Source organism: Lithobates pipiens, unplaced genomic scaffold (assembly GCF_037356315.1).
Source record: "Lithobates pipiens isolate NorthernLeopardFrog02 unplaced genomic scaffold, aLitPip1_a1.2 Scaffold_1, whole genome shotgun sequence".
In the NCBI taxonomy this organism is placed as follows: Eukaryota; Metazoa; Chordata; class Amphibia; order Anura; family Ranidae; genus Lithobates; species Lithobates pipiens.
This window is the reverse complement of record NW_027507685.1, coordinates 177,143,584-177,419,768: the sequence shown is the minus strand read 5'-3', so window position 1 is coordinate 177,419,768 and position 276,185 is coordinate 177,143,584. Positions and strand designations below refer to the sequence as shown.

General features: G+C 42.9%; 1 protein-coding gene across 1 annotated transcript; it reads right to left on the bottom strand.

The window, feature by feature from the left end:
• Nucleotides 1-93,007: 93,007 nt before the first annotated feature.
• LOC143987585 (uncharacterized) lies at nt 93,008-227,319 on the bottom strand. The gene is made up of 7 exons (XM_077486439.1): nt 227,215-227,319; nt 222,323-223,039; nt 113,836-113,888; nt 107,099-107,195; nt 94,489-101,787; nt 94,063-94,157; nt 93,008-93,730 (listed from the first exon to the last, which is right to left on the bottom strand). Exons 1-7 carry the CDS (start codon nt 227,270-227,272, stop codon nt 93,668-93,670), a joined length of 8,382 nt encoding a protein of 2,793 aa, XP_077342565.1. The 5' UTR covers nt 227,273-227,319; the 3' UTR covers nt 93,008-93,667.
• Between the last annotated feature and the right edge of the window lie 48,866 nt (nt 227,320-276,185).

Sequence of the window (276,185 nt, the reverse complement as noted above, 5' to 3'; positions counted from 1 at the left end):
ACAGAGCACTGTCAGAGTCATGATTGGACACTGTCATCATGACTTTATCCAATCATGGCTCATTCCTACCCCACAGTATGACTTTGACAATCCACTTTGCCCTACAAGTGCACTTGCATTGCACTTGTAGGGCAAAGTGGTTTTGCCTTTTTGAAATAAGCCCCAGTGTGTCAACATGTGCTACCTCCCATCATGGGGGGGGGATCAATGAATGTATTTCGGGGGGTGCAACTCCTTCCTTTCACCTACTTTAGTTTAGAGGAAGGGGTTGCACCCACAAAACGCGTACATTGAAATCTCATGATGGGAGATAGCACATGTTGACACACTGGGGGTTATTTACTAAAGGAAAATCCACTTTGCACTGCAAGTGTACTTGGAAGTAAAGTCGCTGTAGATCAGAGGGGGACATGGAAGGAAAATAAAAAACAGAAGTTTAGGTTGCACATAATTGGATGATAAAATCAGCAGAGCTTCCACTCATTTCATATCTACCCCTTAGATTTAGAGCGACTGCACTTTCAAGAGCACTTGCAGTGCAAAGTGGATTTGCCTTTCGTAAATAACCCCTAGTGTCATTCATACATACATTAGCTTAGAGTAGGGACAGCTCAGATAGTTTCAGTGTAGTATAGTAAGACAGTGTCAGTAATCTTGACATTAGTGTATAGCTAGAGTAGGGACAGCTAAGATAACGTCAATGTAGTGACGGTTGAACACCATCTATTTGATTGCGTTACTACCAGTTTAAGGCCATATAGTTCTGCGCACGTTACTGCCAGTTTAACGCCATATAGTTTTGTGCATTACTGCAAGTTTAACGCCATTTACTTCTGTGTGTGTTACTGCCAGTTTAACACCATATAGTTCTGTCTGCATTACTGCCAGTTAAATGCCATATAGTTTTGTGTGCATTACTGCTAGTTTAACGCCATATAGTTTTGTGCATTACTGCCAGTTTAACGCTGTATAGTTTTGTGTGCGTTACTGCTAGTTTAACGCCATATAGTTTTGTGCATTACTGCTAGTTTAACGTCATATAGTTCTGTGTGTGTTACTGCCAGTTTAACGCCATATAGTTATGTGTGCATTACTGCCAGTTTAACGCCATATCGTTTTGTGTGAGTTACTGCTAGTTTAACGCCATATGGTTTTATGCGTTACTGCCAGTTTAACGCCATATGGTTTTATGCGTTACTGCCAGTTTAACACCATATAGTTTTGTGTGCATTACTGACAGTTTAATGTCATGTAGTTATGTGGGCGTTACTGCCAATTTATGGCTTTATAGTTCTGTGTGCATTACTGTCAGTTTAACGCCATATAGTTTTGTGCGTTACTGCAAATTTAATGTCATATAGTTTTGTGCTTTACTGCAAGTTTAACATCATTTACTTATGTGTGCGTTACTGCCGTTTAACGCCATTTATTTCTGTGTGCGTTACTGCCAGTTTAGCACCACATAGTTTTGTGTGCGTTACTGCCAGTTTAACGCCATATTGTTCTGTGTGCGTTACTGCCAGTTTAATGTCATACAGTTCTGTGTGCATTAATGCAAGTTTAACGCCTTATATTTTTTTGTGCATTACTGCCAGTTTAATGCCATATAGTTTTGTGTGTTACTGCCAGTTTAACGCCATTTACTTCTGATTGCGTTACTTCAAGTTTAATGCCATATAGTTCTGTGTGTCACTGTGCGTTTGGCACATTATATTGCAGTATATTATAGTGTATCCGTGGAGTGTGTCTGTGTAGTGTGAGTAATCAAATTAAAGTGAACCAAACACCACTTCACATTTATTAAAGTGCATCTACGTACAGATTTCCACTTCTTTTACATTTGCTTATAAGCACCGCCCCCTCACTACCAATAATGTCTGGGAGGAAAACAAAGAGAGGCAGATGTTCCCTTGGCACTGTAAGGGGCCCAGCAACAAATGTGTCCTCAGGCAAAGTTGGAGGTGGTCCTCAGTCCTCAGGTAGGGCATAATTTCCTCTGTTAATTGAGTTTGCCTGTGCTATCCAGCCACAGCATGCAGAGGAGGTGGTGGACTGGCTTACTAAACCTTCCTCATCCTCCTCGTTCTCTGTCACGCAAGCAGAGACAAATGTGCAGTCCCCTGCAGTTGCCAGAGTGGATAAACCTGCCTCCTTGTCCACATCTATTCCTGCCATAGCCCCAACATCAGCCATGGAGGAGTCAGCTGAGTTATTTGACCAAAGCGTCAGCCACTTGCACCTTGATGATGCCCAGCCATTACTGGATTCAGATGTTGATAGAAAGAGTCTGTCCACAGTCTCCGTGGACCGTTTGGCTTTTATAAAAAATGAATCAGTCCTGGATTACCAGCTATGATGCCCCTGATGCTGATGTCACTGATTAAGTCTTTTTGGGATGTGGAAACTCTGCAGGACTTCGAGACTTAATAGGTTTGAGGATGTTCAATCATTTTGTGTGCAAGAATGTTTTTGATATAGGTTTCATGGGCACAATTAACACCCAAAGACCAATTTTTCAGCACCCATTTTACAGGTGCATATCATTTCAATTTTTCACAGCAAGGGCAATTCTTTCTTTCATTAAGAGTACCTCTATAGGGTTATGGTGGGAAGGCACCACCGACACCCAAAGACCAACATTTCTACTTCTATCCAAAGTCAAGGTGACAACAGAATGTATCGTGAAAATCTCTAATCGTGTTCCCAGTATACTACATTGTGGCCTCATCATACACACTGGCTAACCAGCTGTTGCTGAGCAAAATAAAGGTAGCTTGCAGGGAATTTTTTATTTATTTTTTGCCTTTTATAAAAGCAAATATTGCTTCAGCAAATTCTAGACATGGTACAGATCTGCCACTGTAAAGGTAAACTAAGGGGACCCCCCAGGCACTATATTGGAAGGAATTTTTTATTTTTATACTTTCATTTTAAAAATCAAAAAATCATTGCTCATTTAAAAAACTTTTTTTTTATTGGTACATGTCCCCCAGGGCAGGACCCGGACCTCTATAGCCATTGAATGCTCAGTTACTTGCATATAAGCCTTCAAATGGGCACTTTTGATTTTGGATGTTTGGGTCCCATTGAGGTTCGTTATTCGGGTCCGAACTTTCGTGGCGTTCCAAAGTTCTGGTGCGAACAAACGGGGTCCGTTCGGCCCATCCCTATCTGAGAGGACATCTGGAAAATGCCTTTCATGCTGCTGGCTAACTGCACCTGGATTTAGCTTTGGGCTACAGAGCCTTCTGGATACAAAAGGGCTGTAGTGATTGCTTCCTGAAATTGTAGGCAGGATCTAGTTCTTCCAGTAGCTTTATAAGTAACAAAAGCATTGTATATAGCCAATTTAAATAAATATATAGATACTTTTTTGTACCAGTGGGAAACTAAATACAGCTTCATCATTTGGCCGTTGAAGTCTATGCCTCTCATACAGGCATACCCCGCTTTATGGACACTCACTTTACGTACACTCTTGAGTATGGATATACCTGCGAGTGTACGTAAAGTGTCTCACAAGTATGGACAGTGGTGTTAGGGGTGCGGCCCGCATGTCCTAATAAGCAGGGGGCACTGCCAGGCACCGCTCAGGGCAGGCACCAGCACCCCTCAAGTCACCCTCCTTTGCACAGAGCCCTCCGGTGCATACTTCTGCTGGTCAAACTTCCAGTACACTGGAGAGCTGGCTTCCAGAACGACAGAGGACACCACTGTCTCCCAGCCCTGTCCCTTCACGGAGATCTCCCTCAGGGAGTCCAAGGAGTGGAGGTGCAGCCTCCCATGCTGATTATTTGCTCTGTGTTGCTGCTGAAGCAACAATAAACAAGTACTGTGAGGGCAGTCAGCCGCAGCACTCAATTCTTTTTCACAAACTACAACAGCTAGGTGGACGCCAATGCCATAGCCAGACAGGGCTGGACTGGGAATATAATCCAGCTCTGGAAGTAATTTCATACCAGTCCCATAGCACATTTGAAGAGTGTATTATATATCAATAGACAGATATGAAAGCACATAGGGCTAGGGATATATATATATATATATATATATATATATATATATATATATATATATATATATAAAACAGCAAATTCCAGTTAAAAGTGGAGCAATCATCAAGGGGGACACCTGGGACTCTGGGAATGTAGGGGTGACCAGAGACCACCTTCCGCAGAAAGAAACCTTTATATTAGTGCCCCCTTACATTATTGTATTCACTCCCCCCTTACATCAGTGACCGCCCCTCAGACTGGCCTGGCGGCACTGACTGACCTCCTCTCAGGTGCACCGTGCAGGGATTAATCAGTCGGCTCCAGCTGGTTTTATCCTATAGTCTCCTCACCACAGTCCACCCAAATCTGACTTCTCCCATGACCCCAATCCCGGCAGCGCTCTCACTCTTGACTCCACTCCAGACTCCCCCTCAGGGACTACAGACATGATATAAGACAAGAGATGCAAGATATGGTTAGAGAATGTGGGCATAGTACAGGAGATGTCAGAGAATGCAGGCATGGTACAGGAGATGTCAGAGAATGCAGGCATGGTACAGTAGATATCAGAGGTTGTGGGCATTGTACAGGAGATGTCAAGATGTCAGAGGCTGCGGGCATGGTACAGGAGATGGTTAGAGACTGAAGACATGATACTAAAGATGGTAAGAGAATGTAGACATGATACAAGAGATCAATGCAGCCTCACCAGTGCCAATCAAATGCAACCTCACTGTGCTTATCAATGCAGCCTCACTGTGCCCATTAATGCAGCCTCACTGTGCCCATCATTGCAGCATCTGTGCCAGCCCATGCAGCCTCACTGTGCTGGGCTGCCTCACTATACCCATCAATGCGGCCTCACTGTGCCCATCATTGCAGCCTCACTGTGCCCATCATTGCAGCCTCCCTGTGCCCATCAATGTAGGTAGCCTCACTGTGTCCATCGATGTAGCCTCACTGTGCCAATAATTGCAGCTTCACTGTGCCCATCATTGCTGCCTCACTGTGCCCATCATTGCAGCCTTGCTGTGCCCATCAATGCAGCCTCACCACCCATCAATGTAGCCTCACTGTACCCATCAATGCAGCCTCACTGTGCCCATCATTACAGCCTCACAGTGCCCATCATTGCAGCCTCAATGTTCTCATCATTGCAGCCTCAAGGTGCCCATCACAGCCTCACTGTGCCCGTCACAGCCTCAATGTGCCCATCAAAGCCTTAATGTGCCCATTATTATAGCCTCACTGGGCCCATAATTACAGCCTCACTGTGTCCATCATTGCATCCTCACTGTGCCCATCATTGCATCCTCACCATGCCCATCATTGCAGCCTTACTGTGCCCATCATTGAAGTCTTACCATGCCCATCACTGCCACCTCATTGTGCCCATCATTGCCGTCTCATTATGCCTGTCATTGCAGCCTCAAGGTGCCTGTCACAGCCTCAATGTACCCACCTTTGCAGCCTCAATGGGCCTGTCATTGAAGCCTCAATGTGCCCATCACAGCCTCAATGTACCTGTCATTATGCAGCCTCAATGTACCTATCATTATGCAGCCCCAAGGTGCCCGTCACAGCCACAATGTGCCCCATTTGGCCGTCATTGCGCTGTATCTCGGAGCTGACTCTGATGTTCAGCCGTGCTGTGACAAAAGTCCCACCCTCCTCCTAGACCAGATCGTGTGATAGACGCAGTGTTCTGTCTATCACACAAGTTGGTCTAGGAGGAGGGCAGGACTTTTGTCATGGTCAACTCTGAGACACAGCGTTCTCCCGCTGTGTAAGGGAGGGAGAGAGGGGGAGCGCTGCCTGCAGCCACGGCTCAAATCGGCAGCAGCCCCAGGGCAAGATATCCCGGTAGGCCAGTCCGGCCCTGTAGCCAGACCATGCTGGCTGCAATCTAAACAACCTGAACCTGTACCAGTGAAAAAAGGTATTGCTTCACTTTAAGTATATTTTCATTTTAAATACATGCTCTTGTCCCATTGTGTACTTAAAAGTGGGGTATGCTTGTAGTTAGATAATAGTCATGGGCACAAAGAGGCTTTACAACAACACCAGGCGCTGTGTGATTTTGGATCATCATATCTGCATGAATGGAAGACAGGTTGTAAACATTCTGTTTGTCCTTCCACTTCACTGCAAGTAGTTCTTCATTGTGCAACAGGCTTTCTCTCTCTGTCTAAGTGGGGTGTCAACAAGCCATTTGAGGAAGTCTCTGCAATTAGGTTTCACAGTGCCACAGCAGCCAATTTCTTTAACCACTTGCTTACTGGGCACTTAAACCCCCCTCAGTCCCAGACCAATTTTCAGCTTTCAGCGCTGATGCACTTTGAATGACAATTGCGTGGGCATACAACACTGTACCCAAATGAAATTTTTATCATTTTTTCCCCACAAATAGAGCTTTCTTTTGGTGGTATTTAGTTACAGCTCGGAGTTTTATTTTTTGCTAAACAAACAAAAAAAGATGCAAAAAATAAATAAAAATAAATCATGTTTTAATAGTTTGTAATAAAATTTTGCGGGTCATTTTTCTCCTTCATTGAAGTGTGCTGATTAGGCGCCACTGATAGGCTGCATTGGTGGGACCTGATGGGCTGCATTGGTGGGCACTGATAGGCTGCATTGGTGGGCACTGATAGGCTGCACTGGTGGGCACTGATAGGCATAGTTAAGGCGGCACTAATAGGCACAGATAAGGCAGCACCGATGGGCACAGATAAGGCGGCACTGATGGGCAAAGATGGGCACAGATAAGATGGCACGGATGGGTGGCACGGATGGGTGGCACGGATGGGTGGCACGGATGGGCACTGATATGTACCACTGATAGATGGGACTGATGGGCACTGATAGGTGGCTCTGATAGGTGGCACTGCTGGGCACTGATGGGCGGCACTGCTGGGCACTGATGGGCGGCACTGCTGGGCACTGATGGGCAGCACTGGGGTGCAGCACCTTTGAGGCAGATTGTGGGCACTGACGGGTGGCACTTACTTTTTATTAGGGTGGCACTGCAGGGGGCAGGTGGGCACTGGCAGGGGGCAGGTGGGCGCTTGCATTGCTGGCCGTGATTGGGACTGATGTCCCGATCACGGCCGCCGGTGATCGGCTTTTTTTTTTTCTCCTCGCGCTGTCAGCGCGAGGAGGAATACTAGCCGATTACCGGCTCCATTATGTCACCTGATCAGCTGTCATTGGCTGACAGCTGATCACGTGATAAGGGGTCGGGATCGACCCCTTGCACGGATCGGTGATCAGGCGAGTCTCATGGACTCGCCGATCACAGAGCGCGCCGCGCACGCCCCTCAGGGGGCGTGCAGGCCGCTCGTACACGGGACTACGTCAATAGACGTAGTCCCGGAAAAGGAGATCCGCGCTGTAGCCGTCATTTGGCTATAGCGCGGATCTCAAGTGGTTAATGAACAAATGTCTAAAAACTGTCACACCTGCATAAAAGTTATCAACATACAAATGGTACCCCTTACGGAACAAGGGTGACAACAAGTCCCACACTGTCTTGCCACTATTCCCCATGTAGTCTGGGAATCCGGGTGGCTCCACTTGACTGTCTTTTCTCTCATAAACTCCTACAGAGCCCATACAGTTTGACCCCATATCTAGCATGCTTGATGGGGAGATAATGTTTTATTGTAAACCTGCCAGTAATAGGGACTCGTCTATGCAGATGTTTTGTTGGGGCGTATACCCATCTGTAAATTTCTAGTAGACATGATTTATGAGGGGCCAAATTTTGTGGAGTCGATCATAGTCAGCGTCACCCCAAGGATGACAGAGGTATTGTCACTGAAATGCATAAAGTGCATTATTGTCTCATTTCTTTTCCTGGCCATCGCAGCAGAGAACAAGGGTGCCACTGCTTTCTACAGGTTCATATTCTAAGCCAGATTCTGACAGTGAGGCTTCCCCTTTGCTCTCATCTGTCATGCTCAAAATCCTGTGGACCTCCTCACTAGTGTACCTGGCTAGTGCTGGCAGTGATCAAGGCTGATCCTACTAACGCTGCGTTTTTGGGGACACTATACTAATGGGGACACTAGTATGATCATAGTCGCCAACTGTCCCTAGTTGGCTGGGCTGTGTTATGGAAAATCAAGACGGGTCACGGACAGTCAGCGCCGCGATTGCTCAGCCCAGGTTATGTTATATCAGGGTGAGAAGCTCAAGGGTGCTATTCGACATCGGGGCGGGGTACACACAAGAGGCAGAGAAGAGCATTGCTAGCCTGGGACAGGAATCTCTCCCCCTAGCTCCTCCCCCAGCAGCTGATGTACAGGTACTCTCATTGAGACTGACATGGACTGAACATGGACGGGTCTTGGGAAGGGGTGCAACACTTCTGTTACCTGAACCAGCATGATCCCCCTTCTCCTCCACACAGACAGTTCTGAGCCTCCACTCTGCCATACACAGCCTATAACACCTGCCAGCACTTAATATTGCCCCTGGGAAACCAACGCCATGCCCCCTAAGCACTTGGCACTTTAGATTCAACCTAGTGGTCAGGAGGAGTTTTCAAAGCACACTGGAAGTTGGTGTGTTGTAGGGTCCCTCTCTATCAGATATTTGCAGGGGAGTAAAGATTTGTATAGAGGTAAATGGAGGCAGTGGAGTGATGGAGGATGGGGAGAGGAGACATGGCCCTGCCTGTGACTGAGGAAAGTTGCATAGCTATAGGGTGTTTACATCTACTGCAGAGCTATGTACCATTTTTATTATTTTCCTTATTTGACCCTCATTCACCTGTGACCCCAACTCCTTTTCCCATTTTTTGATATATGGTGGTTTTTCAGTTCCCGCTTTCGTCCCCAGTATTTTATATATTTGGGAGATACCATGTCTAGTAATTATAGAAGTACATTTTTGTAAATATTTTATTATACCTTTTCATGTGACAACACTGAAGAAATAAACAAACAAGATATTTGGAGGCACACCCTAAAAAAAAATGCATAAAGATGGTACTGCCATAAGACCATACAACAGAACAAAAATATTACAGTGCACACATGCAAAACTAGCATTTTTTTAGGGTGTGCCCCCCAAATATCTTGTTTGTCTATTGTATGGATTCTGACCAAATCCTTTTGGGTGGAGCACCCCACTCCCTTAGTAAATACCTCTCATTAGTGACCACCTGTGCCATGGTGGAGACCTCATGTTCTCCCATATAGAGGAGTATAGCTCCCATGGTTCAGAGAAGCAGGATCTCCCAATCTATGGATAGTGTAGGACCCACTAATCATGGGGTACTTTGTCGCAGTAAGTGGGCTTAAGCACCATATAGCAAAATGGTGTGACCAAATCCCCATATTTTTTGATAATGTTTTTTGAAAATGTCTAGGTGTTTTTAAAAAGCCTTGCTGAAGGTAAATGTTAGTTTTGCATTTGTGTGCTGTAATTATTATTTTTTGTGTACAGCTTGTATAACAGTATAACCGCAAAATAACTCAACACACAGCTATTAATGTCTAAACTGCTGCCAACAAAAATAAGTACGCCCCTAAGTGAAAATGTTCAAATTGGCTCCAGTTAGACATTTTCCCTCTTCTGTGTCATGTAACTCGTTAGTGTTCCAAGGTCTCAGGTGTAAATGGGGAGCAGGTGTGTTAAATTTGGTGTTGTCTCTCTCACTCTCTCATGCTGGTTACTGGTTCAACATGGCACCTCATGGTAAAGAACTCTCTGAGTATCTGAAAAAAGAATTGTTGCTCTACATAAAGTTGGCCTAAGCTATAATTAGATTGCCAAGACCCTGAAACTAAGCTGCAGCATGGTGGCCAAGACCATACAGTGGTTTAACAGGACAGGTTTCACTCCTTGCCATGGTCGACCAATGAAGTTGAGTGCACGTGCTCAGCATGATATCCATATCCATTTGGGAAATAGATGTATGAGTGCTGACGGCATTTCTGCAGAGGTTGAAGGGGTGGGGGGTCAGCCTGTCAGTGCTCAGACCATACGCCGCTCACTGCATAAACTTTGTCTGCATGGCTGTCATCCCAGAAGGAAGATTCTTTTAAAGATGATCCACAAGAAAGCCTGCAAACAGTTTGCCGAAGAAAAGCAGACAAGAACATTGATTACTGGAACCATATCCTGTGGTCTGATGAGACCAAGATAATAATAATAATAATAATTTGGTTCAGATGGGGCCAAGCGTGCATGGCATCAACCAGATGAGGCGTACAAAGACAGGTGTGTCTTGCTTATACCAACATGTACTGTGACATACTGAAGCAGTGCATGATCCCCTCAGAGACTGGGCAGTAGGCCAGTATTCCAACATGATAACGACCCCAAACACACCTCCAAGATGACCACTGCCTCGCTAAAGAAGTGAAGGGTAAAGGTGATTAACTGGCCAAGCATGTCTCCAGACCTAAACCGTATTGAACATCTGTTGGGCATCCTGAAATAGAAGGCGGAGGAGTGCAAGGTCTCTAACATCTACCAGCTCCATGTTGTCTTCATGGAGGAGTGGAAGAGGACTCCAGTGGCAACCTGTGAAGCTCTGGTGAACTCCATGCCCAAGAGGGTTAAGGCAGTGCTGGAAAATAATGGTGACCACACAAAATATTTGTAAAATGTGGAAAGAAAATGAAAACGCATTTTGTTTTACACAAAGTTGTCCAATTTATAAGATATTTATAACACATAGCATGTACATAGCAAAAAACAACACCTCAAAATACATTCTGCTACTCTTTCCGAGTATAGTGATACTACATGTGTAAAACTTTTACACAGCCTGCCCACATACAGAGGCCCAACATGAAGGGAGCATTATCAGGTGTTCCAGTGACATACATTTCAAATCTAATTTGACTACCTATTACACTTTTGTGAGGCACTGTAATGACACTGTGGTGGCATGGATGTGGCACAGATGAGAACTGATATGGCATGGATGAGCAGTGATGTGGCATGAATGTGGCATGTATGTGGCATGGATGAGAACTGATGTGGCATGGATGATCACTGATGTGGCATGGATGTGATATCGATGATCACTGATGTGACGTGGATGATAACCGATGTGGCACGGATGAGCCATGGATGGGGATGGGTGAGCATGAATGAGCCATGGATGGGGATGAATAGGCCATGAATGGGGATGGATGAGCTTTGGAGGGGGATAGATGAGCCATGAATGTGGATGGATGAGCCATGGATGGAGCTTGGATGAGCCATGGATGGAGCATGGATGGATGGATGAGACATGTATGAGCCATGGATGGAGCATAGATGAGCCATGGAGGGATGGATTGGACATGTATGAGCCATGGATGGAGCATGGATGAGCCATGGATGGATGGATTGGACATGTATGAGCCATGGATGCAGCATGGATGAAAAATGTATGAGCCATGGATGGATGGATGACCATGAATGGAGCATGGGTAGATGGATGAGACATGTATGAGCCATGGATAAGCATGGATGGAGCATGGATGAGCCATGGATGGAGCATGGGTGAGCTATGGATTGAGCATGGATGGATGGATGAGACATGTATGAGCCATGGATGAAGCATGTATGAGCCGTGGATGGAAAATGGATGGATGAGACATGTATGAGCCATGGATGGAGCATGGATGAGCTATGGATGGATGCATGAGACATGTATGAGGCATGGATGGATGGATGAGCCATGGCTGGGCACAGATCCGCACTGTGGGAACTTCAGATCCAGCGCTAATAATGTGTTGTAACCTCTAGCAACCAGCCAGTGAGTGGTAAGGATAGGGATTTGCAATCGCTGCGTGATCTGTTGCAGTAAACAGATTTTAAGTCTATCTGCTTTTTTCGTATGTCTCAGAATGGAGGGGGCCCAAGAAAATATTTTCTTAGGGCCCAATCAAAATTAAAGACGGCCCTGGCCAAGTACCACAAGGTGGCGACGAGCCTCTGCTCGGGAGTGATGGCTTGCCACATGCAAGTGTCCTGCTTGGTAATATAAGGGGACAGCAAAGCCAACAGACGGTGAAAAATGGGGTGCAGCATCCGGAGATAATTCCTGAAATCATCAGGATTATTCTCACGGATCTCCTGCAACAAAGGCATGTGCAAGATTTGGTCACGCTGGAGCGACCGATTCTTTGTCCATGAACTCCTCCTCCTCCTGTTCATGGACTGCGCTTGGGTCAAAGTAAGAACCCCAACACCAAGCCTCCACCTAGAATGAACTCCAGGATGAGTACATAACGGTTGGCTGGTCAGAACAAACTAACAGAACGCACTGAAAATCAGAAAGTACCTGAGAAGAACGAGCTGAAAATCAGAAATCAGACGCGGACAAGAACACACTTAAAATCAGATACATACTAGAAATAGCATGCACTGAAAACCAGATGCGAACTGACTACACGCACTGAAAACCAGATACTAACCCAAAAGCACAAACTAAAGAGCAGTAATGATCGGAAAAGCACGAGGCTGAAAAGTGCGAATCGTCTCTCACCAAACTTCTACTAACACGAGATTAGCAGAAGGAGCCCAAAGGATGGCACACTGGCTATTGAACTTCCTTCCTCTAGTCCCGTCGTACGTGTTGTGCGTCAGCGCATTCTAGCTGATCGTAATTTCATTTGTGCGACCATGTGTACGCAAGATAAGTTTCAGTCAACATCCGTCGAAAATAAATCCACTGTTTGGTTGTCAGAAATTCTGATCATCTGTACTCGGCATTAGAGTGAGAGCAATAATTCTAGCACTGGACCTCCTCTGTAAGCCCTTGTACACACGGTCGGAGAATCCGCCGGAATATGTCCTATCGGGCCGTGTTGTCGGATAATCCGACTGTGTGTGGTATGCATCGGACTGTTTCTGTCTGAATATCCGTCGGACCAAATTTTCCAACTTGCTGGAAATATTTTCCGACAAACTGGTCCGATCGGACATACTCCGATCATGTGTAGCCTACTCCGACGGACAAAGTGCCACGCATGCTCAGATCAAATTCCTAGACCAAAGCTATTGGCTACTAGCCTGAACGTAGTCCCGTCGTAACGAAATAACGTCATCACGTTATGTACAATCGGATTTTCCGACAGCTTTGTCCGACCGTGTGTATGCAACAGTTTCGGACAAAATCCGTCGGACAAAATCCAACGGATTTGGTTGTCAGAATGTCCGACCGTGTGTACAAGGGCTTACTCTAAACATGTGACCTGTAGAATTTTTTAAACGTTGCCTATGGAGACTTTTAAGTGCCTAAAGTTTGTCACCATTCCCTGAGCGGCAGCAATTTTGAAGCATGACATGTTGGGTATTAATTTACTCGGCATAACATTATCTTTCACAATATTAAAAAAATAGGCTAACGTTACTGTTGTGTATTTTTCCTAAAAAAAAAAAAAATAATACGCTTGTAAGACTGTTGCACAAATACAGTGTGATATAAAGTATGCCATTTTATTCTCTAGGGTGTCTGAAAAAATATATATAATGTTTGGGGGTTCTAAGTAATTTTCTAGCAAAAAAAAAACTGATTTTAACTTGTAAACAACAAGTGTCAAAAAGAGGCTTGGTCCTTAAAAGAGAAGTATGGAATTTTTTTATCCCATATTTATCCTTACCTAGGTAACCGATGCTGCATCTGGCCCTGGCATCTCTTCACTGAGAACCGAGCCACCGAACACTGCCGATGGCTAGGTTCTCTCACCTCCCGGAGCAGAGAGTTGCTGCCTGTCAGTCAGCATCTCTCCTCTCTGCTTCTCCATGCTCATTGGAGAGCTGAGTTTAGGAGCTTTTGGCTTTTTTTTGCTCAACTCCATAAGAGCCTGTGGGGTAGATTTACTAAAACTGGAGAGTGCAAAATCTGGTGCAGCAATACATGGTAACCAATCAGCATCTAACTTCAGCTCGTTTAACCACTTAATGACCGGAAGGATCAACCCCAGTAATGACCAGGCCATTTTTTGCGATACAGCACTGCATTCGTTTAGCTGACTTGATTTGATCACCTCTGCGTTTTTTATTTTTTGCAATCTTAATAAAAAAAGACCATCAATTTTGGAAAAACATTTTTTTTCTTTTCTGCTATGAAACATACCCAATACAATTTCTTCATCAATTTAGGCCAATATGTATTCTCCTACATATTTTTGGTGAAAAAAAAAACCCAATAAGCATATATTGATTGGTTTGCATAAAAGTTATTATTTCTACAAAATAGGGGATAGATTTATGGCATTTTTATTATTATTATTTTGTTTTTCTAGTAATGGCCATGATCGGTGATTTTTAGCAGGACTGCTACATTGCAGCGGACACCTAGCTGACATTTTTGACACTTTTTTGGGAACCAGTGACATTATTACAGTGATCAGTGCACTGACATTGTACTAATGACACTGGCAGGGAATGGGTTAACATCAGGGGGGATCAAGGGGTCAGTGTGTTTACTAACTATATGAGGGATGTTCTATCTGGGATAACACAGAGATCTGTCTTCTTGCATAGCAGGAAGACAAGATCCTGTGTCATCCCCTCTCAGAACGGAGACCTGCCTTGCTTACTTCCGGAGATCCCCGTTCTGTCTCTGCGGGGAATGATCGCGGGTGTCCAGCAGACATAGAGTCTGCCTGACCCGCTGATTGGCTCCCCCACTGGGGGAGGGCCATGTACAGTACAGGGCCATGCACGACCTGACGTACAGCTACAGTATAACTGCGGCGGATAGTCTGCAAGCAGTTAAACTTTGACAAAAAAAAACCTGGAATCTAATTGGTTTCTATGCAGAGCTGCATCAGATTTTGCACTATCCTGTTTTAACTTCCCTGGCGGTATTCCCGAGTAGTGATGGCCAAACGGTTCACCCGGTGGTCGTTTCGTGGCGAATTTCGGCTGTTCGCGGTCCGCCCGTTCGGCGGACTATTGGCGCCGTTCACCCGACGGACTTCCGCGTTTACTGTGTAAAAGAACTTTGACCTATGATGACACATCCATCATGGGGTACAGGACAGCCAATTGAGACATTACAGCACATGGACACTTGGACATTCCCCCTAACTTATAAATACACCCAATCCGGCGGCCATTTTACATTCTTTCTTCTGTCACTATAGGGAGAGGTTGCTGTGTGGAGCAGGGAGAGATTGCAGTGACCCAAATCGCTAGCTATTTGGTACACAAAAGTTCTTTTCAGGACTGGTATAGGTGTTAGGTGTATATAGGTTTGCTGTGCTACTGATTGTTGCAGCAGCCTGAGTGTCTTTTGTCAGTTTAGAGAAAGGGACAGGACGGTGTGTGCTGCAGGGAGAGTCAGTTTAATCATTAGCTGTTACTATCAGGTCCACAAAAGTGCTATTCCAGTTATTGTTCCAGTAGCCTCTGTTTTGTCAGTTTATATAGGGACAGGCAGGAAGCAGTGTGTGAGGCAGTGAGGGTCAGTTTAATCAGTAGTTGTTACTATTAGTTCCACAAAGGTTCTTTTCAGGACTGGTATCAGTGGTATGGTAATAGGCTTGAACACGTATAATATTCTTTCTTCCAAATATAGAAAGAATATTATACTTGACTGCTGCCCTTCTGCTGCAGTCTGCTAATCATTCACAACCCACTTGTTCCACAAAGCTCCTTATAAGGACTGGTAACTTGGTCTGTCTAGGGTGCTACAGTACATAGGGTTGAGTGAGGTACAGTCTGCCATTCTATATGGACTGGTATCGGTCCACAATACATAGGGTTGAGGTGCACTACTGCTGACCACTGCCCTATACTGCAGCAGTCCTTCATCGGTATAGGGACTGACGTACAGTCTGCTAATCACTCACACACAACCTACTTGGTCCACAAAAGTCCTTATAAGGACTGGTAACTTGGTCTGTCTAGGGTGCTACAGTACATAGGGTTGAGTGAGGTACAGTCTGCCATTCTATAAGGACTGGTATCGGTCCACAATACATAGGGTTGAGGTGCACTACTGCTGACCGCTGCCCTATACTGCAGCAGTCCTTCATCGGTATAGGGTGGTAGGGGTAGGGCAGGGGCAACAGGCTTGAGCCAAAGTGGGAAGTTGCAGAAGGTGCGTTCAATTACTTTAAAGGACGCACCAGACTTGGTTGAGTGGCTCGCTCAGCCTTACTCTTCTGCACCCTCCTCATCCTCTCGATCTGCACCCTCTTCTTCACTCTCTGCTATGTGCACCCCCAAAGACACTACCACCAACAACACCACCACCACCACCACCACATACCTTCCGCTTGAGTCACAGGAATTATTTTCCGATCCATATCAAGACCTTTCTGATGCGCAGCCACTCTTGGTATTGGATCAGGAAGAGGAGGCAGCAACAACCGCTACTCAGCAGTCTGACGACAGTACCCAGATCAGCCCAAGGAGGAGGTTGGTCCCCGGTGTTGCTGCCTACTCCGAGATCTCTACTTATAGCGGTGGGGAAGGTGACGTTGATGATGACGTGTCTAGTGATGTCACGTGGGTGCCCACAAGAGAGGAAGAGGAGGGGAGTTCAGAGGGAGATATGGACCAGCAGATAGGGAGGAGAAGCAGGAATAACTTACATTGCACAGGAGGGACAAAGCAGACTGCAAATGTATGAGGAGCGAGTCATCGACCATGTACGGTCACATCTGGCGCTCCCAGGACACCGGCACATGGCTCCGCATGGTGGGCTTTTTTTAACGTGTCCGCTGCTGACAATAGCGTTGCCATCTGCAATCTTTGCAGTCAACGCATTAGTCGCGGTAAGCCCAACACTCACCTAGGGACGACCGCCTTAAGAAGGCACATGAGCAGCCATCACCGAGCCGAGTGGGAGCAACGGAACACACAAAGCCACACTGCAGGCTCTCACCGTCTCCAGCCTCGTCTTCTACTTCTCCTTCTCCTCTCTCCTCACAATTGTCCTCCACACCACCATCCATCACGCCAAGCTCACGTTTTTCTGCAAAAAGGCAGGCTTCCGTGGGCCTAATGTTCGAGCGTAAAAAAATGATGACACCGGATAACCCTCTTGCCCAACGGTTGACGGCTGGCTTGTCAGAACTTATAGCCCGCCAACTACTGCCATATAAACTGGTGGACTCGGAGGCCTTTCTCAAGTTTGTGGCCATTGGAACACCACAATGGAAGGTCCCAGGAAGGAAGTATTTCTCAGAGAAGGGCATCCCAGTGCTATATGGCCATGTTCAGCGGCAAGTGAATGTATCTCTGGCACACAGAGTCGGTGCCAAGATACATCTAACCACAGACACGTGGTCTAGCAAACACGGGCAGGGAAGGTATATCACTTTTACTGCCCACTGGGTGAACCTTCTGACGGCCGTCAAGCATGTAAACCGTAGCACCCGTGTAGATTTGGTTTTACCGCCACGGATTGCATGCAGGCCTGACTCTTCTTCTCCTCCTCCTCCTACTCCATCCTCCTCCCTCTCCTCCTCAGCTGACTCCTCCTTTTCTGCTGCTAGTGTCTCTTCCGCTGTGCCGCCCAAGCTCCCCAGAACCTATTCGACATGCCAGGTGAGACGTTGCCATGCCGTGCTGCGTCTGTTGTGCCTGGAAGCCAAGAGCCACACTGGCCCGACACTCCTTTCAGCTTTGCGTTCACAGGCAGATCAATGGCTAACACCGCTCAATTTGACAGTTGGTAAAGTGGTGTGTGACAACGGTGCCAATCTGCTTAGCGCATTGAAACAGGGCAAAATCACGCACATGCTATGCATGGCACACGTCTTAAACTTGGTCGTGCAGCGATTCCTTGTCAAATACCCTGGGGTCCAGGACATCTTGCGGCAGGCAAGGAAAATCTCGGCTCATTTCAGAAGATCTTACACGGCCATGGCTCGCCTTCTTGACATTCAGCGGCGACACAATCTGCCGGTCAGACATCTTATTTGCGATTGCCCGACGCGATGGAACTCAACCTTCTATATGCTTGATAGGCTGCTCCAGCAGAAACGTGCAGTTAACGTCTACCTGTATGAACTCTGCGGCAGAACCGGTTCTGGGGAGCTGGGTTTTTTTTCACCGCGCCAGTGGCTGCTCATGCGCGACGCATGCAGACTTCTGCGGCCATTTGAGGAGATCACCAAACTGGTCAGTCGCAGCCATGGCGCCATCAGTGACATGGTACCTTATGCCTTCTTTATGGAGCGTGCATTGCGTCGTGTCATTGATCAAGCTGTGGAGGAGCAGGAGCGGGAAGATGAGGAAGTCGCAATGCTGGATGAATTCCCAGGGGGGGCTACTCTATCTGAGACAAGTGAACAACAGGAGTCTGAAGAGGAGTCAGAGGAGGATGGTGCCGGGGCAGATGAGGAGGAGCAAGAAGAGCATGCTTTAAACCTTTCTGGGATCCCTGTTGTGCGTGGATGGGGAGAGGAGAATGAAGAGGACAACATTATCCTGGATGATGAGCAGGAGCCAGGCCACCACACCGCTTCCACTTTAGTGCAAATGGGGGCCTTCATGCTCCAGTGTTTTAATAGGGACCCCCGTATAAAAAGCATAAGGGTCAAGGACCAGTACTGGGTGGCAACGTACTTAGACCCCCGGTACAAACACAAAATGGCGGAAATGCTACCGCCGTCACAGAGGGCTGTCAGAATGCAGCACTTCCAGGCCTTGCTTCGAGAAATGCTGCGTTCTGCTTTTGTGTGCGCTGGCAGAGGAGCAATTCCCACTCCCAGAGAAGGAGTTGCGGGTACCAATCCAACAGCGCCTGCAAGAAGAGGCCGGTTTGAAGATGTGTTGGTGACTTCGGATATGAGGTCATTCTTTCAGCCGACCCATCGACAGGTGTCATCCGGATCCAGCATCAGGGAACGCCTAGACCGTCAGGTGTCCGACTACATTGGGTTTACGGCCGATGTGGACGCTCTGAGGAGTGATGAACCCCTGGACTACTGGGTGGGCAGGCTTGACATCTGGCCAGAGCTTGCCCAATTTGCAATCGAACTGTTGGCTTGCCCCTCATCCAGTATCCTGTCGGAAAGGACGTTCAGCGCAGCAGGGGGGATCGTGACCGATAAGCGTACTCGCCTAGCTCACGACAGTGTTAATTACCTCACATTTCTAAAAATGAATGAGCCATGGATCTCGGAGGAATTCAACACATGTGACCAGTAGACCATGTATATGTCTATAAACAATTTTTTTAATCGAGCACAGAGACCTTCTTTCTTCATTTGGCTCACTTCCTTGTCCAAGAAAAGCACACCGTACTATATGCCCGTACCCTCCTCTTTGAAGAGGTTGAGCGGTGTCATATTTCTACTGGGGCTGCTTATTATGAGGGGCTCCCACCATCCCTGTGCTGTGCTGACATCCTCCTGGGGCTGTACCTCTGCTGTGCATATCATGAGGGGCTCCCACCATCCCTGTGCTGTGCTGACTTCCTCCTGGGGCTGTACCTCTGCTGTGCAAATTTTGAGGTGCTCCCACCATCCCTGTGCTATGCTCATTATGAGGGGATCCCACCATCCCTGTGCTGTGCTGACTTACTCCTGGGGCTTCTTATTATGAGGGGCTCCCACCATCCCTGTGCTATGCTGACATCCTCCTGGGGCTGCTTATTATGAGGGGCTCCCACCATCCCTGTGCTATGCTGACATCCTCCTGGGGCTGCTTATTATGAGGGGCTCCCACCATCCATGTGCTATGCTCATTATGAGGGGCTCCCACCATCCCTGTGCTGTGCTGACTTACTCCTGGGGCTGCTTATTATGAGGGGCTCCCACCATCCCTGTGCTATGCTGACTTCCTCCTGGGGCTGCTTATTATGAGGGGCTCCCACCATCTCTGTGCTATGCTCATTATGAGGTGCTCCCACCATCCCTGTGCTATGCTGACTTCCTCCTGGGGCTGCTTACGGTGCAGGTGTCAGTGCTGTATATCACGGTGCTGATGTCAGTGCTCTCTGTCACGGTGCTGCTGTCAGTGCTGTATATCACGGTGCTGGTGTGAGTGCTTTATGTCACGCTGCTGATGTCAGTGCTCTCTATCACGGTGCTGCTGTCAGTGCTGTATATCATGGTGCTGGTGTGAGTGCTTTATGTCACGCTGCTGATGTCAGTGCCCTCTATCATGGTGCTGTTGTCAGATCCCTCTATCACGGTGCAGATATCATTGCTGTGTGTCACGCTGCTGATGTCAGTGCTCTCTATCACGGTGCTGTTGTCAGATGACTTTATCACGGTGCAGATGTCATTGCTGTATGTCACGCTGCTAGTGATCATCTCCTGCACCCTCTTCTTTGCCTACCCTGGTCCCTGACCTTCCCTCTCCTCCATTGCCTTCATGCGCTCCACAGTCCTGAATTGTCACAACAATTTCCCATATAAAAAAAGAATGCTTGTAGTTGTCGATCCCAGATTCACCTCATACATGTGCTATGTCATTGTGGTGGGACTATGTTTGCACAGCTATTAATTATTTTGTGGCTGCGAATTTGACCTGTAGGTTTGCGAAGTTCGCCTCCCATTGAAGTTAATGGGGCCCGCCGCGAACGTTCCGGTTCGTGAACTATCGGCCGCGTTCGCCGTCCGCGTTCACGAAACGTCCCGTCGGAAGTTCATCCATCACTATTCCCGAGTCTGGCTCGGGGTAAGATTTCATTACCATAAGCGCTATTCCCGAGCCCGATCCATGTAGGGTTTACTTACCTTGTCCCCTGGATCCAGCGATGTCTCCCCGATGTAATCAGCAAGCCACCGTGTCTCGCTCAATCTGTGACAGTGCCAAGCTCCGTTCCGTGCGAGCGTTGCGACGCACGGGGATGGAGTTCGGCGCCAAATTCAAAAAGTAAAAAATGCAGTATAGATACAGTATACAGTACTGTATCAAATAATTACACATCCCCTTTGTCCCTAGTGGTTTGTGCAGTGTTTTATAAATACTGTTCTTTATGCCAGGAAACTGAAGATTATCCATAGCAACCAAAAAATGTCAGTTTACATCAAAAGTGATTATAGACCAGCTAGAAAAGAGTGATAATAAATTAGAATCACTTGCAGAATTGAGCGATAGTAATTTGTCATCAAATACTAAAAGTAATGACAGCGACAATTCGGCAACTCAGCATATTTCAGTGTTTTTGATTTTATTACATTATTTAATCATTTTTATTATTATTTTATTATTATTTGTTATAATTATTTATAGTTATTTATTATATATATATATATATATATATATATATATATATATATATTTCATATTTCAAATTTTATCATACCTGGGATGTCTATTAGACTCTGGTTTGGACAGATTTAAGTGAATTATTTCTAAGAATTACAGGCCTACAATATAAAACACCAAATTTCCATGCAAAATAATGGTACCGCTTTCAGCACCTAAAATCTGAAATAATCATCCCACTAGGGAGGTTAATAAATCAACCCCACTGTGTCCATGCACACATAGGCTTTTACAAGGGTTTAGAAGCTAAATTCAGTTGATTGGACGTGATTTGGAAAGGCACAACCCTGTCAATATAAGGTCCCACAGTTAACAGTGCATGTCAGAGAACAATCCAGAGACAGGATTGTATGGCGGCACAGATCTGGGGAAGGGTACAGAAACATTTTTGCAGCATTGAAGGGCCCAATGAGCACAGTGGACTCCATTATCCGTAAATAAAAGAAGTTTGAAACCACCAAGACTCTTCCTAGAGCCACCTGGCCAAACTGAGCGATTGGGGAAGAAGGGGCTTTTTATTTAAGGAGGTTAGCAAGAACCCGATGGTCACTCTGACAGAGTTACAGCGTTTCTCTGTGGAGAAAGGAGAACCTTCCAGAAGAACACCCATCTCTGCAGCATTCCACCAATCAGGCCTGTATGGTAGAATGGCCAAACGGAAGCCACTCTTCAGTAAAAGGCACATGACAGCTCACCAAAAGGCATCCGAAGGACTCTCAGACCATGAAAATCTAAATTCTTTGGTCTGATGAAACAAAGATTGATCTCTTTGGCTTGAATGGCAAGCTTCCTGTCTGGAGGAAACCAGCACCACTCATCACCTGGCCAATGCCAGGCCTACAGTGAAGCATGTGGTGGCAGCATCATGCCGTGGGGATGTTTTTCAGCTGCAGGAACGGGAAGATTAGACAGGATTGAGGGAAAGATTAATGCAACAATGTACAGAGAAATCCTTGATAAAAACCTGCTCTAGAGCGCTCCGAACATCAGTTTGGGGGAAAAGGTTCATCTTCCAACAGGATAATGACCCAAAGCAAAACCTACAACCACCAGGCAAGGGTTTTGGGGATGAGGCCCTTCTCCCCATCAACATTTGCTACCCAAATGCACCCTCCCAATCTTGAGGGCATGTGGCCTGGTATGGTTCAGGAGGGGGGGTGCTCACTCACCCCTCCCCTTTTTACTGTGGCCTGCCAGGTTGCATGCTCGGATAAGGGTCTGGTATGGGTTTTTGGTGGGACCCCATGCAATTTTTTTTTTTTTTACATTTTGGCGCAGGGGTTCCCCTTAAATTCCATACCAGACAGCTCTAGGGTCAGATCTAAACACCAAAACAAACAAGATACAGCTCCCACAAGAGAAGATCCGGCCTCTGATACAGAAAATGCAGAAGCTGCTATCAACGAATCACTTACCAGCCAGAGCCTGTCTGAGTGTACTAGGGTCCATGTCCGCAACCATACCCATGGTGCGATGGGCACAGTGGCACATGAGAACCTTACAGAACTCATTCCTCAGGCAGTGGGATGGAGTCTCAATGCATCAGACCATCTTCATCTCCAGATCGGTGAAGCAATCGATATGGTGGTGGACGCGCCCGAGCAATCTCGGGAAATACAAACCGATAGTCCCTCCAGATCCGGAAGTAATCACTTCAGATGCCTTGCCAGAGCGGCTGGGGGGCCCACTATCAAGACCAGGCAGCCCAGGGCCAGTGGCATATTCAGGCTCAAGGTTTGGTCTCGAACATTTTAGAGCTCATGGAAGCCTTTTATGCCTTAAGGGCATTCGCACCATTTCTGACGGACAAGAATGTGCTCATTCGAATGGACAACCAAGTAGCAGTGTCTTATGTTCAGAAGCAAGGGGGTACCAGGAGTGCCACCTTGATGGAAGAAGTTCTTGGAATGGGCTCAGATACATCTAACAAGTTTAAAAGCAGTGTATGTCCCAGCGGCACAGAACATATTAGCCGACTGCCTGAGTCGAGAAACGATATCCAACAACGAGTGGTGGTTGAACCCTTGGACTTTCTCCCTCCTTACGGAAATCTGGGGAACGCCGGAAGTAGATTTAGCAGCCACTCAGACGAATACCAAGTGCCACAGATTCCTGTCAAGAGGTTCATTCCCATCGGCGGAGGGAGTGGACTGTCTTGTTCACCCATGGAACTTCAGGTTGGGGTATATATTCCCTCCAACTCCGTTAATTGCGAGGTTCCTATCCAGGCTTCGGAGATCCTCGGTGACGGTAATTGCGATTATTCCACTGTGGCCGAGGAGGCCATGGTTCACGACACTCTTACAGCTCAGCCTTCAACCTCCAGTTCCTCTCCCAATAACTCCGGATCTACTGTCTCAAGGTCAATTTTTACATCCTGCACCAGAGAAATTGCACCTGATGGCCTGGAGATTGAGAGGGCTAGACTAGGAGCGCAAGGCTGTTCTCAGGAAGTCATATCAACCCTGATGCAAGCCAGGAAAGCCACTACCAATACCATCTATTCAAAGGTTTGGAGAAGATTCTGCTTCATGGCACAACAGAAAGGATGGAATTCCCTTTCTCCGGAACCCTCTCAGGTCCTGGAATTCCTCCAGTCGGGGGGCAAAAAAGGGTCTAAGCTTAAGTACCCTAAAGTTTCAGGTATCAGCTCTGTCAGCTAAAACAGATACTAAGTGGCCATTCCACCCATTGGTAATCCAATTTACAGAGCCTAATCTAAATCTTAGCCTAATCTAAACATTAAACTCCCCAGGAGGCCAGTCTTTCCATCATGGGATCTTTCAATAGTTCTCCATGCTCTCTCTTCTCCTCCATTTGTTCCATTTGAAACTTTCTCTTTATGGGACTTGACTTTAAAACTGTCTTTTCTCATTGTGATTACATCAGCTAGGAGAGTGTCGGAGATCCAAGCATTAATGGTTTCAGAGCCTCACTTAGTTCTCTTTCCCGACAAAGTAGTCCTAAGACCTTCCGAACACTTCATACCCAAAGTGGCAACTTCCTTCCATTACAACCAAGACATCATCCTTCCATCCTTCACGGACGATCAGGGTAATCCTCATCCACTAGATGTCAAAACAACCATCATGAACTACTTAACTGCTACCACCTCTTTTAGGAAAACTGACTCTCTTTTGATCATTCCCCATGGAACCAGGCGCGGGCAAGCCGCCTCCTCACGCACTATTGCACCCTGGTTAGTCAGAACCATTAAAAAAGCTTACTCCACCCAGCATATGGCGATTCCTGAAGACATTAGGGCTCATTCAACTAGGGCAGTGGCTACCTCTTGGGCAGCGTATTGCAGGGTCTCACCAGAGACAATATGCAGGGCAGCAACATGGTTCTCCAGGAATACCTTTATTTCCCACTACAAGGTGGATTCTGCTCATTTATCCATGGCCGACTTCGGCAGATCCGTCATTAGAGCCAATTCTTCAGCATTATAAGCAGGGCTCAAGTCCTGCGGGAACGCATGGGAACGGAGTTCCTGTACTTTTTCCACAACAGGAACTCAGTTCCCGTTAGCAATCCTGCAAGACTCAAGACGTTGAAGTATGCGAGCTGTGTAGCAGGTGCTACACCAGCAGCTGCCTACACAGCTCGCAATAGTAAGTGCCGCACACTAGGGGTGGACTGACCATTCAGGCATTGCCAGTAGGGGGCCCCATGACAGCTTCCTCTTCGATATACCTATCAATCACAGCTAGCGGATGGGTAAATCAGGTCCCGGCTGCTAAGAGATTGTATTTAGTCAGACCTCTCATGATGTGCTCCTCCCCGCCGTCCCCTCCTGATTTTCTGTCTCCTCACCCCCCCAGTCTCCTGCATACTTGCTTTGTGTGTCCCGCTGAATCCCCCCTCCTCTATCTTCAGTGCCATATGATGAGAGAACCCAGAGGAGGAGCAATACGAAAATTGGATGAAAAATACCACTTTTGAAGTGTTCGTGCATATGAACGTATCATTTTTCTTTTTTTTGGTGGGGGAGTTAATCTTGGGTGGGAGTTCCCACACTTTTTTCCCCAGGACTTGACCCCTGATTATAAGGAATAAATATTATTTTACTTGCACCCACCCGACTGGCGAGTTATTTCCCAGTGTGTGCTGCCATGAAGGCGTCAGGAAAATGGAAAATTGTATACTCACCTTTCCGTAATTTTCCTTTCCTGAAGCATCTTCATGGCAGCACACAGTTGCCCTCCCTGTTTCTTTTGTGATGATATTTACAGAGAATGCAGCAGGGGGTCTCCCCTTCAAATTTATAGTTAATCCAATCCTGTCAGGTTGTGGGGGTGGAGTCACAACCCAGTGTGTGCTGCCATGAAGATGCGTCAGGAAAGGAAAATTACGGAAAGGTGAGTATACAATTTTCCATTTTTTTTCCTTTAGAAGTGAGATTTTGCTCTCAGACTGTTCTAAACAGGGGAAACATATGCCACTTTACATGCATACTATAGACACCCCCAGGTATGAAATTTAAAGGAATATTACACTTTTATTGTTTCACTTTAAGCATTATTACAATCATTGCTCTTGAAAAAACGACAGTGTTTAAAACTTTTTTTTGCCGGTCCCCAAACACTTTTTAGGACAATAACTTGCATATTAACCTTTAAAATTAGCACTTTTGATTTCTCTCATAGACTTTTAAAAGGTGTTCCCTGGCTTTCGAATTTGCCGCGAACCACCCACACTGTTCGCTATGCGGAGAACGGGCGAACAGCCAAAGTTCGAGTCGAACTCATGTTCGGCCAAAACATAAAGCCCATCCCTACCTATAAGAGTAATACCAGTGACAATAGACCCAAGTAAGGGAAAGAAAAAAGAAAAAAAGCTGGGTTCACATCTAAGCCACGTGGATTCAGTGCATCCCTATTCATCCCTATTCTCCATTTCAGTGACGAATCACAAATTCAGGCAAAAATTTGGCCCTGAAACGGAGCCAAAGATGCACAGCTCCATAGAGAGCTGGTCACAATCTACTGTCATGCGAATTGGATGCGGGGTTCACATATCTCCATGGCGGCGCCGGAGTGCTGTGCGTCTTTGGCTCTATTTCAGGGCCGAATTCAGGCAAAAATTCCGCTCTGATTAGTCCCTGAAACAGGGATGCACCAGACCCCTGCTGCGAGCCATATCCAGCTTAGATGTGAACCCAGCCTGAATAGTATCCTGAAAAGTGAAAACATGTATCTCTCACCATAAGGGAGTAGGTGATTAAATGAAGACTAAACACCAAAAGAAACCAGAGAAGGAAACAATATAGCAGAATGATCCCTTATAGTTCTAAATGCAGATGCAAGATGTGTGCATAATATCCCAAAGTAACAAGGGCCAAAAGAAGTGAGTGCTCCACCTGGGAGTGATACTTGTAGTAAAGTGCAGCCACAGGACTCTCCCAGCATCACGCAAGTGTGAACAATTGGGTGGGTGGCGGGGGCGGAAGCACCTGAGTGGCTGTTGTCACTTGGCAATTGGCGCCAAAAAAATAAATATTCCTTTAAATATCATGCCTGGGGCATGTCTATAGTATGCCTGTAAAGTGGCGCAGTTTTCCCGTGTTTAGAACAGTATCACAGTAAAATGACATTTCTAAAGAAAAAAAGTAATTTAAAACTGATCGCGGCTGTTATGAATTTTCGGGTCTCGGCAAAATAGATAAAACTCATTGGTCTGGGATCCATTCCAGGCTCTTCAGGGCTTCTATGGAAATTAAGGGTAACCCTGCGCCAAATTTTTTTAAAAAATGGCGTAGGGTTCCCCCCAAATCCATACCAGACCCTTATCCGAGCACGCAACCTGGCAGGCCACAGGAAAAAAAGGGGGGGCGAAAGAGCGCCCCCCCCCGCCCCTTAACCATACCAGACCACATGCCCTCAACATGGGGAGGGTACTTTGGAGTAGCCCCCCAAAGCACCTTGTCCCCATGTTGATGGGGATAAGGGCCTCATCCCCACAACCCTTGCCCGGTGGTTGTGGGGGTCTGCGGGCGGGGGGCTTATCAGAATCTGGAAGCCCCCTTTAACAAAGAGGACTCCCAGATCCCGCCCCACCATGGGAATTGGTAACGGGTACATTTTACCCGTACCAGCTCACCGATATTTAAAGGAATACCGTATATACTCGAGTATAGGCCGACCCGAATATAAGCCGAGGCCCCCAATTTACCCCCAAAAAACTGGAAAAAATTATTGACTCGTGTATAAGCCGAGGGTGAGACATGCCTGTCCATCCCTGTGTGTCCGTCCATCCCTGTGGGTCCATCCATCCCTGTGTGTGTGTCCATGCATCCGTGTGTGTGTGTGTGTGTGTGTCCATGCATCCGTGTGTGTGTGTGTGTGTGTGTGTGTGTGTGTGTGTGTGTGTGTGTGTGTGTGTGTGTGTGTGTGTCCATGCAGCCTACCTGTGTCCAGCCTGCCTGTGTCCGTCCAGCCTGCGTCCCGTCCAGCCTGCGTCCCGTCCAGCCTGCGTCCCGTCCAGCCTGCGTCCCGTCCAGCCTGCGTCCCGTCCCGGCCCGTCCCGGCCCGTCCCGGCCCGTCCCGTCCCGAGCCGAGCCTCCGTCCTTCAGCTCTTCGTCGGCGGCCATTCTAGGATTCAAAAGCCGCGCCTCCGTCGGTGATAGGCGGAACACTCAATTTCCCACTGACTGCTGTTCCGCCTATCGGATGTCCGTGATAGGCGGAACACTCAATTTCCCAGCAGCCTGTGTTCCGCCTATCACGGGCATCGTCTCATCCTCGTCCGTAGTACGAGGATGAGACGATGCCCGTGATAGGCGGAACACAGGCTGCTGGGAAATTCAGTGTTCCGCCTATCACAGGCGAAGGCGGAGCCGGAGGCGCGGCTTTTGAATTCTAGAATGGCCGCTGTCTGTCTGCTCGACACGCTGATCGAGCGGGCAGACAGCGATGACTCGAGTATAAGCCGAGGGGGGCACTTTCAGCCTCAAAAAAGAGGCTGAAAATCTCGGCTTATACTCGAGTATATACGGTATTTCATTTTTATTGTTTCACGTTAAGCATTATTAAAATCACTGCTCCTGAAAAAACTGACATTTTTAAAACTTTTTTTTGCATTTATACATGCCCCCTGGAGCAGGAACCAGGACACTTTTTATGGCAATACAATGCATATAAGCCTTTAAAATTAGCACTTTTGGTTTTTCATGCTAATGTCCCATAGACTTTAACGGTGTTCCGCGGCTTTCGAATTTGCTGCGAACACGGCATAATGTTCGCTGTTCTGCGAACAGGCGAACACCCGATGTTCGAGTCAAACTTACATTCAACTCGAACATTGGGCTCATCCCTATTAACCCCCCTGGCGGTATTCCCGAGTCTAGCTCAGGGTGGAATCTTTATACCAAAAGCGGTAACCCCGAGCCAGACTCGGGACCACATCACTGGATCCAGGAGGACATTTACTTACCTTCTCCCTCGGATCCAGCGATGTCCCCCCGCTGTACGAGCTCGATCTATCACGGAGCCGATTTCCGTTCCCTGCGAGCGTTGCGACGCACGGGGACGGAGATCGGCGCCAAATTCAAAAAGTGAAACACTCTTACAGATTACATTGCTGTATGTAAATATTTCACATGCCCTTTGTCCCTAGTGTTCTGCCCAGCGTCCTGCATGCAGTTTTATATAATAAAAACTGTTCTTTATGCCAGGAAACTGGAGATTGTCCATAGCAACCAAAACTGTCCCTTTACATCAAAATTGATTTTAGACCAGCTATAAAACAATGATAATAAATTAGAATCACTTGCAGAATTGAGGGATATCGATTTGTGGGGAGATCCGTCATCAAATACTGAAAAGTAATGACAGTGACAATTCTGCAACTGAGCAAATTTCTATGTTTTTGATTTGATTACATTATTGAATAATTTTTATTATTGTTATATTATTATTTGGTACAATTATTTATAATTATTTATTATATTATAATTTATGATTTCATTTTTCAAACTTTATCATACCCGGGATGTCTGCTAGACTCTGGTTTGGACAGATTTAAGAGAGTTATTCCTAAGAATTACAAGACTACAATATAAAATGCCAAATTTTCATGCAAAATAATTGTACCGCTTTTAGCACCTAAAAGCCAAAATAATCATACCGCCAGGGAGGTTAATGATCTGTCTAGGGCAAAAAATTCAATACAATGTCTAATTCATTCAAGAAATGATTTGTAGTGCCGGTGGTAGCTTGTATCAGGTCATGGGTTGCGTGTAAACATCATGCCTTATTATACTCAAAAGCATTTTCATTACCTGAATCTTATCCGAGATTGTTTGTGCTGAAATAGGTGAAAGTAACATTTGTTATTACACCTTTCGATTATAACCCACCTGCCACAAAGGGAAAAAAAAAAAAAAACTAAAAATAGATTAAATAAGAACAAGTCAAACAAGGAGAGTTAGGTATTTAGTATATATTCATGAATACTGCTGCTGCACCTATCTTTGGCAAATATTTGATTTTTACTGTAATGACGAACAGCAGGTTTACCATTGTGCAATGCAATCTATACATATTTAAAATATGCCTTCATATTATTTTTGCATTTTATTTAAAAAGTGAATGCATTTAGATTACCCATGATTACTAGGATCTTAGTATAGAAGCTAGCCCTCATTCCCCCCCAAAGTCAGTATATGGTCAAAAAACCATAAGCTAAAAAGGAAAGATTTCAACGATTAGCATGACATGTGGAGCTAAAAGTGGACATGAAAGAAGCTTGTAATGTTTACACTGCTGATTCTGTGTGATGAATCCCTAGTAAAGTAAGATTAGAGTCTACATCAACACTTTATGCTAATATGATCGTTATAGGCAAATAAGTGGGATTGTTATGGCACAATGCTTCATGTTTCCTTCCGATTACTATACAAAGCCATCTTTCTCATTTTGTTCTTATTCAATGATATGATTAAAGGTATAATTCACCTTTTGCAAAAAAAAAAAAAAGAAGAAAATAGTAGATATACAATTAGGTTAATAAAATAAAAATGTACATTTGTTATTTTTTTACATTCAGGTCTGCAGAGCATTGCATCCATGATTAGTGTTCTATTGGTACAATGCTTAGGCTCCTGAAAACTCATCCCCCAGGCTCAGGTCTGTATGGAGGTACTAACCTGGCTGGAGAAAGATGGGAAGTCCCTGTACCACTGCTGGAACACAATGCTGTGTACTGTATGTAGCCGATACATTATACAGCTTGGCCCAAACTATTTCAAATTAAAATAAACCTGGAGTTTGGCTTTAAATGCTGGTAAAATTACATTTCCATCTACAGAGCCCCTGATCTTTTAAACGTTATTTCCTTTAAATATGCCAAACCTGAAGGTGTTCCATACACTGTTGTGTGGAGCGTTTGAAGAAATCCCATTTCTTTCTTGTGTGATTGGCTCACATACTGTAGCTGAGAGCGATGACTGGGTTGTTCTGGCAGGGAGCCGTCTCCCTCTCATAAGTCTGCCCTAAAATACAGCTCACATTTCTGGAGTTTTGGTGAAAGAGTTACATCTGAAGTTTCATTTTTGGTGTAAGCACTGTCTAAGGCCACTTTCACACTGAGGCACTTCTAAACTGCCAGTAAAAACACTGAGCGCTTTTGAAGAGCTTTTCAGGTGCTTTTTAAGAGCTTTCCATTCATTTCAATGGACAGGGGAGTTTTTCACAGCCCTGCCAGCACACTGCCCCAGTGTGAAAGCGTTCATTGATTTTTATGGAAATACGTTTTTCGTGAGCTTTTTAGGCGCTGTTTTTAGCGTGAATGCGCCTGAAAAGCACCCCATTGTGAAAGTGGTCTTAAACCTGTCTTTGTCCACCAGGATGTAGATTAATCTATTGACTTTGCAAAGGTGGCAATACTAATGGCAGCCCCTTCCATTCAGAAATAATTTTGAAAAAGGACATGTTAAAACAAATAGCTACATATGTTTTCAGCATAGAGAGAAGTCATAGCCTGCAATAAAAAATAAAAAATCCTTGTACTGTGTGTGGTTGACTAAGTGGAAAACCAAGGTTGAGTTAGGCCGCGTACACACGCGGGGACTGTTCACTCAACTTTGTCCGTCAAACAGTTTCAGCGAACAGTCCGCTCAAAATTAGCATGGACGGACTTGCCCACACACGACGAACGAACAGTTTGCTGAAACCGTGCGCGATGACGTGAACGGCACGTACGACGGGACGGAAAATACGACGTCCTATACACTGCATTACAACTTTCGGCGTGTAAATCCTTTCTGAGCATGCACGGAACTTAGTTTGACGAACAAGCCTACACACGAGGGGACTGTTCGCTGAAACCAAGTTTCAGCAGACAGTTTTTCGGAATTTCCGAAAAACTTTGTTCAGCAGACTGTTCGCTGAAACTGTCCGCTGAAAGCCCACACACGGGCGGACTGTCCGCCGAAACACTGTTCAGCGGACAAAGTTGGGCGAACAGTCCCCGCGTGTGTACGCGGCCTTAGTGACACAGTGCCCTCAATAGTGCAGGATAACAATATGCCTTCGTGTTGTCTTCATGGTTCCACAGCCAACTTCACACTGCAAGCCTCACTGCAGTGACACAGAGGACAAAAGAACATTCAACAGGTCAATGTCATCACTGACCCCAGGGCTGTTTGTAAAAGGCAATGTAAGGAGCATTTTCCTACTGACAACCAAGGAAATGTAAGACATGCCATTTACACTGAGGGTCTTTGGCAGAAAGCAATGTAAGAGGCATTCTTCCTCCCAACAATTACCAATATAAGGGGCATTATTCCTTCAACTGACTACCAATGTAAGGGGTATTCCTACTCCCACAGACCTTCAAAGTAACAAACATTCATTCCCCCACTGAACACCAACTTAAAGAGCATTATCTCTCCCACTGACCAACAATGTAAGGGGCATCCTTTCTCCCACTGATCACCAAATGTAAGAGGTCACTTCCACTGTAAGCACATTGTGCCTTTCACTGACCTCCATGTAAGGGAATTTTTTTATGTTATTTACATTGGTCATCAGCAGGAGAAAGAATGACCCTTACATTGGTGGCCACTGGCCAGAGATAGCAAAGCATAATTCTTTCCTTTTCTGTTTTCAAGCAGGTGTAAAGTACTTTAGGAAAAAACTGGTCAAAGTGCCTTATCCTTGTAAACAAAATAGTTGCTTATTATAAAATAAAATGCAGAGCTTTAAATCCTTCATGTAAATTCAAAGGACAACCATAGCCATCAGACTATTGTATAGCTAACTAGGGTTGCACCGATACTGGGCATTTACACAAGTATCGTTAAAGTGTCGTGAAAATGCACCGGTACTACTTAAAACCAATATGTAGGATGACAGCATGGTCCTCGTAATTGTGCTGAGTGTTGGGAGTGCTGTGTTTCTTCGTGCACTTGGTCTCATCCAGATGATAATATTAGACAGCACACTGAAAGATGATGAAAACCCCCTCCCTGCTGCTCCTCATCTTGATCTCTCTAAATGCCAGAAATAGGTATCAGTAATTGGTATCGGTAAGTACTTAAAAAAGTAATGGTACTTGTTGCTAAAAAATGGTATTGGTGCATCCCCATAGCTAATGCGTTTCTGGTACCATTGCGCCTTCATTAGGGCCTATGAAGAATTTAAAACTCTGCCCTGATCCTGTTTAAATCAGACTGTGGATTGCAAGAGATTAAAGTGCTTGTTAACCCACCATGATAGAATTACAGTATCCTCTCTGTTTATTCATGTAAAGTGCTCCTGTGTCTGTGCCTTATAAAAATAATGCAGCTATATACCTGTTTACAGAGTGCCACTCGGCGCTCACATGACCCACCACCTCTCTCCTCTCTCGACCTGACAGCTGCAGAGGGCGGAACCGAGGATGCCCCACTGACGTCAGTCAGGAGGAGAGAAGGAGAGGGGCTGCAGGTCACGTGAGCGCCGATCAGCGCTCTGTAAACAGGTATGTAGCTGAATTATTTTTATAAGGCACAGATACAGGAGCACTTTACATGAATAAACAGAGAGGATACTGTACAAAATGTCCAGTAATTTGAGCAGCAGGAGGGGATGGGGTGGGTACAGACACAGAGCTGATGGGCAGAGGGGGAGGGCGGAAAGGATGGAGGAGAGCACAGAGGAGAGAGTAGATAATGGGGTCACATAAACTGACCACGGTGTCAGGGCTCAGCAGCCATGATACACCATGGTTAGTTTACAAGGGGGAGGGCAGAAACTGTCAGGATCAGCCAGGTTTTACAGGAGGCCAAATGACACAACACAAGCACTGTGCTGTTTAACATGCTTTAAAGGAACAGGATTTTTTTTTGGTTAACAACAAACACTTTAATCCCTTTATTCTTGTGATTACTTTTTTTACCAGTATGTTCTTTGTGTATAACAGACCTCCCCGTTTGTTCTGCAAGCTGCCTATCCTTTGTGGAGTTTTGGACACTAAGACCTCTTTCACACTGACGGACCGATCAGGTCCTCCTGTCAGTTTTTTCAGGTGGACCCAATTGGAGCATCCATAGCTTTCTATGGAGCGGTGGATGTAAGTGGAAGTGTGTTGACATCTGCCAGCATTTGATCTTATCGTGTCTGCTTTTCTCCTTAGTTTTTCCTCTTTGAAAGTCTGACATACAAATCCGTATCGTGAAATGTACCATTTAAAGTAGAACTTCAGTTAAAAATATAAAAAAAAGTCAAAGTGTAGTAAATTGTAGTGTAGCAAATAAAAAATAATACAGCATATACAATTGGGATCCACGTTTAATCACATATAGAGTCAAGTGTTAAATGTACAGATCAGTGTCACTGGGATTAGTTGAAAGGTAACTGGGCCGGTGCGCGTCACGTGGCACTGGCTTAGAAATGCTGCATGGAAGGAGAGAGGTGTGTTGAAAAACTGTTATCTATAGTGTACAGAGAACAAAATAACCATGCCACGGAATTTAAAGCATTAACTAATGTCTGCTTGGAGAAGTGTCACTCATTACAGAGAGCGCCACCTTACTGCCATCTCCATGTTTCGGCATATGCTTCTGTCAGCCTTTAGGGGCATGAGCGCACACTTTTCCCTGTCCCCACATGGACACTGCCCACAGAGAGGAAATGCATTGATTGGAATAAGAAGCTGCCTTTCCCTCTAGCAAATAGAGACAAGCTAGGTGAATGAATACATAACCGTTAATCTCCCTGGCGGTATTTCAGATTCTAGGTGCTGAAAGTGGTACCATTATTTTGCATGGCAATTTAGTGTTTTATATTGAAGGCCTGTAATTCTTATAAATAACTGACTTAAATATGTCTAAACAAGAGTCTAGTAGACATCCCGGGTATGATAAAGTTTGAAACACAAAATCATAAATTATAATAAATAACTATAAATAATTATAACAAATAATAATACAATAATAATAAAAATTATTCAATAATGTAATCAAATCAAAAACACTGAAATTTGCTCAGTTGCAGAATTGTCGCTGTCATTACCTTTAGTGTTTGATGATGAATTTCCCCACGAATCACAATCGCTCAATTCTGCAAGTGATTCTAATTTATTATCGCTGTTTTCTAGCAGGTCTAAAAGCACTTTTGACGTAAACTGACATTTTTTGGTTGCTATGGACAATCTCCAGTTTCCTGGCTGAAAGATAGTATTTATAATATAAAACTGCATGCAGGACACTGGACAAACCACTAGGGACAAAGGGGATGTGTAATTATTTGATACAATACTGTAATCTGTAAGATTACAGTATACTGTATACTGTGTTTTTACTTTTTGAATTTGGCTCGCAGGGAACGGAGCTCGGCACTGTGACAGATCGAGCGAAACATGACAGCTCGCACACAGAGTGGGAAGACAATGCAGGATCCAGGGGACAAGGTAAGTAACCTCTACATGAATCCTGTGATGCGATCCCGAGTCTGGCTCAGGGTTACCATTTTTGGTACTGAAATCTCACCCCGAGCCAGACTTGGGAATACCACCAGGGAGGTTAAGCTATGACGCAACAAACTTCAGCCACAACACGTGAGCCCATCATTACAAGGTAAGGAAAACAAATGACACAGGGAACATAACTACACTAATACCTTGTTGAAAAAAATACAAAAACATTTGAAAGTGTACAATACCTTTAAAAATTAAAAAAAAAATCTTTTGCCACAGAAGGTCTGCTCTTCCAGCAGATGCTCCATCACTTCCATGTGTCTAGGCCAGCGGTTGCCAACTAGTGATCCGTAGACCACTGATGATCCACAAGAAAATGTTGGGGGTCTCCATGGGTTCTGCTGCAAATCAACATTGTGACGGATGTATACTCCAGTGTTGTTTCCAGTGTTGCTCTCGATGCAAGCTGAGTCAATACTGTCAGCATGCATTGATGCCCAATGCCTCCTCTTTAGTTCCAGCTAGTGTGAACTCAGAGGGAGGCAGCGGGAATAGTGCACAGAGCAGGAAGTGAAGAAGGGGGAGGCTTCCAATGGCAGCGCTGATCACAGCCTTTGAGAGGGAGCACAGAGCTCGAGCACATGGCTGGATAAGGAGATGAGATTTGATGATGAGTCTGTGTAAGGCAGCAGTGTGAGGTTGGGGGGACAGAGAGCCAGAATATTGTGTGCATAGGACAGCAGTGTGACCCACAGTGAGGGGGCAGAGAGCCGGAGCATTGTGTGTGTAAGGCATGTAAAATTCATGTTAGTGTTCTGAGGGATTCAAAATTGTAAATTTATTACTCCATGAGGTCCAAAAGGTTGGTGATAACTGGTCTAGGCTGTCATAGCAATACCTTGTGAAGGAGCATTATCCCTTATCCCTAGGCTCAGAGTAGGGATGAGCCGAACACCCCCCTGTTCGGTTCGCACCAGAACCTGCGAACAGACCTAAACTTCGTGTGAACTTTAGAACCCTATTAAAGTCTATGGGACTCGAACGTTCACAATCTAAAGTGCTCATTTTAAAGGGTAATATGAAAGTTACTGTCCTAAAAAGTGTTTGGGGACCTGGGTCCTGCCCCAGGGGACATGGATCAATGCAAAAAAAAGTTTTAAAAATGGCCGTTTTTTCAGGAGCAGTGATTTTAATAATGATTAAAGTGAAACAATAAAAGTGTAATATTCCTTTAAATTTCGTAGCTGGGGGGTATCTATAGTATGCCTGTGAAGGGGCGCATGTTTCTGGTGCTTAGAACTGTCGCTGCACAAAGTGTCATTTGTGCAGGAAAAAAAGTCTTTTAAAATCACTTGCGGCTAAATTGTCGGGTCTCCGTAATACAGAGAACACTGTGTTCTCTGTATTAGCCGACAATTCATTCATTCATTGATTAAAAAAAAAAAAAAAAAAAAAAAGCGTGGGGGTTCCCCTAAATTCAATCAAAAGGCCCTTCAGGTCTGACATGGATATTAAGGGGAACCCCGTGTCAAATTAAAAAAAAAAATTGAGGTGGGGGTCCCCCCAAATATCCATACCAGACCCTTCAGGTCTGATATGGATATTAAGGGGAACCCTGCATCAAATTTAAAAAAAAAATTGACGTGGGGGTCCCCCTAAATATCCATACCAGACCCTTTATCCGAGCACGCAACCTGGCAGGCCGCAGGAAAAGAGGGGGGACGAGAGAGCGCCCCCCCCTCCCTCCTGAACCGTACCAGGCCACATACCCTCAACATTGGGAGGATGCTTTGGGGGTCTGTGACCCCTCAAAGCACCTTGTCCCCATGTTGATAAGGACAAGGGCCTCATCCTCACAACCCTGGCCGTTGGTTGTGAGGGTCTGCGGGCGGGGGGCTTATCAGAATCTGGAAGCCCCCTTTAACAAGGGGACCCCCAGATCCCGCCCCCCCCCCCTGTTTGAAATGGTATTTCTTATATTGGGAGGGCGGGGCCACCCGTCACCTGACCCCGCCCCTCTGACGCAGGAGAGGGAAGCCAGGGGTTCCCCAGTGACGTGTGGGTGACCCCGCCCCCTCTGATGTAACGGAAACCTGCGTTACATCAGAGGGGGCGGGGTCACCCACACGTCACTGGGGAACCCCTGGCTTCCCTCTCCTGCGTCAGAGGGGCGGGGTCAGGTGACGGGTGGCCCCGCCCTCCCAATATAAGAAATGTCAGCGCTGTGCTCTCTGCAGTGTCTCCGGAGAGGAGACAGAAGAAGCATGTATGGACAGCGCTGGACTGAGAGATCCCCGTCGCTGGATATGATCATCCATCGCTGGACCCCGGAGACCCATCGCTGGATAGCAAGAGTGGATTAGCACCGCTGGAATTTTTTTTTTATTTTTTTTATTTTTAATAAAGGAATTTTTCAAAAGTGTGTTTGTCTTATTTAACCATTTTGACACTTTCTTTGTGAAATGGTAGGGGTACTTTTGTACCCCCTTACCATTTCAAACAGGGGGGGGGGGCGGGATCTGGGAGTCCCCTTGTTAAAGGGGGCTTCCAGATTCTGATAAGCCCCCCGCCCGCAGACCCTCACAACCAACGGCCAGGGTTGTGAGGATGAGGCCCTTGTCCTTATCAACATGGGGACAAGGTGCTTTGAGGGGTCACAGACCCCCAAAGCATCCTCCCAATGTTGAGGGTATGTGGCCTGGTACGGTTCAGGAGGGAGGGGGGGGCGCTCTCTCGTCCCCCCCTCTTTTCCTGCGGCCTGCCAGGTTGCGTGCTCGGATAAAGGGTCTGGTATGGATATTTAGGGGGACCCCCACGTCAATTTTTTTTTAAAATTTGATGCGGGGTTCCCCTTAATATCCATATCAGACCTGAAGGGTCTGGTATGGATATTTGGGGGGACCCCCACCTCAATTTTTTTTTTAAATTTGACACGGGGTTTCCCTTAATATCCATGTCAGACCTGAAGGGCCTTTTGATTGAATTTAGGGGAACCCCCACGCTTTTTTTTTTTTTTTTTTTTTAATCAATGAATGAATGAATTGTCGGCTAATACAGAGAACACTCATTGAGTGTTCTCTGTATTACGGAGACCCGACAATTTAGCCGCAAGTGATTTTAAAAGACTTTTTTTCCTGCACAAATGACACTTTGTGCAGCGACAGTTCTAAGCACCAGAAACATGCGCCCCTTCACAGGCATACTATAGATACCCCCCAGCTACGAAATTTAAAGGAATATTACACTTTTATTGTTTCACTTTAATCATTATTAAAATCACTGCTCCTGAAAAAACTGCAGTTTTTAAAACTTTTTTTTGCATTGATCCATGTCCCCTGGGGCAGGACCCAGGTCCCCAAACACTTTTTAGGACAGTAACCTGCATATTACCCTTTAAAATTAGCACTTTAGATTTCTCCCATAGACTTGTATAGGGTGTTCCGGCTTTTCGAATTTGCTGCGAACAGCCCAAATTGTTCACTGTTCGCTGAACAGGCGAACAGGCAATGTTCGAGTAGAACATGAGTTCGACTCGAACTCGAAGCTCATCCCTAGCTCAGAGTACTACTGCGCTAAAGTTACAACGTGAGCACTGTTCAGTGTAGAAGTTGGCACACTCACTGACACTGCTGAAGGAAAAAAAGGACCTGTAAAGTAACCAGAGTGGCCAGAAGACCCTTGGGGAAAATGTTTATTTTTAGAGCTGCGTGAAAATATGTTTTTTTTGCAGACTGTGATAAATTACACAATCACCCATCCTGCCACATATCAGTTCATGTAGTATGGAATTATAGGAGTTATAGATAGAAGAGGCCACAGGTATTAATTGTGTTGATTACTGTTTTCTGTTCCAGAGACAGGCGATAACACATAGCTCATTGAAAACAAAATAGTTCAGACTATTCAGTTACGGTATACAAATAGTGGAATAAATGGAAGTTTTAATATTTGATCAGAGCTCCTCTACTATTAAATCATTTGCTTTTCCCTTCTAGGGATAGTCAAACCTTATAGACTGGCCTCTGTAGAAATCTTCTAATATATGTTCACTTACAGATTATATTTGTGTTGCTGCAACCTACTTGAGTGCCATACTCAAGATAAGGACCCTTGGTTCAACAATTGTACAGTCATTAGAAAGAATCTTATACTCTAGTAACCTCTGTAGACGTGATATTTACAGAATATACTTTTAATTGCTAAATATGTGGTACATAACAGAATTCCTTCAAGAATTACATAATTTTAGGATCTACATTATTTTATTTTAGTGAACTTTATGTCTTTTACTGATGGTTACAAGTAAATTTTAGGTAAATTTGCAATTTAGGTGATACTCTTTATTGCCTCTCTTATTTTATTACCGGTTCCAGTTTTCAGGTGTCTTCTTCAGGCTAAAGTCTAAATTTGCTAAATACATTCCAGGTGAATGCATTCAAAAGTTTTTAAAAGTTTTACAGTTATTTTTATTTTAAAAAGCAGCCACAGCTAGATCAGTACCAAGGACATTACTTACATTAAGGATGAATATCCCGTGTTCTGGTGGTTGCTCTGTTCCTGGAAATCGTCATTCCTCAGCCCTCCATTACCCTCACAGCTGTGACCTTCTGGTGCTGAAGGGGTTAATACAAGCAGCTCTACCTGTCACCAGTTTTGACTATGATGGCATGTTCCCCCCTTGCTCCATTCATTGAAGCTGTATTATTAGTTCCCTCAATTATAAGCACTTTATGAATAGAGGATGGGCAGAAGAATGCAAGGTCTACCTCTTCTATTCACAGAGTGCTTTTTATTGTAGGTACAGATTCTATAAAGAGTCATAAACACAAAGATCTCCTGTTCTTGGGAGTAAGCCCACACAATGTAAGTAGGTTAAACTTCCATCCTGGCTTGCATAACTTTCATCTCGCTGCCCTAATAAGACTGGGGAAGTCTGTAGCCAACCTCTGGCTCTGAGGAAGAGGCTAGTCCTCAAAACGTGTTAGCCTTGGATCTTCATCTTCTCCTGCCATGTGATATGACGTACTGTGAATTGGATGATGCTGTGCTATGTGATGATCTAGCTGATATTGTCATTTTGTGAGTAAAATACTTACCACTTCTTTTATTAATAAAGCAATGGTTTTAGGATAATGCACTAGGCCAGTGCACCCTCCCTTTCTTATTTGTGGCTCCACCAGTACAGATTCTATGAATGAAGCAGGGGGTGGCAAGGCCAGTCATAATTGGTGCTTTTGACAGGTGGAGCTGCTTCCATTAAATCTGCAGCACCATAAGATTGCAACTGCAGGGGTATCTGTGGGGGACAGAGGAATGAAGATTTCAAGAAACAGTGGAACAAAGCTGCCATCAGCACATGGGATTCTTGCTATTCATGTAAGTGTCATCCCTGAAACAGCTGGTATGATTCATTAATGTTCTCTTTATTTTCTGTGTTCTTTCTTTGAAGATTTAGCTGTTTCAACACCCTCCCATAAAGATTTGGAATTACCCCATTCCTTCCCACTCACTTACATTCCTGTTGTGTCATAGCTATGAATGGCCTCAGCCAGTAGGAATGTCCTGGGAGACAAGAAGGACTGGGCAAATGCTTATCTACAAGCAGGGGTCAAGTACTGGGGAAAAAAGTGTGGGAACTCCCACCCAAGATCCACTAGCCTGCCCAAAAAAAATAAAAATGATACGCTCATATGCACGAACGCTTCAAAAGTGGTATTTTTCATCCAATTTTCATATTGTGTGTATGAAGCTTAAAGGGATTGTAAAGTAAAAAAAATGTTTTTCTTAAAATAACAAACATGTTCTACTTACCTCCACTGTGCAGCTCGTTTTGCACAGAGTGGCCCCGATCTCCCTCGCATGGTGAGAAGCACTTGCGGGCCCGCTCCTGTTATACAGCGGGTGGCTATAGCCGCTCGCTGTATCACACGGCCCCGCCCCCCAGTGTTCCGCGTCATTGGATGTGATTGACAACAGCACGAGACAATGGCTGCACTGCCTTCAATCCATCCACTCCAGCCAATCAGTGGCCAGGCTGAGCGGTGAAGAGGACGGAGCACAGGACTTTCAAGGGGTGAGGTAAGTAAAACGGGGGGACTGGGGGCGCCGGCACTCTGAGATGTTTTTTCACCTTAATGCATAGAATGCATTAAGGTGAAAAAACATTTACCTTTACAACCCCTTTAACTGTTAGTACATAAAAAAACAATCCTCAATAAACATAAATATGGTAATTCTCTGAATAATCAGCATTCATTCAATTGTGCTTCCATGCAAATGTGAATATCATGTTCTGATCTTTATTGGGGAATGTTATTTTGTATATGGAGTGTTTATGTGGTGAGTTTACACTTTTCATTGAACAGAGTTTGGATAACACAGGGTTAAACGCAAAGGTCATAAATGAACTGCACATTATTTGGACAGAATGCTTGGGGAGATAGTGATGTGCTCCTGCTTAGGAGATGTATGTTAGCTTGGGAGGCTGCAAACTCTGCAGGGCTCCAACACACACTCGCTGCTATTCCAACTCTTCACATATTTCCACATAAACTTCCCTCCTGGCATTAAACTTTGCCAGGTATTGTGCTCAGCTTACCACCCCAACCTGATGTTCCTCTCTCGGCTCACCTCTCTTCCTGCATGTCCTGTGAGCAGAATAGCTGTGCTCCTCCTCTGGGTTCTCTCATCGTATGTCACTGAAGATAGAGGATGGGGGGATTCACCGGGACACACAGAGCAGATATGCAGGAGACTGGGGAGGGGGAGGATGAGGAGACAGAAAATCAGGAGGGGCCGGCGGGGAGGAGTGCATCATGAGAAATCTGACTAAATACAATCTCTTAGCAGCAGGGACCTGATCTACCCGTCAGCTAGCTATGATTGACAGGTAGATTGAAGCGGAAGCTGTCATGGGGCCCCCTACTGGCAATGCCTGAATGGTCAGGTGTGTGGCACTTACTATTCCGAGCTGTGACGGCAGCTGCTGGTGTAGCACCTGCCACACAGCTCACATACTTCAAAGTCTTGCAGGACATGGCTGCTAACGGGAACTGAGTTCCTGTTGTGGAAAAAGTACAGGAACTCTGTTCCCATGCGTTCCCGCAGGACTTGAGCCCTGTCTACAAGGAAGTATCTGTCACAAAAGCTGACACTCAGCTGTAGTAGATATGAGTGAGATCTGCTATAGGTATATGTACCTGGGTTGCCCCACCCCCTCTGATGCCATGGGGAAACCATTGGGAAGTCCCGTGCGTCAGAGGGGAGCGTGGTCACCCGGGTATGTCACCATGTGGCCCCGTCCTTAGTTATAAAAGAACTGGCGCTGAGGCGGATCTTTTTTTTTTTGGTCTGTTGGCGGAGCCATAGAAGAAGATGAATGGACTTCGTGGGACTTTTTTATTTTTTAATAAAGGACTTGTCCCAAAGTGTGTATTTTTTTTACATTTTGACACTTTTTTGTGAAATGGTACGGGTACAATGTACCCATTACCATTTCACACCGGGGGGCAGGATCTGGGGGTCCCCTTGTTAAAGGGGTCTTCCAGATTCCGATAAGTCCCCGCCCACAGACCCCCACAACCACTGGGGAAGGGTTGTGGGGATGAGGCCCTTGTCCCTATCAACATAGAGACAAGGTGCTTTGGGGGGCTACCCAAAAGCACCCTCCCCATGTTGGGGGCATGTCGCCTGGTATGGTTCAGAAGAGGGGGCTCTCTCTCATATCCTCTCTTTTCCTGTGGCCTGCCAGGTTGCATGCTCAGATAAGCATTTGGCATGGATTTTTTGGGGGACCCATGCCATTTTTTAAATTTTAGTGGGGGTTCCCCTTAAAATCCATACCAGACCTGAAGGGCCTGGTATAGAATTTGGGGGGACTCCCGCGCAATTTTTTTTACATTTTGGTTCGGGGTTCCCCTTAATATTCATATCAGACCCAAAGGGCCTGGTAATGGACTGGGGGGGGGGGGGGGAACCCATGCCATCTTTTTTAATGACTTTTATCTGTATTGCCAGGACCCGACAATTCATTATTGCCACAATTAGTTTTAAATTACTTTTTTTTCCTTTAGAAATGTCATTTTGTGCAGGGACTGTTCTAAACACGGGAAAAATGTGCCACTTTACAGGCATACCATAGACACCCCCCGGTACGAAAGGAATATTTTACTTTTAGGCCTCTTTCACTCTACCGATCCGTTCAGGTCCGCCTGTCAGCTTTTCAGCTTTTCAGCTCCATAAAGGTCATGGAACGTCCCACTCTGATCCGAAAAAGTGTGACGGAGGAAAAACCTACTTTTCCATCCCTCATTGGATTAGATTGCGTGACGACGGACACACTCTGACAGGTCTGTTCTTGCACAGTGTGCAAAGACCGACCTGTCATCTTCCTGCTCAGTGGGGATCGACGGAGTGATCCCCGCTGAGAAAGCGAATATCCACAGGGCGGCTCATCACTGATCCGCCCGTGTGAAAGGACCCTTATTGTTTCACTTTAAGCATTTTCTTAAAATCACTGCTCCCGAAAAAAAACGTGAGTTTTTAAAACTTTTTTTTGCATTGATACATGTCCCCTCCGGCAGGACCCAGGTCCCCAAACACTTTTTATGATGATAGCTTGCATATTTACCTTTAAAATTATCACTTTTGATTTTTCACGTTCGTGTCCCATAGACTTTAACAGTGTTCACGTGGTTGAACACATTTTTTGCCTGTTCACATGTTCTGCTACAAACCGAACCTCGGGGTGTTTGGTTCATCCCTAGTTATAACCCCTGACAACTTTTCTACGCCATCTGTGTCCCATTGCAGAGATTTCCCTTCATGTTCTGTCCCATAGCCAAACAGGAAGTGAGAGGAAATCCCTGCAAATTAAGGGAATTCCTGTTCCCATTGGAAAATTTCCCTTCTATTACTTTTCCGGGGACAACCCAAAATTTGGGGTTCTCTTTTGCTTTCACTTTCAATGATAATGGTAAACTGCACAAATAGAGAAGGGAATCTCCTTAACGGGGCACAGACAGCAATAAAAACTGAAAGGCATTCTAATCCCTCCACACTCCAAATATATCCAAAACTAAAAAAAAAAATATTTTCCTTTTTGTTACACTTTAACCACTTCCCGACTGGCACACGTTGATATATATCAGCAGAATGACATGGGCAGGCAAATTGGCGTACAGGTACGCGCGTGCCGGTCGGGACCACAGTGAGTCCCGTGGAGGCAATTGCCATGGGGAGACCCGCGATCTTCTCATGGGGAGGCTGAACGGGAGATGCCTATGTAAACGGCATCTCCCTGTTCTGCCTAGCAACAAGTGACACTGATCTCTGCTCCCTGTGATTGGAGCAGAGATCAGTGTTCACTTACACACAGCCCAGCCCCCCACAGTTAGTAACACACTCCTAGGACACACTTAACCCCTACACTGCCGCCCCCTGGTTAACCCCTTCACTGCCAGTGTCATTTACACAGGAATCAGTGCATTTGTATAGCACTGATTGCTGTATAAATGACAATGGTCCCAAAAATGTGTCAAAAATGTCCGTTGTGTCCGCCATAATGTCACCGTCACAATAAAAATCGCTGATCGCCGCCATTACTAGTAGAAAAAAAATATTAATAAAAATGCCATAAAACTATCCCCTATTTTGTAAACGCTATAAATTTTGTGCAAACCAATCAGTAATCGCTTATTGCGTTTTTTTTATACCAAAAATATGTAGAAGAATATGTATCAGCCTAATATTTTTGGGGGATATTTATTATAGCAAAACGTAAAAAATAATGCGTTTTTTTTAGATTGTCGCTCTGTTTTTGTTTATAGCGCAAAAAAATAATAACTACAGGGGTGATCAAATACCACCAAAAGAAAGCTCTATTAGTTGGAAAAAAAGGACGTCAATTTTGTTTGGGAGCTATGTCGCAGGACTGCGCAATTGTCAGTTAAAGCGACGCAGTGCCGAATCGCAAAAAGTGGTCTGGTCTTAAGCCAGCAAAATGGTCTGGTCTGAAAGTGGTTAAGTGACTGCGCTCTATACTGTATCTGCTAGCAGCTGTAATGTTTAAGTGATTGAGTCAATTTAAAGAAGAATTCCATGTATGGATATTTTTACATATTTAGCTGGACAAGCTTGGACCAATGTATCTATGCATATACTGTACCTTTGGGAAACCGCTAGAAGCTGGAAATCCCTGTTGCAGACAGCACTACTCCAGCGACCTCCACTAGCTGCCAGGATCGGTGCTGAGTGACTGCCCTGCTGCATTGTGAACATAGGAGCTTGCATGCTCTGCATGGGTGCCATTCAGAGGTTGCTTTGCATTTTCTCAATGAATGTAAAGCATTCTCTGATTGGAGAAGGTGAAGACTGTGAATTCTCCGCTCTGCCTTTCCACTTCATCCAGTCAGAGAATGTTTTACATTCACTGACAAAATGCAAAGTGGTTGATCTCGTAGAAGCTAGCGAAAATCACTGTAGTAGTGGAGTCTGCTACAGTGATTTCCAGCTTCTAGATGAATCCCGCTGGGTCAATTTAAAAAAAAAAAATCCATACTTTTTTCTTTAAATTACTTACAACATGTTCATAAATGTGACATTACCTGAGATTCCTCATTTTGTAGGAAACTTGTGCCAATTATATTTTTGTACTAAGCTCAACTGCTGATGTCTGCAATCTTAAAGCTAGAGTTCCGCCTTTTTTTTTTTTTAAAGTCAGCAGCTACAAATACTGCAGCTGCTGACTTTTAAAATAAGGACACTTACCCACCCAGCACGCCCGCGATGTCGGCACCCGAAGCCGTCTCTCGGGTGCTGCCGCCGCCATCTTGGGTATGGGAATCAGGAAGTGGAGCCTCGCAGCTTCATTTCCCGGTTCCCTACTGCGCATGCGCGAGTCACGCTGCGCAATAAGGATGGTTCCCGCTGTCTCTGGGATCCGTGTGTTTCCCAGCAGATAGCGGGGGACCCGCAGGAAGTTGCGTAAATATCCGCAGATTCTGAGGATATCTATGCCGGAAGCGGGTGCAAATACCTGTACTGTACAGGTATCTGCACCCCCTCCCCCCCTGAAAGGTGCCAATTGTGGCCCCGGAGGGGGGGGGGAGGTTCCAATGAGCGGAAGTTCCACTTTAGGGTGGACCTCCGCTTTAATCCCAAAATGAGTACAAGAAGGGGACATATTTCTCCATTCTCAAGCACTCAACAAAATAACCAATTTAAAGTGGTATTAAACCCAAAAGCAAACTTTTTTTATATTGTGGCTTACCAATTCTTAGATGTCATGGCTGCATTAATTTTCTTTTTTAGGCTTTATTTTCTTTATTTTCTCCTCCAGTAAGTATGTGGTTTTCAACAGAACACAATCTCCTGCAGATATACTAGTTAGATGGTTGAGACAAACCCTTTAATACTGACAGGATGGTCAATGATCAGGTTTTATTCATTTAGAAAAAAATATTTATTCCAAAAGGAACACAACTGTTTGCTGTACATGCTTAAAAAGAGTTAGCTGGCATTTGGCTTTAATTTGTTTGTTTATTTAAATCTGCTAGTACATCTAATGCCGCGTACACACGAGCGGACTGTATGGCGTACTTAGTCCGTCGAAACACATTTCAGCGGACAATCCGCTCGTGTGTGGGCTTCAGCTGACTTTTTCAGCGTGCAGTCCGGCGTACTAAGAATTTCGGATTTTTTGAAATTCTGTCCGTCGTACTTTGGTTTCAGCGGACAATCCGCTCGTCAGTATGCTAGTTCGACGGACTAAGAATGGCGCATGCCCAGAAAGGATTTACACGGCGGAAGGGTGCTTTGCTGTGTATTGGACTTCCTATTTCTAGTCCCGTCGTACGTGCTGTACACGTCATCGCGCAAGCTTTCGACGGACTGTTTGTGCATCCGTGTGTGGTCAAGTCCGTTCATTCGAAAGTATGACGGACTGTCCGTCGGATTGTATGACGAACTAAGTACGCCATACAATCCGCTCGTGTGTACGCGGCATAACACTCTCTTCCTCCCAGACTGATAATGCTGTTTTCCGAAATTGTCTCTGTTGCTCCTTCATCCAGAGTGTAAGCACCCTAAGGCAGTGAGTGTCTTACTGGTCAGATCGCCAAGTGTAATTTTAGTTTTTGGGTTTAATACCTCTTTAACACAATATTAGTAATAAAAATGTATAAAAGAGAGAATAACCGTGCGACAAATTACAAAATAAAATTTCAAGTTGCAAACACATAAGAGAAAGTAACCCTCCCAGTAAACATATATATATATATGTATATATATGTATATATATATATATATATATATATATATATATATATACATATACACACACGTTAAATAACAGTCAATTATGAAATAAATCCGTGATGCGATGCTCCTTAAATGAATTGAACACCAAACCGGTGTCAACAGCAGCCACTGTCTCCCAGAATGTGATAAGGTACCTGCTTACCAGATTTCCATGGCTCTTTTTTTTCCAGAGAACTCATGTAGCGCATATAGGATCACTCCAAAGCCCTCACTTTAATTCCCCATGTTCTCTTACCATCTGGAAGTCAATCACTGAACAAACCAACCAAAACTCAACACAATGGAAATCATATAAAAAAAGAAGAGAAGGGCCATTTCATAGTGCAGTAAAAGACAAATAACATACCGTATATACTCGAGTATAGGCCGACCCGAATATAAGCCGAGGCCCCCAATTTACCCCCAAAAAAACTGGCAAACTTATTGACTCGTGTATAAGCCGAGGGTAAGACATGCCTGTCCATCCCTGTGTGTGTGTCCGTCCATCCCTGTGTGTCCGTCCATCCCTGTGTGTCCGTCCATCCCTGTGTGTCCGTCCATCCATCCCTGTGTGTGTGTGTGTCCATCCATCCATCCATCCCTGTGTGTGTGTGTCTCCATCCATCCATCCATCCCTGTGTGTGTGTGTATCCATCCGTGTGTGTGTGTGTGTGTGTGTGTGTGTGTGTGTGTGTGTGTGTGTGTGTGTGTGTGTGTGTGTCCAGCCTACCTGTGTCCCGAGCCTTTGTCCCGAGCCTCCGTCCCGTGCCTTGCCTCCTTGCCTCCGTGCCTCGCCGCCGTGCCTTGCCTCCGTCCCGTCCCGTCCCGTCCCGTCCCGTGCCGTGCCTTGCCTTGCCTCCGTCCCGTGCCCTCTTCGTCGGCGCCTCGGCGGCCATTGTAAAATTCAAAAGCTGCGCCGCCGCCTTCGCCTGTGATAGGCGGAACACTGAATTTCCCAGCAGCCTGTGTTCCGCCTATCACGTACATCGTATCATCCTCGTCCGTAGTACGAGGATGATACGATGTCCGTGATAGGCGGAACACAGGCTGCTGGGAAATTCAGTGTTCCGCCTATCACAGGCGAAGGCGGAGCCGGAGGCGCGGCTTTTGAATTATAGAATGGCCGCTGTCTGTCTGCTCGACACGCTGATCGAGCGGGCAGACAGCGATGACTCGAGTATAAGCCAAGGGGGGCACTTTCAGCCTCAAAAAAGAGGCTGAAAATCTCGGCTTATACTCGAGTATATACGGTATTTATTAAATAATTGAATAAACTCACAATGGGTTTAAAAAACATGCGCATGTAAAAACATATCACCATGCCGGTAAGGAGCTCTGGTTCCAGGAAAACGGTGACATTGGCACAAGGCTTTGCCCACACAATGATGTTGGCACAAGGAGGAGCCGTGTGCCGACATCACTGCCTTCCCTGAGGTTCTTGCCGGTGTTGTGACATATTCAGTCCGGTCATCCAGAAGTGTCTGCCCTGTACTGCGCAGGCGCAGCGCTTGCGCATTGCGGAGCAGAAGGAGATTCGGAAAATCTCCGAAGATGAACGGCGCCTGCGCCGTGAGTCAAGGTGAAAGCCCGACCATCCAAGTGGACATAGGGCTGCACATATTAGAGGGCCCTGCTTCGCTCGCCATGCTTCGGGCACGGCCTCGCTTCACTCGGCTCTTTTTATTATAACGCTATGTCCACTTGGATGGTGGGGCTAGAACCTGGACTCACGGCGCAGGCGCCGTTCATCTTCGGCTATTTTCGGAATCTGCTTGTCCTGTGTACTGTGCATGCGCAGTACACAGCGGACACTATCCGACGGTGGATAATATCCGACAGGACACCGGCATGGTGATATGTTTTTTAAGCCATTGTATGTGTATTCACTTATTTAATAAATATGCCATTTGTCTTTTACTGCACTATGGAGAAGCTTCTCTTATTTTTTTTTATGATTTCCCTTTTGTGTAGTTTTGTTTGGTTTGTTGAGTGGTGGACTTCCAGGTGATAAGAGAACATTGGGTAAATAAAGTGACTGCTTTGGAGTGATCCTATATGCCTTACATGACTTCTCTTGAATAAGAGAGTAATGGAAATCTGGTAAGCAGATACCTTATCACATTCAGGATAACAGTGGCTGCTGGTGACACTGGTTTAGTGTTGAATTAATTTAAAGAGGAACTGCAGTCTGCTCACATAATTTGTAATAAAAAATATTTTTGCCATTCTGAAGCTTCCCTCCAACCAATTTGCATATATATTGTGATTCTGTACTTGCCAAATATGCTGCAGAAATCTCCCTCCACTAAGTCTGGCTGCAGCCATTTTAACTGTGGGCAGCTGAAGATGCTGCCTGTTCACTTCCTGGATTTACGCAGACACACAGGCACACCTCCAGCTCTGAAGTCCTGCAGCTCTGATTGGCCCTCTTAGCCCCTGTACACACGGTCAGAAATTCTGAAGGAAAAGGTCAGATCAGACCATGTTGTCGGATAATCTGACCGTGTGTGGGCTACATCGGACTTTTTCCATCGGAATATCCAACCAACAAAGTTTGAGAGCTAGATATAAAATTTTCCGACAACATGATCCGATAGGACTTTGTCCGATCGTTTGTAGAGAATTCCGATCGGACAAAGTGCCACGCATGCTCAGATCAAATTACGAGATCAAAGCTATTGGCTACTAGCTGCAACGTAGTCCTGTTGCAATGAACGAACGTCATCACGTTCCCGAACGATCGGATTTTCCGACAACTTTGTCCGACCGTGTGTATGCAACACCAGTTTTGGACAAAATCCGTCGGAAAAAATCAAATGGATTTTGTTGTCGGAATGTCTGACCGTGTGTACAAGGGCTTATGACTCAATCCCCCTCCCTTCCTCGCAAACTCTCACGAGAGTGAGAGAGAGCTGTGCATGATGTCATCACCCCAGCTAATGACCAGACAAGAAACAGGAAGTGGGCTGTATAAGGTATTTAATGGCAGAAAAAAAAAAAAAATTTCCAAAGTTAAAACAACAAGGGCAGAAGATTTAATAGATGAAAAGTTGAAAAAATGACTTTACGGAATAATGAAAATGCACTCATGCTCTGAATGCTGAGAAACATTGAAAATGCCAAGCAACTAATTCCCAGACTACAACACAACAATACAAAAAAAAAAAATATTACAGTTACTGTATCCTGTGATCTAGGTGTAAGAATCAGAAACAAAGAATTGTTTGACAGCTATAACCCTGAAACTCACATGAGCCCAACCCAAAGTCACAAGTTTTCATGTCTGTCATACAAGAAATCCCTCGCAGGCATGCCTTGAGCAACGTCTACAGGAAAAGCAATCCAACTGGCATTGTGATTGAATTTCATGTCAGTCACGTGATCTTGGTATGAGCCTGTTTTCTGTTTTAGTGACATTTTCCTTATACACCAGAAACCACAATATAATAATTCTTTCTTAAATAAAAATCACTTTGCACAAGGACTTTTCCTATTGTGTTTCAGTTACAACAATGCATACCAAATATGCGCCTTTGTTTAATGTCTGTGTTTTATAGCAAAAAAGGACATTACAAATATTGAAATAACAGCTTTACAACAAAGTGTGAAAATGTAATAATTATACATAAATCAATATAAAAATAAGTCTACATATGAAATATAATTTGATAAAAAATGGAACAAAACAAAAGGTGAAAGAATTAACAAACCAATTATAATATAAATATTATTAACTATATTATTGGGAATATACTAAACAACCAGTAGGACAAAATAAAATAGGCACTGGGATCTGCTAAACCAGTGGTCTCCAAACTGTGGCCTGGGGGGCAGATATGGCCCTTTGCTTTCCTTTATCCTGCCCTTTGGGCACTATCCCTTCAACTGACACTCTGGCATAATTCCTGCCACTGATACCAACAAAGGGGCACGATTTCTCCCACTGACAACAATGAAGGGGCATTATTCCTTTCACTGACGCTAATGATGAGTCCACTATTCCTTTCAATTACACCAATGATGGGGTCACTACTCCTTCCACTGACACCGGTGATGGGGCACTATTCCTTCCACTGACACCAGTGATGAGGCACTATTCCTTTCACTGACACCAAGGATGGGGCACTTTTCCTCCCATTAACACAAATGGTGGAGCATTATTACTCCCATTAATACCAATGATGGGGCATTGTTTACGCCCATTGATGTCAGGGTGTTTTCTACTCTGACTGGCCACAGTCCAGACTGCTCAAAGTCTGAAGAACAGTAAGCTGGCCCTTTGTTTAGAAAGTTTGGAGACCCCTGCTCCAAACAATACACCTACTGGACAACTGTCACAGATCTGCAGCTTTGTCTGTCTCCTCTGTTCGCAAAAAATAGCAGACATGCTGGTACATGTAGTTCCATGGCTTTAACTTGTAAGATTCTGCTGTTTCCTGTTAGCCCACAAGACTTGTGTTTAAGACTGGTTAACTATGGGCTGTTGATTCAGTTAGCAACACACCCAGCTGACAGGGAAACCGAGTTCATGCTCCAGCTTAAAGAAATGCACATGCTCAGTCCACAAAACTGCACAGATTTAGGGGCGTACACACATCACACTTTGAATGGACTTTCGTGCCCAGTGGGTTAGGACTGCAAGACTCATGATCATTGCTCAGTGGTCATCAGCTCCTGTGACACGTGATCAGACCCTGCTTGTTCCTGTGCTATACCCAGTTTTGCCTGATCTCGAACCCACCGGTACCTGACCTCTGGCTTGCTTCTGGACTTTGCACCTTGCAGCTCATCTTTTGTTTGTGTGATACTGACCTCCGCCTGGCTTTGGTTTATGCTCTCATCTTCAGAATCTGTTTTGAATCTCTGCTGCCCTTTCATTGCCAAATTCTGCCTCTCTGACAATGTTTCTGCCTCCTGCTTTTGCATAGTCACTTTGATTTTGAAATGTGACAGTGAACACAGGAAAAGTAACCCTTGTCCACTGTCACAGGGAGGGGAATCTGGTGGTGGGAGACATGTGAATAGGAGTATGTTACATGTTACACCCTAAATCTGTGTATATCAGTGTATATCAGGTATAATGTCAGGATCACACCAAGCAGATTGGATATACGGTACTCAATAGGGATCAAAGCTTCAAAGAGTGTTCACAATGAAATATTACACAGGATTTCAACAGACAAACACCAGATCCACCAGGATTTGTGGTCAAACATACCATTAGAAGTGGTTCATACAGGAACACATCATGAGGGTCATACCAGCGCATAACAAGACACATACCAGTCAATCACAGAATGTCTGTACACCACCATGCAAACTGCCACAGGGAACATCTGAAAAATGAGTTCCCCTTAAATACTATAAGATACACCTGATTCCTATAGGTTGAGACGTTATTAGCTTGCACAAGGCGCTGCAATATGACATCAACGGATACGACTCCAGACTGTGCATATGGACACGCGCAGTACTGCACGATGATTTGTAACTGTGAAACACAAAAAACAAAAACGTTGGCCATCCACAAGTCTAGAATCTGTGTTTGCCATCTAGTGGATCTAACACAGAAGACAAGAGGGTGGGGAATCACACACTCACCCAGAAGAAAAAACCTCCAAAAACAACCAGAAGTCAGACATGGGGAGTAATGGCCCCTATTTACAAGGATCCAATCGAAGACCGAGGAATATAATTGAAGGATAAAGAGAGGATAAAGAATTATATTGATGTAAAAATATAAAATATATATGAATCCATTAGTTAGTATTAACTGTGTCGGTTCAATATCAAAGTGTCCAGATAACCATTGTTTATATAAAATTCTAACCCTAAAATATCGTAGTTATCCAAAATTTCGGGTACCATAAAGCTAGAACCACTGACAGAATGGAAAGGAAAGAGAATGGGGATTTTCAATAGAAAGAGCAAACAAGAATTTTAAAAATGAAAAACTTTGTGAGACAAAAAATAAATAAAATAAAAATGATATAATGAGAGACAGGGATAGTGCCATGAGGTCCTAAAGGATACGAATTGGTCCCATGGGTTCAACGCCTACAAAAAGGGTCTGTAGGAGTTGACCTCATTAACCCCAGGGGGATTAAGAGCAGAAAACTTTTCAATCCAGTAAGTCTCGGCCCTTAAAATAGCATTGTCTCAGTGTCCCAGTCGCCAGTCCCAAGGATTAGGGGAGACAACTTCCAATACAAAAAATGAAATCACTGAATTATCAAATCTGTGATGTAAACCTATGTGTCGAGTGACTGGTGTCACAATTTTACCTCCACCGGAATAGTAAAGATGATCCCATCCTTAATCCAAGCTCACGAATGGTCTTGCCTATGTAAAATGCATGGCAAATCAAATAGATCACTCCACAGCACAATCAGCATATTGTCTCGATTGGAACCATTGACCATTAGGTAGATATATGCCAGCCCCCTCACAGATCCATGGGCAGCGGCTACACCTACCACATTGGTAGGCTCCCTTACAGGAGCGAGGTAAGGTCTCCAAATTAGTTTGGTAATGGTTACTAGTCAAAGTATCACGCAGTGAGGTTGCCCTCCTAAATAGCAACTCCGAAGTAGAATGTACGTATTTAGCCAGAGTATAATCTTCGGCTAAAAGGTGCCAGTTATTAGAAATCAGCGAAAGTAAAGAACGTTCATGAGCAGAAAAACGAATTATGAATTTCACTGTATTAATTTCAGTTTTGGAAGTTTTTTTTTTAATAGAAGTTCAGCTCTGGGTCTTATTCTAGCTTTATTGAAGGCTTTTCTAAACAAAGTTCTAGAATATCCCTTGTCAGGTAGTCTTGATCTGACAAAAGAAATCTTCTTCAGATGAGCAATTACTGCGAATGCGCAGGTATTGCGCATATGGTATGCTTCCGATGAGTGAGGCAGGGTGAGAACTTTGGGCATGCAAGATAGTATTACCCAAGCTAGGCTTACAATATAAATCAGTAGTGATGTAGCCATTTTCATCAATACAGATTGACAAATCCAGAAATGCGATTTCAAGAGCATTAAATGTGTGTGTAAATTTCAAATTGAAATCATTGATGTTAAGGGCATCGGGAAACCCCAATAGTTCTCTAGATCCTTTCCACACAATCAGAAGATCGTCAATGAACCGAAACCAAAATTGTACATAATTCAAATAAGGCAGAAAGATTTAATCGGAGAACAACCACCTCTCCCATACCCCTAAATATAAATTGACCATCAACCCATCCCTGCATGCCAGGATGCTAGGTGTTATCCTGCACTCTGACTTTCGTCCCCACATCCAATCACTTTCCAAAGCTTGCCACCTCAACCTCCACAACATCTTCAAAATATGCCCCTTCCTAACCAATGAAACCACAAAGCTCCTAACTTCCTGGTTATCTCTAGCCTCGACTACTACAACTCCCTCCTAATTGGCTTACCTTTAAATAGTGGGCTGTATAAGGTAATTACTGACAGAAATTACTATCCAAAGTTTAAACAAAAAGGGCAGAAGATATAATAAATGGAAAGTTAAACATTTTTCTGAGAAAATTATTGTTAAAAAATAACATGGTTCTAAAAAGGGTCTAATTGGTGATTTATATGAAGTGGGAGTGGGAGCAGTTAGTTCTAAAACCTTAAGTAAATGCAGACAGATATGGAGTCAAGATATAAGTGATTTAGACAAGGACTAGTTGATAGTAGCATTAAAGCTCCTTCCAGAAGTTTCACTTTCCTCCCCACTAAAGCTGACACAGTTATATATACTTCATAGTGTCCATTATACCCCTTACAATTGTTCTCTTGGGGTTGTTGACCTTCACCTAATTGCATATTGGCATGTTAATTCATATGTTAAAGCACTGTTCTAAATTATTTCAGTATTGGAAAGATATATTTCAAATTTTATCCAAACTTTGTTGAATTCAACTGACTCCTAAACTTAAACTTGCCCTGTTGGGTATGTTTCTGGAGGATTGGACATTATTCTCTCTGAAAATTTTATTTACCCATTTGTTATTTCTTGCTGGTAAGTTGATTTCTCAACATTGGCTATCTTCTAATCCGCCAACTAATTTTCAGTGGTGCACAGCGATAAATGCTGTGCTGGATAGAGAGCGACTTATTTATAAGCACAGGGATTGTATGCATAAATTTAATAAGGACTTGTCTTTTTGGTTATCCTCCGCAAATATAGTATCCACTAGTATGGATGATCTCCTTGTTTCTAGCGGTAGTGTTGCTGCACCATGACGGATCTATGGCATGTTACTTAATTGAATTACTGTTCTATAATGCTAAACATTCCCCAGCGATGATTGTTATCGTTAACTTAATTTACCGTATTTATCGTGGGTATAACCCGGGCCGGCGTATAACACGCACCCCAAGTTTAGGAGGGAATTTAAAAGAAAAAAACTTTTAGGAGGGAAGTTTAAGGAAAAAAACTTACATTTAAATGCCCATCAATGCAGTCTTATCAGTGTCATTTGCAGCCTTGTCAGTCATTTGCAGCCTTGCATTGCAGCCTTGCATTGCAGCCTTGCATTGCAGCCTTCCATTGCAGTCATGCATTGCAGCCTTGCATTGCAGCCTTCCATTGCAGCCTTGTCAGACGATTGCAGCCTTGTCAGTCGTTTTCAGGCTTGTCAGTGTCTTTGCCATTTTAAAAATGGCGCCGCAGAGATACAGAGCAGATGTCCTGTGTATCTCGGCGGTGCTCGTTCTCGGCCGTTCTTCGGCGGCTTTCAGATATTTTCGGCCACACTCGGCCGTTCTCAGCTATTTTCGGCCTATCTTGCCTATTTTTAGCCACACTCGGCCGTTCTTGGCGGCGTTCGGCTTTTACCCGAGAATGGACGAAAATACCTGAAAGCCACAGAGAGCAGCAGAGAAGGTTAGGAATGGCAGGGGATCAGCGTATAACACGCACCCCCGATTTCCCCCTGATTTTAGGGGGGAAAAAGTACGTGTTATACGCCATTAAATACGGTATGTAAAAAATGTTGTTATTATTATTATTATTTTATTTGTTTTGTTCTGTATAGGTATTTGTACTTTGTATATGTGTAAGACAACAAACAAAAGCATTGTACTTGTGCTTTGTTTGTATATGTGTAAGACAAAAAAACAAAAACTTTAAATTCAATAAAAAATATTTGATTTAAAAAAAGAGAACATGTTTAAAATAATTCATGCAGTTTAGTGGATTTATTGGCCTTTTATTTTTATTTAGCCATTTATTGTTATTGTTATTTAGGCCTTTATTTTTATGTATTTATCTTTTCAATATATTTAGCGGATATAATTTTATGAACTGTAAAGGGACTTAACTTGCAATTTTTTTAAACTTTTCGGGACCCTTTAAAAGGGAAGCCTCAAAGATATTAAGAACTTTATTTCAGCGGCATCTGGTTTCTCAGCGAAGTTGGATAGGTTTATCATATTTTACTGTCAATCTGTCTGTAGGTCCCCTGGTATGGGGCGTGGTGTGTATTGTATGACTTTCACCACTTGAAAGTCATTCATCACAATATAGTCAAGGCAAACTGTAAATGTAGCCATGTAAGTCTTTGAGCTTTGCTGGAAACGGTAAAATGGCCATTTCTCAATGATTTCTGTCATTGTTCTGAGTTGCTGAGGTTTGCTTTGTGAAAATATTCAAGTAATCCTCTGACATCATATAACCAAATGTGTTTTACAAGAATAGACAGCTTAATAAATGATTGCGTACTTTAGAGGGGGGAAACACCCTCAAATTAATCCTGGATTGTTTGGATGAAACAATACATAGGTTTGCCTGAAATGTCTGTCAATGATTTTGTACATATTGCTCAAAGAAGGAAATATGAAACTGCTTAGTATTAAGAAGCTAATTATATTTTGGTAAAGGTATTCCACACCTTATGTAAGCAATTCTTTCTGTAATTCAAGGACTTCCTGACTGTGCATGTGTGGCAAGTAAAGTAATATTTTTTTTTTTTAATTTATTCTTTATTATGCTCAAGATCAAACAAAAAAATATTTTTTATCGTGAAAAAGAAATGTACAACAAAAAAAATCCATGCTTGGGCTAAAAAGGCTAAACCAGCAAATGACACAATACTTTGATACAAAGTATAACGCCCCACGAACGATCCAATCAGGTCTGCCTGTCAGTTTTTTAGGCAGACCTGAATGGACACCCCATAGACCTCTATGGAGGGACGGATGTCAGCGGTGACATGTCCGCTGACATCCGTCCCGAAAAAGTGTGTAACGGAGGAAAAACCTATTTTTCCATCCGTCTGCGGATTGGATTGGGGTGACGATGGACTCTATGGTCTCTCGTCATCCGATCCCCCATAGGGGAGAGCGGCGCTCTGACAAGTCTGTCCCTGCACAGTGTGCAGAGACGGACCTGTCATCTTCCTGCTCAGCGGGGATCGACAGAACAATCCCTCACTGAGAAGAGCGGGCTCCGTACATGGACATGTCCGTGTGAAGGAGCCCTAACAAAACTAAAACACAAAGTGACATCATGTACGATGAACCACATAGGGAGGAACTGGAACACATGCGCAGTGAGCTGCAGCCATCTTCGATGTTGGCAACCCAGTTTTTTTTAACGACTTAAGGACCAAGCCTTTTCTAGCACTTTTTTGTAAAAAGCTTTGACAAAAAACCTTTGAAGCTGATAGATTTCTTTGCAGAGCTGCACCAGATTGTGTACTGTCCACTTTTAGGAAATCAACTCCATTGCATCCCACATGGAAATTAACCTCACTCTGTAACTATGTGCTTGCGCTCTCTCTCTCTCTCTCTTAGGGGCCCCTCTACTTCTCTCCTGCAACTCCCCAGAATAGGTCCCTAGATACTCTGTGCCGCAGGTTCAGTTCCAAAATGCAGGGAGCTGGCTGCTAGTAAAGGGGATGAGCACAACACCTCTTCACCACAAGGATAACCATCACCCTACGAAAAGTTACCCATTCCCTGCCCTGGCTGGTTAGCCGCTTTAAGCTATGATACATATACAGTTGCCCCTAGCAGCTAAATGGCATATACTAGACAGCAATCCACATTAGACATGTGCATTCGTTTTCGTCCCAATGCATTTTCGTCCGAATTTCAGGTATTTTCGTTATCGTTTTGACAAATGATAACGAAAGCACAGAATCCAAAAAACGAAAGATCCGACATAAATAAATGCTGTATTTTCGGTTTTGACCCAGTTCGATACAGATAGGAGATTCGACATGACTCCGACAATAACAATCTGTGTCTACTGAACTTGTATCATGACAGTCCATTCATTCACACAAGGGCAACACAACTTCCAGCACAACTTTGAGAGGCAACTTGGACACGATTTGAGTGTGAATCACAGCGCGACTTACAACACGACTTTAATGTAAAAAAAAAAACGGCATGGGTTCCCCTTCAAGAGCATACCAGGCCCTTCGGGTCTGGTATGGATATTAAGGGGAACCCCGCGCCAAAAAAATATGGCGTGGGGGTCCCCCTCAAAATCCATACCAGGCCCTTCAGGTCTGGCATGGATTTTAAGGGGAACCCCGTGCAAAACAAAATTGCGTCGGGGTCTCCCTCAAAATCCATACCAGACCCTTTTTCCGAGCATGCACCCTGACAAGCCACAGGAAAAGAGGGGGGACAAGAGAGCGCCCCCCTGAATCAAACCAGGCCACATGCCCTCAACATTGGGAGGGTGCTTTGAGGTAGCTCCTCAAAGCACCTTGTCCTCATGTTCTCGGGCCGCTCCTCGCAATGGGAGGCTCCCGCTGTGTGACGCTTCTCTTCTTCTGACAGTTCTTTTATAACGGAGGGCGGGGCTGCCCGGAGACTCCACCCCCCTCTGATGCATGGAACTGTGAACACTTATCACTATATGATATATATTTGTTATTTATACACACTTCTTGCGCAGGATCATTATGTACTTTAACATACAGGAACAGTTCCCATTAGGCAGCTTCTCACATGAATTCCTGTACAAGATGCTTTAGTGCCCATAGGCTAATCATACCTGAATAACAGCAGAAAGTCCTTATTGTCCAATAGAGGCAGACACAATGATTAGTAAATATTTCACCTGGAGTAGCATAGTCCATGTTTGGCAAAGATCCCTAAAGTGTTTGTTACCCTAAAAAGAAAAATAATAAAATCCTGTTCCTTTGAAGCATGTTATACAGCACAGTGCTTGTGCTGTGTTATTTGACCCCCTGTATCACCTGAAATATCTGGCTGATATTCTTGGTTCTGCCTTCCTCTCTGTAAACTGACCACGGTTTATCATGGCTGCTGAGCCCTGACACCATGGTCAGTTTACGTGATTCGTCATCCGCATCTCTCCTGTCCTTCTCTGTGCTATCCTCTGTCCTTTCCCCCCTCCCCTCCCTGCCTGTCAGCTCTGTGTCCATGACCACCCCCTCCCCTCCTGCTGCTGAGATTACTGTTAAATTTTTACACTATCCTCTCTGTAATATGCCCCAGTGTCTGTGCCTTATAAAAAAAAAATGCAGCTATATACCTGATTTCAGAGCGCCAACCAGCGTTCACATGACCTGCCACCTCTTTTCTCCTCCCCTCCTTGCAGCTGTCAGGCAGAGAGAGGAGAGAGGTGGCGGGTCGCATGAGTGCCAATCGGCAATCTGATATCAGGTATATAGCTGCATTTTTTTTTTATAAGGTACAGGCACTGGGGCACCTTACATTAATAAACAGAGGATAGTATACATTTTACATTGGGTTAACAACCACTTTAAAGACAGCAAGTCCAAGATTGGTAGTTAAAGTGAAAGTAATATCCTCTATTGTTTTCATCCAAGGAAGCTGACATCTTTGCCTCTGTTTAATCTACAGCTGCCATGATGCTGCACATGTGATCAGTTATGACAACAGCCATTGGATGGTTTGACAGTTTGAGAGCACAAGCAATGGGAGTGTTACATTTCCGTGTTACATTTCCCGGGGGGTGCTGGGGCTGTGACATCATAAGGGGCGGAGTCACCATGTGACATCACCCAGTGACCCCGCCCACTATGCCTATATAAGTTGCCGCGCAATGCGTCCCCGGCATTACAGGCGGAGAGCTCGTTGTGTCAACATCAGAAGAAGAGAAGAAGGAAGAAGAAGAAGAAGACGGTGGCTGTCACGTATCTGGTGTGACCAGAGCTATGTGGACAGCAACAGAGAAACAAATGCAGATAAGGTGAAAATATATAATTTATTAAGATAAGCTGGGGATGGAAGACAAACAAGACAAGGAGAGGATGGATGGGTCACAGGAGGGACGGATCAGGTACAAGGGTCAGTGTCCAGGGTTCAGGAAACAGATGGGAACAGGTTCAAGGAAGATACTAAGGCAAGGCATCAGTGTGTCTGCCGGGTACTTATACACGCCTCCTGCAATTACTCAGGTGACGCCTAATTGCAGGAGAGGATGTCGGCCCCACACTGCCAGGAACCACCCGCTGGTGGATGCCAGTAATGCGGCCCAAGGATCATATAATACTATCAACAGGGGAAGGCTCCCCAGGCAGTTCCAGACTGCCAGGAGACACCTGCTGGTGGGACACAGTACTGCACGCCAAATGTCAAACAGTATCATCAACGAGTGGAACCTTTCCTGACAGCGGCGGAGAAGACCAGGCCAACGCTAGTAAAAGAGCTAGAAGAAGATAGTGGAGGAGCCTGGCAGAAGAACCGAAGAGCGGGAGAAGAGGCCAGAAAGACCCCCGAAGTCGGAAGAAGACCCCCAGACGGCCACGAAGACGAAGGAGAAAGCCGGGCTCCTCCGCTAGCAAAAGAGTGGGAAAGGAACAGAAGATATTGGAGGAGCCTGGCGAGAAGACCCCCGAAGTCGGAAGAAGACCCCGGAGTTGCCTAATAAACTACTTTAAAAACCTGTGTTGTGTGTTTTTTATTTACACTTTTTTCACCCAGGTGAATGGGTAGGGGTACATTGTACCCCTTACTCATTCACATAGGGTGGGGGGCCGTAAACCTGGGGGCCCCCTTATTAAAGGGTTGCTGGGAAGAGGCCCTTGTCCTCATCAACATGGGGACAAGGTGCTTTGGAGTGGGGAGGGGGGATGCTCGCTTGTCCCCACCCCCTTTCCTAACTGGTCGGATAAGGGTCTGGTATGGACTTTAGGGGGACCCCCACGCCGTTGCTCTTAAAACCCATACCAGGCGACGGGGCTTGCGAGGTGTCAATCTTGCTAGTCTCGTCGTACCTGAAGTCACGTACAAATTGAATGGACTTTAGTCCATGTGTGGTCTAGTCCGTTCATTTGGAAAGTCCGGCGGACTAGCACACAGACGAGCGGATTGTCCGCTGGAAAGCCGATTCCGGCTGACAATTTTGAGTCAAGACTTCTTTCAAAGTCCGCTGGACTTTTGGGAAGAAAAAGTCAGCTGGATAGTCTGATTGTGTGTATATGCCATTAGAAGACTGAATGCAAGCTCTGATTGGATGCAGCTAGGTAATGGGCTCTGATTTAACCAGTACAGGGCATGCATTGGCTAGGCTCTGATGAAAGGAGCTGGGGGCCCCTGAAATGCATTAGCATTTTAGTATTTGCTGTTGATAGCTATCTGTTCTGGAATTATTTTTTTTTAGACAACTATTTATTAGTGGTTCCAAATGAAATAATAACTACTGCAGTAGCGAACAGATACAGAGATGCATCTTTCCAAATAACTGTTCTGTTCATTGAAGTTTTTCAAGTCTTTCTGTCAATTTTGTTTTTTATACACATGATTACATAGGTATCACATTAATATTACAATTTTGCTTTTATGGTAATGAGGGGCATAATATAGCCAGGTTAATTCTAATCAAGACTTGAAATTATGCAATATGTAATCAAACCATTATTAGTGTCGTGCTCATAGTGAGTGCAGTGTGAAATACATAGGCAAACATACAATAGAATACAATTATTTACAGAATTTACAATTTCCTTAACACTATCTGTTAATTCTGCTGGCAGTTGGATGTTACATATCTATATATATTTTCACATGTTGGTTCAATTCATATGTTTGTATTATTTATTTGTACCCCCAAAGGAGATGCAGATAAATTGATCCTCTGATTCCAGCTTAGGAAATCCCTTCATGCAATGTCCGACCATCTTACACACCAAGGCTGAAGAAGGAGGATATATTGGGGACAAAGACCCTCTGAAGTAACAGTAAATACAGAATGGCAACAGCAATAAACAATAATAGATTAACAATTCTGTACAATACCACAGATAATGAGAGAGCCAAGTGTCTCGTCACCTGAACCATGGATCTGGGTGAAGGTCCCTAACTAAAGGAATGGTACTGAAATATAAAGGGTCCTTCAGTTTCTCCAAACCCCTCCCACTGGCTAGTTTAGTTTAATTGTTGGGGCCCAAAGTTCCTGCCTTTGTGCCCACAAGCTTAATACAATCTCATGGTACAGTGGGTAAATTCCCAAATGAAATTCCTAGGTGACACTAGTGACACTGCCCCTACTGTGTTTTTAAGAAATGAGTAAGGAAGTTGTGTCCAGTGGCCTCTCACCACTTTACAGTCTTTAAATAAACCTTTCCCTACTCCCATGAACCAATGGCACTGGCAGTGACTCAGTCAGGGCACAGTAATGGTGATTTCTCATAGAACCAGTGACGTTTCTTTTGTGCGGCTCACTATGTCTCTTTGACGGCTATTACTTCCACACAAATGTAGCAGCCCAGTCTCAACACAGTGGCAAACATTAACGATAGGCAGCATATTCCTTTTGCTGCAGCCCATCCTCCTGGGTCTTGTAGTCCAAACTAGAGGCTGTCTGCTGGAGACTACATTCCCCCATAGTTCCAGGCAGCTTTCAGCAGTCTCTCTCCCACTCCATGGACAGACTTTGCCCTCCACCCTGTAGCCAACCACTATTCTACTGCCACTTTGAGCAACGGGCTTTCATCTGGCTTGCTGTAGCTGCAACTGCAGCCCTTTCCTCACATGGCTATTTCTCACTGGTTTTTAGGGAGAGGGGGAGAAACTGTGTGTGGGCAGCTGTGGCATTCTCAATGACAGCCCAGACTGGATAGCAGTGAACAGGGAGTCCCTCAGCACAAGGCTACATATTTATATTAAACTGTGGTACATGCATCGCGAGGCAAGTGTTCTCCTTGTTTTCTCTGTTGTTTACTATATCAAATAACATTATAATATCTGTTACACGAGCTGCCTTCCCCTATGTTATGTGAAAGCAGAAAAATATTGTTTACCTGTAAGATATAAAAATTTGATTGACTTGATCATGCCTGAAGTACTGTGGGATTCTAACTGTTGAGAATCCACTTAAATCAGTGGTCACATATCTTCTCTATTCTTCTATGTATAGTGGTGGGGTCCTTTTTCAAGTGTTGATGTCACCTCCTATTAGCTGTCCAGTGACAAGTCTCTCTCAGGGTCCAGAAGATATATCTTCAGTGGTGTTGGTAATGGTGAACTTAAGTGAGTAAAACACTACTTTACCAGATATGCAGAAAAAGAACTCACTAAACAGATAAGAGGATTTTTTGTCTAGAAGTTTTGTCTAGAGATGGGCTTTACCCCCTTTCCGACCAGGTCATTTTTTGCAAAACGGCACTGTATTACTTTAACTGACATTTGCGTGGTTCTCCAACAATGTACCTAAATAAATTTTTTGTCCTTTGTGACATTTTTCGTACAAATAGAGCTTTCTTTTGGTGGTATTTGATCACCTTGATTACATTTTGCCATAAAACACATCCAAATTTTTTTTTTAAAAGTCAAATTTCTTCATCAATTTAGGCTAATATGTATTCTGCTACATATTTTTGGTAAGAAATCCCAATAAGCATATATTGATTGGTGCACACAAAAGTTATAGCGTCTACAAACTATGGGATATTTTTATTTTATTTACTTATTTCTTACTAGTAATGCCAGTGATCAGTGACTACTGCGATATTGTGGCAGACAAATCTGACACCTAACTGTCCCTTTTCACACTTTCTGGGGACCAGTGACACTAATAAAGTGATCAGTGTTAAAAATTATGCACTGTCACTGTACTAATGACACTGGCAGGGAAGGGGTTAACATCAGGGTCAATCAAGAGGTTATCTGTGTGCCTAGGTTGTGCTTACTAACTGTGGGGAAGGTGCTTTGACTAGGGGAATGCAAAGATCCGTGTTCCTGCTTAGCAGAAACATAGGATCACTGCCTTACCTTCTGACAGAACGACAATCTGCCATGTTAATAGATTGTCATTCTGTCTGTGCCCCGTGTAATCGGCTGGCGCCGGCAGACATATAGTCCGCAGTACCCACTGTGGGTACACTGCCCCAGACCCGGAAGTGTCAGATCACGTACTAGGTAGGTGATCTGGCACAGAGTGGCCGCCCTGCCGCAGTAAAGGCCCTTTCACACTGGGGCGGGCGTTGGCGGTAAAGTGGAGCTATTTTGAGCGCTGCTTTACTGTTATTTTAGCTGCGTTATTCCCCCACTAGCAGGGTGGTTTTAACCCCTGCTAGTGGCCGAAAAAGGGGTTAAAACCACCTACAAAGCGTGCTGAAGCGGCGGTTTGCTGGCATTTTGCCAGCGGTTTGGCGGCGCTGGCCCATTGTTTTCAATGGACAGGGGCACTTTAGGAACGGTGTATACACTTTTTTTTTACCTTCCTGCAAGAGCATTGCTCCAGTTTGAAAGCCCTCGGGCTTTTACACTAGAGAGACAGGAGAGGCTCTTCACAGGCACTATACAGACGCTATTTTTAGTGCTGTAGAACCTGTAAAGCGCCTCAGTGTGAAAGTGGTGTAAATGTGCGGTGGGCGGTCCGCAAGTGGTTAATGTATAAGCTGAGCCAAAACTTTTTTCTTAGATTTGGATGGATTGAAGTAGGATTACAGCTCGTTGGGGTTTTACAACTGTCTAGGGCTCTGATAGAGATTTGCTCTCGCGTTCTGTTCTGCTGGCAACTTTTTACCAAAAAGGATGTATAGGAAACTCTTTAACAGCAATACAGATATAATTTTTTTTTTTTATTTAGTAGGGGCAGGCTGGAACCCCCATCAGATATTTATTTCTGTCTATATCCCTGTTGCCCCACTTCCTGTCTGTTGAAACATTCATCAACAGGACAGAACCAACAGGCAAACAAAGCCCCAGACAGCAGTAGAAGAAAGTCACTTCTCCACACTTTAATCAAAAATTAAGATTTTTGGCTTGACATACACTAAAATACGTTAAGTGATAATAATTAAAGAAGATAGATAGATAGATCTTGAGCAGGGTAGTAGTATACAATATGTGCAGCCAATAAGATGAAACACAGATGATGACATTGAAAACACATTGCGGCATCAGATCAGCAGTTTCAGTGCATGCCTTTTCAGCTTGGAAATGAAGCATTGAATTGCAGTTTTGGGCACTTCTTAACTAACTGACTTCAGTTTGCTTACATCAGTTCTGTGTACACATTGTATACAGAGTCAAGAGGATAACATCCACAGACATTGGAACAAGAACAGAAGAATGTACTACCATATGAATACTCTGAAACAAGAGTTCCCTCTTGTGGTACACAAAATAAATGATGCAGTCTTACTTTCATAATGCTGAAAACAGTTGCTCCATTTTTGTAACTGTGGTTGCTCAGTCAAACTGTTCATTTGGTGCTGGAGATCCATTTCAAGAGATACAGGTGCATCTCAAAAATAAGAATATCATCAAAAAGTTAATTTATTTCAATAATTCCATTCAAAAAGTGAAACTCTTATTCTACATGGATGCGTTACACACATAGTGATATATTTCAAGCATTTCTTTCTTTTAATTTTGATGATTATGGCTTACAGCTAGTGAAAACCCCAAATTCAGTATCTCAGAAAATTAGAATATTACATAAGACCAATAAAAAAAGGATTTTTTAATACAGAAATGTTGGCTTCCTGAAAACTAAGTCTATGTACGATAAAGTATGCACTAAACAAATACTGGGTTGGGGGTTCATCTCTTTTTATTTTTTGTAGGAGTAACAACGTTCTTACTCCGTTGTCTCTTCCTTCTCTCCCAGGTATGAACCAAACCCCAACTGGTATGTATGTATCCAATCCAGCATTAATCTCTTTAATCTAGTGGCTAATATTTTGGCATACAGTTTTGTGTCTACATTTAATAATGATATTGGTGTATAACTGGCACATTGTGTTATAACTTTTGCTTCTTTTAGTAATTACTGTGATATAGGCCAACAGTGATTCTCCCCTCATTTCCATCCCTTCATCTATTGAATTCCAGTAAGAACATAATTTTAGAATTAATTGGTATTTCATTTTTTTATAGTAGATTGCAGAGAATCCATCCAGTCCTGGACTCTTTCCCATGGCTGTCTCCTTTAGTGCTGTAGAGATTTCTTCTTGCGTTACGGGTCTCTCTAGATCTAACATATTTAGGTAATTTGGCCTCTTTTAAATAAGCTTGTTTCTTTTCCTTAGTTTCTGATTGATTTTTTTTGCTTGTTCCCTGTTAACCACTTCACCCCCCAAAGAATTTACCCCCTTCTTGACCAAACCCTTTTTTTTTGCGATTCGGCACTGCGTCGCTTTTACTGACAATTGCGTGGTTGTGCAAGGTAGCTCCCAATCAAAATTGGCGTCCTTTATTCCCACAAATAGAGCTTTCTTTTGGTGGTATTTTATCATCCCCGCGCATTTTATTTTTTGCGCTATAAACAAAAAAAGAGCGACAATTTTGAAAAAAATGCATTATTTTTTACTTTTTGCTATAATAAATATCCCCAAAAATATATAAAAAAATATTTTTGTCCTCAGTTTAGGCCGATATTTATACATATTTTTGGTAAAAAAAATCGCAATAAGTGATTATTAATTGGTAGTTTATAGTGTTTACAAAATAGGGATCGTTTTATGGCATTTTTATTAATAATTTTTGTTTTTAAATGACGGCGATCAGAGATTTTTTATCATGACTGCGACATTATGGTGGACACATCGGACATTTTTGACACATTTTTGGGACCATTGTCATTTATACAGCAATCAGTGCTATACAAATGCACTGATTCCTGTGTAAATGACACTGGCAGTAAAGGGATTAACCACTAGGTGGCAGTGTAGGGGTTAAGTATGTCCTAGGGGCGTATTGCTAACTGTGGGGGCGTGGCTGTGTTTTACACATCACTGATCTCTGCTCCAATCACAGGGAGCAGAGATCAGTGTCACTGTTGCTAGGCAGAACATGGAGATGCTTGTTTACTTTAGCATCTCCCCATTCTTCCTTTCCGTGAGATGATCGCGGGTATCCCCGCGGTGATCGAGTTCAAGGGACCCGCGACCCGACTCACGGTGCTTCCCATGGGCGCGCACCCCCCGCCGTCTCTTAAAGGGCAATGTACAGGTACGTGATTCTGCCTTTACGTGCCCTCCTGCCGACGTATATCGGCGTGAGGCAGTCAGGAAGTGATTAACCACTTGCTTACTGGGCACTTAATCCCCCCCCCCTCCTGCCCAGACCAATTTTCAGCTTTCAGCGCTGATGCACTTTGAATGACAATTGCGCAGTCATACAACACTGTACCCAAATTAAATTTTTTTAATTTTTCCCCACAAATAGAGCTTTCTTTTGGTGGTATTTAATTACAGCTGGGAGTTTTATTTTTTGCTAAACAAACAAAAAAAGATGCAAAAAAAAAATCATGTTTAATAGTTTGTTATAAAATTTTGCAAACAGGTAATTTTTCTCCTTCATTGAAGTGCGCTGATGAGGCGGCACTGATAGGCTGCACTGGTGGGCACTGATAGGCTGCACTGGTGGGCACTGATAGGCATAGTTAAGGTGGCACCAATAGGCACAGATAAAGTGGCACCGATAGGCACAGATAAGGTAGTACTGATGAGCACAGATAAGGCGGCACTGATGGGCACAGATGGGCACAGATATAATGGCACGGATGGGTGGCACGAATGGGTGGCACGGACGGGTGGCACTAAGGGGCACTGATAGGTACCACTGATAGATGGGACTGATGGGTACTGGTAGGTGGCACTGATAGGTGGCACTGCTGGGCATTGATGGGCGGCACTGATGGGCACTGATGGGCACTGGTAGATGACACTGATGGGCACGGATATGTGGCACTGGGGTGCAGCACCGTTGTTGAGGCAGATTGCGGGCACTGATGGGTGGCACTGTGGGCACTGATGGGTGGCACTGTGGGCACTGCTGGGTGGCACTGACGGGGGGCACTTATTTATTGATGAGGTGGCACTGGCAGGGGGCAGGTGGGCACTGGCAGGGCTGGCCGTGATCGGGACTGATGTCCCAATCACGGCCGCCGGTGATCGGCTCTTTTTTTTCTCCTCGCGCTGTCAGCGCGAGGAGGAATAATAGCCGATTACCGGCTCCGTTGTATCACATGATCAGCTGTCATTGGCTGACAGCTGATCACGTGGTAAGGGGTCGGGATCGACCCCTTGCTCGGATCCATGATCAGGCGAGTCTCATAGACTCGTGCAGGCTGCTCGTGCACGGGACGACGTCAATAGACGTAGTCCCGACAAAGGAGGTCCGTGCTGTAGCCGTCATTTGGCTATAGCGCGGATCTCAACTGGTTAATCTTACTGAGTATAGTGCACTATAAAACTTTTTGAATACTCTTGCGATTTGCACTGTATAGTACACCAGTTCCCCTAGGCTGTTTTACATTTTTTCTATAAAGCATAATGACTTCTTGCTCTTACCAGAAACGTTCCTGATTTATTTCCTCCTGGTATCTTTCTTTAGTTTATTGAAAGTTTGCCTTGTCTCTTGTTCCATTAACACATTGACTTAAAGAGGAACTGCAGTCTGCCCATATAATTTGTAATAAAAACATCTTTGACATTCTGAAGCTTCCCTCCAACCACTTTGCATATTATTTTATATATACTGTGTTTCTGTACTTGCTAAATATGCTGCATAAATCTCCCTCCACTGAGTCTGGCTGCAATCATTTTAACTGTGGGCAGCTGAGGCTGCTGCCTGTTCACTTCCTGGATTTACACATAGAGGCACACTTCCAGCTCTGCAGCTCTCATTGGCTCTCATATGATTCATCCCCCCTCCCTCCTGACAAACTCTCACGAGAGTGAGATAGAGAGCTGTGCATGATGTCATAAAGCTAGGCTTTTTTCCACACAAGAAACAGGAAGTGGGTTGTATAAAGTATTTACTGGCAGAAAAAAAAAATGTTTTACAATCCAAATTAAAACAACAAGGGCAGAGGAGTTAATATATGGAAAGATGAAAAAACTACTGAAGTTCCACTTTAAGTTGGAGTGCTTCACTTCTCCAGGCCTGGGTTGAAATACCAAGTTGTGGGTTCATGGGGAAATTGAAATCTCCTGCCACTATTACTTTACCCATTTTAAATTCAATCAATTTTCCCAGGACCTGTTTTAAATTTTTCTTATTCTTATTAGGGCAGTATACGTGCATTCCATGTCGTATAATTTTCCTTTCAGGAATAAATATCTTCCCTCTGAATCTACCATACTTTCCTTCACCACGAATCTTATATATTTTGCAATTTATATTGCTACCTCCTTTCGCTCCTTTCATTGTTGAGTCCCCATGATACCATGTAGGATATTTCTTTGAGAAAAGTTTAAAATTTTTATCATGTGATATATGTGTCTCTTGCAAAAAAAACGACACCTGCAGTGTAATGTTGAATTTCTTTAAAATGGTTGTAAACCCTCGTGTTTTTTCACCTTAAAGCGGGGTTCCACCCTAAAGTGGAACTTCCGCTCATCGGGACCCTCCCCCCTCCGGTGTCACGTTTGGTACTTTTCAGGGGGGAGGGGAGTGCAGATACCTGTCTAAGACAGGTATTTGCACCCACCTCTGGGCATAGACTCCCACAGGAGTCTATGCCTCTTCCTGTCCCGACGCGCTGTCTGCTGGGACACACACGGGTCCCAGAGACAGCGCGGGCCTTTCCTATTGCGCTGCGCGACTCGCACATGCGCAGTAGGGAATCAGGAAGTGAAGCCACAGTGCTTCACTTCCTGATTCCCTCACCTAGAATAGCGGCGGCAGCAGCCGAGAGCCAATCGATCGATCGGCCTCGGCTGCCGACATCGCTGGACCCTGGGACAGGTGAGTGTCCATTTATTTAAAGTCAGCAGCTGTAGTATTTATAGCTGCTGGCTTTTAATAAAAAAAAAATTTCCAGTGAAATCCCTCTTTAATGCATCCTATGCATTAAGGTGAAAAAACACTTCTGGCAGGGACCGGTCCCCAGCCCCCCCATTTTACTTAACTGAGCCCCGTATATTCCCTCGGTGGAGATGCGCTCTCCTTCTCTGCACATTGTCCTGGCTCTTGATTGGACAGATTGATAGCCATTGGCTCCCGCTGCTTTCAATCAAATTAAGTGATGCGGGTGTCAGGGGGCGGGGATGAATCTGGCATTCCTGTTTATGGTTGCAAATGCTGGACACGGGAGCGGGCCTGCAAGGTACCCCCTGGGAGAGCGCTTCTCCTAGGGGGTTATCTGATGCGAGGAGGAGCCGCAAGAGCCACAGAGGGACCCCAGAAGAGGATGATTGGGGCCACTCTGTGGAAAATGAAACTGCACAGTGGAGGTAAGTGTGACATGTTTGTTATTTAAAAAAATTAAAAAAACAAAAAGGTTTACAATCACTTTAAGGATCTTATGTCTTTTAACCAGAGTATTTAGACCCTGCACATTGTATGTTCAAAATGTAAGTTTAATCATGTTAAATATCTATTACTCTTTATCTCCTCTTTTTCTTTCTTTTCCCTCCCTTCCGGCTGGGAGCTTGGAAGGATAGAGGGACATTAAAACAAAAAAAAAGGAGATGAGATAACAAGTTATCTGAGTGATTGGTCTATCCAGTAGCGGGTTTGTTCATTGCACTTTTCAAGTCTTCTCTTTCCACTTCTGGTAGACCTTGAATCCTTAAATTATTTCTCCTATTCCAATTTTCTTGATCTTCTACTTGTATAGCATTCTCATCTGTTCTGTTTGCACATTTTTCACATGTTTTTTATTTCATGGGCATGTTCATACACTCTCCCATCTGTATCCTCTACTTGTGCCAGTATATGGCCCAGATCTCCATGTAATGCAGCCATTTTTTGTTTTTATAGATTTTTCTAATTTTGCAAACATATCTGCTATTTCCTTTTTTGCTGGCATTTGGGAGCTTGCTCCTTGTTTCGCCTTTCTTGTGTTAGTGTCACTGTCAATTTCCAAGTCCTCTCTTGATTGATTTGAGGTTTCTTTGAGCGACTGACCAATATGCTTTTTTTCATTCTTTCCTGGCCCTTTTTTCTTACTAGCTTCTTGTTGACTCTCTGTTACCGGGCTTCCTTTTTGTGTCATATATTTTTTAATTGTCAGTCCAGGCAACCCATTATCCCAACAATGGGAGTCTGGATCCACCAGGTGCCTGAACTGACACACGTCTCAACCTTTCAGCAAGCCGCTGAGAGCCTGAGATGGCTGCTCCCCACCCTTCCACAGCTCAGTGCTCCAATGAGCGAAGAGGAAGCAGAGCGGAGAGCTGTGACTGACAGTCTACATCTCTCTGCTCACAGGCCTATGAGAACCAAGCCATTGGCAATGTTTCATCACTAGGTTATATGTGCAGAGGCACCGGAGGACTGATGCAGCAATGGACTGATGCTGCATCCACCTAGGTAAGTATGAAACTGCAAAAAAAAAAAATCCCATACTTCTCTTTTAAGCTTTGACAAAACCTGGAAGCCGATTGGTTTCTATGCAGAACTGCACCAGATTTTGCACTCTCCAGTTTTAGTAAATAACCCCATGTGCTTCAGCCAGGGGAGGACCGGACTGAGGGGAGCAGGGCCAATATTAATAAGATATGTTGGGATGGAGTCCAAGAATGGAGATACTTTACCGTTCAGACATTGTATTATATAGATACCTACTCTCTGTTAGGGCCTAGTATCTCAGTGTCTGGCAGAGGGGAATCTTCCAGCACTGACTCTGAGATGTTACTGTATGTGGAATGCATGAAGTTGAAAAGCAAACTGAAGCTGGACAATTCACCACCAGAGAGAAAGCCTCTCCAGGTGAGCACATTAGCCATCCATCCACAGCATGGCCAGGGTTTAGGTGAAGGGGCTAGTACAGCTCGTCTGCAGATACACAATTGAAAAAAAAAATAGAATTCGCTGCAACACTTCACCTTTCGTGATCCTTTATGCAAAGGACATCACAAGACAGTGTGGGGCACAGTAAAGTTGATGCATTTTGCGCTGTGACTAGCACTTACTCATAACCTCATACTGAGATGCTGCAGCAAATTCTGAATTTCTTTTGATTATGCAAACTGAAGCTTCTTGAAAATGTGAAAGGTGTGTGACAATAATCCATGTTCTGTAGTAATCCCACCTTTCACCATGCCCACTAATTAATGTAGCACCATGATACTCTCATATTATGCATTTTCTCATACCAAAATCTATCCTTATCATGATAACGCCACTTGCTTATATTCACCTCCAGGTCAAAGGGTTCCAATTCTCCCCTAATATCAGTATTGTGCTTTCAGCACTTCAGCCATTGTGTTGCCTAATTTTTCCTTATGACTAAATATAATCTTGTAAAATAGGAGGCAAACCCAATAGAAAATGATACGTTTTCTCATCTGCATTCCTGTATGACACTGAGCTGTGTATTTCATATACAACTATTTTTTTTTTATTAGTGTCATCCAGTAAAGCCGTCATTCAAAGAGCTATGACTTCACAGCCAGTGACAAACAATTGATTCAGATGTCATCTTTGTAGTAATATAATAGTTGTAATCCTCTGCTGCATGCAAATATGTGAGAGCAATAAGATTGCAAACAGGCAAAAGAGTATCTAACCTTTCCAGAAACACAGGGGCAGGTGGTAAAGTGTGTCTCATGTTGTGTTTTGTAGTTCCTTAAGTAACCTTTCAACTGAAAGGACCATTGTTGGTATCATATGCAAAATGTGCCAGTATTAAAAAGTGTCTTTGTTGTTCTACCATCCATTTTACATATACATTTTCCAGTTTATCCCTTTTACATATACATATTCCAGCTTATCCCTTTTACATATACATATTCCAGCTTATTCCTTTTACATATGCATATTCCAGCTGGTATTCAAGCAGGTGAGGATTTGGTGTTAACTCATAGGCCTCTTTCACACAAACGATCCGTGGACCTCCATGGAGCGTCGGATGTCAGTGGTGACAAGTCCGCTGACATCCGACACGCTCCGATCCGAAAAAAATGTGACTGAGGAAAAACCTACTTTTCCATTCATCTGCGGATCGGATCGGGTGACGACGGACTCTGTGGTCCGTCGTCATCCAATCTCCTATAGGGGAGAGCGGCGCTCTGACAGGTCCGTCCCTGCACAGTGTGCAGAGACGGACCTGTCATCTTCCTGCTCAGCAGGGATTGAGGGAGCGATCCCCGCTGAGCAAGTGGATGTCCATGGGGCTGATCATCACGGATCCATCCCGTGTGAAAGAGGCCTTAGAATTTATGTAATACGATACTGTTTTTTTATGAATTTTATGGTTTTCTGAACCACCCAAGCATGCAAAGTATTACTTGTTGTACAGCCTGTTTTTGCTTGCTGAGGCTGTGTTGTAACTGGCAATAGTTGTTGACTGTGCTGTTGCTGGGTTTACTGGGGTCAGCAAGCTTTGAAACCCCCATATTTGTGATTTGATGTGCAATGCACTAAAAGTGGGGCTTCAAATGTACCTAATGACACGTGATAATGTTCATCCAGTCCTGAGACCTACTCCCAATTGTCCTGGATTTCGAAGGGACTGTCCCCGATTTGGAACAAAGTCCCTCTGTCCCTCTTTCCTCCTCATTTGTCCCTCATTTTGGTCTATAGTTGTATATAAAATGCACATTTTATGTGTTTCCCAGTGCTGAACCTTTCGTCTAGATTCTAAATTGCTGCATTTTTTAATTTAAAAAGCCAATATAAAGGAATAGTAGTGGTAAAAAAAGCACTTGTGAGTTTAATAATTTTTTGGTATAATTCTCCTTTAACTACTCAAGCTCCAGAAGGTTTTAACCCCTTCCTGACCAGGACATTTTTTGTGATGTGTTATTTTAACTGACAATTGATTGGTTGTGCAACGCTGTACCCAAATACACCCCCCCCCCCCACAAAGAGAGCTTTCTTTTGGTGGTATTTGACCACCCCAGCTGTTTATATATTTTGCGCTATAAACAAAAAAAGGCTGTCAACAACATAAAATCCAATTTCTTCATCAAGTTAGGCCAATATGTATGTATTCTGCTACATATTTTTGGTAAAAATATCAGTGGCTTATAGTGGGACTGTGATATTGCAGCAGACAAATCAGAAACCTAAATGACACTTTTAACATTTTTTGGGGACCAGTGACACTAATACAGTGATCAGTGCTAAAACTTATGCGCTGTCCCTGTGCTATTGACACTGGATGAGAAGGAGTTAACATTAGGAGCGATCAAAGGGTTAACTTTGTGCCTAGGTTGTGTTTATTAACTGTGGGGGAGGTGCATTGACTAGGGGAAGGAAGAGATGCATGTTCCCTCTTATGAGAAACACAGAATCAGTACCTTCCCCTCTGACAGAACGACAATCTGCCTTGTTTACACAGGCAGACTGCCATCATGCTTGCATCCTAAATGATCGGCGGGTCCCCGCAGACATTGAGTCTGTCGCACCTGCTGATTTGCTCCCACTGTGTCCAATCACCGGTGGCACACACCCCAGACCTGGAATTGTCAGTACGTGATCTAGCACAGAACGGTCGCCCTGCCACAGTAAATATACGCTAAGTGGTTAAGGGGGTGTGTCATATGCCTACATACTTTTGTTAATAAGTGTCCCTCGTTACCATCTCAAAAAGTTGGGAGGTGTGCACCTAGACCTCATGAGCATAAGCTTATGAATGTGTGCTTCAAATATGCTTCCAGAAGTTGGCATGACTCTAATCTTGAGTATTTATGCATGTATTTATGTACGTATTCATTTACGTTTTCCACATATATGGTGTTTAGAAACGCATGAGCTTAAACACATTTTATTGGCTAGAATATTAATTTATTCTAGCTACTACAATAAATGTACAGTTATACATGCATGTTTTTGAATATTTATTCAGGTTCGGATGTGTTTCTGCTTTTACACACTTAAATGATGCTCATATGCTCTCCAAACACTCTCCAAACGCAGCTGAGGGGCATTTTTCATGCCCCTGAATGCTGGGCACAAATATGCACATAAACACCTGCACATGCATGGCCACATTAAATATCATTCTGCTGCATTCATGGGCATAAAAAATGTCAGACGCCTCTAATGCCCCGTACACACGAGCGGACTTTTCGACATCCAAACTCCGACGGACTGAGTCCGTCAGACTATCCGATCGTGTGTGGGCTGCAACGGACTTTAGCTTCGCTAAAGTCTGACGGACTTTAGAAATGAAGCATGCTTCAAATTTTCCCGACGGAACTCCGCCGGACCCGGTCCCCTTTGAAAAATTCGCTCGTGTGTGTGCTACTCCGACGGACTAAAACCGACGCTAGGGCAGCTATTGGCTACTGTCTATGAACTTCCTACGTCGAATCCAGTCGTACGTCATCACGTTTGACTCCGTCGGAGTTTGGTGTGATGGTGTGTGGTCAAGTCCGTTCGGTCGAAAAGTCCGCCAGAACTCCGTCGGAACTCCGTCGGAACTCCGGCGGAACTCCTTTGGAGGTCTGTCAGACTTAATCCCTCTCGTGTGTACGGGGCATTACAGTGCCATTTTTTCTGCCCATGTGAATGAGGCCTTAAGCCCCGTACACACGAGAGGACTTATGTCCGACAGACTTCCGAAGGAGTTCTGCCGGAGTTCCGACAGAGTTCTGACGGACTTTTCGACTGAGCGGACTTGGCCACACACAATCACACTAAACTCCGACGGATTCGAACGTGATGACGTACGACTGGATTTGAATAAGGAAGTTCATAGCCAGTAGCCAATAGCTGCCCTAGCGTCGGTTTTAGTCCGTCGGAATAGCATACACACAAGCAAATTTTTCGAAGGGACCGGGTCCGGCGGAGTTCCGTCGGAAAAATTTGAAGCATGTTCCATATTCTAAAGTCCGTCAAACTTTGGTGAATCAAAAGTCCGTTGCAGCCCACACACGATCGAATAGTCTGACGGAATCAGTCCGTCGGACTTTGGATGTTGAAAAGTCCGCTCGTGTGTACGGGGCATAAGAGTTGATTGAGGAACATTCTGTCTGTCTGAAGGTCATCCCCAATGCTCTCTAGCAGAAACTTCATGAGCACTATAAAACCCCTCATAAATCAGTCCTTTAAAGAAGGGATTGTTCCGGGCGCCCTCAAACAAGGCATCGTCAAACTCCTGCTAAAGAAACCTATCCTCGACCCTCAGGACCCAACAACCGCAGGACGATAAAGGAAAAAAATACAAAAAAATGATCTTAATAAAAAGAGTCCACTTTTCATATCTAGCAGCTCTTTATCACTTTTCCTCTAAGTGACACTTTCATTTCCTTTCTGGGTTTTCAGAAGTGGTGCTTAATGGAAATTAAACAGTTCTTATAGTGGTTGATAGATAGACAGCTTCCACCAAACAATTCACTGCTCGTGGTTCAGGAATTCCCCTTTGGGGATACACTCACCAAAATGCCAGAGAAAATGAGCCTTCAATAAACCAGTAAATAAATCATCATTCACAAGAGAACTTCTCCTTAGCCACTAGATGTCACTGTTGTTGGGATAGGGCTCCAGTGTACCATATAAAAGGAACAGAATGTGGAAGCATAGCGTAATTCTGTTTTACACCTTTATTAGTAAAAAAGGCCCCCCAATACAAAATAAGCGTACCAGATTTAAATATTCAAACAGCGTTAAAAATAAATAGTACTGTGCCTTTATCCAGATCCCGGTTACCGGAAGAGAAACAGGCATTCGCTGTGTACACCAGCGAGCTGCTTCCTGCTTCCACAGGACGATAACACGCCTCAACACCATCTCCAAGATCATGGAGAAAGCGGTAGCGCAACAGATACAACACCACCTGGATACACACAAACTCCTGTACCCACTGCAATCAGGCTTCCGCCCGGGCCATGGAACAGAAGCAGCACTCCTCAAGATATGGGACGATGCCCTCGAAGCAGCAGATGACAGAGAATCATGTCTCCTGGTACTGTTGCTACAGCGTTTGATACAGTGGACCAAAATACTCTACTCACCCGCCTCACAGATGTAGCAGGAGTCACAGGCTCAGATCTTCAATGGTTCGCATCCTTCCTAGGAAATCGTTCACAGACAGTGAAACTAGGAGAATTCACCTCTGAATCCCAGGCAGTTTCCTGCGGAGTCCCTCAAGGATCGCCCTTGTTGCCAGTGCTCTTCAACATGTACATCCGCCCACTCCTCAAAATCATCTGATTATCTGATCTCTGCTTCCACTCGTACGCTGACGACACACAACTTTACTTTTGTATCACCAGACAAAGAGACCATCATCAGCAACTAGAAAATTGCCTCACTTTGATAGAAGACTGGATGACCACTAACTCGCTCAAACTCAACAAATCTAAAACAGAGCTTCTTATCCTACACGCAAACCATAATTCCCGAACCAAGATCCCTTGGACACTACCCACCCCCTGGACACTACCCACCATCTTTGGGCAGACCATCTCCCCAAAGACCAAGGCCAAGAGTCTCGGGTCACTTTTGACTCACAAATGTCAATGGATGTTCAAATAGGAGCAGTAGTCAGTGGTTCTCACCATCTGCTCTGCCTGCTACACAGACTCATCCCGTTCATCCCAAAGAATAACAAAGCAGTGGTAGTTGGAACAGTCATTCATTCACGACTTGACTATGCAAACTCCCTTTACATAGGATTACCCCATAGGATTACCCCAATATCAACTTGCCCGCTTACAACTTATCCAAAACACTGTGGCAAGGCTAATAACAGGAAAAAAACCCTGGGAATCAATCTCCCATTCCCTGAGGAGCCTACAATGGCTAACTGTAAAGAATCGGATCACATTCAAGACCCTCTGCCTCACCCACAAATGCATGCATGGAGACGCTCCTTAATACCTACTCGAGAAAATAAAACACTACACACCCAACCGCAGTCTTCGATCATCTAACCAAAACCTCCTCCTTGTTCCCAAATCCCGGTACAAATCAAAGGGTAAACGGAACTCTCTACCAACTAACATCTGCTTGGAAGAAAACCACCAGGTCTTCAGGAAAAAAACTCAAGACCTTCCTCTTCTAGAAGCTGGACAACAAAGTTCATCACAGCGCCTTGAGGTGATTTAGTTCGCGTTGTGCGCTATACAAATTATTCATTCATTCATTCATTCAGCAGGATGGAATTTTCCTGCTGATCACTATTGTTTGCACTCAAAATAGGTGGTCATTCTATTGAAATAGGCAGATATATTAGAAGAGAAACCATTTATGTCTGCAGAGGGCTTATAGGCACAATAACAATCTAATCACTAGATTAAAATATATCAAACAGGGTTCAGATGCACTTTAAAGTGACTGAGCCTTGCTTATGCAGCATAAAATCTTGTGTACCCATATAAATGACAACTTGGCGCTCACATAAATCTGAAGACTCGCTCCCTTTCTCACCCATGTGACTAGGTTTGGTGCCTAAGTGGCCAATCGCAGAGCACCAGCCCTGTCACATGGGAGCAAAGGAGCGATTCACATGCTCTGCATACTATGTTACACACGACTGGACTTTCCAGCAGACTAGGTCCGACAGTGTTCCCGACGGGCTTTCGCCGGAGTTCTAAAGGACTTTCTGAATGAACAGACTTGGCCACACACGAACGGACTGAGTCCGTTCAAAAGTCTGTTCATTTTGAATGTGAAGACATAAATGGTTTTCCCGATTTTAGTCCGTCGGACCTGAGTCTGTCAGATAGATTTGAAACATGTTATATTTCTAGGTCCGTCTGATTTTTTTCCCAAAAACTATCGGATTATACCGCACACTATCAGATTGTCCGATGGACTAATCCCTACGGACCTAGTCTGCCGGAAAGTCCGGTCGTGTGTACGCGGCATAAGAATACCGCTACCCATCAGAAAATGTGACGGAAGTGACATTCTGAGCAGAAAACGCTTACTGCACTTGCGCCATGCATTCCAACATGGCCAATATGCATTCCAATAGGTCCCTCTCAAGGTCCAGGAGCGTGACTCCTTGTAAGCCCCTTGGAGCTGGGGCTCACCTGGTGGATGTGAGGGGGATACATGTAAACTTTGGGATCATTGAATCTACTTCCTTTCTTTTAAATATCTGGTTATAGGACACATGCCCACTTCTCCATGATCTGAAGGGTAAATATACCACCATACATATGGAAATATATTTTACACCAAATGAAATCTGTAATTTTTGTTAAGGATGATGGTTGCATATGTGTCATTAACCAGAGCTCATATTTTAAACTCACTGTGAATTTGAAATTACTTTTTGATAAATAAAAGATTTTATTTCAACAATTTTTCTAAAATTTATTCAGGTGCTAAAAAAACCCTTGGGGAACTGCTCCATTTTTGCTGCGTTCCAATAGATTTCCTAATCTTCTTACACCCAAGCAAGTCTTTAATTTCACACTTATTTTAGCAATAAACTCACTTTATAACCTGGAATACAGTATTTTTAAATGTGTGACCCTGTTTTGATGTTGCATTTGAAAAGCAGCGACAAGCCTGCAGGCAGTAGGTGGAGACAGCCATCTTGGTACACCTCACACTGCTCGGCGCCAAACTGATTATATACTGAAAAAGACTATTTCACTCGGTCACAGTGAAATAGTCTATTTATGTATAGAAGGTGAGTTTGCTGCTAAAATAAGTGTGAAATTGAAGACTGGATGTAAGACTTCTGGTTCTGTCAGATTAGGAAATCTATTGAAATGCACAGCAGCCATGTTGGAACGCAAAATGCATGCGCAATAAGTAATTTTGTTCCCAACATCACTTCCATTGCATTTTCTGATGGGTAGCGGTATTCTGATAGAACACTGGATATTTTTCTTTACCTCTGGGGGCTGAACGGAGTATCTAGGAAGTGAAGGAAGGTGAGAACAGCAGATAAGTACATTTTTTGCTTTACCAGGCATGGTTATATCAAAAGTTCACTTTACGCCAGTGGTCCAGATAGTGCCAGGAAAGCCATTTGAGATCTACTGTGTGTTACAGAACTATTAAAGATGAACTCCAAGAATTTTATTTTTTGAACACATACATTAGACCAGTTTGGCTTTGTTTAAGTATACAGTATATATCTGATAAGCGTACGGAGTTTATAGCCAAGGCCACTAATAGACAATACTCTATTAAGGATCTGATCCCTTGTTCCACAGTGGGAGTGGTTTATATGCTCGAGTGCAACTGTGGTTTACAATACATAGGGAGGACATCTAGGCCCCTACATGTGCGCATAGGTGAGCATGTAAATAACATTAAAAAGGGGTTAGTAACACATAATGGGGGTCATTTACTATAGTGCCGCAGTGCCAATTACCCTGAATTAGCACTAATCGCGGTAATTAGCGCTAATTACTGCTAAAACGGTATTCACTATATCGCTGGTGAGAAAATACTTCTAAAATCGAATTTACTATAGTTCCCTGAAACCAAATAGCGCCCAAACTCTTACTGTGCTAAAACCTGGAAAACTGCACATGGAAATATTGTTTAGAGCATAATATAATTGCCTAAATATAACTGACATATGCAGTGAATTATTTAAAGATAATCTGCTTTTAAACTTTGTGAAAAAGTGATTTATACACTGAAATATCTTTAACAGTCTGAGAAGAGATAAATTCCCCGTTTTTTGTACAACTAGGTGCCAACACAAATGAGCATGCTCAGACCTGCAAATAGCTCTAATTTTAGCTCCAGTGTCTGTGACAGACCTAGCCAGGACAGAGGCTTTTGGAGGGGACTGAATGCCAGCCTTGTGATAATTCAGCCAAAAGTTGTTCTATCGGGTTGAGGTCAGGACTCAGCTAGTCAAGTTCCTCCAAACTCACTCATCTATGTCTTTATGGAACTTGACTGGCCAGGGGATGAATTAGAGCGGAGACTGTAAGCCAGGCCTTCTCGTCCAACATCAGCGCCTGACCTCACAAATGCACTTGAAAGAATGGTCAAACATTCCCATAGACACACTCCTAAACCTTGTAGACAGCCTTCCCAAAAGAGTTGAAGCTGTTATAGCTGCAAAGGGTGAGCCAAATAATTTTGGAACCCTACAAAATAAGACTGGGATACCATTACAGTTCATGTGCATTTAAAGACAGGCATCCCAATACTTAGGCTAATATATTATATATTCTTTGTGACACTGAGCATGGCTAGGGACATAGGGCTGGTTCACACCACAGAGATGCAGAGAACATGTGTGAGGCTGCCTGCTGGCTAAGAGGGTAGCAATTCTGTCTGAAAGCACTGGGGTTGTTGTTTCAATTCCCCAACATACTAATGCTTGTGTTTTAGTTTATATGTTCTCCCTGTGTGGGTTTCTCACCACAATCCAAAGACATGCTGGCATTTTATTTGTCTCCTGTCGAAATAGTCTCTAATGTAAGAAAGTTTGTTTTTGACTTTAGATTGAAAGCTCATTGCAGTCAGGGACTGATGTTAATGTTAGCACTAATCATGCCCAGGGACTTGGACATTGAAAATTGTAGGGTTTACACTGCACAGGTGCATATGGTTAGAAAACTGTTGCTTTGTTTATGTGCATTCAAATAGACTTTAATCTTTGGTCTGTAGTTGGATATTTGATGCACATAGCCAAGGGCTAACACAGTTGCAAATAGTACTATGTGTTCCTGCCCATCAGGTGCAATCACTTTAGACAGAAGAGACAGATTGAAAGATACTGGTGGGTGTGTACTTCTATTCTTTCTCCTTCTGAGAAGGCCAGGTCTTTGGCTGTGGAGAAGGAATGATATTGTGGCTATTGACAAATGCCCAACTAGGGCTGTTTGCTGAAATTCTTGTGCATTTTTTCAACCAAAAGTGAGTTTATGTGGCCATTCTGTCAATGTTGTGTGTGTGTATTGTTCCTGTCTGACCATGCTAAATGGTTTGGTAGCATGTGCTGACCTTCTACTCTTTGATCTCATTGCTTAATCATGTACACAGAAATGCAGCTTCCAGAAGAATATGGTCACCAATGCATGTATGTGTGGATTTGTGGGGTGGTGGGTGTTATATGTTGAACATTTTTTTTATATTGTGTTGGAATGATTTGTAAGAATAATGACTTTTAAGTATGTTTGTTTGCAGATAAAAATGTGATGTGTTGCCACTGAAAGTAAAGCTGTGTCCGCTCTAAGATTTAGACAAATTTTAGATTGTAATCCAAATATGGCACTGTATATCCTGTAGACATTTTTTTTAAACTAGTAAATTAATGTATATATTTTTTTTTCTGCTGGCAAAATAAAATTGCATTATTGAGCATGTTGGTTGTGTTTTTTTTTTCTTTTCTTTGGAGTATAGTAGGGCCTTATTCATGTCAGTAAGTCTAGCGTCAGATAGCGCCTGCTACCAGGCCTGATATTGATCCTCAGTTTGGTTAGAAGCGTAGTCAGCTCCTGAAGCCTCTCCTCCAATGCCCAATAGCCAGAGAGTCTCCACAGGTGGGACCCAGAGGGAACAGTCAATACTAAAGATAGGCATAATGGAGCGTGATCAGAGATCCCTCTGGGAAGCACCCAGATATCCTGGACACACTGTAGGGTCGGTTTGAAACCAAAAACCAAGTCAGTTCTAGGCAATGTTTTGTAGGTTGAGGAGTGGCAGGTATTCTCTCTCTTGGTCGGGTGCGTGTGTCTCCATACGTCCGTAATGTGTCCGCCCATTGCCGGAGGAGAGGAGAGTCACAAGTTGACGCTCCCATCTTGTCCACATCAGAGTTCAGGATCGTATTGAAATCACCTAGCAGAAACACTAAGCTGGTATCCAATTGGACTACATCCTGCATAATTTCATGTAGGATATGTACTGAGGCCGATGGAGGGAGATATAACCCAACCAGTACAATATCCCTATCATAGATGGTAGCGTGTACTAAAACATATCTGCCCTCTTTGTCAGTCCTAACAGCTATGGGTTGAAAGGGCAAGGATTTCTGAACCAGGATGCTGACCCCACGAGCATAGGTAGAGTAGGTGGTGTGGTAACTGAGCCCCACCCATGGTTTTTTAACCACTTTCAAACCGGACCATTTTGCTGGCTTAAGACCAGACCACTTTTTATGATTCGGCACTGCGTTGCTTTAACTGACAATTGCGCGGTCGTGCAACGTGGCTCCCAAAAAAGATTGATGTCCTTATTTTCCCCACAAACAGAGCTTTCTTTTGGTGGTATTTGATCACCCCTGCGGTTTTTATTTTTTGCGCTACAAACAAAAAAAGAGCGACAATTTTGGAAAAATTTATTATTTTTTACCTTTTGCTATAATAAATATCCCCCAAAAATATATAAAAAAACTATTTTTTCCTCAGTTTAGGCTGCTACGTATTCTTCTACATATTTTTGGTAAAAAAAAATCACAATAAGCGACTATTGATTGGTTTGCGCAAAATTTATAGCGTTTACAAAATAGGGGATAGTTTTATGGAATTTTTATTAATATTTTTTTTTTTTACTAGTAATGGCAGCGAACAGCGATTTTTAGTGTGACTGCGACATTATGGCAGACACATCGGACAATTTTGACACATTTTTGAGACCAGTACAAATGCAGTGATTCCTGTGTAAATGACACTGGCAGTGAAGGGCTTAACCAGGGGGTGGCAGTGTAGGGGTTAAGTGTGTCCTAGGGGCGTGTTACTTACTGTGGGCAGCATGGCTGTGTTTTAGTGAACACTGATCTCTGCTCCAATCAGTGTCACTTGTTGCTAGGCAGAACGGGGAGATGCTTTTACTTCCACATCTCCCCGTTCAGCCTCCACGTGAGACGATCGCGGCTATCCAGCGACAATCAAGTCCGCGGGACCCACGACCGGACTCACGGGGGTCCTGACCGGCACGCGCGATGGCACGGCGGCATTCTTAAAGGGATGTACCTGTATGCCCATATGCCTGTCTGTGCCATTCTTCTGACATACATGCTGGTCGGGAAGTGGTTAAGGGAGATTGTTTTGTGGCCCTGAAGGTGAGTCTCTTGGAGGATACAGATATGGGGATTATGTTTCTGTAAGAAAGAAGCGGAACACCAGGGAGCGCTTAACTGCTGAGTTCAGTCCCCGGACATTCCATGAAATCAAATTCATTTGAGTCATTGAGAGTATGTGGGGGGAATCTATACAGGGTGTGAGGCTCTGGGAGCAGCATCCCGTCCCCAAGCATGATAGTCTCTGCAATACATAGGACACTGCACCATCTTTTCTTGAATATAGACAACTGAAGGCACCTATAGTGACAAAAAACACCTTAAACATTACCAACATAATCACTAACCCTCCCTCCTCCCCGCATCCCAAACCCCAACCTAGGAAGGCTTAGAATCCCAAACATTAGATACCCAATACTAGGGGGCGTGTACCAGTGGGTATATGTACACACTAAGGGGAGAGTGGCCGTATAACTCGGGAGTAGCTCCACCGCCTATGCAGGAGATTATGAACATATATATTAGGTTTGATCTATATCTAGCTAGAGTGCAACATGATAAAAGTAAGTCACATTCCCTTTACGTATATAAACCAGGGGAAGCTAACAAAGGAAAAGACCCAAAGATCACCCCCCCCCCCCAGTTACCATCATAGTAGAATGTTAGTGTGGGATAGGCAGTCTGTAGTAGCAGTTCACAGTCTGTGCAGGAAGAGTGAGCTACAGTACCCTTAACCTTCCACTAGAGTCCACCAATGGATCATGAAGTAGCTCAGGGAAGTCCTTTCAGGTCGGTTACTTTACAGCAGGAGGAGTGAGTCTCTGTGCAGGTAGAAAATCAAAGCATGTCACAAACTTTGCAACCAGGAATGTCCTGCAACATATCCACAGGGCCATTGGGCACAATGCAGACATCCTGAGTGGTCATGGCAGCACAAGTTCACCTGGTCTGGCCAGGGGCACATCTCTTAAAACGTTGCAAACAAGTCAGGCACAATAGGTGCAACAAAAGTGGAACACAGTCGCCCGAAAATCACCCCAGAATTCCCATGTTGATGGGGACAAGGGTATCGGGATATCGTGGTATCAGGAGAAGTAGGCGTGGCGGGAGAGACGGCGACAGAGAATGGCGGCAAGAGAGAAATCACCAGGAGAAATGTAAAAGGAAATATAAAGGAATATTAAATTTTTGCTTCACTTTAACCACTTAACAACTGGCCCATAGCCGGATGATGGCTACAGGGTGGTTGCTTAACTCTGGGAGGCCATCATATGACGTCCCCTGGGGCGAGCACTCGAGAGCATCCGACGGTATCACGGATCACGGTAAATGGCTGCTCATCACGTGATCGCTCCGTCAAATGATCACTTGTAAACAAATCGGTGTCATGTTGTGATGCCGGTTCCTCCCTCCCCTCTCTGTACCGATGGGTACAGTGGAGGGGGACAGATCGGTGTCAGCAGCGCTGTGGGCGTCATTCAGGCATCATTCAGATATCAGCTTTTTCAGCCGGCGATTCCCTACACCATAAGAACAATCATAGCTGCTATTCCTCTGCTTGATCCTTCTTACAGGAGGTGAGAGGGGATGTCCCCCCCCCCGCCACCCTCCGGTGCTTCTAACGCCTCGCCAATACAATCATATTTCAGACTTCCCAGCCTAGTGGTGAGATGTGGGGTCATATTTGACCCCATATCTCACTGTAAAGAGGACCTGTCATGCCATATTCCTATTACAAGGGATGTTTACATTCCTTGTAATAGGAATAAAAGTGATCAAAAATTTTTTTGGGGGGGGGAAAGATGTCAAACTAAAATAAATAAAGTAAAATGAACAATAAAAAAAATAAAAATTGAAGCGCCCCTGTCCCCATGTGCTCACATGCAGAACCGAACGCATACGTAAGTCCCGCCCACATATGAAAACGGTGTTCAAACCACTCGTGAGGTATCGCTGCAAATGTTGGAGCGAGAGCAATAATTTTGACCCTAGACCTCCTCTGTAACTCAAAACATGTAACCAGTATATAATGTTTTGGGGTTCTATATAATTTTCTAGCAATTAAATGATGATTTTTACATGTAGGAGAGAAATGGCAGAATTGGCCTGGGTGCTCCAGAACGCCTGATGGTGCTCCCTGCATGTTGGGCCTCTGTATGTGGCCATGCTGTGTAAAAGTCTCACACATGTGGTATCGCCATACTCAGGAGTAATAGCAGAATGTCTTTTGGGTTGTAATTTGTGGTATGCATATGCTGTGTGTGAGAAATAACCTGATAATATGACAATTTTGTGAAAAAAAAAAAGGAAAAAAAATCTTGATTTTGCAAAGAATTGTGGGAAAAAATGACAACTTCAAAAAACTCATTATGCCTCTTGCTAAATACCTTGGAATGTCTTCTTTCCAAAAAAAAATGGTCATTTGGGGGGTATTTGTACTTTTCTGGCATGTTAGGGTCTCAAGAATTGAAATAGGCTGTCAGTACTTCAGGTGTGATCAATTTTCAGATATTGGCACCATAACTTGTGGACTCTATAACTTTCACAAAGAACAAATAATATCCACCAATTTGTACTCATTTTTACCAAAGATATGTAGTGGTATAAATTTTGGCCAAAATGTATGAAGAAAAATGACTAATCTGCTAAATTTTATAACAGAAACGAAGAAAAAATATTTTTTTACAGAATTTTCTGTGTTTTTTTCTTTTATAGCACAAAAAATAAAAAGCCCAGCGGTGATTAACTACCACCAAAAGAAAGCTCTATTTGTGTGAAAAAAAGGACAAAAAATTCATATGAGTACAGTGTTGCATGACTGAGTAATTGTCATTAAAAATGTGAGAGCACCGAAAGCTGAAAATTGGTCTGGTTATTAGGCTGGGTTCACACCGCTGCGGCTGGGAGACCCGGAGACATCTGATCTCTGTGCGATGCGAGTTCAGCCATACAGATAGTATGGCTGAATTCGCATCGCACCCGCTCCAAACTCTCACAGGACCCTTTTTTTTTGTCCGCAGCAGAATCGGATCGCATGGGTGTTCACACCATGCGATCCGATTCCTGTCCGAGTTTGCAGATCACACTGCGATATGTGAACTGATCTGGGGGTGTCATTAAGGTTTCACTGACACTCCCAGCAGTCCGCATGGGGCAGTGTGAACTGCCGGCGGGAGGCATGCGATGCGGGAACCCGCTGCGGATTCGCGGCGTTCCCGCATCGCTTCAGTGTGAACCCAGCCTTAAGGGTGTTTAAGTGCCCAGTGGTCAAGTGGTTAAGCATTATAAAAATCACTGCTCCTGAAAAAAAATTCAGTTTTTAAAACTTTTTTTGCATTCATACATGTCCCCTGGGGCAGGACTGGGTCCTTATACACTTTTATGGCAACAACTTGCATATAAGCCTTTAAAATTAGCACTTTTGATTTTTCATGTTCGTGTCCCATAGACTTTAACCACTTCGCGCCCGTGCTATAGCCAAAAGATGGCTACAGCGCGGATGCTATCTGCCGGGAGTCCGTCCCTGGACGTCCTCCTGTTTATTTCCCTTCTGCGCGCCGCCGTGGGCGCGCATCGGGAAAGTTCTGTGCTGGCCGTGTCCCCCGGACACAGCCAGTCACAGATCGCTCTTAAACGGCCAATCACAGCGGGCGTTTACATCGCGATCGGCGTGCCCAATGAGAGATGATCTCATATGTAAACATATGAGATCATCTCTCATCACTGGCTCTCCCTCCTCACACAGACAGCGTGTGAGGAGGGAGAGATGAACCACTGTGAGATCCCACAGCGGTTAGTGTAAAAAAAAGGAAAATAAAGTGCCCATCTGTCCCCATTGCCACCTGTCCCCATTGCCATCTGTCCCCACTGCCCCCACTGTCATCTGCCCCCACTGCCACCTGTCAGTGCCATCTTCCCCCACTGCCACCTGTCATCAGTGCCATCTGTCCCCAGTGCCTCCTGTCATCAGTGCCATCTGTCCCCAGTGCCACCTGTCATCAGTGCCACCTGTCATCAGTGCCACATGTCATCAGTGCCATCAGTGCCACATAGTGCCATCTGTTATCAGTGGCACGTATCATCAGTGCCACATAGTGCCATCTGTCATCAGTGCCATATCAGTGTCACATGTCATCAGTGCCACATATTAGTGCCATCTGTCATCAGTGTCACCTGTCAGAGTCACGTGTCATCAATGCCAGGTATCAGTGCCATCTGTCATCAGTGTCACGTGTCATCAGTGCCACGTATTAGTGCCATCTGTCATCAGTGCCACGTATTAGTGCCACGTGTCATCAGTGCCACGTATAAGTGCCACCTGTCATCAGTGCCACATATTAGTGTCATCTGTCAGTGTCACGTGTCATCAGTGCCATGTATTAGTGGCATCTGTCATCAGTGCCATGTATCAGTGCCACGTATCAGTGCCATCTGTCATCAGTGCCACATCTGTGTCACGTGTCATTGTCCTGGTGCTCCAGGACCTTCAAAAGTGTGATAGGTAGTCAACAAGTTAAATGTGTAATTTATGCTCCTAGAAAATGTGACGGCGCTCCCTGCATGTTGGGCCTCTCTATGTGGCTAGGCTGTGGAAAAGTCCCACACATGTGGTAACATAATACTCAGGAGGAGTAGCAGAATTTATTTTGGGGAATTATTTGTGGTATACACATGCCACGTGAGAGAAATAACCTATTACAATGTAATTTTTGTGGAAAAAATTAAAATAAAATAAAAAATCTTAATTTTTCAAAGAATTGTGGGAAAAAATTACAACATCAAAAAGCTTACAATGCCTCTTACTAAATACCTTGGAATGTCTACTTTCAAAAAAGGGGTCATTTGGGGGGTATTTTTACTTTCCTGGCTTGTTCGGGTCACAAGAAATGAGATAGGCCACCAGTACATCAGATGTGATCAATTTTGTATGTTTTGCACCACAGCTTGTGGACTCTCTAACTTTCACAAAGACCAAATAATATCCACTAATTTGGGTTATTTTTACCAAAGATATGTAGCAGTATAAATTGTGGCAAAAATGTATGAAGAAAATTAATAATTTGAAAATTTTTATCACAGAAACAAAGAAAAATTCGTTTTTTTTCAAAATTTTCGGCCTTTTTTCATTTATAGCGCAAAAAATAAAAAACCCAGAGGTGATCAAATACCAATAAAAAGCTCTATTTGTGGGAAAAAAAAGGACAAAAATTTCATTTGGGTACAGTGTTGCATGACTGAGTAATTGTCATTCAAATTGTGAGAGCACCAAAAGCTGAAAATTGGTCTGGGCAGGAGGGGTGTTTAAGTGCCCAGTAGGCAAGTGGTTAACAATGTTCACACACATTTTTGCCCTCTTCGCAAGTTCTGGTGCAAATAAATATAATTAATATTAAAAAATTAAACCGTGAATTGAACATTAATAATAAAATCATCTCCTAAAAACATACATTGTACTCAGCAGCAAAATTAGCAAATGCATGTCAGTTTGGTTTATGCCATAATTTTAACTATTCAAATGCATGCAATGGTATGTAATTATTAAATATTATGGTGTGGAATTTAAAAAAAAACAGCTTCGGATCTGGTATGGACTTAAGGGAAATTCCATGCCAAAATGTAAAAAAAAAAAAATGGCGTAGGGGTCCCCCCTTTAGGTCTGGTATGGATATTAAGGGGGGCCCTGCACCAATTTTTTTTTTTTAAATGGCGTGGGAGCCCCCCCAAAATCCATACCAGACCCTTATCCAAGCATTTCACTGCTTTTTTTGGTGAATGTGTAGGGGTAAAATGTACCCGATACCCATTTACATGGGGGGGCTGGATCTGGGGGCCCTCTTGTTAAAGGGGCTTCCAGATTCCGATAAGCCCCCACCCACAGACCAGACAAGGACCTCATCCCCACAACCCTTGCCCAGTGGTTGTGGGGATGAGACCCTTGTCCCCATCAACATAGACAATACTTTATTAAGTTCCACAGTGGGCATGGTTTACATGCTCAAGTTCAACTGTGGTTTACAATACATAAGAAGGACGTCTAGGCCCCTACATGTGCGCATAGATGAGCATGTAAATAATATTAAAAAAGGGGTTAGTAACACATAATGTGTCCAAAATTTTTTGTTTATGTCATAATAGGGACCCGAGGGGCTTAACATTTTGGAGCGTTGAGAGGGATAAAAAGCACTGGGGGGAAGGAATTTTATAAAACAATTGAGCAGAGGAGAATCGTATTGGATATTTGAGACCAAAGTTTTATGTGCCATTGGGTTTGAATGTTGAATTTGATCTAAACTGTTTTAAATCTGATTGTTTTTTTTAAGTAATATTTTATATAATTTATATACCAGATGATGGCCGTGGATGATTTTATTATTAATTTTCAATTCATGGTTGAATTTTTTAATATTAATTGTATTTATTTGCTGCTATTGTATTGGGGATATCCAAGTTTTCCAAATTTTCTCTTGCACTTACCCTGGCAATTATATAATAAATGTTTTCAAATGCTTACAAATCACTTCCTGGTGAATTTCTGTGAGTGGGCTGATTCCATGGTAACATGTACACAAAGGAGGGAACCTTCAGGCTGAGCCAGAAGTGGATGTTTATTCCTTGTAGGTGATTATATGATGCACTGTGAGTATCCCAAAATATGGCATTGACCTAGAAGTATAAATATGCGGGGAGGCAATGTGATTCCTTACCCGCAGACAAAGCCCTTGTACACACGGTCGGAGATTCCGACGGAATGTGTCCGATCTGACTATTTTGTCGGATATTCTGACTGTGTGTGGTCTACATCGGATTGTTTCCGTCGGAGTATCTGACGGACCAAGTTTTCCAACTTGTTGGTAAAATTTTCCGACAAAATGCTCCGATTGGACATACTCCGATCATGTGTAGAGAATTCTGATCGGACAAAGTGCCACGCATGCTCAGATCAAATTCCTACACCAAAGCTATTGGCTACTAGCGTGAACGTAGTCCCGTCGTAACGAAATAACGTCATCACGACGGATTTTCCGACAACTTTGTCGGACTGTTTGTATGCAACAGTTTCGGACAATATCCGATGGATTTGGTTGTCGGAATCTCCGACGTGTGTACAATGGCTAAGTCCCACCCACAGGATGTAACGCATACGGAATGGAAGAAATCACGTTACGTCACCCGCAGCCATTATCATGGTTATACTGAACACTTGTTTACCTGGCACTAGGTAGTAGTGCCATGTCTGTAAGCTTTATTCTGCAATTTTTTTATAAAATAAGGTTTATACAGAGAGCACTAGATATCGCCCTGTTACATGTGCTATAACCATTTGGAGATCCGGTATATTGCCATAAGGAGATCAGGATTTGGAATATCAGACTTACATCCTTGTCCCTGCTGGTGGTCACCTCATTCATCGATGAGGATATTTACCCTTTATGGGAAGCTGCAATTGACCCATCTGTTCATTCAGAGGGTCCACGTTTTGAGGTGAGCAACTAGTGAGATCAAAGGTGGAGGCTCTGCACATTGTCACCGTTAGGAATATACATCATGAGTGGTCACCACTTTGGGGAATCTAATATATGGACTATATAATTTTTTCTGTTTAGTTATTTATTGCTTTAGCGCTGCACTAATTTCTTTGGTTTATTGACCCTGAGTATTCAGCAGCTTTATTTACATCTTTCTTCTTTTGAGCAGAATATACATCACGAGTGGTCACCACTTTGGGGAATATAATATATGGACTACATTTATTTTTTCTGTTTAGTTATTTATTGCTTTAGCACTGAACTAATTTCTTTGGTTTACTGACCCTGAGTGTTCAGCAGCTTTATTTACATTTTTTTCTTAATTTGGATGGTAGTGCTGATTGATTTTCTGTATAATACCATTCATAGAATGCCTTGTAGTTTTTTATTTTTTATTTAATGAAAAGCATTCTCTGGATAAGGTGAAGAGAAGGGGCTGTGACATCACAATCTCCACCCCAACCAATCAGTCAGCTGGCAAGTTGTAGCAGCAGGATTCTGACCACTTGCGATGGATACATTCTTTTCTGGCTAGACAAATGAGATGTCACTACTTGCTAGCAGGTGAGATTTTTCAATATTCTTGGCCAGCAAAGGAGTGCCTCCATAGGGAAAAAAATGCCTCTCCTCCAAGATTTAGCACCAGAATTGCCCCTCGGACATGGCCCTCAAAAAAGGGGATTTTTTTATTTATTTAAGAAGACTTCCATATTTATGGATGATGCATTAATTAGACTGTACCCCCTCACCCCTGAAAACTCAAAGTTGTGCTCACGGTAATGGTAAGTTTAATTATATTAGAAAAATATAACAGTGCAGTTATGCATCCATAATAACATATAGCATTCAATGTAATACTTTATTCATGTTCACATAGCCGCATTGTGACCATGTAATATTACAAATAGTAATAAATATATTATACAGCAATATATCATACAAGCCACCCCTTGACTGGCTATGGTTTTGCCTGCAATACCAGTGTAGACCATCAGAGGCGTATTTTCAAGTAGGCAATATTTAATGTATATAAAATATATATAAAATTACGACACACAGTGATCACCAGGATCATCCTTCACACTGATTTCCCATTTGATTGCATCCCACTCCCTGGTTGAACGTCTTTATAAATCTTATACATGGCAAATGCTGGTACACTAGATCTAATTATCTTGAAGGTATAGTATTCTTGGAGTAGTACACTGCATTGATTTGTAGGCTTCAGTATTATAAAGTGGTGTCTAAGGAAGTACATCCTCTTGTGCTCGGTGGATATAGATGACACCACCATTCCAAGAACATGTAGCATCGTATCAATAGGAATAGACCTCTTGCATACCCAGTGAGTACACATCACTGTATTTCAGTCATAGGAATACACCTATTACAGCATGCCACCATATTGTATGTTAGTTAATTCTAGTCCAATAGTCCATGAACACTGCTTTCAATGAATGTAAACATATTGAAAATGAAACAAGGTAATTGGGATTATCCTTATACTCTCATATTGGAAACATCATAACTGCTGGTAGCGAATCTTCTTATGCAGTAGGTAATCTGAAGGAGAAAAGAAGGAGATTCACATTAGCAAATGTTGCACATTTCAGTCATCCTCAAATATCTAACCACTATTAGTAGTAATTGTAGTACTAGTAATTATAATTAAAGTGATATACATAATGGCATAATGACAAAAATTACATTGGAGTGAGTGCTTTCAATGGACATATTTTATTTACATGGTTTAAAAAATTGCTCTTAAGTGACTTATTTGCTAAAATAAAAATACAAACTATAGTGCAAACAAAATAATTAATATGCACCTCTCCCTCTGTCTGTAAATATAATATATATACAGTATGTATTCCATGACTATTAAGGTCACTTACCAAAAATCCAAGAGCCAATACTGACACTAAGGTAAGGATCACAGCAAGACATATGAGAATGATGCCCCAATCAGGAATGACGGCGGTTGATAATCCTGTAATCAATTGTAAAGAGTGAGATTGCATGTTTGGGAAGGTCAGCACCCTCAAAACTCTTATTCTTCAAAGACTGTGACAGCAGGATCTCTGAACATGAGTAGTAGGGTTTTGCATTACTGGTAACAAGGGAGCATGACTCTGTTACTGCAGAAACAGAGGTGGAAACTCCATTGATTAGGTCCCAGGGCTGGAAATCTTATAGCTATAAACAGTACTATAAACAAGACCCCCTTCTAAGTAAATATCAATTTAAAAAATACCTATTACTCAATTACTTTTTACTATCACTACTCATGTTTTTATTATTAGTATTCATAGTGACCATACCTGTGTCTGCAGTAATAGTTGAATTTGTAGTTTTTGTATTAGTGGTCACTGTTGAGGTTCCTCCAGCTGTTGAAAATTGACTCTTATTTACAGTTGCACTTGATGTCATAGTCGTTGAGGTTGTAGTGCTCGAACTGCTTGCCACTGAAGTTCTTGTTGTAGGACTGCTTGTAGAAGTAGTGCCTGAACTGCTTGCCACTGCAGTCCTTGATGTAGGACTGCTTGTAGAAGAAGTGCCTGGACTGCTTACCACTGAAGTTCTTGTTGTAGCACTGCTTGTAGAAGTAGTGCTTGAACTGGTTGTCACTAATGTACTTGTTGTAGGACTGCTTGTAGAAGTATTTGAACTGCTTACCACTGAAGTTCTTGTTGTAGGACTGCTTGTAGAAGTAGTGCCTGAACTGCTTGCCACTGAAGTTCTTGTTGTAGGAATACTTGTAGAAGAAGTGCCTGAACTGCTTGCCACTGCAGTTCTTGATGTAGGGCTGCTTGTAGAAGAAGTGCCTGAACTGCTTGCCACTGAAGTTCTTGTTGTAGCACTGCTTGTAGAAGTAGTGCTTGAACCAGTTGTCACGAATGTACTTGTTGTGGGACTGCTTGTAGAAGTATTTGAACTGCTTGCCACTGGAGTCCTTGTTGTAGGATTGCTTGTAGAAGTAGTGCTTGAACTGCTTGCCACTGATGTTCTTGTTGTAGAACTGTTTGTAGAAGCAGTGGTTGAACTGCTTGCCACTGAAGTTCTTGTTGTAGGACTGCTTGTAGAAGTAGTGCCTGAACTGCTTGCCACTGAAGTTCTTGTAGGAGTGCTTGTAGGAGAAGTGCCTGAACTGCTTGCAACTGCAGTCCTTGATGTAGGACTGCTTGTAGAAGAAGTGTCTGAACTGCTTGCCACTGCAGTTTTTGATGTAGGACTGATTGTAGAAGAAGTGCCTGAACTGCTTGCCACTGAAGTTCTTGTTGTAGCACTGCTTGCAGAAGTAGTGCTTGAACTGTTTGTCACTAATGTACTTGTAGGACTGCTTGTAGAAGTATTTGAACTGCTTGCCATGGAAGTTCTTGTTGTAGGAGTGCTTGTAGAAGAAATGCCTGAACTGCTTGCCACTGCAGTCCTTGATGTAGCACTGTTTGTAGAAGAAGTGCCTGAACTGCTTGCCACTGAAGTTCTTGTTGTAGGACTGCTTATAGAAGTAGTGCTTGAGCTGGTTGTTACTGATGTACTTGTAGGACTGCTTGTAGAAGTATTTGAACTGCTTGTCACTGAAGTTCTTGTTGTAGGACTGCTTGGAGAAGTAGTGCTTGTACTTGTTTCCACTGATGTTCTTGCTGTAGAGCTGCTTGTAGAAGGAATGCTTGGACTTGAGAGGCTTGTATTGGAATGGATTGATGTGGCAGCGGGTGATGTATTTGGAGTAGTTGTTTTGGATGTGGAGCTGGTTAACATAGTTAAAGTTGCAGAACCACTACTAGTAGCAAATAGTATAGAACTAATAGTGGAAGGTGTTCTGTTACTGGTTATTGTAGTAGATGTTGTTACAGTCTTACTGGATGCTGGGTTAATACCTGTTGAATTAGTAGAAGAAGGAGGGTTAGTAGTTGAAGTTTTCTGGCTGTTAGTTGTAATAGCTGAAGTTGTAAATGTGAGTTTACTACTGATTAAAGGAGAGATAGTGTTAACAGTGGAAATATCTAGGCTAGTGGTTGCATTAGTTAAAAAGGTTACTGTGTTAGGAGAAGTTATTTTACGTGTAGTCAGGGTAGTTAACATGGATGCACTGTTACTTGTATTTGTCTGCTTTGTGGGTACTGTAACTGAATATGTCACTGTGCTGGAGAATTTTGGATTGTTTGTGGTCAGAGTAGTAGGTGAAGTTGAAATAATAATTGAAGGTTTCTGGCTATTGGTACTGTTGGTTGGGAATGTCATTGTGTTGGCAGAGGTTACTAAGTTTGTTGGTTTAGTAGTGATTAAAGTGGTTGAATAAGATATAGTATTATTGGAAAGGTTTTGGCTATTGGTAACAGGGATTGAAAATGTAGCTGTGTTGATGGAGGTTGACTTAGTTGTGGACACTGTAGATAATAAGGGTAAAGTGTTACTGGAAAGTGTCAGATTAGTCGTTTTAGCAGATAATGTGGTAAATATGTTGCTAGATGATGTTTTAGTGGTTAAAGTGGTTGAAGGTGGTATAGGTACAGTATTGGTAGTAGATAGATTTTGATTACTAGTTGTTGTAACTATAAATGGTGAAGTATTAGAGAAGGTTGGGTTATTAGTAGTAAGCGTAGATGAAGAAGACACATGAGTAGTACTAGAGGTCTTCTGGCCAGTGGTTGCTGAGTACCCCGCTGTTTTGGTGGGGGTTGATGCAGTATTTGTCAAAAAACTTGTCGAATATGAAAAATTATTAGTGGACGTGGTACTGCTTGTCACAGTAGATGAAGGTGCAACTATATTAGAGGAGGTTAAGTTATTAATGATAGTAGTTGAAGGAGGTACAGTAGTACTGGAAGATGGCTTCTGGCTATTAGTTGCAGTAAATAGGGATAACATTGTGTTCAGGGAAGTTAGTTCACTAGTGGTTAAAGTAGCTGAAGAAAATACAGTGTTACTACTGGAAGCTGTTGTTTTGTTTGTAACATTAATGGAAGATGGCACAGTGTTGCTTGATGTAGGTATGCTACTGGTCATTACAAGCAATGAAGTTTGTTTACTGTATGGTGAAATGAAAGAGGTCACAGTGCTGATAGATTCTGCAGTGTTGATAGTAGAAGCTATTCGGCTACTTGTTGCTAATGTATTAGAAGATGTCACAGTAGTGGTTGATGCTTGAGTTCCAGTAGAAGATGTTGGTTGTGATGGTGGTGTTGACTGGCTGTTGCTTACACTATTTGAAATTGATGTTTGCCCAATTGTAGATGTGTTACCTGCCAACGTGCTTGATGAAACTACATGGTTAACAGTAGAAGGGGTTAGGCTGCTTGTTGCCAAATTACCAAAAGATGTCCCTGTGGCGATTGATGTTGGAGTACCAGATGAAGATAGATATGGGACACCTGATGGCAGCTTGCTGCTACTTCCAGTATTTGAAGCTGATGTGTGATCAGTGGTAGGTGTGCTACCAGACAAAGTAGTTGATAAAATGGTATTCGCAATGATAGAAGGTGTTTGGCTGCTTGTTGCTAGAGTACTAAAAGTTCCAGTAGCAGTTGATGTTTGTTTTCCAGGAGAAGATGTAAGTGTTGAATATGTTGATGATGGACTGTTGCTTACAAAATTTGAAGCAGATGTGTGCCCAGTTGTAGGTGTGCTACCTGACAATGTAGTTGATAAAACTAAAGTGTTAATAGAAGAAGGTGTTTGACTGCTTGGTGCAAATGTACTAGAAGATGTACCAGTAGCAGTTGACCCTTGAGTTACAGAAGATATCAGTGTTGATGATGCAGATGACTGGCTGTTACTTGCAGAATTTGTAATTGTTGGGTAAATTGTTGAAGGTGTGCTACCTGACAAAGTAGTTGATGATGCTGAATTGGTAATTGTAGAAAGTGTTTGGCCATTTGCTGCAGAAGTACTAAGGGATGTCCCTGTGGCAGTTGATGTAGGAGTACCAGATAAAGCTTGATATGTGATACCTGATGACAGCATGCTGCTGCTTCCAGTATTTGAAGCTGTTGTATGCCGAGCTGTAGTTGTGCTTCCTGGCAATGTGCTTGATGGACTTGCTGTGATAATTGTAGAAGCTGTTTGACTGCTTGTTGCTAGTAAAACAGAAGAAGTTCCTGTGCCAGTTGATATTGCAGCTCCAGTGGAGTATGCTGTAGGTGTGTGGCTAATGCTTTCAGTATTGGAAGTTGAAGTGTAACCACTTGGTGTGCTATTTGTCAATGTGTTTGCTGAAACTGAAGGGCTAAGAGTAGAAAGTGCTTGACTGTTTAATGTTACAGTACTGGAAGATGGCCCAGTAGAGGTTGACGTTAAAGTACCAGATGATAATATGCTGCTGCTTCCAGTATTTCTAGATGATATGACTTCTGCAGTAAATAAAGTTGTCTTCGTTGGCATTGTGATTGAACTGCTAGTAGAAGGAACCACAGAGGTCCCTGATAGAACTGTGCTGCTGATTCCAGGGTTTGAAGTTGAAAAATTAGTAGATGTTGCTTGACTGCTGGTTGCTGTGGTGGCCAATGTTGCAGTGGTGCTTGATGTTAGAGTACCAGATGTCACTGTGGTACCTGGTGGGGATGATTGGATGACGCTTAATGTATTTGAAGTTTGTGTGTTTCCAGCTGCAGATGTGCTACTTGTTCCTGTAGCTGATGAAACAACATTAGTAGTTAAAGCAGTGTGACTACTGGAAAATGTTTCTGTAGTTGAAGATGCAAGAACACTAGTTACACCTATGGTTGATATGCTGCTGGTTACAACTGATTGACTGCTTGGCACTATAGTAGTTGAAAGTGGCTGGCCACTGGTTCCAGTAGATATAGTTGAGCTGCTAAATACTCCAAGACTAGAAAACGTTTCAGTGTTGGCTGATGAGGACTTTGTACTGGGGTTATTAAATGTTGTTATGCCATTTGTTACAATTGATTGGCTGGGTAGTTCTGTGACAGAAGAAGTAAATGCATTACCCGTAGATGGCTGGTTGCTGGTTGCAGTAGATAAACTGCTAAACTGTGGCGATGTTCCGCTGCTTGATGAAGGTGATTGGCTAATCGTCTCAGTTGTCAGTGATGAAATGCTGCCAGTAAGAACTGACTGACTGCTTGCACCTAGATTTGAAGATGTGAATACATTGGTTGATGATGGTTGAATACTTGATGTGGAAGTTCCAGTGGAGCTGCTAAATACAGCATGGCTACTTGTGCCAAGTAGCGAGGATGTTATTGAACTGGCCGATGGTGATTGGGTACTTGACTCAGTATTCAGGGTTAATATGCTGCTGGTTTCGATAGACTGGCTGCTTGGTAAAGAAATAGAAGACATGAAAACATTGGTTGTGGTTGGTTGGTTACTTGTTTTTTCAGTAAAAGCAGAGTTACTGGATACAGTTTGACCATTTGTGCCCAGACTTGAAAATGTTTCAGAGCTAATAGATGTCGGTAGACTGCTGATTGCTGTTACAGCTCCAGTGGAGTATGCTGTAGGTGATGATGGTAAAGACTGGCTAATGCTTACAGCATTGGAAGTTGCAATATAAACACTTGGCTTGTTATTTGTCAATGTTTCTGCTGACACTGAAGGGCTAAGAGTAGAAAGTGCTTGACTGTTTAGTGTTACAGTACTGGATAATGGCCCAGTAGAGGTTGATGTTGGAGCACCCGATGATAATATGCTGCTGCTTCCAGTATTTGAAGATGATATGGCACTAGTTTCTGTAGTAATTAAAGTTGTCTTAGATGGGGTTGGGATTGAATTGCTAGTAGAAGGAACCTCAGAGGTACCTGACAGAACTGTACTGCTGCTTCTAGTGTTTGAAGTAGAAAAATTAATAGATGCTGTTTCACTGCCGGTTGCTGAGGTGGCCAATGTATCAGTCTTACTTGACATTAGAGTACCAGCAGAAGATGTCTCTGTGGTGCCTGATGGAGATGACTGAATGACACTTATTGTATTTGAAGTTTGTGTGTTTCCAGCTGCAGATGTGCTACTTGTGCCTGTAGCTGATGAAACAACAATATTAGTTGAAGCAGTGTGACTACTGGAAAATGTTGCTGTAGTTGAAGATGTGGGGACACTAGTGGAAGTTATAAATGTGTTGTCTGATATTAGTGTACTACTGTTTTCAGTATTTGAAGCTGGTGTGGAATAACTAGTGCTGGTAACAGTATTTATTATATTAGGGGATTGATTATTAGTTACACTTATGGTTGGTATGTCACTGGTTACAACTGATTGACTGCTTGGCACTATGGTAGCTGAAAGTGACTGGCTACTGGTTTCAGTAGATATAGATGAGCTGCTGAATACCCCAAGACTAGAAAATGTTTCAGTGTTGGCTGATGATGACTGTGTACTGGGGTTATTAAATGTTGTTATGCCATTTGTTACAATTGATTGGCTGTTTGGTTCTGTGACAGAAGAAGTAAATGCATTACCTGTAGATGCCTGGTTGCTGGTTGCGGCAGCTAAACTGCTAAACTGTGAAGATGTTCCGCTGCTTGACGAAGGTGATTGGCTAATGGTCTTAGTTGTCAGTGATGAAATGCTGCTGGTAAGAACTGACTGACTGCTTGCACCTAGGTTAGAAGATGTTAATACATTGGCTGATGATGGTTGAATACTTGATGTGGCAGTGCCAGTGGAGCTGCTAAATACAGCATGGCTACTTGTGCTAAGTAGCAAAGATGTTATTGAACTGGCTGAAGTTGATTGGCTACTTGTCTCAGTATTCAGAGTTGATATGCTGCCAGTTTCGGTAGACTGGCTGCTTGGTTCAGAAATAGAAGATGTGAAAACATTGGCTGTGGTTGGTTGGTTACTTGTTTTGGCAGTAAAAGCAGAGTTACTGTATACAGTTTGACCACTCGTGCCCAGACTTGAAAATGTTTCAGAGCTGATAGATGTCGGTAGACTGCTGGTTTCAGTATTGAATGATGTTAGACGTCCAGTTACAGGTGGTTGACTACTGCTAGTGCTTACTGAATTTGAAGAACTGAGTTCAGTTGAAGAGGGCTTGTATGCAGTTTGAGTGGCTGTACTACTGGTAAAGTCAGTTGAGCCACTTATTCCATTGCTGGAAGATGTTACCAGATTGGTTGAAAGTATTTGACTACTTGATTCAAATGTTGAAGTTACTACTGTGTTAGTCACTGACTGACTAATTGCTCCAGTACTTAAGGGTGTTGCTGTACTCTGTGTGCTAGTCACAGGTCCTGTGCTGGCTGTTAATGTTACAGGATGTGTTGACACTGATAACACACTAGTTCCAGAGACAGGTGTTGATGTTAAGGGGCTACTTGTTCCAGTATCAAAAGGCGTCACAGTGTTAGTTGATGACAAAAGTGTACTTGTGCTGCTACTAGTAGAAGATGTTGAACTACTGGTGGAAACTGTAGAAGCACTGGTTGCAGTACTAGAAGATGTGCTAGTTGATGTGGGCTGTTGAGTGCTGGTTTTAGTGGTAGTTGCAGTCACTGTTGTACTGGCAGCTGTGGAAGCTGTTGTTGGAGAAGGCGTAGGATTAAATGTGTTGCTTATCTGATTTATTAAATTTGCTATAGCTTGAGCCAGGGATGCAATGATACTATTAATGGCCTGAAGTATCGAGCTAGTAGTCTGTGCTTCAACAGGAGACGCTGTAAAAAAAATACAAATGGTTAGTAATTATATAGAAACCATAGATGTTTAAATGTTTGTCTTTTGAACATTATTAGCAATGTATCATTGTGTAGCCTTTAATGCATTGTCACTATATACTAAATTATTTCTTGGCACTAGTCACATGGCTTTCTGCTGCCCCCTCCCCAAAACCTGCTAGACCTCTGCAGCATGTTTTACATAAGTAGCAGTATGGATATGTTTTTAAATGTCATGAAACAAATACAGTTGTAATATGTCATTTCAAAGTGTAAAATACCTTGTATTAATTGTATTAAAACATGTACTGGTGGGTCCTTGTATTTGAATGAGTTTTTAGGTGAACCCATAAAAAAATTAAAATCCAACTGTTCATTATAAAGTCAGTAAAGTAAAAAAAATGTTCTTTAGCTCAAAAAGGCTGATTGTAGCATTTTACCAATAAGTAAAGCCCTTAATTAAACCTAATGTAGCCCCTTAGAAAGGTATTCTACTCAGATCATATCTATGTTCAGTCTATCAGTGGGAAAGCTACTTGAATATCACCAGCCTGATCATTGACCTAAGACAGAGGTCATAAAATATTACAGTCAATAAAATTAGGCATGTATACTTATACCCTGGGTGAACGAACAACACTACCACTGGCCTAAATTTGAATGAACAATAGCAAACAGGAAAATCAAGTCCAGCCAATCAATTCTTCCCCCAAGATAAAAGGACTGTGGGGATGCCGCTGGAGAATGAACTGTGCCTGAAGACATGCAATCAGATAGATAGTTAGATAGATTGTGAGATTATGTGACCATAATTCTGTATATACAAGTGAGAAGATAGTTGCACTGCACCATTTGTTGCAATTTGAGTATTCCATGTGTAGTTTGATATCTCCAGTAAGTAACTGAGACAGCTCTCAAGTCACAATTGCCATGCCAGGGGTGGAACCTCACAAGGAATATCAGGTTTATGAAGCCAAAATTCAATACTTTTTGGGGATCAGGAGGCACCCCCCTCATTGGGGCTACAAAAAGGTTAGCCCTGATGAGTAAAGTACATAAACTGATTAATCTTGTCTCTATAGGAAACTTAAAGAGGAGTTCCACCCATATAAAAGTCAGCAGCTACAAAAAGTGTAGCTGCTAACTTTTATAAAATCGGACACTCACCTGTCCCATGGCCCATCGGTTCTGGCGAATGAAGACTCGCTCCTCTCTCCCTCCTCTCTGCAGCACCGGCATTGTCACTGTGGGCACCTGGCTGTGGCTGGCCGGGCAATCATCTGGGACCTGTGATGTGTCCCAGATGATTTCTGAGAGGGAGGGGGGAGAGGTGAACTTCTTTCAGAATCCGCAGTCCCCTGGGAGGAAGTGGGAGCTGGATCTCTCTAAAAAGAGGGTATTCGCCCCCCCCCCCCAAAAAAAAATGACATGCCAAATGTGGCATGTCAGTTGGTCACCTTCTCTTAAAGCGGAAGTTCCATATTTGGGTGGAACTCCACTTTAAGTATGTTCATAGATGTCCAAGTTAGTGCAAGCAGTGCTTCCAATTTTAGCATTAAGTAGAAAAACTTAAACAGTGAAACAGCAAGCTTCCCTGGTGGTCAGAGGGCTTTTCTGTCACACCTAAAGATTTTAGGACTGCATATGTGGGTGGGATCCTATTATTTCCTCTTCTATGTATATTGTATATGACATTACAAGCTTATGAGCATCCATTTGTCTACCTTTCAGATTTATGTGAATGTTTTTGCTTCTGCTAAAGATACAATAATATGTGCTCATTCTGTGCTAGTAACTATAAACATTTGTATACACAAAAACCAAAGAGTGACTTACTAGATGTAAAATTCAATCAACGTGTGGAAATAATGTGGTTAACCAAGGTGTGGAAGTGCATACAATTTATATGGAAGTCGTGTGATCTTTAACATGAGTAATAACATGACTAATATATCAGTAACTATGTTTGCCCTGTACAGTAGCTAAGAAGATAAGATAATGGATGATTGATAAGCCACAGGACAGTGTCACCAGCTAAACAAAAAAAAAAGACAAATGGTTGCCATTGATGTATCTAAGGTGTAGCTTGCTAATTAAATATCTTTTGTTGCTTGACATTTCTTTCTACTGTGGCAAGCTGCTATTGATAGAAATTGTGTAATGTTAATTCAATAAAGATTTAAAAAAAACATTTAGTAAGTGTTATCCCAACCTAAAATGGTATACTAGTTTTCGGTCAATACAGGGTTGAAACTGACTGGCTTCTCTGCTGCAACAGAAGTCTCAACTGGGTCAGTTTGTGCTTACGATCAAAAGGTGCTGAATATTCCTTTTTTATTACCAAAATCTACAAGTCAGTGCATTTGTCTTATATTGGACAAATATGCAGACTAAAAGGATCAGCACTCCCTAAAGTGATATTTCAGATTTTGTTAAATGGTTGAGAAATGAACCATCTGACCTATTGGTTAGATCTTTGCACTTGGTCTGAACATCTGCTGTGCCCTTCATAATGGACTCCCACTTTCCTTTCTCCTGAATTTTATATCTATTCTACATTGTGGAGAATATAACAGGAAGAGTAGGCACATGAAAACATGGGCCAGGAACACCCGAAGCTCCCATGCAGGCAGTATTAAAGTTGAAAAGGCAGAGGGATCTCCTTGCTGGAGTATCCAGGAAGCCAGGAGCTAATTAGCTAGCAATGCTCCACTTCAATACTTTTGGATTGAACAGGTCTTTAGCATATGTCAACCTTTTTGAATGTACGCCTATATCAACATCTGCCTTTTTATTAAGCCTTTATTTGTCAAATTCTGTGCATTTTATAGGTTTCCATCATCACACCATGCGGATACAGTGATACATACATCCACTGATACAAAGTAAATCCAGATGTTGAAAATCTATTATCTCTTTTAAATCAGTATTATGCATCCATAAGAAAGTGTGCACAAAATGCCAGCTATTACCTTGAGACAAAACAGACTTTTCTGTGCTTTTTTCTGATTTAGTTTCACCTAGTTACTGGGGCTTGACTTCCCCTGGCATAAATTACTGTAAATTCTACCTATCCTGTGTCTATACTATCTCATTAAAACAAGCAAAACTTAAAAATTTTCTTCAGAATTATGTGTTACGAGTAGCAAGTGTTAAAACATGCATTATAAAACATACCGCAGTGCACTGTGGTGTCATTTCTCATGAACAGAAGCCTAGTGCACTAAACAGACATCCAGTGGCATGTGTTTAAAGTGAAATAAGTAAATATTAGTCTATTATTACATGGCAATTCTTTATACACAGATACACGCGCGTGTGTGTATTCAGCACCTTTTATATATGATTTACCACACTGCTTATAAAAGACATTTAGGCAAATTATTTTACAAGCCAACCATGTTCTATCTTAAAGCACAATGCTGTCCCAATCTTCATTTTTTTTTTAACATTTGACAGGTTTTTACTGAGAAGATACACTTTTTTTTTTACCACTTAAACATAAATGAATAGACACTATGGCCAAACATGAGGTGGTTTTTTTTTTTCTTACGTACACAGGAAAGGAAGGGAAAAAAAAAAAAAAAAAAAACAGAATAGACACTATGGCCAATAGCGATAGTGGCCTCTTTGGAAATATGGGGGGGGGGGGGGGGTATTTTTTTTTTTTTTTTTTTTAATCACTTAAAATGAATGGACACTATGGCAAAGTGAACGCGTCTTTTTGGAAGTAAGTGGGACGGGTTTTTTTTTTCTTTTCTTTTTTTTTTTCTTTTTTGGACACAGAAGAGCATAATGGGAGAATACATGACTTAAAGGAGATGGAGTGGGAAAGGACAGAGCAGACTTATCCTAGAGATGGCAGGGAGGGGGGAATTAACAATCCCCCCCTTTTTTTTTGTTTATGGGGGGGGGGGGTAATATAACAGGTAAACTTGTGACAAGATAACTTTGTACCTAGCCTCTCCCTGCAGCAACAGTTCACTCCTGACATTTTCCTAGCTGATTGCAACCAGCAATAGACCATTACTAGAAGTGATCTGATGCTACATAGGTGCATGCGGGGTCTGGATCATGTCTCCACTGACTAGTTCCAGACCCTCAACAAAGAAAGAAATGAATAAAAAATTGTACAACATATAAAAAAGTAAATGCACAGTGTATGTGTGCATGTATGTATTAAATATTTATATATAAAACCTCCAAAAAATAAAGAAAAACATTCCTTGACAAAACGAATCCCCAGGTTGCAAAATTATGACATTTGTGTTTATTGCACAGGCAAAAAAAGCTCACATAATTGAACCCAAATGTTATTTACAATTTTAGCCACCATTAACCCAAAAAAAATCACAGGTGTGCTAATTTTTGCCCTTGTCCATCTGAATTAACCTTGTCCAAATGTTATGCTAACAGCAATTTTTTTTCCCCCCCTGCTCGCATCATAATTTAAAACGGAAAGCGTAATAATCTCCTGAAATAAAACATTCGCTTTGAGCTTTGCCATCCCACTATGCTACATAAAAGTCTAATATGATACCATGTTATTCAGCACACATTGATATTTATATTTTGCGGTAAATATATAGGGGTGTGCAAATTACACCCCTGTTGCATTGGGAAAAATAACAGAACAAGACCTTTCTTTCTATTTTTTTACTATTTACAATAAAACCAAGTAATTAAATAATGTATATGTTTCCAAGCTTGCTACCAAATTATAGAGCTACCTGCCTCTTTCCAAATAATTTTTTTTTTAATACACTGCGGTAGACTAAAAATACTAAAAAGTTTATTATGAGGAACTGAGATATCTCAAAAACAAAATAAAAAGTGGCTAAATACATTTACATGACCCTATGTGATAGAGTAATTAACAATCAGATTATTATGTTAAATATTAACTCCAGAGAAAACTGGAGGGTGTGGAAGAATTTGACCCTCGCCTCCATCAGGTTTTAGCTATGTCCCCTCCGGGGGAACATGCCCCTCAGTTCAAGTATAGTCATTGGGACAGAAAATGAATGAAGATACGGGCACCAATATATAGACTTATCAGAGGTTCTACCCCTTTCCTAATGTACTCTACACAACAAAATGGTCAGAGATATGCTTCAAGGAGCTGTTAATAATACTAACATTGACATTCTTATGCCTGCAGAGACATGTGATATTTGATGAACATATGCAATCTCTCTGTACAAGTATTTGTTAGCTGTGATATCGATGATTAAAATAAACCTGTGCTTTGCCATGCAGGACAGAGCAACAGGTTTACTTTATTCCCCCCTCTCCAGTAGCACAAACTCACCACCTGTCCTCCATTCACCTGCTGCATACTTCAGCAGCCGGGACGCGAAGAAAAACCCTCTATCACCAGCACTGTCAAACAGTAAGAGTCTATTGTCCTATGTAAGCTGCAACTTGGGTGACTCATATCTTACACAGGATAACTTCTACTCCAAGCAGTCAAACTTACCAGCAGGAGGTGATTATGTGCTGCCGACAGAATGAGCCCATTGCTTTGCCCTGCCGATTCACATTTTCATTTGGGAGAAGTTGATCTAATGATCGATCTATCACAAATGGGCTTGTTGGAAAATTTGTATTCAATCAGCACTGCAGCTAATCATCTGCAGGGCTGATCAGTGTATTCTGAAAGCGAAAGAGTCCCTTGTTGTCAGAATACAAACTCACAGCATTGAGGGTTCCTCTTTCCACCTCTCTTGTGTGCTGGGGAAAATGGTTCAGTTTTTTTGAACAGCCCAGTGGCTGATCGAAAAAAAAATATATGGATCCATCTATGGCTGACTTAAGGAGCAAATATAACAAAAAACTGATAATAAAGAAGGGCATTTTTTTAATTCAAATGTTAAAAAAAAAAAGATTTTCAAGACGGCAGAAGCTATAATAGCATAGCAGGGGACTCTTTCTGCAAACACACAAAATAATGAAACATTAATGATATAAGCCAAATACACCAGCCAATCAAAAATTTGACTTCATCAGCCTGCGTTTCATAATAAGTTCTTATTGGCTGCTTCATATTACAGTTTTAAAGGGCTATTTACTGTTATCAGTTAATAAAAAACACTAGTCATTATTTTCTGTAATAAACACTCTATTAAAAATAAATAAATAAATTGTTAAAAAAGCAAAGAGTTTTCTTACCGCATGACAGCAGTAGAATTCCAAAGGTAAAAAAGGTGGCAGTCCTCGAAAGATGCATGTTCAATAAATATTAAATTAAGATACTCCGTAAAAAAAAATTGGCAACGATAATATTGGCAATGTTTCAGAACCTGTTAATATAGTATTGTACCAGGTTCCCTGCTCTAGCAATGCTGAAAGTATTAAAAGCTCTGTCTGTGCTTTTATATATATATGTACAGACATATAGATATAGATTTGATGAGTAGGGAGTGCTCTAGGGTGTGTGATCTGTGACATCATACATACCAATCACAAGTAACAGATTTGTTCCTAGAGCTAGATAACGTAGAGGGAGGTTAAGGTTGAAGCAACATCTAAATATAGACGAAATAAAGGAAGGTGTCGGCATCACAGATTGGTATTTGTACTTATAAGAATCGAAAGTGCTTATCTCTTAACCATTCTGCTCTGTACTTCATGTGATACCCTAGAGAGCTCTGGTAACAGAGTCTCCTCAATCACCTGCATACATTGTTATGGCAGGAAAATCACCAGATTATCAATTTGATTACTATATCATTTGCTGAAGTTTATACAAACATTTATATATATATATTACATATATTTAGGGAAAAAAAAAATCATAATTTACCAATTTTCCCAATTTTAAGTTATTCACTTGTCATTGGTGTCTAAAAAGTTTTTTTAACTTTGGATAGAATGGTGAGGGATTAGACCTTCTGTCAGTTTTTATTGCTGGGGAGATTCACTGTTCATTTTTTCACTGTTTTCCTGGTATTGGCACCGGGACAGAAAGTGGTAAGAAATCCAAAATTTCAAAATGACAACTTGTGTCTGAATTTGCTTTAACCAACCTTAGACATTAGCCTTAAGGGTAGACTGCTTAGGTGGAATTTGCTTGAAGAAAAAAAATGCACAACCAAAATTGCCTATTGAAGAAAAAAGCTTCAGTATCCAATATGTTCTTTAAGGGGCATTTTCCAGCAAATCTCAGGAGCCATTTTAAGCCATTTAGTAAGAAAATTAAGTTCTGCTAGAACACTTCATGCTGGCCACCTTGTGCAGGTATAGCTACGAAAATCATTAACAAATAAATTAGGGCTGTGGAAATTAAAGATGAATTTCTCTATTAATTGATTAATTTTTTTGATTCTTTTGTTCAGTACTCACCTCTCCGCCGGCTTCCGAGTCTTCAGGGAGTTCCATCGGAGGTGACGTCATGGACATCGATGTCACCGGAGTCCTCTCCCCTTCCCCAAGTGGCTCCGTCTGCTAACGAAGGGAAGGGGGAGGAGTCCAGTGACGTTGAACTTCTGATTGAACGTAACGCATACGGGGAGGAGCTATGCATGACGTCACCCGCTGCTGCCCTATGGAACTAACACGATTGTCGGCTTTACATGCTGTGTTTTTATCATCTTTATGTGAGTAGTTTGTGTTTGAACACAAAAATGTAATCTTATACTTAAGCGGTGAGCACTTAGATCTTTTCTTTCTACCCATGACCCGGCGTCCTTGCTAAGATCTAAGGAGACATGAGAGAAGTTTATGGTCTGTTTTAACCCTTTTGATACCTGCTTGCATGACCACCTGTTTGCACAGGGGTCCATGCCATAAGGTGAGAGTGATTAGTTAGACCGGAGGTGGAGGGTTTGTCACGCTACTGTGGAAAAAAAAATACTTACGTCAGTGCTGCAGTTTGAATTTAAAACGGATTTGTGTGAACTGTGAAGATAAGTCATGGATTGTGGAAACTAACTAGTGCCGGGTGATTGTATATAGTGTATACTACATTTACCACTGACTAATGCAGAGTTGTAATGCAAGGAGATCAGCTAAAAGTAGTTGGATCTGTATGTGCGTTATAATTAATCAAAATTTGTAGATTAATTGATTTTAAAGAATTGATTAATCGAACACAAAAATTTTAATCAGTAACATTTAACAGGATCAGTGCTACTACTCATTCTAGATATCTTGCCAAGTGTTAATAGGATATAAACACTTGCCAATTTTTTTTGCCTTCATCAAGAGCACCTCTATTAAGTTACAGTGAGACGGTGCCCCCAACACCCAAAGAGTAATTTTTCTGCACCTGTTTGACAGGTGCATATCATTGCAATGTTTTACAGTAAGGCCAATTCTTGCCTTCATCAAGAGTACCTCTATAGGGATATGGTGGGAAGGCACCACCGATACCCAAAGACCAATTTTTCTGCACCTGTTTGACATGTGCATATCATTGCAATTTTTTACAGCAAGGCCAATTCTTGCTTTCATCAAGATTACCTCTATAGGGTTATGACTATACATTTTTCAGCATGCAGACAACTGAAAATGGTGGATAAATAAGCTGTTTAATAATTCATATACAAACAATGGTATCAAATGATATCCTATTAAAACTTGGCAAGATATCTAAAATGAGTAGTAGCACTGATAAACAGTGATCAACATATAGACTATGATATCAAATAGCAAGATAGGTAAAACAGGTAATAGCATTGCTGGGTAAAATCAAGGGACCACCAGTGTCCAATAAGGTAAACAATTATTGAACAATCATGACTGCCTCTCAAAAATCCTGTTAAAAGGAGTAATCTATATTAACGCAATGAAATTAGTGAATAAAAGATGGCTGGTAGCTTGACGCATTTCATGATTCAAACCACTCATCAGGAGCAGACACATCATGTTTCTAAAATTGAAATGATATAAGTCATCATGGTTAAAGGGTACAAAAGGTGCAGATAGATCCCCTGAAGGGATAAAATACTCACTATGATACGTTTGTTGGTGGTGGATGGGCAGGAGTGGTAAACCGTCCAAAAAGACTGCAACAGGGAGCTGAGGCTGGTGCCCCCGCCGCGGCGACAAACACCCTTTCCCCCAAACACACTCTCTTCCCATCTACACATTCACATATACTCCACATCGTTCACTTGCCACCTTTCCGCTAGAGTGCCTCATGGTCCTGTGTCTCCTCGATGGGTGCCTGTGTTTGTCGCCGTGGCGGGGGTGCCCGCCTCAGCTCCCGGTTGCTGTCTTCTTGGACGGTTTACCACTCCTGCCCATCCACAACCAACAAACGTATCTTAGTGAGTATTTAATCCCTTCAGAGGATCTATCTGCCCCTTTAACCACGATGACTTATTACATAATTTCAATTTTAGAAACATGACGTGTCTTCTCCTGATGAGTGGCCTTGAACCACAAAACGCGTCGAGCTACCAGCCATCTTTTATTCACCAATTTCATTGTGCAAATATGGATTACTCCTTTTAACAGGATTTTTAAGGCCAGAGATCAGCTTTTACTAGTGAAATGGATAATCTATAGATAGGCAACTCCTATCCTCATATTGATTAGTGGTATATCTATATTTATTAATAAAATTGTTAAACTCATATTAGAAATTAATACTCATATGATAATTTCAATATCACACACTAATATATATGCACAGATAAATGTCCTTAAAGGGGGACATATTACTTAATTTTAATTAATTTAACTTTTTTAAATGCACTGTTTCCACTATCAAAGGATATTCAATTTGAGTAAAACACGGTTAAATGTAACCTTCATTATACCATGTTTGGAAAACAGATCCAAAAATAATTGTGATCACATTGTTTATCACTAGATTTGTTAACCCGGCACGTTTTTTTATAAATGTTTGTCTAAAAAAACAAAATCCCAGGTACATTCTTTCATGAGAGCACAAAGGAGGGGGTCACATCTGCGTACATGACACACACAAGCGATAGAACTAAAGGTTCCAGCATTCACAAACATACACAAATATATCTCTAAAATCGCTTACATTTTTCCCATTTGTACACAACACATGCATATAATTCGCTCACTTTCTTTTAACTTTTTAATACTTCCTTGCTTAAACTTCTGCTTTCTTTATTTTGTTATGATATCCTTTGCATCCAATGTATTGTAATACCATACTTCACATACTGTACCTTCTATGATCAGATGGGCAGCTATAATACTCGTCCCATCTTCCCTCTCTGACAACATATAAAGTATTCTTTTTTAACACTCATTACTGTTTCTTGACTTTACTAGTTGCATTGCCTGACCCCAAATTCATCCCGCAACTTAACATCAAAATGTCCCTTTCTGTCTAGTGTTAATTGTCACCCTTGATCCATCCTGCTCACTTAGATAGCTGTTTCTCTAGCTGTATATTCTGCATGATTCTTTGTCCCTGTGGACTTTGGTGGTAACCCAGTTACCCTTTGTGGATCCTTGTCCACTTTAACCATTAATCTAGAGGCTCAGTATAGGCGGAACCGCACCTTCGGTTCATATATAGGGCATTTTTGAGGGTCTCTTACCCTTCATTCCTTACTTAATTTAATGCCCATAATGACAGGCCAGTCTTCTCTACGTGTGCCTATACCCTCTTGCCTCTAAACTACTTATGTAGCAGATGTACTACATATACCTGTGAACAGCACTATTCTTCCCTTTCTTATCTATAACACTCCAATGGATAGTAGACAGTGACAACATAACATATAACCACCAATCAACACAGTTCGATTAAGGGGAGTAAAATAGGGACCCTTTGTCCCAAAAATGCCTTACCGATCAAGGAAGTCTGATAACTTAAATGTAAGCCAAAGGCTTACCTAAGCCGGCTGATTATAAGAAATTCCAGGATCGTCTCCAGCTCCTCATTTCAGACACTCATGGTCACCTGGGAGCCCCTCCTCGGCAAAGTTTGCCACCTGAAATTGATATTTTATAGATAGGCAATTCCTATCCTCATACTGATTAGTGGTTCCAAATTAATAATAACTACTGCAGTAGGGAACAGACACAAAAGATACACTCAGCATCTTTCCAAATAACTGTTCTCCTTTATTATGACGCATTTAATGGTTTCTAAACACATGATTACGTAGGTATCACATTAATATTACAATTGTACATTTATGGTAACAAGGGGCGTTACATAGGCAGGCTAATTCTAATCGGGACTCGAAAGAATGCAAAACATGTACTCAAAACATTATTAGTGCTGTGTGCACAGTGAGTGCAGTGTGCAATACATATAAAATAGAATAAAATTATATACAGAACTTACAAATTTCCATTACACTAGTTAAGTTATTATTAGCTAGTTATTATCTCTTTTCAAATTTTTCGGGTTTTCAGATTCTCGCAATTCACATTTCAAATTCCAGAATGTAGGAATTTTCGTATATTTGAATATTCAAATATTCAAATTTGCGGATATTTGGAAAAATTTGTTAAACGGGTTTTCATTAAATCGGATGTTTTCGAATTAACAAATTTGTCGAAAATTGTTAAAAAACTAATTTGGAACGAAACAAATTGCACATGTCTACTTGTCACCCCCTTACTCCACTTTCTCACCACCACTGTTACTATAATACCCCCTCTCTCCCCATTCTCATCACTGTACTTGCCAGCATTCCCCCTCCCCATTCTCACCACTGTGTATACCAGCATGCACATTCCCAACTCTCTTACCACTGCTCTTCCACAAATCCTACTCTTACCACTGTGCCTTAAACCCCTCCTAACCACTGCATCGACACTCATCCCCAACACTTTACTCCATGCCTGACACACTTCTTTTGCCGTGCCTGTTGTCCTCTCACACCCCCATCAAAACCACTCTTTCTCTATCCCAACACCATCTCCGCACTTCACCCACCAGGATCAAACTTTGTCACTGTAAAAGAATCAAGACAGAGCTGCCTTCCCTTGGGCTAGATTGATGGTGTGAAAAAGAACAGCATGGATGAGCAGCTACTGTAAATCTAGAGAAGTAGAAATGTTACCTGATTTTTTGCACATGTGTGTGTGTGTGCATACATATACCACTATGCTATTAATAATTTTTGAACGTATGGGTCCACACTTTGATGCAATGCCTTTAAATGCAAAAACATCAAATGTGAAGATGCGTATATGGTAGATAGATAGTGTGCACACAAGCTTTCTCCAAATAGAAATGATGAATAGAGGTTGAAGGACCAATTTAAAGCTTGTAGAGGACACCATACAAACAGATACAGGTCATCAGGTGAATAAGCAAACACTACAAAGTGCTCATGTCAAGGAGGAATTCCATTTTACCCTCTTTAGTAGCATTCGGCAGCCATCCAGCAATCCCTTGAAGCTATTAGGACATTAAGATCTCCCTTACAGGGCGTGGCAAGCCACAGAACAAGATGGCCAACCTCAGACCATGCAGATTCGCAGAGTGACAGAGGTAAGAGGATTGCCTCATCTACCTTCAACTCTTCTAGCAAAACACTCCTGGCTAAAAAACATGATTGGGATGCTACAGACCCCAGAGCTCCTCTCACATATCTGGGATGGCTAACTGATAATCCAATATCAGAAAGTATACTTAAATCTATGCTCCTAACACAAAAAAGATTTACATAGAGATCTCCAACTATCTCTCTCCCAAGTGCATGACAGGATGGAATGCCTGTAAGAAAGAACCGATAATATGGCGGAGCATATCTCTGAGGTGGGCAAAGCTCACAATGCACTTCTGGATGCTTATTATCATCACTCGGATGAGATCCAAAGAATTAATCTGAAATTAGCGGACCCATCGAGGATAGATCCAGACAAAACAAAATACAATTCAGAGGTATCCCTGAATTGGTATCCTCTATCAAGCTAAAAAAAAATATTTACAAAAGCTTTTTACTACTTTACTCCCTAATCTATCATCCCGCGACATGCTCATCGATCGTGCGCATAGAATCACAAAACCGGATTATCTCCCTGTGGAGACGCCTAGGGATATCCTGGCCAGAATTAATTTTTTTCACATAAAATAACAAATTCTGCACTTGCCTTCAGGCCTTTACCGGAACCTTACTCTAAAGTATACAATGCAGCTATGAAGAACATACGCCCTGTCACTTCAATCCTTCAGAAGAATACAATTATTTACCACTGTGGATACCCCACAAAATTACTGGTCAACTACCAGCAAAAAGTCATCCCAATTTTATCTCCTAAAGATGGCAACAAAAAATTTACCAATTGGGGCTTACTACCCAATCCAGTGACCTCTCACCCATCACACAATCAAACTGTCTCCTCATCTTCTCATCAACCTCAACCAAAACAGGCGGTCAAAGACTAACTATTACTGCAACGGTCCTTGTCCTCAACGTGGACATATCCTGCTTGGGCGAACTGTTGAATTCCACCTTACCCCCAGTTGAATAGTGTGCTAAGCATACTCAGTTGAACACGGCTTTATAACACCTCCCAATTTACACATTTCTTGCCTTCCTTTCCCATTTCTAGTGTGGGTATTGTTACCGAAACTTCATAATCTGTAATACATACTGAATTACAACAATTGTCCTTTCTACCGTTCAGACTTCATTGTTCTTCCATATAGTGTTTAATACAACAGTTTAACAATCTCCTTTTCAAACTGCTAAAAATATACAGTGCTATAGTCCCACTCAACTTCCACAAGCCAGCCACTGTATTCTAAAAATATTATACTCAATATTACATCTATTAGAGCCCTTTCACAATGTGCCGCCTAGGGTGTCAGCGGTAAAGCGGCTTTACTGTCATTTTAGCGGTGCTATTCGGCTGCTAGTGGGGCAGTTTCAACCCCCCATAAAATCACATAATAAGTGAAATGATGTTCACCTGTGTGCAATCTAAGTGTCACATGATCTGTCATTACATATACACACCTTTTTTGAAAGGTCCCAGAGGCTGCAACACCTAAGCAAGAGGCACCACTAACCAAACTCTGCCATGAAGACCATGGAACTCTCCAAGCAAGTAAGGGACAATGTTGTTGAGAAGTACAAGTCAGGGTTAGGTTATAAAAAAATATCCAAATCTTTGATGATCCCTAGGAGCACCATCAAATCTATCATGACCAAATTGAAAGAACATGGCACAACAGCAAACCTGCCAAGAGATGATCACACACCAAAACTCACGGACTGGGCAAGGAGAGCATTAATCAGACAGGCAGCAGAGAGACCTAAGTTAACCCTGGAGGAGCTGCAGAGTTCCACAGCAGAGACTAGAGTATCTGTACATAGGACGACAATAAGCCGTACACTCCATAGAGTTGGGCTTTATGGAAGAGTGGCCAGAAGAAAGCCATTACTTTCAGCAAAAAACAAAATAGCACATTTTGAGTTTTCAAAAGGGCATGCGGGAGACTCCCAAAATGTATGGAGGAAGGTGCTCTGGTCTGATGAGACTTAAATTGAACTTTTTGGCCATCAAAGAAAATGCTATGTCTGGCGCAAACCCAGCACATCACATCACCCAAAGAACACCAGCAGTCGGGATTGGGAAACTGGTCAGAGTTGAGGGAAAGATGGATGGTGTTTAATATAGGGATATTCCTGAACAAAACCTTTACCACTCTGTGTGTGATTTGAGGCTAGGATGGATGTTCACATTCCAGCAGGACAATGACCCCAAACACACTGCTAAAGCAACACTTAATTGGTTTAAGGAGAAACATGTAAATGTGTTGGAATGGCCTAGTCAATGCCCAGACCTCAATTCAATAGACAATCTGTGGTCAGACTTAAAGATTGCTGTTCACAAGTGCAAACCATCCAACTTGAAGGAGCTGGAGCAGTTTTGCAAAGAGGAATGGGCAAAAAACCCATTAGTAAGACGTGGCAAGCTCATAGAGACTTATCCAAAGCGACTTGGAGCTGTGATAGCTGCAAAAGGTGGCTATACAAAGTATTGACTTTAGGGGGGTGACTAGTTATGTACATTGACTTTTTCTGTTATTTTGTCCTATTTGTTGTTTGCTTAAAAAAAAAAAACATCTTCAAAGTTGTGGGCATGTTCTGTAAATTAAATGATGCAAAGCCTCAAACAATCCATGTTAATTTCAGATTGTAAGGCAACAAAACACGGAAAATACCAAGGGGGGGGGGGGGTGAATACTTTTGCAAGGCACTGTATAATGGTACCTTATGGCGGCGGCCAATGGACCGGCTTGTTGATAGATTTGCTGGAATCCTCATGAATCCCCTATGAAATCCACACAAACAGGGAAGGGGGAGGGAAAACCCAAATTTAGTGTGGAATGGGAGACGATGTAGAGCCTTGATTGAGTCCCTGATGGTATCCAGAGGTGAGCAGCAGCACAGCTAGCCAGCCATAGGTGGAAATGGGTCGGGAAACAGTCAAAGCAAGCCCCAATAGAAACCAGTGAGCACGGGACTTTCGGGCGTGATGTGAAACGTTGAGGGAGACCAGATTCAAAGTGAGAAATAAATATAATTAAATTAACAATATATGTATAAGTACAGCTAAATGGTTGTATAGTAACACCATGTGAACCAACAGAATGTTATTACCCATGACCAGACAAAATATAAGTGTTGTACAACAAAAATCAATGATGCAGGGTCTAGATGATACTATGGATCTCAAGACCCTCATTTAACTCATTGGGGGACAAAGAAGCCTGTTTATATCCAGAATGATTCCCGTTTGCACAATAAAGTGAATCTTTCATTGTCAGTTAAGGATCCACTTATAATATATTCAATGGCTACAACCTTTAGACATTGGATGTTCTTGGCATGGTGACTTTTTAAATGGTGGGGAATGCTGTGTTCAAGAAAGCCTTTCTGTATGAACTGTCGGTGCTCACCCACTCGTTTCCGTAGAATTTGCATTGTCCTGCCCACATAGAGCAGATGGCAAGGGCACTGAAAGATACCAGTTCTATTATCAAAGTAGGACCTAATGTCCTTGACTCTCTACCTTTGGAGATTTTTTAATCTGCTGGGGGCTACAATGTTAGTGCGAGTTCTTTTGAATGTGACCTGTGGAACTGGGGGTAAAATAGGTGCCAGTTTTGGATCCATATGTAGAATATGCCAGTGTTTTTTAACAATATTGTGGATGGATCTATATTTTCTGTTATACTCAGTTACAAACCTGATGGTGTTAGCGTCTGTTTTTTTAGGGGGTGGTACGCTCTCCAAAAATTTATCATGAGCCATTTGTATTAATTCTGCTGGATATCCTTTTTGCAGGAACTTATTTTTGAGAGACACGCTTTGTAACTCATATTCTTCAGTCTTTGAAACTGTCCACTCTGAATGATTTTTTGTCCAGGATGGATGGTGGCAACTATTATAATGTAAGTAAGAGTTGCACTGATAGGTTTACAATAATTTTTTGTGCAAATGGACTCGCCTTCATGATATACAACCAAGTCCAGAAACACTAAATCCGTGGACTCTATCACATGTGTAAAGCTGCGATCTAAAGTGTTGGCATTGCAGTAAGTGACAAATGACTCAAAAAGCTCAACACTTTCATTCTAGATTAACAAAACATCATCAATATACCATCCAAAGAACACTATGGGGTTTATTTACTAAAGGCAAATCCACTTTGCACTACTGCAAGTGCAGTAGTGCAAAGTGGAGTGTACTTGAAAGTGCAGTTGCTGTAGACCTGAGGGGGGCATGCAAGGAAAATAAAAAACAGCATTTTAGCTTGCACATGATTGGATGAAAAAATCAGCAGAGCTTCCCCTCATTTCAGATCTTCCCCTCAGATCTACAGTGATTGCACTTCCAAGTGCACTTGTAGTGCAAAGTGGATTTGCCTTTAGTAAATCAACCCCTATGTGTCTTGCAAAAGGATTATGTGTTATATATATATTTATCTTCCCAATAGCCCATGATGATGTTAGCATATGAAGGGACAAAATTAGCACCCATTGCTGTTCTGTGTTTCTGGAAATAAAATTTGTCCTGAAACACAAAATAATTATGTTCCAAGCAAAATTCTGTGGAATCAATCAAAAATTGAGCTTGCCTGGAGTTCATATTGGAATCCTTGGAAAGAAAGTGTTGAAGTGCTTCTAGACTTACTCTATGGGGAATTGAGGTATACAATGACACCACATCCAAGAATGCCCAAAGGTATTCAGTCTCCCATTTATATTTTTGAAGGGTCTCAATAACATGACCAGAATCCCTAATGTATGAAGGTAATTCTGAAACTATGGGCTGTAGAAAGAAATCAATATAGTGGGATAATCCGAAGTTAAAGCTGTTACTGGCTACAGTGCGTCTTCCGCGGGGACATGTGTTGGATTTAGGGATCTTCAGTAAATTATAAAAATAGGGTGTACAGCATGTATAAGGCAACAAAAACTGTTTCTCGCTTTTACATAATATCTCAGCCTTGGCTGCCTTTTCTACTAATAATTGTAATTCTAGTTGGTTGCCACTATATCTGATGCCGTAGGATTTGAACTGTCTGTTTGATCTTTAGCTTAAAATCTTTTTACAGTCAAATTTCTGATAAATCTATTTAGATCTTTAACCACTACAATACAGGGCACTTTCGCCCCCTTCCTTCCCAGCCCAATTTTCAGCTTTCATCGCTCTCGCACTTTCAATGACAATTGCGCGGTCATGCTACACTGTACCCAAATGAAATTTGTATCATTTTGTTCGCACAAATAGAGCTTTAGTTTGGTGGTATTTATTCATGACTCTGTTTTTTATTTTTTGCGATATAAGCGCAAAAAGAGCAGAAATTTGAAAAAAAAAAAAATATTTTCTTCTTTCTATTTTCAAAGAAATCCAATAAAATCTAATTTTGTCATAAATTTAAGCCTAAATGTATTCTGCTACATGTTTTTAGTAAAAAAAATTCTGTTAAGTTTATAATTATTGGTTTGTGTGATCACGGACATATGTACGCAAATGATCATGTACAGATGTGTACAGGTGATCACATAAATATGTGTGAAGATAATCATTGGGACATGTGATTTTAGTGGGACATATGTGGGGGACATGTGTTTTTATTATTTGGGGACATGTGTTTTTATTATTTGGGGACATGTGTGTTTTGGGGACATGTGTGGGGACATGTGTGTTTTATATTAGACTGGTGATCAGTGAGTAAAAAGCTGAAAAAACAGCTCATACTCACTGATCACCAGCCGGCTGCAGCGATCTGCTCTCCTCTCCTTAGCGACGACTTCCGTGTGAGGCGAGGAGAGCCGATTGCCTAGCAACCGGCTGTTTGTTTACATCACATGACGGCTGTGATTGGACACGGCTGTCATGTGATCAGGAGGGCCAATCACAGAGCCCTCCTGCCGATCCGAGATGTGCCGTGTCCGGGTGACACAAGCGCATTGGGATCGCAATGCTGCGTGGGCACGTGTGTGCGCAATCCCCCTCCTTCTGAAGGACGTTCCTGAACATCCAGTTAGAAGGAGGAGGCTCCCACCCGGCCGTTTATATACAATGGCCGGGTGGGAAGTAGTTAAATAAGCCAAGTTTGTTTGGTTTGGTTGGTGGAAAACCTAGCCCTTTTTCCAGTAGTGAGTTTCCGGCTGTAGTTAGTTGGGGGGTAGAAAGGTTAAAGATTTTTATAGTATTAGCCTCAATGGTTATTGGCTTTCTTTGTTTTTCTTTTTTGTTTGTCCTTGCAGACTCGTCTTCTTCATCTACCTCTTCTATTTTTCTTTTTTCTTTGACTGAGTTTGTTGGGGGCTGTAGTAAAAATAATATTAACCATGGTGTTAGAAGCTTGCATAGGTCCAGATATATCTGCATCCCCACTATGTACTGAACGCTCTTTTAGATGAAAATTGGTGTGTGAAGCAGTGGCGGTTGGTGCTCAAAATTTTTTGGGGATCGCAAACAAACTGAAAAATTCTGGAAAAAAAAACATCAATTGCAGCCACTGTGCCATCAAATGAGCCACTATGCTCATCAAGTGCTGCCACTGTGCCATCAAATGCTGCCACTGTGCCATCAAATGCAGCCACTCTGCCATCAAACACAGCTACTGTGCCAAGTAAATGTTGCCAGTGTGCCCATCAAATTCTGCCAGTGTGCCCATCAAATTCTGCCAGTGTGCCCATCAAAGACTGCCAGTGTGCCCCTCAAATGCTGCCAGTGTGCCAACTAAATGCTGCCACTGTGCCATCAAATGCCGCCAGTGTGACCCCCCTCTCCCACTCGCCATCTGCCCGGCACTTACCCTGTCTTGGTGTGGCAGCGGGTGATGGCGACCAGCGGGGTCCTTCAAGCCAGCGTCTCCTGCCATCCTCATCTCCTGACTCCTATCCTCTCCTCCTGATAGGCATCCAATAGCAGCACCTGTTGTTTCAATCAGGTGACAGGTAACAGACCTGAGCACCTGATTGGCAGAGAGGCGGTTCAGTGTTAGGAAAGCGAATATTAATTTGCTTTCCTAACACAGCTGAGTGAACTGTGAGCTCCAAGTATGGTGCTAGCAGGTCACAGTTTTTGACGCTTATTAGAGCCTATTGCTCTACTCAGGTGCTTCAAAACCTCCCTGCCACTGTAATTCAAGAGCCCAACACCAAAAAAGGGGCCGGATGTCTGAATGGGGGGTGGTCGCGGCGGCCATGAATAGATTCATGCAATGCATGAATCTATCCATAGTGCACAGAGGGGGTGGCAGGAGAGAGGGCCACCACTGGTGTGAAGACACCTCCTTTCGAGAAGATGTTGAGGTCCCTCGCCAGCGCACTGTACATATTGTAGGTGGATATAGAAGGTAACAGATGGCCTGACTCCTCACTATCTTTGATTTGAGTGGGAGTATGTGGTAGTATAAGATTATTAGAATCTGTGATGGTTATAGGCTGAGCTATATGCGAAATGCCAGCTAGATTTACTGGTGTATCAGGATTACTCTTATTGGCCATGATGGGTATAGTACTAGGGTGTGAATTGATATCAACATCGATTGGTTCAGCTGATGGTAAATGATTAGGGACCATCTCGCCAGACAAATCGACCGCTTGCTTGACAATTATACTGTGGGCCTGCTCTACAGTATTATGCTTGGGGATCTTTTTGTATTTTTAGTTGTTTGTATTTTTATTTTGCTGACCAATTAATTTAGACTGGCGCTTTTGATTGCGTATGGCCTTTTTGTTCCTATTGTTATTTGGGATACCCTTAAACTTTTTGGGAGATGTTGAACCACCTGGCAGATGAATTGAATTATCTAAAGGATTGGGCGATCTTGTAGTCCTCGATATCCCTATCAATTTTACCCATTTTTTTTATCTATCAATTGGTCTTCAAATTTCTGAGTGCTTTTATTATGGACAGTCATCCATTTGGAAAAAAGACAAGAAGAGAATACAGATAGTCCCTCTTCCAATGCTTTTTTCTTTTGTTTATATGATCTAATTTGTGTTTGGGTTGTATTATCAGGATCTTTATCCATTTTGTGGTACAAAATTTGGACATTATCTGCCACTTCTTTTGGAGATCAGGATCCAAAAAGCTACACTGCTTTTTTATCCTGAGTCTTCTAGGGGGGATAAATAATTCCAAATATTTTTTAAGGAACAAAGGTCCCACCACTGAGTACATCCGGATTCTCTGGCATTTTGTACCAGAAAGAAGGAGTAGCAGCATGAGAGGGAGAACAAACCTCCTGTCGATTCAGGAATGGCCTGGATAATAATCTGATTAAGCCTAACAATTCTATTCTGATCCATGTTGAAGGGGGAGGGGGAAGGGAAGATGGAGACAGGAAGAAAATAAAAATAGGAATGATAGGGAAAATAAAAATAATAAGAAATAAAACAACCCCAAAAAAATAATAAAAGTGGAAATACAAAAGGCTATGCAAAAAAATAAAAAAAATTATAATAATTCAATAAAATTATAATAAATGTAAATGAAATTGAATTATTATAATGATGTAAAACAATAAACAATAAAGCATAACAAATGATATTGAGAAATAATAATACAAAAAAAATAATGAAAAACAATAATGTGAGTCCCAAGAAAATATGTATAAAAAGTCCTTGATCTAATTAAAAACTCTGCATAATAGAGTAAAACCGAATCACAACAGTTCCCTATAGACCACATGGACAACGCCTAGAAAAGACATGAAAACAGGAAAAAAAGTCTGGCGCCAGAAAATGGGAACATTTATAACAATGGGACTAATTCTTTATTTCCTACTTGTGCCCAATAAGAAGCTATATGAATGAACACACCAGGAGAGATGTGCATACAGTCAATGGCAACCATAAGGAAAAGCCCTATTCGAGCCAGTCTTGTGCGGACAGATAAACAGGCAAAAATAAATAAAAAGAACAATTTATCAATATATTTTTGCCATAAGATAATTTTTTAAATTAAAAAAATAAACAATTAAAATTCTCCTTTGCATAGATGGTAGGCAATCAGCTTGCTCACCACTATAATGGTACCTGATGGTGGCGGCCAATTGACCAGCTTTCTGATAGATTTGCTGTAGTGATGGAATCCTCATGCATCCCCTATGAAATCCACACAAACGTGGAAGGGGGGGTAAAACCCAATTTTAGTGTGGACCAGGAGACAATGTAGAGCCTCACCCGAGTTCCTGATGGTATCCAGAGGTGAGCAGCAGCACAGCTAGCCAGCCATAGGTGGAAACGGGGCCGGGAGAGAGTCAAAGCATGCCCCAATAGGAACCAGTGAGCATGGAAACCTGGACATGAGGTCAAACATTCAGGGAGACCAGATTTAAAGCAAGGCTTGGACCTCAAGATGTTGGAAAGCAAGCCGAGGGAAGCAAGGAAAAAGCATGGCTGTTATCTTGACAACGTGTATCAGGGTGTGGCCCTTTCTCAGGTCATGTGACATGATCAGCCAATGGGGATTAAATAGGAATTGACTGCGGGAAGATTAACATTTTTAAAGAAACCGTGACAGGTTACATCCACTTTAGCAAAACCTCTACTATTAAACAACACAATAAAACAAATTCATAATACAATCACTAGAAAATCACTGACTAAGACCTACATCAATACTTTCAAAGTGAAGCTTGGAGCTCGAGAGGGTGGAGATCAAGCAGAGGGAAGCAAGGAGAAAGCGTGGCTGTTGTCTTGACAGCTCACTACTGGATACCATCAGTGACTCGGTCAAGGTTCTACATTGTTGTTTCCCGGTCCAAACTAAACTTGGGTTTTTCCTCCCCTTGCCTGTTTATCTGTCTGCACCAGACTGGTTCGAATAACGCTTTTACTTATGGTTGCCATTGACTGTGTGAAATAGACTCAATGCTACAGCAACTCAAACATTTAGAACAAACAAACAAACAAAAATTCACCTAATCAGGCAACCTATAATGCAATAAGAGACCAACGCTACAAACAAACTCCTCCATCATAATTTCGACTTGGATGCAGAGAAGGCATTCGGTAGAATAAAATGGACTTACCTGGTCTTGTGTAAGTTCAACATATCAGGTATATTTTTGAATGCCATCCTCAGCCTATACAAGTCTCCAAGTGCAAGAGTATAGACACCAGGGGTGATATCTAACACTTTTAACATTGCAAACGGCACGAGACAAGGTTTCCCATTGTCACCTTTATTCTTTGCCATGGTGATGGAGCCCCTTAGCCCAAACGATTCGCTCCACATCCCAAGTCAAGGGTGTCACATTGGTACCATAGAACACAAAATAGGGCTCTATTACAATGGCTCTCATTTATGCTGGAGGAACTGTGGCCTTCCGGGAACCTTCTTCCACATATGGTGAGAATGCCCAACTCTCAAAAACATTTGGGACCAAATATTAATTCTCCTCCAATCAATCACCCCCATGACAACTAAATTATCTCCACTAGACTTAATTCTCGGCCTGGCAATCCCCACATGACAAAAATGTTTTCAAACCATAGCTACTCATGTCCTTATTGCTGCACGCCTGACATTGGCCAGAAAATGGAAAACCACCCAACCCCCAAGCTTCCAAGAAGTAATTTCAATTCTGAATAACAACCTCAAAATGGAATACAGTTTCTCCAAAGCTAAACTCACCACTAAAAATTTCTACACAGTCTGGGTCCTATGGCTCAAAGACCCCAGAAGTATACAGCTGGAATGATCCCCTAGCCTCTAATGATCTATAGCACACTCTGCTTTACTCTTCAGTACTTTGCTGGTAACACACACATCTCAGCACTGTGCACTCAGTCATTTTATATAATGGATCAATCCAACCTGTGCGATTACCTGCCAGTTCCAGTTCTTATCTGCAGCATGTTTAGACTTAAATATAAATTTGAAACTTTACCCCATAGTTTATCACCCATGCAAGTTAATGTATACACATACAATGGCTTATATTAATGTGCTCTTGTGTAATATGTACACGACTATTATTTGTATAAATGAATGTGTGTATAAATACTATATATATATGAGAATGTACCATCACATCCCCTTTATTGCTTCCTGGATGTATTCTCTTTTTTTCCTGCAAAATGAATAAAAATGAGAATTTTTTTTTAAAAAAAAGCTTCTTTACAGGTCAATGGCAATAACTCATGATACTCATGCTAATTTGTGTATCTTCAGCATAAAGCAAACATTCACTGAACACATACATGGTGAAACATATCCCACATGCATATCTGTCTATCTACTGCAACCTAATGGATCAATAGAAATACAAAATGTGTTTATTGTGGTAAAACATATAATTAAATTAATTATTATAATGCACTTCATAGCAATATTGTCATACATAAATACTAATAATAAATTGCAGGCCCTTGGGCTGCTATTCCTACTGGTTTCACCGGACATACTTTGCTCACACTGGAGGCAGACATAAAAAAACATTAAGGCCTCATGCATACTGGACATTTTTACAGTAGCTGTTTTTGGCTTGAGACATTTTTTTCTACAGTCAATAAACTCCCCATCATGTTATCCTATGTGTCCATGCACACATAGGCTGTTATTAGCAGTTTTTGACTAGTGGGCTTTGAAAGGAATTTTATCAACTGTTTTCAACTGCTCTAATGTCCAAAAATGCTGATAAATGCTGATAAACGCTCAAAAATGCATCTCACCATTGTTTTTCGATCCATTGAAAATAAATAAATGGAATAAAAGAAAACGCAAAAAAATGCAAACGCGGAAAAAAGCTCAAAAGCACACATTAGCGATGTAACCCGTGTTTTTGAGTGTCTACATTTTTAAGCTCTAAATATGTGTATTATGTGATTGGTCCCTGTACGTAAGAAAAAACAGGAAATTTCTGTCTATAATTACCAAAAAGTCCTGTGCACACCCAGGGGGATTGTGGCAAAGAGAAAGAGGAAGAACAAGACATGGTCCGCTCTGTGTCACAGACAGTTCTAATTACAGCTGTGGAGGCCCATCCCCAGATTTGGGACCTGGCGCACCCACAGCATATAAAAAAATAAAGTGTGGCTGGAGATCAGCTCGTCACTCACCCCAGGGTGGGAAGCTATGTCACATGGTGAACAAAAAGAAACAAGTAAGTCTATGTTCATGGAATGCATGATCTGTTTTTTCTTTAATGTAAATGTAGAATGCAGAACTCTATTAACCACTTCCTTTCCACTTTTCTCTTCTTGTCCACTATTCTTTAGGCAAAGTCCTTCAGTGGCGGTAGAAATTCCTCTGCAATCGTGTGAGGAGGGACCTCACAGAAGAGATAAAGGCAGCAAGGTCCAGAGCGCCAGGGCCCAAAAAGTGGCTGTATGTTTATCACCAGGATCTGGCCTTCGTAAGGCAAGCGATGATTAACAGCATCAGAGAGTAAGTCTTTTATTGTCTTCTTTCTTACATCATATAATTCAGCAGGATTGTTTCATCAACATTCTGGACAACAAAATCCATAATGAAAAAATCCTAAGAAAATGCAAAATCACAAAAACGCCACAAAAACTCCACAAAAACTTCAACAAACTCGCACTGACTATTTCTCTCCTCTCTCTCTCTAACCAAAATGGCACCGTCACATGATATAACATTTTTTTATTTATTTTCCTTGGAATTGTGGGTACTTTTGGAGTGGAAAATTGCAGAAGGATGTATTTAAAAAAAAAAGTGCCTTAGTGCTAACGCGCAAAAATGCCGCTAATCGAGCAAAAACACCACTAAACGCGCATTGATGCCAATGCAAAATGCTGATAAAATCACGGTATTTAAACCACTTTTTTCCTTGGTGGTGGTGTGTATGAGGGCTAAAGAAAAGTTAGCTAAATGTGTTCAGGAATGGAAAACAATGGCAAAAGTAAGGGTAGGGTTTTGGTTTTGTCTAATTGAACATTCTCTTTCTAAGAAAAATGTGATACTGAAGGTGTCTGCTCAAACCATGAACAAAGCTATAACAAAGTTTGGGTTTAATCCATTAAAGATAATCACCCACCTCTATACTGTACACCAGCAATAATTCTAGCATCAGACCTAAAGTCCCTACAAGTCATCAGTTTAGTGTTACACAGGAGTTCTGGTGCTAGAATTATTGAATACCTTTTGAAGTTTTTTTTTTTTTTTTGGTGGGGGGTGGCCTTGACCCCACGACGTCCACCCCGTATACATGAGCAGGGCAAAAGGGGTGGAGTCAGGGGTGGAGCTAAATGGGCGGCAAAACAAGGTTTCGCCTAGGGCAGTGATGGTGAACCTTGGCACCCCAGATGTTTTGGAACTACATTTCCCATGATGCTCATGCACTCTGCAGTGTAGATGAGTATCCTGGGAATTGTAGTTCCAAAACATCTGGAGTGCCAAGGTTCGCCATCACTGGCCTAGGGTGTCAAGAATCCTTGCAGCAGCCCTGAGTACACCCCTCACATATTTGTAAATATTCTATTATATCTTTTCATATGACAGCACTGAAGAAATTACATGTTTCTACAATGTAAAGTAGTGAGAGTACAGCTTATATAACCGTGTCAATTTGCTGTTCCCTCAAAAAAACTCAACACACAGCAATTAATGTCTAAACCGCTGGCAACAAAAATTGAAACTGTCCAAATTAGGCCCAATTAGCCATTTTCCCTCCCCGATGCCATGTGACTCATTAGTGTTACAAGGTCTCAGGTGTGAATGTGGAGCAGATGTGTTAAATTTCTTGTTATCATTCTCACTCTCTCATACTGGTCACTGGAAGTTCAACATGGCAAAGAACTCTCTGAGGATCTGAAAAAAAAGAATTGTTGCTCTACATAAAGTTTATAAGAAGATCACCAAGACCCTGAAACTGAGGTGCAGCATGGTAGCCAACACCATACAGTGGTTTAACAGGACAGGTTCCACTCAGCACAGGCCTCGCCATTGTCAATGAAAGAAGTTGAGTGCAAGTGCTCAGTGTCATATCCAGAGGTTGTCTTTGGGAAATAGACATATGAATGCTGCCAGCATTACTGCAGAGTTTGAAGGGGTCAGCCTGTCAGTGCTCAGACCATACGTCGCACACTGCATCAAATTGGTCGGCATGGCTGTCGACCCAGAAGGAAGGCTCTTCTAAAGATGATGCACAAGAAAGGCCGCAAAAACCGTTTGCTGAAGACAAGCAGACTAAGGACATGGATTACTGGAAACCATGTCCTGTGGTCTGATGAGACCAAGATAAACTAATTTGGTTCATATGGTGTAAAGCGTGCATGGCGGCAATCAGGTGAAGAGTACAAAGACAAGTGTATCTTGCTTACAGTCAGTCATAGTGGTGGTAGTGTCATGGTCTGGGGCTGCATGCGTGCTGCCAGCACTGGAGAGCTACAGTTCATTGAGGGAACCACAAATGTCAATATGTACTGTGACATAATGAAGCAGAGCATGATCCCCTCACTTTGGAGACTAGGCCACAGGGCAGTATTCCAACATGATAACGACCCCAAACACACCTCTAAGATGACCACTGCCTTGTTAAATAAGCTGAGATTAAAGGTGATGGCTGGCCAAGCATGTCTCCAGACCCTATTGAGCATCTGTGGGGCATCCTTAAACAGAAGGTGGTCATCATGGAGGTGTGGAAGAGCACTCCAGTGGTAATCTGTGAAGCTCTGGTGAGCTCCATGCCCAAGAGGGTGAAGGTAGTGCTGGAAAATAATGGTGGCCACACAAAATATTGACACTTTGGGCCAAATGAAGACATTTTCACTTAGGGGTGTACTCACTTTTGTTGCCAGTGTTTTAGACATTAATAGCTGTGTGTTGAGTTATTTTGAGGGGACAGCAAATTTACACTGTTATACAAGCTGTGCACTCACTACTTTACATTGTAACAAAGTGTAATTTCTTCAAAATTGTCAGATGAAAAGATATAATAAAAAATTTACAAAAATATGAATATGATGCACTCACTTTTGTGCAATACCGTATGTATAGCTCTGGGGTATTTGGCTCTTATGCCTCATCTGCCCCACCCTGGCATTCACATCAGCAGTGGCCTCCAGCAACAGGATTGTTAGATTGTACAGTGAAAACATTCACCTTTGTATGTGTCACTCCCCTACTGAATTTGGCCGAAAAACGTCACTCTCTCACTGTCTAAAAGGCTGCAAAATGCAAAATGTAAATAGCTAGCGAGAAAAAGGGAAGATTTGCTCATCCATTCCATGAGGGAACAACGCATGCAACCCGGTAAATATGTCACCTCCCTGCTGTGTCCTCCATAGTGATCCTACATTTGGTGAGTTTTCACCAGCAACAAGATTTCAATTGGGATATTAGCTTTAGAGAAACCTAAAAACATTACCGAAAAATAACAGCACTGACATAGGCAGGCCACAGCTTAGTTGGTGTGCACTGAAGCTCTGGGAGGGTATATTTCATAGAAAACCCACACCTAGTTTATTTAAAGTGTTACTAAACCCAGGACCATGCATTCACTATAAGCGTTTTCCACAGTAGACAGAACACGGAAATGCAATTATTTTAGTAAATATAAACTGCTAAATACCTTTTCTCACCAGCAGTATATAGAAGTCTTGTGACTTCTGTCAGTGTCTAGTTAAAGCTTGAAGGAGGATTTTTTTTTCTCCTCTGATTGTCTGTATTATGAGGCTGTATGACCCCTGATTCCTTGTCTGGACAGTGCTGATTGGCCCTGTGCCGAAAAACTATCTAGCAATACACACCAAACTGAGCATGTGCAGAGTGCCTCCAATGCTCTGTTTTACTAGAAAATTAATTGGGGACAGTAGAGGAGGGGAGGATCACAGAATACAGTATCAAACAGCCTTTGTACACAATGCACAGAATTATCCCCTTAGGTTGCACAGTGAGTATAACAAGCATGCTTTACTGCATATACAGACTGATTTTACTGTTGTGGGTTTAGTAATCCTTTAAAGCATCAAACTATGTCAGTTTGAAATGATGACAGCCTGCACCTACTGGATAAACTTTGTGTTGAATCTATTATTAGTAACTAAAGCATGTGATATCCATGGAAGTAATTGATATGTTTTGGTCCTGTCAGTTTATCTTATCTAAATTATCTTTTAGACTCTGGGCTGTGTACTGTATAGCCATATATAAATGTCTTTAAAGGTAAAAGAATTTAGTTTTTCTCCTGCCCTCTAACTGCTACCGCCTCACACCTAGTTTGTAAATAAAGTGTTGGCGTAGGTCAATGTGTCACCGGGGCGACCTTGAAAAGTATTTTCAGTCTTGAGGCACCCCTGTCCAAGACTTGGTTCACGGTACTGTGTGTCACGGAACGCGCACAGAATCACGCTCGTTCCTGACATGCAGACAAATGCTCTGCTCTTTAGGAGTTCCAATAATTCTTAATGGTACCCCACACATTGGCAAACGCAGGATGTTTTTTTCTGTGGCACAATTGAAAAAAAGAGTTGGGTCTTCTTTCCTTGCATTTATACAGGTAGGTGAGCCCATTGAAATGAATGAGCTTCCCTACATGCAACACACAGCCACACAGATGTGAACCAAGGGCTTGTTCACATGTGAGGTTGAAGGGGCTGTAAAACTATGTGGTTGAGCAGAGACAGCAGCTGGGGGTGTACACATGCCATGGCTGCAGCTAGAAGTATACCTCTAGGTGAATGGGGCTGTACTGCCAGCACCCCACAACTGTGTGCATTGCACATAGTTGCGGTGTTGTGATGTTGCATTTACAGGGTTAAAACCAGGGCTTGAGTCCTGCGGGAACGCATGGGAACGGCGTTCCTGTACTATTTCCACAGCAGGAACGCCGTTCCCATTAGCCGCCTGAGCCTATCCTGCCTACGCTGTGGCCGCCCGATTGACTGGTTGCTAGGCTAGGGCCGCTCCGCGTCTAGCAATCGGTCACATGACGTCTGCCGTACACGTGGGCACGCACTGGCAGGAGTCAGTGGGCAGCGCACCTACGGCCCGGGCTACGGCTGAGCAGCGCCTCCAGAGCAACCAGCCACAGACACACCGCTTGGATCCCGACTGTCCCCTCCCTCCCCTCTGCCCAGTGCCAGACAGTCCTGGCCTCCTGGGGTCACTGCCGATCCCCAGCCGCTGCACTGCTGCCAGTTTACTTCTCTCCTGAGAAGAGAATACCAGGTTAGTGTGTTAACTAAGTTGCAGTCTGCAATACATACTCTGCCAATACTCTGCAATACATACCCTGCTAATACTCTGCAATACCCTGCCAATACTCTGCAATACATACCCTGCCAATACTCTGCAATACCCTGCCAATACTCTGCAGTACATACCCTGCCAACACTCTGCAATACTTACCCTGCCAATACTCTGCAATACATACCCTGCCAATACTCTGCAATACATACCCTGCCAATACTCTGCAATACCCTGCAATACATACCCTGCCAATACTCTGCAATACCCTGCCAATACTCTGCAATACATACCCTGCCAATACTCTGCAACACATACCCTGCCAATACTCTGCAATGCCCTGCCAATACTCTACAATACATACTCTGCCAACACTCTGCAATAACCTGCCAATACTCTGCAATACTTACCCTGCCAATACTCTGCAATACCCTGCCAATACTCTGCAATACTTACCCTGCCAATACTCTGCAGTACATACCCTGCCAATACTCTGCAATACCCTGCCAATACTCTGCAATACATACCCTGCCAATACTCTGCAATACCCCGCCAATACTCTGCAGTACAAACCCTGCCAACACTCTGCAATACTTACCCTGCCAATACTCTGCAATACATACCCTGCCAATATTCTGCAATACATACCCTGCCAATACTCTGCAATACCCTGCCAATACTCTGCAATACATACCCTGCCAATACTCTGCAATACCCTGCCAATACTCTGCAACACATACCCTGCCAATACTCTGCAATGCCCTGCCAATACTCTGCAATACATACCCTGCCAATACTCTGCAATACCCTGCCAATACTCTACAATACATACTCTGCCAACACTCTGCAATACCCTGCCAATACTCTGCAATACATACCCTGCCAATACTCTGCAATACCCTGCCAATACTCTGCAATACTTACCCTGCCAATACTCTGCAGTACATACCTTGCCAATACTCTGCAATACCCTGCCAATACTCTGCAATACATACCCTGCCAATACTCTGCAATACCCTGCCAATACTCTGCAATACATACCCTGCCAATACTCTGCAATACCCTGCCAATACTCTGCAGTACATACCCTGCCAACACTCTGCAATACTTACCCTGCCAATACTCTGCAATACATACCCTGCAATACTCTGCAATACCCTGCCAATACTCTGCAATAGATACCCTGCCAATACTCTGCAATACCCTGACAATACTCTGCAATACATACCCTGCCAATACTCTGCAACACTTACCCTGCCAATACTCTGCAATGCCCTGCCAATACTCTGCAATACATACCCTGCCAATACTCTGCAATACCCTGCCAATACTCTACAATACATACTCTGCCAACACTCTGCAATACCCTGCCAATACTCTGCAATACTTACCCTGCCAATACTCTGCAATACCCTGCCAATACTTTGCAATACATACCCTGCCAATACTCTGCAATACCCTGCCAATACTCTGCAATACATACCCTGCCAATACTCTGCAATACCCTGCCAATACTCTGCAATACCTGCCAATACTCGGCAATACATACCCTGCCAATACTCTGCAATACTTACCCCATCAATACTCTGCAATACTTACCCTGCCAATACTCTGCAATACATACCCTGCCAATACTCTGCAATACCCTGCTAATACTCTGCAATACATACCCTGCCAATACTCTGCAACACTTACCCTGACAATACTCTGCAATACATACCCTGCCAATACTCTGCAATACTTACCCCATCAATACTCTGCAATACTTACCCTGCAAATACTCTGCAATACATACCCTGCCAATACTCTGCAATACCCTGCAAATACTCTGCAATACATACCCTGCCAATGCTCTGCAACACTTACCCTGCCAATACTCTGCAATACATACCCTGCCAATACTCTGCAATACCCTGCCAATACTCTGCAGTACTCACCATGCCAATACTCTGCAATACATACCCTGCCAATACTCTGCAATACATACCCTGCCAATACTCAGCAATACTTACCCTGCCAATACTCTGCAACACTTACCTTGCCAATACTCTGCAATACATACCCTGCCAATACTCTGCAATACATACCCTGCCAATACTCAGCAATACTTACCCTGCCAATACTCTTCAATACATACCCTGCCAATACTCTGCAATACTCTGCAATACTTACTCTGCCAATACTCTGCAGTACTCACCCTGCCAATACTCTGCAATACATACCCTGCCAATACTCTGCAGTACATACCCTGCCAATACTCTGCAATACCCTGCCAATACTCTGCAATACATACCCTGCCAATACTCTGCAATACCCTGCCAATACTCGGCAATACATACCCTGCCAACACTCTGCAATACCCTGCCAATACTCTGCAATACCTGCCAATACTCTGCAATACATACCCTGTCAATACTCTGCAATACCCTGCCAATACTCTGCAATACATACCCTGGCAATACTCTGCAACACTTACCCTGCCAATACTCTGCAATACATACCCTGCCAATACTCTGCAATACTTACCCCATCAATACTCTGCAATACTTACCCTGCCAATACTCTGCAATACATACCCTGCCAATACTCTGCAATACCCTGCCAATACTCTGCAATACATACCCTGCCAATACTCTGCAATACTCACCATGCCAATACTCTGCAATACATACCCTGCCAATACTCTGCAATACATACCCTGCCAATACTCAGCAATACTTACCCTGCCAATACTCTGCAACACTTACCCTGCCAATACTCTGCAATACATACCCTGCCAATACTCTGCAATACCCTGCCAATACTCTGCAGTACTCACCATGCCAATACTCTGCAATACATACCCTGCCAATACTCTGCAATACATACCCTGCCAATACTCAGCAATACTTACCCTGCCAATACTCTTCAATACATACCCTGCCAATACTCTGCAATACTCTGCAATACATACCCTGCCAATACTCTGCAGTACTCACCCTGCCAATACTCTGCAATACATACCCTGCCAATACTCTGCAGTACTCACCCTGCCAATACCCTGCAGTACATACCCTGCCAATACTCTGCAATACCCTGCCAATACTCTGCAATACATACCCTGCCAATACTCTGCAATACCCTGCCAATACTCGGCAATACATACCCTGCCAATACTCTGCAATACCCTGCCAATACTCTGCAATACCTGCCAATACTCTGCAATACATACCCTGCCAATACTCTGCAATACTTACCCCATCAATACTCTGCAATACTTACCCTGCAATACATACCCTGCCAATACTCTGCAATACCCTGCAAATACTCTGCAATACATACCCTGCCAATGCTCTGCAACACTTACCCTGCCAATACTCTGCAATACATACCCTGCCAATACTCTGCAATACCCTGCCAATACTCTGCAGTACTCACCATGCCAATACTCTGCAATACATACCCTGCCAATACTCTGCAATACATACCCTGCCAATACTCAGCAATACTTACCCTGCCAATACTCTGCAACACTTACCTTGCCAATACTCTGCAATACATACCCTGCCAATACTCTGCAATACATACCCTGCCAATACTCAGCAATACTTACCCTGCCAATACTCTTCAATACATACCCTGCCAATACTCTGCAATACTCTGCAATACTTACTCTGCCAATACTCTGCAGTACTCACCCTGCCAATACTCTGCAATACATACCCTGCCAATACTCTGCAGTACATACCCTGCCAATACTCTGCAATACCCTGCCAATACTCTGCAATACATACCCTGCCAATACTCTGCAATACCCTGCCAATACTCGGCAATACATACCCTGCCAACACTCTGCAATACCCTGCCAATACTCTGCAATACCTGCCAATACTCTGCAATACATACCCTGCCAATACTCTGCAATACCCTGCCAATACTCTGCAATACATACCCTGGCAATACTCTGCAACACTTACCCTGCCAATACTCTGCAATACATACCCTGCCAATACTCTGCAATACATACCCTGCTAATACTCTGCAATACTCACCATGCCAATACTCTGCAATACATACCCTGCCAATACTCTGCAATACATACCCTGCCAATACTCAGCAATACTTACCCTGCCAATACTCTGCAACACTTACCCTGCCAATACTCTGCAATACATACCCTGCCAATACTCTGCAATACCCTGCCAATACTCTGCAGTACTCACCATGCCAATACTCTGCAATACATACCCTGCCAATACTCTTCAATACATACCCTGCCAATACTCAGCAATACTTACCCTGCCAATACTCTTCAATACATACCCTGCCAATACTCTGCAATACTCTGCAATACATACCCTGCCAATACTCTGCAGTACTCACCCTGCCAATACTCTGCAATACATACCCTGCCAATACTCTGCAGTACTCACCCTGCCAATACCCTGCAGTACATACCCTGCCAATACTCTGCAATACCCTGCCAATACTCTGCAATACATACCCTGCCAATACTCTGCAATACCCTGCCAATACTCGGCAATACATACCCTGCCAATACTCTGCAATACCCTGCCAATACTCTGCAATACCTGCCAATACTCTGCAATACATACCCTGCCAATACTCTGCAATACTTACCCCATCAATACTCTGCAATACTTACCCTGCCAATACTCTGCAATACATACCCTGCCAATACTCTGCAATACCCTGCAAATACTCTGCAATACATACCCTGCCAATGCTCTGCAACACTTACCCTGCCAATACTCTGCAATACATACCATGCCAATACTCTGCAATACATACCCTGCCAATACTCTGCAGTACTCACCCTGCCAATGCTCTGCAATACATACCCTGCCAATACTCAGCAATACTTACCTTGCCAATACTCTGCAATACTTACTCTGCCAATACTCTTCAATACTTACCCTGCCAATACTCTGCAATACATACCCTGCCAATACTCTGCAATACCCTGCCAATACTCTGCAGTACTCACCATGCCAATACTCTGCAATACATACCCTGCCAATACTCTGCAATACATACCCTGCCAATACTCAGCAATACTTACCCTGCCAATACTCTTCAATACATACCCTGCCAATACTCTGCAATACTCTGCAATACATACCCTGCCAATACTCTGCAGTACTCACCCTGCCAATACTCTGCAATACATACCCTGCCAATACTCTGCAGTACTCACCCTGCCAATACCCTGCAGTACATACCCTGCCAATACTCTGCAATACCCTGCCAATACTCTGCAATACATACCCTGCCAATACTCTGCAATACCCTGCCAATACTCGGCAATACATACCCTGCCAATACTCTGCAATACCCTGCCAATACTCTGCAATACCTGCCAATACTCTGCAATACATACCCTGCCAATACTCTGCAATACTTACCCCATCAATACTCTGCAATACTTACCCTGCCAATACTCTGCAATACATACCCTGCCAATACTCTGCAATACCCTGCAAATACTCTGCAATACATACCCTGCCAATGCTCTGCAACACTTACCCTGCCAATACTCTGCAATACATACCATGCCAATACTCTGCAATACATACCCTGCCAATACTCTGCAGTACTCACCCTGCCAATGCTCTGCAATACATACCCTGCCAATACTCAGCAATACTTACCTTGCCAATACTCTGCAATACTTACTCTGCCAATACTCTTCAATACTTACCCTGCCAATACTCTGCAATACTTACTCTGCCAATACTCTGCAATACATACCCTGACAATACTCTGCAATACATACCCTGCCAATACTCTGCAATACCTACCCTGCCAATACTCTGCAATACTTACCCTGCCAATACTCTGCAATACATACCCTGCCAATACTCTGCAGTATTCACTCTGCAGTATTCACTCTGCCAATACTCTGCAATACATACCCTGCTAATACTCTGCAATACTTACTCTGCCAATACTCTGCAATACTTTCCCTGCCAATACTCTGCAATACATACCCTGCAGATACTCTGCAATACATACCTTGCCAATACTCTGCAATACCCTGCCAATACTCTGCAATACATACCCTGCCAATACTCTGCAGTACTCACCCTGCCAATACTCTGCAATACATACCCTGCCAATACACTGCAATACTTACTCTGCCAATACTCTGCAATACTTTCCCTGCCAATACTCTGCAATACTTACTCTGCCAATACTCTGCAATACTTTCCCTGCCAATACTTACTCTGCCAATACCCAGCCATACCCATCCATGCTCAGCCAATATTACATTGGGGGAGATGACGTGGATATTACAGTGGGGGAGATGTATATTACAGTGGGGGAGATGTATATTGCAGTGGGGACTATATGGTGGTGGCATTTTCACAGCTTTTTGCAAATTCAATTATTATTTGCTGATCCGAAAAATGATCTGATCCGTGACTCTGATCAAAGGAACGATTCAATCCCTGAGTTTTTTGATCCATTGCCGATAATCTAGCACGGCAAGGGCAATGTTATTCCAGTTTGTGGGATATTTTCTAATGGGCTGCGTAACATAGATTTTGGAACAGGGTGTATTTGTGTTAGAAATTCCCTGCGAGGGAAAGATCATCACCCATTGTGTTGATTATTCTGTTTGACAAGTTAACTGATTTTGTTTTTGTAAACTGGCACTTTACAATAAATGTTGTACTGTATTTTCTGTGAAATATATATGCATATGGGCGTACCTTTTTTTTTTTTTTTTGGTGGGGGAGTGGATCTTGGGTGGGAGTTCCCACACTTTTTTCCCCAGGACTTGACCCCTGGATAAAACAGGTGGCGACGGGGCAACATTTTGCCTCTTTTCCACCTATGAGGTACCTCACACTCACCTGACACTAGAAATGTCTCTCTCTAAATGATCCAGGGAATAGCCATTCGCAACTGGATATTTCAACTATCGGATTAATCCCCTTGTGAATTTAGCAGCCGACAGGTGATTTCAACTTAGCAAAGTCTCTGCCACAGACTTGGTTGTAGAACTTTAAAATAGATCAGAAAGTCTCTCACAGAAACTTAGTTGTAACAGAAGGATGAAATTAGTAACTTTCTTATGGTACCAGTATCTTACAGCTGGTCCAGCGATACCGTAAGAATGCGGATTCACTTGGTGTCCTTTCAGCTTAGGTTCCAGGCTCTTACCGAGCAGCCAGCCCTGTGCGTGGCCATCTTCTGAAGATTCCTCCCCTGGTTGCATATTGCTGGGCCTCTCCAAACCCGAGACAGCACCGGACCACCTTGGAACCCTCCTTCGAGTTACTGTGCCTCGGGCTAGCAAGCTCTGAGACTTGGAATCAGATGGATCCACACCCCAGGCCATGAGGGCCTCTGGGGGCTGGTCAGGAGGACCAGAACCTCAGAGTCAGAACATACTTCTGGACCGGAACCCAGAACCATGTGATCTCAGCGCCTTAAGTACCCTCTCCCGAAATACACAGCGAGACAACGCACCCGCTGATTGGCTCAGAGAGAAATTGGTATCCACTACGTCCAACCAGACTGCGTTCCAATGCCTGTCAGAGGTGACACCTACACCCATGACCAGGCAGAACATAGTACAGTCCAGCTAAACTGATGCCAAGACCATAATCTACTGAAATTAACCCTAAGACCCAACTATGGTCTTAGGAAAAAACTAAATTTACAAAACATAGCACGAGCTCTTCAGGAGCCCGGCGCTACACATGCGCTAAAATTATTCCTGAACAACTGGGGCTCTGCATACCCTGCACTATTGAATGTGCCCATCGCATTGTTCAGTCCTCAGAAAGTCACGCCAAACCTCGACATGTCATTGTCAAATATTTCAACTATGCTGACAAAAACGCCATTATGCAGAAATTTCACCATACACGTTCCCTGTCAGTTGATGGCGCAAACCTGCTACACTTTGCGGTCTACTCAATGGAAGTAATGAAACAACGTAAGGCATTCTCTCCGATCTGCACAACTCTATACAACAACCAAGTTAGATTCTCTCTCGCCTACCCAGCAATCCTGTGCATCCAAGCGCACACAGGGGAACACCTTACTTTCACCTCCCCAGAAGAAGGGGAACAATACATCAATACCTCTGGCACAGAAATGGAACACATCAACTCTGCAGAGGGCTCCTCTTCAACATCTGCTACTTCTCCCTCTACACCACCTAAACAACTCAGCCCAACCAAGCCTCCATACAAAAGCAGTCGATTTATTCACCAGGAAGATCGATCCATAATCGCTGAAAGACTTTGGAGACTCTCATATCATTCAGTCTACATGGGAGATGGATAGTATTACCCCCTTCTCTTCTCCCCCTGTGCTGTTTTTGTTTGAATTCTCTGTTGCAGTCTATGGGCTAACCCCCTGCGCTACTCATTTATGGTTGTTAGCTAGATGTTTCTCTTACCACTAGGATAAATTACTATCCACACATCTGGTTACCTTTAAAGTTCCTCCTTCTAGCCAACTCCCTTGGTCCCTCCTTGAGGTGACCCTTGAGCCGAGCACTTGCTCTCTAGAACCTATCCCTCCATCCAGCTCTGACCAGTCTTCCTCTTATCCCTACTCCTCTGACCATCCCTCCCCAATACCCATTATCTGTACCCACCCTTGCCCCTCCCTCCCCCAAGCTCACACTTCCTACCAAGGAGAGAAGCTAGCGACTGGCGGAGCTCTGTTAAGCAGTAAAACCTCATGTGGAAACAAGTGAAGTACACCCTGTGGTTTCTTCACCTGACTTCTGTTTTGTTGTTTTTTTTTTAATTTTAGTTCTGATAATCGTATTTACCTGTTTTGTACCTTTACCCTCAGGAGGCCTACAATACTTTGGAGACTCACAGATTGACGACGCAATGCCTGAACTCATTACCTTTCTTTACATCAGACATGGCCTCTTCAACCAATAGGAATCCTTAGACATTTGAAGCATCTCCAGGCAGATGTGGCATTGCTCTAAGCCCTTGTACACACGGTCGGACATTCTGACAACCAAATCCGTTGGATTTTGTCCGACGGATTTTGTCCGAAACTGTTGCATACACACGGTCGGACAATGTTGTCGGAAAATACGATTGTACATAACGTGATGATGTTATTTTGTTACGACGGGACTACGTTCAGGCTAGTAGCCAATAGCTTTGGTCTAGGAATTTGATCTGAGCATGCGTGGCATGTTGTCCGTCGGAGTAGGCTACACATGATCGGAGTATGTCCAATCGGAGCATTTTGTCGGAAAATTTTACCGGCAAGTTGGAAAAGTTGGTCCGTCGGATATTCAGATGGAAACAGTCTGATGGAGACCACACACAGTCGGAATATCCAACAAAATGGTCCGATAGGACACATTCCGTCGGAATCTCCAACCGTGTGTACAAGGGCTTAGAGATGCATCTGTCTGCAGACAATCTAAGCCATCTTTGCAAACTATGGAAACTGTATATGGTTCACCAGCCATAGGCCGTAAGGCTGGAGTAGCTATATTGCTCCACAAAAACTTGAGACACACTATTAGAGATGTTAAGACTGACTCGACTGGTCAAAAAATGATGCTGCATCTGACCTTAGCCACCAAAGACATAGCTATCACTAACATATACGCTCCTAACTCACCAGACACTCCCTCTTTCCAAGACATGGTGAACTGAATGCCCCTGAGACTCTCCACTTGATAGGCAGAGAATTCAATTCTGTTATGTCTGGCAGATCGAACAAGTGATCTAACTCACAGACCGAGTAAATCTACTTCACCGGCTTCTGACTGTACCCTTCTGGCACAGTCCATCGCCTCCATGCGTTTTGTAGATTTATGGTGTCTAACACACCCGAAAGATCGAGATATACCTTCTTTTCACCCCCCACAACTTATTTGCACGCATCGGTTACTTGTTTGCCTCTCCTGCATTAATATCGGCACTATGTGACTCGGAAATCAGAATCTCAGATCACAGCCCCATCGCAATAGGGGCAATTAGGACTTCCACTACATGCTATATGAAGCATGGACGGAATATGCCTCTACAAACGGAGCACACCTTACCGACCCAAACCTCTTTTATGGAAGCAGGCAAAGCGTTCCTAAGAGGGAAAATCATTTCCTATACCACCCAATTTAAAAAACATGTCAGGCAACAATACATGCAAGCCAGTGAAGCTCTATGCATAGCACACAAACAACTAACACTAAACCGCAACCCTGATAGCATACAATCCTGACGACAGGCCAAAAGCAAGTTTTTTATCTGTGAGCAGAGCAGCAAGAAGTAGCTAAAACATCCTACTCTACATTTTCATAGTTTTGGTAACAAAATGAGCAAACTACTGGCTAAGCTATGCTGAGGACCAAGACGGCCCACCCATATCTCTGCCCTAAAAATGCAGCTGGCTCCCTGGTTACCTCACTGCTGAAATTAGTAAATCACTTGCAGATTAGTACATAACTCTATACTCTGCAGACTTGACTGACCAAATGACTGCAGAAGCTTTACTGGCTAAGATACGTCTACCTAAACTTCAGGATGCCAACTATGCCTCCATGTACCTTGGCAAACCTGGTGAGTTCAAATCCTTCCAAACCTTATCACAGGAATTTTCCTTGCCATCATCACACATCTTCTTCTACCATCGATTAACCAACTATCTACATTCTTGTTGTGGACCTCAGGCTGATCCCCTTCAAAAGTCTTTTACTGACATTGTACTCCAGAGAGACGACTACTCCATCTCCAGCCTGCACGCTCACCTCATTGCACACCAATCAGAAAAATATCATCTCAATTCATTCCAAAAATGGTCTAACATGTTTGATGGCAATGAACTATCGGAAAAAAATCCTTGAGGGATACAGACACGTCCAGAAAATGACTGTCTCAGAAACATGGCGTGAAATGCAATTTAAGATCAAACTGTCAGAAACCATGAATCAGACAGAAGTACAGTTAAATCACACTTGTTTATTAATAATAACAATAAAAAAAAGGTAAAAAGAGTAAACGTAGTCAAAACATAGCCAGAGTTCAGGAACCGGAATGGATAGTCAGACAAGCCAAAATATCAGGGAGCCAGAGATGAGCGTAGTAGAACAGCAAGTGGGATCTGGAGCCAGAAGGAATGTCAGCCAAGCACATCTTTAACAGGAACACAGGAGAGCATCTCTATAGATGTGACCAAGGTGAAGGCAGAGATCATCTGGGCTGGATGGCTGAAGTAGGCAGGACTGACGAGTAGGATATCATCAACATGTGAGTCACTGTGGATAGATAGGAGCTGCCAATTAGCTGACAGCTGAGCGGCCAGCTTTGAGAAGGAAGGGCTGAGCCCAGCCCTGACACATACACAGGGCATGCTACCCGTTCCACATCAACAAGGCAGATCCAACTCAAGCACAATGCCACTACCACACCCCAAATTGCTTCATCTTGGATCTTGGAATGCCCAACTATTAAAACTCATTGGGACTCTGTGCTGGCCTTCATCTCCAAAATCAATAAAACTCAGATTTCAAAAAATCATCTACTGTAATGGTTCGGATACGAAACCACCCTCATTCACATCATCAGCAGTGGGACCACTCAACATTTCACAATAGACTAATATATGTCTTCTAGTTGCTCGCAGGACTATTATGTCTCACTGGATTAAATCAACACCACCCAGTTTACCGGCAGTGAAAAAAGCTATATTATCGCTCTTCTACCTGGGGAGGCTGGACACCATCATACTGAACTTTCTCTCTACTTTGCGCTTTTTCACGAGATAGCATAAATACATTCACCCAAAGGGACCTTCAGGAACTTATGCAACCATTACGCTTTACGGACTGGTATCTTAAACAAGATCATACCGATTCCCTAGGTAATCTCAAACTTTTCAACTTGTCTGACCCCTCCTTCCTATCCAAAACAAGTAGCCTCATCTGCTATTATTGTTGTAGCTAGGCCAGTCTGTGAGACCACTAGTTAAATACATCAAATGTTGCTTCCACTCCTGAAGGTACTAATGTCTAATGCTGCGTACACACAATCAAATTTCCAACGGGAAATGTTCAATGTGAGCTTGTTGTTGGAAAGTCCGATCGTGTGTATGCTCCATTGGACATTTGCTGTCAGTGTTTCCACCAACAAATGTTTCTTAGCAGGTTCTCAAATTTTCTGCCAACAAAACTTTGTTGTCGGAAAGTCTGATCGTGTATACACAAGTCCACGCAAAAAAGTCCACACATGCTCGGAATCCAGTACAAGCTGGAAGCGCTCGCTCTTGTAAAACTAGCGTTCGATAATGGAGATATCACATTCATCAGGTGGAAAATTTTGAAATCTCTCAATGCAGCGCATTCTCTTCTTCTTTATAATGCTAGAATAATGATTTCTTGCGTTTCTCCTGATATTCACAGCGCTGTCCCTGTGTGATGAAACGCATAAGCCGGGACATACTTGGTACGCAATACGTTACTTACGTTTTTTTCTTGAAATTCCGCTTCTAGCTAGCTCGGCTGTGGAACGCAAGCCACGAGCACACTGAATTTGCGGAAGTGCTGTGCTCTATACGAGTTGGAGCATTGGAGTTCCTTTTAATTGCCTTTAACCAATTTTAACCAATCTATATGGTACTGTTATTTAATAAACAAGCCTGCTTTTATGGAATTATTCTGTGAGTCTCAACCTTTCCATATACATGTGGCTGCCCATTGCGGAGGATTTTTAAATCACCCTCAAAAGGAGGACAGTATCCAAAAGTCTACAGCCATCTAGATTGAGGGAGATCCTGGTAAGGGGTACGCCATTATCTGGATACAGTTGGTATGCCTGTTACCCCTGCAGGGTTGAGGAGCTCTGGTGAGTGCAAACACAAGAGGGGGAAGTGTAAGAAGGAGGGGAGCACTGAAGAGTCACCCTTTTCTTTGCTGGTTTTTGCACGGATCACTCACAGACTGTGTTTTTTACAGTTTTTTTTTCCACGGATCACACTAGACTGTGTTTTTTACTGTTTAGGACTTGTTAATATTTCTGTTAATTCTGTTTTTATTTTCAATTATTATAAAGCATTGTACATAATTAAGCAATTTCATACATACCGTATATACTCGAGTATAGGCCGACCCGAATATAAGCCGAGGCCCCCAATTTACCCCCAAAAAACTGGTAAAAATTATTGACTCGTGTATAAGCCGAGGGTGAGACATGCCTGTCCATCCCTGTGTGTCCGTCCATCCCTGTGGGTCCATCCATCCCTGTGTGTGTGTCCATGCATCCGTGTGTGTGTGTGTGTGTGTGTGTCCATGCATCCGTGTGTGTGTGTGTGTGTGTGTCCATGCATCCGTGTGTGTGTGTGTGTGTGTGTGTGTGTGTGTGTGTGTGTGTGTCCGTGCAGCCTACCTGTGTCCAGCCTGCCTGTGTCCGTCCAGCCTGCGTCCCGTCCAGCCTGCGTCCCGTCCAGCCTGCGTCCCGTCCAGCCTGCGTCCCGTCCCGGCCCGGCCCGTCCCGTCCCGAGCCGAGCCTCCGTCCTTCAGCTCTTCGTCGGCGGCCATTCTAGGATTCAAAAGCCGCGCCTCCGTCGGTGATAGGCGGAACACTCAATTTCCCACTGACTGCTGTTCCGCCTATCGGATGTCCGTGATAGGCGGAACACTCAATTTCCCAGCAGCCTGTGTTCCGCCTATCACGGGCATCGTCTCATCCTCGTCCGTAGTACGAGGATGAGACGATGCCCGTGATAGGCGGAACACAGGCTGCTGGGAAATTCAGTGTTCCGCCTATCACAGGCGAAGGCGGAGCCGGAGGCGCGGCTTTTGAATTCTAGAATGGCCGCTGTCTGTCTGCTCGACACGCTGATCGAGCGGGCAGACAGCGATGACTCGAGTATAAGCCGAGGGGGGCACTTTCAGCCTCAAAAAAGAGGCTGAAAATCTCGGCTTATACTCGAGTATATACGGTATGAATATATATTACTTACATACATAATGATCACATTTATTATTTTATTTCCTCTTCCCTCCCTCCCTAAAAAAAAAAAAAAAAAAAAAAAAAAAAAGGGGGGGGGGGGGGGAAAGGGGAAAAATGTATATCTGATTTCTCCCCCTCCTCCACCTCTCACTCCTCTCTCCTCCGCAAGACCCTCCCTCCCCCCTCTTCCCTCCTAGTTCCTCAGTCCTTTACCAATTTCCTATGCTGACTCCAGGGAGTCCAGACCAAGAGACACCTTTCATATGTATCTAATTCTTGAGCTAAGAGTATCTCCATTCTCTCTATGTTATCCATTTCTAAAGCCCATTCATTTATCGTAGGGGACTGGGATGATCGCCAGTGCCGCGGTATCACAGTTCTTGCCGCAGTCAACCAGTATCCCAGAAGATTCTTTTTAACGTTTTTATATGTTCTTGGTAACATAGAAAGAAGGGTGACTTGTGGTGTATTTGGAATTACCTCCCCAGTGATTGTTGTATATAATTGCATAACCTTCCATTAATAACTTGGCCCAAGACTTATACACAGTTTAGAAGACCGGAACCCCGGGAGGATAATAGAAACAATCAATCAGAAAATCCAAAATTTAATTAGGCAGAGTAAAACAGCTGGCGAATTCAAGTGTCACTTGAGTAATAGCTATTCAATTTAATAGTGAATTGAGAATTGTCTTTTCTTGGATTATTATTATATTTGTTTATGGATGCCCATTGTTACTGCACAGAGTCTCCTTAAGTGCTCCATAACTCTTTCCCCTTATAGGAATCACCGTCCCTCAGGTAGGGTCTGGTGTTTTTTTTTGGGATAGATATTTAATCAGGCAGAGCAAAACAGCTGGCAATCTCAAATGTAATTGGAGTAGTAGGCATTGAATTTAATAATGAATTAAGAATTATTTTTCTTCTCAGATTATTATTATTATGTTGGTTGTGGATGCCCATTTTCACTGCATAGAGCCACCCTCAATGCTCTATAACTTTTTCCTCTCATAGGAATCACCGTCCCTCGGGAAGGGTTTGGTGGTTTTTTTTGGGATAGATTCCTTATTGGGTGGGGTTTTCTTTTTTTTTTTTTTTTTTTCTTTTTCTTGGGTAATTAGTTAACGTTTCCCTGGGTAACTTGGGATTCGGGGAGAAGGAGCTTCTCCAATTTTAGAGAGCACAACTCGGTAATTGTTGTGCCGGGGTGTGTGTTTTTTTTTTTTTTTTTTTCTCTCCCCTTTCTCTCCTCCTTCCTTTTCCCCTTTTTTCTTTCGTGTTCTTTGAGTTCCCTGATAATTTGATATGGCAGCGATTTTCTCCTCGCCAGTGACATTGAAATTATGTACCTACAATATTAAAGGTCTTAATAATAAATCAAAAAGAGGTCAGATTTTATATAGTCTATATAAAGCTAAGGTAGATATTATACTTTTTCAAGAGACCCACTTTCGAAGTGATAATATTCCAGTGTGTTCTCGTAAACACTATTCGCAATGGTTCCATAGCACCATGTCGAGTTCAAAATCAAGAGGGGTCTCTATTGCTTTGCACAAGCACTTACCAGTTCAGAATTTGGAATATAGAGCTGATTTAGATGGAAGATATCTGTTTCTTAAAATTAGATTGTGGGATAAAATCTTCACAATTGCAAACTTCTATATTCCAAATTATGATCAAACTAAGACAATTGTGAGTTATCTTGGCCTCTTAGCAGACTTTGCAGAAGGTACGGTTATTGTGGGAGGAGATTTTAACCTAGCTTTGGACCCTTCACTAGATACGTCAGCTCAACGATCAAATATTTCATATGCTCGTCTGAGGGCACTTAAAAACAAACTTTATGAACATAGGTTGATGGATCTCTGGCGGACCCTCAACCCTAAAGATCGTAACTATACATATTTTTCTTTAGCACATAAAACATATAGCAGAATAGATTTTTTTTTAACTGGTCCTAAGATATTGGAATGGAATCCGTCTATGGATATCGGTTCATTCATTTGGTCCGACCATTCACCAGTATTTTTAACAATAGCACCCCCCCAGATTCAGGGTACTAATTGGTCGTGGCGTTTGAATGATACACTTATGCAAGATCAAAACTGTTATAAAGCAATTGCAGAGGCGATTGATAATTTTATCTCCGACCATGAACAGGATGAAACTACTTTACCCTTGAAATGGGAGGCCTTAAAGGCAGTAATACGAGGGGTATTTATTCAACATGGTTCTCGTCTTAAAAAAGAAAAATCTAAAATTATCGAAAATACGTTATTAAAACTTCATTCTTTGGAAACTCGACATAAAGCCCATCACTCTCCAGATATATCAGCCGATATCTTCTCCACAAGGATATTTTTGTTACAATTATTCAAATCAACTCAGGGCTCATACCGACAAAGACGGGTAGCGGGAAGATATAGATTTGAGAATAAGTGTGGGAAAATGTTGGCTGATATGTTACACCCACGTCAATCACAGACTTTTATATCAAGTATAAAAAAATCATCAGGAGAACTGACATCGGATCCACGTGAGCTTCATCAAACCTTTATGGAATATTTCTCAGGCCTCTATAATCTAACTCCATCATCACTATTGGAGGATAAGGGAGCTGGAGATAATATTATTGGGGAATATGTGCGGGAAAACGCTATTCCGACAATAGACAGTGCTACTGGGGAATCTTTGGATTCTCCATTTTCGCTCGAGGAACTATTAGAAGTAATTGCTAATACTCCAACAAATAAGAGCCCAGGTCCCGACGGGTTTACATCAACATTTTATAAGACGTTTAAAGAGCATATAGCCCCGTTTATGCTTCAAGTGTTTAATTCTATTTCTTCTATGAATCAATTTCCAATACAGACCCTGGAATCTCATATTACTTTGATTCCTAAACCAGAAAAGGATTTAACACTTTGCTCTAGTTATCGACCTATATCATTGATTGGGATAGATTTAAAGATATATGCTAAACTGATTGCACTCCGTCTTCAACCACTCCTCCCAAGCTTAATACATACGGACCAGGTAGGATTCATTCAGAATAGAGAAGCACGTGATAACACGATCAAAACTTTTTTGTTGATGAACTATGCACAAAGGGCTAAAATTCCAGTATGCCTTCTTTCAGTTGATGCAGAAAAGGCATTTGATCGGGTGGGATGGCCCTTTCTTAAACACTCTTTAATGCAAATAGGATTGGGGTCGAATATATTGCATAAGATCATGGCACTCTATACTAAACCGGCAGCCAGAATAAAAATTAATGGTTCATTGACAACAAGTTTTAATATACAAAATGGTACTCGCCAGGGATGCCCGTTATCTCCTCTACTTTATGTTATAGTAATGGAATATTTAGCTACGGCTATTAGACGGAACCCTTCTATTTCTGGTATACAGATAAAACAGAGGGAAATAAAAATGGCTTTGTTTGCTGATGATTTATTACTTTATATCACTAATCCACACATTGCAATTCCCTCTGTGTTAGCTGAATTTCAGCGGTTTGGAAAATTGAGCAATTTTAAAGTAAATGTATCAAAATCAGAAATTCTCAACGTGTCGCTCGTACCCGAACAGGTTGCAAGGTTGAGAGCCAATTTTACGTTTAGGATTTGCTCTGCAGCTGTAAAATATCTAGGTGTTAAAATCACCCCGGATCCAAAGTATTTATATTCAATGAACTATGTTCCTCTTCTGCAACGTACCCTACAAGATCTAAAAAAATATGATGTTAAGCAATATTCATGGTTTGGGAGGATTAATATACTGAAAATGGACATAATACCGCGGTTTCTGTATTTTTTTCAAACTATCCCAATTAGTGTCCCTCGATCATTTTTCTCCACTCTGCAATCGGCCTTTACAAAATTTATCTGGGGACATAAAAAACCAAGATTACAAAAGAAATTATTATCATTACCTAAAACGAAAGGAGGTGCGGGTGCACCTGATTTATATTATTATTATGTTTCGGCTGTTCTGACTAGACTGGTGGACTGGTTTTATTGCTCGGAAACCAAACAATGGGTAAAAATAGAACAAGGGTTAAATCAACTGGATTTAAAGGTGTTACCATGGTTAGATCTGTCTGGTAGCAATTTAAATCAAGAGTTGAAAGAGTCTATGCCTTCCCTCACATCCCATGTGTTGAATATATGGGGAAAAACAGCTATTAAATTGGAACTCTCTTCTTATGAAGGACCTATGACACCTTTATTTGGCAACCCTTTTTTTCCACCGGCATTAAATAGGACAAGTTTTCTTATATGGAATAGGGAATCCCATTATAGACTGAGCAATATTCTATGCCAGGGGACAATACCGTCCTTATTAAATCTATTTTCTACACAGCGACCATCACCTATGCAAATGTTGGAGTTTTGGCAGTTGCGATCATTTTGGTGTACAATTCATTCAAATAAGTCTCTGGGTAGAGATTTAACAGAACTTGAAACTCTCTTGATACAAGATCAGAAACCAAAGCATGTTATATCAGTACTATATAAGATGTTTATTATTAAAAATCACCCGGAGCCCCCAGAATATATAAATAAATGGGTTAATGAGATCAACGCTCAGATTGCGGTTGGGGAATGGGAGAAGGCATTTAGCTTCACTCACTGTTTATCACCGTCGATTAAAGCACAAGAAACAAATTATAAATTGCTCTCAAGATGGTACTGGAGTCCAGTGACACTCCATCGTATATACCCAGAAAAATCAGATATGTGCTGGCGGTGCCATAGAGACAAGGGTACATTGCTCCACATCTGGTGGGAATGCCCCCTAATTTGTAGATTTTGGGAAAAGCTTGTTAATATTTCTGAAGCTTTTTTTTCGGGATCTTTTTGTTACTGAATGAAACACGATTTACGTTTGTCATTTTATTATTTATACACGGTTTATGGTGTTTTTGCTCACACCATTGGTCACCTTTTATAATTAATTATTTTTTGGTATTTTTACATTTAATTATATGCACATTGCACTTTACAGAAAGTGCCATATTCATTAATTTGTGTTTGCACTTGTTCACAATTTTGTTAATATTGATTTCACTTATATTTTGCCCGGTGCACATGCACTTGCATACATGACTTATATTATTTTTATTTGAACAGCACCAATTTTCCTCACTTCAACAGTGCAAGTGCACAAATCTGCATCAGTGAAATAATGGTATGCAATCAGGATTTAAAATAGGTCAAGGAAAACATCAATAATATTGAAAAAAGACTGACCAACATCATTGATGTTTTAGCCAAAATCTAAAAAAATAAAAAATAAATGTTGTTGGTATTGTTTATGTTTTTCTAAAAATGTTAAAGTAATTTGAAAGCCAAAATTTGAAGATGCACACAGTGTGTCAACATGTGCTAGCTCACATCATGTGGGATCAATGGATATGTTTCGGGGGTGCAATCCCTTCCTCTTATCTACTTTAGTTGTGAGGAAGGGGTTGCACCCACAAAACACATACATTGATATCCCATGATGGCAGATAGCACATGTTGACAAACTGTGTGTCTTTTCCCTACATCTATCAAAATAGATTTAAGGAAAATACACATATTTTAGGCATGGGATCATGATTGAAATCCACATTTTGAGTCCCAATTTGTGTACATCTTCAAAAGTTGGCTTTTAGAGGGGTGAGATCACTCCATCCGATGAAGGCAAAATCAACACAGTTTTGACATACTAATGTGTCATATGGTCTTCACTTTATGAAAGTTGAACTTTGTAAGTTCCTGAGTTGGGGATGTGGATGTTATGTTTTTAAACATGCCTGTTTAGCCACACAAAAAGATTATATCTACTGTCAAACATACATGTTATACACCAAAGATGTTGGTTTGTTTAACCACTTAAGGACCAGGCCTCTTTTTCAGACTAGGTGTTTACATGTTTAAAACAGTTTTTTATTTTACTTAGAACCCATAAACATTATATATATTTTTTCCGAACACCCTAGAGAATAAAATTGCGGTCATTACAATACTTTTTTTCACACTGTATTTGCGCAGTGGTCTTACAAGCGCACTTTTTTTGGAAAAAAATCACTTTTTTGAATAAAAAAATAAGAAAACAGTAAAATTAGCCCAATTTGTTTTTATATTGTGAAAGATAATGTTACGACGAGTAAATTTATACCCAACATGTCATGCTTTCCATATTTGTGCCTGCTCGTGGAATGGCGTCAAACGTTTACCCTCAAACATCTCCATAAGCAACATTAAAAAAATTCTACAGGTTGCATGTTTTGCGTTACAGAGGAGGTCTATGGCTAGAATTATTGTTCTCGCTCTTCCAATCGGGGAAATGCCTCACATGTGTGATTTGACTACCGTTTTCATATGTGGGAGCTACTCAAGTATGTGTTCGCTTCTGCGTGCAAGCTTGTTGGATGTTTTTAAAACAAAAAAATGTTCTTATATATTTTACTTGGATTTTTTTTTTTTCACAGTTTTTTTTTTTAAAATGGATCCCTTTTATTCCTATTGCAAGGAATATGTAAACATCCCTTGTAATAGAAAAAAGCATGGCAGGTCCTCTTAAATATGAGATCTGAGGTCAAAAAGTCCTCAGATCTCATATTTGGACTTAAATGCAATAAAAAAAAAATGTAATTTGAAAAAATGACATTGAAAAAATGTTCCTTTAAGAGGTATGGGAGTAAGTGATGTTTTGACGTCGTTTCCGCCCTCCCATGGTATAGAGATGAGTGGGGGCCATCTTAGCCTCACTCGTCTCCATACCCAGCAGTGTGAAGGACCCGATCGCCTCCAGCCGCCGGTGATCTCGCGGCGAACCCTTTCGCAGAGACCACCATTATCATAAACACGACCTCCTCCTGTAAAGATTGATATCTCGGTTGTGGCAGCAGCTGTGTTCTTTAAATGCTCAATACCATTTTTTGGATAAGTTGTAGTTACAGTGACAATGGGGGTTATTTACTAAAGGCAAATCCACTTTACACTACAAGTGCATTTTCAGTGCACTTGCAGTGCTCTTATAGTGCAAAGTGGATTACCTTTAGTAAATAACCCCCACAGTGCTCTAAAATTTGCCCCAATCAGGCTACTTTAGGGACTCCAAGCAATTAATTCTTGGAGTTGAAAAGGATGATTATTTTTATCATTAATGCATTACATACATTAACAACAAAAACATTGTGTGTGTGTGTAGCAGACCCATAGCACAACATAATAATGAGATTGTCACCTCATGTATCAAATAAATTATGTTTGCACTGTTGAAGAAAATGGCTAAATAAAAAAGGTCAATGGAGAACCTAGGAGACAGATAAAAGAAACACAAGCAGTAAATCAAATGAAATATGAGTTCAGTTTTTAACAACAAATTTATTTTCAAGATGTTTTAAACATTATCTGGCATATTAATTGTCCCCCTACCCACAAAGTACTCCAAATAGCTTTGCCATACCTCGTGGGCGCTTTGTAGGGGCAAGCCAGAATGAGGCCAGATAGTTGGCTGCATTTTTTTTTTTAAATTGTGCAAAATGCAGCAGAAAAGAATAATGTGGTTTAGTTTATATTTTGCCATATTTATCGCAGTTAGGAATAGGCGGAACCGGCTAGCCATTATACCAAAGGAATTTTCAACCACTCTTCTTGCTCTGGCCAGCCGGTAGTTAAAAATCCTCTGGTCTGGATGAGGGTCCTCATAGGGAATGGCTGCATAAGATGGTCCCCCAGCACAAATGCTTCATCTGCTACAAACATGAATGAGAGGCCCACCATGTTGTCTTCTGGAGGTGGCAAGCCCAAGCTGCCATTTTGGAACCATCTGTAGAATTCTATCTGGGTGATGACTCCACCATCCGACATCCGGCCTTTCTTCGTCACGTCTCCACCAACAACACAACACTACTATACCCCTTGTAGTTAAAGTAGTACGACCCCGAGTTGGGGGGTGGGATGATGCAGAACTGTTTCCCATCTATTGCCCCACCACAGTTGGGAAAGTCCCACTGCTGGGCAAATTGGCCACAGTTTGCCATTCCTGTGGATTGGAAGGAAACTGTGGAGTCAAACAAGAAAAAAATTAGTACTTTTGCCCATTACATTGCAAGCATATTAGACACAAACATTCCTGGCCAACATAAGTATAACATTTATTGGCATGAGTATTTAAAGTCAAAAGTATAAGGTCCACTTATCAGATTCCTCATTCCCTCTGATGGCCCATTGTTAAAATTGTAGGGTGGGGGAGGGGGAGATTTTTTGGACAGGTAACCCTCTCCACTTCATTGAGAGCTGAATGCATAAATGTGTGTTACTTTGGCCAGCTATCCTTACTTACACTATTATATTTTTGTATTATGACACTTCTTACCTGTCCAGTGGTCTACTGGACAGGTAAGAAGTGTCATAATACAAAAATATTAATACACACAAATTGAAGCACATTTTTACATTCTGCAATAACCTATCAAGACAATAAGAGAGCACAACTTTAAACAGTACCATTTGAAAGTATTCAGGCAGGTATTCGCCCATAAATATGACCACAAAAGAGGTAGGTATAGTGTGTATGGGTTTGGCAAAGTCAGCAGATAGAGTATTGGTATTGGCTGACTTAGTGTTTTGGGGGGTTGAGGGTTCCAAATGAGTTTTGCCCCCCCCAAAAAAAAGCCTCTTGCACTCTGCCTGAATTTAAGGACAACAAGGACATTTGGACACATTTTAGGGGATGTTTAGGGTACACACTACAATGGAGCTGGCAAAATACATTGTTAAGTGACTAGGCTAGGTGTGTATGGGCCCAGAATAGCATGCTGGGGAGGTTAGTGAAGACAAATATGCATGAAGGACAAAAAAAGAGCATTAAAAGCATAAAGCATGCATGAGGACAAAGAGGACATTCACAGTCATGGTAATTATGGAATGATTAAATAAATACAATACATTAGCAAACATGAAATACATGAAATGTGACATTAAAGGATAAAACTTACCTTAATATAGTCCTTCTGCAGGACCTGAATTATGGCAGAACTGGCCTCTGGAGTAATCATTGCCAGAGCCTGGGGGGAGATCCCAGTCGTGAACTTAATATCCCGGAGACTTCTCTCCGTCTCCAAGTACCGCAAGATATCGACGAGCCTTTGCTCAGGAGTGATGGCTTGCTGCATGCAGGTGTCCTGCTTCATAATATAAGGGGTAAGCAAAGCCAACAGACGGTGAAAAATGAGGTTCGTCATCCGCAGATAATTCCTGAAATCGTTAGGATTTTTCTCCTGAATCTCCCACAACAAAGGCATGTGAGAGAATTGGTCATGCTGGAGCAACCAATTCTTGTTCCATGAACTCCTCCCCCCCTGTTCATGGATTGGACTCTGTCCATTCATAACTGAGCATCGTAAACTGTGTTTACGGTGCTTCAATTTATGAATGGAGAGGAGTCTGTCTCCTTCCCATTCATCTCCAGTGCAGCTGAGGCAGCAGAGAAAGGAACTGGGGAATCTGTGTCCTCAGTCCCTTTTTCTGTCTCAAAGGGGAGATGTCAGGGGTCTGTTTAGACCACTGCCATCTCATTAAAGCCCTCCCCCCAACAGGGTTGATTAAAAATATAAATAAAGGAAACATTATAATAAATAAATATTAAATAAATATTTAAAAAGTAAAATTGTAGTGCTGCATATTAGTGCAACTGCCACATAACATTAAAAAAGTATCATAATTGATATTGGCGAGTACTTGAAAAAAAGTATCGGTACTTGCACTAGGTCTTAAAAAAGTGGTATAGGTGCAACCCTAATACAAATGTTATAATTTGAGTTGCAGTTCTGTGAGTTAAATAAGTATTTGATTCCCTACCAACCAACAATAATTCTGGTTCCCACAGACTGGCTACAGTATGTGCTTATGTGCTACACAGATTAGTCTTGTCAATTTAAGAAGGGGCTCCTAATGACAACTCGCTATGTGTTTAAAAGACACCTGTCCACAGAATCTCTTTCTTCCATTCACACCTCACCATCATGGGCAAGACCAAACATCAAGGACAAGATTGTATACCTGCACAAGGCTGGAATTCACTATAGCAAGGACTATAGTCCGTCAGCAAGAAGCTTGGTGAGAAGGAAACCACTACTAGGAGTGATTATTAGTAAGCGGAAGAAATACAAAATATCCATCAATCGCCCTCGGCCTGAAACTCCATGCAAGATTTTGCCTTATGGGGCAATGATGATCATGAAAAAGTGAGGGATCAGCCCAGAACTACACGGAAGGAGCGTGTGAATGATCTCAAAGCAGTTGGGACCACAGTCACCAAAAAAAAACATTGGGAACACAATACACCACCATTGGATTAAAATCCTGCAGCGCCTGCAAGGTCCCCCTCCTCAAGAAGGCACATATACAGGCCCATCTGAAGTTTACCAATGAACATGTAAATCATTCAGAGAAGGATTGTGAGAAAGTGCTGTGGTCAGATGAGACCAAAATTGAGCTCTTTGGCATTAACTTGACTCGCCGTGTTTGGAGGGGAAAAATGCTGACTATGACCCTAAGAACACCATATCTACAGCAAGCATGGAGGTAGAAACATTATGCCTTGAGATTGTTTCTATGCTTCAGTTCAACTTTGAAGGAGCCAACGGATGGAGCCATGTATTGTAAAATCTTGGATGAGAACCTCCTTCCCTCAGTCAGAACATGAAGATGGGCCCTGGATAGGCCTTCCAGCATGACAATGACCCAAAACATACAGAAGTCAACAAAGAAGTGGCTTAAGAAGAAGCACATTAAGGTCATGGAGTGGCCTAGCCAGTCTCCAGAACTTAATCCTATAGAAAATGTATGGAGGGAGCTTAACATTTTTTAGATTGTTCATTTCTTTGTAAGTGAGCAAATTTACAATTATTTTCCCCACTATACAAAAGACCTCTTTCCATTATAAAAGGGTTGGGGAGGGGGAGAAGTGTTTTAGTTCACATTACAAGAGCAACTATGGTGATAGCAATGCTCCTCCATAGACTTTGTATATTATATATAAAACATATTAAATTTTGTTTGTTTTAGGGTTTGGATACCTGCATATTAGTGGTGGTGATTTGAAATTTTCTTTTACAAAAATGTGAAATGATTTAAAAATATTTTCTTGATTATGTATTGTTTGGGCATTTGTACATTACAGTATATTATTGGATTTTTAAACCCATGCTTCTCTTTTCCTGCTCAGCAGTATACTCACTTTTCATTTTCTCCCCTACCACACCAATGAGTTTAAGAGCCAAAGTAAATACAAGGTATTTTCAATTATAAAGTCGAACTTGAATCTCTCCAATCAGTGTGTATGAATAGCCTTGGGTGAAATGTGACTCCCGAAACTTGTAGCTTACAGAGCATTTTTGCTCCCCTGGGCTGAAAGGTGATGAGGGGTAGTTATAAGAAGCACAGATTCATTTTGAAATAAACCCTATCTTAAAACAAATATACAGGAGAATTGCTATTGCTGGCTTCCATCTGGAAATGTTAGTTGCCTTTCTGTTCTACTGACCCTCTGGCTTTAACTTTTTGATTCACTAACCTGAAACAAGAATGCAGGAAAGTCACAATCAAGTCAGAAGGCCTGATTTACCTAATTTTCTGGGTTCATGACCTTGATTACTGAAGCCATAATGTCAGGATGACAGCCAGGCAATGTATAGAAAGAGAAGTCATCAATGATGGACTCCAGAGTGGAAGCTAGTAAACTAGGTGTAAATGTCACATGACATGTCACATTGTACAGTTTTGTAATCAGAAATACAATCTAGAAGGGAAACAAAAAGGCTGTTGCGTTTTCTTAAGTATACAGGTATGCTTTCCAACATTTTGTGAGCTTTAGACAAAGTAATATATCAATATTTAGAAAGGGGGCTGGAATAATAATACACAAAGCACTTTATGTCATTAACCAAATATTACCATGAGGCCATATTAGACCAATGATATCACCAACATGCCCACCCCTTTGTTATGTGCAGCTGCAAGGCAGGGAACTCCCCTGCCGCAGCTAATTGGGCCAGTGCCCTGCTAACATGTGACCATTATTGCAGGTTCAGGCCATCCTGGGTTTAACCCAAACCTTAGCTCATCCCTAGAGTTTACGCTAATGCTGCGTACACACCGGACCACAGTACGCCAGACAATTCGATCGTGTGTGGGCTCCAGCGGACTTTTTTATCGTAAAATTTTGCGGACTTACAAAGTAGTTTTGACTCAAAATTTGTCCGTCGGACTTGGCTTTCGGCGGACAATCCGTTCATCAGTGTGCTAGTCCGGCGGACTAAGAATGACGCATGCTCTGAAGCAAGTACGAGAAGGAAGCTATTGGCTACTGGCTATTGAACTTCCTTTTTCTAGTCCTGTCGTACGTGCTGTACATCATCGCGTTAGAAACCGCCGGACTTTCGGAGCGTCCATGTGTGGCCAAGTCCGTTCATTATAAAGTCCGCCAGATTGTTTGCGGACCAATTCCACCAGACAATTCGATCGTGTGTACGCGGCATTAGAGGTGTTGCAAAATTGTCAATGCCTTGACTCTTCACTAGTGAACCCTAAAAATATAGACTACAAATAGGCAGGTAGATCAGCGTGTAATTTAAGAACTCTTACAGAGTGGGATAACCTAAACTCTAGGCATTTATCAACTTGGAAATTGTACTCTATTTTTATAACACATACAAGGTCTTGATAATACTGTCTGGAAATGCAACCGGCAAATGTTAGCAGGTTGTTAACATAAAAGACGGGAAGTTTAAAAAGCAAGTGAAATGGCTTCCAATAACTTACTTTATCTAATGCTAACTTTATATAATGCAGAGGAATATAAGTTTATAGCCCGAGTTATTTATTACATGTTTATAGAAATCACCATGTACAACGGGTAGAAAAGTGAGAGAGCAAACATAGTATACTCATTGCCTCATTATTTTATTACTGATTCATGAATGGTTGCCTTCAGAGATAACCAGCTATAAAACAGAATGGGCGTTTTACTAAAGTCTGGAAAACTAGACAGTCTATTCATAAAGGATTTCCTGTATGATACAACCAGTGAATGTTTGCTGGACATTCACCGCCTATTTAAGGCAATTGTGACCTGTCCCAGCTGAGATATAACAATGGCATGCCTCCATCCCTAATTATGTGAAAAAAAGGTGATAGAAACTACAATGGGACTTTGATTCACCGCCTATATTTCCTAGCTATTTCCCTAAAATTTTCAAAGAGTGTTTGTCAGTCAGCATACGACATAACAGAGAGGTTCCAATTACGTGATTTGTTTGTCACATTTAATGTCAAACAAGACTCACCGATCAGCAAGCATCATCATACAACATAATAGATTCTAAATGCAAACAATATCTGACCATTAGGGATGAGCTTCGTGTTCGAGTCGAACGTACGTTCGACTCGAACATTGGCTGTTCGTCCGTTCGGCGAAATCCGAACTCTTGGTCCGTTCGCGTCAAAATTCGTGTGGTGCGCACGGCCCACAATGCACTGCGATGGCGCAGTGCATTGCTGGCTCATGATTGGCCAAGCATGCACTGTGACCCCGCATGCTTGGCCAATCGCAGCGCCAGCAGCGAGGAGAGCCATGATTGGCCACAGGCATCCTGCCTGTGGCCAATCATAGCTCAGGCTGTGTAGTGCACGCCCCACACTATATAAGGCCGCCTTTGAGGCGGCCTCGTGTAGTATGTTGACATCTGAAGCAGTGGGTGTTCTGTGTACCTTCAACACAGTACACACCGATCGTTTTTGGCTGATTTCCTATCTTGCTGTTGTGTAGTGGTTATTGTCTGTGCCCTGACCGCAGTATACACCACTATATTCACCTCACCTATATAGCTAGTGGTCCATCTTTAATAATAGAGCTTGCAGTCAGTAGTGTTAGGAGATAGTGCGTGCTGTCTGCGTGCTCTGTACCCAGTACATACCGCTATAATCCACCTACATAGCTGTTCTCTATTTGAGCCCAATTGCCATCTGCAGGAGTTATTGGAAGTTGTGTGTGCCTCCAGCACAGCACAGTATACATCTGTATATACCCCTTTATCTCTGCTGTTTTCTGGTTATTGTCTGCGTGCCCTGACCGCAGTATACACCGCGATATTCACGTCACCTATATAGCTAGTGATCTATCTTTAATAATAGAGCTTGCAGTCAGTAGTGTTAGGAGATAGTGCGTGCTGTCTGCGTGCTCTGTACCCAGTACATACCGCTATATCCACCTACATAGCTGTTCTCTATTTGAGCCCACTTGCCATCTGCAGGAGTTATTGGAAGTTGTGTGTGCCTCCAGCACAGCACAGTATACATCTGTATATACCCCTTTATCTCTGCTGTTTTCTGGTTATTGTCTGCGTGCCCTGACCGCAGTATACACCGCGATATTCACGTCACCTATATAGCTAGTGATCTATCTTTAATAATAGAGCTTGCAGTCAGTAGTGTTAGGAGATAGTGCGTGCTGTCTGCGTGCTCTGTACCCAGTACATACCGCTATAATCCACCTACATAGCTGTTCTCTATTTGAGCCCAATTGGGGTTATTTCCTGCAAATTCCTGCAATAAAACAGGGCTAATTCCTGCAATAAAACTAGAGTATATGGCAGAGGTTGCAGTGTGGTGGCACCAGCACCAGTGCCTAAGGCCCAATTTTTCTGCCCCTGTTTAACAGGGGCGTTTAAGTACAATTTTTGATGCAATGCTTTGCAGCAGGGCTAATTTCTGCAATAAAACTAGAGTATATGGCAGAGGTTGCAGTGTGGTGGCACCAGCACCAGTGCCTAAGGCCCAATTTTTCTTCCCCTGTTTAACAGGGGCGTTTAAGTACAATTTTTGATGCAATGCTTTGCAGCAGGGCTAATTCCAGCAAAAAAACTAGAGTATATGGAAGAGGTTGCAGTTTGGTGGCACCAGCAGCAGTGCCTAAGGCCAAATTTTTCTGCCCCTGTTTAACAGGGACATGTAATTAAAATTCTTGATATAATATTTCACAGGAGGGCCCCTTCCTGTGCCCACCCAGAGTAACGGTGAGGACTTATAGTGTTGTGGCACCAGCACCACAACCACCAAAGGTCAATTTTTCTACCACTGTTCAACAATGGCATGTAATTACAATTCTTGATATAATCGTTCACAGCAGGGCGCTCCAGCGCCCACCAAGAGTCACTTTGAGGGCTTACAATGTTGTGGCAAAACCAACACCTTGTTCCGCCATTTCTGCAGAGCACATAGGGCAGGCCCCTACTTTCAAACATCCAACTTACAAACATCTCCTACTTGCAAACGCAAGAAGACAGCAGCAAGTGAGATGAAAAAAGATGGACGACAAAACAAATTATACAGGGGTGAAAACCCTTCCCTATGTTTTCCAAAAAGCTTAAAAATCGTTTTTTTGACTGGAGCTACACTTTAAAAATGTACCAGTTGAAAATTACAAACAGATTCAACTTAACACAACAAACCTACACAGTCCCTGTCTTGTTTGCACCGCCTGTATACTGCTGTTCTGAGTATATAGGGCCTGGGGGCCACACGCATTTCCTTTTTTTAATATGGGTACAGGGTTCCCCTTAATATGCGTACAAGACCCAAATAGGCCGGTAATGGGCAGGGAGCGCTACCCATGCCATTTTTCTCAATGATTTTCAACCATATTGCAGGAACCAGATATAACATTAAAACCGCAAGCAGTTTTAAATGGTGTTATTTCCGTTTAATGTCATTTTGTGCAGGGACTGTTCTAAACACGGGAAACACGTGGCACTTCACAGGCATACTACAGACACCCCGCAGGCACCATATTTAAAGGAATATTTCACTTTTTTTTTTCACTTTAATCGTCATTAAAATCAGTGCTCCCGCCAAAACGGCCATTTTTAAAAACATTTTAGGCATTGACCCATGTCCCCTGGGGCAGGAGCCAGGTCCCCAAACTCTTTTTAGGACAATATCTTGCATATTAGCCGTTAAAATTAGCACTTTCCATTTCGAACGTTCGAGTCCCATAGACTTCAATGGGGTTCTAACGTTCGTGACGAACGTGGGGTCCGTTCGAAAGTTCTGGTGCGAACCGAACCGGGGGGGGGGGGGGGTTCGGCTCATCCCTACTGACCATCACACTTAAAATCAAACAGTCAGCATACAACATAATAGTTTCCAATTGCAAGCAAGATTCCCAATTTATATTTACAATTTGAACAAGATCAGCCATGGCATTACACACATAGTGAATTCACTGAAAATGATATCTAAATACTGTAAAATACAAACAGACTAATGTCCAGTAAACATTTACTGTGCAAATTGCACAGCAAATCTGTTAAAAATAGACCTTTAACCAGCGGTAGCTGGTGTTTATTTTTTTCTGTGGTTGGCCGGCCGGGACACGGGGGTCACGAAGGTCAGAGGGGAATTTATTGACCCTTTTCCTTAGACCTGCATTGATAAATTAAAGGCACACTTTTCCTCATCTCCCATTGAGTGTAGGCTACAGGAAAGACCTTTCCATCATGCTGACTATTGATTAGAGAAATATAGAAGAACTTGGTAAGCTTTCATCTAACTGATTTTTGATGTCTTCCTTTGTAAACAGCAACTTTATGCCGATTGGCACACAGATGGTTTCACCATAGCTAGCAGGGATGCTGTACACTTGATGAACCTTCATAATTGGTGGAACAGACTGAAATCTTTCAGTTTACTGGTATGTAATTTTTTTCTCATTATCCTTCAAAAATACACTATATTACCAAAAGTATTGGGACACCTGCCTTTACACGCACATGAGCTTTAATGGCAGCCCAATCTTAGTCTGTAGGGTATTGAGTTGGCCCACCCTTTGAAGCTATAACAGCTTCAACTCTTCTTGGAAGGCCGTCCACAAGGTTTAGGAGTGTGCCTATGGGAATGTTTGACCATTCTTCCAGAAGCGCATTTGTGAGGTCAGGCACTTATGTTGGACGAGAAGGCCTGGCTCAATGTCTCTGTTATAATTCATCCCAAAATTGTTCTGTCGGGTTTAGGTCAGGACTCTGTGCAGGCCAGTCAAGCTCATCCACCCCAAAATCGCTCATCCATGTCTTTATGGACCTTGCTTTGTGCACTGGTGTGCAGTCATGTTGGAACAGGAAGAGGTCATCCCCAAACTGCACAAAGTTGGGAGAGTAAAATTGTTCAAAATGTTTTGCTATCAGTGGCGGCTGGTGTTTTATTTGGGGGGGGTGGCAAACAACCACCCTCCTGGTTGGCAGGCGCCTTTTCACTATTGTCACACAACTAGGTGATTGCAGTGCTCTGCACTCCGAGACCACCCTTTTTAGAAGCCTATTAGAGCTTCTGGCTCTAATCAAGTGCTTAAAAAAAAACACCACCCCCAGTGGAATCCATGTGTCTGGCACCCTGCATGTAGATTAGGGAGCCAGACGCATGGTTAGGGGAGCGGCGCCCATGCGCCCCTAATGGATGGGCCGCTGCTGCTTGGTATGCTGATGCCTTAAGAGTTCCCTTCACTGCAGCTAAGGGGCCCAACCCATGAAAAACAACCCAACACCATAATCCCCCCTCCACTAAATGATTTGGACCAGTGCACAAAGCAAGGTCCATAAAGACATCCATGAGCGAGTTTGGGGTAGAGGAACTTGACTGGCCTACACAGAGTCCTGACCTCAACTCGATAGAACAGCTTTGGGATGAATTAGAGCGGAGACTGTGAGCCAGGCCTTCTCGTCCAAGTTAGTACCTGACCTCACAAATGCTCTTCTGGAAGAATGGTCAAACATCCCATAGACACACTCCTAAACCTTATGGACAGCCTTCTCAGAAGAGTTGAAGCTGTTATGCCGCGTACACATGACCGGTTTTACCATTGGAATAAACTCCAAAGGTTTTTCGGAGTTCCGACGGAGTTCCGCTGAAACTGTTTTGCGTACACACGATCACACCAAAGTCCGATCATTAAGAACACAGTTATACAGCAGGTAAAACAGGACTAGAAAAAGGAAGCTCAATAGCCAGTAGCCAATAGCTTCTGTCTCGTACTTGCTTCAGAGCATGCGTCGTTTATGGTCCGTCGGAACAGCATACAGACGAGCGGTTTTCGGAAATATTTAAAACATGTTCTATTTCTACGTCCATCAGAATTTTTGTTAAAAAAAAATCAGATGAGGCATACACACGATCGGAATATATGATGAAAAGCTTCCGTCACAATTTTTCTCTCGGACATTCCGCTTGTGTGTATTCGGAATTATAGCTGCAAAGGGTAGACCAACATAATATAGAACACTACGGACCAAGACTGTGTTGCCATTAAAGCTCATGTGTGTGTAAAGGCAGGCACCCTAATACTTTTGGTAATATAGTGTATACTTTAAAAAAAAAAGCAGATTGCCAGTTCTGAACCCAGAAATCTGGGTTGAACAGACTTGGCAAACGGGCAATAAAGGGGATTATTACCAATACAATCCTTTCCAGTAATGACATCAGTATCGTTTGAATGACTTTAGTCTTTACTTACATTCCCATCAGTTACACATTGGTATCATCTTTGGCGGGTTCTTGTTTTTCATGTATTACATGTGTATGGTGACATGTTAATTCGAGTAGAAGAATGACAGTAATGTGACTATATTACACAACTTCATGTGAAAAATTAAGAAACTTTTTTCATACCACAAAGACACACCTCTCCTCCATATTTTTTTCAAACTTGATTGGCTTTGTTGTTAAAAGGATATCATTTACCTTTAACAATACAGATACCATAAAAAATTGTTTTTTTCTTTTATTGTCAACTGGTAATCCTGCCAGTAACACACTCCCTGTCCGAGGTAACAGCGCTCACTCTCTGTACTGTATCTCAGGAGGAACAGCTTTGACACCTTAGAACAGAAACACATGCCCCTCAGGACACAAAGAAAATTTGTGAAATTTTAAGGTGTATAATTTCTCAAAGAATCAATAGACAAATAACTGTTAAAATCAACCATTATTGTGACAGCTCAACCAAACATCAGGTTGGATGATTAAATAAAAATAACAAATCGGTGACCAATATAATGGAGGTGGAGGAATGGATGACCACATATAAAGGTCACTATAGTAAGTTCTATGCTGTTTGGGCCACATGGATCCAGTATACTTCAGGGGCTTTATGGACTCCACTACCCCTTTACCAGCAACTTCAATACCTCCAATGGCGGAGGTCTGAGCTTTGTTCACAGCTCCTTTTTCTCTATAGGCCCTGAAATGTAGATATATATGAACCAATACTTCTATTGCCTATAATTTGATTTCACTTGTTGCCTTTTACCACTGCTCAGCCTCCAAACCTTGTTCGAGTGCTTTTAAGTGAGAGAGAGAGAGTTCAGGTAAGTTCTCTTTGAAACCTTTAAGAGGAAATAGAATATGGAACTGAGTAGACATAAAATTATATAATATGGTATTAGGTATTTCTGAAATGTGTAATTTGGCATAGAATGTTGTCTGTTACTGCCTTGGGTCTTTCATTGAAGTATGAGTGTGTAAAACATTGTAAGAAGAAAACAAGCTAGATAACATTCCATGACGGCTTGAATGTCTTAACTTGACAGTAGTTAGCGTCGGCAAATAAAGCATTTGTATAGTGCATTGTTTTGTAAATTGTATGACGCTCCCAGTGAATTCCTTTATTGTTATTAATGATTTGGTTGAATTTAGCATTTTTGTTTTTATGCCTTTTTCAATCCATAATTTTTTCTTAATGAAAGACATCCCAACTGACAGATGAATGCCACTTTAAATCAATAATGCCCCATACACAGGGTCGGACATTCTGACCACAAAATCCGTCAGATTTTTTCAGATGGATTTTGGCCGAACTTGTCTTGTATACACACGGTCGCACAAAGTTGTCAGAAAATCCGATTGTTCGGAACAAGGTGACATTATACACATACAACAGGACTACGTAGAGAACAGTAGCCAATAGCTTTCGTGTCCAAATTTTTCTGAGCATGCGTGGCACTTTGTGCGTCTGAATTCTCTATACACGATCGGAAAAAGTCTGATCGGCTTTTGTTGTCGGAAAATTTTAGATCCAGCTCTCAAACTTTTTCCGTCGAAAATTCCGACAGAAAAAGTCCGATAGAGCCCACACACGATCGGATTTTCTGACAACATAATCCGATCTGACTTTTTCCGTCTAAATTTCCGTGTGTATGGGACATAACTGTAGTAGACAAATAGTTTTAAAAGCAATCAAAAGACATGACTGGCTAACTACATTCACTCTATGAAATGAATAGCCACATGCCTTTGAAGCTTGGGTAAATAATTATGTAGTATTCTTGCATTAGGACCCAGATATCCTACCATATAGATATTTTTTGGTGTAAGTGTTGGTATATAAACAGATGGGCAGTCAGATATTTTTTTGTCTTCAGAGGATTCCCTTTATTTTTGTAGAACTCAGACTGTTTCCAAAATTAAAATAAATAGTAGCTCACACAACCTATTATAAATGTGTTAACATGAACCTGTAGGTAGGTTTACGTGGGGACACAGGAGAAATGTATGCTCATGCCCTTAGAGACTGACCAAGGTATATGACTAGACACACGAAGTGCCACTCAGGCAGAACTCTCTGTTAGAGACCTTATCTTCACCATGGTTCTCACCTTGCAGCATTTCTGAGCCAGTGCTGCAGAGCTTGCACCGGACCCCTCCAGCCATTATATGTCACTTCTCCCAGCGACACTTATACCACGTACACACGACCAAACTTTACGGCTAACTAGGTCCGACTGGATCAGTCCGTCGGACAATCCGATGGTGTGTGGGCTGATGCGATCATTTTTCAAAAAAAAAATCCGACTGACCTAGAAATAGAACATGCTTCAAATCTATCCGACGGACTCAATTCCAATGGACTAAAATCAGGAAACCGCTTGTCTGTATACTAGTCCGATGGAACAAATACGACCCAGCAGCTAGGGCAGCTATTGGCTACTGGCTATTGAACTTCCTTGTTTAGTCCCATTTATGTCATCACGTTCAAAATGTACGGACTTAGTCCGTTCGTGTGTGGCCAAGTTCGTTCAATTGGAAAGTCGGTCGGAAGACCGTTGGACCTAGTCTGCTAGAAAGTCCGGTCGTGTGTACACGGCATTATACTTATATTTGACTAATTTTTTCTCTAGACCCCCCACTTGTATTCTTCACCCAAGCATTAAGTGTCATAGACTTGTAGGTGGGGTGGTTGGTCATTATGTCCTCCATGTTTCCCTTCTCGTTGGATGTCAATCAAGAGTCACATGAAAAGCCTACCCCGGGGTGGGTTCTTCTGAGCTATGCTAGGCACTTTGGATAAGGTCACTGTCTTAGAAAGGGGTACCTTTGCTGGAACACCTGGCTGATCTGTAATATACTTTTTCAATGTTGCTGTGCTTCACCAGGGTCACGTAGCAGGGACACAATGGGCAATTAGTAGGGACACACAGAGCCCTTACCCTCTCCATTTGTCCAGCGCAGTGTATCACCGTTACCTCTCTCCCAGTAACCAAATGGTGTCCCTGTGCACCTATTGTGGACTCCATGCATGCACTTCACTGGTGCAGATCTGTTCCCGTTGCTATGGGAGGCAAATTGCTGCTGAAGGAGTGCCAACAACATCTTCCTTGTTACAAGATGCTATCTCATCTGCCACATGTACACACTTAAGGACAGACTATTAGAGAGACCTTTTTTATCCTTGGTAACCACTTTATCTTCACACTGTATGAACTCCTACACTATTATCTGCATACCCCAATGTGTTTAGTGACCTCAGCTGTAACTATATGTGCCAGTTACTTGGATTACATCCCTTGAGTAACTTCAGACCAGTCAAAGGCAAAGCTTTAAACAATTTACTCAAAGGAATTAACATGATGACAAATACAGACAACAGTCCAAAAAAAGTGCATTTCCCTAACATTCCTAGCCCCTAGTAACCACTGGCTTGTGGCTGCCCCAACATACCTGCACAGGAAAGAGTCCACTTGAAAGTCCATGAGTGGGTTGCAAGTTGCAGCAATCCTCCTGGGCAGCGGGAACTCCAACCTTGGCAAATTACTGGGAATCCAGACGCCTGTAACAAACACTCCAGCCAAAACTAACCGGCTGAAACCAAACCGACAGTACGGCAAGAAGAACACCCCCAAGACCCCTTGGGTCCGGCCCTCCATCCCTTTTACAGCACACAGGACTGGGGGATCAGACCCTGAAAAACCCGGGAAACACCATTAACTTTCAACTTCCCAGCCTAGGAGCATTAACCACTACCTGCCTACAGACTCCACTCGTAAATGACAATAGTCACCAGAAGGGATGAGCCGAACACCCCCTGGTTTGGTTCGCACCAGAACTTTCGAACGGAAAATTCGTGCAAACTTTAGAACCCCATTGAAGTCTATGGGACTCGAACGTTCAAAATAAAAATTGCTCATTTTAATGGCTAATATGCAAGATATTGTCCTAAAAATGGTTTGGGGACCTGGCTCCTGCCCCAGGGGACATGGGTCAATGCCTAAAATGTTTTTAAAAATTGCCTTTTTTCGGGAGCACTTTAATTACGATTAAAGTGAAAAAAAAAAGTGAAATATTCCTTTAAATATGGTGCCTGGGGGGTGTCTATAGTATGCCTGTGAAGTGGCACGTGTTTCCCATGTTTAGAACAGTCCCTGCACAAAATGACATTTAACGGAAAAAAAGTAATTTAAAACTGCTTGCGGTTTTAATATAATATCTGGTTCCGGCAATATGGATGAAAATCGTTGAGAAAAATGGCATGGGTAGCCCTCCATGCCCATTACCAGCCCCTTTGGGTCTTGTAAGGATATTAAGGGGAACCCCCGTACCCATATTAAAAAAAGGAAAGGCGTGTGGCCCCCAGGCCCTATATACTCAGAACTGGAGTATACAGGCAGTGCAAACAAGACAGGGACTGTGTAGGTTTGTTGTGTTAAGTAGAATCTGTTTGTAATTTTGAACTGGTACATTTGTAAAGTGTAGCTCCAGTCAAAAATATATATTTTTAAGCTTTTTGGAAAACATAGGGAGGGGTTATCACCCCTGTATAAGTTGTTTTGCCGTACGTATTTTTTCATCTCACTTCCTGTTGTCTCCTTCCGTTTGCAAGTAGGATATGGTTGTAAGTTGGATGTTTGAAAGTAGGGGCCTGGCCTTTATGCTCTGCAGATATGGTGGAACAAGGTGTTGGTGTTACCACAACACTGTAAACCCTCAAAGTGACTCTTGGTGGGCGCTGGAGCACCCTGCTGTGAACGATTATATCAAGAATTGTAATTACACGCCATTGTTGAACAGTGGTAGAAAAATTGGGCCTTTGGTGGTTGTGGTGCTGGTGCTGGTGCCACAACACTATAAGTCCTAATGCCCCGTACACACGAGCGGACTTTTCGACATCCAAACTCCGACGGACTGAGTCCGGCGGACTATCCGATCGTGTGTGGGCTGCAACGGACTTTAGCGAAGCTAAAGTCTGACGGACTTTAGAAATGAAGCATGCTTTAAATTTTCCCGACGGAACTCCGCCGGACCCGGTCCCCTTTGAAAAATCCGCTCGTGTGTGTGCTACTCCGACGGACTAAAACCGACGCTAGGGCAGCTATTGGCTACTGTCTAGGAACTTCCTACGTCGAATCCAGTCGTACGTCATCACGTTCGACTCCGTCGGAGTTTGGTGTGATGGTGTGTGGTCAAGTCCGTTCGGTCGAAAAGTCCGCCAGAACTCCGTCGGAACTCCGGCGGAACTCCGGCGGAACTCCTTTGGAGGTCTGTCAGACTTAATCCCTCTCGTGTGTACGGGGCATAACAATTACTCTCGGTGGGCACAGGAACGGGCCCTGCTGTGAAATATTATATCAAGAATTGTAATTACATGCCCCTGTTAAACAGGGGCTGAAAAATTGGGCCTTAGGCACTGCTTGCTGGTGCCACAACACTGCAACCTCTCCCAGATACTCTAGTTGGAGTGCAGGAACGAGCCCTGCTGCAAAGCATTGCATCAAAAATTGTAATTACACGCCCCTGTTAAACAGGGGCTGAAAAATTGGGCTGCTGGCACTGGTGCTGGTGCCACGACACTGCAACCTCTCCCATATACTCTATTTGGAGTGCAGGAATGAGCCCTGCTGCAAAGCATTGCATCAAAAATTGTAAATACATGCCCCTGTTAAACAGAGGTTGAAAAATTGGGCTGGTGGCATCACCCAGAACCAAAAATGTTCTTCCAAGATATCAGCGGAGGAGGAAGAGGCTAGACAGTCAACATAACAGGACAGTCACTCAGCATCAGCATAGGCAGTCTTGAAGGGATGTGATATTTAAAAAAAAAATATTCGGTTACATCAGCTTCAGTTGCTTGGTAGCTGGTGGTGATCCAAGACTGATTCATCTTTATGAAGGTCAGTCGATCAACCGAGTGGGTGGACAGGCGCACCCTGTGATTGGTTACAAAGCCACCAGCAGCACTGAAGGTGCGTTCCGAAAGAACGCTGGATGCAGGACAGGCCAGTAGCTCAATTGCATACTGTGCAAGCTCTGGCCAGTGATCCATCCTCAAGACCCGGTAAGCCAGAGGATTTTCGGTGGGAAAGGTGTCCAAGTCTGACCTTGCCCCTAGGTATTCCTGCACCATGTAAATCAGACACTGGCGATGGTTGCTGGAACTGATCATACCTTGGGGCTGTGGACTAAAAAATTGTCTGAACGTATCAGTCAGACGACCACCTTCTCCACCGCTCCTTCTGACCAATGCCTCAGCAACACGTTGTCCAGGACAAGGAGTTTGTAACCTCCCAGTCTCTGGGAATGCGTTGCACAGACCTTTCTGCAAGGCCTCCCGGAGATGTCTCATCCTCTGCTCCCTCTACAACGGCAAGATAAGGTCAGCAACCTTACCCTTGTACCATGGATCAAGGAGAGTGGCCATCCAGTAATGGTCCCTCTCTTTGATCCAAAGAATCCTTCCACAGGCTTTGAAGGATCAGGGAGGCCATGCAGCGTAGGTTAGGTGAGGCATTTGGTCCGGAGTCCTCTGGGTCACCAAGGACAACATGATCCGCAGCTACCTCCTCCCAGCCACGTACAGGTCCACGGGTTTCTTGGGACTGTAAATCATCCCTACAAGACTGCTGCTGCTGATGCTGAGTGCCAGGCTCTACCTCCATGCTGACACAATCATCTTCCTCCTCCTCATCCTCCTCGTCCTCTTCCTGTGTATTGGGTGGGACAGCAGGAACACTGTCTGGATAAAGGGGGCCTTGAGAGGCAAGGAAGTCCTCCTCTTCTTGCCTCTGTTCTGCCTCAAGTGCCCTGTCCATAATTCCACACAGCGTATGCTCCAACAGGTGGACAAGAGGTATAGTGTCACTGGTGCATGCACTGTCACTGCTCACCATCCTTGTGGCCTCCTCAAACGGTGACAAGACAGTGCATGCATCCCTGATCATGCCCCACTGGCGTGGTGAGAAAAAACCGAGCTCCCCTGACCCTGTCCTGGTGCCGTAGTCGCACAGGTACTCATTGATGGCCCTCTGCTGCGTGTGCAGCCACTGCAGCATGGCCAACGTTGAGTTCCAACTGGTGGGCATGTCACATATAAGGCGGTTCTTGGGCAGGTTAGACTCCGTTTGGAGCTCAGCCAGCCGAGCACTGGTATTAAATGATCGGCGGAAATGCACACAGACTTTCCTGGCCTGCTTCAGGACATCCTGTAAGCCCGGGTACCTGCCCAAGAACCGCTGCACCACCAGGTTAAGGATGTGAGCTACACAGGGCACATGTGTCAGTTGTCCCTGTTGGAGGGCAGAGAGGAGGTTGGTGCCATTGTCACAAACCACCAAACCCAGCTTAAGCTGTCATGGCATCAACCACCTCTCGGCCTGCCCCTGCAGAGCTGACAAAACATCTGCCCCAGTGTGGCTCCTGTCCCCCAAACAAACCAGCGCAAGCACGGCATGGCATCGTTTTGCCTGCGTACTTGTGTAGCCCCTTGAACGCCTATGAAGTACCGCTGGTTTCGAGGACAGAGCACTGGAAGAGGCCATGGAGGAAAAAGAAGAGGAGGGGGTGGAGGAGAGAGGTGTGTCACAACCAGTAGTAGCATTTTGGAGGTGTGGTGGTGGAACAACCTCCGACACTACTGCACCTTGTCCTGCATCCTTCCCAGCTGCCAGAAGAGTGACCCAATGGGCCGTGAAAGACAGATAACATCCCTGTCCAGGCCTGCTGGACCATGAATCAGCAGTAATATGCACCTTACCGCTGACTGCCCTCTCCAGCGAGGCAAGGACATTGCCTTCCACATGCCAGTAGAGAGCCGGAATGGCCTTCCATGAGAAAAAGTGGCATTTGGGGACCTGCCACTGCGGAAGCGCACATTGCACATACTCATGGAAGGGGGCAGAGTCTACCAACTGAAAAGGCAGCGGTTGAAGTGCTAGCAATTTAGTCAAGCTAGCATTCAACCGCTGGGCATGTGGATGGCTGGGAGTGAACTTCTTTCAAGGTCCAGCAGCTGAGGCAGGGAAATTTGCCTGCTACAATCAGACGGGGGTGTACTGCTAGCAGAGTTCCCGCAAGCACTGGGCTCTGACACACCTAATTCTACACCTTCATTCGTCTCAGTGCAGGTTTCAGAGAGGACTGAAGGTCTTGTGGGGTTGGAGATCCCAGCTGAAGAGGAGCAAGAGAGGTCCGCTTTGTTCTTTGCTGTGGGTCTTTGAGGTAAGCTTGCCAACGAGCTGCATGGCAGGTCAACATATGTCTGGTCAAGCATGTGGTGCCCAAGTGGCTCATGTTTTTGCCACACAAGATACGCTTGAGACATATGTTGCAAATAGCAGCGGTGTGATCTGATGCACTCGTCTCATAAAAGGCCCATACCAAAGAACTTTAAGAATAACGCGCAGAGGCAGCGCCCTGCACAGGCGGAGCTCTGCGGTGTGATTCAGTCAGTGTGCTGCCCCTAAGATGGCCCCTGGAGGGCATCCTGCCTCATTGGAGATGTGCCTCCTCTCCCTCCTCTCTCCTACCAGACACCCACGTGGAGTCAGTGCCCTCATCATCCCCTCCCTCTTCATCACTGGAGCAAACCTGGCAGTATGCTGCAGCTTGTGGAACATGACTGCTAGATTGCTGTCCTTATTGAGCATCCCCTCTCTCTGCGCTCACACTACTGCCTTCCCCTAGCTGAGTATCATCATCAGAGCCTACAAAGCACTGGGCATCCTCCTGGAGCATATACCCAACACTGTGCTCAAAGAGTTCGGGGGACTCCTCAGGAGGACATGGTGGGTCTAGGGAAGGATTCACTGATGATGACATTGAGACAGGGGAAGAGGATGCATTGGCAGCTGCTTTGCTAGTACCCTGAGCCTGGGTGAGAGAGGATGAGGAGGATGAAGAGGGCTTGGTCATCCACTCTACCAAGTCTTCGGAATGATGCGGCTCAACAAGTTCCATGGCCACGTGCTGATGATGATGATGCACCGTGTCCATGACCAGCACTGTTGTCTCTAGACACAGAGCCTACTTGCCCTCTATTATTGGCTCGTGCCTGTCTGCCTCTCATTGTTGGCCTTCCAGACAGGGTAATGGCCTGCAGGGAGATGGGAAAACAAGCAATTGAGAAGTGTATATTGTGCTGGAGGCACACAACACTCACTAACTCCTGCAGATGCCTGTATGATAGAACATCAGCAATAAAGGGTAGATACAGGTGTATACTGGGCTGGAGACACACAACACCCACTAACTCCTGCAGATGCCTTTATTATCGAACACCAGCAATTAAAGTGTAGATACCGGTGTATATTGTGCTGTGCTGGAGGCACAAAACACCCACTAACTCCTGCAGATGCCTTTATTATAGAACATCAGCAATAAAGGGTAGATACAGGTCTATACTGGGCTGGAGACACACAACACCCACTAACTCCTGCAGATGCCTTTATTATCGAACACCAGCAAATTAAAGTGTAGATACCGGTGTATATTGTGCTGTGCTGGAGGCACAAAACACCCACTAACTCCTGCAGATGCCTTTATTATAGAACACCAACAATAAAGGGTAGATACAGGTGTATATTGTGCTGTGCTGGAGGCACACAACACCCACTAACTCCTGCAGATGCCTGTATGATAGAACATCAGCAATAAAGGGTAGATACAAGTGTATACTGGGCTGGAGACACACAACACCCACTAACTCCTGCAGATGCCTTTATTATCAAACACCAGCAATTAAAGTGTAGATACCGGTGTATATTGTGCTGTGCTGGAGGCACAAAACACCCACTAACTCCTGCAGATGCCTTTATTATAGAACATCAGCAATAAAGGGTAGATACAGGTGTATACTGGGCTGGAGACACACAACACCCACTAACTCCTGCAGATGCCTTTATTATCGAACACCAGCAATTAAAGTGTAGATACCGGTGTATATTGTGCTGTGCTGGAGGCACAAAACACCCACTAACTCCTGCAGATGCCTTTATTATAGAACACCAACAATAAAGGGTAGATGCAGGTGTATATTGTGCTGTGCTGGAGGCACACAACACCCACTAACTCCTGCAGATGCCTTTATTATAGAACACCAACAATAAAGGGTAGATACAGGTGCATATTGTGCTGTGCTGGAGGCACACAACATCCACTAACTCTTGTAGATGTCTTTATTATAGAACACCAGCAATTAAAGGGTAGATATCGGTGTATACTGTGCTGTGCTGGAGGCACACAACACCAACTAACTTCTGCAGATGGCTCAATTAGAGAACAGCAATATAGGTAGCTACAGGTGTATACTGCGCTGGAGGCACACAGCACCCACTAACTCCTGCACATGGCTCAATTAGAGAAAAGCAATATAGGTAGCTACAGGTGTATATTGCGCTGGAGGCACACAACACCAACTAACTCCTGCAGATGGCTCAATTAGAGAACAGCAATATAGGTAGCTACAGGTCTATACTGCGCTGGAAGCACACAACACCCACTAACGCCTGCAGATGGTTCAATCAGAGAACAGCAATATAGGTAGCTACAGGTGTTTACTGTGCTGAAGGCCCACAGACAACATCCATCAACTCCTCCAGGTGGCTCAATTAGAGAAGAGCAATATAGGTAGCTACAGGTATATACTGCACTGGAGGCACACAACACCAACTAACTCCTGCAGATGGCTCAATTAGAGAACAGCAATATAGGTAGCTACAGGTCTATACTGAGCTGGAAGCACACAACACCCACTAACGCCTGCAGATGGTTCAATTAGAGAACAGCAATATAGGTAGCTACAGGTGTATACTGCGTTGAAGGCACACATACAACACCCACTAACTCCTGCAGATGGCTCAATTAGAGAACAGCAATATAGGTAGCTACAGGTGTATACTGCTCTGGAAGCACACAACACCCACTAACTCCTGCAGATGGCTCAATTAGAGAACAGCAATATAGATAGCTACAGGTGTATACTGCACTGGAGGCACACAACACCAACTAACTCCTGCAGATGGCTCAATTAGAGAACAGCAATATAGGTAGCTACAGGTCTATACTGAGCTGGAAGCACACAACACCCACTAACGCCTGCAGATGGTTCAATTAGAGAACAGCAATATAGGTAGCTACAGGTGTATACTGCGCTGAAGGCACTCAGACAACACCCACTAACTCCTGCAGATGGCTCAATTAGAGAACAGCAATATAGGCAGCTACAGGTGTATACTGCGCTGAAGGCACACAGACAACACCCACCCTCCCCCTGTGTGTATTGGTAAGGGGTACATCCTGCCTGTGGCCAATCATGGCTCTCCTCACTGCCGGCACTGTGATTGGCCAAGCATGCGGGATCACAGTGCATGCTAGGCCAATCATGAGCCAGCAATGCACTGCGATGGCAGTTGTTCAGTAGAACTGGTTGAAACTAGTTTTATCCTGGGGCCCTCTCAGTCATTTTCACATATACAGCATATAGATGAACAAAGAAGCCCATGTTAGAGCTTCATCCAGGTGAATGAGCCTAGAACCTTGTGTAAAAATTGTCACCTCCAGGACTTTCTGATGTTTCCAGAAGTCGAGGGGCTCCCTGGATTGAACTGAATCTATATGTATACAGCTTTTCATTTGTACTCTATCTTTAATCAAAACTAAGTGCATTTATTTAATTACTATACTACTCAAGAGTTGTTTGAGTTTATAGCACTGCACCCACAAATCTGAAAGGATAAGAATACCAACCTTTCAACAAACAAATGTAACAAGGAATTTAAAACTTTTGTAGAGCTTCCCCCAAAGGAGCAGATTGAGTATGTTTGGTTTTGTTCTCAGCCTCTCAACTCTAAAAACAGTGTCAGTCCCTCTGGCACACCTGGCAACAGTGTAAGTGTAAGGACCAATGAAAACACACGTTATGATTAGAGATGAGCCCAATGTTCGAGTCGAATGTAAGTGCACATTTTTCCCGTGTTAGAACAGTACCACAGCAAAATGACATTTCTAAAGGAAAAATTGTCATTGTGATTGCGGCTGTAATGAATTGTTGGGTCTCAGCAATATAGATAAAACTCATTGAAAAAAAGAGCATGGGATCCCCCCCCCCCCAGTCCATTACCAGGCCCTTTGGTTCTGGTATGAATATTAAGGGGAACCCGAACCAATTTTCTTTTTAAAAATTGCGTGGGTCCCCCTAAAATCCATACCAGACCCTTCGGGCCTGATATAGAAATTAAGGGGAACCCTGCTCCAAATTTTTTTAAAAAGGCATAGGGGTCCCAAAATCCATACCAGACCCTTATCCGAGCATGCAACCTGGTAGGCTGCAGGAACAGGGGGGGCAAAAGAGCGCCCCCCGCTCCTTAACCGTACCAGACCACATGTCCTCAACATGGGGAGGGGGCTTTGGAATAGCCCCCCAAAGCAGCTTGTCCCCATGTTGATGGGGACAAGGGCGTCATCCCCACAACCCTTGCCCGGTGGTTGCGGAGGTCTGCGGGTGGGGTGGCTTATCAGAATCTGGAAGCCCCTTTAACAAGGGGACCACCAGATCCCAGCCCCCCCCTGTGTGTATTGGTAAGGGGTACAAGTACCCCTACCATTTCACAAAAAATGTAAAAATGTAAAAAAGACAAGAGACAGCTTGGGACAAGTCCTTTATTAAAAAAAATCCACGATGTAAGGTCACGATGCCCTATGGGCTGAGAAAAACACTGCAACTGATCCACCTCCATGGTTTTTTTTTTTGCAAATGTCATGTTTTTTGCAATTGCAGACATTAACGGAACGTCTTACAGTAGATGAGACTGCAACGAATATGCTGGAACAATGGGTGTCTGCACTGGAGAGAGGTAGGATCTCACAGACAGAAGCAGCAGTGGCACTACAAGTGCAGATGGAAGACCTGGAAGATCGTGGCAGCCGGAAAACAGCTTGCGACTCCAGAGTCTCCTGGAAACTAAAGATCAGGAGAGCCTCCGGAATACAGTTTAAAAAAAAAAAATTATGATTGGAAATGTACTGGAGTTGGACAGGGTACGTAGAGCATTAGGACCTAGGGCCCTGGACTCTATTCGCCCCCGTGATGTGATTTGCATTACTATTCACATAGAGAGACTAAGCTCTAGAAGGCTTGGGAAGCAGGCACAATAGATTTTGGAGCAGCACAATTAAAAATATTGCATGACTTGTCAAGAGCTACGTTGCAACACAGAACTATGCTCCACCCAGTTTTAGGCCAGGCATGACAGCTGGGCTGTACTTATCCCTGGAAGTTTCCAATCTCTGTCCTAATACGGAAGGGCTCTGCTATATTTTTTCTATGTACACAGGCTTATTTGCCAGACCTTTTTTCTTTTCTTGACATTGAGCCTTTTATGGTCTCGAATTGGCTTCAGCTGCTTTCACAGCCAGCAAGTTGCATGGGTGCAACACATCAACAGACAGCTCTAACTATACAGCAAATAGAGGCCCTCTAAATGACCGGAGTGTTTACAGAAGATAGACTATAAGAGTTATAGCTGGTCCACGAGTATTAGTAATTAATTTGATTTTACACAAAAGGGATTTAAATGGATAAGTGAAATAAAATATAGATATTTTCTCGGTCTTAGGGGGGTTCCCAAAATTAGGTAGAGCCAGATGAACTGCTTACTCCCTGTACTTTAAAAAATCTAGAATTATTGGTGTTTATTTCGCCAACTTAATTTTTAGCTTAGTTTTTATGCTGAAAGACAGAGAGGCAATTGGAGATGGGCCCTTTAGTTTCAAGAAGATGTTTGAGATAGGTAGGGGAGAAAATGTAAGAGAGTGGCTGGAGAGTGGGTTGCTACGGGTAGTGGAGGGGGGGTAGAGAGGTGAGAGCAGGAGCTGAGGTGGATGGGTGGAGTTAGGGGGTTTGGGATGGGGAGGGAGATGGATAAGTTAAGGTGCGGTGGGGGGCTTTGGGGGTTTTTTTTCCTTCTTTTTCCCGCCCTGGGGAAACAAGTCGGCCTCATGAAGGGCTCTTAAAAATGTTTTTTCTTTATTTTTGTTCTTTGTTTCTACCTTTAGTTTGAATATGCAGTGTTTTTCACTATGGACGTATTTAAAGACAGCCCCCACAAGGATGTATTGTGTGGGGTGAGTGGAAATGAGATGAGATGAGAAAATTAAGTAGAAAAATGACGCCACCTGGGAGGGTGATGAATGAGTGAGCTTGGATGGGAGAGAAATGAGGAGTCGAGTTACTGGATATCACTCTTACTGGATATCACTCGACCAAATAGATTGCAAAACCTACTGGAAAAATACAAATAAATTGTGGAAAGGGCTAATTAAAAAAGATCAGTAAGTACTTCTATGCGCTAGGTTGCAAGAATTATCCCGGCACAGTGAGAATTAAAGTAATGGGGGAACAGGGGATAAATGTGTATCCCCATGTAACAACAGGATCTTGGCCTACTTTACAAATATTGACATCCAGTTCCAACCCTTACCAATTAGATTTTTGGCGGGTGACACAATTGAGGCATTTTTTCCATACCTAACCCCCTCCCGGAAATTTTGTGCAGGAGTTAACTATATTTAAAGAATACTGTAATGGGAGAGGTTCATTTTCTCACACTCTTTTGAAGATTTATGATTTGTTGATCAGTGCCTCAGAAGATTTCCAACTGCCATTCTTAGGTAAGTGGGAATTAGATCTAGGCAGAACTTTTTTGGAAGAACAACGTACCAATATAATACATAATATATTTGAATCCTCAGTTTGTACGAAGATGCAGGAAACAAATTTTAAGATTGTTTCCCAATGGTATCGAACTCCAGTTCTTCTTCATGGATATTTTCCAGATATTTATGATTGTTGCTGGCGATGCCGTGAGGAGCATGGGACGCTATTACACATCTTTTGGCCCTGCTCCAGAATTGAGGGCTTTTGGAGGGCGGTTTGGAGAATTACTCAGAAATTTGGGAAGATTAGATCCCTGAAGATCCGGCCCTCTTCCTACTACATGATTCTAAAATTTCAGTTAAAGCAGAGTTCCACTCACTTTTGAAAGGTGGTCTTAAATGAAAGACCAACTCTCTACCCCTTGTTTTTGGATAGTACATTTTTTTTCTTATAACATACCTTTTTATGAAGTACAGCCTGTACTTCTGATTCATCTGGTCCACGGTGCAGGACATCATATCCTCTTCTTCGGCGAGCCCCCCCCCCCCCACTGTTTTCTGTGATTGTGAGTGTCCCAGAAGACAGTCGACCATTCACAAAGCACCATAAGACTCGGGCTCCACTGCCGGTTTCCCTTAATTAGAATGGCTGCTCCTGCACCCAATCTGATAGGTGGATCGGCCTTGGGGGGCCGACATCGCAGGCTCGCTGGACAGGTAAGTGTGCTTATTAAAAATGTCAGCAGTTGCTGCTGACTTTTTTTTTTTTAAAGTGCATTGAGGGGATTTTTCCCTTTTTGATTTTTAGTCCTGTCTTTGTCTTGTTTTGTATTTTTGGTTGGGTTGGAAGAAGGAATGGCTAGATATCTTACTACTGTATGGGGGTTCCCCATGCAATGGGATAATTGAGATTTTTGTATTTGAGGTTGAGGTTTTAAGTTCATGACTAAGGGGAGATGAATATATTGAGAAATAGGTTGTGAACAAAATGAACTTAAGCGTTGAAATTTATTTATTGCCCTGTAGTTGGAGTATTGTCACCATGTTATTTCGATGTTTGGGCGTCATGACATTGTTTTTTTTCTTTCTGAAATAAAATTAAATAAAATATAGAAAAAAAAAAAGAAATTGGTGGTTATAGATTCATTTACATCATGGCGTGGCAGTAACAACAAAAGAAAGATCTCACATCTGGAAACAAGTTAGATTTTTTAAATGAAATTATACTGCCCTTTTGGGCTTAATGTAGAATAGAACCTTAATTGTTTCATAAATAATAGTTAACAGCTCATCTGGGTCAATATTATTTTAATTCATTGTATTTTGCATTGTTCATTCTTTTACTTTTAGCATGTGATTGTAATGGGGCCTACTCTGTAGAGGAGGCATTCCTTTTGATACAGGTACTTTATTCTCTTTGAAATTGTGGGATTTGACTGTAATCTCTATTTTGACCACTGGAAGCAGCCAACATTTGATTCCAAATTTATTCATCTAATACGTCTTTTACTATGTTATTTTTATTAAGAGTTAAACATATTCCATCTTTAGGGCTGTGTCCTATATTTATACTGTTTTTAGTGGTATTGAATCCTGATTTGCAAGAGGAGTGGCCTCTTTCATTATACAGCTTCTGTGTACTATCCAAAACTATTCACTGACCCCAGGACAATGTCCATTGTAATGATACACGTAGGGGGAGTTAGCGCTAATGTTATCACACCCTCTTGACTATGTTTGTCCTGTGTTCCTCACCCTCATTTCTGCTGCACATATGATTTTGACTGAGAGTGTGGCTTCCTGATACATCCCCCAGATGTTATGGCATAGCTTGAGCCCTGTTTGACCATCTATACAGGGGTTGTTTTCTCTGCAGATTGTGTTTCCTCTCCCTAGTGGTAGAACACTAAAGTTGGGTCACCGAGCAATAGAATTTGTACCTTTATGGTCCCATTTATGATTTTTGAATGGGCATTTATTTATGGATGTTTGAATCATTATTATTTTTTCACAAATCTGGTTTGGATTGGTGATTTATTAACAACAATGGAAGATTTTGTATACTTATTTTTATGTTATTTCCTATATTCTTATATTGAAATGTGTGTATAGGATAGTGAAAAATTATTTGATCCCAATTGAATCTTATAGTTTGCCAGTTCAAAAAATAGCTGGATTGGCTGTGCCATGTCCATAATGTTGTTTCTATGTTATCCAGGCAAGGCTCATATAAATGAAAAATGCAGTAAAGGAAGGGGGCTCTCAGTTGATCAAAAGACTCTTGTGTGGTGGTCTCATCGCAGATAAATCTTAAACAAGAAAGTCCCCCTATATGAGTGAGGTTATAAATGACCACCAACACCACACACCAATAGAAACCATAAAAAATACTTTATTAACAAATACAAGACAAAATAACATAAATACACTTAAACCAGGGGGACTACTAAACAAACAGTCTCCCTATGGTATTACAAAATTATATGTACACATGATTACATAAAAAAAAGCCAACCAATGAATGTTAACCATACTCTAAGCTGATAAACCCACACCCGATGCGTTTCTAGTTGCTGATGTCACAGAAACTTTCCTCAGGGGTGAAGAGCAATAATTAGGTGGCAAGTTGATATTTCTACAACATAGAAAAACAAAATCTTACACAGATTTACAAATAATCACTTGTGCTGCCATAAGTAAAGTGGGGGAAAAAATAAAATAAAAAATAAATAAATGAAAAATGAAGTGTTATTAGAAGCAAGAGGTGCTACACCTTACATTTTCACACTCTATAAACGTACCTATCTGTCATCACAGATCTGACTGTCTCTTCTTTTTTGATCCAGATGCCTTTTTACTCATCAAATAATTTTTTTTAAAGATTTTATTGATCACGGTTTTGGCCATGTGGCCTAAACTTGTGATGGCCTGCTCTTGAGCACTGACACTATCAGAACTTTTAATGTGCGTAATGACTCTGTTGTCATAGGTGTGCTGTTACTTGGCTATGTGCTGTATCTAGGTCACATGAAAATGAAACACTGCTGGACCTGCGAACCCTTGCCTGCAGGTAAGATTCTTCTCTTCTCTACAGTCCTTCCTGCTCTTGCTAAAGCTTACTGTCCCTACTGTTTCAGAGGATGTTTCAGGGTTTTTCTAGGTGGTTAGAGCACCTTGATATTATCATCTTGCTATTGTTGTCACTGTCTCTGCTTGCCAAAGGGGTTCTGCCAGGAACTGTGCTGTTACTTTGTCACATACGTGGTCAGACAGAGGTTGAAGTGCCAGGGAGGGCTCCCCTTGCAGCTAAGAACACTCCTGGAGGTGGTACAGGGAATGCATTGACCAAAGAAGCAGGGGTTGCCAGTTTTAGTAGTCTGCAGATCTGAACACCAGATGGTAGCAGGAAAAAGCAGGATGCACTGGAAGGCAGGTGTCCTTAGCAGATCTGGGCATACTTGGCAGCAGGGCAAACAGAAAGCAGAAGCAGAAGTCAGGCCAGGGGGCATACTCCATGGATCAGTCAGTAGCAGAGGCAGGTAGCAGAAACTGGAACAAGCTGAGGCTGTACATAGGCAGGCAGATAATAGCAGATTCTGTGAGCCAAGCTGAGATCAAACACAGGGGATCTAGCAGAAGCAAAATCAGTAGCCAAGGATCAGAGCCAGGAATGAAGATGAAGCAGGTCAAAAGGCAATTCAGGTTGGTAACAGGAAGATCAGGATAAACAAGGCACAGGAACACAGGGGGGCTGACGATAATCCAGCAATTTGTAAGAGGAACTGTTGTCCCTATACAACCCCTGGAAAAGGTATAGAATCATGGAAAATGTTCATTAAATTGTTTAATTGGTAAAAAAAACCCTAAAAATTACAGACATGCCTCAAAACTATTTTCATTTAACATTCCAACCTTCTGACTTTAAGAAACTTTTTTTTGTTTAAGAAACACTTAAAAAAAAATAAAAAAGAAAGAAAACTGTAGTCAGTTGCAACTATTATTGCAGATCAAGCAGAGAAAAAATATGGAATCACCATGTACTTTGCAGTTCTAAAACAAACATCTGCATCAGATTACATACTAAAAAATGATGTCATCATCACCAAACATCCTTTAAATTCTAAATCTCAATATGAACTTGTGCATTTATTGAAGATTTATTGACTGTCATCTCCCCCATACCTTTACCTGAGATGCAACCCCATATCATCAATTGTGTACATTTTTATGTTTTCTCCTGGCAGTCGTCTTCATACATTTCATTGGAACGACACCAAATAAAAGTTCCAACATCTTATTTACTTTTCTTATTCCATCAATTGAAAGAATGTTTGGTGATGATGACATCATTTTTCAGCCTGTAATCTTGAGCAGATTTGTTTGTTTTAGAACTGGAAAATACATGGTGATTCCATAATATTTTCCTCTTAATTGAGTGCATCCATATTTTTTTTTGCTTGATCTGCAAAAACAGTTGCAACTTACTACTGTTTTCCTTATTTATTTATTTTTAACTGTTTCTTAAAGCCAGCAGGTTGGAATGTCTGTGATTCGTTTTTTCTACACAAGTAAACAATTGAATGAACATTTTCCTTTTTTGCCAGGGGTTGTATAAGCCAGTGAAGGCTTTCAATTAGCACTCTTTGCGTGTGCCGATGCTCTGCCATTCACTAATGTGCATGCGCAAAATATCGCCGCCATGTTGGATATTGGCATATTTGTTCGGTCTTTTCAGCAATTCTTCCCTGACATATTAAAGGAGGTTGTTACCCTCTCCATCATCCCACTGCTCTCTTCTCTCCCCCTCCCTCCTCCTTTCCTGCCTGTCGGCTCCTGTGTGTGTGAGCTGCCCCACCTGCCTCTATTAGTAGCTGACAGTAAAGTTAAAGAACGAACACTGCCATCCCATGTCAATGTTTGGATAAGGAAGGTGCACTGGATATAGCCTTTTTGTTTTGAGCAACATACAGTTCCACACATAATGACCTAATTAGAAAATGTTGTACAAGCTAGGATTTAACCCTTGGTTGGTGCAGTGGATTTGCACTTGGTTAAAGGGCAGATATCAGAATATAGTTTTAGATGGGGTACATTTGGAACAGAGACCATTCAATTGTCTTGGTATTGGGTATTTTTCTGTTTAGTCTGTTTGTAAGTGATATAACTGAAGGTATAGTGGGTAAGGTATGCCTTTTTTGTTGATAACACAGAGGTGTGGAGTTTAGGGTTGATATTCCTGGAATTGTAATATGAAACATGATTTATCACTGAAAAAAAAAATCGGTCAACCTTTGGTTGCTGCATAAAGTAGTCATACAATTAATACAATTAATAACTAAAAAAACACAAAAGGAAAAAAATGACATGGCTTTCCCCACAAATGCATAACAGATCCTTATCTTAGATAGGGATCTGGTATGGATTGTGAAGAGGTCCCCAGAATTAATATCAGATCCTTCAGGTCTGGCGTGTATTTTAAGGGGATAGCCCACACAAAAAAAAACAAGCTTGTCTCCCCCCCCCCGCAAAAAAGAATGCAGCTTGACTGGTAAGGAAAGGAGGGACAGAGAGTATGTAAGGGACACTATGCATTTTTTTTGCACAAGGTCCCCCTTAAAATCTATAGCAGACCCTTACCAAGAATAGGGGCCTAGTATGTATTTTTAGGGAGACCCCCTAACTGTTTTTTTTGGGGGTGCCCCCTTGAAAATGTATACCAGATCCACATCTAGGATAAGCATCTAGTATCAATGTTGAGGGAAATCCATACTAGACCCTTATCAGGGAGGAAAAATCTATGCCAGACCCTTACCAAGAATAAGTATAAGAAATATGTATTTTTAGGGAGAACCCCTCACTGTTTTCTTTCTTTTTTTTCTATGGGGTTCCCACTTCACAAACCATACCAGATCCACATCAAGGACCAAAACCAGGATAAGCATCTGGTGTGGATGTAGAGGGGAATTCCAGCTGCTTTGTTTTGTAACAAAGTGACTGTGATTCCCCTCAACATCCATACCAGAAATGCTATTTAGTGGCAATTGAAATTATTATTATTTTTTTTTTTTTTATATAAATGACACTTTTCCTTTAGTATATCATAAAGGTATAGCACTTCAGATGCAGGTTGAAGACATTCCCCAATGATTTTGTTTAAAGGAATTGTGTATTTTTAATTTATCACTTTATGTCTACCAAACAGTATTGGAAAATGATTTGGTAGGAGCTTGTTTCAGATGATTGGGAAATGAGAAAACAGATGGGAAAGCAAATATTGTTGTGGGATAAATCACTAAAGGGGTCATCAGCAGAAGGAAAGAGGTACTGATAACTTTAGTTAGACCTCATATAAAATAATATGCAGTTCTGGAGACTTTGTTTGCAAAAGGATATTGATAAGCTAGAACTAGTGCAGAAATGGGAAACAAAACATATGAGATGAGAACATAATGTATACAGTCTGAGGAAAGAATGTAAAGGAGATACATTATTGAATGTATTGTTGAGCAAAAATACATTCCCCTCTGGGTGATCGATGTACATTGCAAGGATTATAACAACCTTTGTTGCAGATTTCTACTTTTTCTGAAAAAATCCATCTGTGTTTGTCTGTGCCTCTGTACTGAGTGGGTCTAATGGGAGTGGTTTCATAATTAACTGTCAGGTGTGCCGCTGCTGAGTACTAATGAGGAAATCTGCTGGGCCTGCATCCCTTTAGACATTCTCCTATTGAAATATCTCTCCAAAAAAATACATTTTTTGTAGCAGGGGATGCCTGAAATCTGACTTGTATCTTAGGCAGACATCTGGGAAAAGTGATGAGCCAATCACACAAGCAGGAAATGATGTTTCTGGTGAGTGGTCAGTACACATTCTGTATACAGAACAACTCCAGGTAGCCATATTGCAATGCATTCTCAGAAAATTACGGTGGCTGCAGTTTGAAAAGGAAAGGTAATTTTTAATAACATTCCATTACAATATGATTAGTGTCACACATTTATGTGCTATATTATTTTTTCTTTACTTGCTATTTTTTCCCCACGAAAGTGGAGTTACCCATTAAATATACAGTATTATAAGTCTGAGTAAGGTTCAGAAGGGCAGCCTTTTCAATATGGTTGTGAGCATACTTAGAGCAGCACTTGGCCTTTTTTAGCCCTCAGCCTTCTGTACTTCTATCTTTTTACACCGTCATCACAATATTAGAATATTATTATATTGTTCTCTTTGATAGCATAGGAAATAATCTGTGGCTTTTTATCTTTCATTACCATACATTTCATTCTTGGTTGAAAGTCTAGTGCAGGGAGCAATGTGTTTACAATGTATACAAAATTTTATACAGGTACATCTCAAAAAAATAGAAAATCATCAAAAAGTAATTTTATTTCAGTAATTCAATTCAAAAAGTGAAACTCATATATTTTATATACTGTAGATGTGTTACACACAGAGTGATATATTTCAAGCATTTCTTTTTTTTAAATTTTGATGATTATGGCTTACAGCTAGTGAGAAACCCTAAATTCGGTATCTCAGAATATTTGAATATTACATAAAATCAATAAAAAAAATAATTTTTAATACAGAAATGCTGGCTTACTAAAAAGCGTGTCTATGGTTTTAAGCATCTACATAAAATATATGAGCTAAATTTTTTGAATTGAATTAGTGTAATAAATTAACTTTTTGATGATTTTTTGAGATGCACCTGTACTGTATATATAGTTTAAAAACCTACAAAGCTCTAACCCTCTACCCTAAATTCATGACCCTCCCAAAAAGTGATCATGCCAGATAAATAAAACAAATGATCCAAAGTGCTACCCCAAATATACCGTAAATAAATAGACCTAATAATAGACTTATTTATAGACCTATTCCTAAGTGGAATATTTATAGAGTCTGTTATTTGTTTATTAAAATTTTCAACATAAAGTGATTTCAAAAAAAGTTAGAATGAATACAAACACATTTTGGTATAATAAAAAAGAAAAATAGTAAAAAAGAATGGAGGGGGGGTATCGTGTAGATAAATACATATGCTGTTAGGTTGGTGCCAAACATGGAGGCATTTCTTTTGACTGAAAATACTAAGGTACATATTACCCTTTTTTTTTTTTTACTATCATGACTTGATAGTTATGCTCTAAACAGATCTTTCCACAATATTGATTATGATCAAAACTCTGTTTATTCCTTTGTTAAATGACAAGGAAAAAAAAGAGGTAAAATTGGAAACAGTGTCTATGATTAAGCTGTGCGCTGTTGATTGTAGCCAATCACCTCGTTCTTCGTTTCTACCTTGATAACAAGAATGGCAATTTGAATCTAGGTTCTTGCTAAAGGGAAAATGCAATTTTTCTTTCTTTAATAAACAAAGGCCATTACCTCATGGGAAACCCACAGTTTTGGTTGTCATCATTTTTCAATCTAGTGAAGACTCTTTATATCAAACACTGCCCTGTCATAAAAGTGCAAACCTCATAATTCTGATTGCTTGCGTAGCAGCTGATAAGAAATGTAAATATGGTTATTTATACCTAACAAAGTTCTGCTGAACGTAATATTTAGGAGCGGCCCAGATAATATTTTACTAAGAGGGTGCTTATCCCCACAACGCCTTTACAAAATATTCTGCTGTTAATCTTTAAGGAAGTCTAGAAATAGCTTCAATATATTCATGTAACAGTGAATATCTTTGAATGTGTCAGAGATGATGAAATAGAAATTGTGTTACATGTTTATTATTGGTCCTGTACATTTCAAAATGATGCTGTATCTGACCCAATCAAATATATGTAGCTTTAGCAATACTTGAAACGTTTGGTTTTACTTATTTGAGGTTTTGAGGTGCTTTTAAGACTGCTTACTGTAGCTTATTTCATTTTGGCTTTGTTGTGTATTTTTCCTTTTTTTTTCATTATTCTTGTAGACAGTTTCATTTTAGCATTCTTTTTTTTATTATTATTTACTAAAGGTAAATACGGGCTTATTTTAGCACAAGAACAAGTATATTAGCAAGGATAAAATTGAGAAATTTTATACCTAAGGAATTTAAAGCCCTTGGAAAAACACCAAAAAACACTGTAATTGTGCCTTTCCTACTGACTTAGCTAAAATTTGGAAATTGTGCCAAATTCTGTTAATTTTCCCTCTTACTTTTGAGGAAATGATAACTCCCACTATTTCGTACCCTCATCTCCCAATAAAAGTGAGTACCAATGCCACTACAAATAAGTGTGCAAAAACACACTTGTTCGTGCCCTTATGAATATTTTTTATATATTTTATTGGAGTATCTTTTTGGCATATAGTAAAATGGAAAACAGTGTATACATGTCAAAGGAATTCCATGGTTCTGTAAATATGAAAAACTAGACCTGTGTCTATTCTTTAATTACAGGGCCCAACAAGGCAAAGGCCAACCTAACAATGGGCACATGGTGCTAGAGATCCAGCCTACCGTTGTATCCAGGAACATTGTGAGGGACAGGCAACCCAAGCACAGGGGATGTTCTTTTTTGCACCATTGTAATTTACTTATTTTTTCTGTTTATACGTTTTTGCTTGTAGGAAACAGCATTTGCACAGCACAGTTTTCAGAAAAGACTAGTAAAACAAGGACAATGTGTGAAAGGTTTTACAATTTGTATAACTTGTCAAAAAAGAAAAAGAGGATCCCCGCATTGGTTTTTGCTTGTAGGAAACAGCATTTGCACAGCACAGTTTTCAGAAAAGACTAGTAAAAACAAGGACAATGTGTGAAAGGTTTTACAATTTGTATAACTTGTCAAAAAAGAAAAAGAGGATCCCCGCATTGGTGTAAATAGGGATGACATACAATATTTTGGTAATATGCAATGTAAAAGGAAAGGGGTTTGAAAACGTTTTACATGGAAGGAAATCTGAGGGTGGGTTGAACTGGAGTCCCAAGGCTACTCAGTGGGTAGGATCGAGATGTAATGGGGTAAGTCAAGATGTGTACGATGTGTCTTAATCCCTATAGTAAATGGGGAATAGGGGGAAGGAGTCTTGGTGGGGAGAAGAAATGATAATTGCATAGATGCATCCAATAGACACATTGCCTCTTAAAAAGCTTGGAGATCTTAGTCAAATTCTATGTGAAGGAATCAGGAGCTCCAGGGTAGCCTGGTAGAAAGGAATGTATTCATATTGTTGATCAACTGAGTTTCAGTCTTTTTGTATAGCCTGACTATGTTTATTTCCGACTTAGTTTGATTTCCAAATGTTTTCAATTGTCTGCTTGGAGTTGGTTTTTAAAAAGGCCTGAGGGTTTGAAATTTAAGAGAGCATGTTGTGCTAAAAAAGGGATTGAGGAGTCCGTTAGTTCTGAGATCACCTGAAACCCTTGCACTCTGAGCTGAGCAGGTCCACCATGTGTAGAAAAAAGGTCCCATTTGCCTGAACCCTCTAAAGCTATGTGACCTCTTCAAAAGTCTGCATACCCTTAGTTCTTAATTCTGTGTATTGCCCCCTTTAGCGTCAAAAACAGCATGCAGTCTTTTGTAATAGTTGTATATGGGGCTTATTCGACTTTGCAAAATGCCTCCAGTCATGCAAACTCTTTGGTCATTATATTAGGGTCAGGAGGCTGTGATTGCCACTCCAGAATCTTCACCTTTTTCTTCTGTAACCGCTGTAGGGTCAAATTTGTCATTGAGCTTAAGGTCATTGTTGTTCTGGAAAGTCCAACAGTGTTTCATGTACAGCTTTCTTGCAGAAGAATGTAATATGTCTGCTAGTATTTTCTGATAACATGTAGCATCCATCTTGCCCTCAATTTTCACAAGATTCCTGTACCTTTAGATCTCACACACCCCCAAGACATCAGTGAGCCACCACTATGCTTCACAATGGGCTGGTATTCTTGTAGATATAGGCCTCGTTGACCCCTCTCCAAACACAGCGCTTATGGTTGTGACCATAAAGCTCTATTTTGGTCTTGTCACTTTAGATAACAGTGTGCAGAAGCTGTGAAGTGTGTCAAGGTGTTTTCCGGCATATTGTAACCAGGCTTTTTTGTGATATTGGTGCAGTAAAAGCTTTTTTTCTGGCAACTTGACCATGTATCGCTTCTATGCAAATCAATAATACACTCACTAATGCCCTTTCACCTGTGTATTTACCACTGCACTTCCAGCAAAAGATCCCTTCCCCACTAAGCAGCCACTTAAAATAATGTGTAATTTCTGTGTATTTGTTCCTATTATAAATAATTTAAACATGTGGCGCTAAACCAGTGTTTCTCAAATCCAGTCCTCAGGCCCCCCCAACAGGTCATGTTTTCAGGATTTCCCTCAGATGAAACGGCTGTGGTAATTGCTAAGGCAGTGAAACTGATCAAATCACCTGTGAAAAATAATGGAAAACCTGAAAACATGACCTGTTGGGGGGGCCTGAGGACTGGATTTGAGAAACACTGCGCTAAACCAAGTGACTATTATACCACTAAATATTATACTACTAAGTGCATCAAATATAACTCAAAAAATTGTATACATACTGTAAATAAAAAATAAAAATTATTAATAGTAAATAAACATTAAATAAAAATAAATAACCCAGTGAATAAGTGATAGTTCACACTATACATTTAAACACTCCTCGGGGAGTATTGCAGAGCATATGCAGTGTTCATACAATGTTGCAAAAGTATGTGAGTCTCCAAAACATATTTCACTTTAAAAAGCAATATTGATCAGTGTTTTTTTCTCTCAAACCGCCTTTCCTTCACAACACCACTGTGAAATGTGATTCCTCTCCCCCTTATGTGAATTAACTCACCGACTAAATCAGCCTCACACTCAACGTGTTTGGCAGAAAAGCGTTTTCCAAACCCTTTTTGCAGGGATGCGGATGACAGGCATACAATCCTTCACTTCAGCAAGAGAAAAGCTGACCCAATTGACACTTTCATAGACAGTGCTCTCATGAAATAGAAAAAAGGAAATGCTCTCATAGCGTGATACGGTAAAAAAAAAAACTTTTAATCACACATAAGAAGATCCTCTTAAGTTACACTCACATTTGAAAACTTGTAACCACACCAAATAAGTCAAGCCACAGCACACTTTAACACATCTGATTGCCAAAGCATTGGTGATTTTTAGCGGACCCAGGGTATGCGAGACACACTCTTTAAATCTCTCACTGCTCCTTGGCCTCCCCAGCACCTTGGTGAAGATAGACGTCCGATGGTTCCTTTCACTCTCAGTTACCTAGTAGCCACGCCCCGACATGTTTCGTCATTCACTTGACTTAATCGTGGGGTTTCAATTATTTATAATAGGAACAAATACACATGTATCACTTCTATTGTGCTCCTTGAAACAACCACATTGTTTTTTTCAGAGCAACCTGTATTTCTCTTGAGGATACCTGTGGGGTTTTCTTTGCACCCTGAACAATTCTTCTTGCAGTCGTGGCTGACATTATTCTTGGTCTACCTGAATTTGGCCTGGCATCAAGGGATCCCTGAATTTTCCACTTCTTAATAAGACTGGCATATTTAGGACTTTGGATATATTTTTATACTCTCTTCCTTCTTTGTAAAGTTCAATTACCTTGTTACACACATTGTTTGACAGTTCTTTTCTGCTCTCCATGGCACAGTATTTAGCCTAGACTAATATATAATTTATACACAGACACTAATTGCAATTTAAAAAGAAACAGATGTTGAAAATTAACCTTTAATTGCCATTTTAATTTGCATGTGTCACCTTCTGTCAAAGCCAAACATTCCACGGTATGCAAACTTTTGATCAGGGTCTTTTGGGTGATTTCTGTTATCATTAGGATTTAAAAAGAAACCAAATAATTATGTAATAATAAATGGCTTCATATGAACACTATCCTTAAATAAAAGACAGTTTTTGGTATGATCAGTCACATTTTCAATACCAACATAAAAATTCAACACATTCTGCCAGGGTATGCAAACGTTTGAGCACAACTGTAGTGAACACCCTGGTATGGTACCAGTTACCATAATGGCGAAAATGCAATAAGGTACAAAAAAGCTTTTGCCTTTAGAACCACTTTAATCACTTCAATACAAAGGATTTTCACCCCCTTCCTGCCCAGACCAATTTTCAGCTTTCAGAGCTGTAACATTTTGAATGACAATTTTGCGCTAATGCAACACTGTACCTATATGACATTTTGATAATTTTTCCCCCACAAATAGAGATTTCTTTTGGTGGTATTTTATCACCTCTTCAGTCTTTATTTTTTGCACTATAAACAAAAAAAGAGCATCAATTGTGAGAAAAACACAATATTTTCTACTTTTTGCTATAATAAATATTCCAATAAAAAAAAAGTCTGCCTCAGTTTAGGCCGATATGTATTGTATATGTATTATGGTAAAAAAAATCACAATAAGCGTATATTGATTGGTTTGTGCAAAAGTTATAGCGCCTACAAAATAGGGGATAGATTTATGGCATTTTTTTTTCTTTTACTGGCTTTTTCACTGGCAGGGAAGGGGTTAACACTAGGGGCCAATCAAGGGGTTTAAATGTGTTACCTAGGGAGTGATTCTAACTGTGGGGGGAGGGGACTGACTGGGGGAGGTGACCGATTGGTGTTCCTATATACAAGGAACACATGAACTGTCTCCTCTCCCCTGACAGGATGTGGATCTGTGTGTTTACACACACAGATCCACATCCCTGCTCTGTGACAACAAGCAATTGCGGGTGCCCGGTGGACATCGCGGGTGCCAGGCATGCACATTGGCTCCCGAGTGACGCGGCGGGCAGGCACCCCTAGATGGCCGGGAAGCCGAGGACGTCATATGATGGCCGCCCAGGATTAGAGAGACACCTTGCGGCCGTCATATTACTATAAGCGGGATGGGAAATGGTTAACAGAGGAGAGGAATTCTCTGATTTTTCAGAGATTTCTTCTTAGGACTTATTGCATCTCTGGGACAAGAAGTGAAGGTAAATGTCTTCAACGAGTCACAAGCAGCAAAAAATACACCAACAGAGATTTGAACTGTTCCCTACTCTATCTCCATCTAAAACTAAAAATGGCTAGGGTTAGATGTTAGGGTTAGGGTTAAGGGTTAGGGGTTAGGGTTAGGGTTAGAGTTAGGGTTAGGGTTAGGGTTAGTGGTAATTGTTTTGGTTATACCCTGTTTCCCCTAAAATAAGACCTAGCATGAGTGTCGGTGAGGGCTGCAATATAAGCCCTACCCCCCAAATAAACCCCATCCTCTTTCCCCAAAAATAAGCCCTACCCTGAGAATAAGACATAGAAGGACTTTAACTAGGGCTTATTTGGGGGGTAGGGCTTATATGGCAGCCATCGTCGACAATCACGCTAGGTCTTATTTTAGGGGAAACAGGGTACCTGTGACAGGCTATGCACACTTAATTATTTATATATTTATTATTATTATTTACGTATTTTGAACCAGCAGTAAAATCACTTAAATTCCATAACTGAGGCACTGCAATCTGAGATTTGTTCCTATGAGAGCAGAATCTTGGTAGCCTGTCAGTCCTCTAAGCCCTTGTACACACGCTCGGAAATTCCGACCACAAAATCTGTCGGATATTTTCCTGACGGATTTTGTCCGTAACTGGTGTTGCATTCACATGGTCGTACAAAGTTGTCGGAAAATCAGATCGTTCGGAATGTGATGATGTTTGTTCGTTCCGACGGGGCTATGTTCAGCCTAGTAGCCAATAGCTTTGCTCTCGTACTTTAATCTGAGCATGTGTGGCACTTTGTCCGATCGGAATTCTCTACAAACGATCGGGAAAAGTCCAATCGGATTTTATTGTCGGAAAATTTGAGATCCTGCTCTCAAATTTTTTCCGTCGGAATTACCAACGGAAAAAGTCCGATAAAGTCCACACACGATCAGATTTTCCAACAATATTATCCGATCGGACCGTTTCCATCGGAATTTCCGACCGTGTGTACAAGGGCTAATATAAACAGCCAGCTAGTGTTTCTAAGCTGTTAAAAATTGGACTTGCTATGATCTTGAAAGATCTTTCAGAATTAATTACCTTACCGTATGCTAGAGAGGTCAAGGTTGGCTTGATTTAGGCTAGGTGCACATATGCTGCAGTCGCGGTTCACAATAGTGCGTCCCTGTTTACTGATTCAGGTGCGAATCAGGTCCAAATTTTTGCCTGAATTCGCACCTCCTGAATCTAACCCAAAGATGCACAGGACCCTTTTAAATGTGGACCGTGCCCCCCCCCCCCCCGAGCTGTGTGAACCGGCTCCATTGAAAGCCAGTCACTAGGGATGGTCCTGATGTTTGAATTGAACATAAGTAACATAATTGAGTGACTCAGACATCGGGTGTTCATTGGTTCGCAGGGGAACCAAACAAATTTGGGTGCTGTGGGGAGCTCCATAATGCACTGCATGTTCGCCGCGCATTGACAGTTGCTGATTGGCCAAAGCATGCGCCTGATCACAGCATGATCTGCTGTGAGAGCCATGATTGGCCAAAGGCAGGCATGGCTTTAGGGAGCTAAGTCCACGCCCCACACTATATAAAGCTGCTTACACGGTGGCCGTATGTAGAGTGATAACATGGAGATTGAGAGAACTTGGCAAGTTAGTTAGTGGCGTGCAGGCAGTTATATATATACCCCTCAAATCCATACCAGACCCTTATCTGAGCAAGCAGCTTGGCAGGCCAGGAAAGTAGGTAACGAGTGAGCGCCCCCCCCCCCCGAACCATATAAGGCCATTTGCACTGAACATGGTAAGGGTGCTTTGGGGTGCTCCCCAAAGCACCTTGTCCCCATGTTGATGGGGACAAGAGCCTCTTCCCGACAACCTTGGCCATTGGTTGTTGGGGTTTGTGGGTGGGGGCTTACCAAAATCTGAAAGGCCTCTTTAACAAGAGGGCCCCCAGATCACCCCCCCTATGTGAATGGGTATCAGGTACATTGTGCCCATACCCATTCATCAAAAAAGGTGTCAAAAAGTAAAAACCACAACAGACAGTTTTTGACAATTTCTTTATTAAAAAAGAAAAAAAGTGTCCTACGATGTCCATCCATCTTCAATCACACCACCTGATGGACACGAAAAATAGAAAAAAAAGAAAAAGCTCCACCTCCATGGGAGGCCTCCTGACGACTGCTGTCTCTTGGCTATGACAGCTGTTTCATAGGCAAGGGCGGGGCCATCCAGTGGTGTAACCGAGTAACCCCGCCCCTGTTGATGTCATGTGATGTCAAGTGACATCAGACAGAGTGGGTCATCCAATTACATTAGTGGAGGGACCTGTCCTTGCCTAATTAGGAGCTGTCGAAGGGAAAAGACAGCAGTCGCCGGGAGACGTAGGCGGGGTTTTTTCTATTTTTTTTACTTTCTTGCATGTGATTTGGCATTCTTGAAAATAAAAACTTCTTCACATTCACTAAGCTCTGGCAAAAATGCCACTACAAAGTGCAACTTCACTTGCAAAGGAAACATCCCTCCTGTGTTTGGAAAATGAACCCATTTGCATTTAAATTCACAATAAAACCAGCTAGTGTGCCCAAGCCTGGGTTAAGCAAAAAGTGGTGATTTACGTCCCTTGTAAACATTTTGCTAAAGTGAACTGATAAAGGGGTCCATAGAACCAATTATAATTTAACGTGTTTTTTCAACGTCACATTGTGACTTTACATGTATCACCTCCAGATTGTGCTGCCAATAACTACAGAGTGTGTCTTTTTATTAAATGAAAAGGCTAAATACCTTCTCGCAAACTGCAGCTGTGCTGTATTTAGGTAAGGTATTTAGCCTTAAAAAAACACACACGCAATTGTTATTAGTAGGTAAATTTGGAGGGGATACATGTATATTTGCTGCATATTGCAGCTAAATAGTGGTGGGAGGGGCCAGAAGGAGAGCCGCTCTCACGCTAACAGGCAGGTAGGGAAGGGGAGAAGAGAGAGATTCAAAGCAGCGGGTTGTTTGATGGAGGCATGCCATCTGACCATGGTATCATGGCTCAGAAGCCATGATTACCGCATCAGCACAGATGGGGGGGGGGGCACAGGAACAGGCAGGATCAACCGGGTATATTACAACATAGGAAGGGACAAATTATAATGCACTGTACTATGCCTTAAAAGAACAGAACTTTTTTTTTTTATTTTTTTTTTTTTTTTTTTAGGGTTAAGCCCCATACACACTATCAGATTATCTGCTGAGTTTTTCCTTCATATTTACCAAAACAATATAATATGAGGACAAACCTTAGGAGTTTCAATGTGTATGCAATCAGGCAGGCTCTTCTACTACATGGTTTTGGTAAATCTGAAGGAAAAACTCAGCAGATAATCTGATAGTGTGTATGGGGCTTTACAACCACTTTAGCTACTGACTCAACAGCCTTCAAACAATACTGCAAATCACTGTGCTAATAGGGAATTAATATCAGTTCTATATTTTATCTTAAGGATAGCACCATATGAGCAAGTATTCTATTCTCACTCCATACCTCTGAACGGGTTTAAACCATGACCCCTATTGATCGTGTTGGGAAGAGATCACCCATGTGTGAGTGTGGTACTCATGCCTCCCTTGGTACTCATGCCTCCCTCAGACTTAGTTTTTTAGGAGTGGACTGCTGCACACTCTGCATTCTATGTATTAAGGTTAAAAACCTTCTGTGCTGCAGCTCTCCCCAGACCCAACTATTTTCTTACCTGAGCCTGATGTGATCCAACGTTGTGCACGAGTGCAGCAGCTCCAGCCACTGTCACTCTCCTCACTGGACAGATTGGCTCCTGCTGCTGTCAATCAAAAGCTGTGACACGGGAGTGGGGGTGGGTTGAGTCCCGCAATCTGTGTTAATGGACGCAGTACAGGGACTCGGGGACAAGCCCGCACAGGTGCCCCCATGGAAAGAGGCTTTCTATGGGGGCACCCTATGAAGTGGAGGCGCTGCTCTATGTAGGTACATATAGGCAGGTAAGTATAGGCGTGTTTGTTATTTTTATTTAAAAAATAGTGAGAGTTTACAAGCACTTTAACTCCTAAGCAATCCCTTTTGCCACTTTTTACTCACTCATCTCCTTATTTATACTGATAGAGAAATGTTTAATGCTGTGTTACAAGCTAGGATATGCATATTTATTATGTTGTATCAAATTTACATTATTGGAGTATCCTACCAGTGGCCATTAGCACTAACCATTCAACTATGTTTCCCAGTAACCAACACAAAGCAATGAGTAATGAACCAATCATCCAGATCTGATGTGTTAAGAACTGTGTTGCATGCTCAACCCTCACTTTTATGTGGCCATATATTATCTCTTATCATGAACACATGCACGTTCATGTTGACACACTATGACCTCAGCTCCTTGTTTAAGCAACACTCTTTTGTGATTTGTCCACTTCATCTTTGAGTGCAAATGGCCTTTTTACTCTGTAATACACTGTTCACACGCATTCATTCTTCTTACTGCTATAAAAATAACCTCTTTTATCTTGCAGCCAACCTGCGTAACATTTCTAATTTTATAAAGCGGTTATTAACTAGCATGTAACTAAAAGCCTATGCTTTGATTCCACAGCTGACCTGGGAAAGATCAAGAATGAGGACAAGGGTGATCCTTGTTGTTATACCCATTGTAGTATAGCTCTTATGGCTTAATAAAGGACCTCCTACATTTATTACATAAAGTGAAAGTGGATTTTGTTTTACAAACTCTCTGGGCACTCAGAATCTCAGTAACCGGTCATATGTCCAATCCAATTTTAAAGCCTCATATGTATGGTTACATTCAAGCATCACATATATGGAATGTTCTTTGTGTTCTTCCAACAACAGTTTGGACAAGCAAGTGGCGCAATGGGGACAGTGCTAAAGGACTGTCAAAATGACTGCCATTTTGCTGTTTATTACAACATATTTTTTCATCCTTTATTTGCAGTTACTTCCTATCTAGATGTACACTATATTACCAAAAGTATTGGGACACCTGCCTTTACACGCACATGAACTTTAATGGCATCCCAGTCTTAGTCCATAGGGTTTAGTATTAAGTTACCTGAGCTTGATTCAATCCAGCGATGTGCATGAGAGCTCCCTCCTCCTGGGCAGATTGATAGCAGAGGGAGCCATCGGAGCCATTGAAGTAACATAACAAATGTAGTGGCGGGCTCCTGAAGAGCACCCACTATGTTTTTCAAAGTTAAAACTTTACCCAGACTGCAGTTTGGTTTGGGCCTATTTGTCTTTTGTGATTTGTCCACTTCATCTTTGAGTGCAAATGGCCTTTTTACTCTGTAATACACTGTTCACACGCATTCATTCTTCTTACTGCTATAAAAATAACCTCTTTTATCTTGCAGCCAACCTGCGTAACATTTCTAATTTTATAAAGCGGTTATTAACTAGCATGTAACTAAAAGCCTATGCTTTGGTTCCACAGCTGACCTGGGAAAGATCAAGAATGAGGACAAGGGTGATCCTTGTTGTTATACCCATTGTAGTATAGCTCTTATGGCTTAATAAAGGACCTCCTACATTTATTACATAAAGTGAAAGTGGATTTTGTTTTACAAACTGTCTGGGCACTCAGACACTCAGTAACCGGTCATATGTCCAATCCAATTTTAAAGCCTCATATGTATGGTTACATTCAAGCATCACATATATGGAATGTTCTTTGTGTTCTTCCAACAACAGTTTGGACAAGCAAGTGGCGCAATGGGGACAGTGCTAAAGGACTGTCAAAATGACTGCCATTTTGCTGTTTATTACAACATATTTTTTCATCCTTTATTTGCAGTTACTTCCTATCTAGATGTACACTATATTACCAAAAGTATTGGGACACCTGCCTTTACACGCACATGAACTTTAATGGCATCCCAGTCTTAGTCCATAGGGTTTAGTATTAAGTTACCTGAGCTTGATTCAATCCAGCGATGTGCATGAGAGCTCCTCCTGGGCAGATTGATAGCAGAGGGAGCCATCGGAGCCATTGAAGTAACATAACAAATGTAGTGGCAGGCTCCTGAAGAGCACCCACTATGTTTTTCAAAGTTAAAACTTTACCCAGACTGCAGTTTGGTTTGGGCCTATTTGTCTAAATTAGACTTTTGTGTCAGTCTTACTGGGCTGTGAAATGTTCAGCCTGGCCACAGGGGGGCGCTGCTCTCTGGTGGCAGGCGTGGAACTATAGTCTAGTCAGGCATTTGGTTACTCTCTTTCGGAGCCAGGTCAGTGGGAGTGGCCCTCCCGCTGTGCCCTCTGAGAGAGGGTATTTAAGACACCGATGTCACGTGGTTCTGGGTTCCGGTCCAGTATGAAGTGTTGAGTACTTAGTCCTGGTCCTCCTGACCAGCCCCCAGGAAGGCTATGGCTTGGGGTGTGGATCCACCCGACTTTGATGCCTCGGGGCTGGCTAGCCCAAGTCAGGGAAACTAAAGGAGGATTCTGAGGTGGTTGTGTGCCGTCTCCGGTTTGGGAGAGACCCATTGAACTTCAAGCATTCCAGGGGAGGACTATTTAGAAGATTACCACGTGTGAGTTTGGTTTTCTTAACAAGAGCCGGGCTGAAATAACCGAGAGAATCTGGACTTGTGAATATCACCAAGCTGATTGAAAGATCCAGGTATCCTACAAGTGTTCTATAGCTAAGTTTCCTACGTGTTTTGCAACAACGTCTGTGGCAGAGACTTTGTTCCTGAGTAAGCACCTTGTTGGCTGCTAGGCCTTGTGAGAGAGGGACTGTCCAACCTGAGTGCTCATCCAGCTGCGAATGGCTATTCTCTGGCAGCAGTCAAAGTAAGCAAGTTCCTTAACGTTTTTGACTGTGACATTGAGAGTACCTGAACTTTCCTTTCCAACCCTCTGATCCCAAGTTAAAGACTGTTCAATGGTTGAAGTTTGCTAATAAAATCCACTCAACTGGATCTATTGTCAGTCTCAAGTTACTGGGTTATCTACCACGGGATATCCCCTAAACGTGCCACAAGAAGAAGCGGAAGGTAACGTTAAGCCCAAAAATAACCAGCAGCTCCTTCGGGGGTTAGTGCTACACAATCTATCTGAAAAAAAAAACAAATTTTTATGTTCTGCACGTCTAGTGCTTTGAGCTGCCCCTGACCCAAAGCACCTCCCCATGTTGAGGGTTTGTGGTCTGGTATGGTTAAGGACCCCCTCCTTAACCATACCAGACCACAAGCCCTCAACATGGGGAGGTGCTTTGGGTCAGGGGCAGCTCAAAGCACTAGACATGCAGAACATAAAAATTTGTTTTTTTTTCAGATAGATTGTGTAGCACTAACCCCCGAAGGAGCTGCTGGTTATTTTTGCTTTTCCCCCCTTTTCCTGGCTGCCTGCTCGAATAAGGGTCTGGTATGGATTTTGGAAGGGACCCCATGCCATTTTTAAAAATAATTGGCGTTTGATTCCCCTTTATTTGCCCCAATACCAGAGACCCCCACTCTGAATTTTTCCTTGGCGGCTTTCTTTTGTTTACATTTCAGCTGTCATAGGTTTTTAAGTATGCAGTGGCCAGCTCCTTCACAACCAGCTATTCTGCATACAGATGGTCCTGATGGTCCACAATAAAACACCCAATGTGTGTTCATTGGTCTCCCTGTACCAATATATTGGATTTTTAAGCTCCTTACAGATGTGGCTTCCACCAACATCTCCAAACACATGAAGTTCAGAGAACAATCCTTTTGCTGCCAGAGCCTTGTTTGCACTTTTAGCACACATGATTACAAAAAAATGTAGGCCTGAAGATTACTTGAAACCCCCCATCATTATACATTTTCTGAAAGTAGAGACCCTGGAGAATAAAATAATGGTAGGTCTAAATGTTTTATGCCATGCAATGTTTGTACAAAGGTTTATCAAGTGTACATTTTCAGTAAAATTTAAAAGATGAGGTTGTGCAGACTAAATAGATTCCCAAAATGGCAAGCTTTAAAATTAGTTTGTAGTGACAATGAATGTTGGTACTGTCTGATTTTCCATAGTCAACACGTTAAAAGTGTTAACTTTAAACTGATGACTTCTGGTCATAAGTTTAGCGTTAACCATGAATAATGGCCCTAGTATTATTGCTCTCACTCCAACATGCATGGCAAATACATGTGTAACTAAAATAACTTTTTCATATATAGGCTCCCATGACAAGTATGTTCACATGCTAATGTTTGGGTGGGGCAGTCCCAACATTTTGTGATGGAGGAATTTTATGTGCTTGGGTGATACTTCATATTTTGGTGCTTTTTTCACTAAAGCTTTATATTAAATGGGGATCTTAAAGTCCCCTATGAGATATAATGTCTTTTTGAAAGGTTCTTTAACCACTTGGGATCCGCGCTATTGCCAAATGACGGCATTAGCGCGGATCTACTTTTCCGGGACTACGTCTATTGACGTCGTCCCGGGTACGAGCAGCCTGCGCGCGCCCTGAGGGGCGCGCGCGGTGCGCTCTGTGATTGGCGAGTCCGTGAGACTCACCTGATCACCGATCCGTGTAAGGGGTCGATCCCGACCCCTTATCACGTGATCAGCTGTCAGCCAATGACAGCTGATCATGTGATAGAACGGAGCCGGTAATCGGCTATTATTCCTCCTCGCGCTGACAGCGCGAGGAGAGAAAAAAAAAGCCGATCACCGGCGGCCGTGATCGGGACATCAGTCCCGATCACGGCCAGCAATACAGCTGACCACCTGCCCCCTGCCAGTGCCCACCTGCCCACCGCAGTGCCATCCTGAATAAAAGTAAGTGCCCCCATCAGTGCCACCCAGCAGTGCCCATAGTGCCCACAGTGCCACCCACAGTGCCACCCACAGTGCCATCCAGCAGTGCCACCAACAGTGCCACCCACAGTGCCCACAATGTGCCTCAAAGGTGCTGCACCCCAGTGCCGCCCATCAGTGCCCATCAGTGCCGCCCATCAGTGCCCAGCAGTGCCGCCCATCAGTGCCCAGCAGTGCCACCTATCAGAGCCACCTATCAGTGCCACCTATCAGTGCCCATCAGTCCCATCTATCAGTGGTACCTATCAGTGCCCATCCGTGCCACCCATCCATGCCACTTATCCGTGCCACCCATCCATGCCATCTTATCTGTGCCCATCTTTGCACATCAGTGCCAGCTTATCTGTGCCCATCGGTGCCGCCTTATCTGTGCCTATTAGTGCCGCCTTAACTATGCCTATCAGTGCCCACCAGTGCAGCCTATCAGTGCCCACCAATGCAGCCTATCAGTGCCCACCAATGCAGCCCATCAGTGCCCACCAATGCAGCCATCAGTGCCGCCTAATCAGCGCACTTCAATGAAGGAGAAAAATGACCCGTTTGCAAAATTTTATAACAAACTATTAAAACCTGATTTTTTTTTTTTTTTTGCATCTTTTTTTGTTTGTTTAGCAAAAAATAAAACTCCGAGCTGTAACTAAATACCACCAAAAGAAAGCTCTATTTGTGGGAAAAAAATTATAAAAATTTCATTTGGGTACAGTGTTGTATGCCCGCGCAATTGTCATTCAAAGTGCATCAGCGCTGAAAGCTGAAAATTGGTCTGGGACTGAGGGGGGTTTAAGTGCCCAGTAAGCAAGTGGTTAAAGAGATGTCAGGTATTTATTAGACCCCTGATGTCTCATTTGCCCTCCATTGAAGCTAATGGAGCACAGATCATGCTCATTAGATTCTTCTCTGGCTGCTTCAGAGTTCTTTGTAGCTAGGGAAAATTAATGAACAAATATCCCACCCCTCCACCTGGCAACATCTGCTCTACAAGTCTGGGCCCTCAGGTGAGTCAGCTAGTTCCTAGAAGCATGGCAGGGGGCACAATTTTAGGGGTCATTGAACTACCAGGGTATTAATCAGTATCCTCGTAGTTCATGGACAAGTCTTGCAGCTGAGTAACTGCCTGTAGAGAGATATGGGCAGAGAGCTCTCAGTAGTGTCTGCAAGAGCCTGACATTGTGGGTGCAATGAATTGCAGGCTGAAGTGTAAACACATTTAAAAATGCAAATTTTTTACCTGCAAAATCACCTGCTTTTTTTATTTTTTATTTATTTACAAAAAGGTGAACAGGATCTCATCCTTTTCGTTACATTCTCTAACATTGATTCCTAAGAGCAATTGCCTTAGATGCATTTGAACAGAAGAGATATCGTAGAATTGTGAAGAGGTATTTGACCATTTGACCAATATAGAAAATACCTTAACACTATAGGCTATCATTTGAGCATAAGAGGAAATATTATGAGGAAGACCTTTTTACTATGTACAAAGTGTATGAAGCTTGCAGTGCTCACCACCAACAGAGTAATGAATCCAATACTGCAGAGTGTGAACTGATATACAATACATAATTGATACAGTGTTGCAAATACAGAACTCGGTCCCTTACCTCCTCTTCTGGAGTCCCCCACTGGCACTGTCCACTCCCCTCCTCCTCCAGGTGCCCTCTCAGCAAGCAGGGTGCTGAGAGGGCACTTGTGCAGATGCACTTCTGATCCATGCTGTGTGCCCCCATAAACATACACAGCGCTGGTAAGCCATGGCCCCTCTCTCTCCTCACGACTGATAGCAGCAGAAACCTATGGTTCCCTCTGCTCTCAGAGTTTCCTGTGAAAGCGGGAAGCGAGGAGAGCAGTGCTACAGCCAGGGGGCAGTTAAGTATTTAGGGATGCGAATATGAAAACAAGTGGTAGGGAGTTAATGCAGGGAATACATTAACGTAAAAAAAAAAATTTAAGTCTAGGGGACATAGACAAGAAATATTTATTTTCCTGATCCACTAATCTGCTAGACCAGTCCCCGAGGCATGTTCTCCCCTATGCTCCAGCTGTCAAATGTCCTGATATCAATAAGGTTGATGCAAAGTCTGTTTTGCACATGATGCCAAAGGACTGTTCACCTCTAGAGCACAGAGGAGCACTGTCTGCCAGGGCAGTAGAGGATTTGGTAAGTAAAAAGGCTTTTATTCTCCCCTAGAATAAACAAGCAGTTTCTCAGAGTTAGGCTTTAAATATTTTTTTTACTATGACCAACATCCCCATCTAGTGATCATGATGTGATATTTCTGTGATTCACTCTTTTCTAATAGAGGAAAAACATTTTAACTGGAGTGAAAATAGCATAATAACATTTACATAATAGCCCCTATTCACACAAAACAAATGTATATACCGTTTCACAGGATAAATACATCTACAATATGTTTATAAATATACCCCTTAATTTACAATGCAGAGGTCTTCATCAGTATTTCCTCTTCTGCTCAAATGTTCTTAGCCTATATTGTTAGGCTGTTTTCTTTATTGGTCAAATATCCTGTATCTGGAAGCTCGGAAATGCTGTGTAAATTTAAAGATCTGTAGAGGACAGAGGGCTGCAGATGAACAAGTGCAATTTATGTAGGAGGGTTTGTTTCATCTCTATGTATCAAGTTGCTTAAGTGGGTATATGTTAGGGTTTACAACCGCTCTAACTTTAAAGAATCTGGGAGTTGTCATATATCAACAATAAATACTAAAGCAAAAGCATTGTATAAATTAACCTTAAATAATAACTGAATTGAATCAGTCTTTTGGATATGATGGGGTTTTGGAAGCAGGGGATAGGAATTCTTCACCTAGAAATAGTAGTCAATGAAGCAGTTGGCTGTTCTGGATCTCACAGGCTGCAGGTTTGATTGCTCCCCCCTTTTTTCCAAAGGCTTCTGGAACATAGAGAATAAAGCAAGGCAAATAGGCAGCCCGAATATTTAGTGTGCTCCAGCCAATCCTTGGGGGGGTTGCCCAGAAGGTGGTTGAAGAGGCACATACATAATCTGAGATTTAGAGCAGGGGGCCATTTGTTCCCTGCAGAGGGAATCCACCCATCAGGATGGAGGATGGCTACCCCATACTGCAGCAGTTCTTTTTTTTCCAGCTAATATTCATCAAGGTCTCAGCTGTGGCATAGCCAAAAGACCCCATTTAGAGCTATTCAAAGGAAACCTCGTCCAAGGACCTGGTTTAGAGAGTTCACTGAAGAGTGCCCGGTGGAAGTTATGCCGCGTACACACGAGCGGACTGTATGGCGTACTTAGTTCGTCATACAATCCGACGGACAGTCTGTCGTACTTTCCACTGAACGGACTTGACCACACACGGATACCCAAACAGTCCGTCGAAAGCTTGCACGATGACGTGTACAGCACGTACGACGGGACTAGAAATAGGAAGTCCAATACACAGCAAAGCACCCTTCCGCCGTGTAAATCCTTTCTGGGCATGCGCCATTCTTAGTCCGTCGAACTAGCATACTGACGAGTGGATTGTCCGCTGAAACCAAAGTACGACGGACAGAATTTCGAAAATCCGAAATTCTTAGTACGCCGGACTGCACGCTGAAAAAGTCCGCTGAAGCCCACACACGAGCGAACTGTCCGCTGAAATGTATTTCGACGGACTAAGTACGCCATACAGTCCGCCCGTGTGTACGCGGCATTAGAAGAAGTCTGGCTGACCTGTGGCATTGTGAGCATAGACCTCTCCCTCACTGAAGAGTGTCTGGTAGATGCTGGAAAGAGGCATCTGGTAATCCTGTGACATTGTGAGTACTGAACTGGGCTCAGGGTTCTAGTTACTGTGTGCTGTATCCCTTGGGTGGACAAGCCAGTAGTATTACTGCTGAGGATAGCTTCTAAGAAGGGAGCTCAGTCTTCACCATCTGTACCTAGCAAGGTGTTGTGTCCTCCTGCAGTATGGAGTATGAGTATCTCATATCAGCCTACATCCCTTCCCAATTTCTTGAACAATAAAAAAACAGACATCCCCTAGTTTGATTATTGAGACAGAATCAGTTAAATATTGTTATGTGCCTGGCTGAATCTATACTTACACTGGGGAATAACTGTTTAAATCACAGTGGCTCCTATGGGGATAGCACTACATTATTTTTCTGGAGTAGGGATGAGCTTCGAGTTCGAGTCGAATTCATGTTCTACTCGAACATTGCCTGTTCGCCTGTTCAGCGAACAGTGAACAATTTGGGCTGTTCGCAGCAAATTCGAAAAGCCGGAACACCCTATACAAGTCTATGGGAGAAATCTAAAGTGCTCATTTTAAAGTGTAATATGCAGATTACTGTCCTAAAAAGTGTTTGGGGACCCGGGTCCTGCCCCAGGGGACATGGATCAATGCAAAAAAAAGTTTTAAAAACGGCCGTTTTTTCAGGAGCAGTGATTTTAATAATGATTAAAGTGAAACAATAAAAGTGTAATATTCCTTTAAATTTCGTAGCTGGGGGGTATCTATAGTATGCCTGTGAAGGGGCGCATGTTTCTGGTGCTTAGAACTGTCGCTGCACAAAGTGTCATTTGTGCAGGAAAAAAAGTCCTTTAAAATCACTTGCGGCTAAATTGTCGGGTCTCCGTAATACAGAGAACACTCAATGAGTGTTCTCTGTATTAGCCGACAATTCATTCATTCATTGATTAAAAAAAAAAAAAAAAAAAGCGTGGGGGTTCCCCTAAATTCAATTACCAGGCCCTTCAGGTCTGACATGGATATTAAGGGGAACCCCGTGTCAAATTTTAAAAAAAAATTGACGTGGGGGTCCCCCCAAATATCCATACCAGACCCTTCAGGTCTGATATGGATATTAAGGGGAACCCCGCATCAAATTTAAAAAAAAAATTGACGTGGAGGTCCCCCTAAAAATCCATATCAGACCCTTTATCCGAGCACGCAACCTGGCAGGCCGCAGGAAAAGAGGGGGGGACGAGAGAGCGGCCCCCCCTCCCTCCTGAACCGTACCAGGCCACATACCCTCAACATTGGGAGGATGCTTTGGGGGTCTGTGACCCCTCAAAGCACCTTGTCCCCATGTTGATAAGGACAAGGGCCTCATCCTCACAACCCTGGCCGTTGGTTGTGAGGGTCTGCGGGCGGGGGGCTTATCAGAATCTGGAAGCCCCCTTTAACAAGGGGACCCCCAGATCCCGGCCCCCCCCTGTTTGAAATGGTAAGGGGGTACAAAAGTACCCCTACCATTTCACAAAGAAAGTGTCAAAATGGTTAAATAAGACAAACACACTTTTGAAAAATTCCTTTATTAAAAATGAAAAAAAAAAAAAAAAAGATTCCAGCGGTGCTAATCCACTCTTGCTATCCAGCGACGGATCTCCGGGGTCCAGCGATGGATGATCATATCCAGCGACGGGGGAATCTCTCACTCCAGCGCTGTCCATACATCCTTCTTCTGTCTCCTCTCCGGAGACACTGCAGAGAGCACAGCCCTGACGTTTCTTATATTGGGAGGGCGGGGCCACCCGTCACCTGACCCCGCCCCTCTGACGCTGGAGAGGGAAGCCAGGGGTTCCCCAGTGACGTGTGGGTGACCCCGCCCCCTCTGATGTAACGGAAACCTGCGTTACATCAGAGGGGGCGGGGTCACCCACACGTCACTGGGGAACCCCTGGCTTCCCTCTGCAGCGTCAGAGGGGCGGGGTCAGGTGACGGGTGGCCCCGCCCTCCCAATATAAGAAACGTCAGCGCTGTGCTCTCTGCAGTGTCTCCGGAGAGGAGACAGAAGAGGGATGTATGGACAGCGCTGGACTGAGAGATTCCCCCGTCGCTGGATATGATCATCCATCGCTGGACCCCGGAGATCCGTCGCTGGATAGCAAGAGTGGATTAGCACCGCTGGAATCTTTTTTTTTTTTTTTTTCATTTTTAATAAAGGAATTTTTCAAAAGTGTGTTTGTCTTATTTAACCATTTTGACACTTTCTTTGTGAAATGGTAGGGGTACTTTTGTACCCCCTTACCATTTCAAACAGGGGGGGGGGGCGGGATCTGGGGGTCCCCTTGTTAAAGGGGGTTCCAGATTCTGATAAGCCCCCCGCCCGCAGACCCTCACAACCAACGGCCAGGGTTGTGAGGATGAGGCCCTTGTCCTTATCAACATGGGGACAAGGTGCTTTGAGGGGTCACAGACCCCCAAAGCATCCTCCCAATGTTGAGGGTATGTGGCCTGGTACGGTTCAGGAGGGAGGGGGGGGGGCGCTCTCTCGTCCCCCCCTCTTTTCCTGCGGCCTGCCAGGTTGCGTGCTCGGATAAAGGGTCTGATATGGATTTTTAGGGGGACCCCCACGTCAATTTTTTTTTAAAATTTGATGCGGGGTTCCCCTTAATATCCATATCAGACCTGAAGGGTCTGGTATGGATATTTGGGGGGACCCCCACGTCAATTTTTTTTTTTATTTGACACGGGGTTCCCCTTAATATCCATGTCAGACCTGAAGGGCCTGGTAATTGAATTTAGGGGAACCCCCACGCTTTTTTTTTTTTTTAATCAATGAATGAATGAATTGTCGGCTAATACAGAGAACACTCATTGAGAGTTCTCTGTATTACGGAGACCCGACAATTTAGCCGCAAGTGATTTTAAAAGACTTTTTTTCCTGCACAAATGACACTTTGTGCAGTGACAGTTCTAAGCACCAGAAACATGCGCCCCTTCACAGGCATACTATAGATACCCCCCAGCTACGAAATTTAAAGGAATATTACACTTTTATTGTTTCACTTTAATCATTATTAAAATCACTGCTCCTGAAAAAACGGCCGTTTTTAAAACTTTTTTTTGCATTGATCCATGTCCCCTGGGGCAGGACCCAGGTCCCCAAACACTTTTTAGGACAGTAACTTGCATATTACCCTTTAAAATGAGCACTTTAGATTGTGAACGTTCGAGTCCCATAGACTTTAATAGGGTTCTAAAGTTCACACGAAGTTTAGGTCTGTTCACAGGTTCTGGTGCGAACCGAACAGGGGGGTGTTCGGCTCATCCCTATTCTGGAGTATAATGATTGATTGATAGGATGTGATTTGGGAGGCCAGGAGTAGACATTTATCATGCAGAAATATGAAATCAAAATGTGGTTTTTCAAATATTATCTGAAAATTAAACAGATTTGTTTCATGGAATCAAATCTTTTTTAATCTAAGGAAATATATGAAGCAGGGAGAAGTCATATATAATCTACAAATAAGCAATGACACTATTCGTTTTCAAAGACACTATATTATAATGGTGCTGATGCACTGCACTAAATCTCTTCTTTTAAAATAGAAGGGATTATTCCAAATAGAATCATAACAATAAAATGAACATTATATATTTCTCTTCCGTTTACTGACTGACACAGCTCCTTTATTCTTGACCATTGGGTTGTTACGCCACCCTCAGGAGAGGACTAGGCAGAACATGTTAACATGTACAAAAAACAGAACTTTCTAGTTCCGCCCAAGGGGTGGTCCCTTCAGTAACAACCCCCCAGCCTGCTTCCTGCAGCCTGTTTTTTTCTGCCTAGTGAAGAAGGACCTAGGAACCCATCGGTCCTTGGATTTTTTCTGCTGAAGTTTGAATTTTGCACAAGATTAAGATCCTGTGATCTGCTATCAACAGCCGGCTGTGGTACAGGCTGGATACCCTTAGTAGTCTCCCCAGCCTGGTTAGCAAGCGTGTGCAGACCAGAGCTCCATGCAGGGTCAGCCATGACATGCCCCTCAGGCTCCAGGGACGGCCGGTGAGAGTAATGTTCTGGGGCACACATATGACCGGGCTACTGATGTCTGCATCACAGTGTGCTGGGACAGTGTTGCCAACAGCCACTCCATACTGATCGGAGAGTGGGTCTGTGATGGAATGTTTCCCCAGCTCGTCAGGACTGGTAAGTACAGCTCTCCCTGCCTTGGTGGGGCTGAGCAGCTGGGTATTCCCTGGAAGGTTGATTTGGGTGCCCCTCACCTCCCTCTCCTCTCTCCCTGTGCCTATCTTCCCTCCACCTCTGTGGGAGATGCTGCATGGGCTGCTGAGCGGTGTGTATGGCACATGGATAGGGTCCCCCTCACCTTGGGTGGGGAGCTGCGCTGGGTGGCTGTGCCCTGGATGACTGTTGTCTCTCCCCTGGGTGTCTGGAGGTCTGTGTCTGCTGATCGCTGTAGCGCTGTTTGCCGCCATTTCCTCTGCCTGTGTTTCACTGTCCCTCTCTGTATACAGTGCTCGGCAGACATTTTTTGGTGTGACCAGGGAGAAGCATGGTCAGGAGCTGACACAGGACACAGGCACACCTAGCTGACAGCGCAGAACTTGGTCAGGGTGGCAGGGGCGTACCAAGCAGGGGGCGGGGGGGCGTTCCGCCCCAGGTGCCACACATTGAGGGGGGTGTAAGTGGCTGGGTGGCATTGCTATGGGGTTCACTCTGCACTCAGACACTGTCTGACAGTATCCTGAAGGGAATCCCTGGCTCTGGCTGCTCTGTTTTTTGTGAGTTTTTTGTGAGCTTGACCACCCCCAGCACTGTGGCCAAAATAGTATGGTCTAGTTTCTGTTTTCCCCTGCTAGCTCCACCCACCACTGCTGAGCAGCCGAGATGAGTGTGTCATCATTCAGCGCGGGGGTGGTTGCTGTTACAAACTGTGTCCACAACATCTTCTGGAGTCTAAACCTCCCTAGCTGAAGCTGAGAGCCAAGGTGAGCTGGTGATAGGGGATGTGTGAGCTGTGAGAAGACATTGGAGTGTGTCTGTCCTGCCATTCTTACTGTGCTGCTCTGTCATAGAAGGGGAAGGGGGGGGGGGTTGCTGTGTAGTAGGTATTGTGTAGCTGACCTGATGGGGGGGTGCAGAATACAGGCGTGTGCTATGTACAAGTTGTAGACTCCAGATTTGTGCTATGTACAGGTTGCAGAATGCAGGCGTGTGCTGTGTGCAGGTTGCAGAATGCAGGCGTGTGCTGTGTGCAGGTTGCAGAATGCAGGCGTGTGCTGTGTACAGGTTGCAGAATGCAGGCGTGTGCTGTGTACAGGTTGCAGAATGCAGGCATGTGCTATGTGCAGGTTGCAGAATGCAGGTGTGTGCTATGTGCAGGTTGCAGAATGCAGGCGTGTGCTATGTGCAGGTTGCAGAATGCAGGCGTGTGCTGTATACAGGTTGCAGAATGCAGGCGTGTGCTGTATACAGGTTGCAGAATGCATGTATTTGCTGTATATTGCTGTGTGATTACCACTCACCTATAGTAGCTGAGCTGTGAGCTTACCTGGTTAGGGGGGGTGGTGTTGCTGTATTCACAAACCAGGTATAGAGTAGATGAGCTGATCTGATAAAGGGGGGACTTACACCCACATCTTGCAGCCATCAGATCCATCCAGCAAGCAGCAGGTCACTGCAGCATCTTGCCATCTTCCCTGTGGCCATCAGATCCCATCCACGGTCCAGCAAGCAACACGCCTTGTCAGCAGGTCAGTTCCCAAATCTGAATCAAATCATCAATGCCAATGCTGTCCTCAGGGACAGATCCGATCCAGAGATCGCTATACAGTGGGATCTCTGGATCAGATCTGTCCCTGAGGACAGTAGATAATGCAAAGTATGGGCCAGTATGGGATGTCTCCCTCATAGCAGCTCTAGTCCAGCTCTCCACTTTCCTGACCTTGGCACAATCTGTCCAAAAATGTGGCATCTCACACCTGAGTGAGTGACACCTCTGTCCTTTCCCGTCTATTGTCACTGGCTACCATGAATGAACAGCATCGGCTGTTATTACAAGGAGCGGGAGGGGACGTCCCCATCCCCACACAGCTTCGCCCAAGTCTCCCATCCCTACCACAGACCTGAGCCACCAGCCAGCTGGCCAGAAACCCGAACAAAGCCGAATTTGCCTTTGATCAGGTCTCCGATGTAGAAAACTGGAAGCGACAGCACAGTGTCACTTCCGGTTTACTCGGTAGCCAACAGCGCCATTTAAAAAAGAAAGCAGAATTAAAGAACGCTGATCTTGGCAGAGGAGGGTGTTTTTTTGTGGGTGTTTTTACAGTTGGGGGGGGGTGCCAGATATAGGATGGGCCCTGGGTGCCAAATGCTCTAGGTACGCCCCTGCAGGGTGGTGAGTCCTGCGGTGGGGGCTCCTCAACCTCCAGCAGTTAGTAGGGTGGGACCATCACTGCCTAAGTCCCCAACAGGTGGCAGACAGGGTAGGGTCAGCATGGCTTCAGAAACTGGTGTTTCTTCCCTGAAATCCAGGCAATTGCAACTGGTTCACCTGCAGACAGTGCAGTGCCACATTCATTACCAAGATGGAGGCGGTGCCTGGGCGTAAAGGCAGTAAAAAGTGGCCCCTGCCCACCGTCTCCGGGGAGAGCTCTGACGCAGACTTGGGCCCCGCTGAGGCTGGTGACCCCTGCTCTGTTGTTTCAGATGACGCTGACCAGGACCGATCCGACAGTGAAGATGACTCCCCATCCGGGTCCACTCGTGACAAAGTGCTTTATGGAGCACTTATCACAGCTGTGCTTGATACCCTGAACATTCAGGACACAGCAGATTCCTCTGCTGAGGTAGCGTTCCCTTTTGGGTCCTGTAAGCCAGAGCATACACCGAAGCTGTTTCCGTATCTAACTTATTCCGATAAGTTCATTTACAGGAATGGGGACAACTGCAACTAACCTTTTTAGGTCCAAAAACGCATGGCGATGAGTTACCCCCTTGAGGAGAGCCTTCCTAAGTAAGGGTCGGCTCCTCTGGTCGTGGACCCCCCCCAGTATCCAGGATAAATAAAAGTAACCACGATCCCGGTAGTAGAGGTTCCTGTGTTCTAGGACCCCACGGGCAGGAACCGAGGCAGTGGCCCATTCCTTATTCACGGTTGGGGGGTCAGCAATACGACCAGTACTAACCACAGCACTTGTGTCACAGACACTTACTGAAGGGCAAAACTTTTGCACCACAAAATGGAGAAGCAGCAGGCTACTCCTGTCTGCGTGGAACTAGCAGACCAGTTAGTGCACCGTCGTAAGTACATTTGGAACATGGCTCTGGATACATTTCCTCTGCTATCTAGGGTTTCAGTGTCAGCAGTGGTGCTGAGGCGCCTGATTTGGCTGAAAGGCTGGTCAGCGGACCAGGCATTTGAAAAAGCTTTGACGGATTTACCCTTCCTTAGTGAGCGGCTCTTTGGAGCCTGTTTGGATAACATTATTAAGATTGTCACAGGTGGGAGTACCTTGCTCCCACAGGCCAGAAAGGAGCCATGCCGCAGGCAAAGGCCCTCATTTTCCTCTCAAAAGAGGCTTTTCCATCCGTCCGGGACTTCGGCAAAACACTCCCAGTCCAACAGAATGACCCTTGGCGTCCCAGGAACTGCAAGCCTGACAAGCCTGCGAGAACAGTTTTACCCCATGAAGGTTTGCCCCCACCCGTCATACGGGTCTGGAGGTCGCCTTCGGGAGTTTGCAGCCCGGTGGGCCTCTCGGCTATCTGGCCAATGGGTCTGCAAACTGATTTCCTTGGCTACAAGATAGAGTTCCTCTCTTGGCCAACAAACTGATCTTCCCTTCCAGCATAACCTCTTCCCTTCCAGCATAACCTTACTCCCGGCTTGCTGGGAGGCCCCATGGGGGCAGTATGGGACCCGCTAAGCCTCAGGGTGATAGTGTCTGTTCCAGTTTTGGAAAGGTTCCAGGGGTTCTACTCCAATCTGTTTGTATTTCCCAAAGAAGGAAGGGGTACGTCCAATCTTGGACCTAAAAGTCTCAATTGCTTTGTTTAAGTACAGAGGCTCAGTGTGGAATCAGTTCTCTCAGTAGTCATTGCACTCCTTCCAGGGGACTCCCTGGCATCTTTGGACACCCAGGATGCGTACCTGCACATACCCATATGCTTCAGGCATCAGAGGGTTCTGCAAAATGCAGTCGGGGAAGCCCACTACCAGTTGTGGCTCTCCCTTTTTGACTTGGCTTCAGCACTCCGAGTCCTTACCAACGTATTGACTTAAATTTTGGCGTTGTTGAGACAATGTGGGATTGCAATCAAGGTTACTGGGACGACCTCTTTCTGAGTGCAGCTTCCACCTCAGAATTAAAGGAGGAATTGCTGATCACCATGCAAACCCTGCAGGTATTTGGGTGGCTTTCTCCCTTCAGACAAACTGCAGACTCTCAGAGCCGCAGTAAATCTATAGCTGAACCGCAGGTGGTCATCGCTGCTTTTCTGCATGTGAGTTCTGGGCCTCATGGTGACCTCCCTCGAGGCAGTACCGTATGCCCACTTTCCACCAGAGTCTTGCATAAGGAGATATTGACATAATGGGACATATCTCCATTATCCCTGGATCGACAGATTCAGGTGAGCCAGCCAGTCAGGGACTCCCTGCTCTGGTGGCTGAGGTCCCTGACACTTCGGCTGGGGTGGAGTACTGGTAGTACAGCCAACCCAGGGTCTCTGGTCGGGTGAGAAACCCAAGTTTCCGATCAATATGCTCGAACTCCAAGTGATCAGGCTTGCCTCTCCACATAGTCCATGAGACTACGAGGGCGTGCGATCAGGATCCAGTCAGACAACACCACGGCGGTGGCAAATGTCAACCATCAAGGAGGAACAAGTAGCTCGGCTGCAGCACGGGAGGACCGCTCACATCCTTCTGTGGACAGAGCGACAGGTACCGGCCTTGTCGGCCATTACATCCCGGGAGGAAGAAACTGGCAGACAAACTACCTAAGTCACCAGATGCTGGACCCAGGAGACTGGGCATTGCATCCGGACATGCTCAGGCTATTTTACCCCTGGTGGGACACACTAGACGTGGATCTCCTGGCTTCCCATCTCAATCAGTAAGGCCGAGATTCTTATCCAGGATAAGAGATCCTTGGGCAGATGCGTCAATCGCGCTAGTGGCTCCATGGGATCAGTACCGACTGATCAACGACATTCTAAAGCTACTACCATGTCTGCTCCGCAGAGTGGAGACCAAGGGGGTTCCAGCTATATTAATGACCCGGAATGGCCTTGGCGTCCCTGATGCGCTGACCTAGTGTGCCAGATTACGAAGACTCCCTGGCGACTGCCGTTGAGAGAGGACCTTCTGTGTCAAGGACTCTGTGATCGCAACTATGTTGAGAGCACCGAAATCTTCTTCTCTGAAGATATACCGTCGTACCTTGAAGGCATACATCTCTATGTGTGAGGAGAAAGGATGGCGTCCATGCACCTATTCATTTTCCAGGATCCTGCTGAAGTTGGTTTCAAGCACCATTAAGGGACAAATATCAGCTTTGGTTGCTTTTTTTCAGTGACCCCTGGCATCCCACTTTCTAGTTCGCACTGTTGTTCAGGGGGTCCGACTTGTAGTTCCTCCGGTGCGTCCACTGTTACCCCATGGGATCTGAAACCTGGTGTTATCGGCGCTTCAGAAAGTGCCATTTGAAGAACATCAGAGGAATTCCCTTGTTTCTAGTGGCCATTACATCAGCCAGGAGGGTTTCGGAACTGGCGGCCTTGTCTTGCAAGTCGCTCTATATGGTTAACCCTAAGTATAAGGTGGTGTTGTGTTCGCAAACCTTCCTTTCTGCCAAAGGTGGTTTCGGCATTCCACATCAATGATGATATTGTGTTACCTTCTCTGTGTCCTAAACAGACACATCCTAAGAGGTGGACCTTTATTCCCTGGATCAGGGCTATAAGGATATATTTGTCTACCACGTCTCCCCATCGGGGGTGAGATCTCTGGTACAGGCCTACACCTTGAAGGGGCAGGTGCCCCCCTTTCCTACCATGGCCCATTCCATCAGGACAATGGGGCCTCTCAGGCTTCCGACATCGAGTGTCAGTCACTCTGGTGTGTAAGGCGGTGATTTAGTCATTCGTTCATACTTTTACCAAATTCTACAGAGTGGATGTAAGCACATCTTCTGATGCCTGCTTGGTTGCAAGTTTTTTTTACAGAGTGGATGTAAGCGCATCGTCTGATGCCTGCTTGGTTGCAAGTTTTTTTTACAGAGTGGATGTAAGCGCATCGTCTGATGCCTGCTTGGCTGCAAGTTTGCGGGCGGCCGTGTAATATTGCAATTCTGCACTACTTTTTCTGTTTTAAAGAAAATACAGTTACTTTTGAGTATAATGCACTGTTGCATTGTCACCGCAAGTTCTGATGCGGTCAGATAAGCTGGTGACTCCCTTGTTAGGGAGCACTTCTGTTTGTGGGTGGAGTTCTTTTATGCTGTTTCCCACCCCTCGTTATGATACTGCTTGGGGACATCCCAATGGTCAAGAATAAAGGAGCTGTGTCAGTTGGTGAACGTAAGAGAAAATAGGATTTTTGTAATCACCATAAAATACCTTTCTCTGTAGTTCACTGACTGACAAAGCACCCTCCCCTCTTATTTTTTTATGTTATACTGCTTGTTGACGTACTGAGGCTGGGCGGAACTAGAAAGTTCTGTTTTTTGTACATATTAATATGTTCTGCCTAGTCCTCTCCTGAAGGTGGCCTAACAACCCAATGGTCAAGAATAAAGGAGCTGTGTCAGTTAGTGAACTACAGAGAAAAGGATTTTACGGTGAGTACAATAATCCTATTTTTTAGAGACAGGTTAAAAGTTATGAACATTTCATGCACAGAATATCATCCTTTTAACTAGAATTACATTTTGGAAGTAGAGTCATACTGTAGTACTGTAATTTTTTTAAACATAATTTATTTTTATTAATATATTATATTTATATTATTTTCAATAGGTGGCAATTGAAGACTGAGAATGGTTGGGACAAACATTCATACCCCCCCACCCACAGCTGAGCCATGCTGGGCCACAAGACCTCAAAATGGGGGGGCTACTCTGGCAAAACACCTCGTCCCCATGTTAATAAGGACAAGGATCTCTTCTCCATAACCCTGGCCCAGTAGTGGTTGTTGGTGGGGGGTTGGAGGCTTATCAGAATATGGAAGCAACCTTTAAATATTTTTGTATCAATTAATTAAAAGGATTGTAAAGGGATTTAAAAAAATTAAAATAAAATCACAAACATGTTATACTTACCTCCACTGTGCAGCTCATTTTGCACAGAGTGGCCCCGAATCTGGTCTTCTGGGGTCCCGCGGGAGCTTTCTCGGCTTCCACCCACAAGTACTTCTCTCGTTCATGCAAGCTCTAGCTATAGCCGCTCACTGTATCACTGGGCCTCGCCCCTCCCCCCCCCGGCACGCCACGTCATTGTATGCCAATGACTGCGCTGCTTTCAATCCATCCACTCTAGCCAATACAACGGCTAGGCTGAGAGGTGAAGAGGATGTTGGAGGTGAGTGCGGGACTTTTGAGGGGTCAGGTAAGTAAAACGGCGGGCTGGGGGGGCCAGCACTGTCAGATGTTTTTTCACCTTAATGCATAGCATGCATTAAGGTGAAAAAATGTTTACGTTTACAACCCCTTTAACCACTTCCCACCCGGCCTATAGCAGAATGACAGCTGGGCGGTGGTTCAGTTATCCTGACTGGGCTTCATATGACGACCTGCAGGTTAACAGCCGCTGCGCACCGGCGGGGGCGCGCATTGCGGCGATCAATGGTGCAGTGTGTCATTCTGACACACTGCTACACCGATCTCGGTAAAGAGCCTCTGGCCGAGGCTCTTTACCACGTGATCAGCCGTGTCTAATAATGGCTGATCACAATGTAAATAGGAAGAGCCGTTGATCTGCTTTTCCACACTTGCGTCTGACAGACGCGAGTAGAGGAGAGCCGATCAGCGGCTGTCCTGACAGGGTGGTCTGTGCTGATTGTTTATCAGCACATCCCCCCCTCAGATGCCCACCAGGGAACCCACCAGGACCACCAGGGAAGCACATAATATGTGGATGGCCAGGTACATCCCCCATGGCCATCCACATGTGCCAACATATGCCTAATCAATGCCAATCAGTGCCCATAAATGGGCACTGACTGGCAGCATTATGAAAACAAAAAAATTCAGGGATGCCCAACAATACCACCCATCAGTGTCATCGGTACCACCTATCAGTGCCCATACATGCCCATCAGTGCCCACCTATCAGTGCCCATCAGTGCCCTTACATGCCACCTATCAGTGCCACCTATAAATACCCATCAGTGCCACCTATAAGTACCCATCAGTGCCACCTACGAGTGCCCATCAGTGCCGCCCATGAGTGCCCACCAGTGCCACCTATCAGTGCCCATCAGTGCCGCCTATCAGTGCCCATCATCCGTGCCCATCAGTGCAACCTCATAAGTGCCACCTCATTGGTGCCACCTCATTGGTGCCCATCAGTGCTGCCTTATCAGTGCCTGTCAGTGCAGCCATATCAGTGCCCATCATTGAAGAAGAAAACATACTTATTTAAAAAAAAATTAACAGAAACAAAGAAAAACATATTTTTTTTCAAAACTTCTGGCCTTTTTTATTTGTTGCGCAAAAAATAAAAATCGCAGAGATGATCAAATACCACCAAAAGAAAGCTCTATTTGTGGGAACAAAATGATAAAAAATTTGTTTGGGTACAGTGCAGCATGACTGCCCAATTGTCATTCAAATTGCAACAGTGCTGAAAGGTGAAAATTGGCTTGGGCAGGAAGGTGTTTAAGTGCCCTGTATTGAAGTGGTTAAAGGACTTCTCAAAAACGATATGTTTATATACTATTGCCATTTTATCATGTTGGAAGTGAATCTGCAGCCCTCTTATTTTAAAGGTGGCTTCCAGATTCCACCCAGGACCCCAAAGACCACCAGGCCAGGGTTGTGGGAAAGAGGCTCTTTATTAGCACAGGGGACTAGTTTTGTCAAAAAATGCAAAAGGCATGGGGCTGCCCTCAAAATCCATACCAGAATTTTATCCGAGCATGCAGACTGACTGTTTGGGTATCCGTGTGTGGTCAAGTCCGTTCAGTGGAAAGTACGACGGACTGTCCGTCGGATTGTATGACGAACTAAGTACGCCATACAGTCCGCTCATGTGTACGCGGCATTAATCTCACCAGGTCTTATGTGTCTCAAAAACATTTCTCTTTTCACCAAATGTATATAAAAAAAACAGCAACAACAAAAAATGACAGATAACAAATACAATTTATTCTGTGTTTACATATGTATATTTATAAAACATTTTTTTCTTAGTCACAAATAAAAGATTTAACCATGGTGACTCAGTGTTAGCAAATGGTCATCAAAATCCATGACAATGACAGGAGTATAATGTGCAATGTAGGGAGTCCAGAGCCATTTGGTGAAACTGGCAAAAATAAAATAATGAAACAAGTAAACATATTTTTAGGTTAATTCATGTATATCATAACATCAACACCATTTCAAACTATTATTTATTTTTTCATTTTATATATTATTATGTTTTATATGATCCTCTTGTAAAGTGGAGGAAGAAAAATGTGAAAATGTTATAACTATAGATTTCCTTTCACTAGGATTACTGCTAGGACACTAGGGCTGAAGTAAAATTTGCATGAAAATGCAAGGTCCATTTACTTTGTAGACCCCGCCACTCCTATTCTTTTGTTCAAAACTTTTATTGAACTATTGAAATTCATAGTTACATAGTTTCATAGTTAGTAAGGTTGAATAAAGACATCAGTCCATCCTGAGTGAGTGTCTACAATTGTCCCTATCCCTGTATATTGCACACTCACATTGGTCCCTACCCTCAAAGAGCCCACAATCCAAGGTCCCCATTCATATACTAGGGCCAATTTTGGACAGAAGCCAATTAACCTACCTGCATGTCTTTGGACTGTGGGAGGAAACCGGAGTACCCAGAGGAAACCCACACAGGCACAGGGAGAACATGCAAACTCCAGGCAGGTAGTGTTGTGGTTGGGATTTGAACCAGCAACTCTTCTTACTGCTAGGTGAGAGTGCTAACCACTACACCACTGTGCCACCCAACAAATTACTGATTTCACATCAGTAAATACATCAGAAGAATAGAACAAACAAAGGCACAAGGTATAAAATGGTTACAGACAAGGGGTAACCTTGGAGGTGTCCAAACCCAGCCCACCTCTATTTTAACCACTTCAGCCCCGGAATATTTGACTGCTCAATGACCAGAGTACTTTTTACAAGTTGGCACTGAGCTGCTTTAACTGGTAATTGCACAGTTATTCAATGTTGTGCCCAATCTAAATGTGTGTCCTTTTTTCCCCACAAATAGAGCTTTCTTTTGATGGCATTTTATTTCCTCTGCAATTTTTAATTTTTGCAATATAAATTCATTATACTGTTTTTCTGTTAAGTTTATTTTATTTATGAATGTATTCAGTAAGTTTCCTGTCATTTATGGTTTATTAATATTTCACCATTCACTCAGATTTTTTACAGATTTGGGATGTTAGCATTTATTTAATTACAGCGCTACTATTTATTCCACTTAGATTACCACTTTAGATTTACAGAGGTCTACTGCTAAAATTACTGCCCTCAATCTGACCTTCGTGGTGATACCTCACATGCATGGTGCAATTGCTGTTTACATATGACAACAGAACGGTATCATAGAGATGACTGGAGCCATTCTGATCTCCGATTAGATCTATGGTCAACTGGTAGAACCACTGACTGCATTCTCGGGTACCCTGTTGGGACAGGACAGCCCAAGAAATCTATGTAAGGTGGTGGGGGTAAGAAAAATAAAACCACAACTATTTTTGGCTTTTTTTGTGTTTTTTTTTAATATAAATTGTAAAGGTTCCAGATTAGGGTCTCTCAAAATGTGATGGTCATCTCAGTAAGATTACCGGTAAGTCCCGGTAATTAGATTGCATGGTGCCACATGCGCCAATTCCATGATCAAACAAGTGACTAAAAAGTGGCACACTTGTGTAATAATTGTCCACATATAAGTGGTATCCCTTTCCGAATAAGGGTGGCACCAAGTCCCACACAGTCTTACCAGCGCTCCCTATGCAGTCTGAGCAGTTCTCCGGCTCTACATAATTATCTCTTAAATACCTTTGTAAACCATAAAACTATATGTATAGCCTGTTTCCCTGTCACAGATCTTATACATCTTGACCCCATATCTGGCACGCTTGCTAGGAAGAAACTGTTTGAATGACAAGTGGCCAGAAAATGTAAACAAGGCTACAGACTGCTGGTTAAAGTGGTTTACGAGGGCCCAAATTTTGTAGAGTCAAGCGTATCCAGAGTCACCCCGAGGACAACAGAGTTCATTGTCATTGAAATGCATAAACCCCAAGATCTGTTTGTATTGTGTCCTGGTCATGGAGACGGAGTCATGGAGACGGAGAACATGGGCATATGTTGAATTGGGACCAATATGACCGCAAATCCCTTTTTTTAGTTATGCTCATGAGGAGGGATAGGCCCAGGAAGGTCTTAAATACGGAGACCGGGTCCACAATTGACCTATAGAGATCTTCCATGAAAAACAGCGAATAAGAATCAAGTGACGAAAAATCAACTGTTTCCACCTTAATTTCCGGGTTGGCCAGTGAATGTGGGGAAGTACGGGTGCTGCATAAGTGGTAGGCTCCCAATTCGGATTGGCAAATACAGCAAGAAGGGCACTATGGGATCGACGGGCCTGTCTTTGTCTTCTTGGTGGCTGCGGGACACTAGTTTTGCTAGCCACCTCTCCAGCTTGAACTGCACTTATGGGACTCGCTATAAGTGCTGGATGTACTACCAGGATTTACTAGGCCACTGGTGCTTGCCAGTTCACCAGAAGGATGAGCAGCACTAATATTGTCTCTCTGCTCCATACGAGAGCTTCACGGTTCTTGCACCTCAACAATAGCAAAAGAACGGAGTCGGGTACACCTGACCTTGGCAGGGACCACTACTCCATCGTCAGAGCTATCTGTCAGGGTGCCTCTTCTGTCTACGGGTTTGTATTCTGAGCCTGAATCTGACATATGGGTGAGTTTCTCTTCACTCTCATCTGTCATGCTCAGAAATGTGTAGGCCTCTTCACCAGTGTACCTTTGATTGGACATTTTGGCCTCTAAATTTACTGGTACACAGACTCACAGGAAAAAAGAGCACCTGACTGTCAGCGACTGCTTTCAACGGGTTTGACAGGGAGTGAATGAGGTTAACTGGGGGGGGTGGGCGATCTGGGGGTGAAATATGTGCCTATGTGTACTGTGTCAGTGTAGTGTTGGTGCCATTCACGTTTAGATGTCCTCTCTCTGGAACGGAAAATAATTCCACGAGGAGAGATGACATAACTTCCCCTGTCTGTGTTTAAACTTACATAGGCAGGGGAGGATTTCATTCGTCAGGACGGCAGGTCCCGGCCATCAAAAATCATTGGCCTGGGCCTGTAGACTGATTGGTTCTGAAACAAATCCAATCGTTGCGGCCGCCTTTAAATAAATAAAGTCGTTTCGCCCACCTGTGCCAATCTGCTGCAGTAAAACTGTGGTGGCTGGCCGGGAAGTGGTTAAAGTAAAATCAGTTAAAGTTTCAAGCAAAAAACTTACAGCCTGGCTTCCAGAGTCTTTTTATATGTGAGGATTGTGCCACTGGGAATTCTCCTGGGGTTCTAGGAAACCAAACTATCCAGAATCTGCAGGAATGTGCTCCTTTACTGTGTAGGAAAGAATTCTCATAGGATTTGTGATCCTCAGCTTTCCCAGGATCTAACAAGAATGTGCAGTGACGTCACACTTGCCTTTTCTTTTTTCTATTTAACCCAGCATTTTTATTGTGGGGCTATGGGCTAGCCTATGATAAGTGTACCTTGTACGTTCATGCAAGGTCTCCTTACCCTCCTCCCTACTGTTCTCAACCTCCCTCCTATCCTTCCTTCCTTCCTTATAATAATTTCAGTCCTCTCTTTCTTATTTTTATTTAGCCTTCTCTCTCCTCCCCTGTCTTTTCTATATTTTCACTTTTATATCATAAATATAAATATACTGTATAGGAAAAAACTCACCCTTGGTAGGATTTTGACTTGTAACAGATGTGTTGCTGGACCCACTATTTGATGTCACAGTAGTACCGGTTTGAGTGATGGAATTTATTGTAGGACTGAATTTAGTTGAAGGTCTCGTAGTATCCACAGAAGATGGTTCACTAGTGGATGATATGACATTAACCCCAGAAGTAATGGAAGTCACTGATTTATTAGTAGACACCAGTGTGGTAGTTGACTTAATGGTTGAGAAAAAATAACTTGTAGATATTGGTTTAGTGGTTGACAATGAAGTGCGTGCCACGGTGCTAGATACTTTACTGGGAGACAAAGGATGACTGGTAGATAATGGTTTTGGGGTTGACCCTAAAGTGTTTGTAGTAAAGCTAGCTATGAATACTGGTTTACTAGAGTGCCATGGAGGAGTAGTAGAGACTGGTTTAGTGGGTACCCTGGATTCAAATGGAAATCTATTTGATACTGGTTCAGTTGATGATGACACTGGAATACTGACTGATGTGGAGCGAGTGCTGGTTTTGGTCAAGGAAGATGTCTGTGTGTTGGTGCCAGCAACTGTTGGACTACTAATCTTTGTAGTCGAATAACCAGTTGTGCTTGTGGTTGGTGGTGCTGTGGTACTGTTTATTTGAATGCCCAATTTTTGAAGTATATTAAGTAGTTCTTGGAGAGTCTGAAGCCAAGAGGATGGGATTGATGGCTGACTTTCTACTGGAAAAGCTAGAAAAGATTAAAAAGAAAAGAGTAACGTTACATTGAAAGCAATAAAAAGTTGTGAAAAATGTTCTTTCTGTAAATGTTATTGTTGGAAAAGTCAAGTTTAATGATTTTTAAGTACTTGTAAAAAAAATAATACATACATAGTACATGTTAATATATTTTTACTTTCTGTTATTTACTGTATATGAAACCAGACTTTGCAGTCCACAGCAACTAAGTCTGAGATTTTAGCCCCCACTCTTCCATCCTAATTTGCAAGGCCCAAGAAATGTTGCCTAAAAAATTACTTTGGATCCCCCACCTTTGGCCACTTCATCTTGGCAGAAGTCATGTAGTGATGCAGAAGGCAGCAGTGTGGCTACAATATTGCACTGTTGTGGACTACAAGGTTCACTTTAAAACAGAACTTTACTCTCTCAATCAACATTGACTATTTTTAATCCTTATGCTGCTAGCATTAAAGTATATAATTTTTTTAAATTTCTTGAATTACTTCCTGGTTTCCACGAATAGCCAAATGATGCAATATATCCCAGGAATCTTCAGGAGGGGAAGATGGATTCCAGGTAAATGCTACATTATCTGTGCAAGATGGCTATGGCCAGAAATGCTAGCTGTGTTTTTCAGAGGAATTTCTCAGCAAAATAAAGGAATGGAGACATGGATGAATGGTTGAGTTCACTTTGAATAAAAAAAAAGTGAATTAAATAGCATTAAATAGCCTTTTTGATTTATTGTGCTCAGATGCAGTGTAGTATTGCTATAACTAAAGTCTTTCGTTTAAAAAACAATAGTAATATCTAACACATAATACCATAAGAATAGACTTTGACTTTACATTCCATTAATCCTCAAAAAAGGCTCCATTCACACTTGTACGACTCAAGTTGCACCGTCTTTGGAGTGCAAATTTGGTGCAACTTTGGTGCAAATTTGGATGGGTATAACATTCAGGTAAGACTTTCATGCAATTTTTGAGGGTTAACATTGAAGTCTATGGCCCTCAAGTTGAATGAAAGTCAGGCCAAAGTAGTGCATGAACTATTTTGAAGTTGATGTAACTTTAAGTCGTGCATATATGAATGGGTATCATTGGAAAACATGGGGAACAACTTGTCATGCCACTTTGATGTCCAAAGTTGCACAAGTGCAAATGGAGCCTAAGTCAAATTGTGTCCTATGGTTTCTGCTGTATGTTATGTGTAATGTTGGAGTTGGGAATTCCATATTGCTAAAAAAAAAAAAAAAAACCTCATTACTAGAGCTATTGACACTCTTTTTGATACATGGACAGGTCAACACAAACATTAAAGAATCTTTCTATTTTTTTTTTTCAACTTTCACATTTTTTATTATTTTTAAGATCTACATTCTAGTTGTAGTTATTAGTTATTACAGTTATTTTATTAAACTTTTCTCAGATTATAATCTTAGAGTGACGTACAATTAGAGTAAAAAAGAGTATGTAATGAAATGATAAAAAATTGAAACATCATAATGAAAAGTGAAATAATTACAAGGATTACAGATATTTGTCATGTGATTGAAAAACAATTTCTGCCCACCCCTATGGGAGCTAACTGTAGGCAGAGTTTGATCTTCATGATATAGGAAAATACATAGGGTTAAATGATGTGAATCATTTGACATTCAACATTCTGTCTTATAAGAGATCAAAGCTCATAGTTCTTCAGATAATTAGAAGCTCTTGGATTGTGTAGCCATGTCTGACACTTTTTTACATTTATTAAAAGAAGAGTTTTTTTTGTGCTAATAACAGGTCATATTGAGAGTGCGTGTTTAGTCTAGTGATAACATTCGAAGGGTTGGGAGATTTGGTAGATTCCATATGCTTGTGATTGTAAGCTTCGTGGCTGTTAGGGTATGTACTACTATTGTTCTATAACATAATGGGTAAATATCTAGACTTAACCCAAGTTAGGCCATTGCTGGTGTTAGTTCTACCAGGATACCTGTGAGGGCCCCTAGGAAGGAGGAGATAGCGTTCCAGAAACGTAATAGATTTTTGCATACACAGAGAGTGTGTTGTAATTTGCCTGTTAGTTTATCACATCTCCAGCATATAGGGGATGTGGAGGGGAACATTTTTGATAACCTGTAAGGGGTCAAGTACCATCTGTCTAAGATCTTTTGTGAATTGTCCCAATGTTCAATACAGGATGAGGCTTTACTTGTAATTGATAATGCTTTTTGTGATAGATTTTTTTTTCCCATTTAAACATGTTGGTACTTTTATTATTTGAAGCGGTAGAAGAGAGGATGTTATAGAATATACATATTCCTTTCTTTTTTTGTGAATAGTGGTGTGTCAGAAATTGCCAAATTTCTGTTGGAATATTAGTGTTATCAAAAGTTATGTCTTTTATACGGGTATCTTTACACTTTTTGTTTTCCACTATGTTCTTAAAATGCATTGGTAGACATTTGTACTTTTTGTAACCTTGTTTGTTTCCATGCTATTAGGGTTGATTTAACAGAAATAAGATTTAGTATTACTATTTTCTTTGCTATTATTTAGTATTAGTATAGTATTTAGCTATAGCAAGGGCAAGTATATTGGGACCTATGGTGATTTCTTTATCAATATTTGTCCATAGTTTATCATTGGGGGTGGAAAACCAATATTTCATTTGGTCTAATAATAGTTTTTAATGTTTGGTAGACCCATTCCTCCTAGGATTTTGGTAGTGGTTAGTATTGAGAATGCCACTCTGGGTTTTTTCCCATTCCATATAAAATGTTTCAATTTGGTGTCCCTCTGCATAAAAAAATGGGAGGCATTGGGATAGGTAGGGAGCGAAAATAGTATACTATCTTGGGTAGAAGTTGCATTTTAAAGTCTGCTATCATTCCAACCCATGTTAATTGGGCTTTTTGAATATTTGATAGGTCTTTGTTGGTGTATTCTAGAAGTTAGGGAAAGTTTAACTCATATATTTTGGAAGATGGATAAGCAAGTAGTATACCAAGGTATGATATAGATGCATCATCCCAACTGTATCCAAATTTATTGACCTTATAATAATAAACATCGCTAAACCTTTCTATTTTTTTTTTAATTCCTTCAAGTCTGGGTATATAAGTGAACATAGAGATGAGTAATTTTTCTTTTTTTTTGCAAATCGACTTTTGTTCCAGAGACTCTAAGTTTTGCTAACCTACACCTTATTAGCTTACTCAGAGCTGGACAAAACAAAGCACTAGGATATTAAAAAAAAAAAAAAGTACCAATTCATTAATTGCAAGGAATGCACACATTATCATTTAGGCTGGGTACATGCGGGCCAAAACTCATCTAGTTCAGCCGAAATTTCAATCTGTGTGTTCAACAGAGTTGAGTCCTGCTGGAGTTGAGTCCTGCTGGAAAACTCACAATGGCTGCTAACGGCTGCGGTGCTGACTAGTGTATTCTAATAGGGAGGGGGAGTTCCCACTTTAATATACAATAGCACAGCGGGGAAGATTACTGCATCCACATTGCTGTGTGTTCAACAGAGTTGAGTCCTACTGGAGTTGAATGCTGCTGGAAAACACACAATGGCTGCTAACGGCTGTGGTGCTGACTAGTATTTTCTAATAGGGAGGGGAAGTTCCCACTTTAAGAATACAATAGCACAGCAGGGAAGATTACTGCATCCACATTGCTTCTATTGATACAGGAATCTGTGATTTGAACAGAAAAAAAAAGCTCACATTGTGTACCCAGTTTTAGACTGAACTTCAATAACTTGCTTTAATACACAGAAAGAGTTTTTTTTTTTAATCGGTCATAAAAAACTAAAATAAATAAGTAATTAAAAATGCAAGATATACATGTGTAACATTATCTGAAATTAATTCCAAACTTTAATAAAAATGCTATCAAATTATACAATGATCAAGAAATGATCAAGAAAAAACTGTTTACTTGGCTGTCTCTGACTTCAATACTTTAGAAGTCCTTAAACCGGACATCCAAATTAGAGAGTCACGGTAAAGTTAGTTTGTCTAATCTCCATACTTGTGACATTTGATCAGTATTCCAGACAGGTTACTAGCATTTGCAGGAGTCAGCAATGACAACTTTCATGTTTTCTCAGAATAGGTTTGCTCTAAATTCTGTTCATGAATACTCTCTTTAAAATATATTGAAATTATAATATTGCATTTCTTACCTGTTATCAATAAGCTGAGCCCTATGATGGTAAGTTTGCATGTGGTAGAAACAGCCATATCATTAAGGATATTCTATGTAATCCAGAGTGCAGAATATATTGTGCTGAAGCTTCCAGAGAATTGTGTATTCCACATATTTATATATTAGTAGGGAAGTGGTGGGTGTTGGGGTGTAACCATTGCCACCATTGTAGATGTCATACAGGAAGGATAATAGGCAATAGAGATGACTGTATAAAATGTCTAAATATCTCTAAATATAGGTATGATTTATATGGGAAGGGTGTCTGGCTTAACCTGCTTAGGGATCTTGAAGAAATCCTAAATAGTGATTATGTTTTTTGATAAGTCTGCACAAAACCTACAGAGTCACAATTTAAAAGTAATCTTTCTGTGGAAAAAAAAAACACTGGTATTGATATACCTGTTTCTTGAAATTTTAGACTAACCATTGCTGATATCATTGAATCCAAAAATAATTCTAAAAAAATTAACTTGACTTTCAAAACCATACTAGCTGCATGGCTTTTATGTTGATCTTTTACATAAAAAAAACGAGTCACTCACTGCCATCACCGATATGAATACACAAAAAGAAAAATAACAATCTGACTATATTGGCCAGATAAGGAGTACACAAAAAGCATATAAAATATAATTTTATAACAACAGTTTTTTTTTTGTTGTTGTTAACAACGAGTTTATTGGCAATCAAAGTAACAGAACTTACAGTCTCATTGTATAATAAACAAAATCATGTAACGACATACAGTATACACGTTCCGTTTACATTATTCCATGAATATGGTAAAACTAAAAGAAGAAACGCCAACAGGAGAATAAATTGCATCCACCGGAGAAAAGAGAGAATACAAAGCAGCAGGGCAAACATCACCCAGGGGTTTCACATAGTATTAGTAACTTTCTATTTCGTTACACACTACACCGTGCATCCTCCCCCGACCATAGCATGTTGTTGACCAATCCGACTGCATGTCTAGTAAAGTAATACTGGTATGACCCGTCAGTTATCACCTATCTAAGTGTCAACTTATAGTTGGGTGAGGCTAATTTGTGTAGGTATCGGGGCTGTTAAGCCATCTGTCCCAAATCTTGTTGTACTTATTGGGGCACCCCCTATGTGTATATATAACTTTTTTTAGTGGCAGTGGTAGATTCACCTCAGCTATCCATGCCTGGACTGTGGGAGGAGCAGTGCACATCCATAGTTTGGCTACCAGCTTCCTAGCACTGAACAGAGTCTCTTGTAAAAAAGACAGTATGGAATTTGTCAGTCGGAACATCCAAAAAAAAAGCCAACAGACAGGTTTTAGGATCCAGTTGTAGGGGGGAGCCCAGGTGGTCATGTAGGAACTGTATGACCTGTGATCAATAGGCCTGGATATCCGGGCAGGTCCATATTAGACGATAAAACGTATATGGGTGGTCTGCGCACCTCGGGCAACGCAGATTTTGAGAAGCTTGATATTTAAGAATTCTTGTCGGTGTAAGGTAGGATTTATGTATGATGTACAATTGGGTTAACCGGTCTTATAGCATGGGGGATACTTGTTTGGTATTTTCAAGGATCTCCTCCCAGTCTGCATTCTCCAATGGGCCTACCTTCTCTTCCCATCTATGCTTTGCTATATCAATGATTCCGAATACCGAACATGCTCTAAGTATGCTGTATAGGGTGGAGATCAGTCTGGAGGGGTCTTTACCAACTATAACATCAACCAGGGACAACCCTTGCGGGTCTGGAAAACCCTCAGTGAATTGAGCCTGTAGGGCATGGGACAGCTGCGCATATCGGATTACAACAGTTTTTTTAAAAATTCATGCAATACTGTAGGGAATATCGTCAGACTTTAAATACCTATGTTAGGGAAAACATACAGTGCCTTGAAAAGGTATTCGTACCCCTTGACATTTTCCACATTTTGTCATGTTACAACCAAAAATGTAAATGTATTTTATTGGTATTTTATGTGATAGACCAACACAAAGTGGCACATAATTGTGAAGTGGAAGGAAAATGATAGATGGTTTTCAAAATGATTTACAAATAAATATCTGAAAAGTATGGCGTGCATTTTTATCCAGCCCACCTAACTGTGATACCCCTGATAACTCTGATATAACTAAAATTAAGTGGAACCAATTGCCTTCAGAAGTCAACTAATTAGTAAATAGAGTCCACCTGTGTGTAATTTATTCTCAGTATAAATACAGCTGTTCTGTGAAGCTCCCACAGGTTTGTTAGAGAACCTTAGTGAACAAATAGCATCATGAAGGCCAAGGGATACACCAGACAGGATAGGGATACAGTTGTGAAGAAGTTTAAAGCAGGGTTAGGTTCTAAGAAAATATCCCATGCTTTGAACATCTCATGGAGCACTATTCCGTCCATCATCCAAAAATGGAAGAGTATTGCACAACTGCAAACCTACCAAGACATGGACATCCACCTAAACTGGCAGGCCAGGCAAGGAGAGCATTAATCAGATAAGCAGCCAAGAGGCCCATGGTAACACTGGAGAAGCTGCAGAGATCCAAAGCTCAGGTGGGAGAATCTGTCCACAAATCTGGCCTTTATGGAAAAGTGGCAAGAAGAAAGGCATTGTTGAAAGAAAGCCATAAGAAGTTCAGTTTACAGTTTGCGAGAAGCCATGTGGGGACAGAGTAAACATGTGGAAAAAGGTGCTCTGGTCAGATGAGACCAAAATTGAACTTTTTGGCCTAAAAAGCAAAACACTATGTGTAGCAGAAAACTAACACTACACATCACCCTGAACACACCATCCCCACTGTGAAACATAGTGATGGCAGCATCATGTTGTGGAGATACTATTCTTCCACAGGGACAGGGGAGCTGGTCAGAGTTGATGGGAAAATGGATGGAGCTAAATACAGGGCAATCTTAGAAGAAAACCTGTTAGAGTCTGCAAAAGACTTGAGACTGGGGCGGAGGTTCACATTCCAGCATGACAATGACTCTAAACATACAGCCAGAGCTACATTGGAATGGTTTAGATCAAAGCATATTCATGTGTTAGAATGGCCCAGTCAAAGTCCAGACCTGAATCCAATTGAGAATCAGTGGCAAGACTTGAAAATTGCAGTTCACAGACACTCTACATCCAATCTGACAGAGCTTGAGCTATTTTGCAAAGAAGAATGGGCAAAAATGTCACTGGCTAGATGTGCAAAGCTGTTAGAGACATCCCCAAAAAAACTTGCAGCTTTAATTGCAGCAAAAGGTGGTTCTACAAAGTATTGACTCAGGGGGGCTGAATACAAATGCATGCCACACTTTTCAGATATTTATTTGTAAAAAATTGTAAAAAACATTAATCATTTTCCTTCCACTTCACAATTGTGTGACACTTTGTGTTGGTCTATTATATAAAATCTCAATAAAATACATTTACATATTTGGTTGTAACATGACAAAACGTGGAAAATGACAAGGGGTACGAATACCTTTTCAAGGCACTGTACCATTAAAATAAGTCCAGTTTCCTCCAGTTGGGTTCTCTCTGTGCTCCGGTGCCCGCCCAGGGGACATCCTATGCACTATGGTTACTTTGGCATTAAGGTGTACCCCCGGTTAGAATTTGGCAAGTGATATGTGGCAATATAATTGCAATATTTTTCTGTCATAGACAACTGCTATAGTCTTGCATGCGTCCTGGTAAAGCAAACTAAAGTGATTGTAAAGTCTTGTCCTGGCTCCTCCCTCCTGCCGAGTGCCCCCAGAGCAAGCAGCTTGCTATGGGGCCACCTGAGCGGGTGCGCTCCTGAGCTGCCGCTCTGCATGTCCATTCAAACACAGAGCCACGGCTTGGCCCCTCTCTCTTCTTATTGACTCACTGGCTGTGATTGACAGCATTGGGAGCCAATGGCTCCTGCTGCTGTCTCAGCCAATGAGGAGGGAGATGTCCAGCAGAGTTGGGGCTTCCGTGCACAGTGCTGGTGAAAGATAAGGCTCAGGTAAGTATTAGGGAGGTTGGAGAGAGTTGGCTGCACAGAGAGGATTTTTTACCTTCATGCAAAAAATGCATGAAGGTAAAAAACCTTGAGCCTTTAGAATGTGGGATGAACATGTGTACAAAAATCTGCAATTTGTCTGGTGTAGGATCAGGCTCAGGTATAAGGAGGGACAGGGGGCTGCTGCATACAGGTTTTCTATGCATTAAGGTAAAAAAAACCTTGTACCTTTTTAGAACCACTTTAATATTTGTAAGAAAGGATAACACATTGCATATGTTCTTATAAAGTGTATAAATGAATACAGCGACTTTTTTTATATAGTCCTGTAGAATTTCTATAAATAGACGTGAGTCCTGATAAGCCAATATTGGGTATTTGTAACTGATTGTTGTATAGAGCGTAAGTGGTCCTTTACAAAGTCATTTATTATATGTAATTATATATATATATATATATATATATATATATATATATATATATATATATATATATATATATATATATATAATTCTATAATTTGTAATTATGATATATATTTTTAAAGTAAAGTCAATCATTATTATGTGTTTACTTGTTTTGGGTCAGTAACTCAGAATGGTTAAAGTGTATTCAACCCCTAACAATAAACATATCCTTTTAATTGTTAAATTGAAAGCATTTTGTTACATCTGTATGATCAGTGCAAAAATAAATAAATAAATAAACTATTCTATAAACCTTCAAGAATAGTCATGAATAAGCTATACGATATGCAATAGATGTTAGAGTATTTCTACTCAGCCTTATGAATGTAATTTAATACTCAAAATATTGAACAGAGCACAAACTATAATACTTAATGATGATACTACCTCTCCCCCGGGTCACAAAAGAGGTCCCAACTGGGGTACTGGGGGGAGGGAACATCAAGATCTCCAAAGTTCAACACATAGTTGATTCGGCAAGTTAAGTTATATCCAGTTACCAATCTTCTGTTATACTACAACATTTGCATACATGTTTCATTTTATGTATAACAACTTACTTTAAAACGAACAATGTTCACATTGTTATGTATATGTTTATGTGAAAAATCAATAGAAACTTATTGAAAAAAAAAAAAAGAGATATACGGAGAATGGTGACTGATCTATATTTTGTTTTTCATGTTTATCAAGTATAAAAATACACCTTGCCTAAAATTATTATATAAAGGACTGGCAGACAAACTGACACAATAACTTGTCATAAGCATCAATAAATACATTAGTCATTATTCACAGCTCAATTTTCACTGCTGATTTTTGGGTGTTCCTTATCCAGACAATAGGAGATGAACGTCACCTTCTGCATTTCACAACCTTTGACAGGGTGAAAAAAAAGAACTTGGTATTTGTACCATATTTAAAAGATACTGTAACTATGAGCCCATAGGTGAATTTGATTCTTTTTTTTTTAAAGATATGTTTATCAAAAGAAAATAAAACACCACACAATTGTAAAAAAAAATAAAACATGAAACAATACACAATTAAGCATACCATCTCACATGTGTCGAGTTATTATAAAACATATACATTGCAAGAAGGACACATAAACTGCAAATGTTACATACTCCATAACGAGTTGTACAACAATCATAACCATAGGAAATCAGCTGTAGAGTAAAGTAAGAGGGTTAGAAAGTCCATCTAGCTCACATTTTATGAAACTGTTTTGGCTTTTTCTGAAGGTCATAGGTGAGTTTAAACAGAGGTAGGGAGTCATTAACAAGTTTTAGCCAGTGAGCCAACATAGTCCATTTGACTTGTGCAGGATTGAATCTAAAGTTTAAGTCTGTTAAAAGGGCAGAATAAAAATCAGAAATAAGGTTTGTAGGGTCTGGCCATCTTAACAATATTTCTAAAGGTGGCACTTGGATGGGGTTGTTCAAGGACCCAAATTGTATACGTATTGAATTTGCGAACTTGATAATTTAGGGGGTAGATCAAAGTCCAATCATAATTCGGGGCAGACCTTGGTCAGTATAGAGATGGCACAAGTATTTAACCCCTCCAGAGGACCATGTTTGTGGGCAGTGGCGGCCCGTCCATAGGGGGCACCCGGGCGCTGCCTCCCCTCCTGTAGTCACAGAAAAAAAAAGTAAAAAAAAAGTAACAAAAATGAGCAGAAAAAAAACGGACCTTTAAGACATAAAAAAAAAAAAGTAATTTAACATAGTGCACTGTAGCGCTGGCCGCAGTGCACTATGGGAAGCGCCATGTCGATGCAATCACAAATTGCATCCATGGCGCTTAAGTTGCGGGTATTTAACCCGCCTTGCGGTGGAATGCAGCACGCCGACTAGCCTCCGCCCATAAAATCACTGTGATTCTATGGGCGGGAGCATTGTTGTTCAAATCCAGGCAGGTCACGTCCGGGTTTCGTGAAGCAGCCGAAAGACGGAAGTGACTTCGGCAGCTCCGTTCCTCAGCCCGAGCGGAGCTGCAGTGAGGCGAGGTCCTGTAAATGTTCTCTCTAAGGAAAAAAAATATTTTTATGCTCCAATCAATTTTAAAATGCACCCCGGCCTTTACTCAGACAGAGTCTGAGACTCTAGTAGAGAGTTGTGTAAAACATGATCACTCTGTGGAGGTAGTGATAGCTTTTCCTTGTAAAGTGTCTGTTTTCTTGGTGTATGTCATGATGGTGTTGTTGTGTAGCTGCAAGAGGTATGCATGCTGTCTGCCATGTTTTCTCTGTCCACTTGAGCAGAATGACGAAATAACCTGATATGGCCTATGTTGATTATTGGCTTCAGGGACGACATTTACACTACAGTTCATGGGGCAGGCCTGCTACCTTATCCTCATGATGCATGTCAACAATGTCATGGACAAGTATTAGTAACTATTTCTGGATTTGTAACAATGATTGCAGTTTTAGGGTCCATGTTTCAACCTCACACTACCAGTAACAGGTTAAAGCTCATGAGCTGTTGAGGAGATCAAAATCCTAATATGCTATATCAACCAATAGAAAAACCTGTGTGTAGCATTACTTTACTATGGATTTTATTGGCTTCATTTGGCATTTGTCTTAAAGTGAATCAGCTTAAAAATAATTAAGTAAGGTTTGTACGTGTACTTATCGTGTCCTCAAAATTATTTTTTGTGTGCCTGGAAAGCAAGTGCAGCGCAATCAATTAGTAACAAAACATGTCGATAACAAAATCCAGATTATATTAAATCATTATAGTAATAGCAAAAATAGTCTCAATCAAAGTCTAATTTATAGAATTCCACCATAGTGCAAATATAGTGACAATAAATGGTTGTATCCAATGTGTTTGGTGCCAACCACCTAAAGGAAAAATTCCTGCTCACCTCCAGTATCTGACCCCACCATCCTGACACTATGGGTGGAAGGAAGTGGAATACAGGGGACGGATTGGGTGAATTATATAAGTGGTTTGGTTTGTGAGAAGTGGGAGGGGCCAAAAATGATGGGCAAAGTCTGGCGCCCCCCCATCCAAAAACTTCACCAGCCGCCACTGTTTGTGGGTCAGGTAAAGAATACAGTTCGTTAAGAGTAGGATTAAACCACAGGGGATTATCGGGGGATGTCGACCAGGACTCCATGTAGAATCAGGTCACTATTATCTTAAAAAAGGAGAGGAAAGTATGCAACATCCTTGGAATTTGATTCTTAATAATCAAAAGCCAGTGGAGGGTCAAACATACAGTATCTCATAAAAGTGAGTACACCCCTCACATTTTTGTAAATATTTTATTATATCTTTTCATGTGAAGAAATGACACTTCCTTACAATGTAGTGAGTGCACAGCTTGTATAACAGTATAAATTTGTTGCCCTTTCAAAATAACGTAACGTTTTTTTTTTAATAGTCAGCAGCTACAAATACTGCAGTTGCTGACTTTTAAAATATGGACACTTATCCGCCACTTACCCGTCCAGCGCGCCCGCGATGTCGGCACCCAAAGCCGATCTGTCGCTTGGTTCTCGGGTGCTGCCGCCGCCATCTTGGGTTTGGGAACCAGGAAGCCTTGCGGCTTCACTTTTCGATTCCCTACTGCACATGCGCAAGTTTTTTTTTTTTTTTTTTTTTTTTTTATTTCTTTATTTTTGATATTTTTCAAAATATACAAACAACTATAATTCATATAAAACCCATTTCACATAGTAAAAAAAATACATCATCATTTCTTATAAAGGTTGTCTTTCTTTTCCCTCCCCTCCCCCCCCCCTGCCCACCCCTCTCTCACTCGGTCCTACTCCATGGGATTCCTTTTAACTAACATTCCACCATCTTCAAATAATTTTCAGTTTTACCAAATAGTAGCCAAAGACGCCATTTATTCTGGTACCTTTCCTCCACATTATCCAGTTTGTACATTGACTCTTCAATAATTCGTATCCTTTCTAATCTTTCTACCCACTCCCTCATCGAGGGAGGCTCAGACCTTTTCCATTTTAGCGGTATCAATGATTTAGCAGCATTTAATAAACAGGGGATTAAAGAATACCCATACTCCCTCTCTCCTTTTTCTATATCATGGAATAGGCATACCCATGGATCCCTCCTAATCCTTTCCCCTGTTACTTCAAAGATAGTTTCTATTACTTTATCCCAAAATGTCTGTATCTTAGGACAAAGCCACCATATATGGGCAAATGACCCCGTCCCCAAACAGCCTCTCCAGCATAACCGGGGGGTCGCGCTACATATTTTATTTCCTTGTTGTGGAGTTATGTACCATCTTGTCAAAAGTTTATATGACATCTCTCGTGTTTGTGAGTCTATGGCAACCGAATAAGTTCGTCTAATTATCCTATTTCTATGATAATCATTACTTAAGGGCCCAATTTCCCTTTCCCACTTTTCAAGATAGGGGGGGTAGTTTTGCTCTATTCTTTCTATTAAGATTTTATAAAGTTTTGAAATCCTTTTTTCAAGGCACTGACGATTCGCTAATAACTTCTCCAATGGTCTAAATTGTTCCTTACCCCGTAATGGCTGTGGTAGAGACTGAGTAAAATAATATAATTGATAATATCTCCATTTATCTAATGGTTTGTGACCCCATTTCCCTATAATTTCCTCATATGTGCACATCCTATTACCTTCCATCACCTCCAATAACTTAATGTTATCTTTCTTAACCCATCTACTATAATATAAATATTCCTCATGACCTGGGATAAAAAATGTAGTGTCCAATAGTGGCATTAATGGTGAGTTGTGATCCCAGTTATGTCTCTTATTTATTGTGTCCCATATCTGAAGTGAGTTTTTTGTCAGTGTGTTTGTGTTAAGGCCTAATTCCCTATATTTTGCAGGTATCCATACTATTTCCCCTAATTCCCTTCTACTTAACTTAATTTCTAGTTCAACCCAATCCTTACCCTTTTTATTGTGTATCCAATCCGGTATTCGTGAGATTACTATAGCCTCATAATACTTTTGAAGATCCGGCATTGCCAGCCCTCCCCTCTCTTTACTTCTTATCAGGATATTCCGTGCCACCCTCGCCACTTTTTTTTTCCATATAAATCTATTAATCAAAATTTTGAGTTTATTTAAATAAACCTGTGGTAACACTATTGGGATCATTTGGCATGTATAGGTGAAAATTGGTAAAATAAACATTTTAACTACGTTTATTCTACCTGTCCATGATAGAGCTTTATGTTGACACCTTTCCAAATGTTGTTTAATTTTATTTAGTATGGGTATATAGTTGGCATCAAACAGATCCCTCATCTCCGATGTCAACCTTATTCCCAAATAGGCCAATTCCCTCTCACACCATCTAAAGGGGAATTTAGATTGAAGGATGCTCTGCTCTGTTATTGGGGTATTTAAATTCAAAATTTCAGATTTAGATATATTAACCTTGAAGTTAGAGACCTTCCCATAATTTGATAATTCTTCCATTATTACTGGTATGGAAGACCCGGGGTTGGAAATATAGAGCAAGAGGTCGTCCGCAAATGCTGCGACCTTAAACTCCCTCTCAGCGGCCCATATCCCATGAATGTTTTGGTTCATCCTAATGGACATCAACAGGGGTTCAAGCGACAATATAAATAATAATGGGGATAACGGGCAGCCCTGTCTTGTCCCGTTAAACAACTCAAGGGGGCAAGACAGGGCCCCATTTATTCTTATTTTAGCTTTAGGGTGGGTGTATAGGGCTTCTATCCAGCCCCTCATCCGCTCCCCCAATCCATACCTTACCAGCACTTCAAACAGGAATCCCCACCCCACTCTGTCAAATGCCTTTTCCGCATCTATTGACATGAGTACCGTGGGGGCACCCCATCTTACAGCTTCTTGGCATAACATAATAGTCTTTAGTGTGTTATCCCGACCTTCTCTCCCTTCAATAAATCCAACCTGATCCTGCAGTATCCACTCTGGCACATGTGGTCTCAATCTTTCAGCCATAATTTTTGCAAACAATTTAATATCTGAGTTTAGCAAGGAAATTGGCCTATAGCTTTCTACTGCAGTTGGGTCCTTGCCCTCTTTCAAGATCAGGACCACATGTGTCAAGAGTGTCTCCTCACGAAATTTTTCGCCCTTCCCCACTGCATTAAAATAATCGCATAATTTTGGGACTAGCTGTTTTTGGAATTGCTTGTAATATGAGATCGGGAAACCATCGGGTCCCGGGCAACCTCCCTTAGCTGTATTTTTAATCGCCATCTCAACCTCCCCCCTTGTTATTGGAGCTTCTAGTACTTCCATTTCTAATTGCTTGCCCCTGGGGATATCTATCCGATTTAAATAATCCTTTATTTCCTCCCCTACTCGATTCTCTACCTTATCCTGTTGCCCGATATTATAGAGGCCCCGGTAATATGTAAAAAATGTATTCACAATATCATCTGGCATATTTTGTAAATCCCCCGCAGCATTTCTTACTTTTGGGATGAAAGTTCTATTTTTCTTTTCCTTCACCCTCCTAGCCAACCATTTACCTGATTTATTCCCCCATTGGTACCTTTCTCTTCCCAGAATATGGTAGGCCATTCTCCTATCCTGCTCCAAATACTCTTCCAACTCTCGTTTTTTTATTATCAAATCCTGGGTGTCCCGCAGCCCCCATGGTCTCCTCGTCTGTTCTAATCTCTGAATTTCCTCATATAGTAGAGTTTTCTTCCTCACCCTCTCTCTCTTTTTCCCTGCACCAATCCCTATTAATACCCCTCTTATAACTGCCTTGTGTGCTTCCCATAATACAGGGCTGGAGGTTTCCGGTATGTCGTTCAAACTAAAAAATTGTGCAATCTCCTGCTCAATCCTTTCTACTGTATCTTTATCCTGTAATAGAGATTCATTCAGTCTCCAATTCATCCTCGGTCCATGGTCCCCCCCAATCTCCAGCTGGATCCACACAGGTGCATGATCTGAGACTGTTCTTGTCTTTATTTCCGCCTTCTTAAGTGACCTTAAAAATGAGTGTTCCAGAAAAATATAATCTATTCGGGAGAAAGAACCATGGACCGAGGAGAAACATGTATAATCCCTATCTTTTGGATGCAGTGTTCTCCAAGTATCGTATAATTGATATGAAGTTAATGCCCTTAGAAACATTCTCTGTTTATGTTCCGATATCCTAGGGCCCGCCCCTGTGGTATCTATTTTAGGGTTCATACTCCAATTGAAATCTCCTGCCAGGATTAATTTCCCTTCTTTAAAGTCTTCAATTTTATTCAATACTTTCTTCAGGAATCTCCCCGTATTCTTGTTTGGGGCATAGATATTAACAATTGTACATTTAAAATTGAACAGCCTACCTTTTAGGCACAGGTAACGACCCTCCGGATCCACCAGTCGCTCAACTAAGTTAAATGTAGTTGTTCTACTAAACCCTATCGCAACCCCTCTCGAGTAGGGGGATGGGGAGTCCCCATAGAACCACACCGGAAAATTGGCCGAATTCAATCTAATCCCAGAAGTACATGTTATATGCGTCTCTTGAAGACATACTATATTTGCATCCATGTATTGCAATTCGTCATTTATCCTATATCTTTTCCTTTTTGAATTTAAACCCCTTACATTATAAGTGGTAACATTAAGGACTACCATACCTCTCAAACCGGGGTAATTCCCCCTCTTTCTTTTTTTTTTCCCTTTTTTTTTTTCCTTTCCTTTTCCTTCCCTTAAGCGCCTGGTGGGTCCGGTGTTACCTGTCCCCCCCAGCCCCATGGGAGGACCGAGTGAGAGCCCCAAAAACCAACCAAAAACCACCCCCCTCCCTCTCCCTCCCTCCCTCCCTCCCTCCCCCCCTCCCCCCTCCCCCCTCCCCCCTCGTCCTATAACGGCACGTCTCGTAAGACTGGGTAGGACATCCCCCTTCCCGTTAAGCCTATGGCATTGGTGGGCCGATATTTGTGTTCGCCTCACCCCCATAGTGTCCCTGGGGCTCATACCCTTATCTGCCCGAGGCTCCCCTCGCCTTCCCTCCCCCCCTCCCCCCATCTCCCCTCCCCTCACACTCCTCCGCTCTCAGCGTGGCCTATTAATCCAACTCACTTCCAATAATCTACTTTCGACTCCAACTGTTCGGCCGACCATGCCCTTTCCTCCCCTGGGTGCTGTTCCCCTCCCCCCTAATACATCTTAACCCCCCCATTCTAACTGAGGGGCAGGGTATATGCCCAACTGCTCACAAAATTCTGGGAGGTCTTCAGGGTAGCGCAGAACTGCAGATCGTCCCTCTTTCTTCCCTATGAGGCATGCTGGAAATCCCCATTGATATGGGATGTCCGCCGCTCTCAGTAATTCAGTGAGTGGTTTTAAGCATCTCCTCCTTCCCAATGTCTCACCCGCTAAATCAGGGTAAATCTGCAGTTCCGTGCCCTCATGGACCACCCCAGGCTGAATTCTCCCTCTTCTCATTACCTGCATTTTTTCTGCTACATTATGAAATCTCACTATGACGTCTCGAGGTGCTTCTGTTCTAATCCCCCGGGGTCGAGTCATTCTATGTATTCTATCAATTTTCAATGGGGCTGTAACCTCCTTGTCCAATAAGGGATTAAAAATCTGTTGAGCTATCTCTCCCAGGACGGACCCACCATATGTCTCGGGGAGACCTTTTATCCGTATGTTCTTCCTCCTACTTCTATTTTCTTGGTCCTCCAACTTATATCTAATTGTTCTATTTGATCTCCGGAGGGCTGTTATCTGCTCTAAGATTCCATCCATCTTACGCTCTTGAGTCTCGACTCTGTTTTCTATCTCCTCAACTCTCCCCAATACCAAACCTATATCGCTTCTTATTGTTGCGATATCCGCCCTTAGAGAGATCTCCATTCTCGAGAACATCTCACAGAGCATCTCCCTAATTTGTGGGGGTTGGGGGGTTTCTTTATGGCTATCCGGAACCATTTCTTCTGCCTCTCTGTTAACCACCTCCCCCTCTCCCCGGGGGTTATTCTGGTCTACTTCTACATTCTGTGGGTTTACTCCGCTTTTTTTTTTAAGCTCACTTGACTTTATGGCAGGATTTTTTACCCCCCTTCCCTCTTCCCCCTTCTGTCTACTTGGGCCCGAGCGGGTAGGTTTTTCTGTTCTGGGGCTATCGGTCCCTTCATCCTCTCTTATACTAGAATTTGCAGCCAGATATTTTTGAATCCCGACCGGACTTGTAACCGGGGTGACTGTCTTGTTGACTTTACTTGTCTTTCCCCTCATTTTGGCAGGACTAAAAACCCTCCTCCCTTTATCTAACACTCACCAGGTGTTCCTTTTTACTATCAACCCCCCTCTCTTTTCCTTCCTTCCCCCTCTTCCCCCCTATCTCCACCCTAATCTAATATACCTCCCTCCGAACCACTGAAAATCTCCCAGAGGCCTAGAACCACCCACAATGAGGTACAATTAAATCAGGGGTAACAACAGCAACGGCTAGCTTACTCTCAACCCCAAAAAAAAAAAAGGGATGGGACCTAGTTCAGCTGCTTTCCACGCCGCAGATAAATCCTCTATCAGAGTCCATACCGTCTAACTCAACGGTATACCTATAGTGTAATAGGCTAAGCAGCGAAAAGTTATTGATATTAATATTATTACAGCTGTTATACTGAGTTCGTCTTACATTGATGACAAATTTTCCCACCCTAAAATCAAAAAAGCAAAAAACAATATCAAATATATCCAGTCCTTTAACTGTTAAATGGAGGCAGTCAAAACAGTCACACAGCCAGAAAAGGTTTTAGATGAGTTTTTCCTGCAAAAGAAACTCTTGCGTCAGATATCAAAACATCGAGATGCATCCAACCTCAATTGTTCACAACAGCGCAAACTTCATCCTTTGGTTATATACATACTCGTTCAGTTGTAATTTTGTGTTCAAACAAAAGAGGGTTTAGCAGATAAAGCGAGTTCCAGCAGCAAGCAGATTATTATTCTTCCTCTTATTATAGCTTCCCCTTCTCCTCTCCACGTACACTTATAATCTAGCAGCGGCAGGTTTGGGGTATGCAAAGAAACACTGTCCTTCGAGGGTAGACCTTCAAAGACATTCAATAACAGCCTTCTTATGCCATTAAAGGGAGGGGGGGGGGGTACTCACAGGTGAGCCCAAGCTATAACCAGGGGGAAAGGACCCTTCCTATCAGGTATACTGTCTTTAGCCACCTCCAGCTTTGGGCTGCCCCCCTCCCCTTCTGACCGCTTGTCTTACCGCTGTCCTGTCATCATAGACCGACCGCCAGACACCGACAAGCACAGACACAGCTCCTTGAGTACACAGCTCCTCTCCTGACGCCAGGTTTCGGATACAGCTGTCTGCTAGTCAGGGGGTCTTCATCACTGAGGGGTAGGCATCCGCCAGATCTTCCGCCGATTCGCCGAGCAAAGGGTGGCTGTCAGCGTTTGCACAGTCCGCGCATATGCCAGGATCACGGGAGCCGCCGCAGCTTGGTTCGAGTCAGCGCGGCGTTGCTGGAGCTCTCCGTGGGCCAACAGAGTTGCGCACAGCCCAGCATCGAGAGCGTGACGAGGGGGAGACAGAGTGAGGATCTCGGGAGATCCGGCGTGCGGCCGCTCCTACGTCATGACGCTCCGCCCCCCGGAAGGGCCAGCTGAGTGCCGCACATGCGCAAGTTTCACTGCACAATAAGGATGGTCCCTGCTGTCTCTGGGATCTGTGTGTTTCCCAGCAGACAGCAGGGGCCCCGCAGGAAGTGGCATAAATACCCGCAGATTCTGCGGATATCTATGCCCGGAAGTGGGTGCAGATACCTGTATTATACAGGTATCTGTACCCTCCTCCCCCCAGAAAGGTGCCAATTGTGGCGCCAGAGGGGAGGGAAGGTTCCGATGAGTGGAAGTTCCACTTTAGGGTGGAACTCCGCTTTAACACACAGCCATTAAAGGCTGGTTGTTGAGTTTATTAAAAGACAGCAGCTACAAAAAGAATAGCTGCTGACTTTAAATAAACAGCCACTCACCTGTCCCACAGTCCAGCCAAGGCACCCAATGCCTTGATCCTCTCTCCCTCCTCTCCACAGCACCGGCATTGTAAGTGGTTGCGCCTGGCTGTGACAACTGCGCATGCACGAGTTGCGCTGCACTCTGTCAGTGGCCAAGCAGTCTTCTGGGACCTTTGACATGTCCCAGAAGATTGCAGGGAGGGAAGGCCCGCCTAGGGAAGAGAAGGAGTCGCCAAGGTGGCCAGAAGTCAGAAGCAGGAAGAGGGACAGGAAGTCCCACTGAAAACAAGGTACCAACTCCCACCCAAAAAAAAATGACATGCCAATTTTGGCATGTCAGCGGGCCAAGAGTACTTAAAGTGGAAGTTCCACTTTTGAGTGGAATTCTACTTTCATTTCTAAACCACTGGCAACAAAAGTGAGTACACCCCTAAGTGAAAATGTCCAAATTGGGCCCAAAGTGTCAATATTTTGTGTGGCCACTATTATTTTCCAGCACTGCCTTAACCCTCTTGGGCATGGAGTTCACCAGAGCTTCACAGGTTGCCACTGGAGTCCTCTTTCGCTCCTCCATGTTGACATTACTGAGCTGGTGGATGTTAGAGACCTTGCGCTCCTCCACCTTTCTTTGAGGATGCCCCACAGATGCTCAATAGGGTTTAGGTCTGGAGATATGCTTGGCCAGTCCATCACCTTTACCTTCAGCTTATTTAGCAAGGTAGTGTACATACATGTAATTGTTAAGTGGAAGGAAAATGATAAATAGTTTTCAACATTTTTTACAAATAAATATCTGAAAAGTGTGGCGTGCATTTGTATTCAGCCCCCTTTACTCTGATACCCATAACTAAAATCTAGTACAACCAATTTCCTTCAGAAGTCACTTAATTAGTAAATAGAGTCCACCTATGTGTAGATTAATCTCAATATAAATACAGCTGTTCTGTGAAGCCCTCAGAGGTTTGTCAGAGAACCTTAGTGAAGAAACAGCATTATGAAGGCCAAGGAACACAACAGATAGGTCAGAGATAAAGTTATGGAGAAGTCTAAACCAGAGTTAGGTTAGAAAAAAAATATCCCAAGCTTTTAACATCTCACAGAGCACTATTCGATCCATCATTCGAATATGGAAAGAGTATGGCACAACTGCAAACCTACCAAGACATGGCTGTCCACCTAAACTGACAGGCTGGGTAAGGAGAGCATTAATCAGAGAAGCAGCCAAGAGGCCCATGGTAACTCTGGAGGAGCTGCAGAGATCCACAGCTCAATTGGGAGAATCTGTTCACAGGATAGCTATTAGTCATGTATGCCACAAATCTGGCTTTTATGGAAGAGTGGCAATAAGAAAGCCATTGTTGAAAGAAAGCCATAAGCAGTCCTGTTTGCAGTTTGTGAGAAGTAATGTGGGGAACACAGCAAACATGTGGAAGAAGGTGCTCTGGTCATATGAAACCAAAATTGAACTTTTTGGCCTAAAAGCAAAATGCTATGTGTGGCGGAAAACTAACACTGCACATCACCCTGAACACACCATCCCCACTGTGAAACATGGTGGTGACAGCATTATGTTGTTGCTGGACAGATTTGTTTGGAAGATGGATGAAACCAAATACAGGGCAATCTTAGAATAAAATCTTTTAGAGTTTGCAAAAGACTTGAGACTGGGGAGGAGGTTCACCTTCCAGCAGGCCAACAACCCTAAACATACAGCCAGAGCTACAATGGAATGGTTTAGATCAAAGAATATTCATGTGTTAGAATAGCCCAGTCAAAGTCCAGTTCTAAATCCAATTGAGAATATGTGGCAAGGTTTCAAAATTGCTGTTCACAGACGCTCTCCATCTAATCTGACAGAGGTTGAGCTATTTTGCAAAGAAGAATGGGCAAAAATGTTACTCTCTAGATGTGCAAAGCTGGTAGAGACATACCCAAAAAGACTTGCAACTGTAATTGCAGTGAAAGGTTGTTCTACAAAGTACTGACTCAGAGGGGCTGAATACAAATGCACAACATACTTTTCAGATATTTATTTATAGACAATTTTGAAAAACACTTATCATTTTCCTTCCACTTCACAATTATGAGACACGTTGTTTTGGTCTGTCAGAAAAAAATCCAAATAAAATAAATTTATGTTTTTGGTTGTAACATGACAAAATGTGGAAAATTTCAATAGGTATAAATACTTTTTCAAGGCACTATACACAGTCTAGTATATAGAATAGAAAAAAACACATATCCGAAACATTTATATAATGGGGAAATCCCCTCATGGGTTTTTTATCAGCCAAGAAATTCAGAGGTTGTTAATAATTCTTTATTTGTCAAAAAGCAATTTAGCAATTACATAGGAGTTGTAAAAAACTGAGCTAGCAAATAGCAAAACCATCAATCCTAATGGAACTACATATTGTAATTGTATTTGTAATTGTGAAATCCTAATAAAATTTGCGTCTTACTGCAAAAATGGTCTTCCACATTAATTCCCTACGCGTTTCGACCCATCTAATGGTGGTCTTCTTCAAGGGGATTTTTTATTCTATGCAGGGAAAAATAAATATTTTTTTATTTACTAATAATATTACATTTCTCCATTGTAGCTAGCCACACACAACAATGTATATTTACCAATCATGATGATGGAAGAGGGAAAGACATGTCCTGTAGCCAGAATTGTCTTTAAAAAATAGTTTCAGCAATCCCAAGACCATGTGTCCTCTCTCCCCGGCACAGACCCCACCCTCAAAGAACTTACAAGAGACCACTCGTGTGGACCGCCAGAAGGAAGAGGAGGGGAGTAAGCAAGTTCCTGTAGTATATCATAATAATCTTGTTATTTTTGCAATGAGTTAAAAAAAGGGAGGTATATTTCAGCTGTTAAGAAGGTTGCCACAATGGACAACCACCAATCAGATACTTGAAACATTAATTATTATGGTTGTTAAAAAAAAAAAAAAATATATATATATATATATATATATATATATATATTTTTTTTTTTTATTTGTGTGTTCATGTTCCTTAGCAACAGCAGAGGAAAGCCCCATAAAATATCATTATGTGTGTGTATACATATATATATATATATATATATATATATATATATATAAAAATAATCAAAATTTGTATTAAACTTAAATATGAAAAAGCAATAATATGAAATGTTGAGAATATAAATGAATATTATGTAATGACGTAATCACAAAGTGAAGAAAATGGATGGTGTGAATTAATTTGTAATATGTGCAATATGATATATATATATATATATATATATTGTAAGGGATCTTCCCGGGGTAGGGTGTGTTTGGACACAGTTCACAGCAGACTTGGACTTTATAAAGCAGACCTTGGCGTTTATTCGTGGTACAAACAGTCCAACAAACAAAATATACAGCAACACCGTGCTTCTTGTGTATAACAGGAACAAAATAATAACAAAACAAACAACCTAGCCCGGCTGGGCGCTTACTAACAGGTTCTTCTCACCTATCTGACACTTATAAACACAGCGTCTTTCGCCTGGATATCGCAGGGTGGATTTTAGCTCCAGCAGTGGCTGTGCTTGCAGCTTCCTCAAACACACAGACTGTTCGTTTCCCTGGCTGAGAGCAATCACCTGCAGGCCCAGCAGAGCCTTTACCTTCCCAGGCTAATTAGGATCAAAGCTCACCTGATTCAAAACCCAGAACTGGATCGGGGGATGGGGGGTGTGGAATGACAGGTCCCTCTACCAAACCTACCTGCCATTCCATATAAACCCAGGCCCGGCAAGATTAAATAACAACTCAGCAGCATATTGCTGCTGAGAAACTGATCCATCCTGGACTTACCATCTCACACTGTGTAGCAACCTAGGTGAGATGTACACCCCCTCAACCACTTCTCCAGTGACATGTCTACATATCCCCCCCCTCTTTTTCAGACCGGAGGGCTGAGCCTTTTGTCCCCACAGACAACTCACCCTCGACAATGCGTCAGCATTTGCCTGTAATTTCCCTGGCCTGTGTTCCACAGTGAAATTAAAGTTTTGTAGGGAGAGAAACCATCTAGTCACTCTTGCATTTCTCTCCTTGTTTAACTTCATCCATGTTAGGGGGGCATGGTCTGTCACCAACTTGAATTTCCTGCCTAGCAAGTAATACTTTAAAGATTCTAGGGCCCACTTCACTGCCAAACATTCTCGCTCCACAATGGCATAATTTTTCTCGACCGGGGTTAGTTTTCTACTCAAGTATGTCACCGGATGCTCCTCACCATTCACTACTTGTGAGAGTACTGCACCTAAGCCTGTGTTAGAGGCATCTGTCTGGACCAGAAATTCTCGCCTGAAATTGGGGGTGACTAACACAGGTGGTTGGCACAAGGCAGACTTAAGGCTTTGGAAAGCCTTCTCGGCCTCTGGGGTCCACGTGACCATTGCTGTCTTTCCGCCCTTTGTCAAGTCAGTTAGTGGAGCAGCAACTGAGGCAAAGTTTGGCACAAATCTACGGTAATAACCCGTAATACCCAGGAAAGCTCTAACCTGTTTCCTTGTCAGGGGTCTAGGCCAATTCTGTATTGCCTCAATTTTATTTAGCTGTGGCTTAATCAATCCTCTCCCAACAATGTAGCCCAGATATTTGGCCTCTTCTAGGGCTAGAGCACACTTCTCTGCATTTATGGTCAACCCTGCATCACTTATGGTATCCAACACGGCCTGTACCTTACAGAGGTGACTTTCCCAATCAGGGCTAAAAATGACCACATCATCGAGGTAGGCGGCTGAGTAATCCCGATGTGGTCGCAGAATCAAGTCCATCAACCTCTGGAAAGTTGCAGGCGCTCCATGTAACCCGAATGGCATCACTACATACTGGAATAGCCCATCAGGGGTGGAGAATGCAGTTTTCTTTTTAGCCTCGTCAGAAATTGGAATCTGCCAGTAGCCCTTTGTGAGATCGAGGGTGGTTATGTACCTGGCGTTACCTAACTTCTCAATCAACTCATCTACCCTGGGCATAGGATAAGCATCGAACTTGGAGATCTCATTCAACTTTCTGAAATCGTTACAGAACCTCCAAGTTCCATTGGGCTTTGGGATTAGCACAATCGGGCTGGACCATTCACTCTGTGACACCTCAATTACCCCCAGATCAAGCATACGTTTTACCTCGTCAGATACGGCTTTCCTACGTGCCTCCGGTATCCTATAGGGCTTTAGGTTTACTCTGCTTCTAGGCTCAGTTTCAATGTGATGATGGATGAGGTGGGTACGCCCTGGGAGGTCAGAGAACTTGTTTTTGTTTTTCTGTAAAAATTCCAGAGCCTCCTGTTTCTGTGACACTGATAAAGCATCACCTACTTTGACTGGAGGGATTGGTGGTGACAAATTATTAACAGTATTTGTCGCCACCAAGGATTCCCTGTCTTTCCAGGGCTTGATCAAGTTTATGTGATAAACTTGGAAAGGCTTCCTTCTACCTGGTTGGTGCACCTTGTAGTTCACCTCACTGATCTTTTCAACAATTTCATAAGGACCTTGCCACTTCGCTAAGAATTTACTCTCAACAGTGGGGACTAGTATAAGGACCCTATCGCCTGGGTTGAATGTCCTGATTCTTGCGGACCGGTTGTAAATTCTACTTTGGGCCTCTTGAGCTCTCTGGAGGTGTTCCCTTACCAGGGGCATTACAGTGGCTATACGGTCCTGCATTTGTGCTACATGCTCAATAACACTCTTGTATGGGGTGGACTCACTCTCCCATGTCTCTTTTGCAATGTCCAGTAGACCCCTAGGGTGACGACCATAGACCAACTCGAATGGTGAGAACCCTGTGGATGCTTGGGGCACCTCCCTAATAGCAAACATGAGGTAGGGTAATAAATGATCCCAGTCACGACCATCTTTTCCCACCACTTTCTTCAACATATGTTTCAAAGTTTTATTAAATCTCTCCACCAATCCGTCCGTCTGGGGGTGGTATACAGAGGTACGGATGTGTGAGACTTTAAACAGTTTGCATAATTCCTTCATCAGTTTTGACATAAATGGCGTACCTTGGTCAGTTAGGATTTCTTTGGGGATCCCAGTCCTAGAGAACATATAAAACAACTCACGTGCAATTGTTTTAGATGCAGTGTTTCTTAAGGGTACAGCCTCAGGATAGCGGGTCGCATAATCTATGACTACCAAAATATACTGGTGTCCTCTAGCTGACTTTACCACGGGACCCACTAAATCCATGGCAATACGCTCAAAAGGCACCTCTATAATAGGGAGCGAAACCAAAGGACTGCGAAAATGTGACACTGGGGCACTAACCTGACATGTGGGGCACGACTCGCAGTATTTTTTAATGTCATCATATGTCGCCGGCCAAAAAAACCTCTGGAGAACCCTCTCTCGCGTTTTGTCAGTCCCCAAGTGTCCCCCAAGAACATGGTTATGTGCCATGTCAAGCACCTGACGCCGGTACGGCTTAGGTACCAGAAGCTGTTCCACAATCTCATCCTTAACCTTATTGACTCTATAGAAAAGATCATTAGTCACCGAAAAATGTGGAAATCTTTTTTCAGCCTCTGGTTCCTGAGGTACCCCATTCATAACAGCAACCTGCTCTCTCGCATTTTTGAGAGTGGGGTCCTGTAATTGTGCAGCACCAAAATTATCCCTAGACACCTCTAAGTCTAGTATATTTTGCTCAGTGGGAGGGGCCTCCTCCTCCCCAGCCAGGACCTGCAAAGGAGAACAATCATTTTCATCCTGCACACTTCTATCATTCACAGGGGACAAAGCAACCCCCTTAGAGGTATCCCCACTCCTTTTGGGGATTTTCCTTTTTTCCCAGAGAGCCCAGAATAATGGAAAATCACGCCCCAATATTACATTATGCATGAGGTTTTTCACCACACCCACTTCATATTGTACGGTGCCTTGTTCAGTCCCGACTTTAGCCAGCACTATAGGGTACACTTTTGTATCACCATGTATGCACACAACACTCATATGCTTTTTAGACTCTAAGTCCCCAGCCACCAGGCTAGCATGCACCAAGGTTACGAGGCTTCCCGAGTCCATTAACGCCTCAACGGGAAGGTCATTGATGGTAATATTGCAGATTTGCGGTTCAGTCTCTAGTCCAGGAACTGCAGCACAAGATGGTTCCGCAAACAGCGACTGACGCCGGCTAGCGTCACACTCCATGGGTTCAGTGGTAAGAGGGCAATGGGCCGACACGTGTCCCGCCTCATGGCATCTCCAACACTGGATAGGGCCTGGTCTCTTTGGCAAGGAGTCCTTTTCAGAGCCCCTTAGCCACCCGGGACCATCACCAGTCTTTTGTCCCTGAGACACCACTTGAGCCCTTTTCCCTCCATCAGCACCCCTCCACACTCCCCCAATAGATGGAAGTCTCTTACCAGCTGACGGCACAGATCTGGCGCTCCGGGGAGGTGAAGATGCTGCAGGAACATCACGGAGGTAGTCCTCAGTCGCCTGGAACCTCTCCACAAGGTTGACAAGTTCGTTTGCATTCTTAGGATCACCTTGTCCCACCCAGCGTTGCAGGTCAGTAGGAAGCGCTCGGAGGTAGCGATCCATCACGACCTTCTCTAGGAGTTGTGCAGGAGTAGAAGTGTCTGGCTCCAACCACTTTCTTGCCAAATGGATTAGGTCATACATCTGGGACCTCGCTGATTTGTCCAGACTGTAGCTCCAGTTGCGTACCCTCCGGGCACGGACTGCAGTAGTAACTCCTAGTCGGGCAAGTATCTCCTCTTTTAGCCGAGTATAGTCCTTAACCTCTTGCTCACTGAGGTCATAGTAGGCCTTTTGGGGTTCACCTGTTAAATAGGGCGCAATTACCTCTGCCCACTCAGCGGCTGGTAACTTCTCTCGCTCAGCCACACGCTCAAATACTGTTAGAAAGGCCTCAACATCGTCCTCAGCAGTCATCTTTTGCAGCGCTTTCTGCACAGTCCTTCTCCCAAAAAAAATCTCTGGAGCGGCTCCCATCACTGTGGGTGGATTAGCAACCACAGGCGCCTCTCGATTTGCTATCAGGTGCTCGAGAAGTTGTTGTTGTGCAGCCATGGACTGTTCATGTCGTCTATTGGCCTCTGTCTGAGCCTGCTGTTGTTGCAAACTCACTTGCATAAACTGCTTCAGCATCTCCTCCATGTTGCTGGACTGTTCTTGGAGTGTAGTTGCAGCTTTCACCCAGGACATCAGCAGCTGTAGCCAAGTCTGTCCACACCGTTGCCCCTAGCAACCGTGTTGCCCGCTACCTCCACCAATTGTAAGGGATCTTCCCGGGGTAGGGTGTGTTTGGACACAGTTCACAGCAGACTTGGACTTTATAAAGCAGACCTTGGCGTTTATTCGTGGTACAAACAGTCCAACAAACAAAATATACAGCAACACCGTGCTTCTTGTGTATAACAGGAACAAAATAATAACAAAACAAACAACCTAGCCCGGCTGGGCGCTTACTAACAGGTTCTTCTCACCTATCTGACACTTATAAACACAGCGTCTTTCGCCTGGATATCGCAGGGTGGATTTTAGCTCCAGCAGTGGCTGTGCTTGCAGCTTCCTCAAACACACAGACTGTTCGTTTCCCTGGCTGAGAGCAATCACCTGCAGGCCCAGCAGAGCCTTTACCTTCCCAGGCTAATTAGGATCAAAGCTCACCTGATTCAAAACCCAGAACTGGATCGGGGGATGGGGGGTGTGGAATGACAGGTCCCTCTACCAAACCTACCTGCCATTCCATATAAACCCAGGCCCGGCAAGATTAAATAACAACTCAGCAGCATATTGCTGCTGAGAAACTGATCCATCCTGGACTTACCATCTCACACTGTGTAGCAACCTAGGTGAGATGTACACCCCCTCAACCACTTCTCCAGTGACATGTCTACAATATATATATATATATATATATGTATGTATATATATATATATGTATGTATATATATATATATATATATATATATATATATATATATATATATATATATATATATATATATATATATATATGTATATATATGTATATATATATATATATATATATATATATATATGTATATATATATATATATGTATATATATATATATATGTATATATATATATATATGTATATATATGTATATATACATACATAAAATGGTGCAAAAAACTACTAATTACTTATTACAGTGAAAAAATGCCAACAATACCTTGGGTAGTGTAAAAGTTTGTTGTGACATGCAGTTAAAATTATGGAACTATAATGTAGATGGCGGAATGTACATAACTTCCAAACATCCGTGTCTGTATTAAAATAAATCAAGGTGAAGCCAAAAACAGAAAGGGAAGACACCTAGAGGGAAAATGGGAAGCGCTGCACACCCCTAAAAGTTATACCAAACACAAAAAGATTTCCCCGATGGGGCTTTTTAGCAGCGGAATAGCAAAGTCAAATATCTTTGTCATGATTGTATAAAAAGAAATAGATTTATTCAAAAAATGTCCAGTGTCATAATGTAATTCAATACAATACAATGTATCATCTGGTTCAGAGATTATATGTTACATATTCCACAATCCAATAAAAACAAACATGTATAGTTACACATTGTTATAATATTATAGAGTAGTAGAGCCCCGACGCGTTTCGACCAACATACGGTCTCTTCATATCATCATATCAAATCAAGGTGAAGTTTCTATATTAAACATTTCAAATATTTTAGAGGTTTGAAGATGATTTTACATTTCCCATCCCAATCACCTACTTGATAACAAAATTGTCCAATGTGTCTGTGTGTCAGCAGCTCACCTGGGATCACTTCAGGATTCACAGGAGCTTGTATCATTATATATATTTACTTATTAATTAGGTACAGGTCCTTGCTCTTCAAAAACCCCCTCCCCAACATATGTGCCCCCGACTGCCAACAAATAATTTGTGATTCAGAAGGAAGATTACATAGTACCTTGTATCGAAAAAGCACTGCTGGTAACACAGTACTGCATGCTGAAAGCTGTCATCCCACATCCCTAAAGAACTCAATCCTCTATGAATAGTATCTTTGGTTGCAAAGAAACTGCTCCAGGAATGAGCTGTTTAGAGAAGATGTGGCTAAACTTCAGGAAAGATTATTAGCACGGTGATATAGTCGTTCGTGTCTACAGAAGGCCTACAATAAGACGGTTGGTCAGTCATGGCAATACCTTCTGTTCAAACCAAAACCAAAAAAGAATCTTAATTTTGATCCCATGAGGATCATCATACAATATTTAAGCCAACACATACAAATCAGAGAAATTATTAAAAATCATTGGTCGATTCTGACACCATCCTGATCAAGTGTCCTCTTTGCATCCATTGATTGGTATCTCGCCTCTCTTTTAACTTCCCGGCATAGTAAGGACGAAGTAGTTGTGTTGCAATTGGTGCAATTTCCATCAGCGCCACAAGAGGGAGCCTCACCGTACCAGTGGCATTCCATAATCATTGCTAGACACTTTGTGACATTGTGTGCATGCGCAGCAATTGTGGCACATACGTGTGACGTCACGGTGTCACGCGTTCCCCCCCAAAGCACCTTGTCCCCATGTTGATGGGAACAAGGGCCTCACCCCCACAACCCTTGCCCGGTGGTTGTGGGGGTCTACAGGCGGGGGTCTTGTCAGAATCTGGAAGCACCTCCAGATCCCCCCCATGTGAATGGGTATCGGATACATTGTACCCCTATCCATTCACCAAAAAGGTGTCAAAAAAGTAAAAACAGACAGTTTTTGAAAATTCCCTTATTAAAAAAAAAAGTGTCCGCCATGTCCATCCATCTTCAATTACGGCGCTTGAGAAAAAAAAAAAACACGGAAAAACTGAATGCATTATGATAAAAAAAAACTTCTGCCTTTAGAACCACTTTAACTACAAGAAAGGAGCCTGTACAACTGTGAAAGACTGAAGGTAAGGCATGAGCTCAACTTTAACTGGTTGCATTTAGTTAATCTTAGAACTCTCCAGTGTAAAACAATATCCTTCTTCTAAAAACGACTGTAGGTTTTCTTTACATTAGTCTCTAAGAGAAGGGAGGTGACGTATATGCCTACAATATACACATTTATTCATACTGCCTTGTAACGTTACTTTTTTTGGAAGAAAAGGGAAGGGTCACAACCTCTAGCACATAATTTTTTTTGCTGTCTATAACCTGCTGCTGAGATTTCCCTTAATTTCCTGTCCTCAATTACTGACATCAGTGGTTTATTATGACAACTAAGCAAACAATATTTGAAAAGAAGATCAGCAGTCGCTGTTCCTGTATTTCTTTTAACATAGGCTTTTTTTTTTTGAGGAATGCAAATATTTTTTAATCCCAGCTCAGCTATATTCTTTCCTTTTCACCCCAAATTCTGAAATGCATTGCTGTCATTGTTCATTTTGTTTTTTATTCAAATCCCTGCACTGAATCACAACTTCATTGTTTGATGGTTGACAGGTCAGTGCTTGTCTTTTTTTATGATTCATAAAAAAATAGCTATGACCAATACATTACAATAAAAACAAAATAGCCTCTAGCCCTTGTAAAAAGAGATTTTTTTTTCATAAAGGTCTTGTTTATTCTACAATCTCTATGTTTATTGTACAGTTCCACATGTGCGTTTTACATATTTTGCGTTTTACATATTCCTAATAGCCTTATTGTATTCTGATTGTCCATGTTCATACAAAGATCGATGTTTATGAGAGGCAAACAAGAATTGCCTGAAGCAAGGAGGCAGAATATCACCTTGTATGTTCTTCAACATACAGTGGGTAAAATAAGTATTGAACACGTCACCATTTTTCTAGGTAAATATATTTCTAAAGGTGCTTTTGACATGAGGTTTCACTGCATGTCGGAAAACAACTAGGGTTGCACCGATAGTTTTTTAGGACCGAGTACAAGTACCGATACACTCTTTCCTCAAGTGAATAAAAATAGAAAGAAAAGTAGTTCTGCAATACTAATACAATAAAGACAATGCTTTATATTTTAAATATACAGTACCTTGCAAAAGTATTCACCCCCTTGGCTTTTTACCTATTTTGTTACATTACAGTCTTTAGTTCAATGTTTTTTTAATCTGAATTATTTGATGGATCAGAACACAATAGTCTAAGTTGGTGAAGTAAAATTAGAAAAAAACTATTTTTCAGAAATAAAAAACTGATAATTGGCATGTGCGTATGCATTCACCCCCTTTGTTATGAAGAACAATAAAAAGCTCTGGTGCATCCAATTTCCTTCAAGTCCTGTCACATAATTGGTGAAATGATGTTCCCCTGTGTGCAATTTGAGTGTCACATAAACTGTCATTACATATACATACCTTTTTGAAGGGCCCCAGAGGCTGCAACACCCAAGCAAGAAGCATCACTAACCAAACACTGCCATGGAGACCAATGAACTCTCCAAACAAGTAAGGGACAATGTTGTTGAGAAGTACAAGTCAAGGTTAGATATAAAAAATATCCAAATCTTTGATGATCCCTAGGACCACCATCAAATCGATCATAACCAAATGTAAAGAATATGGTACAACAGCAAACCTGCCAAGAAACGGCCGCACACCAAAACTCACGGGTTGGACAAGGAGGGCATTAATCAGAGAGCAAAGGTAACCCTGGAGGAGCTGCAGAGTTCCACAGCAGAGAGTGGAGTATCTGTACATAGGATGACAATACGCCATACGCTCCATAGAGTTGGACTTTGTGGCAGAGTGGCCAGAAGAAAGCCATTACTTTCAGCAAAAAAAACAAAATGTCACATTTGAGTTTGTGAAAAGGCATGTGGGAGACTCCCAAAATGTATGGAGGAAGGTGCTTTGGTCCGATGTGACTAAAATTTAACTTTTTGGCCATCAAAGAAAATGCTATGTCTGGCGTAAATACAACACATTACATCACCCAAAGAACACAATCCCCACAGTGAAACATGGTGGTGGCAGCATCATGCTGTGGGGATGTTTTTCAGCAGTCGGGACTGGGAAACTGGTCAGAGTTGAGGGAAAGATGGATGGTGCTAAATACAGGAATATTCTTGAGAAAAACTTGTACCACTCTGTAGGTGATTTGTGACTAGGATGGAGGTTCACCTTCCTGCAGGACAATGACCCCAAACACACTGCTAAAGCAACACTCGAGTGGTTTAAGGGGAAACATGTAAATGTGTTGGAATGGCCTAGTCAAAGCACAGATCTCAATCAAGTTTGCAAGGAGGAATGGGCAAAAATCCCAGTGGTAAGATGTGACAAGCTCATAGAGACTTTTTCAAAGCGACTTGGAGCTGTGATAGTGATGGTTATGCACATTGACTTTTTCTGTTATTTTGTCCTATTTGTTGTTTGCTTCACAATAATAGAAAAAAATCTTCCAAATTGTGGGCATGTTCTGTAAATAAATTATGCAAATCCTCAAACAATCCATGTTAATTCCAGGTTGCAAGGCAACAAAACACAAAGAAATGTCAAGGGGGGTGAATACTTTTGCAAGGCACTGTATTTGATAATAAGAGGTTGCTACTTAATAGTGAAACTTCCGACAGGACGTTTCGCGAACGCGGACCGCGAACGCGGCCGATAGTTCACGAACCGGAAACGTTCGCGGCGGGCCCCATTGACTTCAATGGGAGGCGAACTTCGCAAACCTACAGGTCAAATTTGCAGCCACAAAATAATTAATAGCTGTGCAAACATAGTCCCACCACATGGCCAATGACATAACACATGTATGAGGTGAATCTGGGATCGACAACTACAAGCATTCTTTTTTTATATGGGAAATTGTTGTGACAATTCAGGACTGTGGAGCGCATGAAGGCAATGGAGGAGAGGGAAGGTCAGGACCAGGGTAGGCAAAGAAGAGGGTGCAGGAGATGATCACCAGCAGCGTGACATACAGCAATGACACCTGCACCGTGATAGAGTCATCTGACAGCAGCACCGTGATAGAGAGCACTGACATCAGCAGCGTGACATACAGCAATGACACCTGCACCGTGATAGAGTGATCTGACAACAGCACCGTGATAGAGAGCACTGACATCAGCAGCGCGACATAAAGCACTCACACCAGCACCGTGATATACAGCACTGACAGCAGAACCGTGATAGAGAGCACTGACATCAGCAGCGTGACATAAAGCACTCACACCAGCACCGTGATATACAGCACTGACAGCAGCACCGTGATAGAGAGCACTGACATCAGCAGCGTGACATAAAGCACTCACACCAGCACCATGATATACAGCACTGACAGCAGCACCGTGACAGAGAGCACTGACATCAGCAGCGTGACATAAAGCACTCACACCAGCATCGTGATATACAGCACTGACAGCAGCACCGTGATAGAGAGCACTGACATCAGCAGCGTGGCATAAAGCACTCACACCAGCACCATGATATACAGCACTGACTGCAGCACCGTGATAGAGAGCACTGACATCAGCAGCGTGACATAAAGCACTCACACCAGCACCGTGATATACAGCGCTGACAGCAGCACCGTGACAGAGAGCACTGACATCATCAGCGTGACATAAAGCACTCACACCAGCACCGTGATATACAGCACTGACAGCAGCACCATGACAGAGAGCACTGACATCAGAACCGTGATATACAGCACTGACATCTGCACCGTAAGCAGCCCCAGGAGGAAGTCAGCATAGCACAGGGATGGTGGGAGCCCCTCATAATGAGCATAGCACGGGGATGGTGGGAGCCCCTCATAATGAGCATAGCACAGGGGTGGTGGGATCCCCTCATAATAAGCAGCCCCAGGAGGATGTCAGCATAGCACAGGGATGGTGGGAGCCCCTTCATAATAAGCAGCCCCAGGAGGATGTCAGCATAGCACAGGGATGGTGGGAGCCCCTCATAATAAGCAGCCCCAGGAGGATGTCAGCATAGCACAGAGATGGTGGGAGCCCCTCATAATAAGCAGCCCCAGGAGGATGTCAGCATAGCACAGGGATGGTGGGAGCCCCTCATAATAAGCAGCCCCAGGAGTAAGTCAGCACAGCACAGGGATGGTGGGAGCCCCACATAATGAGCATAGCACAGGGATGGTGGGAGCCCCTCATAATAAGCAGCCCCAGGAGGATGTCAGCATAGCACAGGGATGGTGGGAGCCCCTCATAATAAGCAGCCCCAGGAGTAAGTCAGCACAGCACAGGGATGGTGGGAGCCCTCATAATGAGCATAGCACAGGGATGGTGGGAGCCCCTCATAATAAGCAGCCCCAGGAGGATGTCAGCATAGCACAGGGATGGTGGGAGCCCCTCATAATAAGCAGCCCCAGGAGTAAGTCAGCACAGCACAGGGATGGTGGGAGCCCCTCATAATGAGCATAGCACAGGGATGGTGGGAGCACCTCAAAATATGCACAGCAGAGGCACAGCCCCAGGAGGAAGTCAGCACAGCACAGGGATGGTGGGAGCCCCTCATAATATGCACAGCAGTGGTACAGCCCCAGGAGGATGTCAGCACAGCACAGGGATTGTGGGAGCCTCTCATAATAAGCAGCCCCAGTAGAAATATGACACCGCTCAACCTCTTCAAAGAGGAGGGTATGGGCATATAGTAGTTTTTTTGGACAAGGAAGTGAGCCAAATGAAGAAAGAAGGTCTCTGTGCTCGATTAAAACAATTGTTTATAGACATATACATGGTCTACTGGTCACATGTGTTGAATTCCTCCGAGATCCATGCCTCATTCATTTTTAGAAATGTGAGGTAGTTAACACTGTCGTGAGCTAGGCGAGTGCACTTATCGGTCACGATCCCCCCTGCTGCGCTGAACGTCCTTTCGGACAGGACACTGGATGAGGGGCAAGCCAACAGTTCGATTGCAAATTGGGCAAGCTCTGGCCAGAGGTCAAACCTGCCCAACCAGTAGTCCAGGGGTTCATCACTCCTCAGAGCGTCCACATCGGCCGTTAACCTGATGTAGTCGGACACCTGACGGTCTAGGCGCTCCCTGATGCTGGATCCGGATGACACCTGTCGATGGGTCGGCTGAAAGAATGACCTCATATCCGAAGTCACCAACACATCTTCAAACCGGCCTCTTCTTGCAGGCGCTGTTGGATTGGTACCCGCAACTCCTTCTCTGGGAGTGGGAATTGCTCCTCTGCCAGCGCACGCAAAAGCAGAATGCAGCATTTCTTGAAGCAAGGCCTGGAAGTGCTGCATTCGGCCAGCCCTCTGTGACGGCGGTAACATTTCCACCATTTTGTGTTTGTACCGGGGGTCTAAGTACGTTGCCACCCAGTACTGGTCCTTGACCCTTATGCTTTTTATACGGGGGTCCCTATTAAAACACTGGAGCATGAAGGCCCCCATTTGCACTAAAGTGGAAGCGGTGTGGTGGCCTGGCTCCTGCTCATCATCCAGGATAATGTCGTCCTCTTCATTCTCCTCTCCCCATCCACGCACAACAGGGATCCCAGAAAGGTTTAAAGCATGCTCTTCTTGCTCCTCCTCATCCGCCCCGGCACCATCCTCCTCTGACTCCTCTTCAGACTCCTGTTGTTGACTTGTCTCAGATAGAGTAGCCCCCCCTGGGAATTCATCCAGCATTGCGACTTCCTCATCTTCCCGCTCCTGCTCCTCCACAGCTTGATCAATGACACGACGCAATGCACGCTCCATAAAGAAAGCATAAGGTACCATGTCACTGATGGCGCCATGGCTGCGACTGACCAGTTTGGTGATCTCCTCAAATGGGCACAGAAGTCTGCATGCGTCGCGCATGAGCAGCCACTGGCGCGGTGAAAAAAACCAAGCTCCCCAGAACCGGTTCTGCCACAGAGTTCATACAGGTAGACGTTAACTGCACGTTTCTGCTGGAGCAGCCTATCAAGCATATAAAAGGTTGAGTTCCATCGCGTCGGGCAATCGCAAATAAGACGTCTGACCGGCAGATTGTGTCGCCGCTGAATGTCAGCAAGGCGAGCCATGGCCGTCTAAGATCTTCTGAAATGGGCCAAGATTTTCATTGCCTGCCGCAAGATGTCCTGGACCCCAGGGTATTTGACAACGAATCGCTGCACGACCAAGTTTAAGACGTGTGCCATGCATGGCACGTGCGTGATTTTGCCCTGTTTCAATGTGCTAAGCAGATTGGCACCGTTGTCACACACCACTTTACCAACTGTCAAATTGAGCGGTGTTAGCCACTGATCTGCCTGTGAACGCAAAGCTGAAAGGAGTGCCAGGCCAGTGTGGCTCTTGGCTTCCAGGCACAACAGACGCAGCACGGCATGGCGACGTCTCACCTGGCATGTCGAATAGGTTCTGGGAGCTTGGGCGGCGCAGCGGAAGTGACGCTAGCAGCGGAAAAGGAGGAGTCAGCTGAGGAGGAGAGGGAGGAGGATGGAGTAGGAGGAGGAGGAGGAGAAGAAGAGTCAGCCCTGCATGCAATCCGTGGCGGTAAAACCAAATCTACACGGGTGCCACAGGTTACATGCTTGACGGCCGTCAGAAGGTTCACCCAGTGGGCAGTAAAAGTGATATACCTTCCCTGCCCGTGTTTGCTAGACCACGTGTCTGTGGTCAGATGTATCTTGGCACCGACACTGTGTGCCAGAGATACATTCACTTGCCGCTGAACATGGCCATATAGCTCTGGGATGCCCTTCTCTGAGAAATACTTCCTTCCTGGGACCTTCCATTGTGGTGTTCCAATGGCCACAAATTTGCGAAAGGCCTCCGAGTCCACCAGTTTATATGGCAGTAGTTGGCGGGCTATGAGTTCTGACAAGCCAGCCGTCAACCGTTGGGCAAGAGGGTTATCCGGCGTCATCATTTTTTTACGCTCGAACATTAGGCCCACAGAAGCCTGCCTTTTTGCAGAAAAACGTGAGCTTGGCGTGATGGAAGGTGGAGAGGAGGACAATTGTAAGTAGAGAGGAGAAGGAGAAGTAGAAGACGAGGCTGGACGGTGAGAGCCTGCAGTGTAGCTTTGTGTGTTCCGTTGCTCCCACTGGGCTCGGTGATGGCTGCTCATGTGCCTTCTTAAGGCAGTCGTCCCTAGGTGAGTGTTGGGCTTACCGCGACTAATGCGTCGACTGCAAAGATTGCAGATGGCAACGCTATTGTCAGCAGCGGACACGTTTAAAAAAGCCCACACTGCGGAGCCATGTGCCAGTGTCCTGGGAGCGCCAGATGTGACCGTACATGGTCGATGACTCGCTCCTGATACATTTGCAGTCTGCTTTGTCCCTCCTGTGCAATGTAAGTTATTCCTGCTTCTCCTCCCTATCTGCTGGTCCATATCTCCCTCTGAACTCCCCTCCTCTTCCTCTCTTGTGGGCACCCACGTGACATCACTAGACATGTCATCATCAACGTCACCTTCCCCACCGATATAAGTAGAGATCTCGGAGTAGGCAGCAACACCGGGGACCAACCTCCTCCTTGGGCTGATCTGGGTACTGTCATCAGACTGCTGAGTAGCGGTTGTTGCTGCCTCCTCTTCCTGATCCAATACCAAGAGTGGCTGCGTATCAGAAATGTCTTGATATGGATCGGAAAAGAATTCCTGTGACTCAAGCGGAAGGTATGTGGTGGTGGTGGTGGTGTTGTTGGTGGTAGTGTCTTTGGGGGTGCACATAGCAGAGAGTGAAGAAGAGGGTGCAGATCGAGAGGATGAGGAGGGTGCAGAAGAGTAAGGCTGAGCGAGCCACTCAACCAAGTCTGGTGCGTCCTTTAAAGTAATTGAACGGACCTTCTGCAACTTCCCACTTTGGCTCAAGCCTGTTGCTCCTGCCCTACCCCTACCACCCCTGCGGAAGGGCCTGCCTCTTCCTCTCCCTGTCATGTTTTAAATGACCCTGTGACAAAACTCTCAGTCCCTATACCGATGAAGGACTGCTGCAGTATAGGGCAGCGGTCAGCAGTAGTGCACCTTAACCCTATGTATTGTGAACCGATACCAGTACTTATAGAATGGCAGACTGTACCTCACTCAACCCTATGTACTGTAGCACCCTAGACAGACCAAGTTATCAGTCCTTATAAGGACTTTTGTGGACCAAGTAGGTTGTGTGTGAGTGATTAGCAGACTGTACGTCAGTCCCTATACCGATGAAAGACTGCTGCAGTATAGGGCAGCGGTCAGCAGTAGTGCACCTCAACCCTATGTATTGTGGACCGATACCAGTCCTTATAGAATGGCAGACTGTACCTCACTCAACCCTATGTACTGTAGCACCCTAGACAGACCAAGTTACCAGTCCTTATAAGGAGCTTTATGGAACAAGTGGGCTGTGAATGATTAGCAGACTGCAGCAGAAGGGCAGCAGTCAAGTATAATATTCTTTCTATATTTGGAAGAAAGAATATTATACGTGTACAAGCCTATTACCATACCACTGATACCAGTCCTGAAAAGAACCTTTGTGGAACTAATAGTAACAGCTACTGATTAAACTGACCCTCACTGCCTCACACACTGCTTCCTGCCTGTCCCTATATAAACTGACAAAACAGAGGCTACTGGAACAATAATTGAAATAGCACTTTTGTGGACCTGATAGTAACAGCTAATGACTAAACTGGCTTTCCCTGCAGCACACACCGTCCTGTCCCTTTCTCTAAACTGACAAAAGACACTCAGGCTGCTGCAACAATCACTAGCACAGCACTGCCTATCCTGAACTACACCTAACACCTATACCAGTCCTGAAAAGAACTTTTGTGTACCAAATAGCTAGCGATTTGGGTCACTGTAATCTCTCCCTGCTCCACACAGCAACCTCTCCCTATAGTGACAGAAGAAAGAATGTAAAATGGCCGCCGGTTTGGGTGTATTTATAAGTTAGGGGGAATGTCCAAGTGTCCATGTGCTGTAATGTCTCAATTGGCTGTCCTGTACCCCATGATGGATGTGTCATCATAGGTCAAAGTTCTTTTACACAGTAAACGCGAAACGACCGCCGGGCGAACCGTTCGGCCATCACTACTGCTTAACACCAACTGTTATTAGCAGACCAGAATAAAAAGAAAATATATGTGAAGTGCTACCTCCTTGCACAATTTAAAATTTTTAAATACTACATATTATAAACACAAAATATATTGAAAATGGTGACTCCTAGTGGGAGTGTTAAATATGGCACCAAAAGTATATTGCATGAATCACAACAGAAATAGCGTATCACAAAATCGTCTGCAAGTCCTTGGCCCTGCTGCCCTCATGGGTGATCGTGTGCTTCCTACAAGACCGCAATGACGTTGCAAACCCTGCTATGACGTGTTCCGTCAGGTGTTTCATCACTCACTTCATCACTTTGATAAAGGTGCATGTGAGTGAAAAAATGTGTCAGTGAGGGGCTTGTGACGTCATTGCAGTGTTGTAGGAAGTACACGATCACCCATGAGGGCAGCAGGGCCGAGGACTTGCAGACGATTTTGTGACCCCAGGGACAGATCTGTATATGTTCAAGTTCATCACCTGTATGCACCAGGGCTAGTGCATTCCTAAATGTGAGTGGAATAGTTGCTTGTGGTTTAAATAAATGTAGTTTTACAGTATTACACTAGTTCCTTTTTTACCCTTATGTTGCCATCATATATGAGAGTCCACTATTTGGAGCTTAAAAGACACTGGATTGAGACCCCAAAGGGGAAGGTGCTACTTGGCCTAGTTGGGGGTCGTTTTGGGAGGTGAGCGCATACTGTGATACCATTTACTGATACCCATTTTTACATTTCATTTTTTACTTTTTTTTTTTATTTACATTTTTTTAACACTGTACCTTTAACTTTTTTGGGTGGAGATGTGGAGAACGAGGTTATTGTTTAGGGTGGGGGGGGTTATTGTTTAGGGTAGAGATATTGGGAGGGGGTTATTGTTTAGGCTGGACAGTGTGGCTGTGTCCTTTTCCATGCCCCTCCCTTGGGTGGTCCAGTGTCCATCTAACCATTCCTTGGCAGCCTGCCAAGGGTCATCATTTACATCCTCCTTCCCTTAGTGAGCATGTCATCATTACCGACATTGGGAATTTTTTGAAATGATGAATTGTAAACTAACATTTTGATTGAATATTGATACATTTTAGACACATATAGAAGTTTGTGTGTAATCCAATCAACAAAAAGTGTCGCCAAACAAATGACACAAATGAAAGCTGCACCTTCAATAAGTGAAATAAATCCCCAAGCAACCAATTAGAACATATAAAAGGTCAGCGCTAATTCTCATATGCTTATAACTGGGAATATAGTGCATAACATATAACCATAAAATCATACAGTGAACAGTCCACATGTATTGGGATAAATACACCAACACACCATATAGTGACAGATACTCTTAATTAGCACAGCGCTCCATCTTCACTCATGTGAGAAGATTGCAGACTCACCGAATGTACCAATGGGATACTTCATAAGCTGAAGTCCTTTTGAGGCATCTTTATGTTCACAAGGCTATATGACTCGGTGTAAACAGAAATAATCACACAGCGCAATATGTTTTTCATATAGATCAAACACCAGTAAGGAAACAGTCACTCACATATTAACCACTTCAGTCCGGAAGAATTTACCCCCCTCCTGACCAGAGCACTTTTTGCAATTCGGCACTGCGTTGATTTAACTGAAAATTGCGCGACATGGCTCCCAAACAAAATTGACGTGCTTTTTTTTCCCCCACAAATAGAGCTTTGTTTTTGTGGTATTTGATCACCCCTGCAGGGTTTTTTTTGCGCTATAAACAAAAAAAGAGCGACAATTTTGAAAAAATCACATTATTTTTTACATTTTGCTATAATAAATATCCCCCAAAAATATATAAAAAAAACGATTTTTTTCCTCAGTTTAGGCGGATACGTATTCTTCTACATATTTTTGGTAAAAAAAAAAAAATGTATTGATTGGTTTGCGCAAAAGTTCTAGCGTTTACAAAATAGGGGATAGTTTTATGGCATTTTTATTAATAATATTTTTTTTATACTAGTAATGGCGGCAATCAGCAATTTTTATTGTGACTCCGATATTATGGCGGATACATCAGACATTTTTGGCACATTGGGACCATTGTCATTTATACAGCAATTAGTGCTATACAGATGCACTGATTGCTGTGTAAATGACACTGGCAGTGAAGGGGTTAACCACTAGGGGGCTGTGTATGGGTTAAGAACTGTGGAGGGGGGGTGTGACTACGTGTGACAAGTCACTGATCTCTGCTCCCGATCACAGGGAGCAGAGATCAGTGACAGTGTCACTAGGCAGAATGGGGAGATGCTTGTTTACATTAGCATCTCCCTGTTCTTCCTCTCCGTGAGACGCTCGTGGTTATCCCCATGGCCGGAATAGAGACACAGTCTCTCCACGTCTCAGCATTCATTCCACCCAAGGAAGATCCAGAACCAGCCGTGCTAGAAATGACGTCAGCTATTAATAGCTGCTAATCTTTTCTCCCTATCTAAGGCCGCTTTCACATTGAGGCACTTTGCAGGCATTTTAGAACTAAAGTAGTGCATGCAAAGCGCCTATAAAGTGCCTCTCCTGTGTGAAAGCCCGAGCACTTTCACACTGAAGCAGTGCGCTTGCATGACGTTAAAAAAAGTCCTGCAAGCAGCATCTTTGGGGGGATTTAGAAGTGTTGTATGCACCGCTTCTAAAACGCCCCTGTCCATTGAAATTAATTGGTACGGCTGCCAAACTGCCTGCAAAGTTGTTCGGCGGTGGCGCATTGTGGGCGTCATTAACCCCTTTTTCGGATGCTAGTGGGGGTTAAAAGCATTAGCGGGCTAGCGGGCAAAAAGTGCCGCTAAAACGATGGTAGTTTTAGCAGTGCTTTACGCTTTACGCACTCACAGCTCCAATGTGAAAGTAGCCTAATAAAAAAATATAGAATTTTTCTTGAAATCCTATTTTTGCTATTACTTGGCTATTAAACTACTAGGATTTTGTTCTTTCTTCATGTTTACACATAGTTTGCTTGAACTATTGAATATATATGAAAACACCAATTGCAATCATTCAAATGTTTTACCAAAATTCATATGTATTATGAAGACACAATTATGAGTTGTTGTCTTCGGCTTGTTTTGCATTAGCTGAGCGCCCTCTAGTGTTTCCAATCTAAAAAAATATGTCAGAAGACAGCTTTCACGTTGCTTGAACTGCGGGTGTTTTATCTACAGGATAGGAAGCAGGGCCGTCTTTAGTATTGATTGGACCCTGGGCAAACATTTTCTTAGGCCCCCACCATGCAATTTCGCTCTCCAACTTCTCTGAGACATACAATAAATAGCAACTAGACTTAAAATCAGTTTACTATATCAGGTCAGGCAGCGATTGCGATTGGTTGCCAGAGGTTACAGTATATCTTTACTGCTTACTGGCTGGTTGCTAGAGGTTACAGCACTCCTTAAGGCTTACTGATTAGTTGCTAGAGGTTACAGCACATTTCTGCTTGTTGATTGGCTGCTAGAGATTACTGTACAGTAATGCTGCTCACTGGTTGCGATAGGTTACAGCACATCTTCTCCTCACTGCAGGGGGGCATGATATACCTATGAATGTTGCCTTTATTTACATATCAATGTCGTTGGCCTCAGCTATTTACATATGCATGTGACTGCTATTTACATATGAATGCCAGTATTTACATGTAAACACAGGTCTGCAGGTGAGTCATCTGTACACAACAATAGGGCAGAGCTGGGCAGCATTAGTAGCAGCACAGGACTAAAACTTCAAGGGACAAGGGAATGTAAACTGGGATAGTTGGCAAGTATGAGGCAGCTACTTTGGGCCCCACAACAATGACAGATCCCTGGGCAGCTGCCCCTTTTGCCCTGCCTTAAAGACGGCCCTGATAGGAAGTAAAGAGACTATTGTTTGTAAATACTTTTCTTTGTCTATGTCCTGTTGGAAGGATTTATCTTTACTTCCTGCCCTAGACAACACAACAGCAATTCAAAAAATATCTCTTTAACATTTTGGAATTCCCATCACTTCTTGTCTCAGTGAAAATAGTCAGCAGGACTCAAAATTAGGGGTGAGGGTAATTCTACCAGCAGAGGACACAAACACTAAGAACTTGATAGACCTTCAACACTTTCCCACTCTATCTAACAAAAAAACAAAAAAAAAATGGGCATGTCAGGAGGGTTACCATAAGCTCTAAATAATCAAACTGTAATGTAATATGTAGGGATATAGACTCCAAGGATCTGTCACATTGAAAAATGGTGACCAGAGATTGGATCAGAAAACTTTCTCCCAATGGTACATTTATAAGGAGAAGAAGAAATAGGCCACATAGTGTGATTTCATTTCAATACAAGACATGTATTTGTATATAAAAAATGAACACTCACATTTTAGGAAGATAAAATATCAATAGTGATGCAGTGGCATCAACAGTGGCATCAGCAGAGCCCATCCCAACGTGTTTTGTCTAATGAGACATCATATGGACGCTCCTAAATGAGCATCAGCTCCCCGGCGGTCGAGATGCAGATTATCTCATTTCCGGTCATGGAAAATAGCGCTTCCAAAATATTGAGATTATTTACCATAAAACATAGCTTTATATGGTTTTCTGTATACTTAGGAAGTTCTTGTACTGAGTATATGGTTGTTTGATTGGGATAAATCTCACTGATATCACTATAGCACTGCACTTTATTATATTCATAGTCTATTTACTATAAAAACGGATCCTTTGTTGTGCTGGCTGCTACTATATACTATCTAAAGAGACAGCTCAGTTTATTTTCCCTTTTAATAAGTAGGGGTGCGATGTACCCCATACTCATTCACATAGGGTGGGTGGCCTGGATCTGGGGGCCCCCTTGTTAAAGGGGGCTTCCAGATTCCGATAAGCACCCCACCCGCATACCCCGTCAACCAACAGCCAGGATTGTCGAGAAGAGGGTCTTGTCCCCATCAAGATGGGGACAAGGTGCTTTGGGATGGGTGGCGCAGGCCCTCTCTGCCCCAAAGCACCCACCCCCCATGTTGAGGGTATGTGGCCTGGTATGGTCTAGGAGGGGGTGCTCACTCATCCCCTCCCTTTTCCTGACCTGCCAGGCTGAATGCTTGGATAAGGGTCTGCTATGGATTTGTTTTTTGTTTTTTTGCCAGGGGGGTTCCTTTTAAAATCCATACCAGACCAAAGAGTCTGGTATGGATCTTGGGGGGGCCCATGCCATTTTTTTTTTCATTTTGGTGCGGGGTTCCTCTTCAAGATCTTCAGCGCAGAAGTCGCACTGCAAGTTGGATCATCAATGATTCGGCTTTTGGTGTTACTTCTATTCAAATCAATGGACTCTCATAGGGAACCATTGATTTTGACCTGTAAAAAAGAAATGCTTGATGTGGCTTAACAGCTTTAAGCCGCATTTAGCAGCTTTTAGCGGTGTCAGACTTTTTTTCCAGCTCGTTTTTTCTGTACCTGAAAGCACAGGCTGTCGTTTTTTTCTACTGCCCCTAAATGCTTATGCCTCCAAATGCCTCTGACAGTTTATGTGTGTGCATGGACACATATGCTAACATGAAGGGGCATTTAGAAGCAGTTAAAAAAAAACATCAGATGCCCCTAACAGCAGCTGTAAAAATGTCTTGTGTGTATGAGCCCTAATCCATCACCCTGGATATTTCCCCAATCCCTCCATTCCTCTTTACTTTTCTTTTATTTATTTATTTGCTTGTTTTGTTTTTTCTTCTTTTAAAAGAAAAAAAAGAAGGAGCTGAAGCATTCGCCAGAAGCAAATTTGGGTATATTATTTTTAGCTATCTCCTTAGTTATGGAAATGAGAAAGTAATGTGGGTCTTAGGCGTGCCAGAATATTTTCCATTACTGTAATCTGCATTATAATAATTGTGGCAGAGCGTTTCCCTGCCAGGGTCTAAAAGGTGGTTGTGACCCAGAATTCTCAACCGGAGAGGTTGAGGGGCTCCAGGGAGCTTGTAACATGAAGAGAAAACTGGCTTTTCAGTTTCCTCCTTTCTTAGAAAAGTCCACTTTGGGACCTGGAGCCCTGGAAATGCGAAGGGATCCGGGTGGGATGAAATCCTCAGTCCTGGGTCCTGATTTTCGAAAACGGCCAGCATACTGATTGGTTAGGTGTGTGTTGGGCTTTTAGTAGTTACCTAACCATAGTTCTGGGCTCTACCCCAGCAGATAGGAAGTCTGAGTACCAGGAGTCAGGAGGGCTCCATGGGGGAGCCAGTGCAGCAAAAGGCTGCTAGCTATGTGCACCAAGGTGGTCGATAAAACAGTCTGGACGAGAGAGACAAGGGCCTGGAGTGTAAGGCTGGATCAGCAGTGCTGCAAGTGAGAGCCAACTAGGCTTAATGTCATTTTGTTGATGGACAAAGGAATGCGGAAAACCCCTGCAAGGAAAACCTATGTTTATTTGCTGAACTTGCTTTTAATAAAAATGGGCAAACAAAGCCCTTAAAAAGAAGAACCAGCGAGTGGTGGTGTCCTTAAAGTGGTTGTAAACCCTTACAAACCACTTTGACCTACAGGTAAGCCTAGATTAAGGCTTACCTGTAGGTCCAAGAAATATCTCCTAAACCTACACGGTTTAGGAGATATTTGATGAAAGACAGGCACCGCTGTCTACGGCGCATGCGCCATAGACAGCGGCGCGCAGGCGCACTGAGCGCACCGCTATCAACGGCGATATGCCGCGAGTGGCGGCTCCCGTGAGCATGCGCGGGAGTGACGTAATCGCGGCTCCGCCGAATGACAGCGGTGGAGCAGCGAGACCCACAGAGAAGATGGACGTTCCGGACTACAGGGGACTGCGGTGACATCGCTGGCTCCTGTGTCAGGTAAGTGACACATAATGGACTACTATGCGATGCATAGTAGTCCATTATGCTTTACCTTTGCAGGGAATCAAAGAGGAAGTAAACCCATCAGGGTTTACTTCCTCTTTAAAGCCCTACATTTGAGTCCTTTACATAACATACATTGTAGTGAGCAGCCTATTGCATTAGGATGTGCACCCCAGAGCACAAATACACATGCGTGTATAGCAGAAGAGCAGTGGACAGTGTCAGTAGAGCAATATTTGGTGTTGGGGGACAGTATTTTTTACAATATAGTAGGAGCCTCATTATGGGGCTTTGGTAAAGCACTTTTGAGACAGAGAAAGAAACTGAGGACAGTATTTTTATCTGCGGCCTGCAGTAAACATAGTTTACTATGCTTCAGTTAAGAATGAAGACAGGAGTGATCAGTGCAGATCACTCACTGTGTTCATTCAGAAAAGGAAGGCCAGTTAATTCAATATTTACCAGCCCCTTCTCTGCTCCAGAGAGGAGGGAAGCTGGCAGCACTGTGGGGGGGAGATGGGAAGCAGGGGGTATTGGCACTGCATGGGGTGAATAGGCTATGCCCAGGCACCTATGATAATATACTGTTTTGCCATTTTTTTTTATTTTGTATTAAATGAGAATTTGTACGTATTTGGTCATACATTGTTTTGATGGATGCACAGTTATTATGTATAAATAAAGGATTTATAAAAAAAAAAAAAGAGAGAATTAAAAAAAATATATATTGCATAGTTTGTAGACGCTAACACGTTTGCGCAAACCAATCAATATACGCTTGTTGGGATTTTTTTACCAAAAATATGTAGAAGAGTACATATTGGCCTACATTTATAAAGACATTTTTTATTGGGTATGTTTTATAGTAGAAAGTAAAAAAATAATGTTTATTTTTTTCAAAATTGTTTATAGTGCGAAAAATAAAAACAGCAGAGGTGGTAAAATACCACCAAAAGAAAGCTCTATTTATGGGGAAAAAAGGACATATATATTATTTGGGTGCAGCGTCGCATGACAGAGCACTTATCAGTTTAAATAACTAAGTGCTGTATAGCAAAAAATGGCCCGGTCATGAAGGGGGAAATCTTGCGGAGGTCAGGTGATTGCTTACGTACAAATTAAGGTATCATCCTTTTTTGCCATTTCACATTTTGATATCTATTTACTCAACATAGTCTCATCTTGTATATATCACAAATTGTGTTTGTGTGCACTAAGCCCTCGTTAACACTGGTGCAATTTTTTATGCGATTTGACAGTTCCAAATTGCATGACAAGTCGCATCCCATCGCTGGCAATGAAACCGTTCAAATTGTCGCGACTCATGTCGCAGCGACTTTGAAAAAATGTTCCTACACTACATTTTTCCGATTTCAACGCAACTCGCATAGACAACGAAATTGCAAGCCGCAATGAAATCAGAGGGGCAAATTGCACTCTGCGGCTTTGAAATCACACTGACGTAGCTGCAGGCATCATTCAGATATCACCACTGTAAGCCGAGGACATCATATGACGGCTTGTGGTATGGGAGTGGTTAAAATGCATTTTCAGGCCACAAATATGCTTTTTTGCACACGTAGGAAAAAAAAATAAAAGAATGGGTTTGGCAGCAAATGGGTTAATGAACTAGGTTAAAATGAAAAAGATCTGAAGCTTGCAGTGACTTATTCTTTCCACAAGGTGACACTGCATTATCACTGCCAACAGCTTGGAAGGCTTTAATGCGGGAAAGCAAGAGACCTATGCAGTCCAATACCAGAATGATCTGAGTGTAATAAAAAGGGCTGTGAGAAATAAGAAATAACACATTATTGCTTGTGAGCCTAAAATATTGGTTTATAGTTTACTCGCCTAGTTAGGTAAATGTATGTTTTTAGACAATGCTACTTAAAATTCTATATTGTAAATGTGAAAGGACCAATCAGGAGAATGCAAGAGACATAGATATGTTGATTTAACTCTTCTTTTGACACATTAATAGCTTTAAAGTCTATCTAAAGGCAAAACATTTTTTATTTTTTATTTTAGAGTGGAGAGGGTTAGAACACCTGTCAGGTTGTATTGTTATGTGCCCCCGTTACGGAGATTCACCCTCTTTATTTACCTTTATCATCGAAAGTTAAAGAAAATCTCAACTTTTCAGTTGACATCAGGACAGGAATAGAGGGGAAATCCTCCAATGGGTACACTTGTTCTGGTGACACCCCAGAGTTCCCACACTTCCTGTTTTGGCTATGGAGCAGGAAGTGAAGAAAAATCTCCCCTATGGAACACAGATGGACAGGGGTTATAACCCTTCCTTATAAAGACAAAGATAGAGGTATCGCTGTAGTAAACTGGATGATATGTATTAAAACAATGCATAAAAGCACTTACATCTGGGTAAGTGAAGAGAGGCACATCAGGAAGTCCTTCGGGTGAGTCTCTGTGCTATTCATCACCCTTATCATCCATAGGCATTTTTTTTTAATACAAATGTTTTTTTTGGGTGAGAAAAAAAAAAACAGAACATGAATTAGTTACATTGCTATATCAGAGAGCAATAAATAGTACACTTCACATCAGTTGTTCATCCATAGGCATTTTATAGACCATTGGCCTCTGGATTAATGATCCCATACTCCCTCCCCTTTTATATCATTGATTAACAACAAGTACCATCCCATTGTATAACCCTTCCTTACTCTATTCAAAATGAAAAATATTTAGATACACATTTATTTTAAGCATCATTTTTTTATTAGGTTGTCAAAACAATACAAGAAGCTAAGGGATACCACGAACAGAAAACATGTCACTCAAGATAATTACCAAGTGCAGCAATACCATCCAGCATATAAACATGGAGGTGGCTGAGAACAGCCGCTAGTGTAATGTTATTTTTCAGCGCCCCAGTTCATATGTTTTCATGCATAGCTGAGTCACTTAGACTTGTTTCCATGTCCTATGCACAAAAACATAGGAAGTGGGGTGCAGAAAAATGGCAGCAGGTGCTCTGGACTGATGAGTCAATATGTGAAATATTTGGCTGTAGCTAGCAGGAGGCAGTTTGTTTGCCGAAGGGCTGGAGAGCGGAACGATAATGAGTGTCTGCAGGTAACAGTGACGCACGGTGGAGGTTCCTTGCAAGTTTGTGGCTGCATTTCTGCAAAAAGAGTAAGAGATTTGGTCAGGATCAGTGGTGTACTCAATGCTGAAAAATACAAGCAGATACTTCTCCATCATGCCGCCATACCCTCAGTGAGGAGTGTGATTGACCCCAATTTATTCAGCAGCAGGACAACGACCCCAAACATACAGCCAGTGTCATTATTATTATACATTTATATAGCGCCAACAGTTTACGCAGCGCTTTACAATGTATAGGGGGGGGACAACACAATTACAGTACAGTTCAATACAAAAGGTACAGGAGGGCCCTGCTTGTAGAGCTTACATTCTAAAGGGAGGGGGGTGGTACAAAAGGTAATAGATGCAGAGAATGATCATTAGGAACTACCTTCAGCATAAAGAAGAGCAAAGAGTCCTGGAAGTGATGGTTTTGCCCCCACAGAATTCTGATCTCAACATCGTCAAGTCTGCTGGGATTACATGAAGAGACAGAAGGGTGTGAGGAAACCTACATCCTCAGAAGATCTGTGGTTAGTTTGGAACAACCTACCTGCCAATAGACATGTGCATTCGTTTTCGTCCGAATGCATTTTCGTCCGAATTTCAGCTATTTTCGTTTTCGTTTTGACAAACGATAACGAAAGCACAAAATCCGAAAAACGAAAGATCCGACATAAATAAATGCTTTATTTTCGTTTTCATTGTTACAACAGTTCGATATAGAATAGGAGATTCGACATGACTCTGACGATAACAATCTGTCTATAGAACCTGTGGTCGAATGTGCTTAACCTTACCTCTATTAGTCCAAGATTATATAGAGAAAATATTCGACAGAGAAAAAAGATTTGACAGAGAGAAAAGATTCTGCAAGTTACTGTCCTAAAAAGTGTTTGGGGACCTGGGTCCTGCCCCAGGGGACATGTATCAATGCAAAAAAAAGTTTTAAAAACGGCCGTTTTTTCGGGAGCAGTGATTTTAATAATGATTAAAGTGAAACAATAAAAGTGTAATATTCCTTTAAATTTTGTAGGGGGGGGGGGTTGTCTATAGTATGCCTGTGAAGGGGCGCATGTTTCCCGTGCTTAGAATTGTCCCTGCACAAAGTGTCATTTATGCAGGAAAAAAAGTCCTTTAAAATCACTCGCAGCTATTATGAATTGTCGGCTCCCGTAATACAGAGAACACTCATTGAAAGTAATTGATAAAAAAATAAATAAATAAATAAATAAAAAAGCGTGGGGGTCCCCCAAATTCAATTTCCAGGCCCTTCAGGTCTGGTATGGATATTAAGGGGAACCCTGCCTCAAATTTAAGAAAAAAATTGACGTGGGGTTCCCCCTAAATATCCATAACCAGACCCTTCAGGTCTGGTATGGATATTAAGGGGAACCCCGCATCAAATTTAAAAAAAATTTGACATGGGGTTCCCCCTAAAAATCCATACCAGACCCTTTATCCGAGCACGCAACCTGGCAGGCCGCAGGAAAAGAGGGGGGGACGAGAGAGCGGCCCCCCCTCCCTCCTGAACCGTACCAGGCCACATGCCCTCAACATTGGGAGGATGCTTTGGGGGTCCGTGACCCCTCAAAGCACCTTGTCCCCATGTTGATGAGGACAAGGGCCTCATCCCCACAACCCTGGCCGGTGGTTGTGGAGGTCTGCGGGCGGGGGGCTTATCAGAATCTGGAAGCCCCCTTTAACAAGGGGACCCCCAGATCCCGGCCCCCCCCCTGTTTGAAATGGTAAGGGGGTACAAAAGTACCCCTACCATTTCACAAAGAAAGTGTAAAAAATGGTTAAATAAAACAAACACACTTTTGAAAAATTCCTTTATTAAAAATAAAAAAAAGATTCCAGCGGCGGTAATCCACTCTTGCTATCCAGCGACGGACGGTCAGCTCTCCATCGATGTCTAATGTCATCCAGCGTAGCGCAGCATCCTTCTTCTGTCTCCGTGGAGGAGACACTACAGACATTCCGGCAGCTTGACGTTTCTTATATAGGGTGGGCGGGGCCACCCGTCACCTGACCCCACCCCCCTCTGACGCAAGGGGAAACCCGGGGTTCCCTGTGACGTAGGGGTGACCCGCACCCCTCTGATGTAACACAGGCAGGTTTCCGTTACATCAGAGGGGGGCGGGGTCACCCATACGTCACGGGGAACCCCGGGTTTCCCCTTGCGTCAGAGGGGGCGGGGTCAGGTGACGGGTGGCCCCGCCCTCCGTATATAAGAAACGTCAGCGCCGGAATGCCTCCAGTGTCTCCGTGGAGGAGACAGAAGAAGGATGCTGCGCTGCGCTGGATGACATTAGACATCGATGGAGAGCTGACCGTCCGTCGCTGGATAGCAAGAGTGGATTACCGCCGCTGGAATCTTTTTTTTATTTTTAATAAAGGAATTTTTAAAAAGTGTGTTTGTTTTATTTAACCATTTTTTACACTTTCTTTGTGAAATGGTAGGGGTACTTTTGTACCCCCTTACCATTTCAAACAGGGGGGGGGCCGGGATCTGGGGGTCCCCTTGTTAAAGGGGGCTTCCAGATTCTGATAAGCCCCCCGCCCGCAGACCTCCACAACCACCGGCCAGGGTTGTGGGGATGAGGCCCTTGTCCTCATCAACATGGGGACAAGGTGCTTTGAGGGGTCACGGACCCCCAAAGCATCCTCCCAATGTTGAGGGCATGTGGCCTGGTACGGTTCAGGAGGGAGGGGGGGCCGCTCTCTCGTCCCCCCCTCTTTTCCTGCGGCCTGCCAGGTTGCGTGCTCGGATAAAGGGTCTGGTATGGATTTTTAGGGGGAACCCCACGTCAATTTTTTTTTTAATTTGACGCGGGGTTCCCCTTAATATCCATACCAGACCTGAAGGGTCTGGTTATGGATATTTAGGGGGAACCCCACGTCAAATTTTTTCTTAAATTTGAGGCAGGGTTCTCCTTAATATCCATACCAGACCTGAAGGGCCTGGTAATTGAATTTGGGGGACCCCCACGCTTTTTTTTTTATTTATTTATTTATTTATTTTTTTATCAATGACTTTCAATGAGTGTTCTCTGTATTACGGGAGCCGACAATTCATTATAGCTGCGAGTGATTTTAAAGGACTTTTTTTCCTGCATAAATGACACTTTGTGCCGGGACAATTCTAAGCACGGGAAACATGCGCCCCTTCACAGGCACACTATAGACAACCCCCCCCTACGAAATTTAAAGGAATATTACACTTTTATTGTTTCACTTTAATCATTATTAAAATCACTGCTCCCGAAAAAACGGCCGTTTTTAAAACTTTTTTTTGCATTGATACATGTCCCCTGGGGCAGGACCCGGGTCCCCAAACACTTTTTAGGACAGTAACTTGCAAATTAGCCTTTAAAATTAGCACTTTAGATTTTGAACGTTGGAGTCCCATAGACTTTAATAGGGTTCTAAAGTATGCTATATAGTTAGCTCCGTCGAATCTTCTTTATACATTCGACAGACACCATAAGCCTTCCAAGACAGATTCGACCGTAATTCATGTGGATTTTCGGACGAATGCAATTTTTGAACGAAAAACGAAATAAATAAAAACGAATTTCG

Bases quoted from the DNA above. Each gene is read 5' to 3' on its own strand.
- LOC143987585 (XM_077486439.1), bottom strand. From the start codon at position 227,272: ATGGCTGTTTCTACCACATGCAAACTTACCATCATAGGGCTCAGCTTA. The intron at 223,040-227,214 runs GTAAGAAATGCA...AATCTTTTCTAG, and splicing joins GCTCAGCTTATTGATAACAG to CTTTTCCAGTAGAAAGTCAG. The intron at 101,788-107,098 runs GTGAGTTTGTGC...TTTTTTTTACAG, and splicing joins AGGTGAATGGAGGACAGGTG to CGTCTCCTGTTGAAGCACAG.